Source organism: Mirounga angustirostris, unplaced genomic scaffold (genome assembly GCF_029215605.1).
Source record: "Mirounga angustirostris isolate CCGP_5_RB_7025 unplaced genomic scaffold, mMirAng1.0.hap1 SCAF_12, whole genome shotgun sequence".
NCBI classification, from domain to species: domain Eukaryota; kingdom Metazoa; phylum Chordata; class Mammalia; order Carnivora; family Phocidae; genus Mirounga; species Mirounga angustirostris.
The window spans coordinates 23042997-23255734 of NW_026991720.1; the positions used below are offsets into that span (position 1 = coordinate 23042997).

General features: G+C 48.6%; 6 protein-coding genes, 1 long non-coding RNA gene and 1 other non-coding gene across 15 annotated transcripts; 4 read left to right on the forward strand and 4 right to left on the reverse strand.

The window, feature by feature from the left end:
• Positions 1-31312: 31312 nt before the first annotated feature.
• TNPO3 (transportin 3) lies at positions 31313-109701 on the forward strand. Of its 2 annotated transcripts, XM_045864299.3 has the most exons (24): positions 31313-31790; positions 43464-43624; positions 54429-54629; positions 55607-55680; positions 57141-57297; positions 66691-66834; positions 69697-69872; positions 70355-70493; positions 72201-72347; positions 74505-74612; positions 76481-76572; positions 78474-78613; positions 81420-81611; positions 84471-84562; positions 85400-85476; positions 86970-87030; positions 87908-88048; positions 91510-91626; positions 92891-92985; positions 94332-94488; positions 96023-96190; positions 100565-100677; positions 107287-107378; positions 109385-109701. In XM_045864299.3, exons 3-23 carry the CDS (start codon positions 54507-54509, stop codon positions 107345-107347), a joined length of 2574 nt encoding a protein of 857 aa, XP_045720255.1. In that variant the 5' UTR covers positions 31313-31790; positions 43464-43624; positions 54429-54506; the 3' UTR covers positions 107348-107378; positions 109385-109701. The 2 variants fall into 2 exon arrangements, with proteins under 2 accessions (XP_045720255.1, XP_045720254.1); XM_045864298.3 differs by lacking the exon at positions 43464-43624.
• Positions 52899-52971, forward strand: TRNAT-UGU (transfer RNA threonine (anticodon UGU)). Its single transcript has one exon. It is a non-coding gene; the product is annotated as a tRNA-Thr (tRNA).
• On the reverse strand, positions 109651-122129 carry IRF5 (interferon regulatory factor 5). 4 transcript variants are annotated; one of them, XM_064574972.1, is made up of 10 exons: positions 121658-122129; positions 119509-119638; positions 117192-117397; positions 115017-115206; positions 114473-114582; positions 113986-114019; positions 113531-113752; positions 112877-113269; positions 112673-112791; positions 109651-112399 (listed from the first exon to the last, which is right to left on the reverse strand). In XM_064574972.1, exons 1-10 carry the CDS (start codon positions 122114-122116, stop codon positions 112151-112153), a joined length of 2112 nt encoding a protein of 703 aa, XP_064431042.1. In that variant the 5' UTR covers positions 122117-122129; the 3' UTR covers positions 109651-112150. The 4 variants fall into 4 exon arrangements, with proteins under 4 accessions (XP_064431042.1, XP_045720257.2, XP_045720256.1 ...); XM_045864301.3 differs by having other exon boundaries at positions 113531-113800; positions 121658-122127; XM_045864300.2 differs by lacking the exon at positions 119509-119638 and having other exon boundaries at positions 113531-113800; positions 121658-122126.
• Positions 122130-139407: 17278 nt separating this feature from the next.
• On the forward strand, positions 139408-171383 carry KCP (kielin cysteine rich BMP regulator). The gene is made up of 42 exons (XM_064574979.1): positions 139408-139730; positions 142291-142457; positions 143028-143217; positions 143306-143382; positions 144075-144159; positions 146192-146274; positions 146499-146592; positions 147503-147585; positions 149715-149808; positions 149962-150041; positions 150118-150211; positions 150520-150605; positions 150679-150760; positions 150994-151146; positions 151237-151343; positions 151420-151513; positions 152170-152343; positions 152482-152564; positions 152711-152804; positions 152929-153117; positions 153366-153536; positions 154807-154983; positions 155635-155720; positions 155982-156072; positions 156174-156256; positions 156340-156433; positions 157240-157413; positions 157666-157748; positions 158399-158519; positions 159428-159507; positions 159724-159823; positions 160338-160426; positions 160766-160868; positions 160958-161100; positions 161390-161562; positions 161643-161754; positions 161852-161953; positions 162707-162871; positions 163297-163603; positions 163706-166347; positions 169216-169283; positions 171248-171383. The coding sequence occupies exons 1-40, from the start codon at positions 139652-139654 to the stop codon at positions 163954-163956; spliced, it is 4893 nt and encodes a 1630-aa protein (XP_064431049.1). The 5' UTR covers positions 139408-139651; the 3' UTR covers positions 163957-166347; positions 169216-169283; positions 171248-171383.
• Positions 171384-171512: 129 nt separating this feature from the next.
• On the reverse strand, positions 171513-174266 carry SPMIP1 (sperm microtubule inner protein 1). The gene is made up of 2 exons (XM_045864303.2): positions 173435-174266; positions 171513-171651 (listed from the first exon to the last, which is right to left on the reverse strand). Exons 1-2 carry the CDS (start codon positions 173853-173855, stop codon positions 171542-171544), a joined length of 531 nt encoding a protein of 176 aa, XP_045720259.1. The 5' UTR covers positions 173856-174266; the 3' UTR covers positions 171513-171541.
• Positions 174267-174410: 144 nt separating this feature from the next.
• Positions 174411-176987, reverse strand: ATP6V1F (ATPase H+ transporting V1 subunit F). Its single transcript, XM_045864304.3, has 2 exons — positions 176698-176987; positions 174411-174886 (listed from the first exon to the last, which is right to left on the reverse strand). The coding sequence occupies exons 1-2, from the start codon at positions 176853-176855 to the stop codon at positions 174685-174687; spliced, it is 360 nt and encodes a 119-aa protein (XP_045720260.1). The 5' UTR covers positions 176856-176987; the 3' UTR covers positions 174411-174684.
• A 3481-nt stretch (positions 176988-180468) lies between these two features.
• Positions 180469-208034, reverse strand: FLNC (filamin C). Of its 4 annotated transcripts, XM_045864307.3 has the most exons (48): positions 207363-208033; positions 202708-202956; positions 201044-201141; positions 200743-200893; positions 200529-200647; positions 200241-200318; positions 199884-200046; positions 199520-199720; positions 198221-198358; positions 197698-197824; positions 197427-197563; positions 197041-197234; positions 196826-196939; positions 196086-196229; positions 195760-195883; positions 195432-195592; positions 195136-195226; positions 194878-195047; positions 194543-194660; positions 194191-194453; positions 193217-193814; positions 192389-192562; positions 192114-192276; positions 191686-191846; positions 190509-190676; positions 190300-190423; positions 189649-189805; positions 189381-189570; positions 189179-189202; positions 188813-189060; positions 188321-188401; positions 187908-188007; positions 187538-187678; positions 187197-187325; positions 186948-187121; positions 186164-186325; positions 185847-186050; positions 185239-185391; positions 185016-185138; positions 184692-184931; positions 184251-184520; positions 184013-184150; positions 183689-183804; positions 183005-183137; positions 182734-182910; positions 182338-182556; positions 181509-181718; positions 180469-181384 (listed from the first exon to the last, which is right to left on the reverse strand). In XM_045864307.3, the coding sequence occupies exons 1-48, from the start codon at positions 207715-207717 to the stop codon at positions 181197-181199; spliced, it is 8160 nt and encodes a 2719-aa protein (XP_045720263.1). In that variant the 5' UTR covers positions 207718-208033; the 3' UTR covers positions 180469-181196. The 4 variants fall into 4 exon arrangements, with proteins under 4 accessions (XP_045720263.1, XP_064431044.1, XP_064431045.1 ...); XM_064574974.1 differs by lacking the exon at positions 198221-198358 and having other exon boundaries at positions 207363-208034; XM_064574975.1 differs by lacking the exon at positions 192389-192562 and having other exon boundaries at positions 207363-208034.
• LOC135362072 (uncharacterized) lies at positions 181718-186838 on the forward strand. The gene is made up of 4 exons (XR_010406395.1): positions 181718-182234; positions 183657-184954; positions 186573-186739; positions 186824-186838. It is a non-coding gene; the product is annotated as an uncharacterized LOC135362072 (long non-coding RNA).
• Positions 208035-212738: the final 4704 nt, after the last annotated feature.

Genomic DNA, 212738 nt, shown 5'->3' on the forward strand with positions numbered 1-212738 from the left:
AAAAAAATGTAATCTATTTGACAATAATAGCACAAAGTAGGCAGGTGGGAGCAGAGCTGTGCTGAAGTAAGGACATGACACCAGACGGTAATTCAAATCCATAGGAAGAAATAGCGAGAAACAGGAAGGATGTATCAGAAGGTGAATATAATAAACTCTGTAAATACATACTTGTTCTCCTTCTCAAGCTCCTTTAAAAGTAATAATTATAAGAATGTATCGTTGGGTCTATAAAACACATAGAAGTAATATGTCTAACAATAATAACGTGAAAAAGAGAGAGAAATGAATGCAGCTATTTAGGGGTAAAGTTTTTCTATCTCATGGGAATTCTTTTAAGTATAGATCCCGAGGTTGGCTGAATCAGAATTTCAGCAGGATGGCCTGGGCCTTCTTGGCCTGCACAGTGCCTTTGTGTGAGTTCAAAGGGCTTTCTTGGTCCATACAGTGCCTTTGTGTGAGTTCAAAAGGCTTCCCTTTCTGCCATCAGATGTAGCTCCATGCCAGGGCCAATGGCTTAACAAGCAGAACATGAATTGGATTGACCACCCACTCACCCTTTGCATAAATGATCTGCACAACTGTATGAAGGAGATGGCCCCAGACATGACCCACGTCTGTATTTTAAGACTGTTCCTCTAATAATTCTAATATACAACCAGGGTTGAGAACTGCTGGGTTAGGGAAGCACTTGAAAAGCATCTGAAGTATCAGGTAACTGATAAAATATGAGGGACGGTTGTTAGTGAGGATTTGGAGGGAGGGCTCTCAGGGTTTGTAATCCCAAAGACTGAGAGAATGGTAAGAGAAATAGAGAAGTAGGAAGGAAAACCCTGATTTGGAAGGAATGTGTTCAGTTTTAATCATGTTGAACTTGAAGTCAAGGCAAGACATTAAAGGGGAGATGTTCAACTGACAATTAGAAGAAAGATGATCCTGGAATTTTAAAACTATATTTAGGGGTCATCACATAGCATGATAATGGAAATAAATACTCTTTATAAAGAGCCTGCTCACTGCGCTCTCTTGTGCTGGACGTTTTATATAAATAGGAGCCCAGTAGGCATAAGGGTGACGACACAGACAGTCACTGTCCCGTGAGTTGTTTACTCCTCATGTGTTTGGCCAGTGGTGGGATGAGTCAGATGAAAGCAGGTTTCAGGAAGTGGGATGAGACTGGGGGTCCAGGGGGTGAGGGTAGAGGTGGTCGTGCACCTAACTATGAGGCTTAAAAATCAGCAGGTAGCCGAGGAGGGGCTGCCACCTGAGGTCTCAGGGCACTACTTTGGCATCTTGAAACAGTACCAGTATCATTATGACAAATGCATGATAAAAATGTCAGTGGCTTTATGAGTTCCGTGACCAGCTGTCATGGGGTCTCACGTGGACCAAACCCTTTTTGTACCTCTCATCCCCAGGAGAGCACATCTGGTATTGACATTCACCAAGACCAGAATGTATTAGATCTGGGCCCACTGGACTGGCCCCATTCATTAAGGTGGCTCACTACCTAGAAAATTTTGTGGCTGGAACCATGGACAAATTCCTACAGATAAATAATGAGGCATGAAGAAAAAGAGGAAGGTATTAATAGGATTGGAACTGACAGGTTATTTAGGGAGGAGCATACAGCAAGCCCCACCTACACCATAAACAATACTTACCTCTACAGTCATGCACACATAGTTCGAGTTGTCCCCATGGGTCTTCTTGCTGTGGACAGGCCCCAACCAGGTTCTGGACTTGGCCAGACTAGTGGGGAGGTGTAGACAGTTAGCCAGCCTACTTCTCTGTCCCAACCTCAGGGCCACCATTTCTGTAAAGCCATCTCCTTCAGCAGCCATGCTGGTTAATAGCATCATGATGTTCAGTACTTCCTGGAAATTGCACACAGGTCAAATCCAGAGCCAGGAAGCAGAATTCCATGAAAGAGAGGCTCACTCACCCCTGCCTTAGCCAAAGTGGCCATTGGCCAATGTCTGCCAGGGTCTTTTTTATTTTAAGTGGTCCCATGAAGAATCTAGCAGAGTGGATTCTGTGCACCGTGTTTCTGGCTACATGAGGGGCACAAGCCCTTTCAGAAATTCCCAGTAGGGGGGCGCCTGGGTGGCTCAGTCATTAAGCGTCTGCCTTCGGCTCAGGTCATGATCCCAGGGTCCTGAGATCGAGCCCCGCATCAGGCTCCCTGCTTGGCAGGAAGCCTGCTTCTCCCTCTCGCACTCCCCCTGCTTGTGTTCCCTCTCTTGCTATGTCTCTCCCTGTCAAATAAATAAATAAAATCTTTATTTAAAAAAAAAGAAAGAAAGAAAGAAATTCCCAGGAGGGCAGGAAAACAGAAATTATTTTATGATTTTCATTATGCAAAAAACATGGGACCTGGAGGGTCGAAAAATTATGCAGCGACAGTAGGATGCCATGAAACTGCAGGGTCTTTGGTGTAGTTGGGAGGGTGGGGAGAAGACACTGTGGATTTGGACAGCATTGGGGGAGGATGGTAATGACACTTACAGGCTCAGAACTGTTGGCTCTACTGGCTGTAAAGGCTGGAATTCACCTCTGGAAGGAGAAACTTTCTTCACAATGCCAAGTTAGCCAAGCAGAGCAAATGCAGAGTGCCTGTAGGCTCTTCCTTCTCGCCTGACTGGGAATCTCAGGGTTTGCGAGTTAGTTACTGAGTAACTGGTAGAGGCAGTTGATGTGACCCGAAGGCCTTTCATAGAATCAGCAACTTAAAGAACTGCAGCCAGACAGTGAGTCCAAGGTCAAAAGCTGGGAGAAACCAAATCCTGGGCGAAATTGCGAGATCTACCACTGGTAGATCTAGTCCAAGGCATGCAATGTCGGAGGCAAGTGAATGGAGCAGAAGGGAAGTGAATTTGTACAGGGTATAAATTTAGCCTCAGATTGTCTTGATGCAATGGAAACCAAGCCATCAAGGACCCCATCAGACTGGATGTGATGAGTTTTGTGCCTTTGGAACGTCTATAGTCATAGACCCTCCATGTAGACTATGCCTGGTCATTCTATAATTTCTCTTGTCTTCTACTTGCTGCCCAGGCAGAATTACTAATTATAGGGCTCCTTTGCAAAACCTTCCGAGTGGCCCTCCTTCCTCTCCCCTGTTCCTGTGAGCAGACTCTGTGGGCCTCTGGCTCAGCACTTAAGCACATCTCTTTCAACACTGAGTTGCACACTACTGAAAGCATTTATTTGCATATCCCTAGACTGTGGTTTATTGAAGGTAGAGCCATTTCTTACTCATTTTTGTTTGTGTTAGCAGTGCTTGACTCGGTATTGGGTGCATTAGAGTGCTAAGTAAATACCTAGGGAACAAAGGACTCAACCCAAGATTGAAGCACGCACATATTAATCTGGTCCTCCTCCCCTTCCCCAGTCTCATCTGCGTGACATTGTGCCATTTGTCCTGAGCTTGAGCTAATACACTGAACTTCTTTCTCTCTGAAGTTCTCAGCCAAGAACATATCCTCTGTGTCCACATTTTTGCATTTCCTCTACTGCTATTCCATCTGGAACTCTCTTCTCCCCCTTCTTTGCTTTTGGACATGTGACTTCGCCCTTACCTCACCACCCCTAGACTGGAACTCCTTGAAGGCAGGACTCATTTATATCTCCATCAGAACTTAACCTGGTGCCTTGCATTCAGCAGAGGCTAAGTCAGTGTTTACTAGGGGAAGGAATGAGTTACTTTGGCTTTGACTGAGGGACCTTCTGGCCTCTGTTAGCCTGGTCCTCATTCTGTCTTGGTTAATTGCCATTTATTTAAGAGGATTTGCTTAGGAGAGATGAGATGAGAAACTAAGCCATGTGAAAATGTAGTGTTAAACAGGACTTTGAGCAGGAGCAGTCTGAAAATTGTTGTATTGATCAAGAGTGGCCAGCTACTTCCCATAACACTGTGGCTATTTAGTTAATAGCCTGAAGCCAACTTGGACTTGTGACAAGGGAAGTCTTGGCTCCCCCTTATTCCATGAAAGCCAAGTGGAGGGGAGGAAGAGGGCAGTGTGGAGAGATACCTCCTCCACTCTTTTTTGTCCCCACTCCCTGCCCTAAACCTGGGACAATGCCAGGTCGACATAAAATCATAAGGCTTGGCTTTGTCTGGTGCCCCACCATATGCCTATTTCCCCTTGTTGTCTCCTTTTGCCCAGTTTGTGGACTAAATGTTTCTGCTCTGTTCTCATCCTTCCAGGGTGGAGGAAAGGGAATTTGATCAATCAGTAACCAGGTTTGGAAAACTCAAATGCTAGCAGAGACCAAGGGAAATGAGCCAAGTTGGTTGGGCAGGGACAGTGACCATGGCCCAATTAAAGGGGCAGCTGCTTCTCTGCTCAGGGACTGTGGTCACAGGACTGCCTGACCTTGTGTTTTGCATAGTTACCCTTGTTATAAACCTTGGCATCATCAGGAAAAATTGTCTGAGACTGGAAATAGGGCAAAAGAGATTATTGGTGTCTTTTCAGGGGACTGCAGGGTGTAGCCTCTCAGACTCTTAGGGGATTATCTGATTCTCTAGGAGTTTGCACCGCTGGTAGATCTAGAGATGAGAGATTATCCTGGATTATCCAGGTGAGCCCAATATAATCGGAAAGATCCATATAAGTGAAAGAGGGAAGTAGGAGGTGAGAGTCAGAGGAGACGTGACAATGAAATCAAGAACCTGGGGTGCTGGGCGCCTGGGTGGCTCAGTTGGTTAAGCGACTGCCTTCAGCTCAGGTCATGATCCTGGAGTCCCTGGATCGAGTCCCACATCGGGCTCCCTGCTCGGCAGGGAGTCTGCTTCTCCCTCTGACCCTCCCCCCTCTCATGTGCTCTCTCTCATTCTCTCTCAAATAAATAAATAAAATCTTTAAAAAAAAAAAAAAAAAAGAACCTGGGGTGCTGCAGTGAAAAAGCCTCAACTGACCATTAATTAGTATTGACTTTGTGTTGTTGTTGTTTTTTAAGATTTTATTTATTTATTTGACAGAGAGAGACACAGCGAGAGAGGGAACACAAGCAGGGGGAGTGGGAGAGGGAGAAGCAGGCTTCCCGCTGAGCGGGGAGTCCGATGCGGGGCTCGATCCCAGGACCCTGGGATCATGACTTGTGCCGAAGGCAGACGCTTAATGACTGAGCCAACCAGGCACCCCATTAGGATTGACTTTGAAGATGGAAGGAGGTGACCATGTGCCAAGGAATGGAGCTGGCCTCTAAAAGGTGGAAAAAGCAAAGAAATGATTTCCCCTAGAGCCTCCAGAAGGAACACAGTGGTGAGGACATCTTGAGTTTAGCCAAGTGAAACCCATTTTAGACTTCTGACCTACAACTGTAAGATACTCCAGCTAACTGTAAGATAATTAGTGTGTTATTTGAAGCTACTACGTTTGTGCTGATTTGTTACAGCAGCAATAGGAAACTGATACCAGCTTGTTTTACCACCTGTAGGGACAGAAGTTAAATTGTGGAAAATTGATAGCCATACAAATGCTTCTTGTCCATAGTAATACAAATGGTTTCTGTTCAAAGAACTGTAAAAATGCGGGCGCCTGGGTGGCTCAGTTGGTTAAGCGTCTACCTTCAGCTCAGGTCATGATTCCGGGGTCCTGGGATGGAGCCCTGCATTGGGTTCCCTGCTCTGCGGGGAGCCTGCTTCTCCCTCTCCCACTCCCCCTGCTTGTGTTCCCTCTCTCGCTGTGTCTCTCTCTGTCAAATAAATAAATAAAATCTTAAAAAAAAAAACAAACTGTAAAAATGCATTGTCCAGTGCATCAAATTCTCATTTGAAATGCTTTTAACATCTTTGTCCAGTGCGTCAGATTCTCATTTGAAATGCTTTTAACATCTTATTGGTCCCTTCATTAATCAACAAGTTGAATAAAATCTCCAACACATGTTAATTTTATATTTGTATAAGTTCATGTGATTAACTAAAAAAACTATAGTATAGTTTATATATGATCATGTGGTGCTCACATTCCGCACCCCTGTGCCTTTGAATCTAGGCTCTATTAATACTTTTGAATCCACTGTGATCGTACTAATTTGATTTCTATTTTTTCAGGCAGTCAATTATTACCAATTTAAAAAAAGGCATGTGTTAGCAAGGCCTGCAGTTGGGATTCCAATGGGAAGGTGTTATATCTACCAAGATTTGGGCTATGATGTGGCAATCCATTCAGACTTGGGAACCTGTCAAATAGTGTATTTTTTAAGTAGCTAAGGCCTTAAGGAATATGTTCTACCCAGGCAACAGATAGGTATTTTGATACTTCTTTTCTGAGAATTCATGCTAATATCTTCCATACGATCTACTGCTGAACATACTTATCAACAGGGACTGGGACTATCAAAAGCACTATGTGTAGGAGTAACAGGTCAACCTTGTGAAGTGCTGCCAGCGTGGGGCCGGGCAGGATGGACGTAGACCAGGAGTGTAAGGGATAGAGGCTCTCTCCATACAACAGGTGCAGAGAAATGTCACAATACCCTCAGGCTGCTCCAGGATACGGAAGCCAACCTCCTAACTGGAGACACTGAGCTCAGAGACGTTAAGTGACTTGCTCAAGGTCTCACGGAGTAAGTCTGGCTGAGTGCTGAATCCAGGTCTTTCCCTGTCCCCAGCCCAGCTTTTTGGTCGCATTAGGCAGGGACTTTGCTATACAGAGCATGGAGTGTTGTGTTCTCGGTAGGAGCGGTACTGCCCCAAGGAGTTTTGGGTTGTCTCGATGATTGAGGAACACTATTGCATGTGGAGGACATGAGCCAAGACTGCTAAGTTGTCCCGTAACAAGCGTGGTAATCCCCCAAATGAAGAATTGTCCTGCATGCGGTCCAATTTTTAAATGTATCCTCAGATATTCATCATCTGGGCCTAAAACCTAATTTCTTTTGTACATAAACACAAAATATTTTTTACATGGTTTAGAAATACAGTGACTTTCTCAGGAATAAACTACTGTATAAGTTAAGGATGGTTGTACTTTATTTTGTTCAGAATTTTACCTAAAGTTGTTTGTCAATTTGGAAAATCATGTCAGGAGCAGTGATTGAAGGGTCAGGGTTGTCAGGATGACTGCCTGTATTTGTCTTATTTGTGGCTGTTTGAATTTAAAGTGAGTCTGTTTTTAGGGTAAGCACCAATTATTTCATTATGTGTTCTAGTATAGTTGTCCTGGGCACTTATTATTATTTTATTTGTAATTATAGTAATTGTTATAAATCACAGTTCTTTTTTAAGATTTTATTTATTTATTTCAGAGAGAGAAAGAGAGAAAGCACGAGAGGAGGGAGGGTCAGAGGGAGAAGCAGACTCCCCGCTGAGCAGAGAACCCTATGTGGGACTCGATCCAGGGACTCCAGGATCATGACCTGAGCCGAAGGCAGATGCTTAACTGACTGAGCCACCCAGGCACCCAAATGATAGTTCTTTTATTTCTCCTTTATACTGTAGGGGCAACATATTATCTTTGGAAATTATCTATAGATTTAATTTCATTGTAGTAAAGAGTGGGTGATACCAAATATTTGTTATAAAACATGGGGAGATTAAACAGGTTTGAGAACCACTGTAGTGGAATGAACACAGCCAGCAAACAGCAAAATCTTGCTGGAACAGCTTGGTTTTGCTGCTTATTTGGGGGCATGTTACAATTTCCCGGAGGTGGTTTCCCCTTCTATAAAACAAGCATAACATCCTCCTTCTACTTCTCACAGTACTTGTATTAACCAAACAAAACCATGTAAATACAAGTATAAGGAATATTTCTCAGTGTAGTCTTGAATAGAACATGCTTATTTGGGATTAAATTGAATACTTAACAATGCTCTTATCATTCCTGGTGGAGGTAATGTAGGCTTTAAGTTGTTTGTTTAAAGTTTTAACTGGGGGGGCACCTGGGTGGCTCAGATGGTTAAGCGTCTGCCTTCGGCTCAGGTCATGATCCCAGGGTCCTGGGATCGAGTCCCGCATCGGGCTCCTGGCTCAGCCGGGAGTCTGCTTCTTCCTCTCCCTCTGCCTCTCCCACTGCTCATGCTCTCTCTCTCTCTCTCTGTATCTCTGTGTCTCAAATGAATAAATAAAATCTTAAAAAAAAAAGTTTTAACTGGGTACTGACAAAAGAAAATACCCAAACCAAATGGCTGACAAGCTGTTGAAAAGGTGCTCAACTTCATTAGTCAACATGAAAATGGAAATGAAAACTACAAGGTAATAACATCATTATCCACCCACCAGGATGACTAAAATGAAAAACAATATCCCGACAGTGTCAAGAATACGAAGCAATGGAAACTCACACATTGCTGATGGGAGTGTAAATTAGTACAACCCTGTGGACATCTGTTTGGCCGTATCAGTTAAAGCAATCCTATGACCCAACAATTCCACTCCCAGTTATAAAGCCAATCCAAATGTGTACATTTCCTAAAAGCTATGGACAAGAATATTCATAGATGCATTCTTATAATAGCCCCAAACTGGAAATACCCTAAATGTCTACCATCAATAAAAGGGATAAATTGTGGTATATTTCTACAATGGTATAACATAGCAGAAGATGAACCATGTGCAACCACACAGATTAATTTCGCAATGCTCAGCACAGGTCATATACTTATGAGTACTTATTGTTTGATTCCATTTATATGAAATCCAAAAGCAAACAAAATTAATCTTTGGTGTTTAAAGCAGAATAGCAGTTACCTTGGGGGTGAGTTGGGACTGGATGGGGTTATGAGGAGGGCATTAGGGAGTGCTGGTCATGTTCTGTTTCTTGATCTAGATGCAGGTTACACATTATGCTCAATTTGTTAAAATGAATTGAACTGTACATTTATGTCTTGTGCATTTTTCTATTCTTATTATAAATGATTAATTTTTTTCTTTTTTTATTATGTTATGTTAATCACCATACATTACATCATTAGTTTTAGATGAAGTGTTCCATGATTCATTGTTTGTGCATAACACCCAGTGCTCCATGCAGAATGTGCCCTCTTTAATACCCACCACCAGGCTAACCCATCCTCCCACCCCCTCCCCTCTAGAACCCTCAGTTTGTTTCTCAGAGTCCATCGTCTCTCATGGTTCGTCTCCCCCACTGATTTCCTCTCCTTCATTTCTCCCTTCCTACTATCTTCTTTTCTTTAACATATAAAAACGTTAAACAAAAAAATAATTGTTTATCCAGGCCAATGCTGCTTTAGTCCCATGATTTGCTTTCTTTTTTCCTAGTGATCAAGCCCTGGCAAGTTTAAGGCTCTGTTTGGGACCACAAAGCAGAACAAAGTTAATGGGCTCCTACAGGGGTCAAGGTCATGAACACAGCTCCAAAGTCCTGCAACCCAAGAATAAGGGTGTGGTCAGGGCTACCCTTATGCAAAATGCAAGAAAGGCATTTACATAGGTCGGGGTTTTTTGTTTTTTTGTTTTTTTTTTTCAGTTTTTCTTTCTTGTTCTCTAAGGGGATGAGAAGTGATGGGAAAAGGGAGTGAGAATGGATCACATGAGAGGATATTTGTGAAAACACCCTGTAAACAGCAAGGCATACAAATAAAGTTATTAATAGAGGGCAAGGATAAGTGGGAGGACTGGTTTGGGGATGCAGAAGGGAAAGGTAAAGTAGAAAGAGACAATGGAGAGTGTCTCTCTGGTGGTATCTTATTTTTCTCCTTCTCTTACCCAACCTTGGAACTGGAGAACCTTGCGTCTTTGTGAATTGTTCCCGCCCCTGGAGTTTGTTCTCCTTGCCGGGCCAAGTCCCGCTTTCTGCCGCAAGAGGGTGGTATGGCCTCGCTGAGCTGGGGCGTCAACTGCGGGTTTGAGTGACTTCGGCACCATGGGGCTGAGGAGTGGCCAAGAGTTTAATCTGGTTCTGAGAACCAGACCCCAGACTGTCCAAATCCTCCTTTGTCTTCTCCTACCCCAAGTGACCCATGGGGAAACCGTGGAACGGGAGGGCAGGGAGGCATTTTGCATGTTGCCATTCATCTCTGGTGTATTCAAATCCTGGGCATAGTTTGGGAAGTTAGTGGGAGTGCTTTGTTCTGTGGGCTAGTGGCGAATAAAATGTGCATTGTCTTCACAAGAGCTCCAAGACCAACACCAGGAATCCAACTCTTTCTGGACCAGAGTCGTGGGGGCTTTCAGAAAGGGAATATTGATACCATGGGCTTTTTTTTTTTTTTTTTAAGATTTTATTTATTTGACAGAGAGAGACACAGCGAGAGAGGGAACACAAGCAGGGGGAGTGGGAGAGGGAGAAGCAGGCTCCCCGCAGAGCAGGGAGCCTGATACAGGACTCGATCCCAGGACTCTGGGATCATGACCTGAGCTGAAGGCAGTCGCTTAACCGACTGAGCCACACAAGCGCCCGATACCATGAGCTTTTTAAAATACTCCCCATAAACATTTTCTCTGACTGTTGAGTGATTTTCCCCTCCACTTTTCCTCTCCTCTTGCTTGTTCCATCCCTGAGACTTCACCAACTCCACCTGAACACCACACGGAGGAGCCAGGGGGCACCTAAAAGACCAATCACTCCCTGGGTCTCTGGAGTTGCGCGCATGGATCGCCAGCATCCAAATCATCTGGGTGCTTTAAAATAGATTCCGGGGCGCCACCCCAGACTTACTGAGTTACAGCCACTAGGTGGACCAGAAACTTGCATTTTTAAACAGGCACACATACCGTAGTCCCCTTTCACTACACACTGGTGGTGATGCACACTAACTTTTGAGTTCCGGCTTAGTTCAGCCTCCTCAATTTGCAGGGGAAGAAACCAAACTCAGACAAAGGTCAAGTGACTTACCCTATGTTACCCAGAGGGTTGAAAGCATCCCTACCACTTAAATCAAAACCCTGAACCCTGACTTCACACCTGCAGTTTTTACTCCATACTCTTGAGAGCCCCAGAGCTTTGAAGAGGTGTTTTGGGGGTTCTGCAAATATTTGACGGTAAGGTGATCTGCTTAAAAGAAAAAAAAACTGTTAGCATTTGCCACTTTTATGGTGTGAATCAGGATTTTTTTTGAGATTTTATTTATTTGAGAGAGAGAACATGTGCTAGCTCATGCAAGCAAGGGGAAGGGGCAGAGAGGGAGAGAGAGAAGCAGACTCCCTGCTGAGCTCCATCCCAGGACCCTAGGATCATGACGTGAGCTGAAGGCAGACGCTTAACTGACTGAGCCACCCAGGCACCCGTGAATCAGGATTTTTTAAAATACCGTGTCTACAACTGTCTCTTATTATCCCCTTTTAATATTATGGAGATCAGCATGAAAATCCCATTGTTAGTACCGACTGACTTAGATAAATTATTGAAAGCCACTTTTATCTGTTTTATACATTGGGATTCCGTGTAAAATTTCATTTGACAAAACAATTCTGCCACTCGGTATAAAATTTATTGGGCACCCGTGAAACTCCAAAAACACCATGTTAAGCGCTGTGGAAATAAGTGAAGATCATCCGAATGAGAAGAAACTGAAGCTAACTTATTCAAAGCTTTGCCATAGCCAGGGAGCCAGCTACCATCATTTGCATTAGGTAGAGATGCAAAGGCAGGCAGAGGAGAGGAAAAGCTTTATAGTGACGAAGGGGAAGGCTTCAGGTGTGCCCTGATGGGAGGTTCTTGGCATAGGAAAGCTGGAGGAGGGTGGACTAGAAATGGGGCATCTTATGTGATTGGTTTGGGGAGCATATTTGGCTTTCTCTGCTTGGTCTGAGCTGGAAGCCAGAGCAAAAATTAGAGAAGCTGATACTCAAGTTGATACTTGACTTGGTCAAGTCCTGACTGTTCTGGGCCAATTGCTGCAGAGGCTGTGACTTGGGTTCCTAGATGAGTTGCGGCAGAGGCTGTGCGTCAGAGTTCTATTGTCATACATGGCCTGCCCACTGTCTGTTTTTCCAGGCTCTCAGCATTATATGCATTGTTTCACTTAAGCCCCATTACAGCCCCATGAGACTGTTAATGTTATTATCTCAGTTTTATGAATGAGAAATGGAGTTGCAGAGAAGTTAGGTAACTTGCCCAAAGTCAGACAGCTATGAAGAGATAAAGCTGGGTCCTGAGCCGAAGCAGACTGACCTCAGACCCCTGCGTTTTTCATTAACAAGCTGTATTTCTGTCTCTTCTCCATATGAAAAAAAAAATGCAGGAATTGACAAACTAAAATTCATTTGAAAATGAAAAAGATCTAGAATGGCCGAAACAACTTGGAAAGAGAATAACAAAGTTGGAGAGCTAACATTCCTAGAGAGTTAACATAACAAGACTTCTTAGAAAATGATAGTAATTAAGAGCGTGTGCAATGGACCTCAAGATAGATCATGGAAGTGAATAGAGAAAAAAAAATGTATATGATGACAAAAATTGATTTTTGAAAAAGATTTAAAGGCAACTCAATAAAGGATAGTGGTTTCAATGAATGAGTTTGGAACAATTGCATATTCATATGCAAAAAATGAACTTCAATCCATACTTCATACCATACACAAAAATTAAGTCAAACTAGATCTTAGACCCAAATATAAAATCTAAAACTATAAAACTACTAGAAGAAAACATAGGAGAAGAACTTTGTGACTTTTGATTAAACAAAGATTTTGTAGATATGGCACAATCTATAAAAGAAAAATTTGGTAAATTGGACTTTATCAAAATTAAAACTTCTGCTCTAAAAATAAACTAAAAAGACAAAAAACAAAAACCCCTTCTGTTCTTGAAAAGACACTGTGAGAAGAATGAAAAGACAAATCACAGACTGGGAAAAAATATTTGCAAAACACATACCTGATAGAGAACTTGTGCCCAGAGTATATGAAAACCGTTGAAAACTCAATAATGAAACAGACAACTCAATTTTTTTTAAGTGGACAAAAGAGATGAACAGACATTTCACCAAAGAAAATATATAGATGAGGGGGCCCTGGCTGGCTCAGTCGGTAGAGCATGTGACTCTTGATATCTGGGTTGTGAGTTTGAGCCCCATGTTGGGTGTAGAGATTACTTAAAAATTTTTTTAAATTTTTAAAAAAAGAAGAAAATATATGAATGACAAATAAGCACACGAGAAGATGCTGAAACATCCTTAGTCATTAAGGAAATGCAAATTAAAATCACAATGAGATATTGCTACATACATATTAGGATGTCTGACTTAAAAGACAGATCATATGGTGGGGGAGGATAGAAAAAAGACAGATCATATGGGGTGCCTGGGTGGCTCTGTCTATTGAGTGTCTGACTCTTGATTTCTGCTCGGGTGGTGATCTCAGGGTTGTGAGTTCTATCCCCTGTGTTGGGCTCCACGCTGGGCATGGAGCCTGCTTGGGATTCTCTCTCCTTCTGTTCCTCCCCACTCACTCTTGCTCTTTCTCTCTGAAACAAATACATAAAATCTTAAAAAAATAAAATAAAAGACCGATCATACCAAGAGTTGACAAGGATATGGAAGAACCAGAACTCATAAACTGCTGGTGGGAAAGTAAGAGTACAGACACTGTAGAAAACCGTTTGGTAGTTTCTTTAAAAAGTTACATACACCCTACCATATGATCCAACCATTCCACATCTGTGCATTTACCTAGGGGAAGAGAAAGCATATTCCATACAAAGACTTGTATAGGAATGTTCATGGCAACTTTATTGTTAATAGCCAAAAATGGGAAACAAATCAGATGTCCATCAACAGTTAAATGGATAAACAAACTGAAGTATATTCACACAATGGGGTACTACTCATCAATAAAAAGAAATAAATTATTTTTTGTAACAGCCTTAGTGAGATATAATTCACATACAATAAAATTCACCCATGCAAAGTGTGCGAGTCAATGGTTTTTTATATATTCCATGTTGCACAACCATTACCACGGTCAATTTGAGAACATTTTCATCACACTACAAAGAAACCCTGTTCTCTTTAGCAATTGCCTTCAATTTCCCCCAGTTCTCACCGCCAGCCTTTAGGCAACCACTAATCTACTTCCTGTCTCTATACATTTGCCAATTCTGAACATTTCATATTAAAATGGAATCATGCAGTATGGGTTTTTTTGTGTGAGTGTGTCTGGCTTCTTTCACTTAGCATAAGGTCAAGATTCACCCATGCCATAGCGTATCAGTACTTCATTCCTTTTTATGACTGAATAATATTCAACCTTATGGATTATACCATATTTTGTTTATCCATTCATCAGATGGAAGGTATTTGGGTTGTTTCCACATATTGGCTATTGTGAATACTCCTGCTATAAACATTCACGTATAAGTTGTGAGCCCATTTGTTTTCATTTCTCTTGGGTATATACCTAGAAATGGAATTGTTGGGTCATATGGCATGACTTTTGAGGAATCTCAAGACTATTTTCCAAAGTGGTTGCACCATTTTACATTCCTACCAGTAGTTGTTTGTGGGTTATAATTTCTCTATATACTCTCCAACACTTGTTATTATCTGACTTTTTCTTTTTTAAAGTAGGCTTCATGCCCAGCATGGAACCCAACTCGGGATTTGAACTCACTACTGTGTGATTGAGACCTGAGCTGAGATCAAGAGTCTGACACTTAATGGACAGAGCCACCCAGGGGCCCCTGACTTTTTCATTATAGCCCCCCTAATGTTATTGAGTATCTTTCCATGTGTATTTGTATATCTTCTTTGGAGATACGTCTGCTCAGATCCTTTGCTCATTTTTTAATTGGATTATTTGTCATTTATGAGTGAGTTATAAGTTCTTTACCTATTGCAGATATAAGTCCCCTATCAGAGGAATAAACCATTGATACACAACAACGTGATGAATCTCAAATAATTATACAAAGTGAAAGAAACCAGACCAAAAAAAAAAAAGAGTAAATATGGTACAATCTATTTTTATAAAATTGTAGAAAATGTAAAATAATCTAAAGTTACAGAAAGCAGATCCTGGGCTACCAGAGGGAGAGTTTGGAGGGAGGTGCAGAGAGGGAGGGTTTTTAAAAGTGCACAAGGAAACTGTTGGTGATGATGTTTATTTTCATTATCCTGACCATGGCGGTGGTTTCACAGGCGTGTCAAGTTCTACACTTTAAACATGTGTAGTGTATTGTATGTCAATTATACCTCAAGAAAGCTATTTCAAAAGAATCCAAAGAACTTTACAATACTCTGCTGTTTCACCTTTGTCATGTCGGTATTTTTCACCAGAAAACGCCCTCCCAACTGTACTCCCTAAAATTTATTTTGCTCTTCTACACTCACCAATGTTCTCCAAGTTCTCCCATCCCACACAGCTCGATTCCAGGATATGCCCCCATTTTCCGCCACATTCATTGGTGCTCCTCTCCCAGGAGCCCAATGTCAGACTGCCCACGTCCTAGGATGATGCATGCTTAAGATTCCTGCAGAACTTAGCCCAATGTCTTAATTCTGGTTTAGTTTGTTGATTAAAAGCACAGACTCTGAGGCAATAAGCAAGTTCATTTACCTGTATATGCCTTACTTTCCTCACATATAAAACAGGCATAAAGGCACAGCATAAGCAATATAGTCAGTGAAACTGTAATAGCGTTCCATGGTGACAGATGATAGCTACATTTGTGGTGAGCCTAGCATAATATATAAATTTGTCAAATCACTATGTTGTGCACCTGAAACTAATGGAATGTTGTGCATCAATGATACTCAATTTTTTTAAATTTAATAAACAAAATGGGCATAAAAATAGTGCTTACCTCACTATTTTTAATCATCACACACAGGGTTGGTGTGATGATTAAATGAGTTAATATAAGCAAGATGTTTGGATCAGTTGCTGGCACATAGCAAGCCTAGATAAGTGTTTGCACTTATTTATATTTGGGACAAGGGTGGAGATTTGCCAAGAATTGGGTGGGCAGCTGTTTCTGGGGGAGAAAGAACTTTCGGGCTGTTTGGGAAATAGTTTCCTTGTGGTTTCTTCTTTATGGGAGGATCTGTTGCTGCTGGCCCTTCTTTTGTTAGAAGTTCTGATTGAGGGCGCCTGGGTGGCTCAGTTGTTTAAGCTACTGCCTTCGGCTCAGGTGATGATCCTGGAGTCCTGGGATCAAGTCCCGCATCAGGCTCCCTGCTTAGTGGGGAGTCTGCTTCTCCCTCTGACCCTCCCCCCTCTCATGTACTCTCTCTCTCTTTCATTCTCTCTCTTTCAAATAAATAAATAAAATCTTTAAAAAAAATTCTGATTGATCTTGCTTTGTCGTGTACTTCCGTCCATGGCATATCTAGACATTGAGGGCATGGTGAACCTGTTATCAAGGGGAGATACAAAGGTAATGAGGGGCAAGATTATTGCGCTGAGACTTTCAACATTTGTTATGTGAACCCAGGGAAGGGAATGGTGTACCAAATGCTACAAAAGCTGGTATTTCCAGCCATTTGTTTGGTCAGACATTTGTCAACTCACTCCTTCCTGATAGATCAGCACTGTGAGAACAAGATAGAACAGAGAGGCAATGTCTCTTCAGCAGAACATAGACTTATTCTATGGATCCAGGAGAGCACCCTGACCCCAGCACAACTCTCTGTGGGGTAATAGAAGGATGGGGAACCCCTGTTTTCTCTTTGCTTGTTGATCCAGCCTTGTAAGAACTCCCCTTACCTAATAAAGCCCAATCCTTAATGTATGCTGAGTGACATGTTAGAATGCATCTTAAGTTCTGGAACACAATAGGAGGTGACCCAGAAAGGCCCACCTGGCATGACAGAAACACACTGAGAGTCATATGGTCTATTCCTCTGGCTCAGTTTCTGTTTATTGTTGGCCTGGGGACTAGGATGATTCTTGGGGCAGAGAAGTCCCTACAGGATAATTAAAAGTTGACTATATAAACATTTCCACAAATTAAACCAAAGAAATGTATTTAGCGCTAGCTGAATCTAGACACTAATTGCTTCCTTTGATCAAATCATAAGGCCTTTCAATTTTTTTTTAATTTTTAAATTATCTTTTCGTTGTGGTAAAAAAACACATTACATAAAATTTACCATCTTAACCATTTTTAAGTGTACTGAACAGAACTATTAAGCATATTCACATTACTGTGCAACCAATCTCCAGAATCTTTTCATCTTGCAGAGCTGAAACTCTATGTCCATTGAACAACAACTTCCCATTCTGTCCAGCTCCAGGCAACCATCATTCTACTTGTTGTTTTTATGAATTTGAATACCCTAGACATATAAGTGGATCATACAGTATTCATCTTTTGCAACTGGATTAATTCACTTAGCTTAATGTCTTTGAGGTTCATCCATGTTGTAGCATCTGTCAGAATTTCATTCCTCTTTAAGGCAGAATCATATTCCTTTGTATATATACATATACCACATTTTGTTTATCCATTCATCTGTTGATGGACATTTGGATTGCTTTCACCTCTTGGCTATTATGAATAATGCTGCTATGAACATGGGTGTACAAATAACTTTGCAGTTTCCTGCTTTCAGTTCTTTTGGATATATACCCAGAAATAAAATTGCTGGATCATATAGTAAAGGCTTATCTTGGGAAAAAAAATTATCTAAACAGTAAAATGAATATGATTCTATTGTGGTGTAGAAGATATTATATACATGAATTTTTAAGATAGGAATATTCCCAAAGTGATCTACTGATTCAGTGTAATTTCTACCAAAGTCCCAGCTGACTTCTTTGTAGAAATTAGTAAGCTGATTCTAAAATTTATATTGAATAGTAAGGGACACAGAATAGCCAAAAGAGTCTTGAAAAAAGAAGTAGCAGAAGGATCATACTTCTCGGTTTCAAAATTTACAATAAAGCAATGTCAATCAACACAATGTGGTATTGGCATAAGAATAGAGCTATAGACCCATAGAATAGACTTGAGAGTCCAGAAATGAACCCATCCATCTATGGCCAACTGATTTTCAACAAGGGTGCAAGACCACTTAATGGGGAAAGAATGATCTTTTCAACAAATGGTGCTAGAAAAACTAGTTATCCACAAGCAAAAGAATGAAGCTCTCACCCCATATATAAAAATTTACTCAAAATGGATGTAAAATATAAAACCCTTAAAAGAAAATGTAAGGGTAAATCTCCATGACCTTGGATGTGGCAAAGGATTCCTAGATGTGACACCAAAAGCATGAGCAACAACAACAAATAGATCAATCGGACTTCATCAAAACTAAAAATGTTTGTGCTTCAGAAGACACCATCTCAGTCTGTTTGAGCTACTATAACAAAATACTATAGACTGGGCAGCTTACAGACAACAGAATTTTATTTCTCATAGTTCTGGAGGCTGGAAGTCTGAAATCAGGGTGCCACCGTGGTCAAGTGAGGGCCCTCTTCTGGGTCACAGACTTCTCATTGTGTCCCATGGCAGAAAAGACCAGGGAGCTCTGTGGTCTCTTTTATAAGAGCGTAACCCCACTCATGACAGTTCCACTTTCATGACCTAAGCATCTTCCAAGTGTTCCACATCCTATTACCATCACACTGGGTTTCATAATTTTGAGGGGACACAAACATTCAGCAGACACCACCAAGAAAGTGAAAATACAACTCACAGAACAGGAGAAAATATTTGCAAATCATATATTTGCTAAGGGAGTTGTATCCAGAATATACAAAGAGGTGTTACAACTCAATAATAAAAAGACCATAATCCAATTAAAAACGGGCAAGGACCTGAATAGAAATGAAGAGCTGGGGGCGCCTGGGTGACTCAGTTGGTTAAGCGTCTGCCTTCGGCTCAGGTCATGATCCCAGCATCCTGGGATCAAGCCCAGTGTCGGGCTCCCTGCTGAGCAGGGAGTCTGCTTCTTCCTCTGCCCCTCCCTCCTGCTCATGCTTTCGCATGCTCTCTCTCTCTCTCTGAAATAAATAAATAAAATCTTAAAAAAAAAAAAAGAAACAAAGAGTTGATCAGTCATGCTACAGTGTGGATGAATCTTGAAAACATTATGCTAAGTGAAAGAAGCCAGTCACAAAAGACTACATATGATGTAATTCCATTCATATGGAATGTGCACAACAGGGAGATCTATGTACAATAGACCCTTGAACAACACAGATTTGAACTGTGTGGATCCACTTGTACACGGATTTTTTTCAATAAATGCAGTACAGTACTGCAAATGTATTTTCTCTTCCTTATGTTTTTATTAACATTTTCTTTTCTCTAGCTTACTTTATTATAAAAAGAGTGTGTATAATATACATAACACACAAAATATGTGTTAATCAACTGTTTATGTTATTGGTAAGGCTTCCAATCAACAGTAGGTTATTAGGAGTTCGGTGTTTGGGGAATCAAAGTTAATTGCAGATTTTCAACCATGCAGGGAGTCAATGTCTCTAACCTCCACACTGCTCAAGGGTCAACTATATAGAGAAAGTAGATGAGTGGTTGCTTACAGCTGGGGTGGGGAGAGAAGCAGGCGGGAAGAGGAGTGGCAGCTAAAGGGCCTGGGATTTCTTCTGAGGTGATGAAATGTTCTAAAATTGACTGGTGATGTTTGTACATATCTACAAATCTACTAAAAATCATTGAATTGTACACTTTAAGGGGGTGAGTTGTATGGTATGTGCATTCTATCTCCATAAAGCTATTTAGGAAAAAAAATTTATTGGAAAGATCAGAATCCTGTGACTCTAGGACAGGGCCGTGACTGCTGGGCCCTCAAAGGACTCTTAGAGGAGAGGACTCTGGCCCAGAGCAGGGGTCCTCCTTCTAGGATCCCCTAACTTGCAGCATCAACACCACCTGGGAGCTCCTTAGAAAAACAGATCTTTGGGCCACACTCAGACCTACTGAATCAAAACTCTGGCTGTGAAGCCCAACAATCTGTGTTCTCAGGAGCTCTCTGGTGATGGATGCTGGTGCAGTCTCAAGTTTGAACATCACTTGAGCACTGTGGGGAAAGCCAAGAAGATTCTACCTCCCCTCTGCTCTTTCTGGGCACGTGTTTGCTCTGTTGCTACAGACAGACTCTCGGCACTGCCCATCCTCCCCCCAGCCCACAGTAGTTGTCATGGTAGAAAATGGCCACCAACAATTCCCAAATTTAAATTTTTTTTTTTTTTGAGCACCAGCCAAATCGGGACCAGCATCCAGTTCCAATTGCAGATCCTGGAGGAGAAACTCAGGTGGCCTGGTTTGTGTCAGCAACCTTTGAATGGAGGGAGGTGGGGTTGGGAAGGGAAGAAAAAGCAATGGGTATCCTTTATGGGTGGTGACAGAAGAAAATCTAGGGTGACTAAGCATCATGGTTTAACTGGGACTTTCCTAGTTTCAGCACTGAAAGTCTCATGTCCTGGGAAGCCCCTCAGTCCTGAGCCAACTATAACAATTGGTCACCCGACAACTGAGGCTTGGGGCAGGAAGGGAAGGGCCTTCACTTTTGCGGAGGGTGCAAAAAAGAAAGGAGGTGAGACTCACAAATGGGGGTATTTGGGGATGTTTAGTGCATTTTTGGTTGTCACCATGATGCATATGCTAGTGACATTCTACAATACTTGGGTCAGAACTACACAAAGAAGAATTGTCCTGTCCCAAATGTCAGTAGCCCCCCTGCTGAGACCCTTCTGTAGCAAAACGAAGGCATGACCGCTAACCAAGTTGCATATTAAAATCACCTGGGACCTTTAAAGTGCCTCGATTGGACCTCTAGACCGAGCCCCAGGGTTTCTGACTTAACTGGTCTAAGGAGGTACCCAAGGCCAAAATTAAAGTTTCCCCCAGGTGACTTTAGTGTGCAACTGGGTTGATAGGACCGTGACAACTAGAGAGGGATCAGCCGCGGAAGTTGGCATCCTGGAAGATGAATTATTTAGGCCTTGGGGGAAGAAGGAAGTTGGAATGTCTGAGGCTGTAGAGAGAGATCTAGAAGGCTGGAGGACAATGATGAAGACTTGAGGTTTGTTCATGGAAAGAGGCTCTGCAGCCTAGATCCAGCCACTTGGAACCAGAGCAGGTATGTGCTCAGTGCCCATTAAGCAGAGTGGCAGGGCAGGTGAGAGTCAGAAGTGAATCTAAATACCTAAGTTCTTCAGGAAGTAAAAGCCGGCTGGTCAGCCCAGGGAAGCAGGGAGATGCAGGTAGCATGACAGGGGTGACAGTGGTTACAGGTGCTGGGCTGGTGAGGTAGCCAAGCCTCTGCCTTGCTTATTGCCTGGGCAGCTCATTAAATACACAATTCCTCCAGTATTTGCAAAGCCTGTTGGTTTGGGGTAAAAACTTGTGATTTCCAAGTCTCTCAGTAAGACCAGAAGTGAATGTTTGACTTCATGTATTTGTAAAATGGTGTTTAATTACTTTAACAGTTGTTTACACTACGCCTTTCACATGATCTTACTTTCACATGATCTTACTGGGTCCTTCTTGTGCATGGCGGGTAACTCTCATGACCTCTTTGGCAAGGAGAGTCCAACTTAGGACAACAGTTAACTTGGTTAGAGTCACATGGCTAGAAAAAAGGGGCACCAGGGGGCCTGAGTTTAGGACAGCCCTCTGTTCACCACGAGAGAGTTCTTTTTCTCTTCCCATAGCCCACTGCGGCCTTCCTGCATTTGTGAGGGAAGTGCATTCTCCTTTCAGCCTGGCTGGGCAACAGTTTGGATCGCACCAGTCCCAATGCATTGCTTAAAAACCAACTGGGCTAAGTATCAATAAATGTGGATATAATATGTCTTATAAAAATTGATCTTGTCGGGAGGAAGCTACTCCCCTTACCCCAATGTCTGGCTTCCAAAGAGAAGAGCTCAACAGAGGAAGGAAGACTTTGCAGGAGATAGAAAGCAGGATGCAGGGAGAGCTTGGTGGACCCTTCCTGAACTGTGTATGTTTTTTTCTCCATTGCCCCTGGGTTCTCTGAGCAAAGTGGATTTCCTTTGCTAAAACAAATCTCCCTTTTTTGGTCTCTGAACTGCAGGATACGAGGCATAAAATAATAATAATAATAATAATAATAAATTAAATAAAACAAATCTCACTTTGTTAATGTTGAGAAAAATTCAAACCTGCTCAGTGCTTTCCCACCCCAGTATATCAGAACTGTCCCTCACAACATCTTGACTGTGAACAGTTAATTGGTGCTCTCATTTTTCCACAGAAATTCATGATCTCAAAAAATAAAAAATAGGGGTGCCTAGGTGGCTCAGTTGTTAAGCGTCTGCTTTCGGCTCAGGTCATGGTCCCAGGGTCCTGGGATCGAGCCCCGCATCGGGCTCTCTGCTCTGTGGGAAGCCTGCTTCTCCCTCTCCCAATCCCCCTGCTTGTTTCCTCTCTCGCTGTGTCTCTCTGTCAAATAAATTAATAAAATCTTTAAAAAATAAATAAATAAATAAAAATAAATAAATAAAATAAAAAATAAATCCATGATTTCTATTCACTACCCCCCTCTCCCAGCCTCTTCCACCAGCTTGAATTTGCTTTGTGAGTAAAATCGGGTGAAAAGCTGGCCAGAACTGAAGGCACTTCTGAGTGGAGAGCCAAAGGCAGATGCTATCCTCAGCACGCGAGCCCTGAATGTGGGTTTAATTGAGGGAAAAGAGATTTGTCCGATGCTGGGTTTACGGCTGTCTCAAGTTGTGAAGCTGAAGGCATTTGGTCTAGAAAATGTGTCTTAAGGGTTGAGTAGTCAGGAGAAGGGCCAGGAGAGGCTCATGCTGTGCAGCTTTTTCTTGGCAAATAGCCACCAAGATTTAATCCACACTGGTCCCTGATGGTTATGACTTCTTTGAGTTTATATAGTATCATCGTTTGGGGAAAAAAAACAAACAGCTGTGTTGTTTTTTAATTTTTTTAATTTTTAAATTTTTAAATTATTTTATTTATTTATTTTTTAAAGATTTTATTTATTTATTTAATTGACAGAGAGAAAGAGACAGCAAGAGAGGGAACACGAGCAGGGGGAGTGGGAGAGGGAGAAGCAGGCTTCCCGCCGAGCAGGGAGCCCGATGCGGGGCTCGATCCCAAGACCCTGGGATCATGACCTGAGCCGAAGGCAGAAGCTTAACCGACTGAGCCCCCCAGGCGTCCTGAATTTTTTTATTATTTTTAAAAAATAATTATTTATTTTAGAGGGGTGGGGAGGGGCAGCGGGAGAGGGAGAGAATCTCAAGCAGACTCCCTGCTGAGAGTGGAGCCCCATGTGAGGCTCAATCTCAGGACCCTGAGATTATGACCTGAGCTGAAATCACGAGTCAGACACTTAGCTGACTGAGCCACGCAGGCGTCCCTGTTTTTTAATTTTTTAATTTTATTTTTTTTAAGTGTGCTCCAGACCTGACTTGGGGCTTAAACTCATGACCCTGAGATTAAGAGTTGCATGCTCTACCAACTGAGCCAGCCAGGCGCCCCAGTTGTGCTGTTTTTGATAAAATATGTTTGTTAAAAATGTAAATAATCATTATAAAGAAAATTCAATTTATATAATCATTATTAATGCATCCAACAAATAATTATTGTGAGCCTGCCATTTGCCAGGCACCATTCAAAGCACTGGGGATATGACAGTGATCAAAACGGAGTCCCTATTTGCACAGAGTTTACATGTTAATGGAAAGAGTAGCCAAAAAATAAAGAAATATGGAATATATCAAGTGGTGATAAGAAAGTATAAACTACTCAAAATCCCATCACCAGAAAAAACCGTTGTTAACATTTTGGTGACTATCCTTGCAGACCCTTCTTCTTGCCTGTATACAAATAGAGATATAATTTTATATCAATGGGTATTTTCACGTGCTGAGCACAACCTGCTTCTGGTTTTTTTTTTAAGCTTTTTAAAAAAATATTTTATTTATTTATTAGAGAGAGAGCACAAGCAGGGGGAGCAGCATAGGGAGAGTGAAAAGCAGGCTCCCTTTGAGCATGGAGCCCGATGCGGGACTTGATCCCAGGACCCTGGGATCATGACCTGAGCTGAAAGCAGATGCTTAACTGACTGAGCCACCCAGGCGTCCCTGCTTCTGTTTCTACTAAGATTTTCTGACATCTTTTCGTGTCAATAAATAAAAATTGACATGATTTTTCCCCCCAGTTTTGACTTTTTTTTTAATTTGGAAAATTTCGAACATATAGAAAGTAGAGAGAATGATATAGTGACACTTTTCCTAATCCCCATTTAACAATTGTTAACATTTTAAAAAAGATTTTATTTATTTATTTGAGATAGAGCAAGAGTGAGCGAGAGAGAGAGCACACACGCAAGCTGGGGGGAGGGGCAGAGAGAGAAGGAGAAGCAGGTTTTCCACTGGGCAGGGAGCCCGACTTGGGGTTCGATCCCAGGATCCCGGTGGGATCATGATCTGAGCCGAAGGCAGACGTTTAACTGATTGAGCCACCCAGGTGCCCCACAATTGTTAACATTTTGCCATATTTCCGTCAACGATTTGGGGGCGGTGCTTATGTCTGTTAAACCATATTACAGACTTCATGAACTTTGTACCTTTTCTGTTCCTACCCCAACTGGGTGAACTGCAATTCAATTCTTTTTTGGGGGGGGGTGCAGAATTCAATTCTGACATTAACTATCTGGAGTTAGTATCAGACTCCACAGGCTTAAGCTCAGACTCCCACAAGACGGCCTTCACTTTAGATGTCAGCCTTACTTAGGGGTCCCCAGGCCACCTGCACTCCTGACCAACTGGCTACAAATTAAGGGGTTCCCATAATCCCCACAGGTTCAGTAATTTGCTAGAACAACTCACAGAACTCAGGAAAGTGCTACACTGATGATTAAAGTTCTATTATAAAGGCTATATGTGGGGTGAGGTCTGAGAGGAAGGCTGAGCTCCCATGTCCCCTCTCCATGGAGTCAGGGTGTGGTACCCTCCTGGCACATCAACGTGTCAGAAGCTCCACTGAGATTCAGTGTCCAGAGGTTTGTTTTGGTTTTTTTTGTTTGTTGGGGCGCCTGGGTGGCTCAGTCGTTAAGCGTCTGCCTTCGGCTCAGGTCATGATCCTAGGGTTTCTGGTTCGAGCCCCACATCAGTCTCCCTGCTCAGCAGGAAGCCTGCTTCTCCCTCTCCCACTCCCCCCTGCTTGTGTTTCCTCTCACTGTGTCTCTCTCTGTCAAATAAATAAATAAAATCTTTTTTTAAAAAATGTGGGGGTTTTTTGTTTGTTTATGTGTGTGTTTTTAGAGAGGGCAAAGGGGGGAGGGGCAGAGGGAGAAGGAGAGAGAGAATCTTAAACAGGCTCCACACCCAGCGCAGAGCCCAAGGCGGGGCTTGATCTCAGGACTCTGAGATCATGACCTGAGCTGAAATCAAGAGTCAGACGCTTGGGGCATCCACCCAGGCACCCCTCAATGTCCAGAGTTTTGATCAGGGTTTCATTACTAGGCATGATTGATTAAATCAATGGTCATATGATTGAACTCAGTCTCCAGCTCCTTTTCCCTCATAGGAGGTCAGTTGGGCCCAAAGTTACAAACCTTGAATTGGTCTTTCTGGTGACCAACCCACATCCCAAAGCTATCTAGAGGTCCACTGGTGCTTTTCATTCAGTTTCATATTAACTATCAGTGAGATACACAGGCAGTCATGAGACCTTTTAAGAATGTAGGAACCAGCACATGTTTTATCCTTATCAGAACTATGCAGGCTATAGGACAGCCTTTGGGGCTAAAGGTGAACATTTTTCTGCTTCTATCCCTCATCGATAAGTAACAAAATTAACAATAGTTCTCACTTGATTTTCAATGGCTGCCTGGGATCTAAGGTATGCATACACCCTAATGTTCAGCTCCTTATTGATGGAAATTTAGGATATTTTCGTCTTCCACTAGGGCAAACCACACCGGGATGAACATTCCTATGCATGCACCTTTTTACCCTAAAAGTGTTCTTTTACTACCTGAGAAAATTGTGGCTGCTTGTTCCTGGCAGGAAGCTGTGAAATCCAACCTGAGGGTTTTGTCTTCCAGCTAAGCACAGCGTATCTCTGTTTTAGAGCCGTCCGCACAGCTGTGCTTGAGTTTCTACTATCATCTGTGTGCCAAACAAGTCTGATGTTATCTGGTTCTTTTGGGTGAATAGGAGGGCCTTCTCCTGGCTCTCCAAGGCCAAGTGGAAACAGATGCTATGGACTGAATTGCTTCCCCGCCAAATTCATATAAAGCCCTCACTCTGATGCGACAGTATCTGCAGATAGGATTTTTCGGAGGTAAGGAAGATTAAATGAGGTCATAAGCGTGGTGCCCTATTCCAATAGGACTTTGACCTTATAAGAAGAGGAAGAGAGAGAGATCACACTGTCTTTCCCTCTGTATGGAGACACCCTCTGTATGGAGTACACAGTGAGAATCTGGTCATCTGCAAGCCAGAAAGAGAGCTCTCACCTGACTTGGTGGCACCCTGAACTTGAACTTCCAGGGAGCCTCCGGAACTGTAAGAAAATAAATTTCTGTCATGTAAGCCACCCAGTCTGTGGTATGGCATTTATGACAGCCTGAAGTGAGACAGCAGAGCATTTAATCAACTCTTTTGATGACAGGTGACAGAAACTCCGTTTGAATCGGTTAGGAAAAAAAGTATTCATTCAGGGAACTCTAGGAAAGGTTGAACAACCCAAACAAGAAAAGAATAGGTACTGAGAGGAAACCACTGGCCTCTGCCACGCTGTGTTTACAACTTATCCCCAGAGTTCAGTGACTCACCTCATCCTGGGGTTTGGAGTAGGGGTCAGGGGACGAGAGAAGAGAACTAAGGAGAACTGGATGGGGCCACGATGTCACAAGCACCATCCCATGGCAGAGCTAAGCTTTCATGGATGTCCCCATGGCAGCACCTGTCTGGGAGTAGAGAGGAACTTGTTTATTGATGTATGATATTCCACCTTGGGGTAAGCTCACCACTAGTGAGTAAAAGAAACACCCTCTCTTTCTTTCTTCCCTTCAGAAAAACACCTTCTTGCTTAAAGAAAACATATTTCTTTGCTTGGAGGAAGAAGAAGTGAGGACCTTTCTGTTGGGAGTGGGGTCAGGCCCATTGAACTTTGCATCAGAGTTCAGTGTTCCTAGGGTGGCCATCGTGCCTAAGGACAGAAGTTGTAGAGCTTTTGGTATTTCAATTTTTTAAAAAAAGATTTTATTTTTAAGTAATCTCTATACCCAACATGGGGCTCAAACTTACAACCCTGAAATCAAGAGTCACATGCTCTACCAACTGAGCCAGCCAGGTGCCCCAGGTATTTCAAATATTTCTAAAATTGTATTTCAGATTTATTATTCTAACAGTATTTGACCTCTTTGGAGCATTTGATGTTGCTTCAAAGATGATCCCTTTGCAGTACATTCTCCTGGTTCTCCACTTTCATTTCTGGCTACTCCTTCCTAGTCTCTACTTCCTTGCCAATCCTTCAGTGTTTATCTGTAGGGCTCTGCCTTAGCCCCCCTTCTCCCTGGCTCATCTCAACCATTTCCTTGTCTTTACCCACCACCTATATATAATGATGATTCTCAAATCTGTATCTTCAACCCAGTCCCTGCCTTCAGTCTCACACATACTACAGTCTGCTGGCCTTGGCTCATTCATAAATGCCTCAATGCTCAACATAGCTAAGACTGAACTCAACATCTTCACCCTTGCACCCCTCCCCATTACCACAAAAGTTGTTTTTTTCTTCTGGGTTCCATACTCAGAACCCTGCTTTCTCTTTCCTACTAACACAACCTACAACTCAATCACCATATCAAAATTCTTCTTCCTAAATTCATCTTAAGTATCCATATCTCCATCAGCACTGCCACCAGACCTCTAGGCCACCAGACCTCACCAGGATTATTTACAAGTTTCTTTTTTTTTTTTTAAGATTTTATTTATTTGAGAGGGAGAGAGAAAAAACACAAGCAGGGGGAGTGGCAGAGAGAGAGCAAGAAGCAGACTCCCCACTGATTGCAGAGCCTGATGTGGGGGCTTGATCCCAGGACCCCAGGATCATGATCTGAGCTGAAGGCAGACGCTTAATCGACTGAGCCACCCTGGCGCCCCTACAAGTTTATTATTTCTGTTTTTGCCCCCCTTGCCCAGCCACTTAGCGTTGCAACTAGATTGATTTTTCTGACTAAAGAGCTAGGAGACAAAGTTATTTAAAACATTTACTATATACCCACTATATAACAGTGGTTTGAGGACATGAAGAGAAATAGGACACTATGGGGTGGGGAGGTTGTTTGTTTTTGCAAATATTGGCCAAATATCTACGTGGTGTTTTAAAAATTCTAATCACAAAACTTTTTAAAATAATGATTTTACTGATATATAATTCACATACCATAACATTCATCCTAAAGATGTATAAAATGGTTTTTATACTCACAAAGTTGTGCAACCATCACTATTTAATTCCAGAATATTCCTTCTCTCCCCACTTCCCCTCCCCTGGCAACCACTAATCTATTTTCTGTCTCTAGAAATTTGACTATTCTTGTATTTCAAATTAATGAAATCATATAATATGTGGCTCTTTTTTTTTTTTTTTGGTCTGGCTGTTTTCACTTAGCATGTTTTCAAGGTTCATCCACATTGTAGCATGTATCAGTATTTCATTCCTTTATTTTTAAAATTAATTAAAATGACATAAATTTATTTCCTCATAGTTCTGAAGGCTGGAAGTCCCAGATCAACGTGTTGGTGGACCAAGTTTTCCTGAGGCCTCTCTCCTTGGCTTCCAGATGGGTACTTCATTACTTTAATATTTAATATTCTATCATGTGGATATATCACATTTTGTTTATCCATTTATTAGTTGGTAGGCTTAGGGTTGTTTTCATTTGGCTATTATAAATAATGCTACTATGAACATTCATGTACAAATGTCTGTATGGACTTATGTTTTCATTCTCATGGGTATACACCTAGGAGTGGAACTGCTGGGTCATTTGGTAAACTTAACGTTTTGAAGAATTGCCAGACTGTTTTCCAAAGCAGCGGCACCAATTTACAATCCTACTAGCAGTGTGTGAGGGTTTCAATCTTTCCACATTCTCACCAACACTTGATGTCTTTTTTTAGCCATTTCAGGGAGTGTGAAGTGGTATCTCATTATGGTTCTGTATATCTCGTTTGGAGAAATATCTATTCAAATCCTTTGCCTATTTAAAAAATTGATTTGTCTTTTCATTGTTGAATTGTAAGAGTTCTTATACATTCTGAATGCTAATCCTTTAGATATATGATTTGCAAAAATTTTCTTTCATTTTGTGGATTGTCATTTCACTTTCTTAATTGTGCCCTTTGACACACACAAGTTTTTAGTTTGCTTTTTTTTTAAGATTTTATTTATTTATTTGACAGAGAGAGAGATAGCGAGAGCAGGAACACAAGCAGGGGGGGCGGGAGAGGGAGAAACGGGGGGGGGGGGGCAGGAGAGGGAGAAGCAGGCTTCCTGCCGAGCAGGGAGCCCGATGTGGGACTCAATCCCAGGACCCTGGGATCATGACCTGAGCTGAAGGCAGATGCTTAATGACAGAGCCACCGAGGCGCCCAAAAGTTTTTAGTTTTGATGAAGTCCGATTTACCCGTTTTTCTTTTTGGTGTTGTACTTTTGGTGCCATATCTAAGAAACTATTGCCAAATCCAAGATCATGAAGATATAGTCCTGTTTTCTTCCAAGGGTCTTATAGTTTTAGCTCTTACATTTAGGTTCTGGGATTTATTTTTTCATTTATGTGCAAGGTAGGTCCAACATCATTCTTTAGCTTGTGAATATTCACAGAACTTTTAAACTGTATGGCTGGTCTTTCTTTGCAATTAGACTATAAACTCCATGAGGGCAGAGACCAAAATGATCTTACTAAATTTTTTTTTTAAGATTTTATTTGTCAGAGAGAGAGTACAAGCAGGAGGAGCAGAAGGCAGAGGGAGAAGCAGGCTCCCCACTGAGCAGGGAGCCCGATGCGGGACTCGATCTCAGGACCCTGAGATCATGACCTCAGCCGAAGGCAGACGCTTAACCAACTGAGCCACCCAGGCGTCCCTTACTAAATTTTTTCTGAATGAATGGATGAATTAGGTTGCCAGAATATCACGTTTCTTTTCTTTTGTCTGAAATCATATCAATTCTGTGCAGTAGCACTGTTTTCATTATGATGTTGGCAATTCAAATCTGTTGACAGTAACAATTCAGAAACGAATACACAGGCTGATAGGAATTGTATTATTTAACAGGCTTCATGGTAGTGAAACCTATTTGGATTCAAATCCTGACTTTAAGAACTGTATAACCTTGGGCAAAGTACATTACCTACTTCTTATTCTATAAAATGGGGATTTAGTTGGTGTAGCTGTCAAAAAGATTAAATCAGATTTTTTAACTACAGTGCTTTACACATTGTAAGCATTCATCAAATAGTGCATTTATTACTGCAAAGAACTAGCAGCAATGTTGGGAAATCCATTAACATACTTTTGTCCAAAATTTCTTCAGAGTGCAGATTCCAAGATTACCATTTTCTTTTGTGAATTGAGAATTGTCAGACCTTTGTTTTTTGATTCGGAAAGACATACACAAAAATTCAATTCAATGTGGAAATGATCCTTTTTTTAAAAAATATTTATTTATTTGACAGAAAGAGAGAGTGAGAGAGGGAACACAAGCAGGGGAGCGGGAGAGAGAGAAGCAGGCTTCCCGCCCAGCAGGGAGCCCAGTGCGGGGCTCGATGATCCCAGGACCCTGGGACCATGACCCCAGCCGAAGGCAGACGCTTAATGACTGAGCCACCCAGGCGCCCCTCAATGTGGAAATGATCCTAAAGATGTATGTAAATACCACGGAGTTCAGAGTGTCCTGAGCAATAGAATAAAATACCTTTTTGGGCTAAGAACTTAGTAGACAAGGGGCTGAGCAGAGATTGTAGGCATTTCGGGTTCATCTCAGTGTGGCACATATTTCAGTTTTGTACATTACTTGTACATTACGTGTCTGTCTCATCCACCAAAGTCAGTACAGAAACCCTGTCTTCAGTTATCTTTGCATTTCCAGTACGGTGGACACTGCACGGACGGTTGAATTGAGGCGCCTTGTCCACGGGCGTCAGAAAGGATTCCCTGGATAGGAATGGAGAAGTCCGAAGGGGGTTGGAAAGACCTTGGACCCACTGCCAAGGAGAGAAGAGCAGCTCAGGTATGGAACACACTGGTCCTATTGCTCCAGTCGCACGCAAGTAACGGAGAGAACCACAACCGACTGCCTCTTCCCAGCTCCTGGCTCGGCAGGGCCACTTCCGGGAGGGGGCGGGGAGACAGGAGGAGGCGTGCCGGGAAGAAGGCCGTTTGCGCTGCACCGGGCGGAAGTGTGCCAAAGGTACCGGTGCTGCGACTTCCGGTCCGGGTTAACACCGCTTAAGTACACTGCGTGGTTTGTGTGGTGCGGGGACAGACTTGTGAAGGCAATTCAGTGGGTGAAGAGGAGAGTATCGGCGTCTGAACTCAGAAGTCTGGAGTCTAGTGGGAGGATAGGAAAAAAAGCCGGGAACCCGAATACAATCTAACCTCTGTTTCCGAGGGGGCAACTTCCACGGGAACCCCTCTGCCCTGGTAACGGCCAAAGAGGAGATGGCGCCAGTCAGGGAGCGGCCGTGGCCGACACAGTGAGGAAGCTTGAAGGCGGAGCAACCGGAGAAGCCTCGGGAGAACAGCCAGAGCCGTCGCTGTCGCTACCACTGCCACCACCATGGAAGGGGCAAAGCCGACTTTGCAGCTCGTATACCAAGCAGTGCAGGCGCTTTACCACGACCCAGATCCCAGCGGAAAGGAGCGCGCCTCGTTTTGGCTTGGAGAGCTGCAGCGTTCGGTGAGGGGCCCAGAGAGGCCGTTCTGCGCCGCGGGGCAAGGGCGGGGTGGGACCTAGGCTCAAGCTGGATCCTGAGCCGGGCGGTTGGCCTCGTGAGATGCTCCTTAGGGAGGAGCTGCTGCCGCGGGGTGGGGCTGCGAGGCTACATGTATGCCGCTTTTCGGAAACTAGTCGCAGCTGGTCGGTCGCGAACTGGCCCTTTCCCCACCCCGTACAATCAGATTTGTAGGTCCTGTACTCGCTTGTGGTATCGATCTGGTCCTGTTTAAGTTTTACGCTTGCTACTTGCTTCTTAGGCCCTGCTTTCGCGTTTAGTCTTCTTCAAATCCAGTCCCGGTCTCTCTCCATCTTCCACTTAGGGATGCTTTATCCGTCTCGGTGTCCCAGTGTTCGCGTCTGGCAATTCCATCCCAGTCGTAGCCTTGCACCTTAGTGTGCCTTACTGATTTTTCATTAAGTAACAGTGATAGTTTGAATCTATTATTCTCGAAACTTCTCAGGTTTCTAGATTCTTTTACACGCGAATTTCCACCGTGTTTTGGAGTACAACGTGATGTAAAGAGAAAAATACCATTTGAAAATCCTTGCAGTTAGTTCACATCTTGCTGCATATTTGTTCCCTAACCTTGTTTTTTTCCTTGACTTTAGGTTCTTTATAAGATATTGCTATCCATAGCTGCCTTGATTATTCCATATGACTGCGTGAACATCCAGTTAGGGGTTTAATTTCAACCTGTTAGACCTATTGTATTTCTGCATTCTTTGATTCACGTGTCTTAACTTTCCTCTAAATTTCATACTCACTTTTTCTGTGCTTTATTTCCATGTGTGTGTATACTTGGTGATCTTGCTGACTTTCTTATTTTTGCATTTTATATTCCCAAGCATATTTTTAAAGTTTACTCCTTCTCCTTTCTTTTTTAAAACTAATAACTGATATTTAAAATTTTGCAACTTTGGCTTTAGATATTACATTTAAAAATTTGGGGATCCCAAGTTCTGGATAAACTCATGGGAAAAGATAAAGGAATAAGACTCACTGTAGGCTACACAAGAAAATCATTCACATGTGCTCTTATTTAGTGTTTAGTTTTTGGGGAGTTATAAATCTGATACATCATACTAAAAGTCATCTCTTCCCTACTAAACTTGCTTTTTGTTGTGTGTATTTTAAAATAAATATTTGTGTGCTTACCCTGTACCAGCAACTGTGCTAGGCTTTGGTATATGCAAATGAACCAGACAAAAATCTCTGCTTGCCACATAATATATTTGTGATGACTAAATGAGTTAATATCTGCAAAAAGTTTAGAAAAGTTCTTGGAACCCAGAGTTTAAGATATATTAGTAATTATTATTTAAGTGGTAGTCACTCTTCTTACTTGCCACTACTCTCTGTTACAACCTTACATTATCATCATTACTATTTATAGTAAGGGCCCCAACAGGAACAGATGGCACACTTGTAATAGAATAATTCAAGGAGGGCTTATTTTATAAAAGTATTGTTTATAAAGGTGCTGGTATAATGTGGTACCACAAGAGATAATGAAGTAACCAGTAGCCAGACTGATTAACATCCATAGGCAGGAAGGAATAGGAGAGGGAGTAGTTACTTGAACTCCGAAGGAAAGTGTGGAGTTGGCTTCCTTGAGAGGAGACGGTCTGGAGGAATAAATACATTGACCTTATTCCCCTAAACTCCTGGGGTTCTTATTTGGGCAAACCCAAACAGAAGCTAGGGGACACTGGAACCTGTTGATATAGTCCATATAGGTCAGCATAGTGGGGCAAAAAGCAGTAGGGAAGGGTGGATAAGTGGACCTAAAAACACATCATTTTTAGGCAACTTCAGCATCAGGATTCACAACTCAGCTGACATTTCAGCCCTTAATTCCCTTACCTCCTTTTCTCAGCCTCGTGATCACACTGTCACATCTTGGATCTTTTCATTACTAAAAAGCCACCAACTCAAGTCACTAACTCAGCTACATGGTCACACAGTCACAACCTGAATCTTGTCATTATTAAAAAGTCACCAGCCCGGGGTGCCTGGCTGGCTCAGTTGGTAGAGTATGTGGCTCTTGATCTTGCAATCATGAGTTCAAGACCCATGTTGGTATAGAGCTTACTTAAAATAAAAGGCGGGGAGTGCCCCGCTGGCTCAGCTGGTTAAGCTCAGGTCTTTATCTCAGGGTGGTGAGTTTAAAACTCATATTGGGCTCCACACTGGGTGTGGAGCGTACTTTAAAAAAAAGTCACCAGCCCCCCCACATCACTAACTCAGATATCTGCTCTGATCACAACCCACTCTTCTAGTTTGCTGCTTAGGGATTCAAGTAACCTTATATAGTAGGCGTTTTTTGAAATCTATAATTTTTGAAATTTTTTGAAATCTATAATTTTAATTTCTATCAAAATTAAAAAGTTATGGGGCACTTGGGTGGCTCAGTCGGTTAAGTGTCCAACTCTTGATTTTGGCTCAGGTCACGATCTCAGGATCGTGAGATCCTGCCCCTGCGTGGGGCTCTGCACTGGGCAGGGAGCCTGCTTAAGATTCTCCCTCTCCTAGCTCCCCGACCTCTCGCTCACATGCTCCCTCTCTCAATAAAAAAACAAAACCAAAAATCAACCCCCCCCCAAAAAAATGTAGTTTTGTTTTTTTTTTTTTTAAGATTTTATTTATTTGACAGAGAGAGACACAGCGAGAGAGGGAACACAAGCAGGGAGAGTGCGAGAGGGAGAAGCAGGCCTCCCGCGGAACAGGGAGCCTGATGCGGGGCTTGATCCCAGGACCCTGGGATCATGACCTGAGCTGAAGGCAGGCACTTAATGACTGAGCCACCCAGGCACCCCACGTAGTTGTATTTTTAAAACTTAAAATATTTTAAAATAAACTTTTAAAACTTTAAAAAGTTATAAAATGGAGATTTTACAAGAAAAAGTCCTAGGATGTAAAGAGCAGTTATGTTTAGACTTTCTTCTGTGAAAGATGAAGATTTGGGCTCCCTCCATCTTCTCTTCTGTTGCATCTCTCTAAACATAGTTATATCAGTTTTTGTTAAATATACACAACACACATTGTGAACCACATAGCATATATAACATGGTAATTTTTCCCTTTTTTGTGCAACTTTTTTTTTTTCTGGTGGTAGTCATTACCTTTTTCTTTCTTTCACGTTTGCTTCATTTTCTGTATATCTGTAATAATTTGTTCAAAACCCTCTGTGAGTATGTAAATATCCTCTTAGTATGTTCAGATTGGTAATGTTTCCTTTTTTGATAGAAGAAAACCTCTCCCTAGAGGGCTCTATCTTCCTGCTCGATCTGACCTTGTTATTCTCCAGGTCTGTTGCATAATTATTGTCCTGGGATCTCTATTTAAACCCTCCTAGGGAATTACATTCTCTTTCTTGTGTTAGGTGCATTGAATCCTGGATCCCATGATCTTTTCTTGGATTACTCCCTTATTTGATGGCTAATTGAGAAGGGAACCTTTACCCCTTCTCTCTTATATTTCTGTTGGTCTTTTTTTCTTGGACCACTTTTATCCTGAGAGCAATCCTCTGCATATAAATGGGGCCGCCAGTGCAGGTGGGAGAATGAACCAGGGAATGGATCTTACCACTATGTATGTAGGCTTTATTTATTTATTTTTAAAGATTTTATTTATTTATTCATGAGAGAGAGAGAGGCAGAGGCAGAGGGAGAAGCAGGCTCTCCACGGAGCAGGGAGCCCGATGCGGGACTCAATCCCAGAACCCTGGGATCACGACTGGAGCCAAAGGCAGACGCTTAACCGACTGAGCCACCCGGGTGCCCCAGTATGATATTCTTGTCCTTAGGTGGGTCTATTGGCTAAGAGTGCAGAGTCCCTCTGTATCAGTCTTTCCAAAGTAAATCTTGAGTCTTCTGTGATGGTGGGAGGATAGTAGCCTGGCCACTAAGTCATGGGGAAGATCTCAGTCTAACTGCTTATTACAGATTTTGAACCCACTCCTTTGTTTTTTGTTCCACCTGTACATCTGCCTTCAAGTGTACCTTTTAATTCTTGTACCTGGTACTTTAAATTCACTGAGATTTTGCAACGTGAATCATTTTGCCCCCTTGGCTTCCCCTTTCTCATCCTGTCCTTCCTCTGAAAAAGTTTCAACTTTTTTAGACCTGCTAAGACAGTTAACTCCTCCATAAGCATTCTAGTTTTCACAGTTTTGTTAATATCAGTCATGTTTCCATTCTTTTTGTCCTTGTGGAACACCCCCCCCCCCCCCATTTTAAAAAATCTCTTTACTCTGATTTTAGTAGATTTTTGGAAGGGACCTTGCAAACAAATGTATTCAATCAGTTCAATCATGTTAAACAAATCCCTGAATTAGTTCTTGAATTTCATCAAAACCTTACTCAGTTGACTGACTCCTATTGTTTTTTCATTAGGTCTTGTCTTTACTTCTCTCTAATTTGGATTACAAGGTCTATCATTCTAGTAATTTTCTTAAATATGCTGTACCATCAGCCCTTCACCTCTGATTTGGTATAACTTCAGCATAGGTGTAGCCAACTGCTTCTCCCTTCTCCTGTCAGGTCTAGGTGCTCTGCATCCATTTTCTGAATTCTTAGGAACCTTGATCTTTTGGTTATCCTGTCTCTCACTTGCATCTACAGACTCCCTCTTTACTGCGTCTTTCCCATCAACATTCATACAGCTGTAGTATTTCCCATAGTAAGCAAATGGTTATGGTGGGGAGGGAGAAGGGAGGTGGTAGAGAATGCTTTCTCTGTCCACTTTTGTTATTTCTTTAATTCTTTCATACCTCTGTGGTTTTACTCTTTCCCTGTGTTGTCTTCAAATGAAGAAACTAACCAATCTTTTCAAAGCCTAGCCTAAATTCTTTCTCCTTGAAGTCTTAACTGATTCTCTTCAAGTGAAAATCATTCTGCCTCCACTGAACACCTAGAGCACTTTATATAATTGCATTTGTAATTTTTTTTTTACCTTTTTAAAAATCTGTTTTGTTCCCCCATTAGACTGTAGAATCATTTTATTTGTTTATATGATACAGTTGAGGGAATAATTTAATGGTTATTAGGAAAGCAGTGATCAAGGTGCCTGACACAAAGGTTCTTTTTTTTTTTTTTTTTAAGATTTTTATTTATTTATTCATGAGAGACAGAGAGAGAGAGGCAGAGGGAGAAGCAGGCTCCCAAGGAGCAGAGAGCCCGATGCGGGACTCGATCCCAGGACCCTGGGATCATGACCTGAGCTGAAGGCAGTCGCTTAACCAACTGAGCCACCCAGGCGCCCCTGACACAAAGGTTCTTAAAAATGTGTGTTGAGGGGCACCAGGGTGGCAGCTTAGTAGGTTAAGCGTTTGACTCTTGGTTTCTGCTCAGGTCATGATCTCAGGGACCCACATCAGGCTCCATGCTCAGTGTGGAGTCTGCTTGTCCCTCTCCCTCTGTTCCTTCCCTTGCTCCTGCTCTCTCTCTCGCAGAAATAAATAAATAAAATCTTTAAAAACAAAAATGTGTGTTGAATGAATAGCTGCTTGTAGGCACCTCCGAAGGGATAGTTGGATGTCTCAAATTTGTCTTTACCTGTGGATTTCATTTATTTTTGCTGCCTCTCTCTACCATACCCATGGGTAATTGAAAATAATATTATTCAGCCTCCTATGATGTTCTGTTTTGAGTCTTTCCATCCTTATTTATTTATTTTTTAAAGATTTTATTTATTTGACAGCAGGAGAGCACAAGCAGTGGGAGTGGCAGAGGGAGAGGGAGAAGCAGGCAGGGAGCCTGATGCAGGGCTCGATCCTGGGATCGTGACTTGAGCCGAAGGCAGTTGCTTAACCACCTGAACCACCCAGGCGCCCCTCCATCCACGCCCCCCCCCTTTTTTTTAAACAACCTTTGTGAGGGGCACCTGGGTGCTCAATCAGTTAGGAGTCTGCCTTCAGTTCAGGTCATGATCTCAGGGTCCTGGTATCAGCCCAGCAGGGAGTCTGCTTCTCCCTCCCCCTTCCACTTGTGCTCTCTCTTGCTCTTTCTCAAATAAATAAATAAAATCTTTGAAAAAAAACACAACCTTTGTGAGATAAATTTATATTGCCCTCATTTTACTCTTTAGAAGACTTGGGTACAGGAAAGGAGAGGAACTTTTTGACTCAATGAGGCTTTCTCGAGGTAGTCACTAAGTACAGACTAAAAGTCTGTTCTAGTGTAGTAACAGGCATATAGTGTTTTAATTTCAAGTTTGTTGTTAAGGAAAGAATTTGCCTAGTTTGTTTGAAAACCATTTTGAAGAATACACATTTTTTTTTAATATATTTTATTTATTTATTTGACAGAGAGAGACACAGCGAGAAAGGGAACACAAGCAGGGGGAGTGGGGGAGGGAGCAGGGAGCCTGATGTGGGGCCCTATCCCCAGGACCCTGGGATCATGACCCGAGCTGAGCTGAAGGCAGATGCTTAACAACTGAGCCACCCAGGCACCCCAGAAGAATATACATTTTGAAAAAACGTATCACTTCCCTCTTAACTCTCACTTTACTAATCTTAAAGCCATTTAGTAGAATTCTAATGACCTGGTGACAATAGATTTGGTTTAAAGGTGTAATTTAGATAAGGTTTAGTCCATGCTATGAGTTAGCATCTTTTCTCTTTCTGTAGTATTTATATAAAACAACCATTTGCCAAAGAATCTATATTCATTACTCTAAACTTTTTTTTTCCTGACAAAATTCTTGGAAACAACCTACAGCCATGGTTTTGATTTATGTGATAGGCAGGTATCACTGATATCCAAAGTGTTTTAAAATAAAGCAAGTTATTTTGAGACAGATCTTAAAGGAAGCCTATCAGTGAACTGTTCTGAACACTTTGTCCACTTCTGGTAACCCAAATAAGTAGACGGTGTAGAAAGCAAGCAATAGAAGGAAAGACCATCTCTTTATACAGCTAATGAATTATGCTATGCATTTCTTCTGAGTTTGTAAGTTAGATTATAAGGAGACTACTTTTATAGACACAATCTGTGGGTCAGAGGTTAGCTCAAAAATTTTATAGTTCAGTCTGGAAACTAAAACGGAATGATGAAATCATAAAAAGCAATCAAATGAAATCATGCTCTGATGGACTAAGTTGATGTAATGTTTGGTTTGTCACATATCCTTGGGAATTTTCTTCTAAATATCCTATCAGGAAAGTCATGGATCATGGAATTTCAGCTTCTGATTTCTTTCTTAATAATTTTCCTCTCTGGAATTTCTTAATTCTTTAGCCTAGTTAAAAAAAAATCTAGGGTCTTTGGTGTTTCTTTTAGCAATTGCAGTTATTGACTTGACATATCTGAAAATCTGGGCTTTTTTTATGCTTATGCTTTCATCCTCCAGTTAAGTGACTCTTAAAACATGACATGCTTTTGAAAGGAGAGCTTTCTAGAAAAGAGAAAATATTCATCTACAAATTTGTGGATCAGTTAATTCAATGAACAGGACTACTGTATGCCTTGCATTGCTGGAAACTGGAAACACATAAATGATAAAAACCAGAGACCTGTATTCCAGAGTTTAGCAATCTGGCTGTGTCATCTAATATGGTAGCCATTAGCCAGATGGCTATTGTGGCTACTTAAATTAATTAAAATTAAATAAAAGTTAAAATCAGTTTGGTATTTGCCACATTCCAAGTCTTGGACAGTGCAGATACAGACATTTCATGTCTTTGGTGTGTTGGAAACTATGAGTGAGAATTTGTGATGGTATTTATGTTGGCATGGTAGTCTGTTAGCCAGTGGCATTCATCCATGTTTGGATTAGTTTATTTCTTGTCTTCCCAGGCCTTGGACCAGAGTTGGTAGTGCGATTCAGGATATAAAATTATCAGGGCAGTGCTGCATTTTCTAATTATAACACAGTTTTCTTCCAAAGCTTTCCAGATAGTTCATTTTTTTTTATGTTGATTGCACTGATGTCTATAAAGAAAATGGAAAATAGATTGCATAGATTTTTTTTTTATTGTGGTAAAATATTCATAACATAAATAACCATTTTTAGGTATACAGTTCAGTGGCATTAGGTACATTCATGTCGTTGTGCAGCCATCATCCCCGCTGGTCTCTAGAACTTTTTCATCTTCCCAGACTAAAACTCTGTACCTATTAAATAATAACTGTCCATTGCCTCTTCTCTCCAGCCCCTGGCAGCACCATTCGACTTTTTGTCTCTATGAATTTGACTATTCCAGATACCTTGTATAAGTAGAATCATATACTATTTGTACTTTTGTGTCTTGTTTATTTCACTTAGCATAATGTCTTTAAGGTTCATTCACAATCATTCCTTTTTTAAAATTGCAGTAAAATGTACATAACATAAAATTCACCATTTAACCATTTTAAAGTGTACAGATTAATGGGTTTAAGTACATTTATGTTGTTGTGCATCCATTATCACCATTCATCTCCAAACTTTTTCATCTTGTAAAACTGAAACTCTGCCTATTAAACACAGTTAACTCCCCATTTTTCCCTCCCCATCACCCAGCCCCTAGCAACCTGGTTTCTATCTCTGTGAATTTCACTACTCTAGGTACCTCATATAAATGGAATCATACTGTATTTGAACTTTTGTGACTGGCTTATTCACATAGCATAATGTCCTCGGGTTTCATCTATGGTGTATCATTTGTCAGAATTTCATCCTCTTTTAAGGCTGAATAATAACGTATGTACCACATTTTGTTTATTCACTCATCTATCAATGAACACTTGGGTTGCTTCTACCTTTTGGCTATTGCAGATAATGCTGTTATGAGCATGGGTATATAAATACCTTTTGGAGGAGGCCCTGCTTTCAGTTCTTCTGAGTATATATCCAGAAAGGGAATTGCTAGTTATATGGTAATGCTGCTTGGTTTTTTTTTTTTGTTTTAAGGAACTGCCATACTGTTTTCCAGATTTTATAGAATTTTAAGCTCTGTTGAACTTGAAAACAAATTTAATTCATAGGAAGTTGAGATTGCTCAGATTACCTCTCTTGTATTTTTCTGGCTTGTACCCTGGTACTGAAGTAACTACCAGAGAGTGTTTTACTGCTGTACAGCTGAAGTCTCAGATAGGAGCTTTATTTCTTGTTACTGGAAGTTCATAGTGCTGCTAAAGGGCAAAATATTGTAGTGTTTGTCGTGCAGAAGTCCTTAAAAATACTGACTTAATTTTCCTTTCTGGTAGAGTTTCCAAAATGACAATATTATGAAACGTGGTTTTTTTCTTTTGGTAAGAAATTTTCTGTTAATGGAGTTTTCATTATGTATTTTACTTATTTTTTTCTCAAGCCCATAGCACAGTTCTTTTCAGTTTTTCCTCTGTATTCATTGTTTTCTTGTATTTTCTGTTTCAGCCATGTATAACACTATTTAAATGGCCCCAGAACAGAAGAAAGTACTTAGAATTAGACCTGAAAATATACATGTTTTTTACATAAGGTTTCAGAGTTTTCTAACACTTCGATGCTTTTTTTTTTTTTACAACACTTTAAGCTAGACATTTCACATTCCTATAAGACTGAAAAACTTGAATCTTCAGCACAGTGTTAACATATGCTTAATATGTCTGAGAATATTCTCATTCTTCTGGTTTGTATGAGTTGTTGTAAAACTTGGCTCAGATGGGCAGGAATAGAGACCAGTGATTAAAGGAAATACGTTTTCTATATTTTTGGCTTTTAGGAAGTACTTACCTTGGCTTTGTTTCAAATGGTTTCAAGGTTGGCATTTTCTGCTTTTAAAATAGGACTGCCTAGTATAATTAGTAAGGCCCACAGCAGGCAAAGTGATTACCAAGGAATGCATGCTTGAGTCACTCCCAGACAAAGTTGATTTTATGGATCCAGATTTATTTATCTTTTTTCAGGGCCATTCTTGAGGTTCACGTTCACATACTTAGGTTATTGAGGATTTTAAATTTGGATAGGGATTTTTTACACTTGTCATGAAAATATTTTGGCAGGATTTCTCAGTACCATATTATGCGTGACTGACAGTCATAAATTTGAGCCAAATTTCATTTGACAGAGTTCATTAGGACTTAGGATTGTTCGAAAATGCTTGTCCCAGAAACGTGGGGATCTCATCAGAAACTGAGGCGGCCACAGGATTCAGTGCTGTCATTTGGTCTTACTGATTGCTTTCATTGAAATCAAGATAGAACAATGCATGTGGGTGCTACAGTCTGAAAGTTGACTTGAAGAGTGTTTGGAAATTTCTCGTGGACTTTGAATAGCTTAATCTTTTAAAGAATTATTTTTAGCTAGGAATCTCTACCCTCCTATAAGGGAAATAGTATCTCTCTTTTAATTATTTATTCAATTATTATGGAGATGGCTGTGAAAATGTTTAAGTTGGCTGAATTTGTCTCTATAAAGGAGCCTTTTTGCTTCTAGAAAAGTTATTTAATGTGCAACAAGAGTATTCTGTGGGTATGGGAGCCTGCTAGGGGCTTTTTATGACTGGTTTTCATTTACACTGTGCTTTTGGAGATGGGCATTGTTTACTTATCACTGCTGTGGTGAAGGTTTTAGCTAAGTTCATTTCATCATGGTTTCTGTATTTCAGGCCATCTTACAAAACAAGTTATTTTGAAAACTATCATTTTTAGGTAGTAATGGTTATCTTTTAGGCTCCATAGTTTATGTTTTTCTTAATATTCCTTCAAACCATTTTCTTTCTCTAAGAAAACCATCAGAAAGTAACTTGTGACAGAACTAGCAGTTTATCCTAAATTTGTAAAATTGTCATGAAAGATTAGATACAAAGGCTTAAGATAGTTGACCAAATTAAAAAGTTACTTTCTCTGTTTCAGGTAAATTAAACTTACTCTTTTTTTTAATCTGTCTCAGGGGAATGAGTTTTTTTCTTGATTTGGGAAATTCTCGTTTTCTAGCTCTTTACCACATTGTTATAGGGTATATGTCTAAAGCTTTTGTTCTTGGACTCATAGTTTTTTGGGGGGTTTTGTTTTATTCTTTTTACTCTACTCTGTCTTAGTCTCTTCCCCCAATATACTGTAAATCTTTAAAAGTCTTTATATAATAAATGTATCATTCATTAATTGAAATGCTTAAAAAAGTACAGCAACCTGATACTTTTATGTTACTTTTCAAATTTCACTGAAATATTTGTATTTCCAGAACCTCATTTTCTATTTGCCAGAGCTCTTCTGTCCTCAGTGAAGTATTTTAAGTAATTCTGCTTAATTTGAGCAGTTTTTTGTAGGATTAACTAGCAGCTTTAATCCGCTTCCAATTCTTGGCAGCTAATGAATCCTTAGGCTCCTGTCTGGGTGTGTGCTTGCTTTGTTGACAGCCTGCCTGCTCAGTGATTTTAGGTTGATTCGGCAGTTTTAGAACTGTTGGTGTAGAAGTGAGTCTTGGAGCAACAGAGCACCATTAAAGAAAAAGAAAGGGCAAGTACTTTTAGGATCTGCTGTGAAGTATAATGAAAGACTTAGAGTATGTTAGTGAAAGGATTGCTGGGCCATAGCCTGCTTCATATTCATCACATAGTCATGGAAATATCTTTTGAAAAGACTGATGTAAAGGCCTGTTCTGCTACTGCTTTGTGAAATGGAAGATTGGAATTAGATGCTTAAATGGAAAATGTTCTCTTGTTGCAGCCTCTTTGAAATGTGCTGCTGGTGGGAGCTGCAGCTTCCTCCTGCTGACTCTGAGCCCCAGGCTTCGGTTGAGATGGTCCTTTCAGAAATGTGGAGCTTAGTCCAAGCCTGGATTTCAGTGGGTAGCACCTGGCATCTGTGGCTAGAAAGTCCTATGAAGTGTAAGTGCTTTATTCTCTCCTTGTCAAGAATCCCTTTTCCTTCCTTATCTTCCTTCTGTCTGCAACTCAGCAGAGGGGAAGTACAATGAGCAATATACTGTAGTGTCTAGGGTATCAGGATTTAGTTGCATTTTCTTTATGATTCAGTGACCAAAACAAGATTATTTGTTTTTGGATGTCAACAATTCTTAAACCGTCCTAGAATTCAAAATAAAGTGTTAAATTATGACCCCTTAATATATAGTACTGACAGTATCATCCCAAGTAATTTTTCATTGACAGTCTACTTAGCAGCTGTGATATTTAAGTTTGCCAGGTTTCTTTAGAGATCACTCTGTATTTTATTCTTACTCTAAAAGACAAGTATTTGAAAAGAGAGGCACATTTGACCAGTGGGTGAGGTAGCATCAAGATAAGTAAGGATGGGGGCGCCTGGGTGGCTCAGATGGTTAAGCGTCTGCCTTCGGCTCAGGTCATGATCCCAGGGTCCTGGGACCGAGTCCCGCATCGGGCTCTCTGCTCCACGGGAAGCCTGCTTCTCCCTCTGCCTCTCTCTCTCTCTGTCTCTCATGAATAAATAAATAAAATCTTAAAAAAAAAAAAAAAAGAAAGAGAAAGATAAATAAGGATGGTTAAAATGAGAGGACAGCTCTTTCCCTTTGGTTCTGCCTGTTTGGGAATTTTCTGAAGACCAGTTTCTCCTAGAAGTGTCCTAGGAAATTCAGCTTTTAGTTTAGTTACAAAACAACAAAAACCTAGATAATTACATAATGAGCATTAAAAGATACAAGTTTTATAGGTGATTTAGTTGCTTGGAGTTAAGTGCTGTTCTCTTTTTTCCTATTTCAGAAATACTGGTAATATTTTAAAGTAAGCTCATTCCAGAAGATTCCCGTTTTAGGGAGATTTTAAGGTTCTTTTCACTGAAATTTTTCTGAAAAATCTAAATCTTCAGATTTTAGCTAGGAAATTATTGAGCTTCTTCTCATTGCTAAAACAAAATCTATATTTAAAATAAAACAGAACCAAGGCTCCATCTGTGCAAGGCATGTGAGGTTCTACAAATGAGGATTCTGAATGAAAAATGTCTCATCCTCTCGGCCTTTGTTTTCTTTATCTGTAAAGAACTGATTTGCTTATTCTCTCTTGCCCTTTCGCAGTACATTTTGGATTCTGTTCTTAGAGCTGATTCCCAATCCTTAAGTATTTAGCTATGTAGTAGAAGGATGAGCTTTTCATGATTGGGAAAGCAAAGAGGTGTTACAGACTTAGGAGATGATAGTATCTTGTCATTTTGCTTCATATTTAGTAATTTAATAAATATTTAAGTACTTCTTACGGCCAAAGGATTTTGTGAGATGTAGACAGTAGTTAAAATTGTTCTTTACCTTTGAAGAGCTTTACCTTTGAAGAGCTCACAGTCTATTAGAAAAGGTGAACGAAGCCCTGAGTAATTATAGTACAAAGTTCTACGGTTGAGCTGTCATAGAGCCAATATAAAAAGATTCCTGCCTCCAATATTTTCTTGTTATCTCTGTGTTTCAGGAGTTTGAATATGATGTGTTTAGTGGTTATTTGTGCGGGGGAGTGGAGGACAGGAATGTTCTCTGTTGCCCCAGTCTACCATAGTCTCAGCTCCAGGGCCGCTGTTCTCAGTGGTGGGGCGTTCTCAGTGGTGGGGCTTTCTCAGTGACCCTGATCTCACCTATGGCATTCTTGCTTTGCCTTGCATCTGGCAGGTCTTGTGCTTTGCCCTTCTGTTGGTCTGTAACAGCAATAGGTCTTCACCTGTGCCGTGAGGGTGACAAGATTTGCTGCCCCCACGCAGCTTGAGGCTTTTGTTCAGTAAGGGAGAGGATCTAGTCAGCTTTTTGTGCCTTCTGTGCCCTTGAGGGTTCCTGTCCAGGATCATCCTACCCGAAGGAGTTTTTCTCTGGTCTTTTGCCCTATCTCTGATCTTTGTCCTGAGTATTTGGGGGAGGTCTGTGGAGAAGAGCCTGTAGGTGGTTGTGAACTCCCCTTATGTCTATGAGTCCCAGAGGTTTTACGTGTTCATGCTAGTCCATACTCAGACTTTATCAGTTTGTTCATAATTTTAGCTGTATTTTTATTAATTGGTTATGTTGTGCCCTGTGTCTTTTCCTCATTTGTTATGCCACAGATGAACCAGTACTTGCCTCCTGTCTCCTTGGAAGTCTGTCTTTAGATTTCAGTCTGCTTGGTTACCCTGGGACCTGAGCTTTCTGATGCATTTTAAGAAGTTATTTTGTCATTTATTTGTTTTTGTTTATTGTTAACTCAAAAGCAGTGTTCTTTCTGACTTGCTACATCTTAGATAGATGTAGAACTCCTCTCAGGTATTTTTTTTTTTTTTTTAATTTTATTTACTGTCAGAGAGAGAGAGCGTGGGCACGCCCACACACACAAGCAGGGGGAGCGGCAGGCAGAGGGAGAAGCAGGTTCCCCACTGAGCAGGGAGCCTGATGTGGGACTCGATCCCAGCCAGGACCCTGGGATCATGACCTGAGCCAAAGGCAGACACTTAACCAGTTGAGCCACCCAGGCGTCTCTCCTCTCAGGTATTTTTATTCATATGTTTTAAACCCCACAAGATGATATTACTTTATATAATCAGCGTCCATAAAGATTTACTCACATCCTTAACCTTTCCATTACTCTTCATTTCTTCCTATTTACATGTTTCCATCCAGAATTATTTTCCTGTTCCATGAAGAACACCCTTTAGTATTTTCTTCTTTTTGGGTATGTTGGTTATAAACTGTCTTCTTCTCTTTTACTATTACTTAAAATTTTTTTTGTTTATTTATCTTATTTAGTTAGTTAGTAAGTAAGTAAGCAAAGCAGCGAACAAGCAAATAAGCAAGCAAGCACTAGACCCAGTGTGTGGCTTGAACTCATAACCCCAGGATCAAAAACCAGGTGGTCTACCAACTGAGTCAGTCAGGCACCCCTTTCTTTAGGGTCTTAAATGTCTTATTTTGTTACATTTTGGAAGGGCTTTTTGTTGGTATAAAATAACTGATTGGTAGTTATTTTCCTTCAGTACTTTGAAGATACTGGTTCCCGTTGTTAATGTTGACAAGCCAGCTATAAATCTAATTGTTCTTTTAAAGATAATATATCTTCTTTTCTCTGTCCTTTAGATTTTCCTCTTTGGCCTTTTTTTTTTTTTTTTAAGATTTACTAATTTATTTGAGAGAGAGCACGTGAGGGTACAGAGAGAGTCTTAACCAGATTCTGCACTGAGCGCTGAGCCCAGTGCAGGGCTCGATCTCATGACCTGGAGATCATTACCTGAGCCGAAACCAAGAGTTGGGACGTTTAACCGACTGCATCACCCAGGCGCCCCTCCTTTTTGGCTTCTTGACAGTGTTATTATGATGTGCCTAGGTCTGGTTTTTCTGTCCTTAGGGTTTATAGAGCTTCTTAAGTCTGTGGGTTGGTGTGTTTTACCACTTTGGAAATTTCTCAGCCATTATCTGTAGTGCTTCTGCCCCATTTCTTCTTTTCCTTCTAGGATTTTAGTTATATGTAAAAGTTTTTCATTGTGTCCCACATGTCACTCGGATTCTTCCCATTCTTTCCCTTCTGTCTCTTTTGATTTTGTGCTTCGGTCTTGTTGTTTTCTCTTGATTTGTTTCTAGCATAGTAATCTTTTCTTCAGTTGTCTAATTTGCAGTTTTAACCCTTCCATTTGGTTATTAATTTTGGTTACTGTATTTTTCAGTTTTAGAATTTCCATTTGATTCTTTTTTATAGATTACATTTCTTAATGGACGTTCTCCAGTTTGTCTTCTAATTCCTTAAATATATTAATCAGCTACTTAATTTTTTCCCAACTGTTTGAAAAGTTCATAACTTAAAAGAACTGTAGAGTGAACAGTGATAACCCTTCTCAATTTGACAGTGTTCCATTTGCTTCTCTCTGTCTTTCTCTTTCTGTCCTTCTGAGTGTATTTTTTTTTAACCTTTTGGAAGTAAATTGAAGACCTTTTAATGCTGTACCCCTAAACACTGACATATTTCTTGTAAGAACAAGGACATTTTTCTAAACTAAAACCATTGTTACTCTAGAAATATAACTTTGGCATAATGGTATTATCTAATACACAGCCTATATTCAGATTTCCCAATAGCTTTTATTTTTTATTTTTCCTAATCCAGGATCCATTTAAGGAAATGCATTGCTTGTAGTTGGTCTTTTTAGTTCTTCAGGGTATTTTTGTTTTTCTTTTATGATAGTGACATTAAAAAACAAATCTAGGCCCATGTTTGTTTTTAATATGCCCCGCTATTTGGATTTGTCTCATCATTTTCTCCTGATTTCATTCAGGTAAAACATTTTTTGGAGGAATACTACACGGTTGATAATTTGTTGTTTCCAGTGAAACACATCAGGAGTAGTATAAAGATTTGTTTGTTCCAGGCGCCTGGGTGGCTCAGTCATGAAGCATCTGCCTTCAGCTCAGGTCATGATCCCAGGGTCCTGGGATTGAGCCCCACTTCGGGCTCCCTGCTCGGTGGGAAGCCTTCTTCTCCCTCTCCCCGTGCTTATGTTCCTGCTCTCTCTATCTCTCTCTCAAATAAATAAAATCTTAAAAAAAAAAAAAATTTGTTCCATTATTGGTGATGTTAAGTTTTGTCACTTCAGTTAAGACATCATAGTTGTTTTAGTCCTCATTCCATTATCTAGGTACATTATTTTCTGTTGTCTGTTTCTTTACCCTTTGTTATTGTTATTTAGTCTTGCTTTTGTTTGATACTGGATATATTATGAAAAGTTGAAGGGATAGTAAATGATGTTTTCCTCCTGACATGATTTCTTTTGCTTCTGGCAGGTCTTTATAATAGGACCAAATCCCTTTAATCTAAGAAGAGATTGAGCAGATTCTAAACTGTGTTTCTTTCTTCCATTTGGTAGTAAAGTACACATAACATAAAATTTACCATTTTTAACTATTTTATCTTATTTATTTTTAAAGATTTATTTATTTGAGAGGGAGAGAGTGTGCGCATGTGCGCATGGGGAGGGGCATAAGGAGAAGGGGAGAGAAACTTTAGTAGACTCCTCGCCGAGCTTGGAGCCTGATGTGGGGCTCGATCCCAGGACCTTGAGATGACCTGAGCCAAAACCAAGAATCAGTTGCTCAACCGACTGTACCACCCAGGGACCCCCATTTTAGCTATTTTAAAGTGTACATTTAGTGGCATTAAATACATTCACATTAATGTACCACCATTACTTTTTTTTTTTTTTTTATGACAGGGAGAGAGAGACAGCGAGAGAGGGAACACAAGCAGGGGGAGTGGGAGAGGGAGAAGCAGGCTTCCCTCGGAGCAGGGAGCCCAACGCGGGGCTCAATCCCAGGACCCTGGGATCACGACCTGAGCCGAAGGCAGATGCTTAATGACTGAGCCACCCAGGCGCCCCAAATGTACCACCATTACCACAGTGCATCTCCAGAACTTTTCATCTTCAACTGAAACTGTACCCATCAAACAGTAACTCTCCCCATTATCCTCTCCCTTCAGTGCCTGGCAATCAAAATTCTAACTTTGTCTCTATGAATCTGACTACTCTTGGTACTTCATATTAGTAGAATCATGCAGTATTTGTCCTTTTGTGTCTGGTTTATTTCACTTAGCAAAATGTCCTCAAGGTTCATCCATGTTATAGCATGTAATGGTACTTCTTAAGGCTGAATAATAATCATTGTATGTGTATACCACATTTTGTTTATCCATTCATCTTTCAGTTAGCATTTGAGTTGTTTTCAACCTTTGGCTATTTTGAAATATGCTGCTATGAACATTGGTGTATATCAATATCTGAGTCCCTACTTTCCATTGTTTTGGGCATATACTCAGAAGCAGAATGCTGGATCACACGGTAATTTTATTTTTAATTTTTTGAGGCTCAGACGGTTAACACTTAACTATCTGAGCCACCCAGGTGCCCCATGTTGTGTAGTTTAAGTCTTTTTGCTTCCTTACTTTATTCCTGAGTAGATTCTGTTCTTTTTTTGATGCTATTGTAAATGCAATTGTTTTCTTAATTTCCTTTTCAAATTGTTCATTGTTAATGTATAAAAACTGTTCATGTTTAATATATAAAAACTGATTTGGGGTGTTGATTTTGTATTTTGCAACTTTCCTGAATTCATCTATTAGTTCTAATAGGTTTTTTGGGAATCTTTAGGGTTTTCTACATATAAGATCATGTCATATGTAAGTAACCATCATTTTACCCCTTCCTGTCCAATTTGAATGCCTTTTCTTTTTCTTGCTTAATTGCTTTGGCTGGAACTTCCAATAAGAACTTCCAATGCTGTGTTGAATTTAAGTGGCAAAAGTGGGCATCCTTGTCTTGTTGCTGATCTTAGAGTTTTGAAAACCTGCCAGTGACCATTGAGTAAGATGTTCATTGTGGGTTTTTCATGTATGGTCTTTTTTATGTTGAGATACTTTTCTTTTCCTAGTTTGTTGAGTGTCATGAAAGGGCGTTACATTTTGCCAAATGCTTTTTTGCATCAATTGAAATGTTAGTCTTTTTTTCCCCTTCATTCTTTTAACATATGGTATATTACACTTTTACATTTTTTTATGTTGAACCACCCTTGCATTCCATGAATAAATCGGTCTTGGTCATGGTGTATAATCCTTTAATGTACTGTTGAATTCGGTTTGCTAGCATGTTATTGAGGGGTTTTTTCATCAATATTTAAATTGGTCTGAAGTTTTCTTGTGTCTTTGGCTTTGGTATCAGAGTAGTTTTGGTTTCATAGAATAAATTAGGAAGCATTCTCTCCTCCTCTTCAGTTTTTTGGAAGAGTTTGAGAAAAAATTGGTCTTTAAATGTTTGGTAGAAAACACCAGTAAAGCCATCTGGTCCTGGGCTTTTCTTTATTGGGAGGTTCTGATTCAGTATTTTTACTAGTTATAGCAATATAGTCTATTTAGATTTTCTATTTCTTCTTGATTCAGTCTTGGTACATTGTATGTTTCTGTCTGCCCATTTTATCTACAGTATCCAATTTGTTGGTATACTGTTGTTCATAGTGTTTCTTATAATCTTTTTTTATTCTGTAAAATTGATAGTAAGTCCTCACTTTCATTTCTTTCTTAGTTAATATAGCTAAAGGTTTGGCTTTTTTTTTTTTTTTTTTATCTTTTCAAAGAATCAAATCTTTGTTTTTCTGTTCTCTATTTTATTTATCTTTGCTCCAATTTTTGTTATTTTCTTCCTTGTGCTAGCTTTGGGTTTAGTTTGTTCTTTTTCCTGCAAATTGCCAGCTGCATCCAAAGGTTTGATGAGACACAAGTTTGATCCTCTTGTCATTGTGGTATCCTGTTCTTTTGTCAGGATGCACATAATATTTGGTTGGTTGTTCTCATGATCTGTGAAACAAATTACCTTAAAACAAAAATTGTTTTGGGGGTACTCAGCTGGCTCAGTCAGTAGAGCATGCGACTCTTGATCTCAAGATTGTGAGTTCAAGCCCCACATTGAGCATGGAGCCTACTTAAAAAATTTTTTTAAAAACAAAAACAAAAATCACTTCATTGTATCTCACAATTTTGTAGGTCACAAATTTGAGCAGGACTCTGTGGATTCTAATTCTGCTCCATGAAGTTTGGTGGATGGGCTGGTCTAGAGGTTCTAAGATGGCTTCATTTTCATGACTGACACTGATAGAAATGGCTGGAAGGCTGGACTTATCCGGGCTCCTCTTGCTTTCCATGTAGTCTTAGGTCTCTTTACATTGTCTCTCCAGTAGAGAACTCTGAGGTTTGTTTTTTTGTTTTTTTTTTTTAAGATTTTATTTGTTTATTTATTTGACAGAGAGAAACACAGCGAGTGAGGGAACACACGCAGGGGGAGTGGGAGAGGGAGAAGTAGGCTTCCCGCTGAGCAGGGAGCACGATGGTGCGGGCTCGATCCCAGGACCCTGGGATCATGACCTGAGCCAAAGGCAGACACTTAACAACAGAGCCACCCAGGCACCCCCCTGTTTCTTTTTAAAGCTCACCCACTAATTTTATCCCCTATTCATGAATATTGCCTATAGCAATTATTACTGTGGTGTTGAAATAGTAATTGTCTATTTTTCTCATTCCTTCTTACCTTTATTAACTAAGCATTCTTCTGTAAAAATGATGTTTTATATCTTACAAATAACTTCGCACTTATTTATTTGGTCATTGTTCGCATCAGTATGGACTCATGGCATTTGCTTTATTTTTGAGTTTATAATCCAATACTATCATAATCCATTTTCTTACACTAGGTTTTTTATCTTTGGCCATTGAGCTCTTTCAGGTTGGCTTCTATGTTCTTTGGACTTTAGACTGGGTTTTGTTGTTGTTTTAGATTCAGCAATTGTTTAATGTTATTGTGTCCAATTTATTTAGATGGATAGCCAATATCTCTGTGTTTTTCTGGTAGACTAGTTTTTAAAATGTTTTTCTGGCCTGCTTTCCTTGTAGAGATGTTATTCTGTTCTTTATTTTCTTTTTCCCCCTGTATCTATATATGGCATTTGGCTTCAGTTGCTTATTTTTTTATGAAATTAGTCTTTCTGAACTTTTGGAGGCATGGCTAAGGGTAGTATTTTCATCTTCAAAGAGCTTCCTTTTCTGTTGTTTTCTGATAGTATTTACAAATGTGATTTGATTTCTAAGATTTCCTAGTTTTGTTACCTTCTCCTTTTCTTCTTTTGTCTCTATTTTACTTATCCTGTATAATATTGATTCTGTTCACAGCATTCTATCTTCAGTTTTGAGTCCTGTCCTTCCATTTCAAGAATTTATAGAAGCTAGACTGTACCATCTCCTTAGATGTTATGTAGGCCTCTTCCACTCACCTCTTCTACTCACCTGCTTTCAGATCGGACAAAACCCCTTCTATTTTCAGTCCTCAAATTGTCTCTCTGTTCTTTCCATTGAATACTTTTTGGTTCTTTTGGTGTTCCTCTTGCCTTATATCCATTAGATACCCTGTTATTTTTCTCTGCTTCTGCTTTTACTGAAGCTGAAACTACACAGGTCTTACAGATGTCACTGGTTTGTCCCCAACCACTTACATTTTGGGGTTCTTAGACATAACAAGATAATACCTGGTTTTGTTGTAAATGCCCATAGTGCTTTAGTTTTGCTCTTTAACTGCTGTGTTTTTATGAGGGCATTTATGGAGATTCCAAGGTTTCATAGAATCTTTTTGCTATTATTTTTTTAAAATAACAGTTGGAGGGGAGCCTGGCTGGCTCAGTTGGTAGAGCATGCGACTTGTGATCTCAGGGTCATGAGTTCAAACCCCACATTGGGTACAGAGCTTACTTAAAAAAAACAAAAGCCAGGGGCTCCTGGGTGGCTCAGTTGTTAAGCGTCTGCCTTTGGCTCAGATCATGATCTCAGGGTCCTGGGATTGAGTCCCGCATAGGGCTTCCTGCTCAGCAGGGGAGTCTGCTTCTCCCTCTCCCTCTGTGCTCTCTCTCTCTCTCTCTCTCAAATAAATAAAATATATATATTTTTAAAAGCCAATAAACTAGATTATAAAGTATCAGTTTGAGAAAAATATATTTTGATGGCATATTAAACTACAGATGTGCTTGAGTTACTGGTTAGATACCAAATAGCTAAAAACTTACGTGGCTGGAAGATTTTTTGTGTGACATAATGTTTTATGCTTATTTTCCACCATCTTATTTGATTGAAAGCTAAGTTTTATGTTAATTAACCTCTAATGAACTTCAGTGTCTCTGTTTTCAGTTTACTTTGGGAACTTGTACAGGCCATTTATTCTGCCTGTTTCTCTTTATTGAATCCTGTTTATCTTTGGAAAGATCTTGAAGAATCATTATGTATTACTTGTGAAGTGCTCCAGCTTTATAAGAAATTAACTAGGTGAATCTATGTGATCTCCTTCCACAATTGCTTCTGCTGAATTGAGATTGAAAATTTTTTTTCAGTTCATTATTGCCAACCTACTTTAGCCTTCTCCCAAGAAGAGGCAGTTTGGTAGAATTGGATTAAAATTAATCAGTTGTTAATTAGTTGCCTACTCTGTACTGTACAACTTTGTTCCCAAAGTTATCTTTCAAAATAGAACTCTTTTATAACTGTGACTAGCCATTAGAGACCAAATCCTATGCTTTCATTCCATTATTATTTCCATAAATACATTTATTTTCTCCTGTGAAAATGATTTTAGTAGTATGTATATATAGCACTTTGCCAAACATAAATACATTAGAAAATAATAGAAGTATGTGAAATATTCATTTAGGGTGAGATTTTTTTTCTGCTAAAAGGAACTAAAGATTGAAATGTAGGTCTACTGAGACCTATTTATAGATATATTAAAATGGTTATCAGATTCAATTCTCAAAGTGAACAAAAGCTTATTAAAGTGGAAAGGAAACATCTAAACAGATAGGGTTGGAAGTTGTACAGTGACATTTTAGTTTTAGTAGGAGCTTTTGGGACTTTTTTCTTCCTACTCTCCCCCCTACACAATAATGATTCTGATCAGCAAGATTAGACCTATTGATCTGATTGATAACTCTCATGCCTTCCTAGAATGAGTCAGAAGGACTTAGGTAATACTTTTGTTGAACAGGGCCTATAAATATATAGTTTGAGGTATTGGCTAAATTAGGGGGTAATTTAGCTTGTCATGTTTTTATTATATTGGTCTACATATGTCTTTATATGTATTGAGGTGTAACATTAAAATTACTTAGTACAATATCCTTTAAGACATTTTTGTCTGATCTGCTTTCAGGTTCATGCATGGGAGATTTCAGACCAATTGTTACAGATCCGACAGGATGTGGAATCATGCTACTTTGCTGCACAGACCATGAAAATGAAAATTCAGACCTCATTTTATGAGCTCCCCACAGACTCTCATGCCTCTTTACGGGACTCATTACTAACCCATATCCAGAACTTGAAAGACTTGTCACCTGTCATTGTAACGCAGGTAAATCCTGTGCTTCTCATTAGGGAAATTTGTAAGGCCATTAGGATTTATCAGATTTTGATTGACATTGCTAGGCCATGTGAAATAATGTTAACTTTATTATGGACTTAATGGTATATTCTTAAGTGGATAGAAAGTGAAAATCTTCTATGTTAATATTAGAGTTTATTTGATTTCAAACCATTTTAAATACCAGAAGTGGGGGAGATGAGTATAGGTTTTCACAGGCAGGCATATGTGGCGCGCCCCCCCCCCCCCCGTTAAAATTGCAGATGATAAAAATATTGTATATTCTTCTGTTCTGGGTCAGAGGTCTGCCTACTTGCTTTTAAAAAAATCGTTTCTGGACCAGTTGGCTAGTAAAAGTCTTACGAATGCAACAGTGAAGCATCTGGCCCTTCCACCTTAGACTGGTAAATACATTAGAAAGGAAAACTGGAAGCTTCAGTGAATACATACTCATGTGTGTTCTCTGCCTGGCATAGAAGTGCCCTTGAAGAGGAAGGAGGCTTTTGCATAAGGCTTCAAGATGAGAAATGGAAAGAGAAGGGAAATGGCATTCCATTACTTGAGGAGTGAGTCAAGGGCTGACTTTGTCAGTAGCTTTGGCCTTTTGGCACAGTATAATTTATCTGTCCATGAAGTTCTATGGTATTGCCAAATAAAAGTAAGTATTGATATATTCTGAGGAAAATCTATAGTCTGTTCTTTCTGATTTCTTTTTGTTGTTTTTTGGTTTTGTTTTTTCATTTTTAGAGGTTAACTTTTAAATCCTAGCAATTTGTAGCTAGCCCGGAAGAGTTTATATTATATGTGTAGTTGTGGAGGTGAGGAGAGGTGGGTGGGTGGGGTGTCAGTCTTTGTTGTCACATTGTTTGGATAAAGAAGTTTAGTTTCTTTGCTTTCCAATTAATATTGATGATAACCCTGTTTCTCTTCATTTGTTCTATTCATTTATTTAATCTCTTCTTATTCAGCTGGCTTTAGCAATAGCAGACCTTGCCCTACAGATGCCTTCCTGGAAGGGATGTGTACAAACATTGGTGGAAAAGTAAGTAACTTGTATTAACTATATTCTAGCATTTGGAATTACTATTAACCTTGTACAAAGAGAAATTTGTTCGCATTAGCTAGACATTTGGAATATTTTCCCAAACACTTAACAAAGGATTATTACTAACTTTTATTAGATTAAAAGAAAATCATTTAAAATTTAAATATTACAGAAGTGTGTCATGTGGAACATAAAAGGCCTTCATAATTTATACACACATGTTCCTTGAATTAACTGCAGCGAAGTCTTTCATTGTCTTGTGGGTCACTCCCACTAACTGACATGTCAGCAGTTCTATAAAAACATGTCAGAATGTTTAAGATTATATTAAATGAGAAGTCATTATGAGTAAAAGTTCTTACTAATTGGGGTTTATTTCATATCTGTCAAAGGGACAGTATGATTTTTAGATACACGGAGCCTGCTACTTTGAATAAAAGCATTTCCTCATGGTCTTGGCCGGATAATCTTGATATTTGTTTGCATTTTGGCATTTGGTTAGGATATTATTTTTGAGCAAAGTGGATGTCCTTTTTACCTAATCCAACTACAATGTGTCATTAAAGCCTTTATATGGATAGTTGTTTTTTGTTTTTGTTTTTTTTTAAGATTTTATTTATTTATTTGACAGACAGAGACACAGTGAGAGAGAGCACAAGCAGGGGGAGTGGGAGAGGGAGAAGCAGGGAGCCCGATGTGGGGCTCAATCCCAGGACTCTGGGATCATGACCTGAGCCGAAGGCAGCCGATTAACGACTGAGCCACCCAGGCGCCATGGATAGTTTTTTTTTAAGAAAATTTTCATTAAGAAAATTAACACATGTTCCTTGAAAAAATTCTAATAGTGTGGAAGCTTTCAAAGTAAAAGGCTTTCTCTCTCCCTATTTCGGTATTTCATAAGTAACCACTATTAATGGTTGACTATATAGCCCTCCAGACTTTAAGCATTTTAAAATAAATAAGTGCGTATATATTCTAATATATCTATGTATTTGTTCACTCATATGTAATATATTTCATATACTTTTTTTATAGTATGTTGTGGACATCTTTTCATGTTAGGACATAGATATTTCATTCACTATAATGGCTATGTATATTCCATTGTATAACTGTCTGTAACCTTTTTTATTCTAATAATGAGGACCTTTATATTTTCCCAATATTTTTGCTATTATGAAAAAGTTTTGCAGTGCATATATTTATATACTTTGCATATGTATGTGAGATTTTCTGAGAGAAATTTCTGGAAGTGGAGTTGCTGGGTCACAGATGATGCAAGTTGAAATTTTGATTTCCAGATACCTTTCCAAAAATTTTTATCTGTTTTTTCCTCCATTTTAACAGTAGAGAGAATGCTGCTTTTGTTGTTATAGGTTATTCTGAAGCCTGTTGTTATCTTGCGATTGTGTATTTTCTGACTGAGTAACTTTAATCTCTCCCCTTTCCTTTTACAGATATAGCAATGATGTAACTTCTCTGCCTTTCCTGCTGGAGATCCTTACAGTGTTACCTGAAGAAGTACATAGTCGTTCCTTACGAATTGGGGCTAACCGGCGCACAGAAATTATAGAAGATTTGGCCTTCTACTCTAGTACAGTGGTATCTCTGTTGGTGAGTAAGTGTGAAATACTAAGTTGTTTTGTAGGGGCATAAAGCCATGGTGGTTATTTTTTAATTCAATTGCATTATTGTGAAATACGATTTCTTTGCAAGAATTGGCAATGATAATACTGTGACATTTATAGAACACTTTACAATTAAATACTTTCATATTCAGAAACTATACTTTTTGAGCTTGTAAGTAACACTGTGAGGGTGATGTTATTTCCATTTTATGAATGCTATATACAGGCTTGAGACTTATACAGCTGCTAGTTCAGAATTTGAACTCAGGCTTTGTGATTACACATCCCTTGCTTTTCTACTACTTCATGGTACAAACTGTTGGCTCTTGACAAAGGACCATGCTAATGTATAAATTTACTTAAGGATCAGTTGAGATTTGATAGGGAGGTGGTTCAGGACTTTAATTGACCTTTGGGCAATATCACAATTATAGATTAGGTAATACTACACCATCTTTTTAAAAAGAGTTAAATGTGATTAGGTCCTTTTTGACTAGGTAGACATTTTATTTTATTTTATTTTATTTTATTTTAAAGATTTTATTTATTTTTGAGAGAGACAATGAGATAGAGAGATCATGAGGGTCAGAGGGAGAAGCAGACTCCCTGCTGAGCAGGGAGCCCGATGCGGGACTCGATTCCGGGACTCCAGGATCATGACCTGAGCCGAAGGCAGTCGCTTAACCAACTGAGCCACCCAGGCGTCCCATAGGTAGACATTTTAATGCTGTAGACCAGTGATGGGTAAATTTATGGCCTATGAACTAGTCACCTATTCTTGTAAATAGAGTTTTACTGTAAATAGTCATGCCCATTCAGTTATGTATTGTGTACGTCCATAATTTTGAGCTGAAATGGCAGAGTTGAATAATTTTCACAGAGACCACATATAGTCTGTAAAATCTAAAGTATTTACTCTTTGTCCCTTTAAAGAAAGTATTTGCTGGTTCTTGAACTTGATGGTATTAAATTTTATAGCCATCACATCTCATTTGTAGGTCTTTATAGTCTAGTCTAGATCAATTTTTTCAATAATGTGGTTATAGATTATTTTTCAAGGAATTGTTTGAGTACTTTTGCAATATCATAGAACTTTTTTTTTTTTTTTAGTTTTTATTTAAAGATGATAGTTGCTTGAGAGTTGGGGGGTTTTTTTGTTTTTTTTTTTTAAGATTTTATTTATTTATCTTGACAGAGAGACAGAGAGACAGTGAGAGAGGGAACACAAGCAGGGGGAGTGGGAGAGGGAGAAGCAGGCTTCCCTCTGAGCAGAGAGCCCAATGTGGGGCTCAATCCCAGGACCCTGGGATCATGACCTGAGCCGAAGGCAGACACTTAATGACTGGGCCACCCAGGCGCCCCAGAACTTTTTATTTGAAAAAGAAATTTTTTACTTAAAATTGTGTTCAGATCGGTGTTAGAAATTCACTGGAAAATTATTCTTTTATATGCATTTTTCAACTTACCATTTATTTTAAAGAAATAGTACTATTGAGAATTAGAAAATACAAATTATATTCAAACCATCTGGAGATCACACTGTTAACCCTTTAGTACATATCCTCTATGAACGTATGACAAATTTTTTAAATACAAATGAGATTATATTTTACCTATCATCCTATAGCCTGCTTTTTCAGTCATCCAGCTTCCTCTTTCCATTTCAGTAAATTTTTATATCATCTAATAAGTACCCAGACCATCTTTACATTCCCCAAGTTCATCCTAAAATACCCTTTACAGCATTTTTCCAAATCAGTATCCAGTCTAGAACCATGTCTTGTATCAGTTTATTATGATTCCTTTTTTTTTTTTCCTAAAGATTTTATTTATTTGACAGAGAGAGAGCAAGTACACAAACAGGCAGAACGGCAGGCAGAGGGAAAGAGAGAAGCAGGCTCCCTGCTGAGCAGGGAGCCCGATGCAGGGCTCGATCCTAGGACCCTGGGATCATGACCTGAGCCGAAGGCAGATGCTTAACTGACTGAGCCACCCAGGCCCCCCAGTTTATTATGATTCCTAATCACAGTCCCTCTTCCCCTTCTTTTCAAAATGACACTGATTGAGATGAGATTGGACCAGTTATTTTATAGACTGTCTTGCCTTTTGGATTTTCTGGTTGCTTTGTCTTTGTTTCATTTAGTTTGTTTTTCTGTTCTCTGTATTTCCTTTAATTGGAAGTTGTATCTAAAACAGCCTTTCTCACTAGGGATTCCTCTAGAGAATTAAGCCTTAATGCCCTAAGGCATCCATTGTATGGAACAAATTCTCTCCTATGCATTAATAATGGTACAAGTATACTGTCCTTAGGATAATGGAGAAAATAGTCACCCAAATAATTTTCTGTAAGACTTAATTCTTCCCAGAACCCTGGTTGAGAAAGAAAGACTTGATGATTGATTTTAAAAGGTTAAAGATTTTAAAATTTTTATTTATTTATTTTTAAGGGGGGGCGACAGAGAGGGAGAGAGAGAATCTTAAAGCAGGCTCCATGCCCAGTGCAGAACCTGACATAAGGCTTGATTTCACAACCCTGAGATTGTGACCTGAGCCAAAATCAAGAGTCGGACACTTAAATCAACTGAGCCACCCAGATGCCCTAAAAGGTTAAACATTATTGACTGGAATACATCATAGATACTTCATGTGTCATCTTATCAGAAGAGAAATACTTTTTGGTGACCTTCCATTAGTGATGTTAGGGTTGACTAGATTAGGATGATGACAGTTTGATTCTTCCATTTATAAAGTTTGTTTTCCTCCTTATAATGCAATTTGTATGATGGTAGTTCATAAAACAGAAAATGTTAAATTCCATATCAACCTTTGCCTAAAGATTTAAAATTCTAGTTGGTAATCATTGTCTTAATAATTTCACTGGGGGGCACCTGGGTGGCTCAGTCGTTAAGCATCTGCCTTCGGCTTAGGTCATGATCCCAGGATCCTGGCATCGAGTCCCGCATCCGGCTCCCTGCTCTGTGGGAAGCCTGCTTCTCCCTCTTCTACTCCCCCTGCTTGTGTTCCCTCTCTCACTGTGTCTCTCTCTGTCAAATAAATAAATAAAATCTTTCAAAAAAAATTTTCATTGTGGTTTGCAAAATAATATTTTAATAATTCTGTCATTCTTTCTGTGTATGTATTAGTTGCCTTTCTTGTGAGTATTCTGGCATTCTTCTACTAGAAAAGCACTATAAATCTTAAATTCTTTTTTAATTTCCTGTTTGCAAAATAAGGTTTTGTTTTAAACCTGCCTCAAGTGTTACTGTTTTTTTTTCTGACATCTCTTTATGGAGTGTTACGGCTCATGGGTTTTCATTGATTCAGGGTCTCAACTAAAATCTTTCTTTTGATGCTTAAAATATTATAACTTTGGCCACTGGAGCATTTCTCTCCTTCCTAACACAAGAAGAGGAGTAATACCTTGTTACCTCCTTGCCCCAGATCTAGAATCCTTGGTTCCTTTTAGTATCAGTCTGGGTCTAGTCAGAAGAGAGAAACCACATAGTAGTATGTGGGAATGTTTAATACAAAGAATGATTAATTCTAACTGGAGATTACAGTGATGAGGGATTGTCTAGTAAGAAGTAAAGAGAGCTCTAAAGAATATAAGCATAAAACAGAAACAAGGAGCAGACGTTAACCCCAAGGCTAAGATAGAGTTTCCAAGGAAGAAGGAGTTCACCCCCTCCCAGGGCTGAGATCCAGACCCTGTTGGAGAAGGCACAGAATTGTGGAGAAGTCATTTTTGGCACTCTGTGCTGCTGAAAATCAGTCTTTTTGAACTTGCTGGAAATCTGCCTTCTAGGAAGCCCAAGAAAGCTATTCAGGGAATGTGTCTCTCTGCCACAAAATCACCTTGGTATGGGAGTACCAGAGGAAGCTGATGGCCACTATGTCCGGCAGACGCTGGAGACATTGAGCACATTGAATCTGGTGCTGAAGAAGTTGTACATTCTTTAGGAGCCAGACGCGATTTGCTGTAAATCCATTGGAGAGGGTGGGGGAAATGCCGGGAAACTGGTGGCCAGTGCACTACAAGAGGCAGGCACCAGAGGAAGTAGGAGTCTGGGGCTGGAGGAGCGGCACATTCTGTAAAAGGCTACCAAGGGAGCACACTAGCACCAGGAAGCAGACCCTTTTCTCTTGTTTCTCTCTAGTGGCCTTTTGACAAAAAGTCACTGCTACCTGGCACAGGAAAAAATATTTAAAGGGCCCAGATCCATTTTTACAGAGTAGTCTAAAAGGGTGAATTTGGTGCTAAGAGGCAATACATCTATAACCAGCCGTAGTCTTCCTATTTGACTAACTTAGCTTCCTATTTGGTTAACTCTTCTACATACATTTAAACTCGTGTGCAGGGGCGCCTGGGTGGCTCCGTTGGTTAAGCATCTGCCTTCGTCTCAGTTCATGTTCTCAGGGTCCTGGGATCGAGCCCCGCATTGGGCTCCCTGCTCAGTGGGGAGTCTTCTTCTCCCTCTTCTTCTGTCCCTCTCCCCTGCTTGTGTGTACTCGTGTGCTCACACACACTCCCTCATGCTGTCTCTCAAATAATTAAAAATCTTTTTTTTTTTTTAAGATTTTATTTATTTATGAGACAGTGAGAGAGGGAACACAAGCAGGGGGAGTGGCAGAGGGAGAAGCAGCCTTCCCGCTGAGCAGGGAGCCCGATGCGGGGCTCAATCCCAGGACCCTGAGATCATGACCTGAGCCGAAGGCAGATGCTTAACGACTGAGCCACCAAGGCACCCCTCAAATAAATAAAAATCTTAAAAAAACAAAAGCAAAAAACTTGTGTGCAATGGCATAACAAGCAAATAGGAAGTATGCAGAGCTACTACAGCCCTCATTTATCTATTGGTCAGAAGAGTTCTAGAATTGATATCTATGGCTTTCTTGCACAACTCGTTTCTTCTTTCCCCTGCTGCTATAGACTGAATATTTGTGTGTGTGTCTCCCCCCTTCCCCCTCCCCCCACCAAAATTTATCTGTTGCTATGGACTGAATATTTGCCTGTGTGCCCCCCCCCCCAATTATATATTTATATGTTGAAACCTAGTGCCCAGTGTGGTAGTATTAGGAAGTGGGGCTTTTGGAAGGTAATTAGGTCATGAGTATGGGACCCTCGTGAATGGGATTGGTGCCCTTATAAAAGAGAACCCAGAAAGCTCTCTTCCCTCTTATGTCATGTGTAAACTCTAGAGAAAAGATCCTTCATTATGAAGCAGGTAGCCAGTTCCTCACCAGACACTGGATCTGGGGATACCTTGATCTTGAACTTCTTATTCTTAGCCTCTAAATCTGTGAAAAATAAATTTCTGTTGTTTATAAGCCACCCATCCTATCATATTCTGTTACAGCAGCCTGAATGGACTAAGACACTTGCCTTGCTCAGAACCTCAGCTGGTTGGGGTTCTTTACTCTGTGAAGTGACCCAAACCTTCATTCCCCCAAAGAGTCTGAGCCCTCAATAATCCTGCCTTTTTTGGTTGTTGCTTCTGTAGTTTTCCATTAACCTTTACTGTTGAGCATGGAAGTATTAAGAAGCTCTCTAGAAAATTCTCTGTGTTCCAGACTGAGAACTCCTTGCTTCGATTGTGTAGGAGGAAATCAGTTCTTCCTTGGTTATTGGGATCAGTCACTCCAGCCTACAGATTAACACCCTCCTCCCCTTTTTCCTATTGATTCAGTGGCATAAGAAGCTCAAATTGTCCAGGTGGTTGACTTACCTTATAGTTTACTGGAATTATGTTTGTATTTCCTGATAGAAGCATTCCTTCCTTGGGGATCAGATTCTCCAACAGAGGTCAAAGTTGCTCATTACTGTACTTCCCTTACTCTGATATGAGTTCCTTGATTAGGTAGGATGCCATGATGGTTGGATATGGCATTCTGTGAGTCTATGGTTGATACAGTGCTAACAGAAGCACTGCAAGCAGGGAAGGCAAATCCATATCCAGCATATAAGTCTCTTTCTTCCTGTGAGCCTTGTCCTTCCAGACAAATCTCTTCTTCCTTCATGATAGAAGTTCAATGTAATCAATCAACCTGATCCCCATGGTAGATGGTGCCATTTTAGGGACTTAGTGTTGGTCTCTGCTATTGGCACATTTGACACTCATCAGTAGTTTTAACTTAGTGGAAGAATATGTTAATCCTAGTGTAGCCCCTGTCCCAGCTACTATGGCCACTTTGTTTATGAGCGTATTGAGCAAGGTGATTGGGGAAAGGGGCTGACATTATAGAGTTTCTAATTTTGTCCATCTATCATTGAAAGATTTCTCTATAGTGGATGTCTTTTGGTGGGTATTCACATAGGACAAATTTCTCCACAGTCTGTGCCTATTTGTATACCATTTATATATACTTCTGCCTCAGACTTCCTTGTCACCAATCTTTTAATCATGCTTCTTCCAAATCCCTGGTCATCCAAATCATTGAAAATTGTCCATAAATAAGTAAAGATCCATATTTTTGGTTCTCTCTCACTCCATACGTCATGGACAACCAGTTATACTGCTTGAAGTTCTGCCCATTAGGATTTTCCTTCAACTACTGTCCTTTCACTACAACCACTGTCCTTCACTGTCCTTCACCACCCTGTATGGGTCTGCAGCTCTCCACCTTCAGGTGGTACCAGCATGTTGTGCACATCATTCTGTAATCTGGGCTAGAGTTTTCTTCTTTAGTTAACTAGGTTGTAAGGAACATCCAGGAGGCAGGAGGCAATAGGCATGGATTGAGGGAAATGAATCAATGCAAGAAGAGTTGGTGTCAAAGGAATCTGACCTACCTGCTCATACAACTTTCTTACACTTTCCTGAACTCAGTTTCTTGTATTCCATTTCTGTTGGATGACAGGTTGCTGTTATGCATGCCCATGTTTAGGTAGTTCAGACGTACTTAGGTCATGAGAGAAGCGCAGGCCACGTGATCACCTGATGTCCTATGGATAGATGTTCAGTTTCTACCAAGGTCGGTAGCAAGCCAGAAGCTGTTTCTCAAAAGAATAATTACCTGCAGAAGGCATAGATTTGCTCCCAAGTCCTAGATATTTGCACTATGATTTTCCTGGGTCCTTGCCAGAGGCACCATATACTCATTAAATCCAGAATCTCTAGGAAGTACACTCATATCAATGAGATTGGCTCAAGTTAGTGGTATATTCCAGCCTCCCATGGTTTGGTACCCTTAGAATCATTCCTGTATATGTTCCCCAGGTTTCTTCAGATACATGTTAGCAAAGTTATACAGTTTTCTTAATAAGTTATTTCCTCTTGTATATACCTGTCATTCCACCCCTCCCCCTGCCCAGAAGGTGCTAAGATTTGGCCATAGTGGGTGGCATGGGAAATGGTTGTGGTAGGTCTTGAAGAGATTGGGCATCACCTATGAAGCCGTTTGTCTCAGATGACATTATTACAGGGCTTTCAAACTGAAGAAGGCTATTCTTCTCAGACACTGGAAGGCAGACTACATCTGCTGGTAAGGGAGACTCAATAATTTGGGAGTTCAAGATTATCTGTTTCATTAGGGTCCAGACACCAGATGTCTCTTTTCCAAGTTTCAGAATTCCATGTTTTACAATTTCTTAACTTTCACATGAGAAATTTGGTGAGATTGTGAATTCAGCTGTTGTTTGTAATTCAGTAAGCCACACAAATTATGTGTATGACTATCAGCCCTGGAGCTACACAAAATAAGAGTTTCATTTAGAGTGGTTGTGGAAGATTTGGTTCTCAGACTATGACTTGAATTGAGTTAAGGGACCCAAGCTTGTCATTTTCTTTTTGTAAGGTCTCAAGTGAAGCCAGAAGAATCCAGTCAGCACTGCAGCCCTCATAAGCATCATTACTGGCGCAGTGGTCAAGTGTAGTAGCCACTCAGACTCCCATGGCATGTGCTTGACTTAACACTTCCTCATAATTGACAACAGGCAATAGCTTGATTTGTTGTAATCTGAAAAATTTGTCCCTGTGGTACTTAATAAGGTCTATAACTCTATGTAGCTTGTCATGTTACAGAACCCAGAAAATGAAATAGTCCAGAATTGCCAGGAAAAATAGGCTGGCTGTAATACCAGGTACCAAAGGCCTCTTAAACCTTTTTCATTGTTTCCCCCACATTCCTCTTACTCATTCTGTTCCATCCCATTTTGTCAGTATTTTACTTTTGTGGTCTCTTCGAATGGAGCCTTTCCTAAACATTGTGTTGAATTTTACAAGTTTTAAATATTATTCTTCATGCCCTTATAGTTGACTGAGGCTGTCCTCTAATATATTTTTCTCCCTTCATTTAGTCTTCATTTTGTTAATCCAAGATCAGTTTTTATTTACCTCTGCTTTATTTTTACTGGTGAATGCTTCTGGCATAAATGTTTCAGCTTTGAGGCGTTGCTTTTAAGAGACAGAGTTCTTAATAATACAGTTCTTAAAGAGGAAGTAAATTGAAATGTCGTTCAGGAAGTATAAAAGCCAAACAGTTGTGTGATGACTTTACATCCAGAGCTTCAAAGATTCAAGTATGTGTGTGGTTGCCATGAATTTACTTGAAGCATTCTTGTTTTTCTTCCTTCAGTTCAGTTCAGTACAATTCAAACTAATTGAGAAGAGTATAATCATAATTGCTTGATACAGCACATATAGGAGGAGCATGGCTACCTAGAAGTACAAGAGTCAACATTTAGATCACTATGGGAATCTGTACCCCACCACAAACCCCATGGCAATTATGACGTTTCTGACCCATTGCCTGTAAAAGTTACTTTTAAACATTTTTTTTTAATCCAGAAAAAGTTGCATTACACTTCATTTTGGAAAAAATATACATCACAAAAACAGTTTGCAAAGAGAAACAGTGCTGAGTTTTAGTTGGCTTTTCATTTTATCTCTCTTATCAACCTACCATATTTATAGTAGTGTCACTTTCTGTGGAATGGTGTATTTGCTGGAGTATTCGAGTGCAGAAGCTGAAACAACAGCTTTTTATATGGGGATATACAATAGTAGGACTATCTTGTTTTTATTCTGTAAAATCAACTATGTAGATGAGTATTACTTAAAGATAATTTTTTGATACAATTATATTAATGCAGAAGAGGGATCTAAGAAACCATTATTTCTGAAACAGAACTATCTTTGGGCAAGTCTGCAATCTCTTTGTATCTCAGCTTCCCAGTTGAGAAAGTGGAAATAGTACCTGGCTGTAGTTTTAGTGGGGATTAATGAATTAAGAATATTGAGAGCACCATCTGGTACTTACAAAGCACTTTTAACTGTTAGCTGTTAGTATTCTTTTCCTCCTCATTATTACACCTAAGAGGTGATTGTGATGTTTAAATTTAAAGTTTGGCATTATTTAACTTTTTTTCCCTTCTTTTCAGATGACCTGTGTAGAAAAAGCAGGAACAGATGAGAAAATGCTTATGAAGGTCTTTCGCTGTTTAGGAAGTTGGTTTAACCTAGGAGTTTTGGACAGTAACTTCATGGCGAACAATAAGTTACTAGCACTCCTTTTCGAGGTTTTGGTAAGTAATGACTTTGTTTATGAAAGTATTTTTACCACGTAGTCACAGTAGTAACTAACCTTCGGGGACATAGCAGTGTTTTCAGATTTCTGTACAGTGATTGGAAGGTGTATAGTAAGAAAGCGGCAATGTCTCTTCCTTGTTACCAAGTTACCAAATGAAGGTATTAATATTAATACTCAGAATAGAATGTAGTTAGGTTTAATAGGAAAGCAGTTTTATATGTTGATCAGTGATTTACATATTAAACAACAAGTAACAAAAAACCAGTGGTCTCTTTTTTCTTGTTTTAAAAATATAATAATGGTCATTGGGTCTTTGAGACAGTTACAGATCAGAATATTATCTTTGCAGTTGTGATTATTTATTTAAGCATCAGGGTATGTATAGGGTAGATTTGAGGCTTTTGAGATTAATGGAATAAAAAGTAGTGTCTTTTTATGTACTTGTGTATGTTTTCCATAAACTTTGAAAATAATAGTACCTAGTAATACATTATTTTGTCTTGGTAGATAGGAGTGAGTGAGTGCATAGAGTAAGACTACTTTTTAGAACAAGAAACATAGCAATGTCTCAAGCACATATTGAACAGGTCTTTGGAGATGGGAGTGATTTTTGTCTCCTTTTCCTGGATGGTCTCTTTCCATGAAGTCATATTAGTATGGAAGCTCTGTGTGTACTGGTTAGTGCACTGTTATTTAGAAGATGGTAGCATGATAATGGGTTGATACCACTGTGAATTAAAGAAAAGGAAAGCACATTCTCCAAGAAGACATTTTTGGTGTTTCATTGTTGTTAGTGTATTTATGCTTCATTCTTGCATCAGGAGCTAAGACTCAGGAAAGTTAGGACACTAATAATTGTTTTGCTAGTCATTGTCTTTGTTTCCATGTCTATTGATGCCCTACCTCAGTAATGGTAATTTTGGTTCTCATCTCACTAAATTGTGTGAAGAATAGTCAGTATAAATAAATTAATATCCCACTTTTGTTTAAAAATTTATGAATATGAGGGGCACCTGTGTGGTACAGTCAGTTGAACGGCCAACTCTTGGTTTCAGCTCAGGTTGTGAGATTGAGCCCTGCTTTGGGCTCTGTGCTCAGTGGGGTATCTGCTTGAGATTCTCTTTCTCTCTTTCCCTCTCCCTCTGCCCCCCAACCCCCGCGCCCTCTCTCTGTCTGAAAGAAATAAATAAATCTTTTAAAAATCTATGAATACACTTGATTACATATGAAGTGAAGGCAGCTTAGAATACATATCAAACTCAAGACAGTGGTTACTTCTGGGAATTAAAATAGGGGTAAGGAACAAGCCAAGTAGTGTGCCAGCATTATATCCTCTTCTCCACTGATCCAGTGTCAGGATCCCTCTGCCACTTAAAAGACGAGTGGTTTTAGAGTCAGAGTCAAATATATTCTCATTCTTACATTCATTCAGTGATTCAAAATCATGCCATATTTTAGTTTGCTTTATGTTTGGGCCACAACTTTATTACAGATATATAGCCTTTTCTCCCACAGTTCTTTTTTTTAAAGCTTTTACAAATATTATGCTGGATATATATACAAAAGAATAAATTTGAACATTTATTTAACTTTTAAAACACAATAAGTATATTTGAATCCACCTCTCAATCTAAGAATAAGCTAATGAATAATTTGCATCTATCTTTGTGTTCTCCCAACCCTGCTTGTATTAACTCTTTCCCCGCCCTGGAGATTCTAAATGTCCTTGTTTTTTATTATTCATAAAAGACTAATATGCCTTCACTAAATTTATCCATCCTCTCAACTGTACTCTTCTAAGTAGAAACCCTAGAGGTCTCTTTAAACTTTACTCTAATTTGTATCAATTGCTCTTTAGATCTACTTCCCAGCTGGCATTCTGGAACTTCTCTTTACTGTGCTTCTGGATTAGATTGTTTTTGAACCTCCTCAGATACCTTCCTCAGATATGTGGGAAGTAAACTTTGAGTTTTTGCATTCCTGAGAAATACTTATATTTCGCTTTTATTCTTGATTGATGGTTTAACTAGGTATAGAGTTCTAGATTCGATATTCTTTTCCTTCAAGATTTCCAAGGCCTTTCTCTCTTGTATACTGGCAGGCATCATTGCTGATGAGAAGCTAAATAACTGATTTTTGCTCCTTTCAAAGTTACCTTCTCTCATTCCCAGAAGCTTTAGGATCCTCTGTTGAACCTTGGTATTCTGAAATATGATGATGATGTGTTCGGTAGGTATGGGTATTTGAGACTTGTTGGACCCTTTCATTTTATTTTTTATTTTTTTAAAGATTTTATTTATTTATTTAGTTGAGGGAAAGAGAGTGTGTGCCAGTGCGGGGGAGGAGCAGATGGGGAAGGAGTGGGAAAGAATCGCAGGCAGACTCAGTGCTAAGTGTGGAACCCAATGTGGGGCTCAGTCCCACAAGCCATGAGATCATGACCAGAGCTGAAACCGAGAGTTAGGCTCTTAACCAACTGAGCCACCCAGACGCCCCAGACCCTTTCATTTTAAATAGTACTTGAATATCAGAAAAAGGATGGAAAAGATTTTCACAGACTAAAACAGTGTAGGGAACACATGGCATTACATTTGGAGGGTGGTATGGGGGGAAAAAAACATGGAATTTTAGAAGTCACATGACTGTGATTGAGGTACAGAAAGGCTGATTTGTTTGGCATATAGGGAAATAGAAATAAGACAGGGAAGATTGATGAATATTGTCTGGTTGAAGGCCATGACTGTTAGGCTGTTATATATTTAAAGTACATGTTCAGAAACGGGCTATAATTGTTTTGCTAGTACTTGAATTACAGCTTAATGATCATAACATCTTCCCTATTCCTGCCATCTCCCAGCAACAGGATAAGACCTCATCCAACCTACACGAAGCTGCTTCAGATTGTGTGTGCTCAGCTCTCTATGCGATTGAGAATGTGGAGACTAACTTGCCATTAGCCATGCAGCTTTTTCAAGGAGTCCTAACATTGGAGACTGCTTATCATATGGCTGTGGCACGTGAAGATTTAGACAAGTGAGTGATTATTTAAGGCAGTAGCCCCAGATTCCATCCTTCGTGATTTTTTAAGACTCTGGGTAAATATAGACACCACAGCCTAAAGATGCTCTGTTACTTTCGAATGAACCTAGAGTGGCAAATTGGATGCAGAAGGAGAGGTTGGAATAATGGAACGTAGTAATTTTTTCCACTCACAAAGGATAAGGCTGTAAGAATTAGGGATGAACTTTGGAGTATCAAGTGTGATTTGATAAGGATTTTATTCAAATGTTTTCGTAATTGAGAATTTGAACTGACTTATGAGTGATTTGCTTATATGTATAAAAATATATGATAAGGAAAGGTGGCTTTTATGGAGATTTTGATACAGCATAGCTAATAATCACTACATGTCCCTTAGGCTGAGGATCCTTTTACTTAATTAACTATGTCTGTGAGTATGTACATATAATATACAGATTTCTGACTTGGTGCTCTCATTACTCTTTCATTTGCAGAGTTCTGAATTACTGCCGTATTTTCACTGAACTATGTGAAACTTTTCTTGAAAAAATTGTTTGTACTCCAGGCCAAGGTCTTGGTGACCTACGAACTCTGGAACTGCTGCTTATTTGTGCAGGACATCCTCAATATGAGGTAGTGTTTGTATTATGCTAAACCCATTTTTCTCCAGGTTGTTTGTTGCATATTACCTATATTCCATTGCCACCCGTCTAGCTTTTTATTTGTGGGAAACTAGTCTTATTTTTGATTAGCGTGATGTGGTTTCCTCTGTATTAGAGTTTTTCTTTTTAAATTATATTTGGGTTTCTGCTTTGAATCCTTTTTGATTTTCTTACCCGGTTAGCTGGGCTGACTGCTGTAGGCACCTCAGGGAACCCATTAGGAAGAAAGCTTACTACCTTTTAACTGAGCCCCCTCTGTAGGTCCAGTTATTCTTTTTAGAGCTTTACAGCTAAAAACAAAACAAAACCACATAAAATCTTAACTGTATAAGTCTTAACATCCAAAATTTTTTCTCCAGATTGTGAGTGGGAATGAGAAAGGGATTGAAAGGATTTAAAAGTCTACTCCGTTCCAAAATCTCTACAACACCCTGCCTCTTAAAAAAGTTGGCTAGATTTTTTTAAGTCTTGTTTATTCAAGAAGTTTTACCTCCTCTTAATAGTATAAGAAGTGAGAAAGAGGGGCGCCTGGGTGGCTCAGTTGGTTAAGCAACTGCCTTCAGCTCAGGTCATGATCCCAGGGTCCTGGGATCGAGTCCCGCATCGGGCTCCCTGCTCTGCGGGGAGCCTGCTTCTCCCTCTCCCACTCCCCCTGCTTGTGTTCCCTCTCTCGCTGTGTCTCTCTCTGTCAAATAAATAAATAAAATCTTTAAAAAAAAAAAAGGAAGTGAGAAAGAACTCCCAAATTGGGTATTGTTTTAAATCGGTCTATTTTGGATCCTTGATGGGAAAAGGATGGTAGGGCCCCTCTAAGGGAGGAGCACGGCTCTGTGATTCTCATCTCTTTTTCTCTTATTCATTAAAAAAAAATGTATTTGTTTGACTTGATCTCATGAGGATATCTAGATTTGGATGAAACACAAAACATGTATGGGAGTAAGTGTAGCACTATGTAATAATTACCACTCCTTTAAATAGTGCCATAAGTAAGATAAGCTGTGGATAAAGTCCCAGACTTTTTCTTCCCTTTCAGTCCCACTCAGAAAAGTAGGTGAGTAAAAATGACACAAGGTTGGTATGTTCAGGGATTTGCAGATGGTTTGTCTGTCAAGAGGTGGGGTTTTTTTCTTTTTCTTTTTTCTTTTTTTAAGATGTTATCTCAGAGCATGAGCACAAGCATGAGCGGGGGAGGGGCAAAGGGAGAAGCAGATACCCTGCTGAGCAGAGATCCCGTTGTGGGGCCCTATCTCAGGACCCTGGGATTAGAACCTGAGCCGAAGTCAGACGCTTAACTGACTGAGCCACCCAGATGCCCCTGTCAAGGGGTATTTTAATCTCAAAACATGAAATGATTTTAGATCTGAGAAAAAATATTTAAAAGAGACTTCCATTTCTGTGTCTGTTTCTCTAAATTCAGAATCATACTGTTGGAGAGTTACCAGCTAAAGAGGGACTGTACACCCAGTTACCGTAAATGGAGTTTGGGGCCTATCATGGGAAGCTAGTTTGGGAGGATAGTAATAAATCTGCTGGAGAACAGGTGGCTTCTTAACTAGTTCTACTCGTATTACTTTAGATTATATCTTCTTTCCTCTATGGTTCTAGTAATAAAACTGTCTTCATATTCCATTCCTTTTCTGATTCAAATAACCCTTTTCTTTTTCTTTTAATTTGACAGGTAGTAGAAATTTCCTTTAACTTTTGGTACCGACTCGGGGAGCATTTGTACAAAACTAATGATGAAGTTATTCATGGAATCTTCAAAGCTTACATTCAGAGGCTGCTTCATGCCTTGGCTCGACACTGCCAGCTAGAACCAGACCATGTAAGTTCCCTTCTCCACTTCTGCAGATCTTAATTTCCTACTCTTTTCAGTGCTAATTTGAAAATGAACTAAAAAGAAAATAAAGCTAATGGAATCTACAGGTTTTCTGTCACTCTGTAGCATACACTAAAGAAATCAATACCAGTGTAATGAAGAGTGAGTATAAGGCTTATATAGAAAGAAATAAATTCTGCTGAGCCAGTAATTCTTCTCTTAGAAATTTACCTTAAACAATTCTGCTGAAGAAAAAAAAATGGCTATTTTATGTATAAAGCATTATCTGTAAAGTAAAAAAATGATAAACTCATGTACAACAGTATAAGAAGAGTTACATAAATTATGATGTTGCAACTTGGTGGACCATTATGCAAAATAATGACTTTTGAAATAGCAGTAATTGGTTTGCTAAATGAAAAAATTAGAATGTAAAATTTTATGTGCTCTATTTTTAATGGTATAACATGTAGTTGGATTAAAACTAACACAAAAGAAGTATTTGTGTGAGGTTGTGGTGAATTACATATGATTTCCTTCCCCATACACATACAGTACACATTTTTCTTTATATTTATACTGATTTTGTAATTTATAAGAAAATATAGAAATAATCTACTTACTTAGAAGAATATATACTAGAAATACTATAAAATAGCCTAATTGGAAAACTCTTTAACTTCCATTCTTTGCTTAGTCTCTTAAATCTTAAAGCATTTATTTCATCCTTTTGGTTGGTTGGTTAGTTCGTTTAATTCCTGTCCTTTAACCCAGGACTTGAAGAGAGTTTTTTCTCATTGCTCACAATTAGCTCTGAAGTGAAAACTATAACTGTCTTTGTTCTCTTCATTTTAATGTTAACATTGTTGAGTCATGGTATTTTGCACCTTGAAAGAATCTTAGTGATGATCTAGTCTAGTGGTTTTCAACCTTTATTTTTTGTTGTTTAACTGAGGAATTCTATCTTCAACTACATCTTCCATGGAAGCCTGATACGTAAATAAAAGCAGGGCTTCTGGCTTCAGTTGGCTCTACTTGCTTGATCCCATTCTTCCTTTTGTTAGTTCCCTGGCACCATTTCCCTTGCGACAATTCCTTATACTTGTGGATATATAGTGCTTTATAATGTGTGGAGTGCTTTATAATTCCTTACCTCAAGATAGCCATCATTTCCCCCTCATTCTCTGACTTTAATTTCTTCATCTTTAAGATGAAGTTGGACTTCATCAGCAAGGAGGTTGGACTAGATCAGCAATTCTCAATAGGATTAGGGCTTTTTCCACATAGTCATGGATAAAGCTTCTTATACATGCCCTTAACCATCTCCCAATTGGAAGCATGAAGTATAAATGATCTATTTTTTAATGAAAATTTTCAAATATTTGGCAAAGGTGAAAATTTTATAGTGAATATCTATATACCGACTACCTGAATTCTACCATTAATATTTTACTATACTTGTTTTATGTTTTATTATATATCTGTCTACCTATATAAAATTCTTTTTAAAGTCTAAAATTCTATCCTGGGGCACCTGGGTGCTCAGTCAGTTAAGTGGCTGCCTTCGGCTCAGGTCATGATCTCAGGGTCCTGGGATCGAGCCCCGCCTCTGGCTCCGTGCTCAGCAGGAAGCCTGCTTCTCCCTCTCCTGCTTCTCCCTCTCCCACGCCCCTGCTTGTGTTCCCTCTCTCGCTGTGTCTCTCTCTGTCAAATAAATAAATCTTTTTAAGAAAATAAAAAATAAAAAGAAATAAAATTCTATTCTACATCTAGCTGTTGTCATAATGACTGATTCTGGTAAATCTTGAACCATGAAGTTTCAGGGGCTTATTCAGTACTAAAAATAAGATTAACTTATAAACTCTTAAATTACCACCTCTTCCAGGTCACTTCCCACCCGACCACTCAAATTTTTTCAACAACAGAGCAAAGTGTGGCTTGGAAAAAGGGGTAAAAGGAAGAACAGTTTCTCATAGTAAAGGTAGAGGATAGGTTGTATTGACTTTACATACCTAAAAGTTTAGGAGACCATATATAGTAAAATATCCTTTGATTTAGGCAACTTATCTCTTAATGGCTTTTTCTTTATTCTTGATTTTATAGAGGTCAGTGAAAGCCTTAGTGATGAGTTTAAAAGAAATATTCTCTGACTTGAAATTTCAGGAGGGGGTTCCTGAGGAGACTGATGACTTTGGAGAGTTTCGGATGAGGGTATCAGATCTGGTGAAAGACTTGATTTTCTTGATTGGGTCTATGGAGTGTTTTGCTCAGGTAAGTCCATTTGGAGATTCTTACTGGTTTTACTGATCACTTGAGTTGTGTTCATTTCTGTGTCTTCTGTAAATGTTCCACTTTTTTCTTAAATTTTAATGGCTAAATGGGACAGTAGATATGCAGGTGCCTAGCACACTGCCTGGCATATAGTAGCTTTGTTTGTTTAGTAGTCTGTGGATGGTTCAGTTATGGTTTACTCTCATTATTCTTGCTGTTGAAAGCTGTTCTACTTGTCCAGTCAGAATGGAAAATCATAGATAAACCTTAAGGCCCCAAGGTATTTATAGGGAACTTGGACCTAGCCAGGAAAATAGGCAAGTTTTTCTGCTTTATTAATTATGTGCCAAATCCTGGCAACTCTTTTAGTTATTTGGCATTTCCTTTGTCCACACTTATGGTTAGATTCCTGTGCAGTTTCATCCCAGAGGTGACTATACTAGAGTAGAAGATTCATAGTCCTATGATTTTCCTGACAGTGAGTAACATTTTACCTCATAAGGTTGCGATCATCACCATTCCACATCACTTAACATTAGCATAATTTCAGGCAGTTTTCATATTGCTGGATCATGCTCTAAGCTCTGAAATACTCGTTTTGATACTTATCAGCAATACTGAACTAACCTTTATTTTTTTGGTAACCCAGCCATTTTGTATATTTGGGGGCATGATCTGATTTAGAAAGTGTTAATAAAATTATGCCTATTTTTTTTTTTTAAAGATTTTATTTATTTATTTGAGAGAGAAAGAGAGAGAGAGAGCATGAGACGGGGGAGGGTCAGAGGGAGAAGCAGACTCCCTGCCGAGCAGGGAGCCCAACGCGGGACTCAATCCTGGGACTCCAGGATCATGACCTGAGCCGAAGGCAGTCGCTTAACCAACTGAGCCACCCAGGCGCCCAACCTGTTTTTCTTTATATTAAGCGAAGTGTGTTTATTGATCTAATTACAAAGGGTTGAAGATTCCTAGAAAGCAGATTCAGTGAGATCACCAGATCATAAGCAGATGACCTGTGTTCACATTTCAGCTCTTCTGTCATTCGCTATGTGGCTTTGAGCAAGTTACTTGTTCTTCAGATCTCAGTTTACAAATTTACTTAAATTGTCAGTGTTGTCCAAGATGTATTCTGTGGAACACCAGTCCTATGAGATGTTCTTGGGGGGGAGGGGAATCCTCAATTAAAATTGGGAAATGACTTAAACAGTATGTTAAAGGCTCGGTGAAGTCCTACAACAAGAGAATATTTAATTTTATCTTACTTAGCAGTGTTTGTTATTTGACTACAGAAACCTTATTTAAACTCACTGCCAATCAGATGGATATACCCTGGGAAATTTCTGGACTAGAACATCTCTTGAGTATTCTGCTTGGTCTCCCTTTTTCCTCCCCTTGCTTGGATATGGAATTCTAAATAGCTACTTTTTAAGAATTTATACTACTAGTGTTGATGCGGATAAGTCTTTAAAACAATAGAAATGTAAAATCAATACATATATAAGAAATTTACATTGTATCTCAATTTTAAGTGTATTTATGTATTTAGCAGTTATTATAGGGATCAGGAAAAGACATTCATGTAATATGTTTTGCTTTTCCATAATACTCATTTTGTGGGGGCAGATGATAATCTTGATACACTCTTGGGGAATCTAACTGGGTTTATTTCAGATATTGAAATAGCAGTTACTTGTCATTAGTGAAGATGTGAAAAATGAAATAATATTCTCCCCTGGCTCTGAGAGATGATTAATTTAGAAACAAGGGGCTGGATTTATTTTAACTAACAGGATTTTTTGTTTTGTTTGTTTTGGAATTCTATTCTGTTTTCCTTTTAATGGATCCATAATCCACCTCTTCTTCTCTAGTTATATTCTACTCTGAAAGAAGGCAACCCACCCTGGGAGGTGACAGAAGCGGTTCTCTTTATCATGGCTGCTATAGCAAAGAGTGTTGATCCGTGAGTGTCTAATAAGTCTTTTGCTGGGAACTCTAAATATCAAAGGAAGGAGAATTACACCATTTTTCTCATATGGTATATGTTTGGAAACTCTTAGAACTTCTTCTGTAATGCTGCCTAGTCTTCTGACTTCTAGAGTCTATTCCAGAGTAGCATGCATTGCTGATATTCATGTTTTAACCACATATCTTAGAGTTAAAATTATTTTGTTCTTGATGCTAGGAAGATAATGCTGATTTATTTTTCCAACTGAGGCTCCCTTGTGAAAGTTGATATAATAAAAAATTTGTTAGGCTGTTAAATTGTTGGTACTTCCTTAAAAGCAGTTGAATAGGCACTAATTAGCTCTCCTCTGCTTTTGGACCTTGGGTAAGTTATCCTTACAAATATTTCATTATATTGTTCTCCTTTTTGTCTGCCTTAGAGAATCATTTGTGAGTTTCAGAAAGGCAAGACAGGGACCATTTCACCTTAAAAGAGTAGCAAAATCTAAGGGGCAATTATTTTTGTTATTGTCATGGGAAATTTTTAATTTATTAGAATTTGATTTCTGATTGAGTAGCATAGAAATTCTATTACTTTAACATGAATTCCTAAAAACAAAATTTGTGCTGTGAGTTTATAAATTGATGCTAATATCTATTAAGTTTTCTTGTATTGTGATCAGATAACCTGCAACTGAGCTCTATCCCAGGCCTTGGTTGGAGAGATGGTTAAGGCATGTATTTATGAAAAGTATAGTGCTTCTTACTTAGCTGCTTACTTAGGGTTTAGTCAGTGAAATCTTACATTGTTTCTAATCCAGTAAATATTCAAGGAGAATAGAGTAGGTTTGTTTTTCTCTAATAAGATGTACTGGTCCTGAATTACATACCATACTGTTTGCTCTTAAATTTGTTTTGATATCTTTTGGAACCTTCAGTGATAGTCTGAAGATTATTAAAATCACTTCTATTCTAACTGATATGTGCTGGTGTGAAAAAGGATGGGTAGAGAGTCTCAAAAATTAGCTTAGTGCTCCCAGGAAACATAAGGCATAAATGAGAGAAGATTTTATATTGTTTTTTGTTTATCCACATTTGAGGCCAACTGCATGATTATAATTTTTTAGTGTATATAAGGACTTAGTTTATCAGCATGGAGTGGTTTTGCTCTAATCCAGGACATTATTTGGATTTTAAACATCTTTCGTTTCTGGATTATATCCTACACTACGGGGGCATAAAGAATTTCAGCCAATATTCTTGGGGAGTGGAAAAAAGACAAGGAAAGGGGAAAAAATAAATTCTTGGAGCCATGGAGAGTATTTGGTCAACTTTAATTTTCCCTCATGTTCCAAGTCAGGGCACCTTTACCTATTCCTGCAGCTTGTATTCTTGATCCTTTAGTTAGTGAGCTGGCCCACCCATACTTACCTGTTCTTAAAATTTCCAGTATCCAGCTATCAGAAATCTTTTGGAGAAGAACTAATACCAAGTGGTCTGTGAGAATTATTCATTCATTTAGCCATTCAGCAATATTTATTGAGTGCCCACTATGTGCCAGGCACTGTTCTAGGTACTGCAGATATAAGAATAACTAAAACAGATTCTTTAAAAGAAGACATTCATCCACAGTAAATGCCTGCCTCTCCAATTTGAAGAACCTTATTTGATAGCAGAATGTGTCTTTAGATACTTTATTGGCATTTAGAAGATTAAGGAGCAGTATGATTCTCTGAAACAGTATCTTCTGTTTCTATCTTTTTGCCTTAAAAAACTTTCATACCAAATGTTAAGGACTTTCATCCAAATGGTTATGTGTTTAGAAAAAAGCAATGATTTGTCTTTTTGCGGCCTGTTATTAGACCAGAATCTAACCTCTGAAATCAGTAACTGTGAGTACTTGCCTTTTGTACTCAGGGAGAACAATCCAACACTTGTGGAGGTCTTAGAAGGAGTTGTCCGTCTTCCAGAGACTGTACATACAGCTGTGCGATACACCAGCATTGAATTGGTTGGAGAGATGAGCGAAGTGGTTGATCGAAATCCTCAGTTTCTTGGTATGTATGAACTCACTCCTCTGCAGCTGCTGAGAATGATTTTTCTGATTTTGTTCTTCTTTTACTTTTGCTCTTGTTCACTTGTTCTCTATTTTTATTGGTAGGTAGACTATTTCTAGACACTGAGAGTAAATACTGTATTATGAGTTATTGCTTAGTTGACACAACATTTATAAACTGATCATCCTTTGGAGAAGGGATCTTTGAAAGATTAGATCTCTAGATAGGGAAACAGTTTGCTTCTAGTAGTCTGCTTTGGCATGAACATTGCTGTTAGTCTCTGGCACACGCTTGAGCTAATCAGACTTCCTGTAGTTCTAACTTAGATGCTATTAATAGGCGAAAGCAAAGGAAAGGTTTTTTTCAGTGTTAAATACATGCTCCTTTTAAAAATCAAGAATTATCATTTAAAACAAAATAAGTACAAATTAAAATTAAGAATTTTGACTTACATAACCTCTGGATGCCCTTATTGGCTTGAAAAAAGAAAGATTATACAGAATAACTTTAGAATCAAAAGTAAAGGTTGAAGTCATTTATTTTATTCCTCTCATTTTGCAGGTAAACAAATCCAAAGAGACTAAATAATTTATCTAAGGTAGTATATATTAAGCCCCCTTGATAGGAGTGATATGTTCTGAGAATTTTAAGAACGCCCCAAACTTGTGAATATCACTAATTATATATTAAGTTTGATGTATTTCCTATGCTTATATTATCATCATTTTTTTTTAATTCCAGTATAGTTAACATAGAGTGTTATATTAGTTTCAGGTGTACAATATAGTGATTCAACAATTCTGTGCATTACTCGGTGCTCATCAAGATAAGTGTACTCTTAATCCCCTTCACCTATTTCACCCATCCCCCCACCCACTCCACCTCTGGTAACCATCCATTTGCTCTCTGTAGTTAAGAGTCTGTTTCTTGGTTGTCTCTTTTTTCCTTTGTTTTGTTTCTTAAATTCCACATATGAGTGAAATCATACGGTATTTCTCTTTCTCTGACTTATTTCACTTAGCATTATATTCTCTAGATCCATCCATGTTGTTGCAGATGGCAAGATTTCATTCTTTTTTATGGCTGAGTAATACTCCGGTGTGTGTGTGTGTGTGTGTGTGCATGCACACGTGTGTTTACACCCCTTCTTTATCCATGCATCTTTCAGTGGACACTTGGGTTGCTTCCATAATTTGACTGTTGTAGATAATGCTGCATTAAACATAGGGGTGCATGTATCTTTTTGAATTAGTGTTTTCATATTCTTTCAGTAAATACCCAATAGTGAAATTACTGGATTATATATTTATTACCACCTTTCAGCTTGATTTTGTTTTACACATGATCTTTTTTATTATTTGAAACTCTTGCTTAAAAAGTGATGTTTCTTTTTTCTTATTTCTGTATGTAGAGCATATGATAGACATGCTCACATTATAGCTGAGATACTTTCAAGTTCAACATACCATTTAAAGATTTTTTTCAAAATACCTATTTTCTAGGGGCGCCTGGGAGGCTCAGTCGTTAAGCATCTGCCTTCGGCCCAGGTCATGATCCCAGGGTCCTGGGATCGAGCCCCGCATCGGGCTCCCTGCTCTGCGGGAAGCCTGCTTCTCCTTCTCCCATGCCCCCTGCTTGTGTTCCCTTTCTCACTGTGTCTCTCTCTGTCAAATAAATAAATAAAATCTTTAAAAAAAAAATACCTATTTTCTAATTCTTAGATTCTTCACTTCTATTATCTATCTCAACATTTGACTTTCTTCTCTGAATGTTTTTCCACAAGAAACTAAAGTGAGTTTGTTTGTTAAGCCTTATCATTCAGTACCACCATGCAGTATCTCATTTAAATGTGTGCTTCAGCAATAAGACAAATTGCTACATGTTTGTACTTTAGAATAGTTAAAACAATACGTTCCATTTGAGAATCACAGAAGCATGCAGTATTATAGTTCCCTATACTGTGTACTTAGTTCTTCTGATTCCTAGGCTTAAAAGTTTTAGGCTTCTTTTGTGGAGGGGGCCAAGGGTTCATGCTGGTTGGTGTATCAGATCGGTCATTAGACTAGAAATGGAGATAACATTTTAATGTGCTTTATGACATTCTTTTGATTCCTTCTTTCATGGTTTGGTATGAGGTTATTCTGACGTACTTATAAAGTGCTCTTTTAATCATATGTGATTTTTCCATAGAAAATCATTCTGATTTTTATAAAGTAAGGTAAAAGACAAGTAGAGCGTGCTTTATAGAAATTCACCAGTTTGATCAGTTTCTTTGGAACACTTACATTTGCTACAAAGTAGAATATTTTTCTAGAAGTACTAAAGCTCAATCTGCCTGTTTTTAAGGCCTTTTCTAACTATAAAGAAGCAAGTATAAAAGTGTCCACTTTAGATAACTGTCATTGTCCTGATTAACGTAGGCTGTTTTTACATAGTGACTCATCTCTGAGTATAAATAATGGTAGCTCTCTGAGTGAGCTTTATATTCTTTCTTATATTACCTTATTCTTAATACTTGGATGGTCTTATCCACCAGTGGTTTTCAAACCATGCTGTGTGAAGGCCTAGCCATGAGGAAAGAAATAGAAGGTGGATAGATAGGACCCAGGGCTCCCTGACACTATGTCAGTGAGATCAGCTCCTTTTTTAATGTTTTATATATTGGAGTTTGAACACATTTCATTTTTTTAAATAGTTGTTTTGCTTAAAAGGGGGAGGGCAGGGATATAAACCTCTGTTCTAAGAAACTAGAAGTTTTCCTTGAGTTTCAGAAATGTAATGTCTACTGTATGGTTTCTCTCCTTAGACCCTGTGTTGGGCTATTTGATGAAAGGCCTGTGTGAAAAGCCTCTGGCTTCTGCTGCAGCCAAAGCCATTCATAACATTTGCTCTGTCTGCCGAGACCACATGGCTCAGCACTTTAATGGACTCCTGGAGATTGCCCGTTCCCTTGATTCCTTCATGTTGTCTCCAGAAGCTGCTGTGGGCTTGCTAAAAGGTATTTACTTCAGATGTTAGCCAGTAACATCTCTAAGCCACTTCTGGAGGGTTATCTTATACTAGTCAGATCCCAGTTTTTCAGTTGCAGGATGCTTAGTGATGGAGAAAGTTGGCTGTTCCACTCAGGGGAAGGTGTTGATTATATATACATGCATTCTTTTCTTAGAATATTTTAAGGCCGTATAACTAATTCAAACTGCTTACAGTGTGTATAGCACAGACCTAAATTTTGGGGTGGTGATGACACATTTGAACTAAACATAGTTCCTTTTTGAGTTGGGGAAAGAATAAAAAGGGAAACCAGATAGCATTGCCATACCAAAGTGGTAGGTGGAAACTTAAAGGTAGTGTGTGTGGATCAGTCCTGTCAGTAGAAATTTGGTCTCTTAGTGGTCTTTAACCATTATGGATCAGCTTTACACTCAGTGATTGCCTATCCAGAGGCAAGCAGCCAAAGTGGTGATAAGGTTCAGAGTAAGAAGAACTAGATTAAGGCTAGGAAAAAAGAAGAGACTTTAAGTACGATGGCTATTTTTAAATATTTGAAAGATTATCCTATAAAAGAGGGAACAGATTTATGAGTAGTAGTCAGTTGTTGACATGTACTGGCTTTTAGAAAGAAAGCACTTTCTAACTAAACTCTGAAAACAGATTGGGGCGCCCTGTGAGGTAGTGAAATCCTTACAGCTTGTAGTTAGAGGGGATTGAGGATATATCAAATAAAAGATTGGGTAATATAACCTGTGTGGCATCATTTAAGCCTCTGTGAATAGCAAACAAGTTAGTCTTGGCTAGACTGGATGACCTTGTGTGGGAACTAACTGATCTTTCTATATCTATGGCCAAGTTCCTTTCCAGTCAGTGTATCTGCATTTTCCAAGACAGATTTTCTTTTTGTAGCGTGGGTTTTTGTTGTTTCCATTCATAGGCATAGGTAATAAAGCATTGAATCAGAGTCAAATATTCTTACTACTGAATTACTGCTAGTGGTTATTTCTGCCATCTCGTAATTTTCTAGTGAAATTTAACCTTGATACTGAAGTGACGTCTAACCTGTATGTTGTAGGATGTGGCATCTCCGTCATCAGTGATATCTTCTTAATAAAGAAAACTTCTTATTTTTAAATTTTTTTTAAGATGTAATTATGGGGTGCCTGAGTGGCTCAGTTGGTTAAGTGTCTGCCTTTGGCTCAGGTCATGATCCCAGGGTTCTGGGATTGAGCCCTGCATTGGGCTCCCTACTCAGCAGGGAACCTGCTTCTCCCTTTTCCTCTGTCCCCTGCCTGTGCTCTCTCTTTCATGCCTCTCTCTATATACGTCAAATAAATTAAAAAAAAAAAAAGAAAGATGTAATTTGAGAGAGAGTGCATGTGAGCAGGGAGAGGGGCAGAGGGAGAGAGAATCCCACCTAGACTCCTAGCTGAATGGGGAGCCCGACTTGGGGCTCCATCCCACAACCCTGAGATCATGACCTGAGCCAAAATCAAGAGTCAGCCTCTTAACCGACTGAGCTACCCAGGTGCCCCATAAATACATCTTAAAAAAAAAAAAATTCAAAAAATAAAAAGTTATAATAACATTCTTTTCTGTGGGAATGAATTAAAAGGAAAAAGCATATTTAAGTTAGAGTCCCCCCCTCCAGTTTTATTTTATTTATTTATTTTTTTAAAGATTTTTTTTTATTTATTCATGAGAGAGAGAGAGAGGCAGAGGGAGAAGCAGGCTCCCAAGGAGCAGAGAGCCCGATGCGGGACTCGATCCCAGGACCCTGGGATCATGACCTGAGCCGAAGGCAGACGCTTAACCATCTGAGCCACCCAGGCGCCCCCCCCCCCTCCAGTTTTAAATAAGTCTAACTCACCCATGGCTTATAGACTACCAGGAAAAATCATTTAGTTTTTTCATTCACATTTTGACTTATGGATTGATTATTATTCTGTTGAATGAAATTTTGGAAGAGAGAAAAATCAGTCATAGAATTTTTTTTTTTTTTTTTTTACCTTGGAAAGGACCTAGACTGATACATAATCGTTTGGCTCTGGGGGAGATGCTTCAGCTTTGATGGGGATTATGACAAGAGGAAGGCTGAATGAGAAGGGTCTGGGCCTTCTATTCCCACTTTAAGCTAGCTACTTTTTTTTATAAATGTATTTTTTTGGAGTTCCAAGTTAAGATTTTATTTAATAAAAGAAGGGGTTGGTAGGCTTTTGCGACTATTTAAAAAATGAAAGAAAGGCAAACTAACTTATTCTTCTGTTCAAAGCACTCAAAATTTTACAGATAAAGAAACTGAGGCCCAGAGATAATACCTTACCTAGCTCATAGATTCTGTTATGGTATAACTAGAATCAGATCTCTAATTTCAGCCCATTCTTACAAAAAAAATTATGTCTGTTTCTCACACTTCTCTGATGATAAGAATTGCTTACAGTACTTATCAAAAATAAAGGCTGTCCTTGACATGCTAGATCAGAACCTCTGGGAAGTTTGAGAACCATTGTACTGTGCTATATAAAAACAGCTTTGGCATTGGCTTTGTGAAGGAGATTTTTTTTAAGTATTTGAAGAATTGGAAGGGGAGATGTATTTAAACATCTTTAAACCCATAGTCTGCTGAGGAGAGAGAATTTAATATTAACTTCAGTTACAAATGTTAGTGTGAAGGTCACTTTGTCATCTAAGCCAAATAAAGAGAAACCGACCTAAATAACAAGATACTATAACTGAAAAAGCAATGTTGATCTTTTTAAAAGAATGAAACCAGCCAGCCTCTTCTGTTAGTCAAATGATGGAGACCAATGAATTACCTCAGTTCAGCTTTTATTTTGTTTTATTTGTATTTTTCTTTGTCTTGCAGGGACAGCACTTGTCCTAGCCAGGTTACCTTTGGATAAGATTACTGAATGCCTTAGTGAACTATGTTCTGTTCAGGTTATGGCATTGAAAAAGGTGAGTCCAATTTAAGAAGGGGTTTAGTAAGACAGAATTTACAGGTGATCTTTTATCTACCTAGACAAGCCAAAAGAATGAACTAAAAAGTTATTAAAATTAATAAATCTGTCAAGGGAGCTGCATACATGGAATAAGTATTCTAAAATCAGTAGATTTTCACTATCAGTAATACAATTTAGAAGATATAATGGGGAAAATACCATTCAAGTTAGGAACCAAAACCATAACCTACCATGTTTCCTTCAAGAATATTGTAAAGTTGTCAACTCTTCTCAAGTTACATTTATAGTGCAATAATAGAATTTGACATAATGATTCTAAAGTTTATCTCTAATGATATTCTGGTAGAAACATTTAAGAAATTTTAGGAAAGAAGAAGAAGCAACTTGTTTTATCTCTTAAAATTTATTATGAAGCCTTAGTCATTTTGAAGTGTTGTAATAAAAAAAAAAGCAAAAAAAAGTGTTGTAATAGAAAGTGAAATAAAGATATAGATTATATAATAATGTTACATATGATCTATATTATATAATGTATATAATGTCTTGGTCATTATAAAAGTAAATGGGGAAAAAATTAAATAATACTGTTTTCCACTCCACGGTGATCATGTCGTAAAATGTAGTAATATGCAGTCTTGGGCATGATGCAGTAAGGTGAAGGAAAGTAATTTGACAATATGAATTTAAAAGTTTGTACTATTTGAGTTTGCACCACCCTAGAAGGAAATAAGCAGAGATTGAGAGGGAGGTTGATGTAAGGATGTATGTTGCAGTGCTTGCGGTAGGTATGTATGTGTAACAACAGGGTATTGATGCCTCTCTGTCCCTTCAGCTGTTGTCTCAGGAGCCCAGCAATGGTATATCCTCAGATCCCACTGTGTTCTTAGATCGCCTTGCAGTAATATTTAGGTAAGAAGGGAGACTGGTTCCCTGCCTTGGGTTAATGCTCAAATAAGACCATCGTGTATTGAAGAAAGCAAGTGTTGTTTTCCTTAACTTCAGGTGCCGCCTATAATCTCTTCTGTTGGAGACTGATAAGCCCATTACCCGAAATTTTGGTGCAAAGACAAAGTCTAAGAATATGTTCTTGGCAGACCTTTGTCAAAAGATCCTCTAAAATGTAATTAAAATTTTTGGTCTCTAGATTGGTGATTATCAGACTTTAACATGCACCACAGCCATCTGGAGGGCTTATCAAAACAAATTGCTGGGTCCTATCCCCAGAGTATCTGAGTCAATTGAATTTTGGGTAGGACCCAAGAATTTACATTTCTAATAAGTTCCCAGGTGATGCTGTTGCTGCTGCTTGCTATTCCAAGGACCACACTTTCAGAGCTATTGCTATGTTTTGTAGGGGTGCAAAAAAGTCATGAGGCCTTTTCATTGATCACATGAAATTAATCCTTCTTTGAAGGATCTTTCTTTGAAGTCAAGAGGAGCCTAATGATTAAAAAAAGCACTTGAGTTTTGAGAGCTTTTTATAATTTGTCAGACCCATAGATATAACTGGAATATCAGAGTAGTTGTTATGTAAAAGCCTATGTGGAGTAAGTTAAAACTGAGGTGTGTTAGCTTATGTGTTCTTGTCAGCAGGTTTTTCTTTTTAATTTGGTGCAGTGCTTTTCTTATATAATCATGATAGCCCTGTTACATGACATTCTGAAAGCCCAACCAACAGTCCTTACTTCACAATAAATGGAAGAAAATCTGCAATAGATGGAAATCCCCCAATTTAAAGAAAATAAGATTTTTATTAAGTTGCTGTTGAGCTTATTGAAATTAAAGAATTTCTTTCTTTTAAAGAGGTTGGTAATCATACAGGATTTTTTTCCTGCTTTCTTTCAAATTAATGGATTCTAGAACTAGACAAGTAATTGGATTTGACATACTATGAGTGGGCCCATATCATGTATCACTGGATTCAGACTAGAACCATGAGAAACATCTTGGGTAGACTAGAATTCCTGAAGCTTTTGCCTTTTAATGCTGAGAGTGGAACAGTACTTGGTTTCTCATAGTGGATTTAGATAACCTGGTTTTTAATTAATATTTTTTATTAATTTAGAAGAGTCTACCTATTCTGGTTTTAAAGAGAAAAAAAAGAAAAAGATAATTGTAGTGCTCCACAACCCATGTTAAGCCAGAGTTAGATTGAGTTCCCATGCTTTAGTGGAAGTGGCTTAAAGGTGGCAAAAAAAAGGGGGAGGGGGAATGATTTAAACCATGTGCTTGTGTTTGTTTGACTGAATAGAAGGAAAAGGTGTTGAGTCATAAATAACTTTATTATTTTGGTATTCTTTATGTGGTAACAATATTACCAAGTAAGCTAGCGGGGTTCGGGGCTGTGGCTCTTCAGTTAAATTGCTCTTCTTTTACTATTTTGGGTTGTTGCCTTTCCCCAGACACACCAATCCCATTGTGGAAAATGGACAGACTCATCCGTGCCAAAAAGTCATACAGGAAGTAAGTGCTTAACGGATGCCTGTGGAACAAGGCTTTCTTCCTTTTTCCTTACAAGGCTGTGGGTAACTAAAGTGAGAAGGTATTGTCTTCTAGGTTCATAGGAAGATTGAATTTGTTGATACAATTGATACAGTTTAAATTTCAATGAATAGAAGAATTTATATTCAAATAAATATTTTTTACTTAAGATTTGATAAGAAAACAGACTGTGGGGAAATGCACTCAAAGTCCAGAGAAGTAGAGAGAGATTAACTATGTGAATCCTGGAGTTGCTAGGAGGCCTGATTAATACTAGCAGAATTTTTTTTGACAAAGCCTCTTATCCCTCATTGCTTTTGTTTCCCCATCGTAAACACACTTCTCCTTTTTTCGCTGAGGGTAATATGAGGATCAAAAGGCATGTTTTTTGAAAAGTGCTTTTCAGACTTCAGGGGGGAAACACCAAGTATCCATTAGTGACAGTATCAAATGATGCCTTTTTATCAGCTGTGCCCTTTTGTTCAAAGAATTCCAAATCAGAACTGTCTTTAAACATCTGTTCCTCTATAATTCATACTAATTCTTTTCATCCTAAATCAGGAATTCCAAAGTTTATCTTTTAGTGAAGTTAGACATGCTCTTCTTCCTGTTCTAAAGAGTCACTGCTTCTCTTAAGAAGTGGTTGTGTTTTAGTGATGGATAGCATATTGTGTACACATGCACGCACACATGCACTCATGCACACTAGATTCAGGCTACGTGTTTTCCTATAAAGAAAGCTTTTCCCAAATTATTTGAAAACCAAATCAGATGTTACCAACTTGGGAGCATTTTTTTTTTTTTTTAGCTCTTAGTTGTTCATTGTTTTCTTTCTTGTGCTCTTTGACTTTTGACTCAGATATGGCCAGTTTTATCTGAGACTCTAAATAAACACCGGGCTGATAATCGGATTGTAGAGCGTTGTTGCAGGTGCCTCCGCTTTGCTGTTCGCTGTGTAGGCAAAGGATCTGCAGCCCTGCTTCAGCCACTGGTTACACAGGTAAGTTCTTCCTGAGAGGGAAAATGTAAAGTGTACAGAATTTGAAGTAGGAGTCTTTATTTCTTTTTTAAAGATTTTATTATTTGGGAGAGGGTTGGGGGGAGCAGGAGCCAGGGGGAGGGAGAGAGGGAGAGGGAGAAGCAGACTCCCCGCTGAGCAGGGAGCCTGACTTGGTGCCTCTCCCAGGACCCTGAGATCATGACCTGAGCTGAAGGCAGACGCTTAACTTACTGAACCACCCAGGTGCCCCTGAAATAGGAGTCTTTAGAACAAAAACTTTGCTGATGAAATGAAACACTTTTGTATTTATTAAATTACAAACTCCAAAATATTTGAAAGAGATAAGTGGTGCCTATGGTATGTTGTCTCTGAGGGAAACTGCCTATAATCTACTCTGTATAGTGAAAGTCTAAATAGTAACACATTCCACTGTGAAATTAAGAAGAGAATGACTTTAATGCTCAGCTCTCATATACCAGCGCTAAGCATTTTTATACTAATTTTTCTTTTTAAAATGTGTCCTGTCAAATTTTGCTGTTTCTTGGCCCAAAGGAATTTTTTTCTATCTCGACCACAGATGATCACATAAGTCTGTTATTTGTCAAGAAATGTTTGACTCTTTTATAATCACCAAGATTGATACATAATTATGATGGTGTGACTCAATGTATGAGTTCTCTAAGATCACATTCACATCAAGAACTATTCTATAAACAAAGCCTATAACTAGTAACTTAGATCACTAAGCAATTTGATGTTAACCTTACAGCAAAGCCAGGACTAGATTGAGGCAAGGCAAAGTGTCAACATTGGCATTTGCAGGACTTGGAGTAAGTGCCTTCTTAAGTTTTGCATCCATGCATTGAGGGAAAATGCACAGCTCCAGGCTGGGCCACACCCACCCAGCCAGAAGTGACCTTTGTCTACCTGGACAGTATATCCATGGTGCAGATTTTAAGGAGGCAAACCCTCTGAGGAGCTGACCCTGACAATGAGTGCCCCCTTAAATTCTGCACCCTAGGTGCCTTTTTTTTTACATGTTAAATTTTATTTTTTAAGTAACTTCTACACTCAGCGTGGGGCTCAAACTCATAAACCTGAGATCCAGAGTCATATGTTCCACTGACTGAGCCAGCCAGTTGTTTTTTTGTTTGTTTGTTTTTATTTATTTGTCAGAGAAGGGAGAGCACAAGCAGGGGGAGTGGGAGGCAGGAGAAGCACGCTCATGTTGGGCAAGGGGCCTGATGCAGGACTCGATCCCAGGACCCTGGGATCATGACCTGAGCCGAAGGCAGACGCTTAACCGACTGAGCCACCCAGGCATCTCCCCGCCTTTTTAAATAGAATTTGTACAATATATTTCTCTTCACTTGCATATTTTACCGACAACTTAACATCCTTTTTACAGGCTGCACTCACTCAGCTTGATATAATCAAAATTCTTTCTTTCAAACAAATAAGAAAAATTCAAAATCGTAAACCCTTAAGAAAACAAATTAAAAATGTTGAAAATAAGTCACTCCTCCCATTAGGAGCAGTGTCCATTTGCACAATATATAGGGTTTGGGTTAGAATCTCTTTATGGATCAAGCACATGTTTTCACGACACCTTTATTCTTGCCAGTTTTATTAGCTCCTACCTGGCAACTCTGCTGGTCTTGGAGGTGTCGGTTCCTTGGTGGCACCTGGGAGCCGAGGCAGGTGGGATGCAGGGTGGCCGGGCTGGTGGGGCAAGCAGGGGAGAGCAGCAGCTGCATGCAAAGCAGAACCTGGGCTCGCTCTGTGCAAAGTGGTCAGAGAGACCAGAACAGCCAGGGCAAGGACAGACAGCAGCGGGCAGAGGCCAGTATTTATTTACAGTTCAGCTTCCTGAGGATGGAGAGCTAAGTTTGTGGTGACTGCCCCCAGAGGTGTGACCCTGCCCTGCCTGTCTCTCCTGGGCACCTCATTCTTAAGGAAGCACGCACCCTCAAGTAGGGTCATGCTAGTGCAGTATCAGTTGGCATATGCACAGCCCTGCCTCCTTTATATTATAGATTTGATTGAAGTTTATGTTTACTGTACCCTGAGGATACCATATGTTTGTACTGCATGTTTGTACTGTTTCCACCTTTGGTTATATGTCCTCTTCAGTGTAATACATTCTGGGTCGAACATAACTTGATTTAGTGCCCCTTTGCTGTTAGAGGATACCCTCATGACTTTGATTTTTTTTTTATTCCTGCTAATTAAGTATGCGACCAACCCAGTTGAGTAGCACCTTGTATAGGAAATGTGTTCTAAAGTCAGTATATGTGAAAAAATGCAAAGTATTTCTTAAAATCCAAAAATCAGAAGTCCGCAAACTAGAACCAATGGGTTTTGGTTTTGTGAATGTAGTTTTACTAAGAGCTTGCCATGCTGACTCATTTAAGTATATTCTGTATTGGCCAGTTGTGCTATGGTGGCAAAGTTGAATAGACAGATCATACGACCAGCAAAGCCTAAAATTTTTACTATCTGGTCCTTTAAGAGAACGTTTACCAGCTCCTGACTTAAATCATTCATTATGTAGAGCATATAGTTTTGAGTATACAACACCGAATAGAGTCATAGCTCTCATCACATGCCCATTCTATGGTGTATGTTAATAATAAGAGTCAGTCACTTTGTCTTACAGCCCCCACCACACTCATTGAGTTGAATTTATATAATAAAACCAGTACATTCGGTTAAGCGTCCGACTCTTGATTTCAGCTCAGGTCTTGCTCTCAGGGTCATGAGTTCAAGGCCTATGTTTAAAAAAAAAAAAAAAAATCAATACGTGTGTTGTGATGGCATTTTACATAGATGAATGTGCAGATGCCTCTTAATTTTTGGAGGAGAATAGGGAAAAAATGCTAAACAAATCATTTAACTCAAATATGTATATTGTATTAACATTTTTATTCTCTTGGGATCCAGGTATCTTGATTAGAAACACTGTTTTTTACTTAAAAGTTTAAGTAGAGGGGTTTAGAAACAACTCAAAATTTAAACAGTGCTTTCACAGTCTCTTTCAGGATAAGGGTATTTGGTATTTTTAGCCCTGCTATAGCTATATATGCTTGCTTTTTTTTTTTCTTAATAGTTAATCTTTAATGCAAATAAGAACAACCTTTAGGTATTGGGATTTATGCTAGGATTTTGCAAATAGCTTGGATGATTGCATCTTACTGGCTTCCAGCTTGAGCTATTATACAGCTCTCTTACAACATTGTTTTGGGAAGATAAAAGGTCAAAGGCTGAAAGGACTCTAAAAAGAGTACTTGAAAATTATTGAAGAATTGAGCCCTGTGTTTCAAAAAATGTTGCCAACAAGCTTTACTATGTTGTCTTAAAGAGAAGAAACCAGTCTGTCTCTGAATTTCTTCCTCCAGACAGTTTCCTAAGTTGATACTTAGGCAGGTAAAGAATTGAGCAACTGGTTTCTCCCTTGGCAGATGGTGAATGTGTACCATGTACATCAGCATTCCTGTTTCCTGTACCTTGGCAGTATCCTTGTGGATGAATACGGCATGGAAGAGGGCTGTCGGCAGGGACTCCTAGACATGCTCCAGGTCTGTTTTCCCTGGGGAGTATCTTGGAGGGATTAAAGCCCTGAGCGGTTTGTTCTTCACCATGTTTTGAATTCTCTTGCTTCTCATTGTTTATCCTCCAGGCATATTGATTTCCTAATAACAGAGAGGTAGAAACTTGCTAGTTGTTTTCTGGACAGACATTATGCCTGGGAGAATGAGAGATTGACCATATGACTGTAAGGATCATTACAGCTATTACTGCCAAATTTATGCTCTCTAGAGATAATGGTTTTTTGAGAGATGGAAAAGGGAACAAACAGATATAAAACAAAAGATCTCTAAGCTCAAGCATGATTCTATTTTTAGGTTCTTGCCTAGAACAACCAGTGAACTAACTCACTTATTAGCAGGGATGGTCATAGGGTAAATAGTAGGCATTGGAAAAGGCTCTTGATACACTGCTTTTTTCCCTCCTAGTCATAGGGAGGAAAATATATTAGGGAGTTAATGATGCTCCTTTTCACAAGATGTCTTGCCCTTTAAAATTGACATTTCATGGGGCACCTGGGTGGCTCAGTCAGTTAAGTGTCCGACTCTTGATTTTGGCTCAGGTCATGATCTCAGGGTTGTGAGATCGAGTCCCACATCAGGCTCTGGGCTGGGTGTGGAGCCTGCTTAAGATTATCTCTCTCCCTCTGCCCACCACCCCCACTGGCGTGCTCTCTCAGAAATAAAACTGACATACTATCCTTAAAACTTCAAAAAAAACTTCATCTACTCCTTTAGTGGACTTGACCATATCTAGTACATAAGCAGTCTTTACTTTCAGAAACTTGTAAAACTTTCTTTTTTTGAGAGAGAGCGAGCGAGCTGGGCAGGGAGCGTAGGAACAGGGAGAGAGAATCTTAAGCAGGCTCCACGCCTAGCATGGAGCCCGACGCGGGGCTCACTCTCATGACCCTGAGATCATGACCTGAGCTGAAATCAAGAGTTGGCCGCTTAACTGAGCCACCCAGGTGCCCCCGGAAACTTCTAAAACTTTGAGATGACATCTGTCCAGTTTCATCAACTAAAATTTATACCCTCAACCCTTTCTGAAATGTGGACTTCATATGTGAAAAGTATATCAATTGAGAAAGATTTCTCTCTTCCTTTTCTTGATCTGATTCTCATCATAGTCTTTTTCTTTTCCCACTTTGCTTCCCCCACTTTGTTCCTTTTGTATATGTTGTGATATTTAGCAAGTCTGAATGCTGTTGGATTTATATACTAGCATTTATATAAAACCACTGTTCTGTTTTAGGCACTGTGCATCCCTACCTTTCAGCTGCTGGAACAGCAGAATGGGCTCCAGAATCACCCTGACACTGTGGATGACCTGTTCAGGCTGGCCACCAGGTCAGTCTTTCTGAAGAGCAACCCTTTCTTTTATTGCTTATCCCCATCACTGCTTCGTCTTGTCATGTAACACTTGACTGTTTGCTTCTCTATAAAATGAGGTTAGTGAAGTATAGGTAGGTTAATGATTCATAGCCCAAAGTTAAATTGTGAACCAGAATATCCCTATAAGTGAGGAAAAGGAGTTGGATGGGAGCAGGGTAAAGCAGCTGGGTTTCTATCACAAAGGAGAGAACATGGACAAGACAAAACCAGCTTGGTAAAAACATATGACTAGAAAATCTCTAGAATCCCCTGTAGTTTTAACTTTCTGTGCTGCTCTAATGACATGATCCACTTCAGCTTTTTCCTTTAGGAAGCTTGGCATCCTTTAGATGTAATCACATCTCAGAGTAAAAAATTCTTAGGATTTTAAGGTGCCTTAGAAGTTATCTTGTTCTGCACTTCCTGGTTCTACCCCCAGCTTTCCACCCCAGTTTTTGCTTAAATTTCCTTTTACCAGTAACACTGACTTATATTATTGCCAAACCTTTGAATTCCTTCTTTAGTCCCTCGCTAAGGAATTTGAACCAAATCAGTTAGTGAACATAAAAGCATTTAAAAATTATGAAAAATAGATTATTATATGTAATTATATATTTAATACATATTTTATCACAAATGCAAAGTAGTATTGACTATTTCAGGATTGTAAGTCAGACGCTTTTTTGGTTAGTTTTTGGACAAATTAGAAACACCTTTGTTGTTGTTGATATGGGAGAACGTTGGGTGGACTCTCCAGTCTCTGTTTTCCCAATGTGTGTTCCTTGAAAAACTGATCCCCAGAGATGCTCTTTGCACATAAGCATTGTGAAGTAAATTTGGAAAATACTGTATCTTTTTTGTGGAGATTCTCCATGTACATTAAAGGGTCTGAGAAATCTTGTGGGACGTTGAGTGGAAAGTTTAGAGAGTTCCCATATACCAGTGCTCACCCGCCCCCGCCATGGCCTACCTCACTGTCAACATCCCCCACCAGAGTGGTCCGTTTGTTGGAATTGATGAACCTATATTAATATGTCATTATCACCCAAAGTCCATAGTTTACATTAGGATTCACTCTTGGTGGTGTACCGTCTGTGGATTTGGACAAATGTGTAATGACATGTATCTACCAATATAATATCATACAGAATAGATTTAATACTGTAAAAATCCATGTGTTCCACCTGTTCAGCCCTCCCTCACCCTCTAACCGCTAGCAACCACTGATTTTTTACTGTCTCCATCCGTAGTTTTGCCTTTTACTCTGGCTGCTTGTAGAGCCTAATCCTGTCATTTATATCTAGCCTGTCTTTCCACACCAGATTTATTCAGCGTAGCCCTGTCACCTTGCTGAGGAGCCAAGTGGTCATCCCTATCTTGCAGTGGGCCATTGCTTCCACTACCCTGGACCACCGGGATGCCAATTGCAGTGTCATGAGGTTCCTACGAGACCTTATCCATACAGGGGTAGCCAATGATGTAAGTATAAACATTGTACCTTGCTACTTTGCAGCTCATCACTTTTTACATGTCTTCCTCATTTCTTAGGGGAAAACCAGATTCTCGTTATTTGATCTATATTGGTAGGTACATACCATTCACTAACCAAAACATTAACTATTAGATTTAAGACAGCCTCTACTAAGTGCTGTAAGGTATATATAACAGTCTAAAAGTATTTCTGCTCCCATGTCATTCAAGGTTTAGTAGAAGAGCTAAACAGGTATGAATATTTAAATAACAATAGGAAGGCAGTATTTGATTGCCAGATGAGTGATAAAAGTCATGATTGCTATGAGATCAGAGGAGGGAAAACTCCTTGGTCAGAAGTGGGTTGGGATTAATTTCTGGAAGAAGAGGGACTTCAGTGGGACCATTGGATATAGGTGGAATTTGGATGGATCAGAGAGGGAAGGATAGTCTTAACTGGGGCATAAATCATAGAGAAAGTCAGGATAGTTGGGCTGGAGTAGTAAAATAGTTCACAAATTTTCAAAGGTAGATTTGGCTAAATATGGATTAGAATTTAAGGTAATAGAGAACAGTGAAGAAATAAGCAACTATGTGAGTGGGCTAATTACTTACGAAGTTTGGTCATAAAAGTAGAAAGAAAAAAGAAAACTAGATGTGAAAAGCAATTTATAAAAAGTTATTTCTGGGGTGCCTGGGTGGCTCAGTTGTTGAGTGTCTGCCTTCGGCTCGGGTCATGATCCCAGGGTCCTGGGATTGAGCCCATGCATCGGGCTCCCTGCTTGGCGGGAGGCTTGCTTCTCCCTCTCCCACTCCCCCTGCTTGTGTTCCCTCTCTCGCTGTCTCTCTCTCTCAGATAAATAAAATCTTTAAAAACAAAAAAAGTTATTTTTTTCAAGATATTAGAAATATATGTATATTCAAGACTATAGAGAGGAAGAAAATAAGGTTTTTTTGATAGAAAAGATTAGGTACCTGATAGAAGTCTTTGTTTATTCAGTTAGTTGTTTTTTTGTTTTGTTTTTTTTAAGATTTTATTTATTTATTTGACAGAGACAGCGAGAGAGGGAAAACAAGCAGGGGGAGGGGGAGAGGGAGAAGCAAGCCTCCCGCCAAGCAGGGAGCCCGATGCGGGGCTCGATCCCAGGACCCTGGGATCATGACCTGAGCCGAAGGCAGACACTTAATGACTGAGCCACCCAGGTGCCCCAATTCAGTTGGTTTTAAAAAAGGAAATAGGAACACTTTAAATTATTTTTCTCTGAAAAATAATTAAAATTGCTACCTGTAACCTTTAGTCATTGTTTCTCTTCTGCTTTCTATTCATGAAAAATCTAAGGGTTAAGGTTAATCTCAGCTGAAATCCATGCCCATTTCCTTGATACTAACTTCTTGATATTTTCTTCCTAAGGACAGAACATTTTATTGGAGTCTGTGAATCTAGCTGTTGTATATTATATATACTTCCTTTTCCAGGAAGGAGGAATTATTAAGCGTGGAGAGTTGAAATTAGAACTCATCTTTTGCTCTTGTTTCCTTATAGCACGAAGAAGACTTTGAATTACGGAAAGAACTGATTGGACAGGTGATGAACCAGCTTGGACAGCAACTTGTAAGCCAACTGCTCCACACGTGCTGCTTTTGTCTCCCTCCCTATACCCTACCAGATGTGGCTGAAGTGCTCTGGGAGATCATGCAGGTTGACAGACCGGTAAGACTGTTTTCAGGAAGAACCCATTCTCACAGTCCTTAAACTTTGGTCCCTGGAGGCAGACTATAACTTTGAAACCAGCTCTGTTGTATATTCCTGGAACCTAATCTAGGCATATTGCTAAGTTTAATTATTCGATGAAGGCGCCTGTAGAAGGCCAGTAAGTCATTATTAGGTTTTTGAAAGCATGTTGGTGTCACTGTCACAGGGTTTGTATTACCTGAAGTGAATACTAAGCATTGAATTCAGCTGTGTGCTGGCCAGTGAGAAATTTGTTCACTTGTGAGAGATGCCCACATATCAGTTACATAGTAGTACAGGTTATTCAAGAAGTGAATTCACTCCAAGCTCCTTAGATAGCACTGTATAAAGGTTTTCCTTGGTAATAAATCTAGCCAGAGCATTTGGGGATACAGAAGCAGAAAATCAGCTCACAATATACACTTGGATTTCTCCTTTGGATTAACTTGCATCTTGTTTCAATTCTTGATCCAGGTCATTTATCACCTGAGCATGGAAGGTTTTTTTAGGCTATCCAGTAATGTCCAAATAATATCAGTACTGGGCCACATGATCACAAATCAGGTTATGTGTACTGCATGAAAGTTTTGAGCATAGTGGTAAAGTATACATAGCCTATACATTATTTTTTAAATAGGATTTATAATTTTTTTTTAAGGTTTTATTTATTTATTTATTTGAGAGAGAGAGAGAGAGAGAGAGAGAGAAACAGCATGAGAGGGGATAGGGTCAGAGGGAGAAGCAGGCTTCCCGCCAAGCAGGGAGCCCGATGTGGGACTCGATCCCAGGACTCCGGGATCATGACCTGAGCCGAAGGCAGTCGCTTAACCAACTGAGCCACCCAGGCGCCCGGATTTATAAATTTTAATAGTAATTAAAAGCAGTTTAGAAAAGTGCACAGTTGGTTCTAGTTAAAGTGAGCTATCTTCCAGAACCACAGAAAAATCCAGATGCACAAGTTTATTGTAACTTTTAAGTCCATATGCATCTTAATGTTATCTCTTGCTTTGTATCATTGATGACAGTTGTTAGCCTCAACTTCAGCAGTTTCACAAAACAGAGTACACTTTTACTGTTAGATTCTAATGTTACTGAGCCAGAAGTTCTGCCTTGGATTTGTGTGTTCATCTCCAAAATTCAGTGATTGGTTTATATTGTCTTAGTGAGCATCTGCTTTACTTGATCTTTTGCTAAAGTGAAAGGTGGTCACGTGTAAGGCAGATGCTTGATAAACTTCTAACATTTTCTTTAGGTTTATCTTCCAAAACAGCCACATGAACTTTTTTTTTTTTTTTTTAAAGATTTTATTTATTTGAGAGAGAATGAAAGAGAGAGAGCACAAGAGCAGGGAGTGGGAGAGGGAGAAGCAGACTCCCTGCTGAGCAGGGAGCCCGATGCGGGACTCGATTCTGGGACTCCAGGATCATGACCTGAGCCGAAGGCAGTCGCTTAACCAACTGAGCCACCCAGGCGCCCCTGAACTTTTTTTTTTTTAAGATTTATTTATTTGAGAGAGAGAGGGGACGAATAGGAGGGGCAGAGGGAGAGGGAGAGAGACTCTCAAGCAGACTCCGAGCTGAGTGCAGAGCCCAACACTGGGCTCAATCTCAGGACCTGAGCCTAACCAAGAGTTGGACGCTTAACCAACTGTGCCACCCAGGCACCCCTAATTCTTCTATAGCAAACTCTTGAGGCTCCTATGTGACTTTGGTTTCATCAGGTAGCTCTGCAGTTCTTCATGTAAGCTCAAGTGCTTCAGGAATGAATAGTATCTACAGGTCCTATTGCTAGTTGTTCAGCATGTTCTTTTTCAATCTAATATGGCTATATTTTTGTGTTTTCATAAAGAAAGTACTCAGTGAACCCCATCAGTGCCAACAGGTTTAATCACAAAAGTCCTTGACATGAGAAATAAAATTTCCATACTGTTAATTTTTACAAACATTCTTGTTTCCCAGGTGTCAGAAAACTTATTATGTAAATTTAACTTTATAAAAACATTCTTGGGGCACCTGGGTGACTTAGTTGGTTAAACAGCTGCCTTTGGCTTAGGTCATGATCTCGGGGTTCTGGGATCGAGCCCTGTGTGGGGCTCCCTGCTCAGCGGGGAGTCTGCTTCTCTCTCTCTCTCTCTCTCTCAAATAAATGGATAAAAAAAAACTTTAAAAAAATAAATAAAAATAAAAACATTCTTAATTTGTAAACATATGCTTAGGTGCCTCTAACAGAGGGAAGAAAATTACAACAGTGAGTTGAGTCAGGAACAGAAACCAGATATCCATGGGCTCATAAGAGTTTATAGATGGATACCCACAGAATGGGTGTCAAGCAATTTAAAGTGATTGTTTTCTATAAACATCAACTTACAACTGAGTTTTTGTAAATGAACTCTTACATAAATACGGGTTGTCTGTACCCTGTAAACTGATTGAAATTCTAAGGTTGTAAGCCCAAAGAAAAATTGCATTCTTGAGCACTTTCTTAATTTTGTAACATTTTCAAAATTCAACACACGGGAGGGATTTTCCAATAGAAGATGGCTTATCAGCTTTGTCATGTGACGTGAATATACGTGAATATATTTAAACCCTTACCTTCTTTGTTGGATACCCATCTGTGGAAAATTTATTCAGTGCTTTCAACCAGATTTCTCAGATTCCTTTATTAGAAGATGATGAGACCCATTGTGTGCTAGCTGATTAGTTTTGCTTTTTAGTTTCTCTTCTTATTCTTGGTTGGGGCTATATTGTAGTTAACTCATAGGCTGTTTTTGGATGCCAAAACTTTTTATCAGTTAAGGGTTCTTCCTGAATCTCTTGCCCCTCCTTGTTGGTCTTAGTAGAGTGTTATCTTCCTTGGGGGCAACATTTAGAGAATTACGCAGGACTTCTTAAGCATTTATAATATAATATTTACTTTTGCTCCAGTATGTTATCATAAATTAACATAATGGGGGAATATATAATGTAAAAAATTTAGTTATAAAAGGTTATTTTATTGCTGAAAACTACGACCAAGGTGTACACCCTACTTAAGAAAGGCATGGAAAATTTAGAGCTAACTCAAAGTTCAACTGAAAATAACCCAGAGGAAGTCTCTAGAATTTGATTTTTAGTTTGAAGAGGAAGGAAGTAAGGGTTTTTTGTGCATATAAAAGGTATAAAGAGACTATGCTCAGATGTAAATAATATTCTTTTACAATATTTTTTTTTAAAGATTTTATTTATTTATTCATAAGAGACAGAGAGGCAGAGGGAAAAGCAGGCTCCCCGCTAAGCAGGGAGCCCGATGCGGGACTCGATCCCAGGACCCTGGGATCATGACCTGAGCCAAAGGCAGGCACTTAATCATCTGAGCCACCCAGACACCCCTACAACATTTTTTTAAAAGATTTATTTATTTGTGAGTGAGAGAGTGTGCACAAGTCGGGGGAGGGGCAGAGGGAGAGAGAGAGAATCCCAAGCACACTCCCTGTTGAGCAGTGGATCCCACAACCCATCAGATCATGACCTGAACTGAAACCAAGAGTGAGACGCTCAACCCACTGAGCCACCCAGGTGCCCCAATAATATTCTAACTAGCAACCAGAGTGAGCAACAAATTTTCTGACCCAAAGAACAGGCAGGTATCACAAAGGAGCTGACTAGATATGACTATTCTACTGAGAGTTGACTTTAAAATTCTTTAGACCCTGGATTCATATTATGTATATATTCTCTGACATGTTTACTTAACTGTACTTTTTTTTTAAGATTATTTATTTGAGAGAGAGAGCGAGAGCAGGAACACAAGCAGAGGGAGTGGGAGAGGGAGAAGCAGTCTTCCCACCGAGCAGGGAGCCCGGTGTGGGGCTCGATCCCAGGACCCTGGGGTCATGACCTGAGCCGAAGGCAGATGCTTAACAACTGAGCCACTCAGGCGCCTCTTACTTAACTATACTTTTTGTCCTTGCTCTTTGTGGTACTGAACTTTTGCTGTAGGTTGCCATTTGATCTTTACACTCAAGAGTTTTCTGGCAGCTGTTTAATTTTTGAAATATTACAGAAGTTTAATGACAAACAGAACAATAGTCTCATCCAAAAGAGACTTCCCTTCTAAGGTAGAGAAGGGCTTTCTGAAATGATGCCTGCTACACCTTTGAAGGGAAGTCTAGGTTTGCCTTTGTAGACTATTCCAAACCCCAGAGGGTTGGAAGGCCTGAAGATAGTAGTGATTTTGTTAATTCCTTTCCTTACTTCCAAGTCGGGAAGAGCTGATGCTGCTAAGAAAAACCTGCAGGTTTTGTTATTACTTGTAGGGTCCAGTTGAGTAAGTCCTGCCTCCTCTTAAAACTCTTACTGTCTCTCTGCACAGACTTTTTGTCGATGGTTAGAGAACTCCTTGAAAGGTTTGCCAAAGGAGACAACTGTGGGAGCGGTCACAGTGACACACAAACAACTTACAGATTTCCACAAACAAGTCACTAGGTGAGTGATGTGAGGTTTTTTTTGGTTTTGTTGTTGTTTTTTTTAATGTGAACAGAAATGGGTATGCAGAAAAAATGTATCTTTGTTTCTTATACCAAATTTACCCAAGAGTATGTTTCTGTTTGCCTTGGTAAATTCACAATTTAGTGTCTGTTCAGCATTAACTTGCACAAATTGACATTAGAAACCAATCTGGGGAAATAGTCAAAGGAAAATAGTCAAAAGAAGGAAAAGGCTAGGGTTTTAATATCATCATGCCGTATAGGTGTGTGCATCAATTTTACTGTACAAATTTATTAACTGGTATAAGATCTTAATGGCTAAGTGGAGGCATTAACTCTTCAAAAGAAAAATGCATTCATTAGCCCACTACCCTTCACAAGATCTGTCTTTATCTTTCTGAAGTCCTCTGTTCTCATCTGTATTCTGGGGTCAGGAATGCAGATGTGAATAGGCGAAGCATTAGTTGTAAAACATAGATGATGTAAATTGCAGTGAATTGGAAAATTTTCACTATGCCTAAAGATACTGAAATTCTAATTTCATGCAGGCCAAACAAAATCTCTCTCTGAGATGTATTAGCCCATGAGCTGCTTGTTTACAGCTTAGTAAAAATGTTAAGTATACATGAGTATTTTTTACTGTGAACCCATAGTAAACACTTTAAGTGTAACTACATATTCTTCCTAATTACTACTTTATAGCCAGAAAGCTATTACTTCATTTCCGTACAGTGCCTCTGTTAGTAGACATTTAGATTATTTTTTAGTATTACGGGTAATATTAAAACCCTAGCCTTTTCCTTCTTTTGACTATTTTCCTTAAAAGGCAATCACTGAATCAAAAGGTTATGAGATTTTGATGGCTTTTGGTAGTATTAATGGTAGCAGTTTGTAACTGTGTGCTACCTTACCCTGATAACGCCTTTTTATATATCTAGAATCTCTAGAATTTTGCCTAAATTTTAGACATTGGCTTATATGCATACAGTAGTGGAATGATTTACAGGTCCAAGAATGAGTGTTGCAGTAAGGTTTGGTAATAGTGAAAAACACTGGAAATATTCTAATTGCTCATTAATAGAGAATGGTTAAATAACAGAATGTAACTAAGTAAAGAGGCACTAAAAAAGAAGGAGCAAGAATATGCATGTCATGCTACAGAAATATATGTAAGTATATTATAAAGGGAAAAAATAACAGTATCATATAACCCAACTTGTACTGACAATTTTTTTAACTTATAATTGTGAAAAAATACACATGGAATTTATTTTAACCATTCTCAAGTATAGTGTTCAATAGCGTTAAGCACATTCACATTGTTTGCAATCAGTTTCCAGAATTTTTTTCATCTTATAAAACCAAAACTATACCCATAAAACAGCAACTCCCCCTTCTCCCATTCTCCATCCCCCAGCAACCATCACTCTTTCTGTTTATGATTTGACTATTCTAGGTACCTATATAAGTGAAATCATATGGTATTTGTCCTTTTGTGACTCAGTGTAATGTTCTCAAGGTTCATCCATGTTGTAGCTTGTGTGTCAGAATTTCCTGCCTTTTTAAGGCTGAATAACATTCCATTTTATGTATCTACCACATTTTATTTATTCATTCATCTATTGGTGGACATTTGGATTGCTTCTACCTGTTGGCTATTGTAAGTAATGCTGCTCTAAACATGGCTGTACAAATATCTCTTCAAGACCCTTGCTTACAGGGTGCCTGGGTGGCTCAGTCAGTTAAGTGTCCCAACTCTTGATATCTACTCCGGTCATGATCTCAGGGTTGTGAAATCGAGCCCCACATTTGGCTCTGTGCTGGGCATGGAGCCTGCTTAAGATTCTCTCTCTTTCTCTGCCCCTCCCCACCTTAAAAAAAAAAAAAAGAAAAGAAAAGAAAGACCCTGCTTTCAATTCATTTGGATTGAAAAGAATTCCCAGCACTGTCCTTTTCCCCCCTGAATGGTCTTGGCACCCTTATTGAAAATCATTTTACCATATATGCGAGGGATTTATCGTGGGGGCCTTCTGTTCTATTCCATTGGTCTCTGTGTCTGTCTTTATGTCAGTACCATACTGTTTTGATTACCATGGCTTTGTAATAATTTGAAATTGGGAAGCGTGAGACACCCAGCTTTGTTCTTTTTCCAAGGTTATTTGGAATATTCAGGGTCTTTTGAGACTCCATATGAATTTTAGGATAGATTTTTCTATTTTCACAAAAAATGTCAGTAGGATTTTTGATAGAGATTGCATTGAATCTATAGATCTCTTTGAGTAGTATTGACATCCTAACAAAATTGAGTCTTCCAGTCCATGAACAGGAGAGGTCTTTGTATTTATTGGTGTCTTTATTTCTTTCAGCAACATTTTGTAGTTTTTTACGTTCTTTTTGATGCTGTTGTAAATGAACCAACTTGCACTTTTTAAAAGTTGTTTTATTATATATGTTATATATATGCATAGCAAATTCCTGGAGAGATAGACAACTAGGACCAGAATGGCAGGGGAGGAAAGACTTTCACTTTTTATTTCATAACTTTCTGTACTGTTTTCATTTTTTTTATGAGCATGTGGTATACATTTATAATTAAAACCAGACCTAGTTTTTAAAAGGGGGAGAGGGGTGCCTGAGTGGCTCAGCTGGTTAAGCTTCTGACTTCAGCTCAGGTCCTGATCTCCAAGTCTCCTCAGGCTTTGTGCTCAGCGGGGAGCCTGCTTGTCCCTCTTCCTCTGCCCCTCCCCCTGTTTGTGTGCATGCCTGCTCTCTCTCTTCTTTCCTGCGCTCGCTCGCTCTCTCAAATAAAAATCTTTAAAAAAATAAAAAGGGAAGAAAATAAATTGTAGGTGGTGGTATAAGAGCTAATCTTCTTTTCTGAGATTTCTTATCTTACTTTCCAAAATGGTTTACTTTCTCACCTCTCGGAGTTTCTCCAAATTTTGCTAATTTGTTAAAATTCCAAGCCTATGAGTGCTGTTATTTTGTAGCTTACTAAAAGTGGCTTAACTTCATGTCCCAGAAGTATTACTGATTTTGGCCATAGATCAAGTGACATGTGACTGCCTTCATGACCTATTTTGTCAGAAGGGAATTTCCCCTCCTCTAGATAGGTATATATTGACTGGGATGGCTTTACAAAATTATTTTATTTCTTTTTACTGTGAATCTTCCCAGTAGAAGTAGTATTCCACCTCTAAGCAGTCTCAGGGAAAAGTAGCTTCTTTCTGCTTCTGTTTTGCTGTATTCCATCTAGTACTGGTCAGTAGAAGGGCAGGATCATTTGGGCTCTAATATCCTTAAAGCAAATGAGAGCCTGGAGAGAACCCTCAAAGAACTAGGCTTAGAGTCAAGGATGTTGGCATGCATCTTGCCACTTACTGAACCTCGGTCTATTCACTGAAAAATAGGCTTAGTACTACCTATCTTATTCATAAGGGGTTCTTAATGAGATATCAAGTAGAAATTTAAAGATTTGATATGTAGTAGGTGATCGGTGAATGTTAACTTTCTCCTTGGAAAAGAACCTGCTGGAATGTCGTTATGTACTTGCAAAGCTAGCTGGAGCATGTCTCCTGCCAGCTGTAAGGCAACCACCCACACATTCTAGAATAAGTCTCCACCAAACCTGTATTCCCTTATCTGGGCTAATCTGTGATAGGAAGAACCATAGAATAAGTCTGAGAAGTCATGGACATTCCCTCATTTAAGGAAAATTGAGTGGCACAGAAAAGGAACCCAAATAATGCAATGCTATAAACAAAAATATCTGTGATCTTTGCCCTGTGATATGGGGAAATAAGGTGCACTACCAGCCTGGCCTACTTGGTCTCTCATTGTGGAATACATTTTGTAGTTCGTCCTATAGTAGGCTGTGACATGGTGGTGGGAAATGAACAGAAGAGGCAATGTCGAGGTACTAGAGAAAAGGTTTGAGACTGCTCACCTCCTTGTAGTAATTCTTTCTCTAGTATGCGTTTTGCTCTTGAACCTTCTGTTCCATGCATGACTCAGTCTCCCTTTTGGTTGTAAGGTCCTATAATTCCTGCCTCAACATGCTGCTTTGTTTGCCATCCTAACAGGGAGGGTAAACTGGTTCAGTTTCATTTCAGCAAGTCCAAGCCTGTTTTTCAAAGGGTACTGGTAATTAATTCCCTAACATTTTTAGTTGGTCAACTTAAAGAAAGCTGAGGTTTTTCATTTGAAATATCATTCTTGCTCTCCAAACACCACTAATTATGACTAGAAGAAATCCTGCCATCATCTCCCGTGTCTCTGTGTTGATGTTTATTCCCTGACTCTTAACACTTACATGAGAATCTCAAGGTCAGAAGATGTTGAATAAAGGAAGCATTGACTCTAGAGTTAGAAGCCAGTATGGGGGTGTCTTGCTCAAGTCGTTAGTTAGAGCTCGGTTACTCTCCATTATCCACGAACATCCGGTGAGAAGGGCTGTATTTCTCAGCACACCGCTAGGATTACAGGTCTTGAGGAACGGTCACCATAAAAGTATTCAGAAGTATGGTGAAAGGATCAGGGTTGTGGGAATAGAAGCCAGAAAATAGAATCTAGAAAAAATAGTGGCCATTTTAAGACTTTTTTTTAAGGTTTTATTTATTTGAGAGGGAGAGATAGCGAGAGATAGAAGCATGAGCAGGGGAGAGAGGAGAAGCAGACTCCCTGCTTAGCAGGGAGCCCGACGCGGGGCTCGATCCCAGGACCCTGGGATCATGACCTGAGCTGAAGGCAGAGACGCCCAACCAACTGAGCCACCCAGGTGCCCCAGTAGTGGCCATTTTAAATAAATGAATGAAATGGGAAATAAATGCCAGAAGGACTGAGGTGGAAAACAGAAAATAGTTGTAGCTTTTTAAGTTTGGTGTTGTTGTTGTTTTTAATCCATTTCTTTGGGCCTAATCAAGGACACATTAAACATTTGACTGAGGCTCTGGACACCAGAGCAGTTGCCGACAGGACTGGGAGCAGAGCTGAGCTGACTCGAGATGCCAGCCTACCCCTCTTTCACCCTGGCTAACACAGTTCTCTGTAGTTGCATTCTGGTTTTGGCACTTTTTCTCCTGTGTCACAAGGGAGGTGAAGGATGGAGTTACCATTTCTCTTCCGGATTAAACCAAGGGTAGAAGAAGGGTAGAGTTTAAAACATGTAAGGCATTAGAGTAGCAAAAGAATCTTAAGCCTGCATTGTTGCCCCACATTTAACTGTTTCTTACTGTTGTAGTTCCTTATGATAACATGCCACATGGTGGCTTCTCTTGGGTAACATATCTTCTTCCTTTGTGACAGTGGGAGCATGAGTGATCTGTACTCGCCAGCCCAACTGCCTCCTCAATAGTATTGATTTGGAAATAGACTGAGGGAGGGAATGGTTGTATTGAAGCATGTTAAATTCACAAATGGCAGAATTTCAGTAAAACCAGAAGACTTTATCATTTTCATTAATTTTGGATGGAGAGAGACTGGAGAAAGTTTCTAGAATATCCTGTTGAGTCAAATCTTGGGGTCTGAATCAAGGTTCTTAATGATGTTTCAGACCTTATAATAGGTGGGGAAATCCAGATGTAGGCACTAAGGAGATAGCTCTCCTTTCACCTTTTCTGTGGAACCACTGTTAGCAGTTCTCTCCCCTGGTGTTTAACCATTACGAGGAGAAAGCTCTTCTAACATTGAATCTTAGGCGGTAGGCTGTGGTCCCTGAGTTTTTCTGAGCCAGAGAGTGGGCCACGGAAGAATGAGCATATTCGAGAGTTCTTCCTTTTCCAGGTACTATTTGTAGCTCAGCTTCATGTTCAGTTACCAGAACCTGTTCTGAAGACTGACACAGAGGAATGAAGGTGGGCATCAACTGGTTTCTCGGTGACAGTTTTGGACAAAGCAGGCCTTTTGAAAAAAAAAAAAGGTCAGGTGAATATTGGGCTATTCAAAGCCCATCTCAGTGCTTGCCTGAGGACCAAGTCCTGCTTCCTCCCCCCTTTCTACATGCCTTAACCCTTTCCTCTATCCTCTCCGTTCTCCTCCCACAGGAGGAAACCCTGAGCAGCCTGTCCAACTAGCTAATTGATGACTGAAAGAGACTTAGTTGCCGGAATGGGCTTTGTAAACAAAATCTGCTTTTAGAAGAGAATGAGAAAACCAGGGTACCTAAGTTAGCTCAGCTCATAGAGTTAAAGTTGTCAGCCTTAGGTGAATATGCTTGCTTTTTTTATTTGGGGGTTCTGGCTTTCTTGTATTTATGTCAGGGACTTCAACCAAGTGTTGAACTGACTTAATCCTCCAAACATTATAAGGTAGGTACAGATGCGGCAACGAAACAGGTTGGTAACTCGCCCAAGAGTGATGGAGCCAAGATTCAAACGTACGCAGTTTTTTTCCACAGCCACTCTTTAGGGATCATACAGCTTATAATTATTCTCACATGCAGTAGTTAATATTTGCCTTGAGTTACAGAAAGATCCGAAGCAGAATCAAGAGACAATGGAGAGAGCTTCAAGCAGAGCTAGGATAGTTCTCAGTGGACCTCAGTGTTGTGGCTGTTTGCAGCATATTAACATCTTTCTCATCGGGGGCCAACCTACCTTTTCTTTTCTAGTGCTGAGGAATGTAAACAAGTTTGCTGGGCCTTGCGAGACTTCACCAGGTTGTTCCGATAGCTCACACTCCTGAACTGTGCCTGTCACCCAGGTGAGTGGTTATAGTTCCTGGCTTTTCCCCTCACTGTCAGGAGTGCTCGGGATGGCATAGGTTTTTGTTTTGTTTTGTTTTAAAGATTTTATTTATTTATTTGAGAGAGAGAATGAGATCGAGCATGAGAGGGGGGAGGGTCAGAGGGAGAAGCAGACTCCCCGCCGAGCAGGGAGCCCGATGCGGGACTCGATCCCGGCACTCCAGGATCATGACCTGAGCTGAAGGCAGTCGCTTAACCAACTGAGCCACCCAGGCGCCCAGGATGGCATAGGTTTAATGCCCATCATGGGACTTGTACTATAGCTAGTTAGGGAAGGACTTAACAGTCCTTAACACTGCTGAACAGTTAAGAAAGGACCCTGGTTTGCTTGGGCCCAGGCAGCCAGGTAATTGCCAGCTGCTTTTGGATACTATCTTCACCCCCATAGGAAAGTTATTATTGTAGGAGATCTCAAAAAAAAATTCCTCCTCTCATCCCCTTACAGACACTTTAGGATGGTAAGAGTGTATGTTAACAAATAAATATTTTTAACCTGGCTACTTTGGTGAAAACAGTACTGACCTAAAGCTGACTGTGATTACATTGACACCATTCTCCTAAAACCAACCTTTTGGATTTAATGAGCAAAGATGCTTATTCTTAACACTTTTACGGTCTGAACACTGAAATGCCAGGTTCTGCCCAGGGTAAGAGGTAGAGGAAAGGAGATAGCATCTTTGTCTAGCTCCTGATCACCAGTTTTTCTCCATGTGCTTCCTGACTCCTGGTTCTGCAGCAAAACAAGAATCTTAGCTAAGGACAGAAAGAACTGGGTAGTAGGATTTGGGTGTCAATTTCTTGACTGAGAGAAGAAAGGCAGTTCTCCTCTTAAGCACCCGCACCCCCCTTTGAGGTCTTAGGCAGTATTTATTGTCCCACGAGACAGTTCTCAATGAATGTGCAGCACGTCTCTGGTGGTTTCTGTCATTTTTTTTTTTTTTTAATTTATTTTTTGACAGAGAGAGACATAGCGAGAGAGGGAACACAAGCAGGGGGAGTGGGAGAGGGAGAAGCAGGCTTCCTGCGGAGCAGGGAGCCCGATGTGGGACTCGATCCCGGGACCCCGGGATCATGACCTGAGCCGAAGGCAGACGCTTAAGGACTGAGCCACCCAGGCGCCCCGGTTTCTGTCATTTAGTGTAGTAGTAGATGAAGGCACTCGGCAGCAGTGCCCCTCACCCACACCAGAAACTATTTCTAAATGTTATTCTTTAGCGAGTAGTGATATCATTTGGGATTCTCAAGTTCTGCGGTGTCGGTAATAGCCAACATTGGTACACATAGGCTTATCTGGGGACAGCTGTGGATGCTCGTGGCTGACATTTATGGAGCCCTTACTGTGGGTCAGGTACTGTTCCAAGTGCTTTGTGTGTATTCACTCAGATAATCCCAAGGTGGTTCTCTAGGTTAGTCACCGTTATTATTTCCATTGGACAGGGGAATAGAGGTTCCAAGATGTTAAACGATTTGCTTGATGTCACAGTCAGGAATTGATAGATACGCTGGTGCCAGAGCCTTTACTTCTAACCACTCTGCTTCCTACATTCACACAGTACCCTTTTCATACAGACTAAATCAGTGGTTTTTAAACTTCTGTTAGTAGGCAAAGTCTTCCTTCAGAATAAACTCTTGCATGAAACCCCAGTATTTAAATGGACTAAAGTAGAGATTTTCTGGTTGGTTTGAGGTGGGCAGCCTGGACCTGCTGGCTCACTCTTTACCCCCCGACAAAGCATCCCTAGCTTCCACAGCACACTCAGAAAAGGACTGCAGGCAGTATCCATTACAGCAGTCGCTCTCTTGAAATCACAAGTAAAGACTCCAACTTCTTTTTTTTTTTGCTGAGTTCTTATGGCAGAGGCCAGAATGAGGTACCTGAGCAAATACGAAAACTTCTACCTTGACTTTAGAAGAAGCTTATTATCTCCTGAACCATTATTGACGGTCTTCTCTCTCCTGTCAGGAATGTCTTTTTTAATTAGAAGACAGGAAGAAAACAAAAACCAGACTGTGTCCCACAATCAGAAACCTCCATTGTGGCAGAGGGGCCTTCACCGCCACCACGGCGTCCCGCCAGACAGGGAGAGACTCCAGCCTTCAGAGGCCGTCCTGAGGAGTTCCTGTTTGGGGGTGTGAGGGAAAATCAGCGCGGTTTAAAAAAAAGATGGCTGCGGCCTGTCCGGCGTGGTGGGAGGGGAGCTGGTTTCCTGGTGAACTTGTTTCAAAGGAAAAATAATTTTAAAGAAATAAAAAAGGAAAAAAAGGAAAACTAAACTGAAACCAGAACTGAAACGTTCACTTGGTAGCAGTGACACGCACGCACACATGTACCTATACACACATGCTAACATGCGTGTGCACACAGAATAAAAGTACAAACTTTTGTGAAACAAACCATTTACTTAGGGAAAATGGGAATTCAGATGACATCGCTGCAATTGGAAGAAAAGGGTCAGGATCATCTCTTAAGGTTTTCTATTATTTTTTCCTCTTTCTCTCTCCCACCCTCCCTTTCCCTTTCCCTTCCTCTTTTAAAGAAAATGAGTAGAAATTTCTCCCACTCTCCCCAGCGTTTCTTCCCACCTCTAGAGTTGTTCCGACAAGGAGGAGCCTGTTGGTTTTATATCATGGTCACATCAGTGATACCAGGACCTGCCAGGGCCAAAATTCATGTATATTCCCAGCCCTGACCCTATCCAGTCTCTAAATCCATTTCCAATCCATATTGGGTTGTCATCGGCCTTGGAGAGAATAGCCAAAATTAGGGTGAGTGGGATATAAATGTATATTCTAAGTTTTAGGGTTTTTTTTTTTTTAATTTTTGTGTTTTTTAGTTAATTTTTCACCCACAGACATGAGAGAGGACAAAAAAAAAAAGGGTGGGAGTATGGGGGAAAGTGTTTACAGGGCTAACTGTATTTTACTAAAAAAAATGTGGAAATTACTTGACTTTCGTTGGGGGGTGAGGCGGGAGAGGGAAGCCCAAAACAGATCTTAATGTTTTAAAGGAGTTGCGGCCCCGCACAGGTGTTAGATACGAGGGCACTGTTCTGTCTGGTGTTGTAGCCATCTCAAGAACAAATCAACAGCAACAAAAAAAAACAAAAAAAAAAAAAAAAGAAAAAGAAAGAAAAGAAAACAATAAATTTTTAAAATTTAATCAGTGTTTGTTTTTCCTTCCTTCCACTGCCTCAGAGCTCTGAAATGATACAGCTAGACCGCGTGAGGGAGCGGACTTAGCCCTTACCTGGGAGACAGCTGGAGATGGAGTTTAAATGGTGGGCCCTGCCCTTCATGCCACGGACCCTTCATATTTTGGGGGAGTGGCTCCTTCTGCATCTTTTATTTTAGTTCACCCTAAAACTCCTCATGCTGCACTTTATCCTTTCACACAGCCTCGGTGGGAGAGAGAATGGGTCCGTCAGCATGTTGAACAGAAATGTGGTTCGGATATTCTTTCCACAACAGCCACCCAAGTGGACTGATTCCTAGCCCACTGAGTAGTGTTTGGTCTTTGAAAACAACATGCCGTACCACTGACAGAATAAGCTGCCCATACTTCAGTTGTACAGTTGACCAGCTCTGACGTAGGTACACCCATGAAGCCATTAACACGGTCGAGGTGGTGAACGTACCCCTGACTCCCAAAGCTACCTCCTGCCTCTTACCGTCCTCCGGTAGCCACTGATCTGCTTTCTGTCACTGTACATTAGTTTGCATTTTCTTTAGTTTTATATAAATAGGATCACATAGTATGTTAAAGTATTGGTTTTTGAGCTAAGAAGCTTGACTGCGGAGCTCTATATAGTATTTGGAATCCATGAAACAAACCTTCCTGCATAACATCAGTTGTACTCAGAGTTTGACTTGGACAGGATTTTAGACTGCATACATTTAAAGATCCACGCCCTTCCCTCAGCTAGCTTCCTCCTAGAAAGCAAAGCCAGCCAGTTGAGAGCTCATGGAGCCCCACTGACTCATCAGCCTGGAAAGGCAGGCCCTCCTCCTGTTGTGGCCTCAGAGATGAAGGGCAGATGCTAGGGGGAAGAGGGTCAGCTGATACCAGAAATAGGGTCTGATAGAACAGCATGGAAGCAACTGGTACTGGAAAAAGTAAATAGCTGAATCTGTTTTTAATATTTATTAATTGAAAAAGACATAAAATTCCACTTCTACCCCATATTCTTAGACTCTCAAGAAGGAGGTAGCTGCCGGCCTTAAGGATCTGGTATGATACCTAAGTGCCCATCTCAGGGAGAGAGATGTAAGGAAGTGAGGCTCAAAAACTAGGGAACCCCAAAATCAGATCAGGCCCATGCCCTGCTGAGGGAGCATGGCCCACAGCACTTGGCTCTTTTTGCCTGAGGAATTGGGGGCAACCACGAGAGTGGGCCACACTGGGACAATTCCCTCTCAACTAGGCCCCCAGGCTTTGTGGAGTTAACTTCTCTGCTCACTGGGGCTAATGGCTGAGTTCCTCCAGAGTGAGCAGAGGAGAGGCATACACAGCAAGACCGTCCTCAAAGCAAAACGCTTCCAGCTTCCCTCGGGTGCTACAGGAGAAAGCCTGGAACTTGGACCTCTCTTCCCCTCTCCTTGGTGCAGAGCCACTTCCAGGAGACCCAGCTAGAGGGCCCTGCAGCCAGTCAGGTGCCCACTGGGGCCATCATACCTTCACGTGAGCCCACACAGCCACCCGGGAAGCCTGTGTCAGTTGCTGTCTGCAGTCTCACTGTTGCATGCCAGCCGGGTGCATGGGCCAGGCCCCCTGGCCAGTACTGAGGCCTGCCACAGGAGGGGCCTGGGCCACAGGCTGCAGCTGCTGCTGGGACTGCCAGATGTGATGGAGCTCCTTGAACTGCTCCACCATGCGGTCTTTAAGGTCTGGGTTTGAGATCTGTAGCCGGATACTATCAGCTGACCAAGAAAGCTCCCCTGAGAACATCTCCAGCAACAGCCGAGCTGCTACAGGCACCACCTGGGGGAGCAAAGAGGGACGGAGAACCGTGGCAGGACTGTCCAATCCAGTTGTGCCCGAGGCATCCACCAGGAAGAAGGGGCACTAATTTCTACTTCATACAAAGGCTACTTATGTGTGGGCAAGCCTGGGCCTTGATTATCTCTGGTTGCCAAGTCCACCCTGCTCAGAGAGCCCTCAGCCTCCACCCTGGGGCAAGTGCTGAGCCCCAGGGTTCCCCCATTACTCAAGCCAAAGCAGAGCAGGGGTTTGAGAGGTGAGCTGGTGGTATACCTGTACGGTGATGAGCTTCTTCTCTCGGGGTTTGCGGTCAGGCCACTCCTCCCCAAAGCAGAAGAAGATCTCAAATGGCGGTGGGGTGTTAATCTGGCCCTTCTGGAACAGGATGAGCTCTGCAGCAAGATCAAGACCCTTAGAGGCTAGAACCATGACCCTGGACGAGAGAGAGCCAGGAGGAACCTGAGGCGGGTCCCTCACCATTGAGAAAATGCTCCAGGCTGAAGAGCTTGGTTTTGACCTCCCGCTGGATGGGGTTGGGGTGTGAGCCGTGAGCTGAGGCGCAGGGCCCGCTCCAGAACACCTTGCACTGGCACAGGCGGATGGCATACAGATCTTGGCCTTGCAGCTGGAGTATGAGCCCGCGGTCGAGGACATCCAGCAGCTGGTTTGTGTAGAAGCGCTGCTTGTCGCTGGGGATGTCCTCAGGGCTGGGGAAGCGCACTTGCTCCAGGCTCACAGGGCCGAAGAGCTCTACCTGCTCCTGGGTGGCCTCCAGCTGACTGTAGAAGAGCCGGCAGCCCTGTGGGTTGCTGATGGTGAGGGCCTGGGGTGGCCGCCCCCGGTACTGGAACTTGATCTCCAGGTCAGTCACTATGGGGCAGAGGGCAGGCCCGGCCAGTCTGTGAGCCCCACGCCGCCTTGTTCTGCAGCCCACTGACTTGCTCTGTCCCGTCTGCCCAGCAGCCAGGCCATCTCGTTGGCTCTCCCACTTCCTTCCCCCCTCCAACCCCCGCCCCGCCCCGCCTCAGGGAGGGCCTGGCTTGAGCATCTTTGCTCTTCATCCTCCACCCTTCTTGCAAACCAACCCCCCAGCCCTACTTTACCCGGCCCAGCCCTCCTGTGGGTCCTTACGAGGCAGCATGTGGGGGCTGATCAGCAGGTCGGGCAGGAGTTGTTCGCCCGTTGGGGGCAGGCTGGCAGCCAGGGGCCCAGGCTGCAGTCTCGGCAGGACCTCCGGGAGAAGCTCCCCAAAGCCAGCAGGGTTGCCGGGGGTGGGGCCCAGGAGGTTGGGGTCTGGTGCAGGAGGGCCCAGCACCACAGGCGGCTGGAGAGTGGGCGGCCACTTGACATCCTCTTTGGGTAAAGAATAGGGTGCCATGGGGGGGCCAGGTTGCACTGCTTCTACAGAGGGTGGGGGCAGGCAGAGCTTTAATGCTACTTCTGGGAACTTCCCCCCCCCCCCCAGGCCCACCTACTCTCAGCCCTGGGCCTCCCCCCAGCCTCCCTTCAGCCCCCTCCCAGGTACCTAGGGGACCTGCAGCTTCTCCTTATACTAGGCCCCCAGCCACGCCCCCTCCCAGCCCCACCTGTGATGCTCAGGCTTGGTAACATCCTCTGGAGCTGAAGGGAAGACCCAGGCAAAGGAGGAGGGAATAGGCCAGAGAGAGAGAAGGGAGGACAGGTTAATGAACTGATCTGATGCTAAAGAAATAACCCATGACAGGCAATTCCCCGGTGTTCAGCTCGGCAAGGCCAGACCCTGCCTTCGCTCCCAGCTCTGCCCTCCAGGCAGCTCCGTGAACTCTGAGCGCCTTGGTGTCCTCATCTGCCTTCTACAGGAAGTAGTACCTACCCAGCCCCAGCTCCTGTGAGGGTGTGTCACACAATGTGTGGGCATGTTTTGTACCAACAAAGCCCTAAGGAGGTTCAGGGTGGTGACTGCGTTCCTAGCCTCAGAACCTCAAGAAGAAACTCAAGAGAAGAGCTATAAAAAGGGCAGCAGGGCCCTGGAGGAAAGGGACCGCTTAATCCTAAAGCAGAGCAGCCCCGCAGAAAGGCCCTAACAAGACCCACCACGTCAGTGCAGGCAGGTGCTGCCAAGAATGGTCCCGAGCTCACGTTTTCCTCTTCCTCCTCCTCCTCCTCTCCTGCACCAAAAGTGTAGTCCTCACTGGGCTGCGACTCTGCAGAGCAGGGAGAGAGAACAAAGCAAGGGAGTCAGTGGGGCAGGAGAAGGAAGGCCACCAGGACTCCGTGGGGCAGCTCCCGCTGTGGCTTCTTCCCCGCCCAGAGCTGCCCCAGCAGTGAAGTGAAAGGCCACACAGCCACCAGGAATCACTAGGGACCTCCCCGACCCCATGGCACTAAGCTCCTTGGGTCACTAGACCTACACTCCCTGGAGCCAAGAGCCAAGAACAGGGACAAACTGAGGAAGACAGACACGGAGCCTGGTCTGTGCCAAGCCATTCCGGGCCCCACACAGGGTCCATCGCAGGCCACTCCTGGGAACCTGGGGTGTTATGACTTTGAAGCATGTCCCTGACCACTGCACGCTGGAGGGGCCCTGGGCCTTCCTGAACAGCCTCCTAGGTAGCCGCCAGCTGGTCAGGCACGGTACCTGCGGGAGCGGCGCCATTAGAGCAGACCTCGTAGATCTTGTAGGGCTGAGGGGGCATGTCCCGGGGTCCGTCATAGATGAGGCGGAAGTCACGGCTCTTGTTCAGGGCACAGCGCAGGTTGGCCTTCCACTTAGCCGGGTCCGCCTCGTCTACCCCCTCCGTGTACTTTCCTGTCTCCTTGGCCCAGGCCTGAGGCAGGAAGAAAAGATAGGACACCACAGAGAATCTCCACCCTCAGCAAAGCCCCAGCCCCTCCTGGCCCATGGGAGTCACTGCTGAGCGGTGAGAACTTCAGGGACATGCGGAGCCTCACCTGAGTGTCCCTCTGCACGGTGGGAGAGAGGACTCCAGTCCTTCCCAGCCCTCAGGGCTCCAACAAACGAAAGGAAACCTAAGTGCTTTGAAAGGCATTTCATTCACTGCTCCTGCGAGGGTCAATATAGGTACAGTCTCTGAGGAGGACCGTGTCACACGGTGAATAAAGAGCATGGGATCTGGAGTGGGATTGGGTTTGAATCTGGAAATGGCCACCCACCAGCTGGGTGCCAGGGGCATGTCACTCTGCCTCTTTTTGCTGTAATATCCCCATCGTAGTGCCCTCCTCACAGGGTGGTAGTGAAGACTCCAGGGCCCACAGAGCTTCCAGAACTGTGCCTGCACTTCGGATGGGCTCCATACACTTTAGCTGTTGGTATTATTTTTGAGGGTAAGTTGGCTGATAGCAGGATTACAAATATTTCTTCCCTTTAACCTAGCAATTCGACTTCTAGGAATTTATCCTAGGGAGACAGAAGCATCCACACACAATTCTGCACCTACAAGGTTATTCACTGCAGCACTATCTGTAAAAGCAGAAGATCCCAAATAAATGTCCATCAACGGGAACTGGTTAAATTAATGACCAATCCTTAGAATGGAATACTGGACAGCAAGAAAAAAAAAAAAAAGAAGAAGTTTTTGATATCCTGACGTGTTACAATTTTCAAGAAATATGAGGTACAGAAGGGTATGTCTACATCTATCATTTTGTGAAAAGCGGGCGCGGGGGGAAGACAGGTACCTATTTGCGCCTATGCACAAAAATCAGGAAGGATAAACAAGAAACTGACGATAATAATTGCTCTGGGGAGGGGAGGGGTGGCTGGAGACAGAGTGCGGAGGGAGATTCTTGCTGCAAACCATTTTACACTTTTTAAATTTTGAATTTCATTACCTATTCAAAAATAAGAAACAGATTTGAAAAGAACCTTCAAAGGGTAAATATCAACCCACAAAGACTATGGAAAGCATATCCAAATCTTTATTAAAAAAAAATAAGGATTCTGTTTGACCCAGCAATGTTGAACTCCAAGAACTAACCCCAAAGAAAATCACTTGAGATACACAAAGGGTAAGAGTTTAGAGGGGGTACATGGTAACGGGTCTTCAATACTGGAACACTAGAAGCAACGTGAAGTGTCCAAAAGCCGGGTTTGGATAACTAAATTACGAACCCCTCCAGTGGTCACTGAAAGGGACGTGACATTTTTGGCAGAGGAAAGCTGGTTCTGATGTTGGGTGGAAAATGCAGGATGCAAAACAATATACGGTTGATTTCATACAGAAAGCTGAATATATCGTTACCTCCTCGTGTTCCCATCACAGGGGCATTCTGTGGTCTCCTTTTGGAGTATGTGCACACCAAACACGCACACTGCACACGCACTCACAGGTGATGAGAATGTGACAAGAAAAGGGAGGAGGAGGGTCTCCAGGGGGGTCTTTCAGTCTCCACCTTACTCTGGGCAAGAGGTTAAAAAAGGCACAGTGAGGGGCACCTGGGTGGCTCAGTCGTTAAGTGTCTGCCTTCAGCTCAGGTCATGATCCCCGGGTCCTGGGATCGAGCCCCGCATCGGGCTCTCTGCTCTTCGGGAAGCCTGCTTCTCCCTCTCCCGCTCCCCCTGCTTGTGTTCCCTCTCTCACTGTGTCTCTCTCTGTCCAATAAATAAATAAAATCTTTAAAAAAAAAAAAAAAAAGGCACAGTAAGGGGTATGCCCTGCATCCCCTTGGTCCAAGCCTGGGGTCACCTGCAGCCAGGTGGCTGGGAGAGTGGTCAGTTTGAGATGTATGGGGATCCTCTTCTAGGGCAGGGGTGCCCCAGAAGTCCAGGCAGTTACCCCTGTCCGGAGCTTACCTTGAAGATGGTATTGTCTCTGTCCTGGCTGGGGCCGTGCCGCGTGGCATGGCGCCAGGGGATGCAGAAGAATTTCCTTTCCCCATTGACCCACTGCAGCCCTGGGTACTGGCAGCTGTTCACCTGGGCCACCAGCCAGGGCTTTAATCGCACGCGGCGGGGCGGAGGGGGTGCCCTGGGGGCAGGCTGGTTCATGGCCAAGGGGTCTGTGGGAGAAAGAGGGTGTCATCAGAAGATTTGCAGATAGACACTCCCTGCAGCAGGAAGATGGGGGTGGGAGGGACGCAGGGGCCCAAGCCAGGGATATTATGGCTTTCTTTTCCTCCCAGTACTGGGGGCTGGAGTGTCTCTGGTCTGCCCAGATGCTCACAGCCAATTCCCTTTTCCAACCATCAGCCTTCTTGTCTCAGGGTCACTGCATCTGTGCTTTGTGTTTGGGGGTGAGGGGGAGAAGGAGGGGGTTTATAGATAGAGTGGATGCTGTGCGTGCCCCACCCAGACGTGTTGTACCAGGTGGGACATTGACTCCCCAGCTGCTGTGAGGCTGGAACAGCACAAAGATACCGAGCGGCTCACTGCTGCCTCACTCCAGGGTTAGGCAGCCCACAGCCGGGCCATGACTGACATGCACACACAAAACGCCAGGCGCCTTGCTTCAGGTGGAGCAAGCTGGTGGAACGCGTGCTCCAGAGCTCCCTGTGGGGTCAGGCTGGAGGCTGTCTCCAGCCCGTACCACCTCTTTGCTCAGCTTTCTTCCTGCCCAGCCCGCTTCCCTCCCACCCCTTCTGCCCTCCCTCTCCTTGTCCCAGGGACTCCCTCACTATATCACCTTCTAGGAGACCTGGCTGAAGAGCAAGTCACAGCGTGTGAATGAAGAGAGGGTTCCCATACCCGTTCCTCAGAGCTTCCTTCCCTCCTCAGCTTCCCTCAGGGATGAAGCTTCCCCACAACCTGGACATCTTGAGAGAAATCCCATTAGCCCACTCAGTCTACCTCCTGCATCACCAGGACAGTGGCCTTAAGTGGGACTTGAGAAATACCAGCCAACTGATATACCCAAGATGCTAGAAGATTCTGTCCTCCAGCTATTTCTCCCCCACCAGCCTGCTCTCTCCAGGATCCTCCTCTGACTCAGAGTGGGGTGAGACCAGAGGTCAGAGGAAGGCCGCTGGGGCTGTGACACAGGCAAGGGTCCATGGTGGGACAGGCCTGTCAGGTAAGGAGGAATGGCTGAAGGAAATGGGGCATCTGGGTTGGTGGATAGGGACAAGAGCTATCCTTTTTTTTTTTTTTTTTTTAAGATTTTATTTATTTATTTGAGAGAGAGAGAATGAGACACAGAGAGCACGAAAGGGAAGAGGGCAGAGGGAGAAGCAGACGCCCTGCTGAGCAGGGAGCCCGATGCGGGACTCGATCCCGGGACTCCAGGATCATGACCTGAGCCGAAGGCAGTCGCTTAACCAACTGAGCCACCCAGGCGCCCCGACAAGAGCTATCCTTAACATTTGTGGTACCACCGTGTGACAACAGGACTAGGGTTTGAGTCAGCCTCCACAAAGGCAGACTAGACCCAGGTTGAAAAAATTTCTAACAGCTAAAGCCGTGCAACTAATAGGCTAGGCCTGGGAGCAACTGGTTTCTGGGGGTACTCAAGCCTGCCTTAGGTGGGAGACTGGAACAACATGATCTCTCAGGTGTCGACCCTATCATTCCAGGCTTGCTTAGAGCTCAGTTTCCCCAGAAATTCCCTGCCCAGTACTTTTTTGGGCTGGAGGTGCTAAGTGCCGCCTCCATGCTGCTAAGAAGTCCCCATCTGCAGGCCTATCCTCAGAGCAGTGCCCAGCTCTGGGCTAGGACAAGGGAGAGTGGGAGAGCCCCCAGCCCTGTCCCCAGGCCTCATAAGACTGGTGGCTCAGTTCCCCTTTCTGAACCAACCTCCACCCAGCCCCAGGGGAAATGAAAGTGGCCAGACAACTCGGAAATCTGACTCACTGTGAACTTGGGGGAGGGAAGATACACGGAAACATTGACATTTGGGCCCCTACGACCAAATTCTCAATCCCCTACCCTGTAGCTCATTCCGCAATCCCCAAGCCTTGCTGCTGGTCATTATACATTTATTGTGGTTCACAGCATGGGGTAGAGCCTCACCCACCACAGTGGTATTTACAGTTTGCACCTGCACCCTCTGCCCAGAGCCCTTGGTCCTAGAACAGACCGGTGATAGTCATCAGTAGCTGTCAGTTGTGGCTAAGTGAAGGTGGTCAGAGGAAAGCTCTGTCAACCCAGAGCAGAGGCAAGCTACCCTGACGCCCACCCTTCCACGTGGTCAGGCCCACAGCCGAGCAGAGGGTGGTGGAGCTGGGACACCAGGGAGGGCCTCCTTCTCTGCCCAGGGCAAGGAGGAAGTCAGCATGAGTCCTGCCGCCTAGCCTGGCCCAGCAGTCCTGTTCAAGACAAAGAATTTTAAATTACTCATGTCAGTAAGGTACGATCGCTTGGGGCGGTCTAAGGAGCGGGGTATGGAGAGGAGACTCTCATAACAAGTCTGGCCACGGCCAGAGGAGGGTGTCCAGCGGGCCAGAGAAAGGTCTTCAGCCTCAGGTGCACCAGGACCAGGCTCAGTGTGTTTCCCAAGGAGGTTTCCTCCTGCCTAGAGGTGGACTTAGATCTCATTTCAGACTATCCTAATGCCAAGAGTTCTGAATTTCAGTGGGTTTGTGCCCCATCCCTACTTTGCCTCCAGGTAGAAACAGTCACCTATAGTCCCAGGGGACCTCAGAAGCTATAGCACCACCTTGGAAAGCCCATCCCCCATTCCACGCACCTTGCTGTGAGGACTTGATTTTTCAATAGAGGGCAGGCCTGACCAGGTCTGCCTTCTCAGGGGTCTGGAGACTTGGGGTGAGATTTGAGCCCAGGAGAGTGGGGAAAGCCAGAAAAACCATCAGTTTCCATGCTGAGGACCTGAGGAAGCCCTCATGGGTGAATTTTATAAAAGTGAAGCATCTAGAGGGGCAGCTCAGAAACTCTTGCTGAGGTGGGAAAGCCCCACAGTTCACCTCCAGGCCCTACAGTTCCAGGAGCCAACCACCTGAGGAGCCTGGAACACTGTGGGGACCAGGGACCCCTACGGGAGGAAGCTCTGCAGCTCCTTGCCACCTGTGGAGTTTGTCGGATTCACACCGTCTACCACAAACCCCACACTAAGCTCAGGAAGAAGGCAAAGGGTTCCCTGCACCTGGTATGACCCTAATCCCACACCTTTCAAGTGAGTTGACCACATCCTGAGACAAGCTGGGGCTCTCAGGCAGCAGATGCTTCTCTCGGCTTCATTCAGGGGAAGGCCGAGGTGCAGGGGGAAACCCCAAAGTAAGGCCTTTAGGTAAAAAAGAGTTTCCCAGTGCTTCCCTAGACTTGACAGGAGTCTTAGCGCCCCGACCAGATCGTGCAAGGGAGGGCGGGGACCCTACCTCTGGCCCCTGCTGCCCCTCTAGCCTCCTCCATCGGGCCCGCCTGCGTCCCGGCTGGTGCGGGTCACTCATCCTCGCTCTGGGCTCGGGGGGAGCTCGGGCCAGTCCTGCGGAGCCACCTCCAGGGCGCGGGCGCGGGCTCTGCCTCTCCGAGCGCTCCCCCACTGACGGCGCCCCCTGTCTCTTCCCCACCCTTTGTGCCCCTCCCCCGACCGCCCAGAGACCCCTGCGCTTTGGGCGCCGTGGGGCGGGGGGGAAGCACCTTCTACCCGCGTCGCGGCCACAGCCTTCTCACTTTCCCTCTACTTTGAGACTCTTACTTGTTTTGTTTCTAAGTTCGAGGCAAGGACGTAAAGAAACGAGTGCAAGAATTGCTCCCGGGGGTTCTTCTCTGCTAGGGGGGCAGCTCCTCTTGTTGTCGGTCGCGAGTCACAAGACGGCGCCCCTACCCGACACCATCTGCCCACACACTCTGCCCGAATTCCTGCCGTTGGCCTTAAGGTCCTGGGAAGACGATCCCTTTAAGCCTCATTCTCTTAACCGACAGGCTGAGGGGTGCCGGGGGCCGAGGGATGCGGAGCGCGCAGAAAGGCGGAAGACCCTCTAAGACCCAAGCCAGCCCGCCGTCGGGCGCCCGGGCGCTCCCCATCCTTGCGGTGGCTTTGGCGAGACGAAGGGAGAGAAGAGCGGAGCTGGCGCCCCTGGCATTGGTGGCCACTCGGCGCCACTCGGCCGCCCGGGCCTCCGGGCGCCCGCGGGACGGAGGCTGCCGGTGCCGGGCATCCCGCGCTGATCCGGACGTAGGAGAGGCCGCCAGACCGAGGGGCGCGCCCAGCGGGAGGTGCACTCCCCACCCCCACCCCACCGCTGGAGCTCCACTGCCTGGCGGAGCCGGCCGCGACCCCTTCCGCGCTCCCGCCCTGCCCCAGGCCCCCGCCGCCGCCGGCAGGTGCCGGGAGGGCGCGGAGAGGAGCGCGGGCGGCCGGGACCTACCTGTCTACGGTGCGCCCGCGTGGCTGCGCCCGGGAGCACGGGCCGGGCGGCGGGGCTGAGCTGCGCTCTCCCGGAGCTGCGCCTCCCGCCCGCCTGGCACTTCCGCATCGCCCGCCCCCGCCCCTGGGCCGCGGCTGCAGAGCCTGGGAGCGCCCGCAGCGCCCCGCCCTGCCCCTCGGGACCACCCCGCCCCCCCACCCCCCACCCCGCCCTGACCCGGCGACCGAGGGCCCCCGAGCAGTGGGCCCGGCCGGGCCCCCCTGCAGCCCAAGGCCTCCGGGGAGACGTCGGGCAGACTACTGGGCTCCTTCGGCACCCTGGAACGGCAGAGGAGTCATTTGACAACCCCAGACCCCTTCCCCACGATGCCGAAGTGCTCGCCGGAGCCCGGGAACTTCCCCAGCCCGCGCCCTTCGGGAGCTCAGGATCCGGGCAGAAACAGGCGTCAACAGAGTGCATACGAGGGCGCCGTGGGGCCGACTGACAGCTCGTGGGTCCTCGCTCCGCCCGCCCGGGCTCCTTCGGAGGGTCGCTCCAGGGCCAAGCCGCTGGCATCCGGATCCGGACAGCCCCTCCTCGACGTGCTTGCAGGCAGGGTTCCTCAGACCACTCTGTCCCTTTCTAAGTCCCAACCTTCGCACCTGCCTGCCTACCCCAGCTCTCCCTTTCCTGGTCGCCGGCAGGACTTCTCAGGGTCAGTGCGTAGTCTCTTGCCCGGCGTGTCACACTTACCGCTGCTTTGACCATCCACCTACTGTTCTGATCGTTCTTCGGTTCCATAAATGGGTCTCACCGGACTCAACCTTCATATGTCCTGTTCCTTCTCCTGAAGCATTCTTTGCTTGATGATGACTGCTCTCCGAATTTTGTTCCAGCATCATCTCCTCTGGAAGCCTACCTTGACTTCCTCTCCTTGGTCGGGTTACTGAGCTCCCAAACTCATCCTGGTTGGCTTTACTTAGGAAATTTTTATTTTAATGTCTGATCCCCACTGGAATCAGCTTACTCAGGGACTATTTTTGTCTTTTCATTGTTTTCTACAGTAATTTTTTTTTAAGATTTTATTTATTTATTTGACAGAGCGAGCACAAGTAGGCAGAGCGGTTGGCAGAGGGAGAGGGAGAAGCAGGCTTCCTGGCAGAGCAGGGGGCCTGATGCGGGGTTCCATCCCAGGACCCTGGGATCATGACCTGAGCTGAAGGCAGACGCTTAACCGACTGAGCCTCCCAGGCGCCCCTAATTTTTAATAAAAATATTTTTAAATGAAGAAAATTTTCAAGTTAATTGATTAAATTTTAGATAGCAACTAAAATATATACGTTTTTGATAGTATTATTTGCCCTTTAAAGTTTAGAGCTCCTGTGTTTTTTTCCAAATCCAGCATTAGGGTTCACCTGGGTGGCTCAGTTGTTAAGCGTCTGCCTTTTGGCTCAGGTCATGATCCCAAGGCCCTGGGATCGAGCCCCACATAGGGCTCCCTGCTCAGCGGGAAGCCTGCTTCTCTCTCCCACTCCCCCTGCTTATGTTCCCTCTTTCGCTGTGTCTCTCTCTGTCAAATAAATTTAAAAAAATCTTTAAAAACAAATCCAGCATTAGCTGATGAATCAGAACCTTGACCTTTCCCTCCTCTCCTTTTCCCTCTGGGAATGTTTGTGTTTTTCTTCACTACTAATCTGTATCATTACTTATTATGTGCTGTCTTTTTTCTTATTTTCTGCATCTCTCTCTCTCTGCCCCAACCCCCAGCCCTAATGTAAAATGGAAATATAGTTATGTACAAGTATTTTATTATTTGTATCTGCTGAGTATTTCACTATTTCATATTTTTAAAAATTTAAAGTGTGGATGGGGAAAGTGTGGATCGGTACATTGTTTTATATTTTTCTTCTGTAAAAATGAAACTGCCATTAAATAGAAAGTGGCCACCACAAAATGGGAACGCTTTTCCACCGGAGATCAGTTACACTCAATAGAAAAAATATTCTACGTTGGTCCAGAAAATATATCTGGAGAAATAGCCACCAAGAGATTTCTTTTATTGTCAGATGTCCCACACATAGTCCGAGGGACCATGAGACTCTAGGATGCTACCTCTTGCCCACTGTCCCTCTTGCTCAGGTGAGGTCCCTGCTCTTAGCGACTCTGTAAAGAATACCATGCTGGGGCTGTGTGTAGAGGAAGCTCGCCACACTTGAGCTGGCATCCATCCCTGGTGCTAAGTGACCTTAGGCCGGTCCTATGAATCTCATTCTCTGTCTGTAAAGGCGAGAGGATGTTACCGAGCTCACAGTATTGGCGTGAGGCTCCAGTGATAGGGACTAGCTCTGCTCCCCTGGGGTCCTGCCTTGCCCAGACCAGGGGAACTTGGACCAAGAACCACTCTGGGCCAGGGACACGGCATAGGAAGGAAGGGGCAGGGGCAGAGAGCATCCTTCAGGCTCTTCCAAAACAGAAGGGTCCCCTTGCCTCCCGATGTTGTCTATGGTGAAGCAAAAGAGAAGTGAGGCTACACCCAACCCCCGTGCAATCACTCCTGATCCCCCACCCCCACGCCCCCAGCAGGGAGCAGGGAGACTTGGACTCCACAGTCCCAGATATGTGTCCAGGCCCCTAACTCCCAACGATGAGCTAGCCCCTGTCCCCACTTCCCCTGACCGGGGTGGCAGATTGAGGGTGTGGTGAGAGGCCCGATTTCCGGTAGAGGCCAGGGTGCATGAGTGTGTGGGTGGGGGGAGCCGTGTCACCAAAGGGAACTGAAAGAAGCCTAGTGTGAGTGGTAGGGACAGAGGACAGAGGTGGGTCAAGAACCACACACACACACACACACCCCAGCCCAGCCAGCTCTGGACCTGCCCCTTTCAGTGCAGACCTGTGCGAAAGACAACTACCTTTACCTCCCCTCCGGTCGACCCACCCTCTCAGCCTCAGCCCTTGGGATTCCCCAGGCTCACCTGTCTCCCATGTACCCCCTATTTCTGGGAACTTGTTGCCTAGACATCAGGTCCTGGAGTCTGATAGGCCTGAGTCAGTCCCTGGCTCTACCACGGAGCCATTGTGTGACCTTGCGCAAACCACAGACTCCCTTGGAACCCCCTTTCGCACCTGTAAAATGAGGATAACATCACTGTCACAGGTTGGCTGCGAGGCCTAAATTCAACAAGTGCCCAGTGAGCACGTTCTACATGCCAGCATGAAACAGTGAACAAAAGTCTCTTTTGTTTAAACTCCCTGCCCTCCTGGAGCTTCCATTCTATGGAGGTAGACAGTAAATGCTTAAATCACAAAATGAGGGGTCTTTGTGGGTCATGGTTTAGGCTGAGCAGAGACACATGACCTGACCTGGGTTATAACTCGGCTATTCTCGGCTCCTGTAAACATGCAAGTGGTAGCTTTATTATGAGCGATGCCCAGGAGGCCACCCTGGGGCTTCTTCCCCTTTTCTTGCCAACTGCCACCCCTTCAGAGCTTTCCAGTCCCCCACTTGGCCAGCACTGTCACATGCACGCCTCTAGACCTCACGTCTCCACGTCCCCCTGCCAGATCCGCAGCTCCCTTTACCTCTTCACTTGGCCTGAGGCCTGAGGGCTGTGCCGTGGCCTGCATCCATCCCAGGCCCTGGCTCCCTGCTCCCTTGGCCTTTTTAAGCACAGAGGCTACTTCCCTTTTCCTTCGTGGTCAGCACCTTTCCTCACCCTGACCCCCGGCAACCTGGCTTCTACCCCTTTTCCATGGATTCTGCTCTGGACCTCAGTCCCACAGCGCAAGCAGGCTCTGGAGCTCCCAAGAACTCCTCAGAAACTCCAGTCTCTGCCTCTCTTTCCCACATAAACTCTCAGATCCTGCGGTTCACTCCTGCCTGGATTTCTCACCGGCTCGCTATTTATTTATTTATTTATTTATTTAAAGAGAGGGCAAGAGAGGGGAGGGGCAGAGGGAGAGGGCGAGAGAAAATCTTAAGCAGGCTCCATGCCCAGCCTGACTCAGGGCTCCATCTCACAGCCCTGAGATCATGACCTGAGTCAGATACGTAACCGACTGAGCCGCCCAGGTGCCCCTCTCATCGGTTCTTTCAGTAAGGGTGGTGGAGGCTCTCCTAGCTCAGCTCAGTGCCTTCGTCCCCCGACCTGGTGCTGCCCGGCCTCTCAGGTGCAGGGTATAGTCGTCACTGGTCCTTCTGCTGACACCTCCCCCACTCACATCCTCCTCCTAGATGGCCAGGATGCCTCGCCCAGACATCCTGATACCCTCCCACTGCCACCCCTGCATGCAATGATTCAAGCACTCTGAAAATCTGCTGAGCTCAGCATTTCACTCAAACCACTTCCTTCCCCACGACTGGGCTCTGTCACAGAACGGATCAGGACTCCCATCCTTCCCGCCTGTCTGAAGAGCATGAGGCACCTGGACAAGAAGGAAAAGAAAGAGGAGGAAACTCAAGCCTTCTAGGCTCCTGCACTGTGAATGGCTGCTTTATGGAGACAGAGGCCACTCAGCCCCACAGGATCGAGCTGTGGATCTCAGTGTCTTCTCTTGTCCCAGATGGACCTTGTTGATGCCCAGAGTCTGTAGATGTTTCCACCAGGGACAGGGGTCCCATCCAGGTACACGAGGCCCACCCATTGTTGGTTGGGGTGCAGGAGGTCCTGCAGTCACAGGCTCCAAGGTGCTCACCAGCCAGATTCATCTCAAGCCCCTGCAGCGCGGAACCAGTGCTTGGGAAAGTGCCTGGGGCAGGACTGTTGTCCTTTGAGGGGAGACATGAGGGAGGAGTCAGTTCTGTCCAGGATGTCAGGGTCAGCCTAAGGCATAGGGGGCGCTCCTCAGCTCACATCTGGGCCTCAGGGTGGTGGGGAAATGACAGAGGGTCCAGGATTGGCTCTGGGACTCTGGAAGAGGTGCTCTCTGGCCTGGAGCAGCTGAAGCATGAGGTCCTGGGAGGGGGCACAGGGGCAAGACATTCACCCTACATGGCCTCTCAACACTTCACCGTGGAAGGTGGACGTCCCTGCCCCTCTTTGGCCTTCTCAGGTGGCAGGGGTGGGGGTTGTGGGCTGAGCATTTCCCACTTGGGGTGGAGGGAAGAGTGGGAGCTCTTGGAGGCTGGTAGTAGCCAAACAGAGCTGTGGGAACAGGTGCTAGGTTCCTGCCAACCAGGCCCTCCTGGACTACTATATCCTGGGGGGTCAGGCTCTGGGGGGCCTGGGGTGGGGTGTCCTCCAGGCTGCTCTACCGCTCTGGTAGCTTCTGATGCCAGGGGTGGAAAGTCAAGAAAGCAGAATGCTCTGGGGGCTCAAGGGCCCAGGGGGGCTCCTTGGGCAGGCCCCCTCTGCTCTCTTAGGCCCTCCCAGGGAAGAGGAGGCTGGCTGCCAGGCCTCTCTGGAGGGGAGTCTGGGGGCTGGTTCTTCCCAGGCCAGTGTTGTCGAACACCACTGTTTCACAGCTCTCCAAGCCAGGAGCCAGAGGGAACTCTGATGCCCACCCAAGTCCCCGTGCCAGGCCGACTGGAGCCATAGGGGTGCTGGGGGGCATGTGGGATCCAGGAGGCTCCACGGATCTGGGTCAGTCTCGAGGGCCATGGATATCCTGTTTCTCTCAGCCTATCCTCCTCCCTCTTTCCTGGGGCAGCACTTCCAAAGCTGCAAGGAGGCTGACATGGCTTGACGGCTGATCCGCCGCCCATTGTCTGAAAGAGGTACCTGCTCAGGCAGGAAAGAGCTCACAGGGACTTCCTCATTGCCACCCCCCTCTCCAACTCACTGCAAAGGCTTTGCTTTACAGTAGCAGGTCACAGGGTGCCCAGAAGAATTGGGCAAGGGGACAGAGAGCCCAGGGATCCTGGCCCCCCCCTGCAACTTGGCCATCTAGAGAGCAGTTCGGGGCCTGGGGCTCAGGAGAGAGAGTAGGCAGCAAGCACCTTGCAGAGGGATGGCCTATCCCAAGCTATGGAGCGAAGCCAGGAGCGGTCACCGCTGGCCCCCACCGCAGCTCACGGCTGAGGGGGCCTGCTGGTTCAAGGCCGTGTGGGAAAAGGATGCGCTGTGGAGGGGCAGGCCACATGCTGGGCTGACCTGAGGAGCAAATGCAACCCGGTAATACTAATGAGTCCTTAATACCTGCTGGGCACTACTTAGCACTTTTCCTGTTACTGCATTTAATTGCCACAACGAGCCAACATGAGGTGGGTGCTATGGGTAACCCCCTTTACAAAGAAGCAAGCTGAGAAACTTGCTCACCTGGTGAACTTGAACAAGTTACTCTGCTTACTGCCTTGTAGTCTTAGTGTTATCCTTAGCTTGTAGAAGCACCACCTGATCTCTGCCTTCATCCTCACATGGGGCTGTCCCTGTGTTGTATCTTTGTGTCCAAATTTCCCCTTTTTATGAGGACATCAGTCATATTGCTTACACTAATGACTTCAACTTAACTTAAAGAATTAAATCTGCCATGCTCCTATGTCCAAATAAGGCAACATTCTGAGGTCCTGGGGGTTAGGACTTCAACATATGAATTTGAGGGAACACAACCCCTAACAATATTTAACGTGTAACCTACTTTGCACCGAACGCTGGGGTCACACTTGACTTTCATGACAACCGTAGAAAGCAGGAGCATGCATTCCCTTTGTTTTACAGATGAAGACCCTGAAATTCAGAAAGGTTAGGTAGTTCACCCAAAGGCACACAGCAACTAGTCTGGGATTTGAACCAGACTAAACCATGAGTGACATCTGATCGCTCTGGAGACGGACAGACCAGGGCCCAGGTCCTCGCTGTGTGACCTGGGGAGCAGCCTCTCTGACCCTCAGTGTCCTCATTTATAAAACAGGGTCAATACTGTCCTGTCAGCAACAAGGTACTGTTGCTCAGTGGTGAGGATGAGGTCTAGCCCGGGGACTGACGCACAGCAGAAGAAATGCTAATCATATAAACGTAGCAGCCATGGCTCTGTAGAGCATGTCCTGTGTTCTGTCGGTTCCGGGCGGCTGCCTCACTGTGACCACTCGTCCTCGCTGGGTCCCAGGGGCTGGCAGAGCCGGGGAGCCATGCAGATCCCTGCACTCCGGCCGCCCAGAGCTCCCCCGGGGCTAGCCCCCCTCCTAGGCTGCCCCCACCACACCTGCCCCCGACTCGTTCCCTCCGCTGGGCCAGATGCGAGGTGAGGGGGAAGGTAGAAGGAGTCGGCAGCTGGGGCCTCCTTCCTCATGCTCAGGCCCCACGGTGTTGTCTGTGTAGAAAATGTGCCCCTGAGGGGCGCCTGGGTGGCTCAGTTCGTTAAGCGTCTGCCTTTGGCTCAGGTCATGATCTCGGGGTCCTGGGATGGAGCCCCACCTCTGGCTCCGTGCTCAGCAGGAAGCCTGCTTCTCCCTCTCCCACTCCCCCTGCTTGTGTTCCCTCTCTTGCTGTGTCTCTCTCTGTCAAATAAATAAATAAAATCTTTAAAAAAAAAAAAAAGAAAGAAAGAAAGAAAATGTGCCCCTGAGTGAGGCTGCCCCTCTCCAGCTGCCTCACCCTCTCTCCCTCAGGCACAGCCCACGAGAAACTGTAGGATCAGGGGCGCTTGGGTGGTGTAGTCGGCTGAGTGTGTCCGACTCTTGGTTTCGGCTTAGGTCGTGATCTCAGGGTCATAAGATCGAGCCCCGTGGGGGGTTCCCCACTCAACAGAGTCTGCTTGAGGTTCTCTGTCTCCCTCTCCCTCTGCACCCCTGCTCTCTCTCTCTCTCTCTCTCAAATAAATAAATGAATCTTTAAAACCGTAGGATCAGAGAACAGACCAGGGGATGGGGTGCAGGGAGGGGCTGTAGTGGTGGGAAGACTAACAGTGCTGGGTACACTAAAAAGAGTGAGTTTTATTGTATGGACGTGACAAATAAAAATTTAAAAAGTGATTCAGAAGAGCCAAATACTAAATGTAAAGACGTTTTGGGCATAGCCTAACAAATTTATTGAGTTTGTAATTTCCTTTTAAGGCAAGCAAAAGACCGATAAATGATAAATAGGTCGTAGAAAACTCTTTAAATAAACCTAACATAAAAATTCTAAGTAATTACAAAAAGCAAAGCAAAGGAAAAGAACACATCCTTCACAGGCAGGCAGGGGCGACACCTTGCCCCCATCCTCTGTTTCTCCCTCCCTCCAGCCCGGCGCTTTGGGGCCCTGCTGCCCTTCTCCTGACCTCCTCTCAGCTCTCAGGAGGCTGACCGTCGTCTGACTTCTGTCAAGCTCCCGACTGTCCCCGGGCCCCAGGGAAAGGCCCCACCCCCTGTATGAGTAGCTGCCGTGACAAGTACACACGTCAGGGTCCTGGCAGGACACAGGTGCCATGACATGCAGGCCAGTTCACAGAGGTGTGAACAGGGTTATGAAAGCCAGGGGGAATGTCCAGGCACCCAGGGCCTAGCATCGGTGGGGGGGGGGGAGCCATTATTGGCCTCCAAGGGACACCCTCTGGGGCCTGTGGCCACCGCAAGGTGAGGGACACAGTCTGTTCCACATCCCTGCCCCCATCTCTTATTAGTGCCTCCCATGAGCTAAATCCCCCCAGAATCCAGAGGCCAAGGGAGCCAGGGGCACGAAAGCTGAGGAGCTCAGCCTCTTCGGGGCATGGAGTAAGGCAGAAGAAAGCCGAGGACAGAAGGGGCAGGGGTGGCAGGCAGAGAGAGACCAGAGCCACTGGGAAGGGAGGGATCTGATGGGGGAGCGGAGGCGCACCCTGGCGCCCACAGTTACCTCGGACTTCTCAGCCCCCTGAGAGCTGAGAGGAGGTCAGGAGAGGGGCGGCAGGGCCTTGCACACTTGTACGTGTGCGTTCTGTGTCCCAACTACTTCACCCCGCGGGCCCTAGTCAGGTTGTAAACCACGCCTCCCGCCTGCACCCTGCGCCTCCTTCAGCTGGGCTGGGCGTCTGGTGAAGGCTGTTGTGGGTCCAAGGGTGCAGAGACAGAGAGGTGGGAGCCCCAAATCTCATGGGGAAGACCTCAGGAGGGCTCAGTCTCTGGGGTCCAAGAGCCAGCACTGGGGTTGGGGTGAGATCAGGGAGGCCTACGGCAGGTCTCCTTCAGAGAGGTCTCTCGGGGAGGTCATCAGACATCATGTCCCCCCTTCTACCTTGGACTGGAGCTGGGAAGGCAGCAAATCCTGATACTGGGTGTCACCTGGGATGAGGGGCGGGGGTCTGGGGTGGGGGTTCAAGGGCAGAGCACTCCTCATTATGCTTCAGCTTTGCCCCTGCCCCAGACAGGAGCTGAATTGTGACCCCCAAAGCCCTAGGTCTGGGTCCCCACAGAAGTGTGAGTGGGTGCAGGGAGCCCCGTCCCCAGTGAGTGAACTGATTCCTGCTGTGTGGGTGACCCTGGTCTTCACCTTGTCCTGTGCTCCACCAGCTCCCCGCTCCCAGGTCTATTCCCAAAGTTTTCCAGATGCGCTGACAGGGAGGCTTTGCTTTCTTAGCAGGGCTGCTGGTTGAACCAGGAAGGCAGAAGCCTTCAGCAGCTGTCCACTCCTCCTCACACTTCCTCGCATTCCGATCCCCCACTCCACCCTTCATCCCTGGGTCTGCCCTCCAGCCCGGCTGAGCTTCGAATTTTAGGATACTCTAGGGAAAGGGCAGGGGATAGCTACCATTTCCACCGAGCCCTGCCCTCACAGCCTGTTCGTTCCTGGGGGCAGAAGGGAATGTGTCCCCGTTCAAGGTGCAAGAAGGAGCAGTGGGGGCAGTTGCCAGGGAGCCTGACCACAGGGCTGCCAATGGCCTGCGCCCAGACCTTAGGACACGTGCTTTCCTGGGCCTGAACATCTGACTCGTAAAATCTGAGGTGATCCCGAGGGCTGTGCAGCCCCCAAAGGCTCTGTCAAAGCTGTCTCCTCTGTACTGCTCACTGGGGCCACCGTGTGGCCATCTCAGTGCCCCGGTCCTCCTCCAGGTGGCATCTCTTGTCCAAGGCCATCCTTCCTTACGTAACTCTCCTGCCCACACACTGTCCAGGACCTTTTCTGGGGACAGCTTACCTGGATGGGACAGGAAGACAGTATCATAAGCTGTCCGCAGCTTAGCCTAGAGCAACCACTAAGAAAATAACTTAAAAAATAGTAAGGGGCGCCTGGGTGGCTCAGTCAGTTAAGTAAGCATCTTGACTTCAGCTCAGGTCGTGATCTCGGGGGCCTGGGACCGAGCCCCATGTCAGGCTCCCTGCTCAGCGGAGAGTCTGTTTGTCCTCTCCCTCTGCCCCTTCCCATCCCTCTGCCTTTTCCTTTCTCCCTCTGCCCCTCCCCCTGTCCCTGCTTGGTCTCTCTCTCTCTCCCTCAAAATAAATAAATAAAATCTTAAAAAAAATAATTTAAAAAAATCATTCAAGGAATAATTTAAATTTCATACTGGAAAATATTCACAATGTAAAAGAAAGCAGTCTGGGAGAAACAGAGGAACAAAAAAGATGAGATATTTAGAACACTAGTAAAATGGCAAATACAACTATACCAATAATACAAACTGGATTAAACAATCCAATCAAAAGGCAGAGATCATCAGACCAAATTAAAAAACAAGATCCAACAATATGCTGTCTATAGGAGACACATTTTAGATTTAACAGTACACAGATAGATGTAAAGTAAAAGGATAGGAAAAGGTATATCATGCAAACAGCGACCATAAGAAAACTGGAGATGCTATACTAATATCAGACCCCATCCATTTTTTTTAAGTTTAAAGAACAAAGTTTATTTATGTTTAATATATATAATAAATGTGAATTTAAATTAACCAGTGGATTTCTAATATATGCCATCATCATAGTAATTTTTAATTGAAAGAGAATAATTGGAACACAATATTGTATTAGTTTCAGGCGTAAAACATAGTGATTCCGTATTTATATATATTACGAGATGGTCACCACAATAAGTCTAGTTACCATCTGTCACTGTACAAAGTTGTTACCATATTACTGACTACATTCACCTGTGTTATACCAGACCCGATAGATTTTATTTTTTTTAAGGATTATTTATTTATTTATTTTTGAGAGAGAGAGAGAGAGGGCACAATCAGGTGTAGGGGCCCAGGGAGAGGGAGAAAGAGACTCCCCGCTGAGCAGGCAGCCCCATGCAGGGCTGGATCCCAGGACCCCAGGATCATGACCTGCGCCAAAGGCAGATACTCAACCAACTGAGCCACCCAGGCGCCCCAACCAGACCTGCTAAATTTTAAGACAAAGGAAGTGACTAAAGATAAAGAAGGACATTTTATAATGATAAAAGTACAATCCATCTAAGAGGTGACAATTATAAATATATACACACCTAACAACAGAGCTATACTTCACACTGTATACAAAAATTAACTCAAAATGGATCAAAGACCTATATGTAAGAGCTAATACTATAAAAATAATAAGAAGAAAATAGAGAGGTAAATCTTCCTAACTTTGGATTAGGCAATGCTTTCCTAACTATGACATCTAAAGTGTGTCACAAAAGAAAAAAAACCAGATAAATTGGACTTCATCAAAATTAAAAACTTTTATGCTGCAAAGGATTCTATCAAAAAAGAGACAACCCACAGGATGGAAGAAAATACTGACTAGCCATATACCTGATAAGTAACTTCTATCTATAATCTATAAAGAACACTTAGAACTAAGTAATAAAAAAACAACTCAATTAAACCTGGGAAAAGGATTTGAATAGACATTTCTCCAGGGAAGTTATATAAATGACTAACAAGCACATGTAAAGATGCTCAACATCATGAGTCATTAGGGAAATGCAAATCAAAACCACAATGAGATACCACTCTACACCCACTAGAATGGATACAATAAAAAAGTCAGATAATAATGAGTGTTGTAGAGGACGTGGAAAATTGGAACCCTCATATATTGCTGGTGGGAATGTAAAATGGTGCAGCCTCCTCGGAAAACAATTTGGCAGTTCCTCAAAAGGTTAAAGATAGAGTTATCACATGATGCAACAATCCCACTCCTTGGCATACACCCAAGATAAATTAATGCTTATGTCCACACAAAAACTTGCACATGAATGTTCATAGCAGCATTATTCATAACAGCCCCAAAGCGGAAACAACTCAAATGTCTATCAACTGATACGTGGATAAAGAAAATACAGTATATACCTACAATGGAATATTATTTCGCGGGACAAAGGAATGAGGTCATGACACCAAAGGATCCTTGAAAATATGCTCAGTGAAAGAAGTTAGACACAGAGGACCACATATTGTATAATTTACTTAGGTGACAAAAAAAAAGAAAAGTTAAAAAAAAGTGTGAGTGGTTGCCCAGAGCTGGGGGATGGGTGGTGGTGGGACACGGGGTGACTGCCAAAGAGTACAATGATTCTTCTGAGGGTGATGCAATGTTCTAAAGTTGATTGTGCTGATGGTTGCACAGCTCTGTGAATATACTAAACTACTGAATTGTACTCTTTTCTCCCCCCTGGATAACAACACCCTTTATTCAGCACCAGCACTGCCCCGGGAATAGCACTAGGGTCGTCATCTGTCTTATGTTTTTAATTAATTAATTAATTAGTCTCCACACCCAGCAGGGAGCCCAATGCGGGGCTTGAACTCACGACCCTGAGGTCGACCCTGAGATGGAGTAGGTTCCTCCACTGATGGAGCCAGGGGCCCCCCACCTGTTTTATGTCAACACTGAGATGCTCTTGTGGACTGCCAGGGACCGACTCACTCCAGTGATAGGTGCTGTCTGACCTGCAATCCCCAGTAGCCACAGGTCCCAGTTTTTGTTTCTTTGTCCGGGTTTATATACGCTTTCGGGTGGCCAAGAGCCTCAGCGCCTCCACACCGCTCAGGCCCAGCAGCCCAGGAAGGTCACCGCCCCCGCCATCTTGTGAGCTCTGAATGGTACCCGGTAAACGGGTCAATCTATGATATGTGAATTATAACTCAATAAAGCTGTTACCAAACAAAAAACATAAAAAGGGAACCCAAGGTTACTACTGGGTGCCAGGACATCTGGTACCTCAAGATAGCCCAGCTGTGGTTTTGATCCCCTGGACTCTCCCCCTTGTCATCTGATCCCTCTCTCCACATTACCTGGAAGGAAGAGCTGCTATTCCTGTCCCTCAGTCCTTGTCCTAGGCCTCGTTTTTCTCTCAAACTGTGGGCTGGGGCTGGGTGAGACCAGTTGCATGACTACAGCCCCTTTGGACAGTCTTGGCCCCACTCTCTGGCCAGCCCATGTGGGAAGGCAACCCTGGGCATCTCAGAGCCCGACTGCCAAGGGGTTCTGAGCTAACCCAAAGCAGAGTGTAGACAGTGCCCCTACTCACCAGCATCCATCTGGCTCCTCAGAGCCACAAATTGAGTTGGGTCAGTTCCGAGGGAGGCTGTTAATGATAGGCCTTGCCTTTGTTTGGGATCTGAATTCTGGGGTCCTGACCCAGGATCACAGGAATAGGGGCCAAAGGCACTTTGGAGTCTCAGTACCCCCAATCCAATCCTTGGATTTTATAATGGGATTGAGGCAGTGGAAAGAGAGAGCCCTGTGTGTGCCCATCCACCAGTACCTGCCAAGCAACCCCCCAGCCCAAGGGGTGCTCCCAGCCCTCTGTGCAAGGGAGAAGACGCCTAAATCTTGTAACTGCATGAATTCCCAGTGCTGCAGAAGAACCAATGAGAAGCAGAAGTTCCCTGCGTGCAGGAGTCATGGGCGGTGGGAGAAGAGCCAGCAGGCACCCCACAGTGGCTAGGCATCAGAGCTGGGGTGGAGAGCCAGTTCCGCCACTTTCCAGCTGAGTGAGCTTGCTTAGGCTGCTTAAACCCTGCCAGCCTCAGTTTCCTTGCCTGTCCGGGCCAGGAGGGATAGGAAGATAAACGGGTGGGTAGGAAGAAGAGGGGAGTGCCGACAAGAAGCTACACCTATGTATCTCGTCCTCTCCCCCCTCCCTGCCCCCGACTTAGCTTCTCCAAGCCCTCATGGGATCCCCAGGGGTTAGTCCTTGAGAAAAGAAAGTCACAAAAGAGATTGGAGAAACCCTAGGTGGGAATAGGCACGAGAATGATGGGCAAGCTCCCCTCCCGGCTGGAGAACTTCAAGGCTTGGCAGTCCCCGTGCGGGCACCTGGAAACCTTCTGCCCACCCCCTAGGTCCTTGCTCTGCGGCAGGCTTCAGATATGCAATCTGATGGCATCAGTCTCTCTGTGCCAAAAAAAAAAACCAAAACATGCACACACACTCCTAAAATCCCAGCAGGTTCAATCCAACAGGGAAGTATTCCACCTGTGAGTATTAATCTTCGAGCACTGTTGGTCAAGTGTGTGGACTGGCATTCCGTACCGAGTAGACATGCGGCAGCTTGGCACAGAGCCTGGGACGTCCGGAGGCGGACCTTTGTGGCATTTTAAGGACAGGCAAAGGATGACCTTCCTGGAGGGCCACTGGTGGGCTACTTACTCTGAATCTGGGGGAAGGGTAGCCAGGCTGAGGGATACAGTTGTGGGATTTGAATCTCAGATCTATGACGAACAACACATCCCCCACCCGCTGCAGCAGCTCAAGCTGGTCAGCTAGGGGTGACTTTTGCCGGGGGGGGGGGGGGGGCCGATGTTGTGAGTGGGGAGGGAGGGTCCTGGGGAAATCAGGAGGCTGAGACGGGAGCCACTGAGATTGCTGACTCGGGGCAAGCTGGCCAGGGTTGTGGGGTGGGGCTGGGGGCTGAGATCCTGCACAGCCTGCTGCAAAATGCCATCTCCAAACAAAATCACGTGGTGTACACACGCTTGCACATGGTTGTGTGAGCCGGGAGAAGGGTGTGGAAGAACATACCCGTGTTACCCTTGGTCACGTGGGGCTGGGAGGAGATGGGCAAGGAAAGGGGCTGGAGCAGATGTAACGATGCACTTTGCATACCTTTGTAGTAACTCACTGCATTTGTTACAACTGGTATGATTTGAAAGATAGCAAATGAAGTACAAAAAATTAATCATTTACTACTCCTTTCTGTCCCTCCCTCCCCACAGTGGCCTTTTGCTTCCAGCCAGCAAATCCAGAGAGAAAACCAACCTGCTGCTGTTGGCAGTAACAAACGCCCGGGAGGTAACTTACGTTGGGGTCTTCTGCGTGCTGGGCACCATGCATACGTCAGGCACACATCCTCGTTGAACTTTCTCCACCTGCAGTAGGGTTAGTACTTCATATTATAGATGAAAGATTTCGGCTTAGGTAGGCGGAGTAACTTAATGAAGTAAATAGTACGGTTCACATATTGGCTGAAGACCCAGGAGGAAACAGAATTCCCTTCAAAAGGGTTTAGCTCAGGAGAACTTCTTTTTCTTTTTCTTTATTTTTTTAAGATTTTATTTGAGACAGAGAGCGTGCGCACAAGTTGGGGCAGGGGGGCGTAGAACAAAGGGAGAAGGAGAAGCAGACTCCCTACTGAACAGGGAGCCCGACGCAGGGCTCGACCCCAGGACCCTGAGATCATGACCTGAGCTGAGCTGAAAGTAGACGCTTCATCGACTGAGCCACCCAGGTGCTCCTAGCTCGGGAGAACTTAAAGAAGGGACTATTTACAGACCGGCAGACTCAGTGGTAAGAGAATTCCTGAGGGATGTTGAAGACCCGGGACTAACAATAGCGGGAAGCCAGCACCACCCCGGGGGGCGGGCGGGACAGAGAGGCCCAACAATGGGTGGGCAGAGAGGACAAGGGGAAGGAATACCAAGGGAGCCCAGGTGAGCAGAAGGAGGGAAAAAATACCCCCAACCACTCTCCTCTCCTGCCTTCTGCCTCTCATTGGCTGACCCAACAGGAAGCCAGGGGGTTTGCTGTCTGTAGGGGCTGGGAGGGGGGAGAATGAACGGGAGTGGGGAGAATGAATGGGAGGGGGGAGAATGAACGGGAGGGAGGAGAAATGCAGAACCACCAGCGCAGACGGTGAATGTGGAGCAGGAGCTGAACTCAGAACTCAGGGACTCTGAACCCTGGAGTCCTTCTGCTGCCCACACATCCCCCCGGCTCCCACACAGCACTCTGTATGTGGGGCCATGCTGCCAAGTAAGGACTCAAGCCCGAGTCTTTCCTGCTTTCTCTAGCCAGAATGCCCTCTTCTAAAGAATGGGCTAGGTGTTGGTAGGGATAGCCGCATCTGGCAGAGAAATGTGAGGCCTGTATTCCAAGCCTGACACTTGTGTGCATCCATGATCCCATGCTCACACTCCTCCTCTGCCAGGGACCCCATTCCCCCTTCCCTTGGCCTTCCCGGGGGCATTCCACGAAGGACCATGTTTCATTTATTGCTATATCCCTGTATCTGGCTCAATGCCTGGCACAAAAGAGACTCACAGTAATCGCTCACGGTGGAACTCAAATGTCTCTCCAAACTCCCTTTCCTTGGGGCCTTGGGTTTTTATTTCATAGAGTGAGTTTTCCAGAAGCTTCTCTACCTTCTCTTGAAGATAAAGAATGTGCTCTTTCTAGCCACTGATTCACCTGAGCTTCACAAAACACTTTATAGGGGGGTGCTATCAGAGCGATAGGTCACAGCTAAGAAAAATTAGCCACTGGAAGTTAAATGACTTGCCTGAGGTCACCCGTAGAAAACATCGTCAGACCCAGGATTTGGTCTGGCAGCTCTCACCAGAGTCTGCTCTTAGCCTCTGCCCCACCCAGTCTCCCAGGGGACCTGCCTTATAACAGGCACCATTTTCTTCAACTCTGGTGGGATGAGAGCTGCTACTTCTGGTTTCTTCTCTGGCCTGGGGGCCCTAGCTTTGCCCTGCTCCTGGGAGCCCAGCTCCAGGCCTGCAGAAGCCAGCTCTCAGCAGTGGCTCACCCCGCCTTTCCCCTTGCTGTCAACTGCACAGGAACTTTTAGGGGTCCACTCTCTTGGGGGAGATGCTGCCCTCTCTTAGGGTGCCTGGAGAGTGGGCCGGGAGGGGAGGGGGACCTTTAGCCCCTGCCTGGGCTGGGGGGAAGGGTGCCTTCTGACTTGCTGGTTTTGACAGCTGGGAGGGAGACTGCTTTGGCAGGATTCATGGCTCCACCCTCTATGTCCCTTTGCCTGTGAGCTCGGGGGCCCATCCCCACCTCCCCCTGCTTCCCAGCTGCACTGAGGAGTTCGTGGCCAGCTTTCCTCACTTCCTCCCTTTGGCCCCCTCTGCCTGCTGAGCCCCACGCCCAACCCTGCCCCCAGTCCCTGCTGCCCACCACCCCCTCCCCCCCACCCCCATCCCCAGGCCTGACTTTAGGAACTGGAAAATGGGCTGGGAGCAGGCAGCAAAGGGAGGCCTTGGCATTTGGGGCCAAGCCTGGGGTTGGTGGGGTGGACAGGGGTGGTGAGTAGAGTCTGGGAAGGAAACACATAGGTGGACAAAGGAGGACGAAAGCAGGAGACCTTGATCTCAGCAGCCTGGAGCAGCATCTTTGCTGCAATTCGTTATTTACTGTTATTTACACACTTAGCATGTGCCAACCACTACCCTATTTATATACTCTCACTGCCAGTCTATAAAGTAGACATTAGTTTGCAAACAAACTGAGGCACAGTTAGGGGTCTGCCTAAGGACACATGGATTTGGCTAAATAGGGTTTTTAACCCAGCCCCATCCTCCTGTAAGCAAGAAAGAAGCTGAACTGGGAACCCCAGGGCAAATGGAGTAACCCCAAGGGAGTGGGGGGGGGGGAGGCAGGAAAACCAGCTGTCCCAGGGCCTCAGACTGATAAATTTGTGTTTATTGTCAGGGTCTCCACCAGGGACCATACGGCAGGAGAGGGTCCCAGCTTCCTGCCGGGTTGAGGCTGCTCCCCGGGCGCTGCCCTCTGCCACAGGGCTGGGGTCAGGACGGCGCTGGGCTCGAGGTGCCCATCGGCGAGGCGCGCGCCCCCGGGCGGGTTGACAGACTCCAGAAGCGCTCCCTGAACAAAGACCGGGTGGGAGGCGGCCTGGTGTGTCCCCTCCCCGCCTCCCCCAGCGCCTGCGGAGCTGCGACCACAGACAGCGAGGCGGAGCGAGCATGGCGGGGCCCCGGGCCGCTCCGCTGCCCCTCGTCCTGCAGCTCATCAGCCTGGCCCTGGTCTCGGCGACCGGCGGAGGTAAGTGGGGGCGCCGAAGGCTCGGGGGCGGCCCGGCGGGACCCCGTTTTCTCACTCAGCCCAGCCCCAGGGAAGGAGCTGGGGCCAGGGGGCCTCTCCCGACCTCCCGCCGCGGGGTGCGAGCGCCTCCCGGGCCAGCCTGAGTCCTCCCCGTCGGTGGAGGAGCCCGCGTGGGGGCGCGCACGGAGGCTGGGGCCTGGGGCCCGGGGCGGGGGAGGGGGGGTGCTTCCTGCAATGGCTCGGGAGGAATTCCTGCAGGCAGCGGTGGGGGAGAGGCCGCCCTGGAATCTGGGAGTCTGAAGTTAATTATTTGTCTTGAGAAAGCGGGGGGGGGGGGGGGGAGGCCCGCTATGGGAGCTGACTTTGAATCTGTGTCTGGCCTTCCGTTGGGGGGGGGGGGCAGGCAGGAATAGAGGGGTCAGTGCAAGGACTAGGCAGCTGGCTGGGGAGAGGGGAGCCGAGGACAGTTCCATGGGGAGCAATCAGGCTCTGTGAAACAATCTGGAGCTCTTTCTGCGGGTCTCTCCAGGCAAGGGACTGGCCCTGTCTTCCCGGAGGGTCCCAAAGGACCCCCACCCTCTCCCTGACTCCCTTATTGTGCTGCTGAAGTAGACCTGGAGGTGTGGCCTGAGAGGAGAGACCGTGGGGGTGGGGGTGTCAAGCTGGGACGGAGGGTTTAAGATGCTGAGCCCTCATCTTCAGCTGCCCTGCAGAGGGTGGGGAAGAGCGCCACCTACAGTAGCCCTACCGAGTTCCAGGAGACAGGATACCCGGCTAGGGAGGGAATGGGAATGTGCGCAAGAGGCTTGGGTACCGGCATTTGTTGGGGCGTTAGAACCTGGATGTGGGGAGTAGTGGGGCAGGCTGAAAAGACGGGTGGCATTTGCAAAAGGTCACATTTGGACTTGCCGCTGGGAACCTTGAGATGTGTGATTTAGAGAAGTGGTGTCAGGTGGAGGCAGGGAGGATGGCTCTGACTTCAGCCTCCTGAGTGGAGAGAGGGGAGAGGGCTGGGGACAACTGGATAAGACCAGAGGCTGATGGGTTGGGGGGGCACAAAAGAGGGAAACCGAGCCCCAGATTGATATGAGTCCGTGGGGATGGCAGCAACAAAGCCAAGGAATTCGGGCCAAAGCAGGTTTGTAAGAAAGAAGACAATTTAGGTTTCAAATGAGACTCTCCAATCCCCGCTTGGGGGAGTGGGGGTGGGGAGTGGGTGACATAGCCCCCTGCCTCACAGGACTAGTGTCTATGAGAAACCCTTTTAGCCACCCCAGACCTGGCCTCATAATTTGCTGCCTCTGTAGGGAAGACCCTCCCCTCTCCTTCCTCCTCTTCCTCCTCCAGACCCTCCTCTGCCCACCCCCACCCGGAGGAGGGATCTGGTCTATGGGAGGTCTGTGGAGTGAGCCTACACCACCACGCCCCCCCCACCCCCCCCACCCCCCGCCCACCTACGGTTTTCACTTTTCTGACTGCACCGGAGGGATTCAAATGAGGTGGAAATGGCTGTCCAACCCCAGGTCTGAACTCAGAGGAACCCCCTTCTCTAACATAGTGTCATCAAAAACCAGGGTTAGGCTGTCTTTGTTGCGCCTGGTGCCTTGAAAGCTACTGGGGGCCCTGCTGACTCCTTCCCCAAACCCTTCAAGAAATGCAGCCAAGTTCCATCTTCTGGAGCTCCCCCTGCCCAGTGTGGGGTCCTGTCTTCCAAACCCTGCAGGGAAGGAGGGTCACCCTGGGCCCCACCTCTGTCCACCTGCCCACCCCCCTTTCAGGGAAGTAGAGTTGGTCTGGGATGGTGCTGGAGGGAAAGCGTGGAAGGAGGAGAAGGGGAAAGGTGGACAAAAGGGACCCAGACCAGCTTTCCCAAGTAGCAAGGACCTCTGTCAGATACAGACTGTGAGGTCCCGATGTGGGGTCCCGCGGCCCCGCCACCGCGGGCCTGGAAATAGAGGCAAGGCTGGGGCGGGGTGGGGGTGGAGCAGAGGGAGGAGCCGCCCCGCCCCTCGCTGTGCACACGCTCGGGGAACAGCGCCCTCGCTGACGGGTGAGGACGGGCAGTTGGAGGGCCGGGGGCGCTCACATGGCCAGCTCCCTCCCCTGCACTGCAGCCCACGCTGGCCGCTCCCAGCCTGACTGGTCAGCTCCGCAGGCTCACCCTGGCCAAGACCCTGCGCACATAAAGATGGGGGACCCTGACCCGCTCCCCATGGCTGGAGGCCCCTGCAGCATATGGGAGGCTGCAGGGAGGCCCCGGCCTAGATACTCTCCCCATGGCCCCAGCAGGTCAGGGTCCTGGGGCTGATACCCGACAGAGGTCCTTGCTACTTGGGAAAGCTGGTCTGGGCCCCTTTTGTCCACCTCTTCCCTTCTCCTTCCACGCTTTCACTCCAGCACCCTCACAGACCATATCTCCTTCTCTGGAAGGTGCGTGGGCAGGTGGACAGGGGTGGGGCCCAGGGTGCCCCTCCTCCCCTGCAGTGTTTGGAAGACAGGACGCAGGAGACCTTGTCAGTCCCTCACCCACAAGCCCACCTTGGATTCTTGTCCCCTTCAGGTGGGGTCATCCTCAGGGAGCCCCCTGAGCTTGCTGACATCCACGACAACGGGCCGCAGGGGCCTGCCCTCGCCTCGGCCCCTGCTGGGGCCCTCCAGGAGCAGGGGCGCCCCCTGGAGGAACGGCTGGGAAGGCTGGAGGCCCAGATGACGACGCTCAGAGAGCAGGTAGCGCGAGAGGCCTGTGGGTGTGTGCGGGGTAGGGCAGGTCTTGCGTCCTTAGAGGAAAGAAGGGTTGGGCTGGGGGGAGGGGGGCGGGAACTGTAAAATAGAGTTTGGTTTTTAAATGCACATGGAGAAGTTCTTATATGAACGGTTCTCAATATTGACTCTTCCATACAAATGAAGAATCTCCAGAGTATTGGTTTTATCAATTTAGATGTTCATGTCCTTTCATGTATTTGGCCAACACTATGGAGCACCTATTGTACGTAAGGCCTCATCAGAAAGGATTTTGGATGGATAAAGGTCTTCGATTGTTGGGGAGAGGGGATTGGTCCGCTTCTGTCCAAAGGAGAGGTCTGGGGGCCCCGGGCTCCCCTAGGAGCCTGTCCAGACTCCAGATCTTGAGAACTGTGGCTAAACTAGGTGCTGCCTGGAAGGGACCCACCTGTGCCTGGAACAGTCAAATTGCCTTCTCGCTCTGCTCAGTCTTCACACCCCACATATCTGCCGGATGTGTCGGATGGGGCGGAGCTGAGCCAGCACCTCCTACCTTCCCCTCCGTCCTTCCCCCAGAACAAGGAGCTGCAGGCGAGGGTGAGGCGGCTGGAGTCCTGTGAATGCCGCCCCGCTTCTGCCCAGTGCTGGGGACTGGGGCGGGCCTGGCCCGAGGGTGCTCGCTGGGAGCCCGACACCTGCACAGCCTGTGTCTGCCGGGACAGGGCTGTGCACTGTGAGCCCAAGCCTGGCCTGCCCCATTGCCATGGTGAGTGCCACCCTATCTGCCTGCCAGGACCACCTGGGCACCTGGGGATGGCCTTGAGGGCCTGAGTGATGGCCTGTCTCCTCCCCAGGCTGCAGCCACAATGGTCAGGCCTATGGCCACGGGGAGACCTTCTCCCCAGACGCCTGCACCACCTGCCACTGCTTGGTGAGTTCCCATGACCCACCTGCACATCCCATACCTGTCCCCCTCACCTGCCTCACTTAAGTTACCAGTCACTGCAGCCTCGTGTGCTGGAAGTTGAGTAATAGGGTCTGCCCGCCCCTCCCCCAAAGCCTTGCCACCAGTGGCTCCAGCTGATTCCAAGTGGCTCTGTTTTCTGGAGCTCAACCCCCCACACATACACATGGTGGGGGGCCCCCAAGCCCCTCTGATTTGGGCCTGGCAAACAGTGGCATGGAGGGCAGAGGGGATGGAGCTGCTTGTCTTCCTACATCACCCCCTCACCTGTGGACCCTCCCTGTCCCTGCTCATCCGTCTGTCCCTGTCACCTACCCGCCTGGTCTCCCTCACTTGGCTCCACATCCACCTTCTTCCAGCTTTTCCCTCCTCGCTTCTCCATTGAGGAAGCTCTCGGTTCCCTTCCTAGGACCTTTCCATTCTGGGAACTTGCTGGCACGGGGAAGAGATGGTTTCTGGGGCTCCAGAGAAGCAGGAGATGATGGGGGTGGGGGTAGGATATCTCTTTTCTGCCCTCGGACTGAGGATAGCCCATGTACCCTGAGCCGCCTCTGCCTCTTGCTCCTCCACTGTGTCGCTGCGGAGGGTGAGCTTTCGGGTCCGGAGGCCAGGCCCTCAGAGTTCTGACGCCGCGCAGCCACCCGTCGGCTTCCCCACAGGGAGGGGCCATAACCTGTACCCAGAAGCTGTGCCCAAGGGGACCCTGTCCAGAGCCGGGAGCATGCTGTCCACACTGTGAGCCAGGTCAGCCCCCCACCAGACCCGGCCCCACCTCCTGCACTCATTCTGGGGGCCCCCAGAGCTACCGTGTGCCCCCCCGCCACGTGCCCAGAGGGTGCCTGCCCACTCACTCTGGCAGTGGTTCGGGGAATTCAGAACCGAAGCACCGCCCGCAAATACGGACTCTGGCCTGGGACTGAGCCAGAGCCTCTGTCTGACCTTTTTCCTGCCCTCAGGGGGCTTCTAACCTAGTTGAGAAGATAAACTGAAAGCTAATACAACACAAGATTTAAGATCCAGTGACCAGATTCGAAGAACTATAGGAGGGCAGTGTGTGGTTAGCTGCCGGAGGAGATGGTGGGAAGGCAGCGGTCTCCACTCAAGACTGTGTCGGGGCGGGTCATCTGAGCCGCACCTTCAAGGGAAAGTGATTTCAGCGGAAGGAGACAGTACTCAATGGCCCTTCGGGCACAAGAACAGGGTGGGGAGAGGTGCATTGTAGGAAATCATTCTGGAAAGGCCCAGTGGGAAGAGCCTGCTGTAAGCCTTGCAGCTTGGACTTTCTTCTGGGGGCAATGGGGAGCCACTGAAGGCTGCAGAGCCAGAATGTGGCTTGTTCAAAGGAGCGTTGTAGGAATATTCATCTGGTTTGGGCTAGATGCGAGAGACCAGGTAGTGGGCTAGCACAGTAGTCATCTAGGCATGGAGCCAGGGAGTCAGGGATGGCAGGGGCTGCAGAGGGAGGGAGGGGTGCTTCTAAAGCACAGGTGACTGGTCAGATCCCGGGGAACAGCAGGAAGCTAGGAAGGCCGTGGTGCCAGGGCTGTGAAGAGAAGTGGGAGGAGATGGACGCAGTGGCCCTGCTGAGGGATGTCACTGGCTCGTAGTCAAGGAATAGGGTTGTCAGATTTAGCAAAGAGAATACGGGATGCCTTGTTAAACTGGAATTTCACACATAAACAACACATACTTTTTTAGTGTAAGTATGTCTCCTGCAATATTTGGAACATACTCATACTAAAAAAAAAGTATAGATTGTCTATATGGAATTCAAGTTCAACTGAGCATCCTATATTTGATCTAGCAGAATATCAGCTGGTAGCGTGAAGGGTGGGTCAGGGGCTCAGGGGACCAGTGGGTCTGGAAATGGAGCCTGGGAGTCTTGGCCCGAGATGAGGAGGGGAGTATCTGGAGCTGATGGATCTCAAAGACAAGGGACACACACACACACATGCACGCGCACACGCACAGAGCTTTCAGGATACGAGGTGCCTTGTGGCCACTGCTAGCTCGTATATCTTCGGTGAAATTTTTTGAAAAGGCACCCTTTCCTCAACACTTCTATGGTAAAATAATGGAAATCTACTGATTATGTTTGAGTCAGACACTTGACTGCCATCTGCTGGAAAGTTGTAGTAAGTACAAAAATCTCTGGTTATCGCCTGAACGGTGCCCTTCGATGTGGTACTTGTGGGAGCTTTTGCTCCAGTACTATGGGTCTCTTACGCGGGGGGGGGCCTGGCCCCGGTTTTACAGGCTGCCCCGGAGGCCACAGGGCCGGGGAAACGTGGCATCCAGAGCCCTGTGTCATCTGCACCTGCCAGGTAAGGGAATCAGAGCCCAGGCCCGGCCACCACGCACATCCCTGATGCTCGGCATACCCCCGGCCTGGCAGTGCCGAGCCCAATCTGGGGGCCAGACAGAGCTGCTGCCACCCCCCAGGCGTCGAGGCTGCAGCCTGCTAGGCCCCCTAGGCCAGCAGAGTAAGTGAGCGTGGGCAGCGGAGAGGGAGGGAGGGCTCAGTGTCTGCCCTGCAGGCAGGGACCGTGCGGTGCCAGGGGCCCTCATGCTCAGAGCTCAACTGCCTGGAGAGCTATACCCCGCCTGGGGAGTGCTGCCCCGTCTGCCGGCCAGGTGACCTCCTGCCCTGCCTCGCCCCTCCACCCCCTCAGCCCCCGAGGGTCCAGTACCTACTTGGGGTCACGCCTTCCCTTGGGTGATGTCCACTCACCCTGCTCTCTGCTGACCAGCCCATCATCCTGGCAACCCTCCCCAGGCTGTGAATATGAGGGGCAGTCCTATGAAGAGGGGGCCAACTTCCTGTCCAGCTCCAACCCTTGTCTCCAATGCTCCTGCCTGGTAAGTCCCACCCCCCCCCTTTGTCCAGGCCCTGCTCCTCCTTATTCACTCCCTGCCCCACCTTGGGCCACCCCTGCTGCCCTTTCATCCCCTCATGTACCTTCCAAGACCTGCTGCCAGTGAGGCTTCCCTCCATCCCGGCCCTGTGCCCCACCCCCCCGCCAAGGGTGTCGCACGCTTGCCCACCCCGCGCTCTCTGGGAGCCAGCTATCTGTGCATTACAGAGCGGCCTGGTTCGCTGTGTGCCCATGAAGTGTCCGCCCAGCCCCTGCCCTGAGCCGGTCCCAAGGCCTGGGCGCTGCTGCCCGACCTGCCAAGGTAGGAGCCCTGACCCTTCCCTGGTGGAGCTCCCGGCGGGGAAGTCACGCCATTTCTTCCACAACAGAGCTCATTCTGCTGGCTCTGACCTGGGGGGTCTGGTCAGTGGGGGAGCGATGCCGGGTCAAGCCTGCTCTGGAGCTGAAGTGTCTGGGCTCAGATTCTGCCCTTGCCACGTCATGGCTGTGTGCCTCTGAGGGAGTTACTCCGTGCCTCAGTTCCCCATTTGTGAGGTGTGGATAATGACATTCTATACCCTGATAAATGTTGACCATTATTACCTACTCTGGGCACGGAGGACAGAGGCGGGCCCTCGGCGCAGACAGCTAGAGGGTGATGCTGAGTTGCACACCAGTACTACCGAAAAGGCAGGATGAGGATCAGGTGCCAGGTACCGTGGAAACTCAGAGGAAGGAGACCCAATCCAGCCTAGACACAGGAAGGAGAGCGTCCCGGAGACAGCGTGTCCTGAGGGAGCCCTCAGCATAAAGAGCAGTTAGCTATGTGATGGGAGGAATAAGGTGGAGGGCATCCCAGGAAGAGAGGACAGCTTGCACAAAGGTGTGGGACTGACAGTGTGAGGTGGGTGTGTGTTAGGGGGGAAGGTGCAAGCACACACGAATGGCCAAAGCCTGCAGTGGGAGATGAGGGGAGGCGAGGGCAGAGGGAGGAGGGCGTGGCCGCGCTGGGTCCTGGGAGGCCTGGAAGGGCAGGCTAAGGAGCTTGGGTCTTACCCTCTCTGGGGCCCTGGGAGCCCCCAGGAGTCTAGGCAGAGGCATGACGTGGTCTGGTTTGGGCTCAGGAGAGAGCCCCCCGAGGGCATGTGGAGGAAGGTGGGGGCAGCCTGAAGCCGGCAGCCAGGCAAGCTGCCACCAGGCTTCCTCTCTGCCCATCTTCACCCCCACCCCAGGCTGCACGGAAGGTGGCTCTTACTGGGAGCATGGCCAAGAGTGGACGGCTCCTGGGGACCCATGCCGGATCTGCCAGTGCCTGGTGAGCCCCGCCGCTGCTCCCACACCCAGGCCCACCATATTCATTCCTTCATTTCACTGAGCACGTCCCATAGGCCCTGGCAGGGGACAAAGGTGGAGAAGACCTGATCCTGGGCTCTGTGAGGTGGGGGGTTGGGGGACGGGGCTGTGCCTGTCTGTGTGCCAAGTTCTGAGCATAGCAGGTGTGCAGCACGGATTTGTGAAGGTACTCAAAGAGCTCACAAGCTCCAGGAGTGAGACAGGGCAGGATAGGACAGGCAGCAACAGCTCCCGGGAGAGAGAAATGCAGATTTCCTCGAGCCATGTAGAACTGGGCTGTCCAATCTGTAACCTACTGCATGTGGCCACTGAGCCCTGGAAATGGGGCCATCCAATCTGAGATGCGCTGGAGTGTAAAATGTGCATGGGATTTTAAAGACTTAATACGAAAGAAAGGAATATAAAAGATCTCATTAATACTCTATGTTGATTGTATGTTGAAATAACTGTTGAATATATTGAGTTGAATGGAATATCTTAAAATTTAGTTTTATCTGCTTCTTTCTACTTTTTGAAATTTGACTACCAGAGAATTTAAAGTGACTTGTGACTTGTGTTATGTTAGCACAGATCTGGAAAATCTTCATGGGAGGGATGGGTTTAGGTCTTAAAGGGTGAGTAGAATCTAAGCAGGGAGAAATGAGGAAAGACATGCCAGGTGCTATAGACTGAATGTTTGTGCCCCACACCCACACAGCCCAATTCATATGTTGAAATCCTAACCCCCAAGGTGCTGGTATTAGGAGGTGGGGCCTTTGGGAGGTGTTCAGGTCTCGAGGGTGGAGCCTTTGTGAAAGGGATTAGTGTCCTTGTAGAAGGGACCCCAGAGAACTAGCTCCTCCTCTCTTCAGCCATGTGAAGACACATTGAAAAGACAGGTGTCTAGGAACCTGGAAGCAGGTCCTTACCAGACACTTCTGGCACCTTGCTCTGGGACTTCCCAGCCTCCGGAACTGTGAGAACTAAATTTCTGTTGTTTATAAGCCCCCCAGCCTATGGGATTTCACTTCAGCAACCCAAATGGTTACACCCACCCCCTCTGCAAGGATGTGCTCCCCCTCCCTGCTCGCACGGACCACCCTCCCCAACACCTGTGAGAAGAGTCACTGGCTGTCCACTTATGGGACTGGACGTGGGGGACCCCGATGCAGGTGTGAGTTCAAGGGGTGGGGTCTGGGTGGGAAGGGCCGTGGGGGGTAGCAGCAGCTACAGTCGATTGCCAGCTTCCAGAGGTGGAGGTCACACGAGGCACCGCATCTCATTACATTCCCATAACAGGCTATGGGGACAGAACTATATTTTTTTAAGATTTTATTCGTTTATTTGAGAGAGAGAGCACGAGCAGGGGGGAGGGGCAGACTCCCTTCTGAGCAGGGAGCCCGATGGGGGGCTTGATCCCAGGATCCTGGGATCATGACCTGAGCCGAAGGCAGACCCTTAACGACTGAGCCACCCAGGTGCCCGAGGACAGAACTATTATTGTCTTTTTTCAGATGGGTAAACTGAGTCACAGAGTGCTTCAGTAACATGCTGGGTTATACATCTGTATTAGTTTTCTAGGGCCCCCATAACAAAGTAGCACAAACGGATTGGCTTAAACAACAGAAATGTATCGTCTTGTGGTTCAAGAGATCAGAAGTCCAAGATCAAGGTGTCAGCAGGTTTGGTTCCTTCTGAGGGCTGTGACAGGGACTCTGTTCTAGGCCTCTCTCCTAGCTTCTGGTGGTTTGCTGGCGATCCTTGGCATCCCTCGGCTTCTCCCTTCATCTTTGCGTGTTGCTCTCCGTGTGTGTGCGCGTGTGTGTGTGTGTTCAAATTTCCCCTTTTTACAAGGACAGAGTTATTGGAGGGGCCATCCCACTCCTGACCTCATCTCAATTAATTACATCTGCAATGACCCTGTTTCCAAATAGGCCACGTTCTGACATGCTGGGGGTTAGGACTTCAACATGTGAATTGGGGGGGGACACAGTTCAACCCGTAACAATATCTAATAAGTGGATCGCAGGGACTCAATTGCTGTTCCTGCCACGTGACGGAGCTCTAAAGGCCCCTTCCCCTGCCCCTTCCGCCCCCTCCGCCCCCTCCCAGGAGGGCCACGTTCAGTGCCGCCAGCAAGAGTGCACCAGCCTGTGCCCGTACCCTGCGCGGCCCCTGCCAGGCACCTGCTGCCCGCTGTGTGATGGTGAGTCGGTGAGTGGCGCCTGGGGCGGGCATTCAGAGAGCTCACAGACGGCCCAGCTCGGGCTCCCACGAAGGCCGGGACCAGGACGTGCAGCAGTGTGTGTGTGGGGGGGGCGGTCCTGAGGAGGGTCTGAGGCACCCTCTCCCCCAACAGGCTGTTTCCTAAATGGGCGGGAGTACCGCAGCGGAGAGCCGGTGGGCTCTGGGGACCCCTGCTCGCACTGTCGCTGCGCTGTGAGTGTGGCTGCCTGGCAGGGAGGGCCTGGCTCCCGGGCCTGCCTCTCGAACGCTGACCAGGCCCTATCCACAGAACGGGAGCGTCCAGTGTGAGCCTCTGCCCTGCCCTCCTGTGCCCTGCAGACACCCAGGCAGGATCCCTGGGCAGTGCTGCCCAGTGTGTGACGGTGAGCTGGGGCCTCGAGTCACCTGGAGAGGGGCAAGCACTGGCCCCAGGGAGGCTCAGGGGTGGGCGCAGGCGTTGGGACCTATAGGAAGCCCCTTGGACTACAGTACGGGAGAAGGCCTTGATAAGCCTAAGCTCCCGTCACCACGTCCTCACCTCCCCTTCTCATGGCCAACTGGGCCCCGGGATCCTGGAGGTAGGGGAGCCTGGCACAGCAGGGCGGGCGGTGGCTGCCTCGAGGTGGTGTGAGGCTTCGCCGGCAGCCTCCAGCTCTGTCCCCCGCCCCGGTCCTCCTGTCCTCCAATCCAGGCTGTGAGTACCAGGGACACCAGTATCAGAGTGAGGAGACCTTTAGACTCCAAGAGATTGGGCGCTGCATCCGCTGCTCCTGCCAGGTAGCCAGTCCCGCCCTCTCACGCCCCAGATCTGTGTCAGCCCTTGAGGACCCTTAGCCAACGTCCCTCCTAGGCCGGCGAGGTCTCCTGTGAGGAGCAGGAGTGCCCGGTTGCCCCCTGCACGCTGCCTGCCTCTGGCCCCCAGCTCTGCCCAGGTAGGTGTGGGGAGGGGGGAGGGAGGAACAGCTTCACAGGAGGGCTGCATCCAGCCGCTGCAGATGGAAGGGGTTCCTTCACAGGGAGGGGGACACTGCCGGGCCCACCAACCAGTCCGGTGTGTGTTCAGAGGCCACCGAGGGGATGGCAAAGCCAGGGTCCCGTGGTCTGGGAAGGTCAGGGACGGCTGGAGGCATCCAGGTTGCCCTGGTGACAGCCCCCCTCGCTCTAGCCTGTGTGCTCGATGGAGAGGAGTTTGCCGAGGGGGTCCAGTGGGAGCCTGATGGTCAGCCCTGCACGGCCTGCGCCTGTCACGATGGCGTGCCCATGTGTGGGGCGGTGCTCTGCTCCCCAGCCCCCTGCCAGCACCCTACCCAGACCCCAGGTGAGTGCTCCACCCGGATCTGGCTCTCTTCCCCCCGCTTTGTCCAGCCCACCCCGGCTCGCCGGGCTCTGATCAGTCTGCCCCACCCAGGCGCCTGCTGCCCCAGCTGTGAGAGCTGCACCTACCAGGGCCAAGTGTATGCCAACGGGCAGAACTTCACAGACGCAGATAGCCCTTGCCACGCCTGCCGCTGCGAGGTACCTGCCCGGGCTTGCGCTGCCCTGCTGAGCCCCTCCTGGGGCCCACCCCCATTGCCCTCTCCCCTGCTCCCAGGAGGGGACTGTGAGGTGCTCCTTGGTTGACTGCCCTCCCACAACTTGTGCCAGGCCCCAGAGTGGACCCGGCCAGTGCTGTCCCAGGTGCCCAGGTATGTGCTTCTTGCACCTGTCTGGCTTGGGGGCCCTGGACCCAGCTCTCCCATGGCCCCCTGGGCTCACCAGATACCTTAGAAAGCAACAGCCTTCCGAATTGTTTCCAGTCAGACACAGCCTGGAACTCTCTGGAACTCACAGAGTATGGGCGGGAGGCAGAGTAGAGATTTGTTTATCCCTTCGTGTTACTCTGTGATTCTTTCCTTCCAATCTGTATTTCCTCTTCCAATCCCCCCACCAGTCAGATATATTTGCATATCTTTCTGTATAAAGCAGGTTCATGCAACAAACATTTGGGTCTGGCATGCGGAGCCTGGGTGCTGGCATGCAGTGTGACCCGAGTCCTGCCCTGGTGGAGAGTCGTGCCAGGGTGGGTATCACAAACACATGCACCTGCACGCATGAGCTCCCTGGCTCGTCCCCCTCAGGGGCAACACACGTGCCCGCACGTAAATGGCCTCAAATACACACACACACACGCGCGTGTGCTCAGAGAGCTACCCACGCCTGCCTACACAGACCCTCCTCTCGGGGCTTCCTCGTGGCCCTTCCTCAGTGGCTCTGGACCCCGAGGATGGCTGGGCACCTGGCCCAGCCCTAGAACTGTCAGGCCTTGCCGCCACTCCCGCGCCTCCCCCGCCCCAATGCTCAGACTGCATCCTGGAGGAACGAGTGTTCGTGGATGGCGAGAGCTTCTCCCACCCCCGAGACCCCTGCCAGGAGTGCCAGTGTCGGGAAGGCCATGCCCATTGCCAGCCTCGGGCCTGCCCCAGGGCCCCCTGTGCCCACCCGCTGCCTGGTCCCTGCTGCCAGAACGACTGCAATGGTGAGGTGGATGGGATGGGGGCTGGGGGGTGTCTCCCGGGATGGCTTGGGCCCCTCTATGGGCTTTTAGGGCTGCCCGGGCAGCATACCCAGGGAGGAGTAGGGCCCCTCCCGGGCCTACCGCTGCCCCCTCCCCCAGGCTGTGCCTTTGGTGGGAAAGAGTACCCCAACGGAGCGGACTTCCCTCACCCCTCCGACCCCTGCCGGCAGTGTCGCTGTCTGGTGAGTCCGCCCCCGCCCCCCGCCCGGGGAGGAGGGGCGAGACGTGGACACCAGGGACGCGGTGCCCCAGGGTGGCCGTCGGGAGGCGCGGGCATCTCCTCCGCCTCCCGCCGCCAACCGGGCCTGGCGTGGTCCCCCCGTTGCAGAGCGGCAGCGTGCAGTGCCTCGCCCGCCGCTGCCCGCCGCTGCCCTGTCCCGAGCCGCTCCTGCTGCCCGAAGAGTGCTGCCCGCAGTGCCCCGGTAGGAGGCGCCGCCCTCGGGCGGATCCGGACCCGGAGGGAGCGGGGAGGGCGGGGAGGGCGGGGAGGGCGGGGAGCCTCCGCAAGCCTCTCCCGGGAGCCCTGACGCGCGCTCTCCCCTGCAGCCGCCGCCTCGGGCTGCCCGCGGCCGGGCGGCGGGGTCCCGGCCCGCCACCTGGAGCATTTCTCCCTGCCCGACGACCCCTGCCGCCGCTGCCTCTGCCTCCACGGCTCCGCGTCCTGCCAGCGGCTGCCCTGCCCGCCTGCGCCCTGCGCCCACCCGCGCCAGGGGCCGTGCTGCCCCTCCTGCGCCGGTACCGCCTGGGCGGCGCCCCCACCGCCCCGCCCCCTGCTCGCTCCGACTCTGCCCCTGAGCCTCGCCCTACCTGGTGCCCTCTTACTCCGCGTCCCTTCCCTCCACGCCCACCCCTCCTGCGTCGGGGTTCTCACTAAGAAGGTGGGGGGGGGAGAGGGGGACAGTGCCCAGCCTGCAGGGCCTGGGAGGCTGCGGGCCTGGCAGACAGCCCCGGCTCCTGCCCTCCTCGCCTCCCCCCTCCCCCAGGCTGCCTGTACCAGGGGAAGGAGTTTGCCAGCGGGGAGCGCTTCCCTGCGCCCAGTGCCGCGTGCCACGTCTGCCTCTGCTGGGAGGGCAGCGTCAGCTGCGAACCCAGGGCCTGTGCACCTGCTCAGTGCCCCTTTCCCGCCAGGGGTGATTGCTGCCCTGCCTGTGACGGTGAGGGCCAGGGGACTGTGGGGATGAGGGGCTGGGAGGGCTGGGTCGGCATCACCCTTACTGCCCTAGAGTGGGTCCACAACATCTGTCACATAATAACAAACACTGGACTAAAGCCTGGTGCTGCCAGGTTTTAGTCATCCTACCGCTGATGCTATTTGGATATGTGACCTTGGACAAGTTACATAACCTCTCTGGGCCTCTTTTTTTTTTTTTAATTAAAAAATACGTTTTAAAAAATGTGTATTTTTGTAAAATACACATAACATAAAATTCACTACCTTAACCATTTTTAAATGTAACTCTAACTTCAGCTCCTGTAAACAAGAGACGGTGGAACAAGACCCAGTTCCCCAGTCTTTGGTCACCCTTGTACTATCTTCGCAATATTGTTACATACCCTCGACCACCTATAATTTTATTTAGTTAACTATTTTTCTTCAAATTAACTTTTAAATTTAAATCTTTTTTAGAAAGGAGTTTTTATATCATACTGTAAATGAATTTGATTTGCCAGGAATGAAGAGTTCCATAAATACTAATACAGTTAAAAATAAAACATTAAATTTGAGTCAGGCACTTTTGCCTGCCAAAGCTTTGAGACTCAGACTCGCCCTCTTTTTCTTTTTTTTTTTTTTTCCTATTAAGACTTTATTTTTTTCTTTACGGCAGTTTTAGGTTGACAGCAGAAGTGAGAGGAGGGTACAGAGATTGCCCACATACTCCCTGTCCCAGTACCTGCACAGCCTCCCTCATTATCAGCACTCCCCATCATTATCACCCGAAGCGCCCTCTCTTTTTAAAAAAAGAGGTCAGCAAGAGTCAGAGAGCGGCTCGGGTCAGGCCGCCACCACTCTGGGATCCCCTCCCCGTCCCTGATTCATCAGAGGGCTGGAAAGAGTACTGGGAAGAGGATACCTTGAACCATGTCTCCTAAGCCATCTCGGGCTATCTCCAGCTCTCCTCAACTTGGGGACATTGGTGCCTTCTGGCTGGGCAGTGGCCTGCTGAGTATTTAACTCTAGGGACAGATTCTGTGTGGGTCTTTCCCGGTAGATTGCAGGCTGAAGGGGGGAAGTCTGAGCTTCGGCCGGTCCCCCCACCCCAGACTCCTCTGCCCCCCTTCCCCTGCCTGGCTCGAGCCCTCCCCTCCCCCCAGTTGGTGTGTCTTTGAGGCCCCAGCTCAGGCCCAACTGGACTGGACTGGACTACCGCTCACCTCTCACCCTTTCTGCCTCTGCCCTGCCCCTCCCCGTCCTCTCTCTCCAAGGTTGTGAGTATCTAGGGGAGTCCTACCTGAGCAGCCAAGAGTTCCCGGATCCCCGAGAGCCCTGCAATCTGTGTACCTGCCTCGGAGGCTTCGTGACGTGTGGCCGCCGGCCCTGCGAGCCTCTAGGCTGCAGCCTCCCACTTACCCCGGCTGGACACTGCTGCCCTACCTGCCAGGGTAGGACAGCACCTGCCCTTCCTGCCCCTTCTGGAGCTCCCAGGCGCCCAGAGGCACCTGGTCTCACCACCGTCAGCCCCACAGCAAACCCATACCCTGTGCTTTCCTCACACCCCACCTGTGCCCTCCTGTCTGTCCCTGCTGTCACCTCAGACTCACGGTTGTGCTCATCAGATAACTGGGCCTCATGCTTCCAGAACTTCCTGCTCTTACACTGTCCCATCGCCTTCCTAAAATGTCACATCAGCAGACTCAAACATATTCGAGGGCTCCCATGCCCTTGAGTCAGCAGTCACGAGAGGCAGCTTCCTACCCTCCTGGCTTCTTTTGCCCATGATCGGGAGCCCGGGCCACCTCAAGCCTTCATTTCCAGGAGTGCCCATATTCCTCACCTCCTCTTCCCTCGGGCGGCGCAGACCGAAACTTGCCAGCAGTCTTTGATCCCAGCTCCAGTCCTCAGCCCCCTTCATGCCTGCTGGCCTCCCCACTCGCAGCTAGCTGGAGGCTCTCCTCCCACCCTCACCTTGCTGGCCTCAGCAGGCCGCACCAAATGTCTCCTCCAGCCATGGTGGAGGTCCCGGGCCCAGGCGTGCATGGCCGTGCAGGGCTACGTGGACAGATGTTCTTTGACTACATTTCCTCCCCTGCCAGGATGCCTCTATCATGGGGTCGCTGCAGCCCCCGGAGAGACCCTTCCTGATCCACTTGACCCCGGCTGCTCCCTCTGCACCTGCCAGGTGAGGCGGCCTTTTGGAAACCTGGTAACTTTTCATCCCTTGAGCCTCCTCTCTGACCAGGAAGACCTTGTTTCCTCCACCCCCGTCTCCCAGGGTACCATCTGGTGGAAGAGGCTTGGATTCTGGTCTCCCGGGCCAAGGGAGGGAGGTGGGAGCCTGGCAGGCTCAGCAGGGACAGCCTGCCCTGGGGCCATGTGTAGCCTGGTTTGAGGTTGTGACGACATGGAGTCCAGAAGTAGCAGTGTGACCCCTCTCCCCCAGGAAGGTTCCATGCACTGCCAGAAGAAGCCATGTCCTCCAGCTCTCTGCCCCCATCCCTCTCCAGGACCCTGCTTCTGCCCTGTTTGCCACGGTGAGCTGCCTTCCACATGCCGACCCCCCACATCTGCCAGGCCTGAGGTTGGACAGGGCAAGGTGGCAGAGCCCCTCACCCAGGAAACGTGTTTCCCACAGGCTGCCTCTCCCAGGGCCGGGAGCACAGGGACGGGGAAGAGTTTGAGGGGCCCCCAGGCAGCTGTGAGTGGTGTCGTTGTCAGGTATGGTAGCGAGGGGGCAGAGCCGGGTGGGGACAGGGCCACAATGCCGCTGGGGCTCCTGGCCTAAAGGGCATGTCCCGCAGGCTGGCCAGGTCAGCTGTGTGCAGCTGCCATGCCCTCCGCTGTCCTGCCCGCTCCAGGTCACGGAGCAGGCCAGGTGCTGCCCTCGCTGCAGAGGTATGCCCGGCCCCATGTGGCTGCCCCCTTGCTTTTGCCACCCCCCCCGCCCTGATGCCCCGTACCTGCCCCACCTCCCTCGGCTAGCTCTCCCCTGGCCTCCTGCTCCCTGTCCACCTGCGGCTGGCCCTCCCACCTTGCTAGTCTTCAGTTCTTCCTACCTCTCCCTGCCCCTGGCCTGCCCGGACCATCACCCCCTCAAAACTGCCCCCTTCCTAACCACACTCTATTCATCATCAAAATAATGACGATTCACACTGGTTGAGCACATCCCGTCTGAGCTCAGCACTTGACACATACCTCATTTAACCCACACACTATCAAATAGGTACTATTATTATTCCCATTTTACAGATGAGAAAAGCGAGGTACAGAGAAGTAACATAACTTGCCTGGGGTCATGCAGCTAGTAGGTGGCAGTCAGGATTTGCATCTTAGCCATCTGGGTCTACATTGTTACCTTGGGCACATGCTTAGGGATGGAGCCTTTCCTTCTTTCCGCATGCATTTATTACACTCCTACTGCATGCCAGCTACCATTGCTGGTACTGGGCTACTATTTGTTGTAGCCCTTGGTCTAGCAAGCAAGCAGACATGGAATGGGATAAGAACCCAGGTGTTCTGACCCTGAGCCAGGGCCCTTCTCCTCCCCCACACATAGGAGCTCTGCCCCCCCCTTCTCACCGCCTCCCTGCAGATCCTCCTCCCAGCACCCACATGCCCTGCCAAGCGCCCAGGGTTGGGGGCACAAGGGCATACAGGCAGAACCAAGCCTCAGAGCTCATCCCTGCCCACCTGGGACACAGGTTGCCTGGCCGATGGGGAGGAGCACTCTGAAGGCAGTAGCTGGGTGCACCCCCAAAGCCCCTGCTCCTCCTGCATGTGCCATGAGGGCATCGTGACCTGTGCTCACATCCAGTGTGTCATCGCCTGTGCCCGGCCCCACCAGGGGCTCAACGACTGCTGCCCTCGATGCTCTGGTACTGGGAGCCTGGGGCTGGCTGGGGGAAGGCAGGCAGGCGGCACCCGCTCAACATCTCCATCCTTTGTACTGGGTTGGGCGGCAGAGCCGGGCTGTTCTAGAGAAGTGACCCCCATTCCTGCACACACGCCAATCCCTGGAGCTGGGGGGCATTGCGGGGGCAGAGAACCCCACCCCCTGGCATTCCTGCCAGCCTAAAACCTCCCTGGTCGTGTTCTGCTCCTACCCCCACCCCCACCCCCGCCCCAAGACTGTGAGCATGAGGGCCGCAAGTATGAACCCGGGGAGAGCTTCCAGCCTGGGGCAGACCCGTGTGAAGTGTGCATCTGTGAGGTGGGTGACGGCAACGCTGAGGGGTGGGGCACCATAAAGGGGGCAGCCTGGACCCTGTGGGGCACGAGCACTATGGGGGTCAGAGAGAGGAATGTGCACCTGTGGCCAGGAGATGAGGCAGGACTTGGGGTGAAGTGAGGAGCTGGGCAGGGCCAGGAAGTGTGGGGTGGGGAGAGCGCTGAGTAGGGGGGTAGGGGTGGGGGGGCAGTGGGAAAGCCCTCCTAGCTGGAGTGTAGGGTGGGTGTATATGGGAGGTAGAGGGAGATACGTGGGAAGCAGTTGGGGGGGCATGTTAGGGAATTCCATGTGAAGGCAATGGCGAGCAGCTGTATGATGTCCCATGTCCGGAGACTTGGCAGGGAGGAGGGAGGATGGCATGAAAGTGCAGGAGGGTCAACGGTCACATGAAGGGTCAGGCCTGAGTAACGGGAAAGAGAAGGGGACATCACCTCTGGGAATTAGGCCATGGAGTGAGAAGCAACCTGGGGAGACGGTGAGTCTCTGCAGACTGGACTTTAATCTGCCCAAGACACATCCAGGGGGAGGTGCAGCAGGCAGATGGAAGGGCCTGGAGTCCAGGGAAAGAGGGTGTCTTCTCGGCTTCCAGGGCCTGAGACCCACCCACCCCCTTTGCTCACTCATTTTTGTAGCTGCAGCCTGAGGGACCCCCCAGCATTCAGTGTCACCGGCGGCAGTGTCCAAGCCTGGTGGGCTGTCCCACCAGCCAGCTCCTGCCCCCTGGGCCCCAGCACTGCTGCCCCACCTGTGCCCGTGAGTCGCTGGGGATGGGGGTCAAGAGGGTAGGATGGCCACCCCAGAGTGACACTGGAAGAGCCACCCAGCTCTCCTCTGCAGCCCAGCCCTCCCCCTTTCTTGAGTCCGGTGGACTATTCTGGAAGCCCATGCCCTGGCAGGGGAGGGCTGCAACCCCGCAGGGGGGAATTGGGGATCCTTGACTCTGAAGCCAGTTTGTGGAGCATCTTGCCCAGCAGGTGGCGCTGCGGGGCGGGAGTCTTGCCGGCCGCGGGCTTCCTGAAAGCAGCAAAGGGAGACCAGAGGGGCTCCAGAGGTGGGGAGCCCTTCTTACCAGCACTTGCTAGGATGTGCTTCAGGGAAAGAGAAGAGGACTAACATTTATTATGCATCCACTGCATGCTAGACACTGTACTCGGTGCTTTGAATAAACAGTATCCCATTTAATTCTCAGTTGCCCAGGGAGGGGTATTATTGTTCCCTTTTACAGGTGAGAAAGCGGAGGTTCAGAGCGGTTGGTTAGTCTGCCCAAAATGGCACAGGCACTGAATGCTGGAGCCAGGATTAGAACCTGGAGTACCTCCCTGGCTCTCTGGGCTTCCTTGTGCCATTCTAGCCGGGTGATATAAAAGGAAGTAGCAGAGGGAGCAGGCGAGGCATCCTGATGGTCCTTAGTGACCCGAGGCTAAGGAAGCCACACCCTGTCCATTTCCAGGCCCTCCACCCTAGTAGTCTGCGAAGTTCTTTTCAAAAAGTCCCAACTTTTCTTTGCTGACCGCAGAAGAAAGAGGACTTCTCCTCTTGGAATCGGCCCTAGGGATAGGAGTATGCCCTAGGACTAAGAAGTCTGGGGACACAGTGGGTGAGTGGGCTTTTGCCCCCTGCTTCCCCCTTCTCCCCCCAACACGGAGTTCTTGTCTTCACAGAGGCGCTGAGTAACTGCACAGAAGGCCTGCTGGGCTCCGAGCTGGCCCCGCCCGACCCTTGCTACACCTGCAGGTGCCGGGTGAGCCTCCTGCCCCGGGGACTCCCAAAGCGCTCTCTTCCTCCACCGTAGGCTGCGGCAGCAAGCCCTCTCCTGCAGTGGCCCCAGGCTCCCCACTCACCCCGACATCCACCCACTTACCTTGGACAGCGTATCTGGCCTAGGCCTGCTCCCAACTACACACCCTGCTCCCTCCCTGCTGGTCGCTACCAGTGGTGTTCACATGCCCTTCCCCAGGACCTGACATGGCTCTGCATTCACCGGGCCTGTCCGGAGCTCAGCTGTCCCCCATCAGAGCGCCATACCCCCCCTGGGAGCTGCTGCCCCGTGTGCCGAGGTAAGTCAGCCTTGACCTGCATCCTCTGAGCATGAGCCCAGGGGGGAGACAGGAAGGGTGGCATCCAGAGTCTATGTGGGCAACCTGGGGTCTATACTCCAAATGCAGGCTTCATTCTTTTGTAGAAATGAAGGGTTACTCATTGGGGTGCAAAAGGTAGAGGAAATCAGGGAATGAAGTCTGGATTCTCAAGGCCTCGCCTGAGGCTTGTCGGTGGGCTCAGGGACCCCAGGCCCACTGGCCAGGCATTGCACTGAGCTGGCAGCCAGCCCATGGGAAGCCGGAGGTTTCCCAAGAGCCTCTGGCTCTTTGGGCTTCCAGGACCCTCTCCTCTTCCTGAGCCCTGGGGTAGGTCTAGTAGGTCATCTGGATACCGGATGAAGAAACCGACACCATCAGGGTGCTCGTGGAATGGTGTGGGCACTCCCCTGCTGTGGGCCTTCAGGGTGAGCTCCAGAGAGGAGGATGCAGTTGGAAGGACAATGCTCCCCCATCCTCATTTCTCCCTCCTCAGAATGCGTGGTGGAGGCTGAGGGCCGGAGCGTGGCAGATGGAGAGAGCTGGCAGGACCCTAGCAATGCTTGCCTTACTTGCACCTGCCATGTGAGCTGGGGGTCGTAGGGTGGGCATCGGGTGGGGCGCAGGGCCTTACAGATGGGTGGATAGAGAGTCTCAGGACACTGGACCAGTGACTATGGGGTCTTTGAGGTAATTAGAAAAAGGCGCCCCCTCTGAGAGCGGGCAGCGGCGTCCGTGGGCTGGGGCAAGGAACTAAGGGCTGGATTTCATCCCCCAGGGAACGTGACATGGGTGTTCTTGTGGGGCAGGGGCAGAGAGAAGGGGCTGCTCCCTCAGACTGTGACCCAGAGGGCCCCCAGAAGGGTGAGGCCAGGGCCCCCAGGCCCTGCGGGAGGTCCCTAGAGCAGTGACATCTGTCCTCAGCGGGGCCACGTGCAGTGCGACCTGGAGGAGTGCCCCGCCCTCTCCTGCCCCCACGGCTGGGCGAAGGTGCGAGAGGCCGGCCGCTGCTGTGAGCGATGCCAAGGTGCCAGCCAGAACGATGGGGGTTGGGGACGAGCGAGACCTCAGTGCGAGGGACGGGCAGGTGACCCTACCCCGCTCCTGTCGCCTCAGCCCCCGCCCAGTCGTGCGCGCACCAGGGCCGGGCGGTGGCCTCCGGGGAGCGCTGGGCCGTGGACGTTTGCACCACCTGCTCCTGCGTGGCCGGCACGGTGCGCTGCCAGAGCCAGCGCTGCCCGCCGCTCTCCTGTGGCCCCGTGAGTGCCGCGGTCCAGGGCGGGGGGGGGGGGGGGGGCACGTGGCACCGCCGTCCGGGTGAGACGAGGCGGGAGGAAGGAGGGAGGCAGGGCTAGTGGGGCGGAGGTACCCGAGGCCTGCAGTTCCAGGCGTGGCCACAAGGGGGTGCCCTGAGCCCGCTCGCGGTGAGCCCGGAGGCCGGAGTCCGAGTCCCCGGAGACTCCCGGGCGATCCTCGGTCCCGGGGAGTCTCTGCGTGGGGCACGGCGGGGAGGGCGATGTGTCTGACGGGGCCTGGGGCTGAGGCCAGGACGAGGCCCCCGCCCTGAGTCCCGGCAGCTGCTGCCCCCGCTGCCTGCCTCGCCCCGCCTCCTGCACGGCCTTCGGAGACCCTCATTACCGCACCTTCGACGGCCGCCTGCTGCACTTCCAAGGCAGCTGCAGCTACGTGCTGGCCAAGGACTGCCGCGGAGCGGACTTCAGGTGCGCAGCCCCCTCTGCCTTCCCCCGACTCCCCACACCTGTCCCTGCTGACCGCGGCACCTGGGCCTCTCACGCCACAGCGTGCACGTGACCAACGATAACCGGGGCCGGAGGGGTGTGGCCTGGACCCAGGAGGTGGCGGTGCTGCTCGGAGACGTGGTCGTGCGGCTGCTGCAGGGCAGAGCGGTCACGGTGAGCAGAGCCGAGGACCCGGGGAAGGTGGGTCGCGCGCCGTCCGCGGTCCACTCGTCAGTCCCGGCGTCGTCCCCCTCCCGCCTCCCTCCTCCAGGTGGACGGGCGCCCGGTGGCCTTGCCCTTCCTACAGGAGCCGCTGCTGTACGTGGAGCTGCAGCGACGCGCGGTGATCGTGCACGCCCAGCCGGGGCTCCAGGTGCGCCGCCAGGGCCAGTGGGGTGTGGGAGCCCCGGACCGGTTCAGGCGTCTGTATCTGGAGAGGGAGTGGGAATACCAGCTAGGTCCAGGGCCACATCAGGCCAGGGAGGTGAGAAAGTTCGGCTGGATTCTGAGGGGATCTTGGGATTCTTGGGTGCAGCGAAAGGAGTTCTGAGCCTAGTTTCTAATCTTGGTTCAGCCACCCACACAGTGGGACTCTTAGGCCAGTACCAACTGCCTCCGGGCCTGTTTTCTCATTGGTAAAAAGGGGGAAGTGTTGGGGGGGGGTGTCATCTGAGGTCTCCTAGGCGACTTCTGAGATTCCTTCCAACTCCCATGTCAGAGAGTAAATTTCTCCCTGCCTTCAGCAAGAAGTACAGTCTGTAAATTCATAAAATAAGGCTTGTCTGTACTTCTGATCTGGACTCGAATTGTGCTTTATCCTCTGTAAGGCCCTAATGCCCACGAGAAAGTGAATCTCTGGAAGTGGGTGTGCATTTCACCAGGGGCTCAGCTCAGGGATGCCAACAGGAGAAGGTGCCCTCCTGCCAGTGTGGTCAGCTCTTCATGTCTTCGCCGGGGACTCACACAGCGTGGGGCAACTTGGCTTTGGCCAGAGCTGCCTCCTCTCCATGGGGGGCCTCTCTCCACCCATTCTCCTCCCTTCCAGCAGGGAGGGTGCTGACAGTGCCTGGGGCCAGGACGGGGTCCCTACCTTTCCCCACTCCCCAATGCCAGCCTCTCTGCACAGGTGCTGTGGGACGGGCAGTCTCAGGTGGAGGTGAGCGTGCCTGGCTCCTACCGGGGCCAGATGTGTGGGCTGTGTGGGAACTTCAATGGCTTTGCCCAGGATGATCTGCAGGGCCCTGAGGGGTTGCTCCTGCCCACAGAGGCTGCCTTTGGGAATAGCTGGCAGGTGAGTGGCACAGGAGCTGGGTGGCTGAGGGAGGCACAGTTGAGTGGGAGTCTTAGAACAGCCTGCTTATATGGAAAGCCGGGGGATCACTGAAGGGCTTTGTAGCTTCAGGATGATTTGGGGTCATGGTGCTGGGGGAGGCAGGATGGCCTGTTGAAAGAGGCATCATCTAAATCCGCAAGCCCTGCCTTGCCACTCACCGGCTGTGTGAGCTTGGATAAGTCCCTTACATGCTCTGGGCCTCGGCTTGTCCATCTGTAAAAGGGGGACAAGGAGAAAGTGGCCGGTGCTTCCTTTGCTGTTCTTGTAGGGAGGTTTTTGAAGCTAAACCAAAATATTTGGTGGAAAGTGTTTTGAAGAACGTAGCACACCAAGGTCAGCTTGCCAGGGGATGCTGTCACATCAGGGTCACTCTTCCCGCCTAGGTCCCAGAAGGGCCGGGACCTAGCCGGCCATGTTCCAAGGGCCGCGAGGTGGATCCGTGCAGGGCAGCGGGTTACCGAGCCAGGCGTGAGGCCAATGCCCGGTGTGGGGTGCTGACGTCCTCCCCGTTCAGCCGCTGCCATGCTGTGGTGCCGCCGGAGCCCTTCTTTGCCGCCTGCGTGTATGACCTGTGTGCCTGTGGCCCCGGCTCCTTGGCTGATGCCTGCCTCTGCGACGCCCTGGAGGCCTATGCTGGCCACTGCCGCCGGGCGGGGGTGACGCCTGCCTGGCGGGGCCCCACACTCTGCGGTGAGGGGGCAAAGCCCAGCGCGAGTTGGGGAAGAGGGTGGCACAGAGGGCTCGGGTCTGGACGGGGTGCCCCCGTGACCCTGACTTCCCCTCCACCTGCAGCGGTGGGCTGTGCCCTGGACCGCGGCTTCGTGTTCGATGAGTGTGGCCCGCCCTGCCCCCGCACCTGCTTCAACCAGCACGTCCCCCCAGGGGAGCTGGCAGCCCACTGTGTGAGGCCCTGTGTTCCTGGCTGCCAGTGCCCTGCAGGCCTGGTGGAGCACGAGGCCCACTGTGTCTCACCCGAGGCCTGCCCCCCCATCCAACTCACTGGGGACCAGCCCCCCAGACCTCTGCCCGGCCCCAGCCAGTAGCCTCAGGGGGCACCCGGAGCCAGGATGACACCAGGACTCATCGGGTCAAAAGCGTCCCCTTAGAGAACGGCTCCCGCCGTGGCCAGAGCCGTGGAAAGAGTGCCCTACCCAGGCACCGGGAGCCTGGGCCTTTGTCCCACAAAGACCTCACTGTGTTCAGTCAGAAGCAGTAAAACTGGGGGCTCTCCCACAGCATACTTGTGTGTATGTGTGTTTTCTCCTGGTGCTGGGATGGTGGCGTGGGCTGCTTGGAACATGGGGTCCAGTGGTTCGGTGTCCCCAGCTGTGGGAGCTGAGCCCTGGATCTTGCTCATCACGTCTTGCACCTGCCTGGGCTGCCCCCACCTGCCATACCCTGGGGTTGCCTGGGAAACCCTGCACTGGATGGAAGGAAGACCTAGATATCTTGGTCTCAGCTCTGTGCTCACACTGTGTCACAAGCGTGGCCCATGGTCCCTCAGTGGTTCACGTGGAATTCTGTGGGGGCTGAGGAGCACAGAAAAGGGGCTCAGTCCTCACATGGCATTCCCTTTCCTCTTGACTTGGGGGATACCAAGTGCTAGGTGTCTCCAGGGCCGCTCTAAGAGCTGGTGACAGGGACATGCCCAGGGTGGGGAACTGGAGACACAATAGACCATGATGAAATATGGATACATGCGCACACACATACACACACACTCACACGCACATACACACACTCACACACACATGCACGCATGCACACACCCCCTCAGAAACCCAGGTAAACACGTGCAGCACGTGCGTGGCCCCTGTGTGCATCCACAGCCACACCCAGCCTGGATGGACACGTGAGCAGGGGACATCCTTGTAGAGGAAAGAACATGGGTTCGGAAATAGAAAACAAGTCTATTTCTTCGAAAAGTCTCTTTGCAAAAAAGACTGCTTTTGCCACCTATTGGCTGTGACCTTGGTGATGTAGGGTAAAAGATGAGCGGGTACTGCATTCTCATCGCAGCTCCCTCTTCCTTCAGCAGGAGGGAACCCCCCCCCCCCCCAGCTGAGTCGGGCCCCCAGGCTCTTGCGGAGCGGTTGCCAAGCAGCAGGTATGCGAGGCTGCTCGGGACAGCAGGGATGTGGCAATGACAGACCAGCTCGTGCCCTTGTCCCTGCCCTTGTCATAACCTTCACAAACCATGCCGTCACCGGCTGTATCTCGTGTGTCGCGACGAGGAGACAGAGTAGACCCGGGGCCAGCACTTTGCGCGTGGACAGCGTGGAGCAGGTGCCTGGGAAGTGCTCGCCTTTGTCCTGCCCGTGGGGGCTCCTCGTCCCTGGGACCACGTTTCCCCCAAGCCTCTTCATCACGGCCACTTGCCTCCAGATGAGGGAGACGTTGCCCCACGTTAGCTGGGGCAACCCGACTCTCCGGGGCCACTTGCTAGTCTGCAAGCCTGGGATGAGGATGCTAGCACCCACTTCACAGAGTTGCGTCAGGGATGGATTACACGGATGCAGCCTTTAGTTTCCTGGCCCACAGTGAGTGAGCCGGGGGTGGCCGTGGCCCGCGTCGGGCCCATTACGTGCGTACATAACGCCATTGCGAGCGTCATACGTACACAGAAGACACATGCTCTGAGGCTTGCAAACAAGCACACGCATGCACTGTTCTCGCCAGCGAGGTCCCAGTCCTCGCCCCACACTACCGCCCCCCACAGCCAAGAAACCCAGGTCAGAGGCAGGCCCGAGTCTCTCTGAGACTTGGCTGGGGTCCAGGCCGTGGCTCAGATGTCAGGTCCCTGCATTATTGAGCTCTGGAGCCTTTGTCTCCTCCTCGGTTCTTGGTCCTCTCCTCTCCCCACTCCAGCAGCCGAGGGGAGGAGGGAGGGGACATCTGCTCTGGCTCCCCCTCCCCATGGAGCACACAGCCACACCTGGGGGCCCGGGGCTCCCTTGTAGCCACAGGCAGGCCTTAGCCCTGTACCAGCACCTCTTTAGATGCCCTGCAAGCCTGGGCCAGCTCCAGGCTGCCCTGCAGCAGGTGAGAGGGGTAAGGCATTGCCTCTGAAGGGCAAGGCAGAGGCCTGACTCCATCGTGTCCCCCCAGGTGCAAGAGAGTCGGGCCTGTCGATCAGGGCTGGAGCTCCCCACTGTATTGCTGGAGATGGAGCGGAGCTGGCGGGCCCAGCAGCAGGTAGGGGCTGGCCGAGGGGCATGGCAGAGGGCAGGGTGGGCACCCCTTCATGCCCTGGCACCCCCTCTTTTTGCAGCTGCTGTGGGACTTGGAGCTGCTGACTGGGGCAGGGCTGAGGCTCTTCTGGCCCTCCTGGGCCAAGTTCTGCGGTCTGAGGGACCAGGCCCAGTGTGTACGGAGTCAGTACGGCAAGCCCCATGGTGGGACAGGCGGGGGGTCCTGAGCGGCGGACCAGCTGGGTGAGCGGGGGCTTGGCTGAAGGCAAGGGGGGTCGGTGTGACATTGGGGTGATGGTGGTGGCGAGGGAAGAGGAAGAAGTATGGGCTTCAGACACAGATGGGCCTGGGTTCTCTCTGGTCTGATGCTCCCTGGGGACCATAAGCCTCTGTTCCCTCAGCTACAAAATGGGGAAGATAATCGATCTTACACAAAGGGAGCACCAGTGAACTCATCCATGTAAAGGGGTTAACACGGTGCCTGGACCTGCAATTAATGACTATCTTGGTCAAATCAACGGTGTGGTGACATCTTGAAGGCTTTAGACATGGCTGCACGGTGGGAGGAAAGCAAGCCTGCATGGCTGGCTCCTGAGGGCAGAGGCACTGATGCCCGGGTCCACGGACCCTTTCCCCCCGGGCTGGTGGCTGGCCTGGCCCCTCTAGGAGGGAGGGTGCTATGGTGACTGGGACCTGGGACTGTGCCTCCCAGTTCTCAGTTACCAATTGTCCGAGGCTCTTTGGGCAGGTTGGCAGCCCTCTCTGAGAGCCGAGGCATCCTCAGCTGCAGCGAGAGGGGGTCTTAGTGGTGACCGCTAAGGGAGGGTCCAGCCGACCCTGTTGGCCGGAACAGCAGTCTCATCTCATCTGCAAGCTCGAATCGGCAGGAGCCATCCATTTCCTCACAAGGAGGGGAAGAGAGCAGGGTCATACATGGGCAAGGGTACCAGGAGGAGGGATGATTTGGGCCATCTTAAATGGTGCCTACCCTAGCCCACATGTGGACTAGGGCACCCTCCAACTTTCCAGAGTTCCAGGCTGTGCCCATTGCCCCAGCCTGGGGACTCTCTGAGCCAGAACCATCAGCTTCCAGAGGGGTGAGTCTTTCTCCCAGGAAATTCTGTCCAGTTTGTATTGCCACACAAAAGGGCCAAGCCCTGGATCCTTTTTCCTATCTCCTTCCACGGTCCTGCCTAGGCCCTCTTCCTAATGCCCAAGGCTCCTCTTGGGGTCCTCACTCAGTTGTACCCATATGGTTGCCCCACAGCCCCTGGAAAGGGTGACCCCCACGTTCCAGCTCCTGGGACCCAGGGTTGGGTGCAGGGGCTGGGAGAGGCCGCCCTGGACTGGGCTCAGGCATTGGGGTGGGGGGACTGGCGGACAGGCTGCCTCCCCTTTCTAGAGCCCATGGGCTGCAAGAGCCGATTCTGAGGCAGCCTCTGACTCCTGTAGGGGGCAGGCGGTTGACCCATCGTCAGCCCTAGATCTGGGTGAAGCTAGGAGTGACGGAGACCCAAGGTGGGGGAGCCCTGCTATCCCTGCAGAGCCCACACCCGGTATGCTGACACCCTGGCTGGGTGGCCAGACAAGATCGGGAGGAGGTGGGAAGTCCTCATCCCAAGTGCCAGGATCCCAGTCCCCTTCTCACTCATTCTTCATCTCATACTTTTTATTGGGTGCCAAGGAGCACCTGCGGACAAGAAGTAGGTTTTATTTTATGTCCCAATTCCGCCTGTTCGGTACCAGCTGTCTCCGGCACAGGGTCCAGGATTCCGAAGCTAAACTGGGGCGCAGGGGAGGGAGTGCTGGAATGACTGTGCATGGTGGCCCAGGGAGGAGGTATGGAACGGCGGCACCTGTCACCTATTTGACCCCCCCCCCACCAGGCACTGGGAACATACAGAGCACAGGATGGACTTGGCCCCATTCCTTGGTCCCTGTCACTGAGGAGATCACAGCTTAGTGAGAGTGCAACCATAAACAGGCAATTAGAATTCCATGGGATAGATGCTGTGAACCCTGGACCTATTAATTTAAATGAACCAGACTCTCACATTATTTGTTAAATAAACCTAGTTGAGCCAGAAGCCTCTAATTGTTCCATCATGCACGTGAGAGAAAAGCAAAGAGCCAATGCTTGTTTTTTCTGATTGGCAGAGATTTTTACAAGTAAAAGATCTCTTGGGAATACAGAGGCATCAGTTACAACATTATAACCAGAGGAATAAGTTCTCTAGTAAGACAACAGATCAGAATTGTGAGGGCACAGGGCTGGGGGTCATGTTCAGTGTTCATAGCAATCATTTCTAAAGGCTTGGGAGTCTTATCAGACTCCTTTGTTCAAAAGACATTGTCACAAAGAACTTACCCATTTGGTTACTTTTGTGAATATTCACACATCCACATTGCATAAAGATGGAATATTCTTGTGACAGTTCTCCATTTAGGGTCTTACGAAATCAAGTTCTTTTAACTAGTTCTAGGGCTGCAGAAGGACTCTCTTTCCTGCACATCTGCAAGGGAGCAGAGACATTTCATTTCTTTTTTTAGATTTCTTCTGTTAATTATGAAACTTGCAGTTTTTAGGGCTGGCTCCAGCCTCAAATTTCATTTCTTGAGTTTCATTTGATTTTACCGTCAGCAACCAAGAAAGACCTAAGGAGGATTTTTCTTAGTAACAGTAAAATAAGGTGCCTACCGTGGGTTTCTTTATGGGCCTAGAGGGGCCCACCAGGAGGAAGTGGGGTGTCCTTGTAAGGGACTGACAAGCCTGGCCAACAGGCCCTTCCCGCCCCCAAGGCATCCCCTGGTGGTTTTGAGGACAAGGGTGTGCAGGTCCCTCTGAGGTGCTCTGCCTTGGCTGGGGGGATGAGGAAGATGTGGTGGGCTGTTGACAGGCAAATCCAACAAGCAGATACATGGCAGGTAGTTTGAATAAAGGTGGACGGATGAACTGTGACAGCGTTGAAGTTCAAACATTGGTCCTGAGGGCATGCCCTTCCCCTTATGTGCTGGGGACTCCCTAGGCTTCTTGGTTCCAGTTCAGGTGGAATGTGTGTGAGGGGCTGGGACATGAGCAGAGCGTTCCTGACATTGGTCTTTCTCCCTCAGGTTGCTTACAAGAGCCGAACTCCACCACCAGCAGTATCTTTGGGGACCCAGGAAGCTCTGAATTCAAGGTGAAAGAGTTAAAGTGTTCTGGGCAAAGGCCCTCTCAGATTGGGGCTAGCAGGGGTGGGTCTGCCTGGGAGGAGGCTACCAGGGGGAGGTGATGTCACCTCCTATAGCCAGGTGGAAGAAGGGACTCTCACTGGAAGCACCTTTTACACCACGTAAAGTAGGCTGAACGAGTTCAGGAATCAGGCAAGGGCTGTAATGGAAATGAGGTCCACTGGGACAGCCACTGTGGTCTCCAGGGTCCCTTGGGGGGAAAGTGGCTGAGGTATGGGGATTCCCTCACAAGCCTGGGCCCAAATGCTCTTCCTTCCCAGGACCTGGCTCAGAGGGGAGAGAGGAGACAAGCAGGACCTACAACCCAGAGGCCATCCACAGGCCTATGGGGGAGGAAGCTCACTCAGGGAGCCCCAAGGCCCTCAGGCCTGCCCTCCCAGGGCCTGTCAGAACCCCAAGATCTGCCTGTGAGGCTGGGCTGGAGCCTGGGCCAGGAGAGAGCAGAACTTCAGAAACTGCTGAGGATTGAGATTCCTCAGAGGCAGTGAGAGGAGGATCCCCAAGAGCAGAAAGAGCGTCCCCAGGGTCAGAGAGGGGAGGCCCCCAGCGGGGAGAGCGAAGAAGTTCCTAAGAGACAGAGAGAGAAGATACACCAGGGTCAGAGTCGGGAGGCCACTCGGGCTCTGGGGGAGGAAGTCTCTGTGTACCCCAGGGAGGAGGCTCCCCAGAGTGAGAGGAGTGAGTCTCCTCAAGGTTAAAGAGGAAACAGCCCTGAGTGCCAGAGAGAAGAGGTTCTCCAGGAGCCGAGGAAGGAGACTCCTCGGGGCCAGGAAGTGAAGACCCTTCAGACTTCCCCAGGCCGCATCTCACAAGCCTGGGAGGTGGCTGAGGGAGAGGCGCCTACACAGCCCCCCGAGGAAGGCGGCTCCCTGGGCATTTCTAGGGATTTCTGCAGGTCCCTGGGAGAACAGAAGCCTCAGCCTGGGGGAAGGGAGAGCCCTGGCTCCGGGGAAAGGACCACGCAGCTGACGCAGGACAAAACTGACGGCGGGAGCCGAGAGTCGGCGCCGGCCGCGGGAGAGCAGAGGGCCGTCCGGGAGCGGGCGCGGCCTCCCCTCCTACCCCCGAGGCTCCCGGCCCGGCCGCGGCTTCCAGGCACCGGGGCTCGGGGCAGCAGCAGCAGCACCCCGCGGCTCTCCCGGGGCGCCCAGGGCTGCTGCGCGACCCGCACTGGCTTCAGGGCCCGGAGGGAAGCCCGGGCGCGGCGGAGCAGGTGCGCGGCGGCTCCGCTAGGCTCCTGGGCGCCGTCGGGGAGCGGGGGCGCGGCGCGGAGGCCCCGGAGGCCTCGAAGGCCGCGTGGGCCGCGCGGCCCGGCCGGGAGAAGGCGTCGGCGGCGTGAGCGCGGCGCAGCGGGAGACGGCTCTGCCGTGGCTGCTGGAGCTGCAGCGCGCGGGGCCGGCCTGGGGCGCGAGGGGCACGACGGGCGGCCGGCCGCTGACAGCCGCCTCCCCCAGGTCTCGGAACGCCTCCGCCTCGCCAGGAACCGCCCCTGCCGGCTGCACCCTCTGGGGCCCCCACCCAGCGCAGCCCAGCTCCCGCCCCAGGCAAGCCTCCCGGGGGAAGGCGGCGGGGCCCCCGCGGTCCTGCCCGGGCGGGCGGCGGGCTGGGCGCCTCCCGGGTCCCTCCCGAGTGCGTGCCCCGCGCACCCGCACGGACGCCGACTGAGGGCGGAGGGGCGCGTCGGCCCGGGTGCTGCGGCCGGCGGCTCCGCCAGGCCCGCGGGGGAGGAGGCCGGGGCCTCAGCGCTCGGCACCGCCCCGGGAGGACGCGGCGGGGCAGCGGCGGGCCCTGCGGGAGCAGCTGCAGCGAGCGCTCCGGGAGAGGACGTGGCGGCTGCGGGCCCTCGGGGCCAGGGGAGGGGGGAGGGCGGGGAGGGTCCCCTTCTCTGGGATGACAGGCCTCTCTCTTCCAGGAACACCCAGAACTTCCAGCAGCTCCTGTGGCCCCCTGGCGCCGAGGAGCCTTGGGCTGGAGAGGAGCGCTCACCCTTCCCGGCCCCCTCGCGTCACTGCTGAATGCTCAAAGGAAAACGCAAGCCGGCGACCCGCAGGCCCGCAAGGGCAGAACAGAGGTCGTTCCAAGAAAGGCCCAGAACTTTGCCTCAGGGCCTCGGAGGCCAGACACACAGACACACGCCGCAGCTTCAGCCCCACCAGGAGGCGTGTTATTTCTTCTTTCCTCCCCTAAGTCCACTGCCCCGCCAACGTCAGAGCGCCAGGTCCTGAGGGTCAAGCAGCGAGAAGGCCCCATTCTTTCGGAAGAACGATTCAGTGCGGCACATCTTACAGGAGACCAGTTCTTGCTTCACTGGGGGGCCTGTGGAAAGATGTCAGAGGCCAGGAATGGGTCCTGGGAAAGGGAACCACGGGAGCCCTGCCTACGGAGCCCTGGGAATCTGCCTGTACTGTATCCACTTTGGAAGTGTGGAAGAATAAAAGGTGCTTCTGAGGAACACCAGCCTGGGCAAATAGGGAGCTGGCTGGGGGTCCAGAGCAGCAGTGACGGCAGGACTGGTCAGTCCGCCCCCTGCTATCGTTTCCGCCACCCCAGACTCCACAGAGCGGGTGGTGGGACCCCCAGCACGGCTGGTCACAGGGACAGAGCTAGACGTCCCTGCGGGAGAGAGGGCTTCCTTCTACCTCCTGCTCTTCTGGGACTTGCTTCCTGCTTTTTTGGGAAAATTCCTCTTTTCCCCTCCCTTTAGGACCCTGTAGAAAATGGGGGAAATTTTTAGGCAAAAACATCAACTGTGTTTATCCCCAACCATCCGCCTTTCCCGCCCAGGCACCCAAGCGTGGGGAGAAAAACCCATGACTGAGTAGCCTCGTTCACAATTCATGAGCACAAGGAGCAAGGGACACAGCATCGCCCAGCAATCCCGCAACACTCCCAGGCGTGTTCCCTTTCCTGTGCCATTTAACTCTATCTCCAACTACACCACTGCCCCTCACCCCCACCCCAGAGGATGACCTCGACTCTCAGCCTCACAGAAAAAGCAGACTCGGTCCAGAAGGGACAGCCTTCCCACCAACACCATCTCCCTACCCCTCTCTGTGCCCCTGCCTCTCCTGTCAGATTCCAGCATCTGGAGTTCCCTGGGTGAGCTCACCCGACCTCAGACTTTAAATAGCACCTACAGGGGCGCCTGGGTGGCTCAGTCGTTAAGCGTCTGCCTTCAGCTCACGTCATGATCCCAGGGTCCTGGGATCGAGCCCCGCGTCAGGCTCCCTGCTCCATGGGAAGCCTGCTTCTCCCTCTCCCCCTGCTTGTGTTCCCTCTCTCGCTGTCTCTGTCAAATAAATAAAATAAAATCTTTAAAATAAATAAATAAATAAATAAATAGCACCTACATTCTGATGACCCCCAAGTTTGCATCTTCAGCTCTGACCTCACTCCACAGGGGGACCTCCATACACAGCCACCTCGCTGGCCCCTCCAGCCTGGTCAGGGCTGACCTGTCCTCACACCCCCCCTCCCCCCAACCCTGCTCCTCTCCATCTTTCTTGTCCAGGCGCTTGAGCCAAACACTGGGGCTTCACCACGGTCTTCTTTCCCCTTTGGTCATTCAGTCCACCAGTAGGCTTCATTGATTCCTCCTCCAAAACATAGCCTGAATCTCCCTCGGCTCTACCGCTAATCACCCTAGCCCAAGCCACCGTCCTCTCCTGCCAGGATGACCCAACACAGATGCAGACCTCAGCTGCCAGAGTTGACTCTTTCCCTGAAAAACCCGTTACTTACAGAAGAGTTAGTACCCGACCAGTACCACTGACCGGCTTAAAATGCTCCGTGGCTTCGTCTCCCACTTGGAATCCAAATTCCTTCGTGTCACTTAGCTTCCAACCGTTGGGTCCCCAGAGAGGCCTTTCCTGACCATCCAGTCTAAAGCCTCACACGTCCCTTGCCCATCTCCCCCATCACTCCCTAGTCTCATCATGGAACTTGTCCTTATCAGACGGGTCCTCTTTACGGCCTAGACCCCCCCAACTAAATGGACAACCCCATCCACGTCTTGTGTGCCTAGTGCTGACGGCACAGCCTGGCTCAGGGCAGGGGCTCCGTGTCCGTGAGATGAGTGATTTGAGAGGTTGGGGCTCACCCAGCTGCCAGCCATACGTGAAGCTGGTGGTGATGGGGAAGAGGTAGCGCATCTCTGGCAGGTCCAGTTTTCGGGCGTTGAGGTAGCAGTAGCGGCCCTGGAAGTCGTGGGAGATGCCTTCATACAGCAGGGCCCGGGTGGCAGGCGGGACCGGGAGCATTTCTGACTGAATAGGAGTCTCCGGGGCGGGGCTGGGGGCCTCGGTAGGCACTGCCTTGGGGGCAGGTGGAGGCGGGAGTGGGGCTTTGGGGTGCAGGGTGGGCAGTTTGAGGGGTAGGCGCGCTGCAGCCTTAGCCTTCTGCTTGGCCTTCACCATCGACCCATACTTGCGGTGCCATTCACAGCGCAACATCTTCTCCCGCAGATATTCCTCCTTCCAGAAGTTCTGCCGCAGCGTATCCATGTTGAGTTGCCGCGACATGGTAGCCAGGGAAGGGGCAGGGTGGCTGCAGCTGAGGGCTGAGCAACAGCAAGCAGGGGCCTTCTGGCAGCAGGGGGCTGCCACGGACAGTCACCTGGCAACCAAGCCTCACCTCACACAGGGCCAGGGTTCTACTTGCCATGCCTTTAGCAGACCTCACATGCCTTGATCCAGAGGCACCCTCAGGCCAGGGCCCACCAGCTAAGAGCCTTGATCTCCAAACCTCTTGCAGGACCACGGCTCGGTCTGGTATCACAGGCTTCTAGGTTTCCTGTGTTTCTGCTTCCATCCCTTCGGGTCAGGTCCCTTCCCAGCCCAAGAGAGACTGAAGTGGGGGAGCCAAGGGCCTGGGCACAAACCTCCTCCCACTCCTCCCGACCAGAGCTGGTCGCTGTTGACTCAAAGGACCCATCCTTGAGTCACAACCTCCTGGCACCATCTTTCTGGTCCAACTTTTCTATGCCCGTATCTTTGGCAGAACCATTTCTGGCCCTGCCAATCTAATCCCCCCAACCGCCTCATCCCATGCGTGTCCTTTGTAGCACCCAGCCTCAGTTTGGAGAGAAACAAGAACATTACTTTAATTTAACATCAACAATGACACTGTGTAACAGCACAGAGGGGTAGTGGAGAGAAGACACTCGGGCTTCCTGTTCCCTAAGCAGCCTTGACTTTAATGGCAGAGCCCCAGCAACATGGAAGCACCTCACCTAGGCTCTCAGCGGAATGGGAAGGGGCAGGGGGCTGGGAACTGGAAATCAGAGGCTCACAACTTAGAGAAGGGCTGATGGCAAGCCTGGCGAGAGGCTGCATGGCTGTGGGGAGGGCCCTAGCGCAGGTCCTCAGCCGTGAACATGCCCCTTGCCCTGCGCAGGATGGAGTCCTTGGCGGCATCATAGGGGTGCTCCTTGGACGGGATCTCCAGAACGGCTGGAATGGAGCGCTGGTGGGCGTCGAGCGCGTGCCGCACCATCTCTGCGATGTATTGGTTGATGAGGATAATGCCGATGTCATCCCGGTTTAGAAACTGCCTGTTGGGATAGAGGAGAAGGGATTCGAGGACAGCCCACTCAGAGGTGCTGAGGCTGGGCTGCAGAGGGGAATGGGCTTGACCCAGAAACCGCAGAGTTCAAGGGCAAAGGTTGCCAGCTAAACTCTGGAGAGTTTCTAACCAGGATCAAATTCAAAAACCTAAAGACCCTGGCTGTCAGGGTTGGCTTCTCCCTCCCCTGCTTGGAAGGCTCCCAAGTGAATTGGTGCTGAAGATTAGGGCACATGCTGGTGTATTCTGTATGTTGCAAAGAGGATAAGAATATGCATGCCTGTCCCTTTGTATGTACATGAAGAAAAAGCAGAAAGGTAAATAAGCAATTAAGTGTTTACAGGAGTGGAGGAGGGAGGTAATGAAGTGGAAAAAGACGGGGGGGGGGGGAGATGGGAGTGAGACTTCTCAATGTTTATACCTTTTAAATATTAATTTGCAAACCACATGAATACTTTAACTTTTCAACGAAACAAAATTTTTTTTTAAGGGGGCTGATGAGACCACTAAAGGCTTTAAGGTCTATGCTGATGAGGGTGGGGGATGGATCGGGGGGAAGTTTGGTGTGAGCCAAGAATACAACACAAGAGGAGGAAAATCATACTTTCCCCCAGAGAGAGAGCCTAGCACTGCGCTCTCCCTTCTTTGTGATCACCCATGCATTAATTAAGTAAAATATTAAAAATCAATTTTATTGAGCGCTTGCTCTGTGCCAGGCACTAGAGCAGGTTAGACTTGATGATCTCTGGGTCCCTTTGGATAGAAACATGGAAAGTTCTTGGAGTAAACTCTGTCCTTCTCCCATGACAACTTGGGTCACTTTACCAGAATGCTTAGAGATCAGGCCAGTTCAGGGCCTACCATACCCCAGGCAGCAGGAACCAGTCTCAGCCCGCAGCTCAGGGCTGGACTGTGTAGGGGAAAACAGGTGAGCATGGTTCGTCCCTGAGACTTGGCAACAGGGGCCTTAGAAAAGGGGTGAGAAAGCATAGGGGGCTGGCATTCTCAATTCAAGTCACCAGGACACCTCCTGGATTAAGGAACATGCCTGGATTCACACTATGAAGCTATCACTCTTGACCCAGGGGAAGAAATGAGGACTTCAAATGCAAGGTCTTAGCAGCAAGTAGGATACTGTCCTAATATTCTGCCTGCTGTGCTCAGGACAATGGGAAATTCTAAGAGAGAGAGAACTGTACAAGCAAAGCGTGGACCTGGCTTAAGAGAGTTGGGACTGGGTTCAAATCCCCTCTCCCTCTCTTCCAAATGTGACTTTGGTACGTGCCTTAACCTCTCTTGTAAAGAGGAATGATAACCCCTAGCTTACAGGATGGTTGTGAGCCTCTAAGGGACATGGAAATACAAGAAAGCCCGACCCCACCGCCTAGGTGTTCCGATGAGTGTGTGGTTCCTTTAGGGGTCAATCCGCAAGAGCCGAGTGCTTGCAATGCTGGGGGTCTGCTCTACAGGTGAACGGGGGCGAAGCTGACCCTGCGGCAGGTTGGGCCGAGGGGCGGCGCCCGTCATGAGCTCTGTTCCCCTTCTTCCCTGACACACAGTCATGTGAGAGATGAGCTCGTGGACTTGACAGAGCCCGGGTTCCCCCAAGCCCCAGAAGCGAACTTGGAGCACAGAGGCTTCCTCCGGAAGGGCGGCCGAACCGACTTCCTTGACCCTCAACATCGGGGTCTGGAAGCCCAGCGCAGGCCCCGCCCGCCGGGTCCCCGCGCCGCCCCTGCCTACTCCCCGCGCTCCCACCCAAGGCAGAGGGTCCCATTCAGGCCTCGCGGGCTACCGTACCGGAAAGTGTCTTCGATCTCATTGATGGTTGTATCCTTCTCCACCACCAGGAAATTAGGCTGGCGGTTCTTGTTAAGCTCCCCTATGCCGCCCAGCAGGAAGCCAGTCACCGTGTCCTCGTCTCCGATCACCGCAATTAGCTTCCCCCTACCCGCCATTCTCGCAGGCAGGTCCGCGACGGCCCGAAGTCACCGAAGCCCCACCGAAGCCCCACCCCCGCAGTGCACCGCCTTTTCGCCCGCACCTCCACCCCTTAGACATGCGCAGTTCACCACTCCACCTCCCGGGACATGCGCATTAATAGTAAAACGGTCTCAATCTGAATACGCCTGCGCCATAAAGAGAGGCCCGAACCTGGGGACTACGATTCCCAGAAGTGCGCGCGGCACCACGGGCTCACGCAAGCGCGTTCCATCGCTCATTCAATAAACCTGTTGAGTCTCCTGCACAGAACTGGCCCACAATGGTCTCAAGTGGTTGGGTACTTAAGAGAATGGATCCTGCCTTCATTGGTTTTATCAGGTAGAGTAAGGAGCTGGGCACTCATTATTCAACCAGCGTTTATCAAATGTGGCCATGAGGGGGCTGAGGACACAAGACTGATCAAATGCGATTTCTTTCCTCAGGGAGCTCCCTGCAGGATGGGGAGGAAGGCAAACATAAGAGAGGCCCTGGAGGGGTCTTATGGGAGCAGGATTCAGAGCAAGGAGGGGGAAAGGGAAGAAGAAACTTAAAAAAGAGCGCAGAGGCAGATAGGCTACTGAGTAGAGGTGAGGAGGGTGGTCTTCTCTGACTGACCCACCACTATGTGCTGAAATGTCCGGGGGACAGGTCTAGAGTTGAGGGGTCAATTGAGTGAAATGCTTCTTTGCCCTGCTCTGGCTACTGAATTATTTATTCATGTGTCACACTTGTCTGTATTAGATCTTCCGGGGTCAGGGAGCTCAGGCTGGTAGGGGAGGAGGGTCTGTAGATACGAAGTCACAGATCAGTGTAGTAATGCAGAGAGGTGCCCTGGGGCAGTTTGGAACTGGGAGGCAGATCCAGGAGAGACAGGGAGGGAGCCAGAAAGATGAGGGGGGTGGAGAGGCAAGGGTGTTACCAGGCACAGGCCCAAATTGCAGCTTGGGTACCCAGGAAGCTAGAAGCTGTAAAGTGGGGTTGGAGTAGAGGGTGTGGTGGGGAGTGGGCACACTGTCTGATTCAGGACTTCTTTTTTTTTTTTTTTTTTTTTTAAGATTTTATTTATTTATTTGACAGAGAGAGACACAGCAAGAGAGGGAACACAAGCAGGGGGAGTGGGAGAGGGAGAAGCAGGCTTCCCGCGGAGCAGGGAGCCCGATGCGGGGCTCGATCCCAGGACCCTGAGATCATGACCTGAGCCAAAGGCAGACGCTTAACGACTGAGCCACCCAGGCGCCCCTGACTCAGGACTTCTTGCCTGAACTGGTGGGGGATGCTGGTGTGTGAACTTGGTGGCCTTGTTAGGAAGAGTAGACATTAGCCTGGAACCGGAGGGAGCTGCAGAAGGGCCCGAACCAGAGAGGGGCAAATTCCTTTCAATGTGAGCCTCTCAGGCTGCGGTGTGGAGGGTGGGTTTGAGAGAACTGGCTGGGACCAGGGAGGCGAAGTGACAAGGCTATAGGGCCAGGAAGACTAGTTCGGAGGTTGGTGACCAGGGAAGCTAAGGTGACTGGTAGGCCAGGGAGGCTAGTAAAAAGCTGATGGGCCAGGGGAACTAGTTAAGCACTGGTGGAACAGGAAGACTAGTTAAGAGATTGGTGGGCCAGGGAGGCTAAGTGAAGAAGCAGATGAGCCAGGGAAGCTAAGGGAAGAAGCTGGTGACCCAGGAAGACTAGTTAGGAGGCTGGCAAGCCATGGAGAATAGATAAGACGCTGACAGGCCAGGAAGACTAGTTCAGATGTTGGTGGCCAAGGAAGTCAAGTGAAGACACTGGTGGGCCAGGGAAACTAGTAGTGATGCTGATGGGCCAAGGAAACTAGTTTAGAAGCTGGTGGGCCTGCGGGACTAGTTAAGAACCCGGCAGACCAGGGAGAGTAGGGAAGAGGCTAGCAGGCCAGGGAGACTAGTTAAAGGCAGGGAGGCTAAGGGAAGAGGCTATAGGCCAGGGAGGCTTGTTCAGTCGTTAGTGGGTCAGCAAGGCTTAGGTGAAGAAGTGGCAGGCCAGGGAGGCTAACTGAAGAGGTTTGTTTTCCACGGAGACTAGTTAAGAGGCTGATGGGCCAGGGAGGCTAAGGGAAGAGACTGGTGGGCCAGGGAGGGTAAGTGAACAGGTTAGTTGGCCATGGAGACTAGTTAATCTGGCTGGCCAGGGAGGTTAAGTCTGGAGGCTGGCGGGCCCAGACTAGCTGAGAGGTTAGTAGCCAGGGAGGCCAAAGGAAGAGGCTGGTGGGTCAGGGAGGGTAAGCAAAGAGGCTGGTGGGCTAAAGAAACTAGTTAAGATGCTGATGGACCAAAAAGTCTAGTTTAGAAGCTGGTGGGCCAGGGCGCCTGGGTGGTTCAGTTGGTTAAGCGACTGCCTTCGGCTCAGGTCATGATCCTGGAGTCCCGGGATCGAGTCCCGCATGGGGCTCCCTGCTCAGCAGGGAGTCTGCTTCTCCCTCTGACCCTCACCCCTCTCATGCTCTCGCTCTCATTCTTTCTCTCAAATAAATTAAAAAAAAAAAAAAAAAAAAGAAGCTGGTGGGCCAGGGACTAGTAAAGAGGCTCATGGGCCAGGCATACTAGTTCAGAGGTTTGTGGGCCAGGGAGGCCATAGAAAGATGCTGGCAGGCTAGGGAGACTAGTGAATATGCTGTGGGACAAAAGGGCTAGTTTGCAAGCTGGTGAGCAAGGGACTTGTTAAAGGGCTGGCAGTTAGTTAAGCGGCTAGTGGGCAGGGAAACGAAGGGAGGAGGCTCGTGAACTAGGGAGGCTAAGGGAGAAGGTGGTGGGCCAGGGAGGCTGAGGGAAGAGGTGGTGGGCCTCTCTGAAGACTTGCCAGTGGCTGGAGGCCAGGGAGACTAATAGAAGAAGCAAGCATGCCAAGGAGGCTCAGTGAAGAGGCTGGTGGACCAGGGAGGCTCGGGTAAGGGGCTGCTGGGAAGTTAAGTGAAAAGGTTGTAGGGTCAGGGAGGCTAGTTCAGTGGTTTGTGAGCCAGGGAGGCTACATTCATCGAGAGGCTGGCTGGCCAGGGAGGCTAATTGAGGCGGTGGTGGGCCTAGGAGACTAGTTCAGAGGTCTGAGCCAGGGAGGCTGAATGAAGAGGCTGGTGGGCGGGCCACGGATGCTACCAGCAGATGCTTGTGGGCCAGGGAGACTAAGGGAAGAGCTCGGGCCAGGGTGACTGGTTAGGAGGCTGGTTTGGGTTGGGGTCCTGAGCAAGGTCAGAGCTGCTGATGGAACCGGAACGGGTCCAGATCTGACCCTGGACTTAACTGGATTGAAGGTTCCTGGGTTTGCATGGGGTTCCGCCTGTTTGCTGGGTGAGGAACATTTCCTGTTGGAGTCCGTGCTCACTGTTTTAAGGACCTAATTTGTTGAACATCTTTGAGATCAGGCTGAAGGGAAGTTGGCCTCCCAGGAGCCATAGGGCAGTCTTCCAGAACAGCGTGCACTTCCCTCTCCCACCCGCCAACTCTCTAGGAGTCTGAGGACTAATCCTGGAAGCCCCTGTCGTTGGTTCTTTCAAGTATTCCACCAAATCCCAGACCTCCCCAGACAGATGGTGGCCACCCATAGAAAGCACGTGCATGACAACAGCCAAGCCTCTGCGACAGGCCACACTTTATTTGGAGTTTTCCACGTAAGCGACTCCCGGCAGAGCCACATGATTTGTGCAAAAGTCCCCCCAGAAAGCTGGGCCTCGCAGTGTGTAAAAAAGGCCCCCCACGGGGCAGAGCTGTGCAACCGTAAAAAAAAAAAAAAAAGAGCGAGAGAGAGAGAGAGAGAAAGCAGTCCTCCAGGAAGCCTGGCTGGGCAGCTAGAAACCGCCCGGGGCCAGGCCACGTCCAGCGCTGCTGGGTCTGGGTCTGTTTTCTCCTCCGGTTGTGCTTTCTTCTCCAAGTCCTTAACGCTCTGGGGTTGTGGCCCCCAAGGGGCCAGACCCGGTCCTTAGCAGCAAGGTGGTCTGGCCGGCAGTGCGGTTTGAGGGTGACCTCTCTCACACACGCAGACACCCCCAAACACATGCTTCCCCGCTGGCCTCAGCCCCACCAGAAAACTCGGGGCTTCCCTGACCCCCTCCCGACCCCCAGCCCACCCTCGCGTCACACTGGCCAGGAGGAGCGCTGCCCTGAGACAGGTAAGGCCCCCCCAAGCCCTGGGGGCATGGCGGGGAGGCTGAGCCGCCCGTCCCACACCCCAGGGCGGGTGTTTGCGGTCTGATTCTGAGCGTGTGCATCTAGGTGTGGAATTTGTGTGTGTGTGCGCATGTGTGTGCGCGTGCACGGGCTGGCCGGAGGCAGGGGCCGAGGCTGGGGGAGGCGCTTCTGGGATTCAGGGCACATTGACTTTGAAGGGGCTTCCGGGGACACTTTCGTCGCCCCACTTGACAATGAGGATGTAGTCCCCTTTCTCCTTAACGGTGTAGGTGACGTTGTAAACCCGGTTCCCCATGTGCTTCACATAGACCTCCTCACAGGGGGTCTTGGGCCCGTGCACGCCTACCATCATCATGTTGGTGCCTGGAGAGGAGACAGAAGGGGCTGGGTCACCCCAGGGGCCCACAGCCCCTCGGGACCCCCCACCCCCTGTGTCCCTGTGCCCTTGCCCACCCTAGGAAACCACCCCTCTCCTCCCTCAGCATGCCTGCTTTGCTGCAGTCCACGGTGAAGGAGTTCTTCTGGCCCACAAAGGCCTGGGACAGCCCTGGGCCCCGTGTCACCACCTTGCTGGCATCTGAGGAGAACTTAGGGATGGAGCTGTAGCTGGAGCCACGGCTGGAGGATGACTTGGTCATGGTCTCCACCAGAACCGTGGATGTTTCGTGAAGGCTGTGGCCGCCAGACAGCCGGGGCCCTGAGGGACAGAGCAGGGTAAGCACGAGCTGGGGGAAGAGGCCTGCCTTCCCTAGGCTGCAGCCCTGGGCCCCCACACTGACAGCCCCTAACAGCGGGAGCCACGTCCCTTCCCCCCGCTGGGGCACCCGGCGTTCCCAGCGAGCCCGGCTGCGTGCACCAGCTTCCACTTGTCCTGAGGCCCTAGGTCTCAGATGGCTCCAGCCCTCGCCCTGGCTTGGTCTGGGAATCCAAGTCACAGGGTAAGAGTCTTGCTTTAAAAAGAACACGTATCCAACTAATCCTTCACGCTGCTTCCGAAAGGAAAGCATGCTAAGTATTTACTGAGCTTTGTCTTCTAGGAAGCAGAAACCTAGAAGCCAGGAGGGCAGAAGATTAAGCTAAAGCTTGGGAGCCATTGCAGGGAAAAGATTCATCAAGTGATGGGCAACAGTAAAGAGGAAAGAGTTGATTTTCAAAAATGATTCTCCGTGGCTGCACAGAATGGTGTGTGTGCGACCAGGCCCACTTATTCCTGGTAAGTTGCCCGTGGTTTTGGGGTCAGACTGTGACCCAATGTGAATGGCCACTGGAGTCCTCCAGGCCGGGCTGGAGGCATGCCCCCCACCCAGGGCACTCACCTGTGACCTTGGCCTTGAAGGGGCTGCCCACAATGTGCTGGGGACCACCGTACTTGATAGCAATGAGGTAGTTGCCAGGGGCCATGGGAGTGTAAGTGACCACATGGCCCTCAGGACACTCCCGACAGTCCAGCTGCACCTTGGAGGGGCCATCAATGGTGACCGACAAGGCCCCTGAGCCCGCGTTCAGGGTGTTGACGATGAACTCTGATGACACGCCTGGGGGTCAGAGGTAGCAAGGATGGGCTGTAGGCAGGAAGGGCTTGGGGCCCAGAGCTGGGCCGGGCCCCAGGCTCCCACAGCCGACCTTGGCAGGGACTCAGCCCTCCGGGCCAGGGCGGTACAGGACCAGAAGTTGAGCACCCCAATATCCACCCCTCTGCCCCAGCCACTCACCAGTAGTGCCTCCCTCAAGCCCAGGACCATAAGCTGACACCAAGCCTGGGTCCCCAGCCTGGCTCTGCTCCCCAACACGGATCTTGAAGGGACTGCCAGGGATGTGGGCACCATTGAACTTGACATCAATAGAGTGGACGCCGTTCTCATGGGGGATGAAGCGGATGGTGTGCTTATCTATGGGGCAGAGAGTTGGTGAGGGCCTTTGTTCTTCCCCTCCCCGTCCCCCAGCGGGGCCTGGTACGGGTGGGCAAGGCCAGGGCCAGCTCACCACTGTCCAGCTCAGAGACGTAGCACTCCTCCACCGCGCCCGAGGGCGTGTGCACGCGAGCATCGATCACGCCCCGGGCACCATTCAGCTGCACTGCAAAGGATGCCGGCTGGTTCACCTTGAGCCCCGTCTCCTGCAGAGGGCACAGAGGGTGCTCAGACTCCTGGGAAGGTCTGGAGCACTGCTCTCGCTGCCCGCCTAGCCTGGAGGCGCCCAGCTCAGGGAGGTAGTCAACAAGGCTCTGGGAGGTGGGGGGCAGGGCCTATGGCCTTGGCATCCACCTGCAGGGAGGCGGACCCACCCAGCTATGCTGGGCACGGTGGGGGATGAGACGATGTACCCCGTCCTGGCTGAGGAGGTAAGACTCACAGTATAAAGCAGGCCAGAGGCCCAGATGAGGAAGGAAGAGTGTGGCCTAGACTGGCCTGGGGGTGGGGGGGCTCCCTGGAGAAGGTGGGTCAATGGGAAGTACTGGAAGAAGCACAAGGAGGCCAGTTGGGGATGGGAGTGTGTGAAGATGATCCTGGGGGTGAAGCATGGCCCCCTGCTGTACAGATACTGGGGGGGACGGGGACTTCTGACTGTCCCTTCCAAGGTCACTGTTAAACCCTTGAACCCATGGACCTGCCTTCAGCTCCTGCCCATGTCTTAGGATGGCAGAGGGGCCCACCCCCGGGCACATACCTGGAGGCTGGTGACGGTGAGGCGGCGAGCGTCATCCGAGAGGGAGGCCACAGGCACCACAAAGGGACTGTCTGGTATGTGCTCATCGTTGAACTTGATGGAGACCTCATAGTCACCTGGGGAGGGAAGGCTGGTCAGCACAGGCCCCTGGGTGGGAGATGGGGGGGGTGGCACTACCCACCCGCCTCATCCCTGGACAGGCTCCTTGGGTCAGGGAGAGAGACTCACAGCCCCAGGGGTGTGGGGTGGAGGAAGATGGGGCAGAGAGCAAGCAGGGGCCCAGGTCAGGCAGGCCCAGGCTCCCCCTCCATCACGGACCCCTACCTGGTTCCTGGACAACATAGGAGACCCCACAGGAGCCATCTTTTCGGTCCTCAAATGCAATCTCCGCCTTGCTGGGACCCTCCACAGCAATGGACAGGCCCCCGGCACCTGCTTCTCGGGTCCAAATGCTGAACTCGGCTGGGGACAGGGAAGCAGGGCAGAGACAGCTCTTCAGCACCACTGCCCATCCCCCCGGCCGCCCTGCCTCCACCCCCCTCGCCTGGCACCTGCCCCTCACCTGGCACGCCAGCCACCCCTCGCTCCAGGCCTGTGCCTCCAGCCCTCACTTTGTGGGCACCGCCTTCACCCAGTGGCCCCACAGTGAACTGAAAGGGGCTGCCAGGCACGTGCTGGCCGCGGTACTTGACCGTGACTGTGTGGGGCCCCATCTCCTGGGGCACGAAGCGCACGCTGTACGCGCTGTCTTCTCCCTCGACAATCTCTGCGGCTTCCATCTTGCCCGACGGGCTGGTCACCTGTGCGGTCATGTCCTGAGAGCTGGCCTCACCTGCAAGGAGTGGGGAGTGTCAGGGTGACACTGGGGCCGCTCCCAGCCTTGGACCTCCCCTCCCTCCTCAGTGAAACCTCTTCCTCTGCCCAGAACACCCGCGGCCGGCCGCCTGCGGCCTCCCCCCGTCCTGTCCCCAGGGGACGGAAGGCCCAGCGCAGCCATGCCTACCCTCCTGCCGGGCGATGCTGCCGAAGGAGCCCAGGCGCTCCCGGCCCAGGAAGTCCCCGAAGACGGCGGGGAAGGGGTCTCCGCCGACCTGGGTGGACTCCTCCACCCGCACCTCGCGCTTGGTCTCCCCGCCCCGCGTCTTGCTGATCTCCGTGCGCTCCGTGCGGGTGTACGTGTGGCTGCTACGGGTGAAGGTGCGCGTCAGGCGCTCCTGGGCAGACACCATCTGGAACCAGTTCCCTGGGGGACACAGAGCAGCAGAGGTGAGTGGGCCAGGCCCACCGGCCGCCCCAGAGCCCTGCCCAGGCCCTTCCGGGGTCACACCTGGGATCTTGAGGTTGAGGTCACAGGTGCTGCCGATGGTGGCGATGGCGGGCGCCTGTCTGCGTCGGGTGATGCTCTCCTTCATGCGACCTTCGCCGGTGACCTTCACAGTGAACGGGCTTCCTGGGAGGGGAGGGGAGGGGAGGGGAGGGGAGGGGGTGATCAGGCAGCTCCGACCACCGCCTCGCAGCCTCTCCCTGCCCAGCGGTGGCCCAAAGCTTACCAGGCACGTGCTTGTCAGCAAATTTGATGTTGATGATGTAGGTGCCAGGCTCAGTGGGGCAGTAGGTGACTTTGCACGTGCCGTCCTCCATGTCCTCACAGTTGATGTCCACCTTGCTAGGGCCTTCAATACTCAGCCCCAGGCCCCCGTAACCTGGCAGGACACCAAGGACACACCCCCTCTCAGGCCCTGCCACTCTGCTGTGCCCTCCCCACGCTCCAGGCTCTGTCTGGAACAGGTGCCCAGCATGGGTAATAACCACCGAGGACAGTGGGCTCTGCGGGAGGAGGGGTGAGCCAGGCGCCGAGCCAGGGGGCTGGGGATGGGGCAGTGTCGGGAAGTCCCTCAGGTGGGCCTCTCAGGTTCCAGTGAGTGAGGGAGAGTCCGAAACTCAGGACAGCTGGGCTTTCTCAAATTTGAGAGACGTGACACGGAACATGCACTACCCCCCCAAATGGACCCCAGAATGTGAATCCCCACAGAGACTGGGCCAGGAAGTTCAGGGAGGAGGAAATGACGAAGGGGCCCTGGGCGAGAAAGTTCAAGTCCTCCTTAGAAACACCAGCTGAGTGGGGAGTGGGGGCGGGGGTCCCTGGGGCGAGAAGCACCTGCATTGCGAGTGTCCACGATGAACTCCGCCACCTGGAAGGTCTGTCCCTCGGACAGGCCCTTGCCCCAGACGCGCACCTTGCTGGCGTCCCCGATCTCAGACGGCCCCACCAGGATCTTGAAGGGGCTGTTGGTGACGTGCTTGCCGCTCTTGCGCACGCTTACCACGTGCTCCCCGACTTCCTTGGGGGTGAAGGAGATGCCTGTGGAGAGGGGGTGGTCAGGCACGGGGCCCTGCGCCTGGCAGAGCCCCCCTCCTGACTCCTGTCAGGCCTTCCTCCTCCCCCTCGGCCCCTCCCCTCGGCCCCGCACTCACCAATGTGGCGGTTGGGCAGGCGCTTTAATAGGCAGGGCTCCTCGTTGCCCGAGGGGGCACGGATGCTGGCGGTCAGCAGGCTCAGGTCACTCTCGGTGATCTTCAGTGACACGTCCGTGGAGGTGCCCACGTTCAGCTGTGACGTGCGCATTGAATCATCACCTGGTGGAGGAGTTTGACGTGTCAGACAGGATACCAGGCAGGCCATGTCCTCGGGTTCAGGAGACCTCCTAGCTGGACTCGCGAGCTGGGACCACTCAGGGCAGAGAGGCCCAAGGCCCACGAGAGCATGGCCTTCAGTCACACGTTGGCTGCCAAAGATGACAGATGGGCCCACTACCCCAGCTGCCCCATGGGTGCCTCAGGCCTGAATGGGCGCAATCCCTAATCTGTGTATTTTAATTGCAAGTCACGTGGTTTCGTGGAACCAAAACACTAGACTGGAGCAGATAGCACCGACCCTTTGCCTGCCATGTGGTTCTGATCAAGTTGCTCAGCCTCTCTGGGCCTCCTGATCTACCAAAAGAGATGATCGGTACCCTAACTTCACAAGAGTTACATCAGTGACTAAATGAGGTGAGGTGTTTGAAAGCATGGGGGGGGGGGTGGATACTCCTCACGTGTTCTAAGGAATGGAGTGTTCCTTGGATTTGTCCACAGATGACCGCTTTCACCCGGAGGGGCGCGAACCCTAATGCCCTGGGTTACTCGGACATGCTGGGCTTCCCCACCCGGCTCGTGCTGGGGCTTGTACTGTAGGCTCATGTGCCCACCCCCACCCCACCTGTGATCTTGGCCGTGAAGGGGCTTCCGGGGATGTGCTTGTCATCAAAGCGCACGATGATGCTGTAGTCTCCGGGCGCCGTGGGCAGGTAGGACACAGTGCAGGTGCTGTCCTTGTTGTCCTTGCAGGTGATCTCGGCCTTGGACGGGCCCTCCACGGCCAGGGACAGACCTCCTGAAGGGGGAGGGGGCTGAGATCAGAGGTCCTGCCCTCCTCCTCCCCCAGCCCTCTGCCTCCAGCTCCCCGCACCTTCTCCAGCGTCCTTGGTGACAATGGTGAAGGTGGCCGGCTTGTTGACCATGCCGTGGCTCAGGCCTGGCCCGTAGGCACTGACGTGGCGGCTATCAATGGCATCCACGTAGAACTGCAGGGGGCTTCCTGAAGGAGACAGACAGAAGGGCCTGTGTGAGCAGGGCTCCCTGTACGTTCCTGCAGCTTCCCTGTCTGTCACAGGGCCTGACTGATGGCAGTCTGCCCCCCCAGGGGCTGGCACGTCTCTGCATACAGCCGCTGCTCCGTGAATATTTGTTGAAAGAAAGCAGGCAAGAACGAAGCCACTGTGGGCCTCTCTGAGCCCGGCCCCGACTTACCAGGGATGTGGTTGCCGTCGTACTTGATCCCCATCTGGTGCAGGCCTTTCTCGGTGGGCGCGTACCTCACCGTGATGGTGCCGTCCTTGTTGTCGGTGATGTTGGGCCGGGCCGTTTTCCCGGAGGGCATCCGTACCTCCCCTGCGGGGTAGCAGAGTTAGGTAGGGGACCCTGCTTTTCTCCTGCTGCCCCGGGAGACAGCCAGAGCAGCGAGCCGAAGCCTGCACTGGGGCAGAGAAGGCTTGAGTCTGAGTTCCAGCTCTGCCCAACTTGGCTGGGTGACCCTGGGTAGCTAGCTTCCCCTCTCTGGGCCTGGAAGAGGTTCTCCCCCCCTCCCCAGCCCTCCTGCCTCAGGGCCCCAGGACCGTACCGGTGAGTGCCCCTTTCTGCACGGTGAAGGGGATGACCAGGTTGAAGGGCCTCAGCATGGACTCCATTGGCTCTGCGGGCACCACCGGCTCTTCCGTGGCCTGCGGCAGGGGAGAGGAACAGTCATTAGCTGGGGAAGGTCTGGGGAGCTTGGCCTGAGTCCCAGCGTAAGTCCGAGAAAGTGAGGAGAGAACAAGATGGTTAATGATGAAACCAGAGCGGCAGGAGAGGCGTGGCAACTGCAAGAGAAGAGGTGCCGTGCTCAGCCCCGGGACCCATCTGCCCAGCCTCATGCCCGCCTGCTCCCCAAGATGGCCCCAAACCATGCCCCAGCCCTGGCCACGGAGGACTAGAAGGAGGAAATGAAGGAGCAGGAGGAGGGCGCGGCGCGGCCCCTGCGGGAGGCGGCAGTACCCAGGGCGCGGGGTAGGTGCTAGGCCGACGCAGCTGCAGCACGTCAGAGGGCTCCTCCACGTGGGCCATGCGGTCACACGCCTGGGGGCGAGGCATGGAGAGCACGGGCTGTGGCAGGCCGGAGCGCTCCAGAGCCCACTCTGACAATGGCCCGGGGACCTCAGGTCTTGGGCTGCCCTCGGGGCGGGATGGCTATCTTGCGAGCTTTGCCCTCTGGAGGGCTTCATCGCCCCACAGGGCCACCTTGGGGGCATGGCTAGGGACTGTGGGCCCGAGGGTCGGAGAACTACATGACCAGCTCCTCCAAAGAGATCTGACCGACCACCGGAGAGGCCAGAAACAAGGGCTGTGCTCAACTCCCAAGCTGGGAAGCCGTGGGGACCCGAAGGCTTGACTCCAGAATCCATCAGACGTGGGGGCGGGTTCTGGGCTTTCTCGCTGCTGCTAACAGGGCCCGTCTCCCCAGCCACCGTCCAGGGCCTTGGAGCTTACCAGCACGTGGAAGGGGCTGTTGGGGATGTGCTCGCCTCCAAAGCGGATCGTGATGACGTACTTGCCCGGCTCGGGCGCTGTGTAGTAGATGTCAAAGGTACCATCGTGGTTCTCGACCACGTCCACGTCGAGCTCCGCCCCATCCGGCGTGGACACTGTGCATGTCACCTTGCCTTTGCCTGCCGCCTTGGCATCCACCGTGATCACGGTCTCCTCCCCGATCTGGATGCGGGGTCCTAGGCAGGCACCTGCCACCCAGGAGAGCCAGGTTGAGGGTCTTGGGCGGGGGGTGCTGTGCCCAGTCCCTCTCCATTCCCAGCTGCCCTCACCACCTCGGCCCACAGCAAGAAGAGAAAGGGCACTCACCCAGGCCATGGCCTCCAATGGACACTGGAAACAGAGAAGAGTGTGAGGCCATACGGCCGTGGGGGGCAGGGGGCGGGGGGGGGGGGTGGGTCAGGTGGGCTTGCTGACCGGCAGTCCCCTAGGGACTGGGCCAGGGACCTGGAAGAGCTGTGAGGGGGACTCGACAGCGAGCAGGGGCAGAGGACGTGGAGAGCGCACCCACCTGTGACAAGACACTTGCTGGCATCCCCGGTGGGCAGGGCATGGATGCGGAAGGGCGAGTAGGGGATCTCGTCGCCGCCGTACTTGATGGTGATGGTATACCGGCCACTCATGTCTGGCAGGTAGGACACGGTGTACGTGCCATCCCCGTTGTCTCGGATGTTGGCCTTCTTGGGCTTTCCCTCAGGGTCCTGGGAGAGATGCAGAGGTCAGGGTCTGCCTGTGCCCGGAGCCTGACCAGGGAGATGGGCTCCACAGCACGGACTCACCAGGATCTGGACGGTGAGCAAACCCTCCCCGGCATCCCGCGCGTCAATGGTGAACTCCACGGGCAGGCTGGCGGGGATGCCGGAGGCGTTGAGGCCGGGGCCACTGGCCCGCACCTTGCTGGCATCGTGGGCAGGAAGCACCTTGATCTTGAAGGGGCTTGAGGGGCAGAAAGAATGGACAGTTGGCTGGGGTCTCGGGGGAGTCCTCCCCACAGACATAAGGAGGGAGGATTCTGTGGGGCAGGGAAGAGGAACAGACCACATCCTGAGTTTTGTGGGAGGGCTGCTCGATGGCCGGGATGGAGCCTGAGCATTTCTGCATTCCGCAGCAAGACGCTGTGGTTGGTTTAAAGAGGAGGGTGCAGCAGGCTGCCTTCTCCCCCCTCCCCACCGGCCTTCTCCCAAGGCACTAATTGTGCAGCTACGCGGTGGGAGAGCCCGGCCCAAGGAGAGCCCCCGGAGCTGTGCTGCCCCTCTGTGGCGACAGGCAGGGAGCCCCAAGGAAGAGCAGGCTGGGCTGGCTGAGACCGAGGCCAGAGGAGGCCAAGACAGGTGGAAGGGGCACCCCCAGGGCCCTGGCAGGGGCCTGTAGGTGTGGCCCTGGGAGAAGTGGGTTTGGCCACGGCATGGGAGCCCCAAAGTAGTTCTCACCTGCGTGGCACCTCCTGGTCGGCATACTTGACGGCTACCGTGTAGGGCCCATCGGTGGCTGGGGTGTAGTGGACAGTGTGGGTGCCACCTCCATTGTCTAGCACCTCCACGGGCTCGGCCACACCTGGGCAAGGGGGGCAGGGTCAGCAGAGCCTCCTGGCGCCCCGTCCTCCCGCCCCTCCTTCCACCCTGCCCCGGACATTCTGTACCTGTGGGGCCCAGCACGGCCACATGCAGCGGGGCTCGGCCGGCTTGGCTGCAGTCCACGGTGAAGGTCTGGGGCACCCGGGCCCTGACACCAGCCCCCAGCCCTGGCCCCGAGCACTTCACCTTCCCAGGGTCCACCACATCCTTCACCGGCACCCGGAATGGGCTCCCTGCGAGGAGAAGGACATCAGCCCCTACCCACCTGCCAGGGAAGATCTCGGACACTGAGGAAGCCGGTAGAAGGAGGTCTTCCCTGCCTCTGAAGCACCCGAGGGAGGCCAGACCAACTTATGCAAATGCTTAAGAACTTGCTAAGAAATTGTAAACAGGGATAGATAAACTTGGCTGTAGACCGAGGCTGGGCAGGCCTGGAAGAAGTCCTTCCTAAATAAAATGCTAAAAACTGATTTTAAAAAAAAAATCCACTTTGGGGGCACCTAGGTGGTTCAGATAGTTAAGCATCTGCCTTCGGCTCAGGTCGTGATCTCCAGGTCCTGGGATCGAGCCTCATGTCAGGCTCCCAGCTCAGCGGGAAGTCTGCTTCTCCCTCTCCCCTGCTCATGTTCTCTCTCTCTCGGTCTCAAATGAATAAATAAAATCTTTAAAAAATAATAAAACCCACTTTTGACCGTGTGAAATTAGAAAAGGGGGGGGGGGCGCCTGGGTGGCTCAGTTGGTTAAGCGACTGCCTTCGGCTCAGGTCATGATCCTGGAGTCCCGGGATCGAGTCCCGCATCGGGCTCCCTGCTCGGCAGGGAGTCTGCTTCTCCCTCTGACCCTCTTCCCTCTCATGCTCTCTGTCTCTCATTCTCTGTCTCAAATAAATAAATAAAATCTTTAAAAAAAAAAAAGAAAAGGTGGGGGAAAATGTCCAATTGCAGCATGCCCGAGCACTGCAGTCACGAAGGCGGGACCCGCGGAGGCAGCCAGCCCTGCGGGGAGCAGGGCCTGCTTTGCAGACAGAGCGAGAAGGCGTGAGGCCACCGGCGCTGAGCCAGGCACGCGGACTGTGTCTGAGCACCGGACCCAGGAGGTCTGGCCTGTAGGATGCCAGCTCCGGGCCTGGCAGAAGGAACTGGAGGGGCTGTGGGGTCAACAGCAAGCCCCGCCCTGCCTCTTGGCTGTGGCCCCAACATCCTCGGCTGCCTCCCCGAGCCACCCACCATCCTCCGCACGCACCTGGGATGGGCCGCCCCCCAAAGGTGATGTTGACGTCGTAGTCTCCGGGTGTGAAGGGGATGTACTCCACGGTACAGCTGCCGTCTTTGTTGTCCTTGCAGGACATCTTGGCTTCCGAGGGGCCCTCGATGGCTAGGCCTAGGCCTCCAGTGCCAGCTCCCCTGCAAGGTAACACCCTCATCAGCTCTGCTAGTGACAGTGAGTGGGGAGGGGGAAGAGTGGCTGAATGGGGTGGGCGGAGGAAGGAGGGGAGGCTGCCAGGGGCCCAGCTACAGGGATTGATCTGAAACACTGGGGGAGGTTTGCTCCTGGTCACCCTTGAGAGAAGATGGGATGAGGCACACACGGGAGGGCAAAGGAGAAGGGCAAGGGGCTGGGATCAGGGGGGCCACAGCCTCAGTGTCCAGATTAGGAAAGGGGGTGGATACCTGGTCTCCACGGTGAAGTGGTTGGCCTTGTTGACCAAGCCACCCTCCAGGCCTGGCCCGAAGGCCCGCACGCGGGTGGGGTCACAGCCCTCAGTCACGCCCACTCTGAAGGGGCTCTTGGGCACGGCGACATCATCGTACAGCACCTCCACCAGATGCACACCTGGAAGCCGGCCGCACAGAGCAAGTCAGGGCATGCGCGGCCCCCAGCACCGCAGCCACACTGAGTGCAGTGATCAGACCCCTGCCCTCCCCCACTCAGCCCGGGCCCTCACCCTCCTCATAGGCTGTGTACTGCACTCGGTAGGTGCCGTCCCCATTGTCCGTCACATAGGTGTCCGTCTTAGCACCCGAGGGGTTGAGCACACGCGCGGTCACATGGTTCCCACCCGTGGCTGTTAGGGATCTTGCATCCACAGTGAACTCAGTGGTCACCTCACGCAGGACACCTGGGTCCCAGGAGAGGAACACTCAGTGTGGGTCAGGGGCGGCTTTCCCATAGTCACTCATGCCTCCACCCTCCCCAACTCCCAAGCTGTTCCTCCTATCCACCTGCTACTTCCCAGCCCAGCCCCCCTCTGCACCCCTGTGCACTCCAGGCCAATCTCCCCCTGCCCCTGCTTTGTTCCCATCACCATCCTGTGATATTCCCCTCAGGTGCCCCACAGCCTCAAGGGTGGGTCTGGGTCTTCTGTCTCCCTATACCTCCCCCCAACCATGCCTAGCCAGTGGCTGGCCCCCAGCAGGTGGCCACTCACATTTACTGAACAGAGCTGAACGGTCTCCTGACCCTCTGCCCCAAAACTTTCCCTCTGTACTTGCTCCAGCGGGGTCCGTAGCTTTTTCAGGTCAGGGACGTGATCTGAGAAAGCTAGCATCTCCCCAGAAAGATGCACATGGGCAGACAGTTTTGCCGCGTGAGCAGAGGCAAAGCTCTGTGCCCAGCCCCTGGTCCTTGGTTCCTTCTCTGGGGTATCTGAGCCCTAAGGACTCCAAGGCTGCCCCCAAACCCTCCGTTCACCCGGCCTTGGCCCCCCCCCCAAGCCCTCAGCCCTGCTTCCCTCGCTCCTGCTGATGGCTCCCTGTCTCCTCCTCTCACTCACCATGAGGCTCCACCCCGGGCCCCGAGACCTTGATTCCACTGGTGTCAACAGCAGGCTGCACATGGACGCGGGTAGGGAATTTGGGGACAGGGTGCCCGCCATACTTGATGGTAATGGTGTAGGTGCCCGGAAAGGCAGGGCTGTAGGTGATGTGGTAGGTGCCGTCGGCATTGTTGTGGATCAGGACCTCGGCCTTGACGCCGGCGTCCGACAGGATCTCAATGGTCAGCTCAGCCTCGCCCGCCTCAGAGCAGTCCACAGTGAAGGTGGCTGCCTCGCCAGCCTGGCCGCGCTCCAGGCCTGGCCCACTGGCCCGCACCTTGCTCGGGTCGAACACAGGCCGGATGGCGGCCTTGAAGGGCGAGCCGGGGATGTGGGCTTCGGCAAACAGGATGTTGATGGTGTACTCGCCCGGCTCCGTGGGCAGGTAGCTGACAGCACATGAACCATCACCATTGTCCTGGCACTCGATCTTGGCCTCGCAGGGGCCCTCCACCGTCAGCCCCAGGCCACCTGTGCCAGCCCCCTTGGTGTCGATGGAGAAGGGTGCTGGGGTGCCTACCAGTCCACCCTTGAGACCAGGCCCATAAGCACAGACCTAGGGAGAAGGGCAGGGATATGGGTTCCTCACATCCGGCCCCTCCCATGCTTGGTCTTCAGGGCTCCCCCCCCCCAGCTAAGCACCTTTTAATGTAGCAGCTACTACAGACTGAGTCCTGATTATAACAATTCCAAATGAGGAAGTGGAGGCAGACAGATCAAACCTGGAATTCAAACCCAGGTACGATCAAAGGCCACGCTCCTAATAACTAAGCTGTCTCAAAGGCAGGTCCCAGGACGGAGGATCGCTTGGCCTTGGGTCCTTGACTGCACTCACTCCAGAAACATGGGCCCTCTGGCCTCTGGCCCTGTGATTCCTCCATCTTCCTTGTAAACCCCCAAATCCCAGCTCCCTCCAGCTCCTATCTCCTCACCTTGGACGGGTCAGGGGGCAGGACACCCTCCACAGCAAAGGGGCTGCCAGGCACTGGGTGACCATCGTAGGTGATGTCCACCTTGTAGGGTCCCTCCTCGGGGGGCATGTAGCGCACGGCCTGGGTTTCGGCCCCACCCCCGGGCTCCAGCTTGCAAGGGATGGGCCGACGGGAAGGTGAGGTCATCCGCACATCCAGCTGGCCCTGACCGCCAGCCCCACGTGTGTTCACGGAGAACGCCTGTTCCTGCCCCACGGCCACCTCTGCGGAGAGGGCGAGGGGCGCAATGAACAGAGGCTCCGGCCCACCCCACGATACCCGTCACTTCTGGGCCAGCTCCTGCCCCACTTACTGCTGTTCAGGCCTTGAACTTTGACTTTGCTCAGGTCCAACGGGGGCGCCACATTCACCACAAAGGGGCTCTTGGGGACAGGGTCCCCACCATAGGTCACTGTCACTGCCATGTTGCCCTGTTGGGTACAAGAGGAGGTCCGAACTGGGTGGCTTAGACACAGCCTGGCAACATGCCCGTGGCCAAGGTGGACCTGAGGCTCAGAAGGGCATGGCCAGAGAGGAGGGGCGGCAGGAAAGGGGCCGACACTCAGAAGAGGCCCTAGGAGACTGGAGGAAGGAGATGCAGGACCCTGTCAGCCAGGACAGGTGAGGCGGGGAGGGGGTGGGACACACCTGCTGGACGGCCGTGTACTTGACAGTGTAGGAGTAGTCATGGTTGTCAATGATTTCAAAGTCGCGCACAGCCTCGCCCTTGGCGGCCCCAGCGAAGTGCACATCCAGCTTGGCCTTGCCGGCTCCCTTGGTCAGCACCGTGAAGTGAGTGGGCTTCCCAACTTCCACACCTGGGGGGCCCAGCCGAGATGGCGGTGAGGGCCTGGCGGACGCCCAGCCCCAACTGCAGCCTGGCCCAGCCCCTGCCCAGACACCTACCTGTACGGTTCAGCCCAGGGCCCTCAGCCTTGACCTTGCTGGCATCATGGGATGGGTCCACCTTAATGTGGAAGGGGCTGGCAGGGATCTCCTGGATGGAAGAAAGCCTTGGTGAGGGTGGGCAGAGGCAGCTTCTGAGAGAGCCCCCCGCCCTTTGTGCCTCCTGCAGCAGGCACACTGTCCGCACCCAAGAAGTGCCCCGTCGATGGCTGCGAACTTGTCCCCACATGACAGCGTGTCAGTTAGACTCGGAGGGTGCAGGCTACCGGTGACGGCCAAAGCCGAGGGTGGGGTACCTGGTTGGCAAACAGCACCATAATGGTGTAGCGGCCAGCTCCTGGGGGTGTGTACTTGACTGTGAAGGTGTCATTGTCATTCTTGATGATGTCGAAGTCGATGTCAGCTTCTGCAGGGCCCACGACGCCAGGGGCGCACTTGATGCCAATACTCACGTCCCCTGAGGGGAGGCAGGCACAAGGCCATGAGTGGGGTCTCAACAGCCTCCCGCACTTAATTAGTCCCACTCGAACTCCGCCCAGAAACAGGATCTAGCCGGAGCAGGAGCCCCACCAACCCAGACCCCACCCCAGGCCACCCCCGCCCCCCAGCCACAGCCAGGCGCACCTTGCCCAGCCTCACTGCAGTCCACCGTGAAGTAGGTGGGCTCATTGGCCTTGAGGCCTGTCTTCTCCACGCCTGGGCCATACACCTTCACCCGCTCAGGGTGACTGCCTTCTCCCACGTTTACCTGCGGGCAGGGGGTCAATGCTCAGCACAGTGCCCTTCCCACAAGGCCCCCTTCCCCAGCACTGCCAGTTCAGCCTTAGTGGGACCAGTCTTAGCCTCTGTGGGTGGTGAGGTGGGAAGTGGTGACAAGGGCCCTCCTGTACAGGGGGGGCTCCACCCTCCCTCTGGGACCCAGGCGGCCAGGGGCAGGATAGGAGACGCACCCGGAAGGGGCTCTTGGGCACGTTGACACCTCCCCAGGAGATGATGATGGTGTGTTTAATGGGTTTGGTGGGCACGTAGGAGCAGCGGAAGGTGCCGTCGCCATTCGGGATGACCGTGATGTTGACAGGACAGCCATCAGCGTCCTGTGGGATCACCAAGCAAAGCCTTAAAGGGCTCCCGCCTCCTCAGAGCACTGGCGCCCTCTGCTGGCCTCAGGTGGCCCTCCTTACCCACTGCCTCCGACCTCAGGCCAAAGGAGCCCCGGGTCACAGCACACCCTGGGAGCCTAGAGATCTGGCTCAAAAACATCTGGGTGGCCTGGCCTCCCAGCCTAGGCAGCTGAGAGGTGTTAGTGGGGGAGAGGCTGGGCTAAATCCACGTTTCTAAAGTTGAACAGTGAACATTTTAGAGAAAAATCATCCTCTCGGACCCAAGAATACATTCATTAATTTAGAGATTAGTGGACACCAGTTTGAAAAACTGATTTGGGAAGCCAACGTCTGAATCAAACCATCTTTCAGTTGAAAAATTATTAGTGCAACAAAATATACTTTTGGTAAAATATGTTGAGATCATCACCAGGAAACACAAAATTTTAAGTTTCCCATAGTTCTTCTGGATCCATGAGAGAGTCAGTCCTGCGATGTTACAATTTGCTTTGCCACTCATCTGCCCCCACCCTCCCAGGGTTCCTGCCCAGGGCAATGGGGGTGGCAGGACTGGGCAGTGAGTGCCCCACCTGGGCATACAGATTCAGGTCTCCCTTGCCGGCGGCGCGGGCATCAATGGTGAACTCCGCAGGCTTGTCCACGATGCAGCCAGTGGGCTCCAGGCCGGGCCCAAAGGCCTTGACCTGTGCAGGGGGAGGAGCAGAGGGCTAGGTCAGGGACTGGAGGAGAGCCCCCTCCCACCCCTGCCCCGTCCTGGGCCTGGCGTGCAGTCGCCGGACCGCACCTTGTCTGGGAAACAGTCAGGTGCGGCCGGCTGGATGTGGGCAATGAAGGGCGAGTCTCGGATGTCCTCGTCGTCACAGATGACATGCACGGCGTACTCCCCGGGCTCTGTGGGCCAGTACCTCACATCGCAGGAGCCATCGCCCTTGTCATCACACTCGATCTTGGCCTGCGAGGGCCCCTCAATGGAGAAGCCTGTGCACGAGGTAGGGAAGATCAGAGGGCGCGAGAGGCAGCTCGGACACTCCATCACCCCCTCAGTTGCCCCAATGTCCCACTCGGTCTCATGCTACCCAACATTCCCACCTCCTGGCCCCCGTCACTTCCCACGTCCCCTCCATCACACCACTCCCCAGCATTCCCAGCTGCTACCACCCGGCCACTTACCCAGCGTCCCCACCTCCGTGCCGATGGCCTCCACCACGAAGTCGGCTGACTTGCCCACCTGGCCCGTTTTTAGTCCGGGACCCCAGGCCCGTACCTTCTGTGCTCCTGCCTCTGGGCTCACCTGTACCTCAAAAGGGCTGGGCAAAGAGGGACCTGGTGTCCATGCCAGGAAGCACTCTGCTAGAGGTAACCCCCCAGAGTGTCAGCAGCCCCTCTTCCTCCTCCCGCCCCATGAGGGCCCACACAGGAAAGCCCGGGGTGCATGGCTTACCTGCGGGGGATGGCATAGCCGCCCCATGTGATGGTCACCACGTACTTCCCAGGCACCACAGGGTAGTACTCACACTCGAACACACCATCCCCAGCCTCCCGCACCTTCACCGGCTCCTCTGTGCCCTCTGGGGGGATGGGGGTCAGAGAAGGGGGTGTGATCAACAGTCTGGGAGTCACAGTTCCTCAATCCCCTCAAGAAGCCCTAGGGACCCAGGCCCACCCTGAGGGCAGTCCTCCTAATAGGCAGGGCTGAAACTCAGGCAGGGACCTCATGTCCTCCCTGTGCATGACAGCCGGGGTAGCAGGTAAGGGGAAGAGGATCATTCCCAGCTTGCAGTCGGGAAACTGAAGCAAGAGAGGAGACAATGGGCCTAAGGCCCCATGGTGCCTGTGGGCAGCTTCTCTTTGGAGTCTCTCCAGGGGGGGCATGGTGCGGCTGTCACTGCCCTCAGGGAATCAGCCCCACTGGCCAGATTTCCTCCCTGCTCTCCCACTCCCCAGTCCTGGGCCCTGGCACTCACTCGGCCCCTTGACTGTGACCTTGAGCTCCCCACTGCCGGCACCCTTAGTGAACACCTTGAAGTCAGCCACCTCTTTCACACGCACACCCTTGGGCTGCAGGCCCCGCCCAGAGGCGCGGCAGGCGTTGGGGTTACAGGCTGGGGTTGGAGAGAGAAGATTAGGGGTGCTGAGGGGCCTGAGACACAGCCTCAGCCCCTCACCACTCCTCCCCCACCTCGCTGGGCATAGTCTCACTGACTCGCACAGGCACAAGCTCGGGCCTCATGCCATCCGCCCTCCCTAGCACTCCCTGGAGCCCCTGACACTCCTGGGGCCCTTGGGAGCCATGCTGGACGGGGAGCCGGCCACAAGAAACCCTTCCTGCTGGACTTCTCAGACTATGGCACACAGCACGGGCGAGCAGACCCGGGGAGGGGGAGGTAAAGGGGGGGTCCAAACCACCCAGAGGCACCCACCTAGAGCCGCCTAATCCTTCTCAGTCAGACCCACCACAGCAGCTTTAGGACTAAGTCATGCCACAACACACTGAGCAAGGCCACAGATCCAACACAGCATGAAGCCCGCCATGGATCGCAGGCAAGGCAGGGAAATCAGCCTGCCACAGAACGCCACCATGGCAATGAACCCAGACCTTGCTGCTCAACACGGGCCAAAGAATGGCGATCTCGGCCTGCCACAGAACACATCAAATGGCACCGAACCCGATGGGAGGGCCACAAAACCGGCAATGACATGTACTCCAGGCCTAGCACGGGACGCAGGCAATGGCACGGAACGTGGGGCCTACCACGGAATGCCACGGAAGGGGGGCAGTCCCACACGCCTGGGCCCTGCCACACAGCACAATGCGGCCAGTCAGCTATGGCCATGCCGGCCCCGCCTCCCCCGGATACTACGAACGTGGCACCACCTTCTTGGCCTGGTGGAGGATGGGCACCGAGGACCCCGAGCAGCAGGGAGAGAACCGAGTGGCGGGAGTCACCACCTGAGGCCTGGGGTATGGGTGCTCATCACATATGCCCCTGCAACCCTCCCAAGGTGGCCCCTGTCTGATATGCTTTACTGTGGTCTCCTGACCCTCCCCGGGGGTAGTGTGTGGAGCGATGACCGGGATGAGGTCTCTCCGGAGCTATCCCCCTCCCCTCCACAGCTACACTACCTATTTTAAAGCTTCAGCTGACTCCCGTTCCACCCTGGATTTGCTCCTTCGATTCCCATAAACCCTCAGACCCAAAATTTGGGGGTGATTCTGTGTCCTGGCCTCAGTGAGGGTGACTGTGGGGATGAAGGGCCTTTACCTTCTGCCACATGGACAGGGAAAGGGCTGCGGGTGATGGGGGCCCCGGCGAAGGCCACATGCACCGTGTGGGGCCCCTCCATCACAGGCCTGTAAGTGCATCGGAACGTGCTGTCTCCCTTGTCCTCCAGGGCCACCTCCACTGTGTCCCGCCGGCCCTGCGGGTCCACGATCACCACGGCAACATCACCAGTCCCGGCCCCTGCCGTGCACAAAGGCCGTGAGCACCCCTGCTCCAGACACACACAGCCACTGTGGGCTCCCCCGCTCTGGGCCCACCCACTCCTCTGTCCCAGGCCCCCATCCATGTCACCCCATGTGGTCATGGGCTGCCGGGCTGCCACCCACCTCGGGCCTATTCTTACCCGCCGTGTAGATGTCAAAGTAGGTGGGTTTGTTGGCCACGTTGCCCACAGGCTCCAGGCCAGGGCCACGGGCTGACACCTTGTTGGCATCCCCCAGGGCCATGCCCACGTTCACCTCAAAGGGGCTGCGTTCAATGTTCTGGCCAGCAAAGAGCACGGTCACCTGGGGTCAGGGGGCAAGCATTAGCTTCTCAGGGAAAGCAGTTCTGAGAGGGGATGGATGGGCAGAGCAGAGCCAAGGATGAGGAGACGTTGGCCGCTGAGTGTGCTGGGGTGGGGGGGTGCGAGCTGAGAGCAGGGTCCACTCGGCCAGAGCTAAGCATGTGACTGGAATGGGGAAGGTCTGCAGGGAGATACCTTGTGCAGCCCAGTGACCTTCGGCACATAGGAGACCGCGTAGGTGCGGTTCTTGTCGTTGTTGGGAACCACCTTGGCCTATTGAGAAGGAAAAAGACAGGAGGTCACAGTGGCCGCAGCCCCTCCTGACCCCACAGTGCCTGGCAGCCCGCACGGTGATGCCCCCCCCCTCAGCCCCCAGCATGCAGCGAGCTCTGGTGGCCATCTCCCAGCCACCCTGTTGCTAGCCTGTGGGTCTCTGGCTCCAAGCCCATGCCAACCCCTCTCGTCCCCAGAGGCTCTCCATACCTCCTCAGTGTGGCCCTCGGGGTCCTCGATGTAGACCAGCACCTCGCCCATGCCGGCATCCACCGTCTGCACGGTGAAGTGGGCGGGCTGCAGCACGGTGTTGCCGTGGGGCTCGATGCCTGGGGGACAGAAGGCAGAGCCGGGGTACTTAGGGAGCTCCATCCTAGGATGTACCCAGCTGCACAGGGAAGACGGTCAGGGGCTCAACACCTACCAGGCCCGTAGGCAATGGCCTTCTTAGGGTTCAGCTGCTTGGAGCGAACAGGGGCACCAGGTTTGAGTTTAGCCTTGGGGAACTGGGACAGGTAGGTCATGACAGAATGCTCATCCACGTTGGGGTCCACAATCTCCTCGGGGGCAATCACCTGCCACGGGGAGGAATGGAGTCACAGGGTGCCCTCGACCTAGCAACCCCACTTCTTTCCCACGTCCTGACTGGGCCTCCTTATAGACCCAACCTCCATCCTGGGTCCTCTTGCCCCTCTCTTCTCCCCCCATCCCGTTTGCTCATGTACCTGGGGCACCCCGAGCCAGTCATCCGCCTGCTGCATGGCCTCCCGGGCGTTCTCCACAGGCTGGTTGGGGTCCCAGGCCTCCCAGTCAGGGCAGAGGCCTGGAGAGATGGCAGAGAGAGACGATGATTAGGGGAAAGCTGCCAGTCAGAATGCAGAGCATCTGCTCATCCGACAGAGTCACACCCACCGCCACGCCGCTCTAGGCCCCTGAGCAGCCAGGTTCCTGCTGACCCCTTACGTTGTGGCCCATCGGCTGGGATGCCCATCGCTGTTGAGAAGCACGGCAGCCCTCCCTAGCACCAACAATGAGGCCTTTCTGCCCTGGCTGACGCAGCCTGGCACCAGCCCTGCCAGTCGGCCTCCTGCCTGCCCAGGCCCCAGCGCAGACCCTGTGAGGACACCCCCCATCCCTCCAGCCTCATTCCCGCTACCCCAGGGGTGCGCAGGGGAGGTCAGAGGCCCCGTCCTGCACATGCCTCTGACCTGTCCCCCAGAAGGTCTTCTCACAGCCGCCCTCAAGTCCCAGAGCTCCAAGACCTTCCCACATCAGCTTTAGGGCATAAGACACCCTCTCCTTCCTCATTGACCACTTGGGGAAACTGAGACACTTAAGGGCACGTTTTCAGAGGATGGGTTCTCCTCTGTGGCCACCCAAAACCCATCTCTCCTAACAGGAAGAATGCTAAGGCAGCTCCAGATCACTCCTGTCAAGGGGCACAGAGGTTGGGGGGTGCTTGGTCCAGGCCAGAGCTGGAGAAGGGGTGATGCTCCTGGGTTGGGAGGGGGCCGGCTCAAAGGCTGGAATCCATGACGGCCGGAACAGCTGAGCTCACTGCTGGCGGCCTCACCAGCTGTGGGCAATGGCTCAGCAGCTGGGAATGCTTCCCAGGCAGCCGTGCCCCCGCCTCCCGCCCCCTGCTCCCCGGCTGACCCTAGGCTGGGGGAGGATTTTCCCAAGGGGCTAGGAGCAGAGCTGATCCACCCAAGTGAGAAGACAACCTCTCTTCTTAGGCAGTGATGGTCAGAGAGGGAGCCGCCTGTGGGGCAGGGCACTAGTCTGTGATGCCTCAGTCTCCTCGTGGGTCCTGAGCTGCCCCCACCTGACTAGGCCGGGACCTACAGTGAGAGAGGGCAGGGCTGGGTCACCAGCCACTGGGCGGTGCCACACCAGCTTCAGCCCCTCCTCAAGCCTCTCCCAGGGTCTCCCAAAGAAGAACCTTCTCAGGGTCCAGCTCCCGGCCTTCTGGCTACAAGTCCTACCACATTTCTGTCCTCTCAGCTCAGCAGAAATTGTACCCCTGTGGCAAAGTAGGAAGCTCCCGGAGCAGGAAGCTGAGGCCTTGGGCTCTAGTTCAGTTCTGTCACAAATAAGCTGTGTGATCTTAGACAAGTCACTGGCCCTCTCTGGACCTCAGTGTCCTTGTCTGTAGAATGAGGAATTCTGAACCTTTTGCTGCAGCTGCAGGATCTGGCACACCCAGCAGGCAGGGCCTGACGCCAGCAAAGATTCTGGATTCTCGGCTGGAGCAGGGGGCAAGCCCCCTCCGCCCCCACCCCCCGCCCCCACACTCCGACTCCCCCAGCCCTGAGATATGCATTCTGACAAGCACAGGCCTCAGTACCACCAGCGAAGGGCTCCAGGATGGGCCCACCGGCCCACTCACCAGGGGCACAGTTGTCCACCAGGGCGCCCAGAGCCTTGCCGTCCTGCCAGTCGCGGTTGAAGTTAGTGATGGGCAGCTGCGGCACCTTGTTCTGGATCCAGCCGAGCAGACGCTGTTTGGGTGTCTGCTTGCGGGCATCCTCGTCATCCTCATCTTCCCACATGGGCATGGAGATGGAGTAGTGCAGGATCAGCGTCCAGATTAGACCCAGAATCAGCTTCAGGTTCCCATCCACGATGGCCTTGCTGTCTGCAGAGCAAGGAGGCCAAGCTGGGCTCAGCAAGGGGGCTGCCCTCCCCAGCTCAGCTCCTGAAGCTGCTGCTAGAGCCCGGGGGAGGGTGGGGTGGTGGGGGTGGTCAGAACTCCTGATTCTGGAACCTGCCCCGTTCTCTGCCTACCAAATTCTCACCTCCCACGAGGCTGGACCGAGAAGCCTAACACTTTTGGGTCCCTCCCTTCGGAATGAGGCTGCTTCCCCCGCAACAGGTACTTTCACCTGTGGAACGGCGCATGCGTGGGCCTCCATCAGGCTACAGGCATCTGGGCAATTATCCGGGATTGTAAGCCTCTTGGGGGCAGAGGCTGTTTTGTTTCATTTTTTAACAGTTTTATTAAGGTATGCCTGACATCCAAGAAACTGCACATATTCGAGTACACAACTGGATAAGTATGTGCCCGTAACACCATCACCATGTCATAAACATTCATCTCTCCCCAAATTTCTTTGCATCTGTCCCTCCTTGTCCCCCCTTCCCAGGCAACAACTGGTCTGCCCTTGGTTACTACGGATTAGTTCGCATTTTCTAGAGTTTTATACAAATGGAATCCTATAGTATGTACTCTTTTTGTCTGGCTTCTTTCACACTAGACACTTTTATTTCTTTATGCTCAGAGTGTAGAACTTAGTAGGGTCTCAAGTACTGGCTGAATGGATGAATATTTTAAAAACTGAATTTGGAGAGGAATAGAACTAACCTGGCTCCAGCCAAATTCTCCTCTGAACACCATAAAAGGCTTTTGAAACAAAGTTCTGGAAGGAGGGAGGGGGTACAGTGCAGACTTTGGGTAAAGGCTTGAAAATCATGCTTTCAAATGCTGGGGCCAGTGGGATTTCACATGAGTCAGGAAGAATGTCACCCATGTGGACTCAAGTCTTGGAAGCACAACTCCCCACCCATCCCCTCCTTTGGGGAATACCAGCACCAGCTCCCCAGGATTTGGGGGACCAAGTTCTCCTTCCACAGCCAGAGAGAAATATCCAGGAGCTGAGGTGGACTAGAATATAGCTCTTTGCAAACCAGCTTATTTGTAAAGGACAACGCAGGACTGAAATCCGTCAGCTTCCCTGAACACCACTTTTAGGGGGCTGGGGGTGGCTGGGAGACTCAGCCTTGTTTACTGGTGTTGCCTGACAGACAGGAGAGGGTGGGGCTGGAGGCACCCCCCTTTACACATCTTTTCCTCCTCCTCTAGATCTTAGGAGAAAGGAGTTAGGAGACCAAAGGCCTGCCTTACTCCAGCACCCCCCACCCCACCCCACCAGCCCCCCAGAGGCAGAATCGCAGCCTCTGCATCCCTCTGGCCTCCAGCTCTAGCCCCCTTGGCTCCCCCACCCTTTCACTGATTCATCCTTCCTTCCCCGGCAGCTCCCCAGCCCGCCCCCTCGCCCCCCCTGGCTCGGCTGCAGCACAATGGTTTGGCAGCTTTCAGATTCCATGACACACTCACTCCGGGCCTCCCGGTGCCCCAGGGCGCTCCAGGGCGCTCTCTCAAACACACGGTCCACAAGACTTTCACACAGTCTTGACATCCAGTGCCCTGCCGCCTCTTACCACCCGACAGCCTCCAAAGCCAGGGCGCACACACCCAGCAGTGCTTCTTGCAAACTGGGGCCCGATTCCTGGCAGGGAGGCCCTGAGGTTGCTGGGGTGGGAGGGAGTGTCATTCATATTTGCTTCAGGGAGAAGTTTCTTCCCAGTAACTGGCCCTGGGCCAAGCAGCAAGTGGTCCACTGTGGCCTGGGGCAGGAGAGGGGCCTAGAGCCCGGCTCTGGAGCCATGACCTTCCTCTCCCTACCCGCCCCCGCCCCCAGGCCAGGCAGAAGAGAGACGCTCCGTCAAGCCAGGCGTCAGGCCTCCTCCCTCACACCGTGGAGCCACCATTTCTTCTCCAGCTGGGGGACACCCCCAAAGGGGTGGGAGGAGCCTGACAGCGGTCCCTGAGGCCACCCCAGGCCTCAAGTGGAGGGGGAGGAGAGAGGGCCTGGGCCAGGGAGGTGCTGGCCAGCTGCTGCCCCCTCCCGCCCCTCCCTCAGCTGTTGGCTCTAGAAGGAAGAGCAACTGGGGAACAGCTGCGGCACAGAGCTGCCTCATTAGGCCTCTTTGTTTGGAGGGGTTGAGGGGGTGGTGGGGGCCGGGTCGGGGTGTTGGGGTAAGGGCACACAGCTCATCAACCCAGGCTGAGCACCCCTTCCTCAGGTGGACTCCTCAGCTCCCAGCTCCCACCCCACTCCTAGAAAGGGAAGTGGGGAGTCCTTCTGACCCCCTCCCAGGTGCCCAGATGCTCCATTTCAGTCCTGGGACAATGCCCAGAGGAGCCCCCCACCCCATAGTCCCTTCCCACCGCTACGTGGGCCAGAGGGAATGAGAGGAAGCAGAAGGCCACCCCTGGTGGGGAATCCCTTCACATCTCCCTGCTGCCGGCGCCCCCTCCCCTCCCCCCTCAGCCTCAGGCCCGCCCCGAATTGCTGACAGCTTATCTCATCAGCGCGAGGGAGCCACTTGGCCCAAATGGGGAACAGTTCCCTGTCCTCTCAGCAGGAACCGGGAATGAGGAGCGTCCCTCCCGCCCCCAAACCATGTTTTGCTTCTTCCCCCTCTACTCTGAGCCAGCCCCTCCACAGTTGAGCCAAGGGGCCCCGAGCCAGGCACCGCCATAGGGGAGGGGAGAGGTGCGCTCAGGAAGGATGAGGCCTGGAGAGGGGCCGGCCACCCCCGCAGTGGGGAAGGGAGGGGAGGGCTGAGCAGTTTCCTATAAAGTCCTGGTGAGGCCGCAGGCCCTCCCCTTGAGACCCCACCTGGGACAGTCAGTCCTGTAGGTCAAATCCCAGCATGCAAGGGGGATGACAGCCCCAGAGCTGACTTGTCTCTGACTTCCCCCACACACCCTCTGACCATCCCCAACACACACACACACACACACACACACACACACTCATGTAGCCCTCAGCCCTACTACAAACACCAGGGCCCCTTCCCCCACCCCCTGTCCTCAGGCTTGTCCTTCTGGAAAGCTCAGAGACATCTGCTGTGTCACGGAGGCAGGGCTATTTCCAGGCCAGAGCGGGTGGGGTGGGGGGGCAGTATTGGGGCAGAAGGGGTAAGGCCTAGAGAAGGGACTGGACAGGGCAAAGGGCCCGGGACTGGACAGGGCAAAGGGCCCCGGACTGACTTCAGCTGCTAATTCAGGAGGCCTAGAGATGCCCTGAGGGAGAGTGGGGGGTGGACAGACATTCACTTATCTAGAATAGGCTCTGGGGTAGCCTGGTGGGGGAAGGCACCTGACCCTGTGTGAAACTCCTCTCCTGGGGCCCTGGGGTATACCCCAAGGGGCCCTTTCGTGTAAATCACAGCAAGACTCTTAAAAGCTCACCACAGGCGTAGGGGGTCTTCCCCAGGCCCCTAGCCAGCAGGGAGCACTGCAGGGCTGGGAGGGAAGGAGCAGCCTCTGGCCACTCAGAGCCCACCCTCAGCTCCCCGGCTCAGGCTTGGAAGCCTGGAGTGCCTCCCCACCCCCACCAGCACTGATACACCTTCCAAATCTGGTTACACTCAATAACTTCCTCCCTTCTACAGGCCTTCTCCTCCCTCCCCTCAACCCAGACCGTTAGCTGCAGCCAATCCGGGCCTAGCGGGTGGGCTGGGGCCTGGCATGGACTTGGGGGAGCACCCTCCCAGGCAGGCTGAAACAGGAGGTGGACAGGCAGGGGTTAAGATTCTCTGCACTCGCTCAGTGCCTTTTTAGGTTTCTGAGTCTGGGCCCTGCCTGCCCTGGCCCAGGGGCCAGAACCCAGCTGCTGTGCACATGCCTGTGGAGGGCCCCAGCCCCATGCCTGCCCGGCCACCAGCTCTCCCTCGGCCTCCAGCCCTCCCATGGGCAGTGGTTGGGACCTGCCTTCAGCCCAGTCCTCCCCTCGTGGAGGTGCTGAGAGGCAAAGAAGCTATTTGCTTTGTTTAGGGAGTAGACACCCCCCAGGAATCAGTAATGGGCACGGACCCTGTCTTCTCAAGCATGAGCTGGGATGGCCTGATGGCAAGGAAGGGGACAATGAGTCGAGTCGGGTTGATGGGAGTGTGTGCGGGAAGGCTGAGCTGGAGGACTTAGGAACGGTAAGGTCTGGACTCCCCCGGACCCCCCCCCCCCCAGACGCCGCTATAGGGACAGACCGGTGTGCAGGCAGTGCCCTCGTGGCCTGCGTTGATGGACGGGGAAAGCCGGGGCCAGGGGCCTCTCCCTGTACCAGGGGGTCGCCCTCTGCCCGATCTCAGCTCCCCGCCCCCACCCACCACCTGTGTCCGCCGCCCCCACGGGCCGGCCCATTCTCAGGTCACGTCCCCCTCCCCCGCAGCGCCCGCGCCCTGCTTGCCCGCACTGACCGATGGACACAAGCTTGATGTGCTCGCGCTCGAGGAACTCGAGGGCCACGGACACGTTCTCCAGCTTCATCTGGCGGAAGTTGGGGCGCGGGTGGAACTTGCGGTACATGCGCTTCTGGCTGAGCACCTCGAGCAGCGCGATGAGGCGCAGTCCGTCGCTGAGGTCGCGCTGCAGGTCGGTCAGGCGCTTGCCCACGCACTTGAGGTGCTCGTTGCACCAGCGCGTGAACGTGTTCTGCTGGATCTTCTTCCACGGCGCGTCCTCCGCGAGGTCCTTCTCCGTGGACGGCATGTCGTCCACCTCGTCGCCCAGGCCGAGGCCCGCGGCCTCCGAGTAGCCGCTGTTGTTAATCATGCTGGCGCGGGGCTGGGGCGGGGGCTGCGCTGCCTACTGGGCTGGGGCTGGGCTGGGGCTGGGGCGCTGTCGGGGCGCTGTCGGGGCGCGACCGCCGGACTCGGCGCTCTGCGCTGCGCTGCTAGCAACTTCTCTCGCGCCCTGGCTGGCGGGACTCGGCGGGCCTCCTTGGCTCCTCGGCCGCGCGCTCTCTCTCTCTCTCTTTCTCCCTCCGGGGGCGGAGCGGTGCTCGGGAAGTGCGGGCAGGGCCGGGGCGGGGGGTTTAAGAAGCCCCCGGGGCCGCGCCCCCCCCACGCCGCGCTTGCGGCCCCCGAGTCCACGTCAGAGCGCCGGCCTCCCAGGAATGCCGCCCGGCCCGCGGGTGGGGGCCGCGCCGAGTGGGCGGGCCCCGCCTCCTTCCTCCCCTCCCCCACGCGGCCCTGGGGGCGGGAGGGGCCCGGCCCCCCTGGCCAGGGTCTGCGGCCCAGGCGGGGGCTCAGTGCCCGCCCCGCCGCGCCGGGGAGGTGAATGGCAGAGCTGGAAGGCGAGGGGTGAAGCCACCCAATACCCCCAAACTAAGCATTGCAGGTCCGAGATGAAATACACCCCTTTCATACGCTGTGGGACTAAAGAGATAAATGGGGAAACTGAGGCCAGTGGTTAGGACCAAGCACACTGAATTAGTGTTGACAGAATTTTCTGGATGAATTGGTGGCAGGGCCGTTGACAGGGCCTGAGAGTCCTGGCTCTTGGCCCAGGGTATTGTCCACCTGCAGGGGAGAGGAAGTGTGTGTGCTTGTGTACAGATGGACTGAGAGGAAGCAGGGACACTGCCCAGGCCAGTTAGGGAGAAGGCTTGGGGGTGCTCCATTTTACAGGTAGAAAAGCCTCATGTGAAGCCCAAACCCAAGGTCCCAGGGGAAAGACTGAGGCTGCCCCTGACTCAGTGTCCCTGTCACCAGCCCACTTGGCCTCATCCCCTCAGAATGAAGCTGAGCTCAGGAAAAAAGTACCTGGTGAGTCAGACTGTGCCCCCCCACCACCACCACTATGTCTGACTCAACCGAGGTGATGAGAGGGCAGGGAGAGACTCTGCCCCGTTGTGCCAGGGAGCCCCCTGGGCAATGTGCCCATTTGGGCCACAAGGCAGATCTTTCCAGCAAAAGGGCGGGTTAGCCAGACAGAAACAGGGAGAGCCCAGCCCAGACAGCCAAGGGGAAACGTGACAGGGCTGGTGGGCAGGGAGAGCCGGAGCGAGCCAGCCAGAAAGCCTAGGCAGGACTGGGCTCAGGGTAAGTCAAGGGTAGCTGGAGGTCTAGGGTATGGTGACAGCAAGGAAACTGAGGCACTCAGAGGAGCTGCTTGGAGTGAGGTGAAAGAGCTACAGAACGTACTTATATAGAGAATATATAGTCTGCAATTCTGTAGCATACATGTGTTGCATATCTCCTGGTACCCCTTTTAGGCCAAACTTCCTCAGCTGCCCCATCCTTCTTGACCCAGTAAGTTTGGGCCAGACAGTCCCCAACGCAAGCTGTGTGGTGATTGGAATTTGGGAAGGTTCTGGGACCTTCTCAGTGAACCATTCTATCTTATTCCTCTTCTACCCCCAGGCATCATGAAAAGAAAGAGGACAGTGGGTATCTTTGAGGGCTGTTTCTTCAAGGGCAGAATGAAGGCAATCCCTGTTACAAAGCTCAGAAAGAAGTTCAGGGGTTTTGAGCGGGGCAGTGCTTATGGTAAAAGTAGTCCATGAATGATTTCTTTCCCTTCTCATTAGGTAGGGAGGGGGAGGAGCAGAGAAGGGACCAGAAACAGAAAAGCGACCTGCTGTGTGTGGCTTGGGAGGGGGGAGCTCTGGGGGCCCTGATAGTGACAGGCGAGGTATAAATAGCTTGGGCCCTGCGGCTCATGTTCTGTCGGCTGCCTGTGACGAGGTGCTCAGGAATTCCACTCTCCTATTGGCACCCCCCATCTCCAGAACGCTCATTCCCCCCATGCCACCTTTGTCCCATGTCCAAAACCAACCATCCGGCATCAGTGCTGACCGTCTACTTGAGAGGCCGAGCTCTCTTGTGGAGAGATGCCCAGCTGGAGACACATGACACATAGCTGGGTCTCACAGTGAAGTGTGTGTGCATGTGTGTGCGCGCGCGCGTGTGTGTGTGTGTGTAAAAAGGTAGACATTTGCTACCCAGTCTGAGGTGCCCAGCTCAGGGTTCAGCGAGGTTGTCTTTGAAGCTCTGATGAAGAAACTGAGGTACAGATCTGAGACATTTCTCCTGCGGAGGAGAGACAAGGGTAGGGTGGGTTTGCTGGGAGCTGACAGCCTCTTTACAGACTCTAATGGCTCACAGTCCTGTTTTGTGGGCATTACCTGAGGTCCCCCAGTAAGTTAAGGGCGTCTCTTAAGGAGGGGGGATTTCAGAGGGAAGCCAGTGAGTGAGGAAAGAACTCCCAAGTATAGCCTCCCCCCCTCTCCCTCCCCTCCCTTCTCTCTTCCCTCTCTCTCTCCCCCCTCTCTCCCCTCTCTCTCCTCTCTCCCCCCATTCTCCTTCCCTCTCTGCAAGAGAGGTCTGTGTGTACGGCTCCAGGGGAGTAAGTGAGTGGTTTGGCAGACAAGGGTGCCCAGTGCCCAGGATGGTTCCCAGCATCCTTCTCACCCCCTCCCACAGAAACCCGAACCTGTTGCTCTCCAGGATAAATCGGGGCCTGACTCAGGCCCCAGCCAGCCAGTCACAGTCAGCCTGACCCAGGCGCAGGCTGGTGACTCAGCCCTCAATATAGCCCATGAGCCTGGCCCAGCCATGAAAGCTGGAACAGACCGTGCACAATGCTGGTCCTGGGGCCTGCCAAGTGGGGCCCCCTCCCTGAGGAGGGCTGGTGTGCTCCTCCCTGAGTCAGGCAGGGGCACAGAGAGGATTTACAGGGGGTTTCATCAGCTGAGTATTTGGGGCAGTGCTGGCTGGGGCCACAGGCCTTTTATAGCCCCCTGACTCACCACCCACTGACCTGTCTCAGGAGACCAGGTTGCCTGGCAGTTCACCTGGCCCTGCCTTTCCTGTCAAGGGGCACTGCTTACCAGCCACCGACATTGGCCAGATTTAACTTGGGCTGAGCAGAATCGAAGTGACCAGGTCTAATGGGCCATGTTTGAGAATCTTGTTTTCCTGGAGCCAGGGACATTTCCATAGTCACCTGGGATGATACCAGGTTGGCCAGGCTCATAGTTGGCACTTTGATCAATCAGTGATACTGACTGTGGCCCTGATTTAGGTGCCAGGGGCTCAGCAGTAGGCTAGAAAGAGTCAGAGGCTGAATTCCAGCCTCTTCACTTCTCTTGCAACCTTGGGCAGGTAATATAATGCTCTCGGGCTTTGGTTTTCTCCTCCGTAAAATGGAGTTAATAGTACCTTCATATGTTGTTTTGTGTGTGTGTGTGTGTGTGTGTGAGAAGATGAAAGGAGATAACATGTGAAGAGAGACCTCTTTACTCTGGCAACAGTGTGTCAACAAGACCAGGAGGCACAAAGCCCCCAGTGATGAAGAGGATGGCTTTCTAAAATGAGCCAACAGGGGCAAGTGTCCTAAAGGGAAGAGTTCTGTATTCTAAGCAAAAAGGCTGGGGAAAGGCAGGACCACCTTCCTGCCGTTGCTCAGGCTCTAGGCTCAGGCCTGGGAAGGAACAGATAAAGTCTCAGCTGGAGGCTGACTGCCTACCAGACCATGACCTCCATCTTGGCTTCTAATTCCAAGTTAAATCAGTGATCCTCACTGGTGGGTAATCTTCCAGTCCTTTCCACCGCGCATGTTCTCCAGCCAACTGGTGGCTGGAGTAAAGTGGATAGAAAAAACCACAAACAAACAAACAAAAAACAGGGTCTCACTACACTCAACAGCAAGGGGCCAGTGGTACTGGGTGGCTTGTGAAGGCATAGCTCCAATTTAGGTTACAACTGAGAACACACCACCTAACATAACTGAGTGTAGTTCTTCTCTAATTTTACTGTGCATACTAATCAACTGGGGATCTTGTTAAAATGCAGATTCTGTGTCAGTAGGTCTGAGGTGGGGCCTGAGAGTCTGCCTTTCTAACAAGCTAACAGTGCTGATGCTGCTGGTCTGTGGACAACAGAGTAGCAAGGGGCTAGGCCACCCTAAACCAGTACTATCTTCAAAGAGAAGTCATTTAAAGGGAGGCAAAAGGAATCCGTAGCACTGCCCTCAATCTGCCTAGGTGCAGCCCTGTTTATAGGGACTGGTCACGATTTTAGCACTGGCCCCAGACCCCCTAGGAAAAGGCCAGGCAAGAAATGAATTCATTTAATGCTTAGCAGGGCCCACCACAGTGCCTTATTCTATAGGTATGTGTGGCTTTGGATTATTTGGGTGAATGGAACAAACTCCCTGGCATCAGGTAGAAAAGAGGCAGAGAGAAGGGTTCCAGGAAACCAGCAGTCACGGCACTGTTTTGCCCACTGTGGCTTATGAATACACTCAGCGGCTCTCCTATGGAAACATTCATATGGAACAACCAATCACGAGGGGTTCCACAGAAATGAAGGTAAACAAGGACACTCATAAGTTATCCTCATCATTCTGCTTGTCCCCACTTTGATCCACTCTCCATCCTTTGCCCTGCTCTCAATTCCAGCAGACTGACTTTACGTCACTTGGGCATCTCTGCTCTCTGGCTCCCAGCTGGGATTAGCCAATGAGAGGTGCCAACAGGAAACTGGCAGGTGGGAAGAGAGGGTGTCAGGCTCTGACAAGGGTTGTACCCTGCCCCCCCGTGGGTCTGGGGTCCCTTCCCAGGCCTCTAGCCCTCGCTTCCTCCCCAATCTCCTTCGGGCCGAGGATGGGAGACACTGTTGCTGGTGCCTGGGGACTTCACTATTCCTTGCTGGTTCTCCTAACTCTGCCCGTGTGAAGGGAGTCCCTTCACTAAACACTCCTCAAGTTAAAGCTCCTGAGTGTGCCACCTATTCACTGCAGGACCCTACATGATTAGTAAGTCCTCTCTGAGAGCGAATCCCATGGGG

What these genes read in the sequence shown, in the direction of transcription:
- TNPO3 (XM_045864298.3), top strand. Translation starts at nt 31,671, where the DNA reads ATGGAAGGGGCAAAGCCGACTTTGCAGCTCGTATACCAAGCAGTGCAG. An exon ending in CACCTGTCATTGTAACGCAG is followed by an intron (nt 54,630 to 55,606) that starts GTAAATCCTGTG and finishes CTTCTTATTCAG; the next exon opens with CTGGCTTTAGCAATAGCAGA. An exon ending in TTCCACAAACAAGTCACTAG is followed by an intron (nt 100,678 to 107,286) that starts GTGAGTGATGTG and finishes TTTCTTTTCTAG; the next exon opens with TGCTGAGGAATGTAAACAAG.
- ATP6V1F (XM_045864304.3), bottom strand. Translation starts at nt 176,855, where the DNA reads ATGGCGGGTAGGGGGAAGCTAATTGCGGTGATCGGAGACGAGGACACG. An exon ending in GAGATCGAAGACACTTTCCG is followed by an intron (nt 174,887 to 176,697) that starts GTACGGTAGCCC and finishes CTATCCCAACAG; the next exon opens with GCAGTTTCTAAACCGGGATG.
- FLNC (XM_045864307.3), bottom strand. Translation starts at nt 207,717, where the DNA reads ATGATTAACAACAGCGGCTACTCGGAGGCCGCGGGCCTCGGCCTGGGC. An exon ending in CACTTCACCGTGGAGACCAG is followed by an intron (nt 191,847 to 192,113) that starts GTATCCACCCCC and finishes GTTACCTTGCAG; the next exon opens with GGGAGCTGGCACTGGAGGCC. An exon ending in CCTGCCCAACCGCCACATTG is followed by an intron (nt 186,051 to 186,163) that starts GTGAGTGCGGGG and finishes CCCTCTCCACAG; the next exon opens with GCATCTCCTTCACCCCCAAG.
- IRF5 (XM_045864301.3), bottom strand. Translation starts at nt 122,116, where the DNA reads ATGCACTCTGTTGACGCCTGTTTCTGCCCGGATCCTGAGCTCCCGAAG. An exon ending in CGCGGGCGCACCGTAGACAG is followed by an intron (nt 119,639 to 121,657) that starts GTAGGTCCCGGC and finishes TGTCTTGAACAG; the next exon opens with GACTGCTGGGCCAGGCTAGG. An exon ending in CAGCCCCCACATGCTGCCTC is followed by an intron (nt 113,270 to 113,530) that starts GTAAGGACCCAC and finishes TCTGCCCCATAG; the next exon opens with TGACTGACCTGGAGATCAAG.
- KCP (XM_064574979.1), top strand. Translation starts at nt 139,652, where the DNA reads ATGGCGGGGCCCCGGGCCGCTCCGCTGCCCCTCGTCCTGCAGCTCATC. An exon ending in TGACGACGCTCAGAGAGCAG is followed by an intron (nt 142,458 to 143,027) that starts GTAGCGCGAGAG and finishes TCCTTCCCCCAG; the next exon opens with AACAAGGAGCTGCAGGCGAG. An exon ending in GCCGGCAGTGTCGCTGTCTG is followed by an intron (nt 152,565 to 152,710) that starts GTGAGTCCGCCC and finishes CCCCCGTTGCAG; the next exon opens with AGCGGCAGCGTGCAGTGCCT.
- SPMIP1 (XM_045864303.2), bottom strand. Translation starts at nt 173,855, where the DNA reads ATGTCGCGGCAACTCAACATGGATACGCTGCGGCAGAACTTCTGGAAG. An exon ending in CACGTATGGCTGGCAGCTGG is followed by an intron (nt 171,652 to 173,434) that starts GTGAGCCCCAAC and finishes ATCTTTCCACAG; the next exon opens with GCCCCCCAGTGAAGCAAGAA.